At 43.1% G+C, this 288,358-nt stretch overlaps 7 protein-coding genes across 29 annotated transcripts; 2 read left to right on the top strand and 5 right to left on the bottom strand.

Annotated features, from left to right (window-relative positions):
• Window positions 1-17,886: 17,886 nt before the first annotated feature.
• Window positions 17,887-27,709, bottom strand: LOC129188931 (lithostathine-1-like). Of its 4 annotated transcripts, none has more exons than XM_054790075.1 (13): window positions 27,538-27,709; window positions 26,454-26,515; window positions 25,100-25,288; window positions 24,956-25,018; window positions 24,555-24,608; window positions 24,411-24,464; window positions 24,313-24,345; window positions 23,251-23,292; window positions 22,270-22,288; window positions 22,108-22,193; window positions 20,516-20,629; window positions 20,187-20,331; window positions 17,887-20,107 (listed from the first exon to the last, which is right to left on the bottom strand). In XM_054790075.1, the coding sequence occupies exons 3-13, from the start codon at window positions 25,253-25,255 to the stop codon at window positions 20,049-20,051; spliced, it is 825 nt and encodes a 274-aa protein (XP_054646050.1). In that variant the 5' UTR covers window positions 25,256-25,288; window positions 26,454-26,515; window positions 27,538-27,709; the 3' UTR covers window positions 17,887-20,048. The 4 variants fall into 4 exon arrangements, with proteins under 4 accessions (XP_054646050.1, XP_054646052.1, XP_054646051.1 ...); XM_054790077.1 differs by having other exon boundaries at window positions 25,112-25,288; XM_054790076.1 differs by lacking the exon at window positions 27,538-27,709 and adding an exon at window positions 26,648-26,848.
• A 22,078-nt stretch (window positions 27,710-49,787) lies between these two features.
• LOC129188932 (lithostathine-1-like) lies at window positions 49,788-59,359 on the bottom strand. 3 transcript variants are annotated; one of them, XM_054790079.1, is made up of 13 exons: window positions 59,188-59,359; window positions 58,102-58,163; window positions 56,747-56,935; window positions 56,603-56,665; window positions 56,202-56,255; window positions 56,058-56,111; window positions 55,960-55,992; window positions 54,898-54,939; window positions 53,921-53,939; window positions 53,759-53,844; window positions 52,167-52,280; window positions 51,838-51,982; window positions 49,788-51,758 (listed from the first exon to the last, which is right to left on the bottom strand). In XM_054790079.1, the coding sequence occupies exons 3-13, from the start codon at window positions 56,900-56,902 to the stop codon at window positions 51,700-51,702; spliced, it is 825 nt and encodes a 274-aa protein (XP_054646054.1). In that variant the 5' UTR covers window positions 56,903-56,935; window positions 58,102-58,163; window positions 59,188-59,359; the 3' UTR covers window positions 49,788-51,699. The 3 variants fall into 3 exon arrangements, with proteins under 3 accessions (XP_054646054.1, XP_054646055.1, XP_054646056.1); XM_054790080.1 differs by lacking the exon at window positions 59,188-59,359 and adding an exon at window positions 58,296-58,421; XM_054790081.1 differs by lacking the exon at window positions 56,603-56,665.
• A 3,924-nt stretch (window positions 59,360-63,283) lies between these two features.
• alkal1 (ALK and LTK ligand 1) lies at window positions 63,284-105,311 on the bottom strand. 6 transcript variants are annotated; one of them, XR_008572730.1, is made up of 7 exons: window positions 104,713-105,162; window positions 104,285-104,561; window positions 94,699-94,752; window positions 91,958-92,041; window positions 90,154-90,227; window positions 64,610-64,770; window positions 63,284-64,524 (listed from the first exon to the last, which is right to left on the bottom strand). XR_008572730.1 is itself a non-coding variant. In XM_054790377.1 (6 exons), the coding sequence occupies exons 2-5, from the start codon at window positions 104,556-104,558 to the stop codon at window positions 90,163-90,165; spliced, it is 477 nt and encodes a 158-aa protein (XP_054646352.1). In that variant the 5' UTR covers window positions 104,559-104,561; window positions 104,713-105,162; the 3' UTR covers window positions 63,284-64,770; window positions 90,154-90,162. The 6 variants fall into 6 exon arrangements, 5 of the variants coding, with proteins under 5 accessions (XP_054646352.1, XP_054646355.1, XP_054646354.1 ...); XM_054790377.1 differs by having other exon boundaries at window positions 63,284-64,770; XM_054790380.1 differs by lacking the exons at window positions 63,284-64,524; window positions 64,610-64,770 and adding an exon at window positions 79,629-82,706 and having other exon boundaries at window positions 105,130-105,311.
• Window positions 105,312-105,854: 543 nt separating this feature from the next.
• Window positions 105,855-127,660, top strand: zgc:153738 (uncharacterized protein LOC558115 homolog). Of its 4 annotated transcripts, XM_054790374.1 has the most exons (20): window positions 105,863-105,952; window positions 109,057-109,121; window positions 109,331-109,658; window positions 109,732-109,851; window positions 111,667-111,846; window positions 111,930-112,001; window positions 112,084-112,289; window positions 112,369-112,453; window positions 112,520-112,618; window positions 112,712-112,787; window positions 121,886-121,992; window positions 122,085-122,162; window positions 122,265-122,329; window positions 122,393-122,475; window positions 124,439-124,546; window positions 124,957-125,156; window positions 126,736-126,822; window positions 126,901-127,078; window positions 127,172-127,410; window positions 127,503-127,660. In XM_054790374.1, exons 2-20 carry the CDS (start codon window positions 109,111-109,113, stop codon window positions 127,617-127,619), a joined length of 2,439 nt encoding a protein of 812 aa, XP_054646349.1. In that variant the 5' UTR covers window positions 105,863-105,952; window positions 109,057-109,110; the 3' UTR covers window positions 127,620-127,660. The 4 variants fall into 4 exon arrangements, with proteins under 4 accessions (XP_054646347.1, XP_054646349.1, XP_054646350.1 ...); XM_054790372.1 differs by having other exon boundaries at window positions 105,855-105,952; window positions 126,901-127,410; XM_054790373.1 differs by lacking the exon at window positions 105,863-105,952 and adding an exon at window positions 106,141-106,313 and having other exon boundaries at window positions 126,901-127,410.
• A 5,325-nt stretch (window positions 127,661-132,985) lies between these two features.
• On the top strand, window positions 132,986-219,156 carry obscna (obscurin, cytoskeletal calmodulin and titin-interacting RhoGEF a). 5 transcript variants are annotated; one of them, XM_054788799.1, is made up of 82 exons: window positions 132,986-133,177; window positions 134,558-134,660; window positions 134,768-135,034; window positions 135,286-135,447; window positions 135,539-135,643; window positions 135,778-136,044; window positions 137,227-137,496; window positions 137,574-137,840; window positions 137,908-138,171; window positions 138,267-138,533; window positions 138,615-138,884; window positions 138,952-139,218; window positions 139,322-139,588; window positions 139,775-140,047; window positions 141,899-142,162; window positions 142,239-142,505; window positions 142,575-142,841; window positions 142,924-143,190; window positions 143,444-143,710; window positions 146,397-146,669; window positions 146,750-147,016; window positions 151,177-151,443; window positions 153,135-153,401; window positions 153,563-153,829; window positions 154,326-154,592; window positions 154,663-154,929; window positions 155,004-155,270; window positions 156,675-156,944; window positions 157,041-157,319; window positions 157,389-157,646; window positions 157,724-157,990; window positions 164,656-164,922; window positions 164,996-165,262; window positions 168,929-169,195; window positions 169,295-169,561; window positions 169,808-170,074; window positions 170,175-170,441; window positions 170,534-170,800; window positions 170,893-171,159; window positions 171,252-171,518; window positions 171,637-171,903; window positions 171,979-174,003; window positions 175,093-175,174; window positions 177,460-177,545; window positions 177,641-177,753; window positions 181,037-181,237; window positions 181,334-181,416; window positions 181,605-181,778; window positions 181,847-182,006; window positions 182,081-182,182; window positions 183,750-183,914; window positions 191,836-191,985; window positions 192,064-192,241; window positions 192,396-192,509; window positions 192,592-192,759; window positions 193,480-193,582; window positions 195,402-195,531; window positions 195,612-195,708; window positions 196,441-196,549; window positions 197,971-198,104; window positions 199,905-200,017; window positions 200,106-200,274; window positions 200,375-200,462; window positions 200,525-200,725; window positions 200,795-200,855; window positions 200,938-201,015; window positions 201,098-201,270; window positions 204,528-204,554; window positions 204,643-204,795; window positions 207,285-207,330; window positions 207,411-207,488; window positions 208,746-210,459; window positions 210,531-210,638; window positions 210,707-210,829; window positions 211,894-212,061; window positions 212,134-212,239; window positions 212,314-212,553; window positions 213,558-213,781; window positions 213,866-213,880; window positions 214,086-214,161; window positions 214,890-215,039; window positions 216,277-219,156. In XM_054788799.1, exons 2-82 carry the CDS (start codon window positions 134,621-134,623, stop codon window positions 216,458-216,460), a joined length of 18,873 nt encoding a protein of 6,290 aa, XP_054644774.1. In that variant the 5' UTR covers window positions 132,986-133,177; window positions 134,558-134,620; the 3' UTR covers window positions 216,461-219,156. The 5 variants fall into 5 exon arrangements, with proteins under 5 accessions (XP_054644774.1, XP_054644772.1, XP_054644775.1 ...); XM_054788797.1 differs by having other exon boundaries at window positions 214,065-214,161; XM_054788800.1 differs by lacking the exon at window positions 213,866-213,880.
• guk1b (guanylate kinase 1b) lies at window positions 217,480-232,537 on the bottom strand. Of its 2 annotated transcripts, XM_054788810.1 has the most exons (9): window positions 232,412-232,537; window positions 229,599-229,713; window positions 228,002-228,043; window positions 226,432-226,551; window positions 224,502-224,598; window positions 223,214-223,352; window positions 221,957-222,041; window positions 221,778-221,863; window positions 217,480-219,605 (listed from the first exon to the last, which is right to left on the bottom strand). In XM_054788810.1, the coding sequence occupies exons 2-9, from the start codon at window positions 229,708-229,710 to the stop codon at window positions 219,573-219,575; spliced, it is 714 nt and encodes a 237-aa protein (XP_054644785.1). In that variant the 5' UTR covers window positions 229,711-229,713; window positions 232,412-232,537; the 3' UTR covers window positions 217,480-219,572. The 2 variants fall into 2 exon arrangements, with proteins under 2 accessions (XP_054644785.1, XP_054644786.1); XM_054788811.1 differs by lacking the exon at window positions 226,432-226,551 and having other exon boundaries at window positions 218,962-219,605; window positions 232,412-232,533.
• On the bottom strand, window positions 232,500-286,749 carry rnf220b (ring finger protein 220b). Of its 5 annotated transcripts, XM_054788806.1 has the most exons (17): window positions 286,550-286,749; window positions 283,704-284,318; window positions 250,975-251,101; window positions 248,583-248,625; window positions 248,404-248,496; window positions 244,935-244,977; window positions 244,584-244,673; window positions 239,604-239,647; window positions 239,265-239,352; window positions 237,448-237,544; window positions 236,092-236,151; window positions 235,953-236,011; window positions 235,798-235,870; window positions 234,614-234,722; window positions 233,346-233,420; window positions 232,720-233,278; window positions 232,500-232,603 (listed from the first exon to the last, which is right to left on the bottom strand). In XM_054788806.1, the coding sequence occupies exons 2-16, from the start codon at window positions 284,296-284,298 to the stop codon at window positions 233,207-233,209; spliced, it is 1,668 nt and encodes a 555-aa protein (XP_054644781.1). In that variant the 5' UTR covers window positions 284,299-284,318; window positions 286,550-286,749; the 3' UTR covers window positions 232,500-232,603; window positions 232,720-233,206. The 5 variants fall into 5 exon arrangements, with proteins under 5 accessions (XP_054644781.1, XP_054644778.1, XP_054644779.1 ...); XM_054788803.1 differs by having other exon boundaries at window positions 232,720-233,444; XM_054788804.1 differs by having other exon boundaries at window positions 232,720-233,420.
• Between the last annotated feature and the right edge of the window lie 1,609 nt (window positions 286,750-288,358).

Genomic DNA, 288,358 nt, shown 5'->3' with positions numbered 1-288,358 from the left:
GGCTTTTAACAAATGTCAAAAGAAGAGAGTAGGGAAAGAAACCCAAAAGCCCACAGAAGCAAAAAGGAGAGGAGTGGTAGTCCCTTATGTAGCGGGGGTCTCCGAAAAACTCCAGAGGATCTTATGGCAACACAAAATTCCTACCTATTTCAAACCAGTAAATACCCTGAGACAAAAATTAGTGCATCCTAAAGACAAGGCTCCAAACCAGAAACAGAGCAATGTGGTCTATTCCATCCACTGTAAAGATGAGGAATGCAAAGAGCACTACATTGGGGAAACTAAGCAAATGCTCCAAAAAAGGCTTTATCAACATCGCAGGGACAATGCTAGTGGTCCTCAATCAGCAGTACATCTACACCTGAAAGCTACCAATCACTCTTTTCAGGACAGCGAGGTAAAGATTTTGGCCAAAGAAAACAGATGGTTTGAAAGAGGAGTAAAGGAAGCTATTTTTGTCAAACAACAGAACCCATCATTGAATCGGAATGGTGGTTTGAGGTTTAATTTGGACCCTGTGTTCAGCAGGTTACTGAGACCTAAACCCACAGCTCTTAGTCTTGCAAATGAGGTGAAGCCAGGGCCGAGCCAGAACAATAGATGCTAACAAGCCAGTATCAGAGTCGTTCATACCCAATTCAGGGAGCGACACTTCCCTTTTATCGGAGGTGTGAATAACAGGATAGGATTATACCACTACTCCGCCCAGGCTTAGTGTAACGAACCAATAGGAGGAGGGTGTTGGCACACCAATTCCGCCCACTCTTACTGTATTTAAGGCCTAAGCTACCAGCACTTATTAGTTTGCTGACGAAGCTCTTCGGATGAGGAGCGAAACGTCCGACACCTTTTTCACAGAAGTACAGATGACGTCTCAAGAAGCCTTTTCCTCGATGGACAACTCCTGTACGACTGAGAGCCTACACAGATGCTTACACGTATATATGCACAGCCTTTCTTCTTTTTTTGTCCTTTTTTTTCTTCTTCTCTTTCTTCCTCTTCTATTCCCCCCTCTGTCTCACGTTTTCTCCCCTCCTCATATTGTCACATATCCTCTTGTCTGCCAGCTGTCTCCTTCAATCAGCATCTCCTCACAGTGACATCATACACCCTCAAAGTCCAAACTCAACCAAATTCAAGCTATTCACACAAATACACACACGTGCACGCATTCTTCTACACATACACATCATATTCTATTGATATGGATATCACAACTACTCACAAGCACGCTCCTCTCGCTTATGCATAAACCCACATCACGTCCTCACTTTAGTTGGCTTAGTTCATTCAGGATTACTAAGTTACACTTTGCCTATGTACAAATTAAGCATACATTATGTACTGTATATACTCCCATTCATTTTACTTCCAGGTACACATACTTTGCATTTGATCTTGTTTACACACACATCACCAAAGCTAGTGTAGGATGAACTCACTACAGTTTGTCACTTGGAATGTCAGGGGAGTTGGGTCGATAGAAAAAAGACAAAAAATGTTTAATCATTTGAAGAACACCCAAGCAGACATTGTCTTATTACAAGAGACTCACATGTCCAAGTCAGCTGTCCATACACTTCACTCACCACAGTTCCCACACACATATTTAGCAAGTTACAACTCCAAACAGAGAGGGGTAGCTATTTTAATTAACAGGAGGGTGAATTTTACACTCCACAACACTATTACAGACACAGAAGGGAGATATATAATTATGAACATATCTGTTGATAATGTACATTTCTGCATTGCCAACATATATGGTCCTAATGTTGACGACCCCTCCTTCTTTCATGCCTTCTTTTCTTCTCTCTCTGCACATTTGGATACAAATATGATCTTGGGAGGGGACCTCAACTTAGTATTTAACCCAGAAGTGGACAGGTCTAGCCCAGCTGGGAGACATCGTGAGTCTCAATCAACATCGATACTGAAGAAATACATGAATGATTTTGGTCTTTGTGATGCTTGGCGCTCTTATCACCCTACTCACAGGGAATATACTTATTTCTCACCAGTGCACCACACCTACTCTCGTATTGACTACTTTTTGACAAGCAACTCAGTCATATCAGACATCTCAAACATTCACATACACCCTATCACCATTAGTGACCACGCCCCAGTCTCTCTTTTTCTCACTAATCAAACAATGAGCACTCCTACTAGATGCTGGAGATTAAATACATCATTACTAAAAGACTCAGACTTCCTAAAATACTTTGAAAGAGAGTGGACAATGTTTTTAGACTTCAATGATCAACCCGGTGTCTCGGCTAGTATTCTGTGGGAGGCAGCAAAAGCAGTAATGCGCGGAAAAATCATTTCATATTCATCATATAAGAAAAAGAAAGAGAGATTACTAGAATCAGAGTTGGAGAAAAAAATCCAAATCCTCGAAACCGCTCATGCTGACTCACAAGATGAGCATATCCTAAGTAAACTAAGAAAACTGAAACTAGACTTAAAAGAAATTACTGACAAGAAAATTCAGTTCTAACTGCAGAGGCTACGTTTGGAAAAGTTTGAGCATGGCAATAAACACGGAAAATACTTAGCTAACCAACTAAAAGTCAATAAAGAAAAAAGCTCTATCTCCTCCATTAGAAACTCAGGAGGTCACATCACTCACCTCCCGGAAGAAATTAATTCCGTCTTTAGGAGCTTTTATAAAAATCTATATACACCTCAGATTAAAGCATCTCTCCCAGATATCGAAACATTTCTCAACAACATAGAATTACCAAAATTAAATGACAAACAGGTGACAAACTTATATGTGCCCATTTCATTCATAGAACTCCATAACGCTCTACACCGGTTGCCGAATAACAAAGCACCAGGACCTGACGGTTTCCCTGCCGAGTTTTATAAAACATTCTGGTCACTACTATCTCCAATATTTCTTAGAATGGTTTTGGAAATTAAAGACAGTTCATGCTGGCCTCCAAACATGAACTCAGCTACAATCAGTCTCCTGCTGAAACCGGATAAGGACCCAACACTACCTTCCAGTTATCGTCCAATTTCACTGATTAATGCAGATCTTAAAATAATATGCAAAGCGTTAGCTACAGTATAAGGCTGGAAAAAGTTACCCCTCATATAATACACCCTGATCAATCAGGATTTATCAAGGGGAGAAACTCAACTAGAAACGTACGCCGTCTAATCAATCTGATTGATTACTCTATCATCCATAATTTAGAAACCACAATTGTCTCATTGGATGCTGAAAAAGCATTTGACAGAGTAAACTGGAAATTTCTCTTTGCAACACTACAAAAATTTGGCTTTGGAGATTCATTTAGAACATGGATTAAAATACTATACAACACCCCGAAGGCCTCTGTTCGGACCAACAATCACATCTCTCCAGAATTTCCTTTACAAAGAGGTACTAGGCAAGGGTGTCCACTCTCTCCCTCACTATTTGCTATCTTTATCGAACCTCTTGCAGCTGCAATTCGACAACATATAAATATTAAAGGGATCCACACCACAAATGTTCATCACAAGATAAGCCTTTATGCTGATGATGTATTACTCTTCCTAGATAATTCACATTCTTCACTTCACGAACCTATCTCACTCATTAACAATTATAGCACCTTCTCAGATTACTCCATTAACTGGTCTAAATCCACAGTACTGCCCATTAACTTTGGTTTCCAGAGCACCCCCTCTATACCACTGTGTTCAGGGAACATTAAGTATTTGGGTATTAACATTTCCTCCAACCTGTCAGACCTGATCCGCTTGAATTATACTCCACTATTGAAGTCAATAGAGGATGATCTTGCACGTTGGAGAACCTTGCCCATCTCACTTACAGGCAGAGTATCCACCGTGAAAATGATGATTTTACCAAAGGTTAATTATCTGTTTTCCATGATCCCCACCAAACCATCTATAATTTGGTTCAAGTCATTAGATTCATATATAAATAAATTTCTTTGGAAAAATAAGCCAGCACGAATAAGTCTCAAAATGTTACAAAAATCTAAAGAATATGGGGGCTTAGAACTCCCAAACTTCTCCAACTACTTCCTTGCAAACAGGTTACAGTATATCTTAAAATGGATCAACCCTAACCCATTGGATTATTTATGGCTAGACATAGAACAATCACTTAGCCACGAAATCCCAATTTGTAACCTGCCCTTCATTAGCCAAATCCTCTGGAAAAACAATTGTTTTAAAAGTATAAATATAAGCACCACTCTGACAGCTCGGTGGGAATTTTTAAAAATAACAAAATTCTCGCTCACTCCTTGCCAATACACTCCCGTCTGGAATAATCCTGACATCTTGCTTAAAAAGAAACCATTAAATTTCCCAACATGGCACAAAAAGGAATAAGTTGTATGAAAAATATAATTATAGGAAACAACTTTATCTCATTTAACGACCTTGTTACACAGTATGGAATAAATCATAACAAATTTCTTGAATACATAGAAATTAAATCCATAATTAAAGCAAGTTTCAGGACCATATCATGGGAAAGCAATACCACTATTGACCAATTTTTAAAAATATCTGCCCCTAAAACATTATCTAAATTATATATTCTACTTTCAAAAAATGACAACACAATCGGAGTACCAATCTCCAAATGGAGCTCAGATTTATCTACAAGCTGTGACCCTGAATTCTGGAAGCAAATATGTCTTAATGCTTCCCGGTTAATCAATAATCCCAACCTACAGCTGATTCAGTTTAAAATCCTTCATAGAGTACACTACACAGGACATAGAATGTTTAGAATGGGCTTAACTGACTCTAACATCTGTACACACTGCTCAGACCATAGAATAGATGACTACTTACACTCCATGTGGACCTGTGCTCCCATTAAAAATTTTTGGCACGGAGTGTGTGAGGACCTATCTTTGGCACTTGGGTTCTCCATTCCTACCTCCCCTTTACTATGCCTGCTGGGCGATCTCTCCACAATTGATGTAGAAACAAACCAAACACAGCTTCTCATCACTGCATTAAGCATCGCCAAGAAAACCATTCTCATCAATTGGAAATCAAGGAAGAAACTGAGTATAGCTCTTTCCAAAAATCTTTTGTTAGATCATATAGCTATGGAGAGAATGTCTGCTGAATCTAAAGAACAAATGTCAGAATTTCAGTCTATATGGGCACCAATAATTAATTCCCTGACCTGACTCTCAGGGGGGTGAGGGCATCTGTCTCTGCCCCTGGGGGTCTCGTTCATCTGGCATGGGGTGTGGTCTTGGTTGCTGGGTGGGCCTGGTACCTCGGGGGCGGGCTTGGTGTCCCGGGTCTTCTTTGCTGGGCTGCCTGCCTGGGGGGGCTGGTGTGTGGGGGTGGGGAGGGGTCCGGGTTGGGTGATGGGGCGAAGGCGGGGTCGGGGGGGCCGTCCAGGGGGCGGCGTTGGTTGACCTCCGGGGTGGTGGGTGGCGGGGTGCTGCATCCTGCGGGTGCCGGGCGCCTACTGCTGCTGGGGGGGCCCGTGTGCGGCTGGTGGCGCTGGCTCTCCCTCGCCTCCTTTGCCTCTGGGGGTGGGGCGGGGTCTGCCCTGGGCCCTCCTGCTCGGCTACCGCGTGGGGTCGTCCGGTGCGGGGTGTGGGGGCCGGCCTCTCCCCCTGGTGGGGGCGCGGGTGCCTGGGCCCAGCTGCCCCCGCGGACCTATCTCCCCTGGGTGGGAGGGTGGTTTGGGTTGCCCCTTTTTATTTATTTATTTATTTATTTTTAATTATTTTATTTTATTTATTTATTTTATTTTACCGATTTATGTGTGTGGTGTATGTGTGATAGGTGGGAGCTGCCTGTTATCCTCCGGCGCCTGTGGCTGTCCCCCGGGTGACTGGGGGCGCGGAGGTGGGGGTCGCGGATGTGCGGTTTGGGCTCGGGGTGGGGGGTGCGTGGTACTGGGGTGGGGGGGATCCCTTGCTTTCTCGTTTCAGGGACGGGGCCGCTGTGGCTTGGTGAGCCGGGGGTGTGGGGGCCGTGGGCGGGTGGGTGGGCAGGTGCGCGTGGGAGCGGGCGGCGTGGTGTCCATCTGTGTGGTGCTTCCCGGGATCGGCGGGGGGAGGCTTGCTCCGGGGTGGGGCGGTCGGGGGGTGGCTTTGGCCGGGGGCTTGGGGGTGGGGCTTGCGGGTGGTCCCTGCTGCCTGCTGGTGTCTGGCTGGTCCCTGCTTCCGGGCCGGCGGTTGTCTCCCTCCCTCCGGGGTTTCTCCCTTGGCGTGTTGGTGGATGGGCGGGGGGTGGGGCGGTGGCCGGTCTGCGGCGTGGCGGGGGGCGGGGCGGGCGGGGGCATCTGCTTGGGCGCCGGGGGGCCGCTCCTCTCGTGGGCCCGGTCGTGCGGTGCTTGCTTCTCTGTCCCTCCCTGGCGCCTCTGGCCTGCGTGCTTCGTGGGTGTGGCCGTGCTCCGCTCTATGTGGGGTCCGGTGCTCTTGTGGTCGTCGTGGTGTTGCTCCCTTGCCGGCCGTGGTGGTATGCGGGAGGCACGTGGTCGCGGTTCCCGCTGTCCTGGTGGCGGTCGGATCTGCCTTGGGGCGTGTGGCTGGTCCGTGGTGTTTGGGGGTGGCGCTGTGGACGCTACCTGGGGAGGGGAGCTGCCTTGCGGGCCTGCCCGCCAGCCCGCCAGGGTCGGCGGTGTGGCCGGGGGCCTGGCCGTCGCAGTGGCTCGCCCGGGGCGGCCTGGCCTGTGGGGTGCCCTTGTCTGGTTCGCCTGCCCTTCCCTGGGGTGGCCCTCTGGGGCCTGTTGATGCCGTGGCTTGCGCCGGGGGGGGCGGCTTGCGGTGCTTCCCCTGGACTGACACGTGCTGCGGGCGCCTCTGCGCTCTTGGGGCGGGTTCGGCGGTCTCCGGGGGGCGGTGCCGGTGCTGCGGGTGGCCCGTGTGCCGCCGCCGCGGCTGGTGGTTGCTGTGCTATGGCGGCTGCTGGGGCGCCGGGCCGGCTGGTGGGTTGGGGCTTGGTCATGCTTGCGGGTACTGTGGGCCTGGGTGGCGGGGTGGGGGTGGGGGGGCAAGTGCCCTGGGGCCGGGCCCGCTGGGGGGGGTTGTGCTCTGCCGGGCGCTTGGGCGTTTGTCGCCGTTGCGCTTTGTGCTCTGCCGGGCCGCTGTCTGTGTCCTCGCCTCCCCCGGTCTGTCTGTGGGCTTGTCGGGGGTGGGGCTCCGGTACACGGGTGGTGCGCTGTCGGCTCTGGTGGCATGTGGCTGGTCTGGCTTCTGGTGGTTTGTGGGGGCCGTCAGCTGGTTTTGCTGCTGGTCTCGCCTTCTCGGCTCTGGTGCTTGGCCTCCCTGCGGCTTGGGGTGTGGTGCTCCCGCTCCCTCTTCGGGGTTTGCTGGCCCGCAGGTGTCGGTTGGCGCTGTGTGATACAACTCTGCCGCCCGTGCCTCTGCCGGGTGGGTGGAGGGTGTGCCTCCTGCATCCCTTGGCAGGGCGGTCCTGTGTCGGGGGTCGGGCGGGGGTTGGCCCGGGGCGGGCCGGGCTCCGCTCCCTGGGGGTGGGGGTGGCGGTGGGCGGGATCTGGCGCTTCCGGCGCGGGCGGGCTTCTTTCCGGTTGTGGAGGCGTCTCTGGGCCTGCCGGTTTGTGGCCCCCGCTACCCGTCTGCCTTTGTGGGGTGTGATCTCTCGCTGGTCTCAGGGGTTGGCAGTCCTCCGGCCCGCCGGCACCCTGTCCTTGGCTGGGATTACCTCTCTTCGGCCCCTTGCTGGTCTTCTTGGGGGGGGGGGGCTCTCTGGGCTGGCTCTTGGGGCACTGATCTTTGTGCTGCCTGCCCCTGTGGGCCTGGTGGCCTTCTGGCGGCCGGGGCCCGGCCTGGCTATTTGGGGCGGGGCTCTCTGGGAGGTGGAAGGCGGCCCCTTTCCTTTCATGCATTCTCAGTGACAATTACACGCCCACACATTCTTGCACCTTTATATATATATGAAGTCTTCCCCACATACAGAGATACCTGTACATATGCACACTCACAGTACATACTGTACGTACTTCCCCACATTACTCACTGAGTTATCCAGGGTGTTATTATGTTGTTGGTTTTATTACAGCGACGGTGATATCAGCAGTATGACTATAGGTTTTTTTTTTGTTTGTTTTTTGTTTGTTTTTTTTTTACAATGATGTGCATTACAGTAATTTTCATTCTGTTCACTATCATGGATAATCATTTCATTACTACTATTATGTGTGACTGTTTCAATGCAGTATTACCATTGTGATCACTATCATAGTTAATCATTTCATTACTACTATTATGTGTGACTGTTTCAATGCAATATTGTCATTGTGATCACTGTCATAGTTCATCATTTCATGACTGGTATTATGTGTGATTGTCATTGACAGCTTTGTCATTGTGGTTGTTGATGTTGTTTTGTCCTTATGTCCTTGTTCGTCTTTGTGGTTGTCACGGACATTTATTTGCTGATGTTGTCCTGCATGTTTCTGTTGTTCTATCACAATTGTTGTTGTTGCTGCTGTTGTCCTTGTCTCTTGTCTCTCTTTTTTTTTTTTTGGTTGTCCCCCTCTCGTCCCCCCCGTTTCCTTTTCTCTTCTTCTCTGTCCCCTCCTGCTCCGGTCCGGTCGCTCCAAATTAGCTTTATAACAAGCATCAAAGTCAAATAAATTTTGTATGACAGGGGAAGTGTATATCACACTTCTCCCTGGCAGAGTAAATCTGTTGAGCACTTGACGGCATTTAGATCTACAATTCTATCTGCTTTAAAGGCTGGACAGGACAGGGGGGGAAAAAAAAACAAAACAAAAAAAAACAACAAAAAAACCGTCCTTACACCATAAGCCATTGTGCATGGTGTCTTTCTCCTCATTTGAGGTGAGCTGCTTCGAACTGCGACAAACTGAGCCGCTCTTGTGCACGGTCATTTACAGACCACCCAAACACAACAATGATTTTATCCGGGATTTTCTGACTACATAAACATTGAAACTGTCTAATGCAGGGGTGTCAAACATACGGCCCGCGGCCCGCGGCCCGCGGCCCGTAAATGTCGTACTCAGTCGGGTGATCCCTTTTTAAGTGACTAATCAAATTGGTAGTATTAAAGTGAGCCCTGCTGTCCCCTCCTCAAGAAACATCCAATTTACAAATCTTGCAAGCTGCTCTTTTGTTATCGTTGTGTTCCAGTGAATAATATCCCCAGACCGCGGATAAGTCTGCATAGTGGTGTTGCGTTCTTTTCTTCTTCCGGGTGGCGGGAGTCGAGCTTTGAGGTGCATTACCGCCACCTACCATGCTGGAGTGTGGCCCGATCTCATGGCGGAAGTCTATTTTATCCGATCTTCCAGAAAAGAGCGGTTTGGAAGCCGATCCCGATTCTGAAGATCGGATCGGGACAACCCTAATTAACACTGACCTTAGCATAGACGTACCTTGAAAAGTAGTTCTTCTCTCAACCAAACTTGCATTCGCCAGCTCCAGCTTCTGGCAACGATTTGGGGCCATGTTTGTATATTTTTTGCTTAAACAGCAGAAGGTGTGCGAGGATGATGGCACAGCAGTTCCTCTGGCCTCAAAGTTCCTAGGTATTGGCCTCTGACGTGGGGCCAGAGACCTTGATGTGCTCTGATATGGCAGGAATAGGCTCGTCACCTCAGCTATGAGGAAAAAGGAAAAAAAGTTTTACCAAAAGATTCTAGTTGTATACACTATTTTTTTTTAGAAACCTTAGAATGTCTGTCTAAATTTGATGCAGAGCAGAGAAAGTGTTTATGATTTTGTGCAGTTCTTCAGCTGTCCTCAGTTATGTTTTCAGCACGTACTCAGTCAACACAACAACACTTAAAGTCACGATTGTGAACAATGCAATTTCCCAATGTAAAATATCTATGTACAGTTCTTATTCTAGGCTGTCGCCTCAACAATGTTTACCACAAAAATCGTGGGCGTATCTCGTAGATTACGCCACACAAGTGTTTCCTTCATGCACGTGTTTGCAAGCAAGGATATATTTCAGCTGTAATGGGATCAATTTACGATATGTTGGGAAAACGCCCCGCTCGCAGTGCACTGTCTGGATAGTTTACAAAGGAACTGAAAACTACTTACCATCAACGGGATCTCTTGGAGACGCTGGTACAGGTGACTGGGGGGGGGGGGCTGGCGCTTCCGGCGTGGGTGAGCTTCTTTCCGGTTGCTGGGGCATCTCTGGGCCTGCTGGTGTGTGGCCCCCAGGGTCCGTCTGCCTTTGTGGGGTGTGATCACTCGCCGGTCTCGGGGATTGGCTGTCCTTCGGCCCGCCGGCGCCCTGTTTCTGGTTGGGATTACCTCTCTGCTGGTCTTCCCGAGGCGGAGGGCTCTGTGGGCTGGCTCTTGGGGGGCTGATCTTTGTGCTGCTTGCCCCTGTGGGCCTCGTAGCTTTCTGGCGATGGAGGCTCGGCCTGGCTATTTGGGGCGGGGCTTTCTAGGCGGTGGAGGGGGGCCCCTCTCTTTTCATGCATTTTCAGTGACAATTACTTGCTCACCCACTCGCGCACCTTCATATACATGAAGACTTGCACACATACAGAGATACCTGTACACACGTACATATGCACACTCACAGTACGTACGTACTTCCCCACATTACTCACTGAGTTACCCAGGGTGTTATTATGTTGTTGGTTTTATTACAGCGGTGATGTCAGCAATATGATGATAGTTTTTACAATGATGTGCATTACAGTTATTGTCATTGTGATCACTATCATAGTTAATCATTTCATTACTACTATTATGTGTGACTGTTTTAATGCAGTATTGTCATTGTGATCACTATCATAGTTCATCATTTCATGACTACTATTATGTGTGACTGTTTCAATGCAGTATTGTCATTGTGATCACTACCATAGTTAATCATTTCATGACTACAATTATCTGTGATTGTTTCAATGCAGTATTGTCATTGTGATCACTATCATAGTTCATCATTTCATGACTACTATTATGTGTGACTGTTTCAATGCAGTATTGTCATTGTGATCACTATCATAGTTCATCATTTCATTACTACTATTATGTGTGACTGTTTCAATGCAGTATTGTCATTGTGATCACTATCATAGTTCATCATTTCATTACTACTATTACAAGTATGTGTGACTGTTTCAATGCAGTATTATCATTGTGATCACTATCACAGTTCATCATTTCATTACTACTATTACAAGTATGTGTGACTGTTTCAATGCAGTATTGTCATTGTGATCACTATCATAGTTCATCATTTCATTACTACTATTATGTGTGACTGTTTCAATGCAGTATTGTCATTGTGATTGTTGATATTATTTAGTCCTTTGCGTCAGGGTCTTTGTAGTCGTCACAGATTTGCTGATCCCTGTTTGTTTCTGTTGTTCTGTTGTTGTTGTTGCTGCTGTTGTCCTTGCCTCTGTCCCCTCCTGTTTCGGTCCGGCCGCTCCAAATTTGTGTAATAACAAAGCATCCAAGTCATATCAATTCTGTATAACAGGGGAAGTGTATCTCACACTTACTCCCTGGCAGAGAGGGGGACGCCGGGGACGGCGCCAGGTCCCATCATCTGCAAACGAGGAGACTCAAAATGAGTTATCAACCTGAATAAAAACTTAATTGATCATGATTGAAAATAGGACTGGACTGACGATGCTCCCCTGAGTGGTACAATTTTCCACTCAGAAACAGGAACTATTCTCCCTCCCAAATCTCACTGAAATGTTCCTCTCTGTTAGGAAGTAGTCTGATCCACTGACCCATCCTGCCTCTAGTCCCCAACCTGCAAAGTTTGAGCCACAGCTTCTCCTTCCACATATCGTAGGCTTTTTCTACATCAAAAAACACAGAGAAAACACAGACTTTCAGAGTTAACTTGAGCTTTCCGTATCTCATCCTTTAGATGTATTACTGGATCAATGGTACTCCTTCGCTTTCTGAATCCATTTTGATATGGTTTTAACATCTCCTTTGGTTCTAGAAAGTATTTTAACCACCCATTAATCAGTTTCTTTATTGTTTTATCCACATGAGAGGTTAATGTGATAGGCCTGCAGCGAACAAGATCACTTGGGTCCTTGCCAGGTTTACAAATAGGAACTATAGTTGATTCCTTCTTGGCCACTGGCAGCTTTCCTCCTTCCCATGCATGATTTAAACACCTCAGTAATGCTTATTTTCCTTTGGTACGAAGTACTCAACCTGATATTTCTCTGGAGTAGATTCTTTTGTTTTAGACCGGGCGTAGTTTAACTCAGTTATTGATTGAATTGCCGTCACCTTAATTATCATCTCGCATATCAACGACTGTACATTACTCACCATAGTAGTGCCCCTTCGTCTTATTTTTTGCTCAGGTACATTAGCTATACTCTGCACCTTAGCCAAATTCCTGGCTAACAATTCTGCTTTCTTTGCATTTTCTGTTACAAGTCTATCCCCTATTATGGATAAGGGTGGCACAGTGGTCTGTTATTCTGCTTGGTCTAATGATTTTAGCATATCAACTCAAACTGTTATGTTCGGCGGGCGTTGGACCCCAGATGCAGAGGCAGGAGGCAGATGGACAGGTAAGCAAGTCTTTTAATTAAGTGCAAACAGAACAAAAGGCGATAGTGCGGGAGTCAGGAGGCTGAACAAAAAGGCACCATGAAGGACACACTTGGAAGAGAGCCGAGGGAGTTCTCGCCTGGAGGGCCGGGAGCACTGGGCACACCTTCTGGGAGACAAAGGGTAAATTGGACCCCAGGATTGGGAAAAGAGGTCCACCAAAACTGTAACAAAGGAGTGAAGTCCAAAGAGCCATAAGACAACTGTCCGTGTATGTGGCATAAACCATTTAGGAATAATCCAGCGTCTCCCAGGTGTAGTCCATCTGCTTAAAAAGGATGTTCTGGCTCATCAGAGACAGGTGCGCCCAGTAGTCCCGCCTCCAGCTGGAGAAATGGCTCCCGAAACAGGAAAGAATACGACCAGAAGAAGGCAGGGAAGAACAGGTGGCAGGGACGTGAAGTGAACCCCGACATCAAACTATACATTGTGTCTGTGAAGTCATCTATTTCCTTGTACTGATGTGGATTCAAAAGATCAATATTGAAGTCTCCACATATAAAAATAGTTTTTTGACCTATGTCTGTAAACGTTGTCTTAATCCAATCCTCTTCTTGTGGCATGTTAAAGCTGTTTTCTTCCATGTTGGGAGACCTCAGCATTTTTGTAGGTCTTTGATGTCTTTGACAACAAGAACTCTGGCCTCTGGTCCTCCATTTGCTTTGATGAAGATTTTGCAGGTTGCACTCCATGTTCCTTGGATCCTTCCTTGCTTCCTCAGATCACGTGCTTTCTTAGCAATTTCAGCATTGCGCTTTGTCAGGTGGTCATTCATGTAGACGTTTGTTCCTTTCAGCTTCTTTCCTTGTTTCAGCAGAGCAAACTTGAATTTCCGATGAGTGAATTTGACGATGATGACGGGTGTAGTGTGGTTCCTACCATACAGTGGGATGCAAGTATCAATAGATTGGATGTCTACATCCACCTCCTTAGATTGCAAAAAATTAACTACTTGTTGCTCCGTTGAGGCGACATCCATGATTCGAAGCCCCGTCACGACCACGTCATTCATTCATTCACGTGTTCTGATCCATGTCATCTATGGTGATTTTCAACTACTCAATGATTTGATCTTTTTCTTCACACTCTTTTTTTGAGAGTGGCTCTCAATGCAGCATTACTTTCCTGTAATTCTTTATTCTCCACTCTGACCTTGAACTTCCTTCCTCAGGAACCCCATTTCTTTTTGCAATGCAGCATTACTTACATGTAATTCTTTATTCTCCACTCTCAGACATTCAAGTTCCTTCATTAAGAACCCCATTTCTTTTTGCATAGAGGTGGTAGTCTCCATAATTTGCTGCAGCTGCTTTCCAAATTCCCTCAAAATTTGCGCTGTGATAGCCTCATTCTTTTGCGCTAAGGTTTTTTCTAGCTTTCTCTCGTGGTCATTTAGCTTCTGCATAGCTTTCCCTGTTAGTGCATCCATATTTTTACTCAGTTGTCTCGTCTGATTAAGTGTATCATCGTTGTCAGGTCTCGGCGGAGGGTTGGGTAAACGACTACCACCACCGGATATCCGTGACTCAGGGGTCAGTTCTGGAACTGAATCCGGAACTGAATCTGGAACTGCTTTGACCTGAACTGCTGGAGCCGCCGCTTGATCCGCTTCTTCTCCCTTTAGTCTTCGGCATTTTTACTGTTGCTTAGCAACGCCGTCAGTTAGCCGTTAACTTGTGATGTAATTCTTTCGGTGATTAATATTCGTTATAACAGTGAGTTTGTATCGCACCAGTCCTCGTTAGCAGGAGAAATCTCCACAGGATGACTCTAAGATGTTTTAAAAATCCAGCTTTGTGTGCAGCTGTCAAGACGCGGCTAGCGTGATAGCTTGCCTTTAACGGCTGTCGGCTCCAACTAACGTTTCTTTTGGTGAGTTTAGTCCACTCGCTGGTCGGAATTGAGGCAGAAGTCTCAGCACTCACTTGCAGAGTCGTAATCACAAGTTGTGATCACAAACTGTGGTCACCAAAAGTCACAAAAGGTTTAAAACTCCCGTAGTAGTAGACTGAGCTTTTCCATGATCGTCCTTTCCATACAACAGAAAGTGACATGATCTAGTGCCAGGTTATGTAACGTCTCAGAGCCGGAACAAGCAGCCCTTAGAGACTACATCATGTCCTCGCTAGCGGCAGGACTTATCCGCCCTTTCTCTTCTCCACTAGGGGCGGGATTTTTCTTTGTGGAGAAAAAAGATAAATCTCTCAGACCTTGTATCAACTACCGTGGTCTTCATGAAATCACGGTTAAGAATGGCTATTCTCTACCTCTTATGGATTCTGCTTTTTCTTCACTTCACACTGCTAAGATATTCACGAAGTTGGACCTGCGTAACGCTTATCACCTGGTTCGGGGCAGGGAGGGAGATGAGTGGAAGACCGCGTTCAATACCCCTGTAGGTCACTTCGAATACCTGGTCATGTCGTTTGGACTTACCAACGCTCCAGTGGTGTTTAAAAATTTGATTAATGACACATTAAGGGACTTCATTCATCAATTTTGCTTCATATATTTGATGACATCCTTATTTTTTCTAATTCTCCACAGGAACATGTCAATCACGTGCGGCTTATACTACAAAGGCTTCTGGAGAACCGTCTTTTTGTGAAAGCAGAAAAATGCAAATTCCACGCAGCTAAGGTTTCCTTTCTAGGCTATATAGTGGAGAAGGGCAGATTAAGAGTCGATCCATTCAGGTCAGAGGTGTTGCAGTGGGGCCCACACGTCCAAAGTCTCCTGCCACCCGGAAGTGCATCAAACACAATTCGTGGTGGCCAACCTTGTCGGCGGACACTAAGGAGTTTGTCAACGCCTGCTCTGTCAGCTCTTGCCAGAAGCAAGCCTTCACATCGCACACCAGCCGGGCTGCTCCAAACCTTTCCCACACCCTCCCGTCCCTGGCCTCACATCGAGCTGGACTTTGTTAACGGTCTCCCACCTATGCAAGGAAAGACGGTCATCCTCAACGTTGTGGACCGATTTTCTAAGATGGTCATTTATTGCACTACGCAAGCTTCCCTCCTCTTTGGAGACAGCCCGGCTACTCGTCAGACAGGTGTTTCGGCTTCATGCCATCCCCACAGACCTGGTTTCGGACAGAGGACCACAGTTTGCATCACGTGTGTGGAAGGCCTTCTGCAAAGCCCTAGGTGCCTCCGTCAGCCTTTCCTCCGGTTATCATCCGCAAACCAATGGCCAGACAGAGCGGACTAACCAGGACTTGGAGACCACCCTCCGTTGTGTCTGCCACCGACACCCCTCCTCATCGGCCTCCTACCTCCCTTGGGTGGAGTATGCCCACAATTCACCAGTTCAGCTACAGGTATGTCTCTGTTTATAGCCGCATATGGTTACCAACCACGTCTCTTTTCATCCCAGGAAGCGGAGATCACCGTCCTTGCCGTTCATTCACACCTGAGCTCACAGAATATGGAGGGAAACCATAGCTGCTTTAACCCGGACCGCAGCACGTAATCGTCAGTTGGTTGACCGCAACTGGATCCCCGCTCTCGTCTACCAGTCGGGCCAAGAGGTATGGCTATTATCCCGCAACCTTCCCTTGGGGGGGACCAGTAAGAAGTTGGCACCCAGAGGGCAGAGTTTTAAACTGTACCCCGATATACATATGACTGAATCAACAAAAAATTGTATGATCCAAAAAAATTTGGGAGGTCAGAAAATCAATGAATCATGAAATGACTAGTGACCTGCCAACTTCTTTGATTTCTGATTCAGGACCCGTGTCCGATAAGACAGGCATTTTAAATCGTTTTAACGATCATTTTATTTCTGCTGGCTCCTTGTTTGAGTCTTTACATCCTGAACTGTCAAAAGCTGATCCAGCCTGTGTAAACTCACCCCTGGTCCCAACATCAGCAAGTGGTGGTACGACCTGCCTTTTTGAGTTTACTGCTGTGACTGCCTCTGAGGTTCGAAGTGCTCTGAGGAGACTGGACACAAAAAAAGCTGCTGGACCTGATAATGTTGATGCTTTCTTTTTAAATTTGGCTGCTCATTTTATTGCTGAGCCTGAAGCGCATATTTTTAATTTTAGTTTTATCAGCAAGAAAATACCCAAAGTTTGGAAGTCTGCATTCGTTCTTCCCCTGTTAAAAGGCGGCGATCCTTCTAATGTAAATAATTACAGACCAATTTCTAAATTATGTATATTAGCCGAAGTATTTAAAAGGATTGTCCGTGATCAATTAACAGACTTTTTAGTGTCAAATAATATTTTCATTGTTTCAATCAGGTTTTAGAAAACAGCACAGCACTGTTACTGCTGGTCTTAAAGTCTTAAATGATTTTATTGAGGCTCTGGACAATAAGAAACATTGTGTAGCTCTTTTTATTGATTTATCCAAAGCCTTTGACACAGTAAATACAGACTCTTGGTTGAAATTTTACACAGCAGTGGTATTTTGAAATTGGCCACTGACTGGTTTTCTGATTACTCTGATTACTTAACCAACAGAACTCGTGTGCAGGTGGCTCGATCCACTTCTCTGCATTTGTTTAAAGGGGTGCCCCAAGGATCAGTTCTGGTACCCATTTTATTTTCATTATATATCAACAGTTTGTGTACTAATGTGTCAAACGCATTTTATCATTTTTATGCCGATGATGCCATTATTTATTGTTGTTCACCCTCACTAACTCAGGCTTTTGACTTTTTACTAGCTGCTTTTAATGTTGTTCAGTCTCCTCTGAGGACCCAGAAATTAGTTTTAAATACAGAAATCCAATTTCAATTTCAAATTCTAGTGTGTTACCAGTAAACATACCAACAGTTGTAACTCTACAGTGTTACACCATCGAGCTGGTCTCGAATTAGAAATACCTGGGGTTCCTTCTTGATCACGAGCTTTCCTTTAAAGCACACATAGCAAAGTTAGTGTCCAAACTCAGGGTGAAACTCGGGTTTTATTAAAGAAATATAACTTTTTCGCTCAGAGCCAGCAAACTGCTTGTTTCAGCTACATTTCTCCCTCTGATTACGGAAATGTGCTTGATATGGCTGCTCCTCAATGTCTCCAATCCTTAAACAATGTGCCTTGAGGTTTGTCACTCGTGATGGCCGCCTTACACAGAATTCATCCCTTTTGGAGCCTTTCATTCCTTGCAGTTGGACAAAGAGCGTGAGACCTCAGAACAGTGCCTTTTTTAAACAGTTTTATGTATTTATCACAAAACACCTGCACTTTACGAAGTATGTGTATATTCACATATTCAAACTTCCGGAATATTAAAAATGTTTTTAATATTCGGCATTTCCGTGTGGAACTCTCCATGCGTGGCGTCGTGTTGATGCCCTTGAAATCAGCTGCTCCCTCACCTTTCTCACCATCATGCTTTACCAGGTGATCTTTTTACAACAAAGCATATCATGTTGTGAAAATACATTTCATTCATCACACTTCTTGGCTTTTGTGCCCATATTTTATACCCCCCAAGGATGTTCAGGACTTAGCATCAAGACACCACTGGTGCCAACTAAAGTACTTTATTGATTCCAAAGGCAATTCCAACATCCAGTAGCACATATTGGAATAACGTGAAATGCTGTATCATGACAATCATAATAGGGGTGTCACCACATGTCTGGCAGGAACAGGGCAGCCAGGACCCCATCAGACTCAACTATGGCATTGCTACCGTCAATGATAATACGCACAATATGGAAGCGTCAGTGGGCCAGGCAGGATTGGAAGCACACATGAAGTGCTTTACACACACTAGAAACCTTGCAGGCATTTCCAGAATCACTCAAGTCCTGGAACTTTTCTTTGTAGCTTCTAGGTCATGTTCAAATATGGTCAGGTCCTGGTGAAGCCAATATCGTGCATGGTGACACCCCTACTTAAACAAGTCAAACAGTATCATAAACAATTAAGGGATCGTTTGCAACTCTCAAGGTTAACCAAGACATCTAGGAACATCTACCGGCGGCTAGAAGGTTAGCATAGTGCTTTCAAAGGCAGCATAAACATCTACACTTGTCCCAATTAGCATCAAAATTGACAATTATGGATGCGATAGGTGATACATTCAATGATAGCTAACATTTGCAGCTAACTTCAGCTAGTGCGCGTGTGTTAAATGCCCACTATAATGCACTATAGTGCAACACTTTCTAAAGTTCCAGCACGCTCTCTAGGCAGCCGCCCAACTGTTGCAAACAGTCCCTTTTAGGGGTTAGAAGTGAAAACAAATGATTGGCATCAGCCCGTACACCAACTGTTCACAAAAACATCCTCGTGTGCAACTGGATCAGACCAGCCGACATCATGCAATTACGACACACGTCACATTCTAGCCAAAAAGTATCCATTCCATATCCATAGATGGGTCTAAGCTTCAAAGGATGACATTACAAGTCATTCCGTGATGGATAAATGCTGTTGATCATCAAATATCATGAAACCACCACAGCATTTTCAGCATTTTCTTTGGGAAAATCACATTAGTGCCGTTTCTTGAAATGGATCTATCCTATCAGTACGTTGTTTTGGATCCCAGATATGCTGAAGGTTTGTGGTGTTGGCGCATAGAACATGTTCAATGTTTCCCTTAACTACATACAACTTACACATCCATCATTCCGTGCGCTTATCCTCCGGAGTGTGCTGGAGCCTATCCCAGCTGACTCTGGGCGAGAGGCTTACAGTATAAACAAGCATTCAGACTCACATTCATACCTGTGGACAATTTAGTGTCTCCAATCAACCTAACATGCATGTTTTTGGAATGTGGGAGGAAGCCGGAGTACCCGGAGAACAGCCGCGCACGTGCGGGGAGAACATGCAACCTCCACAGAGATGCCCACTTGTATATTTCACCAAGAAAGTGCATCTCAGCTTAAAGAGGTGAAAAAACCTATCATTCATATCAACTTCACTCTTACTTTTTATAGTTCTAAATGTTTCAACTTTCTGATTAAATCATTTGTCAAATTTCTTGTAATATTTTACTCCCAGATTCGAAACCTATTTTCCCCCAAATTACAAAGAAGTCAAATTTCGATGCTACTAAAATGAAAAAATGTATAACATCATTTTCAAACTATTTCTTCTTGGACATTTTGCCCTCAAATTGTGTCCGCTTTGTCTCCTAACTTTTTTCTTGAACTTTATGACTGATGTTGTGTTTTAGGTGTGTTTCTATTTGTCCCGTCTTGTCGGGTAGCAGCTTGTTATTTGCTTTGTGAGTCAATTTCAATACCACAGACGCTGCTCCAAAATGTTCTGACTAAAAATGTGAATGGATTCATTTTCTGTGTGATGGCTTGTGTTGGCTCCTGAACTGCAAATAGGACGAGCTTTAGTTTGCAAATTGGTGTCTTGCAGGTTGTTTGGGATCATGTGCACGCCGATTGTGATTAGGCTTCGTTAAAGCAACTGAATTGAAGGCCAAGTGGTGATCTTTCAGCACTGACGTCTTTGAAGGAGCAGCCAGATCACACAGCCGAGACCGTCCCCATCACTTCTGACACAAAAATGGATGCTTTCCATCGCAGTTGCAATCATTGAGTCCTTCCACTGTGTAGAAATCAAAAAGTTACAAGATGAAGGGTTGTTGAAATGTTTATCAATCATGGCTGCATTTCTGCAATCTTACCGGAAGGCCGTATCTCTGTACAAAAAATATACATAGGATCCCCGTAATTGGGCTCGCCTGGTGCCCAACTAGCATCCATGCAGTGCCCCTTTCCATTTTCCTTCACACTAAATGTGGAACCATCAATCCATTTCCACACAGTAGACTGAAAAATGAAAGTTGAGTTGAAGCTATGAAATTGGTATCCTGTTGAGCAGTGCTGACCTTTTTCTCGTGAACTACTTTTACAACATCAACATCTTCATAGATGATTACTGCTTGTTGGTATACACAACACACATGTCTATGAAAAACAGCATGTCTTGACCTGTGATTATTCAACCACCCACCTCTTTGGAGCCCCCAACCCAAGTATTCCATCCACAAGTCAATCCCTTGAGGAAGTCATACGTGGCTTTGGTGTGAACTGAGGCCAATTGTCCGCCATTGGCGACGCAGTAATCCTGAAAACGCATAAGATTGGCATGAACTACTGTGGCTGTATGCAACCTCCTGATGGCGTTTTCTGAAATGCACAAGATGGCGGTAGCTGCATTTGAGGTTGAATCCAGCAGCTTTATCTAGCTCTGCATGCACGTGTGTACATTTCACTCATTAGTAGGGGGGTCACGAGATCTGGCCAGATGAAAAGGTGAGATTTGCGGTTTGGAGAAAAGCTTTGTGGTGAGAACAGGGCAGCCAGAAGCCAATCAGATTGTCAAGTATGGCATGGTTACTATGGAACTGGCATTATTGGAAGCGTACAGGAAGTGCCTTACGAACACCTTAGGCCCTGCGATCCAAGCTGGCTGGGGGGGTGACGTGTGGATGTTTTCCACTGGAGTTAGCTGTGGCGCTGCGTTCACGTCTAAGCACAAGCTGTACCAATTCTACATTTCATCAAATGTAAGTCAGGCGTATTGGTGAGCATGTATTGGATTGATTGATTGATTAAAGTTTAACGACACGATCAACACATGTAAGTGTCATGTAAGTGACCTTAATATGTGAAGTTATTAATGACAAAACCTGTTTCTCAGGAGTGTAATCTATCAATTTAATTAGGGAGTAGAGCTTGTAAGATAGAAACTGGTCTACTTTACCGGGAAAAATTCCCTACTCTTTTCGAACAGAGAAGCAGGTTCTTTAATGTTCAAATGGTGTGGCTTTTCTTTATACGGGATGGCGGCTTAAAGTCTCCTCTGTAAGACTAGATACTGAATAAAATGGCCTGCCAAAGGGCCTGTTTCCATTATCTAAAACCTAATAAAAAGATTTATTTCTTTAAGAAACTATGATGCATGATCGCGGAACTTCGCTGAACAAGGTTTTCAGATCAGGTACATTATAAAAATTGACACGGATGTGAGCAAACTCACTGCATTCAAGAAGAATATGTTTAACTTAGAGTGTACTATTACATGATATACAACGGCGAGGGTTTTCTGCTGCAAGGAAATAGGAGTGTGTAAGCGAGAATGACCAATTCTAATACGAGTTAGCACAGCGTCTTCCCGCCGCTTAGCTAACGGGATTGTAGTATGTGGTTCGATTATAGGCTGATGTTGGTAGAGTTTGTTACCGGGATTTAAATCCCATGACGTTTGCCACTTTATTTTTATGTATTCATTAATCTTTGGTCTTAAGTCTGTATAGGGTATCTTCATTTCTGTTACAGCCATATTAAGTGCCTCTTTTGCTAACATATCAGCTTTTTCATTCCCTTTGAGCATGTATTGGAAGATAACGGGTGAAGTGGGTGTCTTGCATCGTTCATGTCTTCAAGGGTACGTTGCATATTGAAATGAGGCGTGTGTGCGTGTGCATACGGTTTGCACAAAATATTTTAGCAGGTTTTAAGGAGTTGACATTTTTATGGTTAGGGAGAAATGAGTAAGAATATTGCAAAGGACATTTGAAGGATTAAGAAGGGCTGGCATACCCGAGCTTCATACCAGGTCTTCATCTCGACAACAAGCAGGTAACATCTTGTCTCGTAAGAATGCCACTGCGGAGGGCATTTAATGCCTGTGAGAAAAGATTTATTAAGAAAAAGCGCAAAACAAAGGGAACATTCATTGTAAACATAAACTGACACGCTAACCTGCTTTCATCAGGACATCCTGTGAATGTAAAACAAACTATTACTCATCTTGGGCTAATATGACATCACCTTCTCCTATTCGGACATGCTCAATTGTGCTTTTTTACATTTTCAAACTACTTCAACTTTGTCAATTTAACTTTATTTATATTTTCGCTTCATTAACACTTTTCCTGCAACCTAATTTAAAATGGCAACGTTTTTTTTCCATTGCTGTGGACTGGGGAGGACGTACATGGGAGCTCTGTTGATGACAAAAGTTCCGTTTTTTTTTTTACCCATTATTTTTTTTCTCCGTGTCCCCTCGAGGGCTCTAGATTCAAAGGTGCGGCAAACGGTTCCAGAATTCCCAAGATATTCTCGGGAGCGATTTGACATGAATACAAGCTTCGGGGAAGGCAATGAATGCGATACACAAGCGTACTGCAGCACAAATAAAGCGTCTGCAATCACAAACACTGCTTGATTCTTACAAAATTAGGCTAGATTTGACGTGTCTGCCATCAGAGATAACCCTTAAGTAGATCCTCACCCGGTTCACAAACTCACTAGCTCTTCTAATGACGTTTCCATGGCTTTTGTGGGATTAGCATTATACATAAAAGACATGCAAAGCGTATGCGACGTATGCTGGACCACTCCTCTTCAAGGGTAAATAACATTTATCATTACGTCTTATATCACTTTTTTTTTCATTAATTATCCTGGTTTAATATTACTACTGCATCCAAACTCATATTTACATACATACGCATATACTGTATATGTATACACGTACATGTAGTACCTATATCATTGGTAATATTACCTTTTCCCCTACTTAAGAACAATTCGACATAAGAACGGTCGTCTGGAACCAATTGTGTTCGTTAGTTGGGGACTTATTTTTCATCGCCTGCCCTGACTGCACGTCACTGATGCATACATTTATAAAATATGTGTTATACAAATGTCATTGTAATATGTTTCATATGTTCTCACCTCAACATCCTGCGTCAGCTCCTTCACCTGTCCTGTCAGCTTCTGTAAATACATGTTGTAATACTATAGTAGTACTTCCCGACCATGTATGCAAACACTTTTCAAATTCCTGAGCCACCTCCTTGACATAGAGGCGGACACATTGTAGGTAATACTATTAGTGGTACCTCGGTTAACGCTACAGTGTGATTTGCACGCTCATGCATTTGTGGTATTTTTTTTTTATGTATGAACATAAATGGTCAATAACCATACTTCATATATGTAATGTGTTGAGGTTATTTCGATGTTTCTGTCATCTAATGACATCCACGTAAACGTCATATTCGGTTACGTGTAACATACATAAATATAAAACACAAAATGCAGCTATATTTCAATGTAAACAATCGGAAGTGGAGTGATGGATTCATCTCCAGCATATGTGTCAAACTCAAGACCCGGGGGCCAGATGTGGTTGTCACCTTGACATTTTCACTTCACTTCTCATGGCCCTATGAAGGCAGCCATAACTGCGACGTGGCCCTCACTGAAAAACGATTTTGACATCCCTGATCTAGATGTCTAGAGTTTGTTCAGTTTTTCTGAATGGGGAAATATCATCCATCCAAATATATCTTCCAAGCAAATGCTTGTGTGTATTTTTTCAATTTATAGAACAAAGAAAAGAGGGCTTATTAATTGTCCACTTGCACCATGGATATGATAAAATAAGTGTCAAATTTCTATCATTTCTCAGTTTTCAATCCTAACGTTTTTGGGAGTGGGGGTGGGGGGGGCGTAGATTACACATGCCTAACATGCGACTGCCAAAAAATAGGCCTACCGCGTGGCGCCACGCAACGGCAGGCATTCCCCGTAGCTTCATTCATTTCATTATTTGCAAGGCACCTACTTGAGAATTTACATTATTTTCTACGGGAACATTTGCTTTGGTTAGGAGTCTCTGCTTTGGTTAGGAGTCTCTTGGTTTGAGTCGGACCTTCTGGGAACGGATTCATGATGCTAACCAAGGCACCACTGTACTTCATGTATGTAAATATATCCATGTGTGTTTTATACCTTGTCCATGTTTTCCACATGTTCTCGCAGATCCTGTAGGAGTACATTTTGTGGGTAATACTGCGGTACTTCTTGTCCTTGGATGCCAATGTTTTTACCTGAGTGATGTTAGCTGTTACATTTTTCAGGTTGTCCATGCGGCCTTTCAGATCCTGCAGGAGTACATTGTGGAGTATGTTGTGGTTAATACTGTGGTACTTCCTGTCTGTGTATGCAAATAAAGTATGCATGTGTGTGGTTACCTTCAGGATACTTAATACTTCCGAACCATACCCAATGAAGGCTTCAGTGAACCCCTGCAGGAGGACATGTTGTGGGTCAATATACAGTATAGTCTACTACTTCTACTGCGTTCAAATGCACTGCGTATTTCTGACAGCTGAATCTGTGCTGTTTTTTAATGAAATACGCAAGTAGTCAAGAGGAAAGAAGTGGTAGCATTGTAGCGTCTGGTCCAATAAAAACTAACGTAAAGGTTCCTAGTTAGGGGGAAGATAACAGCTACTGTGCGTGCCAACCACTCATGTTCACCAACGAGTCTTCAATAAAGATAATACAAAAAATTGCTTTGGTTTTTGTGTTTCAGTTTTTGCTGGACCTTCCGCTGAAATATATAAATAAAACATCACGCGTTTGTTTTTACATTAAGACTCTTGTTCAAATTGGCCACGTCTTCTGTGAGTCCATCCAGCTTAGCAGTCAGGTTCTGTAGAAGACATGTTGTGGGTCACTATCCTCCAGTCCTTCCTGTGCACGCATGGAAATAACGTATCCATTTGTGTTTTACCTGGCCCTTCACCGTTTCAGCCAATGCCATGGCGATGAAGAGGAGTCCAATGACGAAGGTCAAGCGGATGGTGGCCACCGGGAGGATGAAGGCCTTTGGAGGCTTCTTGCCCGGCATGTCCAGCTTCTTGCCCGCCATGTTGAGCTTGCGCTGCATGTTCAAGTTGATGTGTGATGGAGTCTGTCTGTACTGGAGAAGATGGAAGAGGACACTTGATCAACTCAACTCCGCTAGCTTTTATTTTCTATGTACAGGAACCTGTCAGCTTAGCTTGTTAACATGGCCCCCGGGCCGCGCTTTGGACACCCCTGCCTGAAGCCCAGGGTGGGTCCCAGTTGTGGTTCAAATCCTGTTTTTGTTTTTCTTGTTGATAGTTAAGGCCATTTTATTTTCTTAACATGCCAGGGCTTTTGTTTGGTCAAGCGCTAAAATTGGACTAAAACTATCCCATATAGAAATGACCAGCATGTCCTCCAAAAGACTTCCAGCTAAAAACACTGGTAGTGACTTGGTTGCACTACATCATCCAGATGACCCCCAGCAGCCCCCCTCTCAAGTTGTCTTTGTTCTAGCTTGTTTTTCATCACTTTGAAATCAAAACATGCACTTATCCAGCACACACGCCCCATTCCCAAAGTGCTGAAGGACACGGGTGTCCAACGTGCGGCCTGTGGGAGGGACACTGACGCATCAGCAGCAATCTTCCAAGAATGAGAAAAAAAGTGATAATCTAACCAGAAAAAGTTGGAAATTTTGTAGAACAGAACATGATGAGGAATAATTACTTCATGAGCATGAAGTTGCAATATTCAAATATGTTGTACATTGTATACAACATACAAGTATAAAAAAACAAATCAAGTTTAATGTTTGGAAAATGATGTTGGGGAAAAAGCTACGTTACGAGAATAAAGTATTGGGAATAAAGTCATAATTACCAGGAAAAAAACAGCAGCAGAAATGTGAAAAGTAGCTGTAATTTTACAAGAATAATGTCAAAATATTGACAAAAAGTTCCCAGAAAAAACTTGTAATATTTTCAGTAAAAATAATGTCATTTATGAGCATATAGAGTTGAAATATTAAAATGAAAAAAAAGTGTGATAAACAAAGTTGGGTTGGGAGGGGGCAGTCATAATATTGCCAGGAAAATGTTCAGTTCTTTAAGTGGAAATATTTGGAAGCAAAGCTCCTGACTTTTTCACCGATATGACAGCTTTTTTCCTTGCCAAATCCACAACGTCTTAGCATAGCACTAAATATCAAAGAGGCATCCTTGCACTTTCAGTTTGTGGCCCTCGCTGAAAAAGGTTTGGCCACCCCTGCTTTAGAAGCAAAAATAGTTCTTACTTACCAGTTGACTATCAGGTCTTGGATGATTACAATCACTGGTGCAGCGTCTTCTAGAAGTGCAGCCTGCAACGATAGCTCCTTTATGGCAACATGTCATAGGAATAATAAACATGTCCTTTCCATTCCATTCTTTCACTTATTCAGGTCCCGGTGGACCTCAAAAATCTACATCTCCTTGGTTTTTAACACGTTCACCTTTAAGAAGGACGTGCTACACCAGACCATAATTTCAGACAATACAGGGCCATCATCAGAGTCATCATCCAGAGAGACACAATCAGTCATCTGCAAATTTGAGGATATGCCGCCAGGGCATGGAGTTTGGCACTCATTGGTATACAAGACAAATAGAGGAGAGAGGAGCCCTGTGGCGACCCAGTGGGTACGTCACTTCCTCCACCCGCCAATTTTTACCCCAGCGCTTCTGTGACGTTGCGTGCTTTGATATCTATTACTTTTCTATTTATTAACAGAAATTAGCAATAAACATACTTAATATGCCATATATCGCGGCTTCTTAGTCAATCATTATTTAAAAAACATTGCCGGCATGCACGAGCGCGTACACGTCACATCCAGTCACGTATCTCGTCTGCCAAGTTGTCTTTACGCAAGCCTGCACTTGAAAAGGCCGAGATCGTCGAGGACGCTTCATCAACTGAACTCCAACAGATGTTCTTGTTTTATTTCATACTTAATTTACAGGAGAACAGGTTAGGTTGCTAACCTTGGTATCGTTGGCATCGTCTTTGATGACTACACGTACAGTCACGTGACGCTTATTTTCAACAAATTCGCCAAATTCGACCCAACAACATCCATCGATACTTCCAATATCCACATCAAACTCAACACTTAAACCCATCGTGTTTCCGGTACGGATCGTGTTGACACACAGCAAACCAACAAAGCACATGATGAAAATAATCCCTAAATTTGGCAAATATTGGGACAAGACCAGCAGCAAACCGTCAAGATGACCATCAATCTTGATCACACACACACACGTTTACCACCAACAGTAAAAGTTTATAAGTTAATAGCAATGATCACCAACAGTAAAAGTTGATAAGAGTTCTTATTACCTGTTGCGTCCACAGTCCGGTGGTGAGCCAACGAGCAGTACTTGGAATGGAGCCTCCGAGCACAGCTTATTAGCTAACTTGTCATATTGATAAAGGTGGCGTCACTAAGTCATTTCAAGGCGTGAAAGATACGTTTCACTCACATCGTCATTGCCACGACTCATACGACACATTAACGATCTTCTTTTATCTTACGCTTGCTTTGATACAGGGGCATGCACAGGCGTTTGAGGGGGGGGTGTCTCCGGGATCCCCAGGCCAAAAAAAAGCACCCATCACGGAAGGTATTCACACAATGAGGATTATTAACATTAATGATAAACTGGAGTAAACGTATATAATAAACTATGATACGAAATGATGAAAATATTATGAAATATAATATATGTTTTTCTGTAAAAGAGTGTACAGTACACATATTCATTTGTATGATTTCTGGACAGAGGTGAAGCATAAGCAGTAATAAAACAGCACAATATACCTCACCACACTGTCATGTTACTCACCTGCCTGCCTCATCTCTATCATTACCACTAGAAACCAAACCAAACTTTGCTAATTTGGAGAAGAGTACAAGTGTCTTGCAATGCAGAGGAGCAGCGGTTCCACTCTGAGCTTCTCCCGGATGACAGTGCTTCTCACCTTATCTCTAAGGGAGAGCCCAGCCACCCTACAGACTGACAAAGTGCAGCCCTGTCCAACCCTCACTGGAAACGGGTCCGACTTATTGCCGGCATTGCGAACCAAACTCTGACACTGGCCATACAGGGAATGAACCGCCTGAATTAGGTGGTCCGGTACCCCATATTCCCGTGGTACTCCCCCACAGAAGTCATCGAGGAACACGGTCAAATGCCTTCTCCAAATCCACAAAACACATGCTGATATGATAAAAAGTCATGATTATGAGATAAAAGTCCTAATTATGAGATAAAAGTGGAAATAATCCAATAAAAAGTCATAATTATCAGATAAAAAGTCATGATTATGAGGTAAAAAGTCTGTCACACTTAAATGTTTCAGATCATCAAAGAAATGTAAATATTAGTCAATGACAACACAAATCAATACTTTATGCACTTTTAAATGAAACTTTTTATTATTAAATCCAAAGCTACATGGCCCTGTGTGGAAAAAGTGATTGCCCCATGTAGTTCACTTCCTGCATTCCATATCATGTTTTCTGTGATAGTCAGGATAATACATAACAGATAACGGTAAGACACCCGTCCCAAAGAAAAAAAAAAAAAATATATATATATATATATATATACATATATATATATATATATACATATACATTAATAATAATAATAATAATAAATAAATAAATGCTTAAAATAAATATGAATAAAGAACACAACTTTTTTTTTATAAACAAAAAAACAAAAAAACTAACAAACCTGACAGAACAATCATTGTGATGGTCAAGACTCTTCTGCCTTGTATTTAGCAAACGTCAACTGCTTGTATTGTTTGTGGTGTTCTGTGTGCTGCGTTGCTGCCCTCTGCTGTGCTCTCGTTGCAGTACACCATTCACACCACCCTGAGGAGCAGAGTGCCAACACCTGTGGATGATTGACAGCAGGACTATATCAGTCTCAAGCATTCTACACCTGCTGCCAGATCGTTGCCATTCCTCCACGAGTCAGGCTCTTGTGGTTTCATTAGCTGTTGCCCACTACTAGCTGTACTTGCTATTTTTGTTCCCTGCCCGGCTTACTCCGGCAGCGTAAGGACATTGCTAGTTATCTCCTGCTTGATTTGTTCAGCAGTGTTTTGTGTTTCCTGGCTCTACCCTTTTGGTAGCTCTTTTATTTCTCGTCGTTTTCCTGTGTACCATCCGGGTCACCTTTAGTTGTACATCCCTTTGTTGTACCCTTTTTCTTGTGTTGCACTTTTTTCCCTTCATGGTTTGGAATTAAACTCTTCTCCAAACCCCAACGTTGACTCCCGCGTCTTGGGATCCAACCCGCGGCACGCACCGTTCCCTAACAGAACGATCTGGCCATAGTATGGATCCCGCGGAGTTCGACCATTTCCGCTCTGCCCTCTCGCACCAGGGAGCCCTCGTGGGCGAACACTCTCGCTCCTTGAGCGAGATAATGGAAGCGCTCGCCTCCATGTCCACTAACCTCCAAACGTTGGACCAACGTATGGAGCAGGTGCTCGCCGCCAACGGCGCTGGAAGCGCTAACCCTGCCCACGTCCCAAGCTCAGTCAGCGAGGTCCAGCCTGAACGCTTCCGTCCCGCCTCACGCAGAGAGCCCAGCATTCCACCTCTTCCACGCTTTACCGATAACGAGGCCTCGTGTGAACAATTCATTCATCAGTGCTCATTAGTATTCGACCAGCAGCCCCACACATACGGCTCAGAACTCTCCAAGGTGGCCTTCATGATGAGCTTGCTGGTTGACAAAGCAGCGGCGTGGGCTATCGCACTGAGTAAATCCAACCCAGCGATACGCTCCTCTCTACCCCTGTTTGTGGCCGAGTTACGGAGAGTTTTTGAGCACCCCGTAGGGGACCGCGAGGCTGGGAGCCGCCTCTTGGACCTTCGACAGAGGAACCAATCTGTGGCGGCGTTCTCTGTTGAGTTCCGCGTCCTAGCGGCGGAGAGTGGGTTCAACGATGCAGCCCTCCGCGCTGTATTCCGCAAAGCGCTTCAGGTCCGGGTCATGGATGAGATCGCGGTCCGAGATGATACCACCACCCTCGACCAGCTGATCGAGCTTGCGATCCGCCTGGATGATCGCCTCAAAGAACGGGACCGCGCTCACCGGGAACGAGTCTGCCCTGGTTACGTCTCCATAACCCCACGTTTAACTGGAAGTCGGGTAGATTGGTTAACTGGGGGAAATTGCTATGCACGTTGCTTGCGCTCTGCTGTGCCCAAGGGCTCTCCGCCCAAGAGACACACCGAGAGGATAAACCTGTCGGGGGTTCCCCGCGTCTACCACGATCTAGCTGCCGTGTTTAGCAAGAATGCCACAATTAGCCTGCCTCCTCACCGGCCATATGATTGCGCCATAAAATTGCTCCCTGACGCGCCGCTCCCCAGCGCAAAATTATACAACAGGAGGAGGCACTCCGTGATTATATTTCGTCATCCCTCGCAGCAGGTCTCATTCGACCTTCGTCTTCTCCGCTGGGCTCTGGGTTCTTTTTTGTGTCCAAGAAGGACGGCTCTCTCCGTCCATGCATAGATTACCGGGGCTTAAATGAGATAACGGTTAAGAATAAATACCCGCTTCCCCTTATGGACTCCGCGTTTTCCTCCTTACATTCGGCCAGTATTTTTACTAAACTGGACCTACGTAGCGCATACCACTTGGTACGCATCCGAGAGGGAGACGAGTGGAAGACGGCTTTTAACACATCCATGGGGCATTATGAATACCTTGTTATGCCGTTCGGACTGACTAACACCCCAGCGGTGTTCCAATCTCTTATAAATGATGTGCTGCGTGATATGATTGGACAATATTGTTTCGTATATCTGGATGATATATTAATTTTTTCTAACTCTTTGCAGGAACACGTTCAACACGTGAGACAAGTCCTCCAGCGGCTCCTGGAGAATAAACTTTTTGTTAAATCTGAAAAGTGCGAGTTCCACTCCGCCTCGGTTACCTTTTTAGGCTACATAGTGGAGAAAGGCAAGCTGCGAGCCGACCCCGCCAAGGTTCAGGCGGTGGTCGATTGGCCTCCTCCCACATCAAGAAAGCACTTGCAGAGGTTCCTAGGCTTTGCCAGTTTTTACCGCAGGTTCATTCGGGATTTCAGCATTAAAGCGGAACCTCTAACAAGGCTGACATCTGCTAAGTTTCCTTTTATTTGGACGCCGGAGGCGAAGAGAGCTTTCAGTAGACTCAAAAAAGCGCCAGTACTCACATATCCCGACCCTTCACTACAATTTTTAGTAGAGGTGGACGCGTCTGATACAGGGGTGGGCGCGGTCCTCTCCCAGAGGTCCCCGGTCGACCAGAGGCTGCACCCATGCGCATTCTTCTCGCGTCGCCTCACACCGCCTGAGAGGAATTACGACGTGGGGAATCGGGAGCTGCTGGCCATCGTGCTTGCCTTGCGGGAGTGGAGACATTGGCTGGAGGGTGCTACCCAGCCATTCCTAGTCATCATGGATCACAAGGACCTCTCGTACATTCGTTCTGCTCAAAGATTGAACTCTCGCCAAGCGCGCTGGTCCGTATTTCTTACCCGTTTTGAATTTTCTATCACCTACAGACGCGGTTCACGTAGCACCAAACCCGACGCCCTGTCCCGGATCCACAGCGCCACGAAGGAGAACAAGGACCCGGAGATCATCGTGCCTGAGCCCAAGGTGCTGGGGGCGGTCCGGTGGGAGGTGGAAAAGCACGTTACTATGGCCCTGAAGGACACTGACATCCCGGAGGGTTGCCCCAGGGACAGACTGTATGTTCCTCCCAACCTCAGATCAGAGGTCCTGCAGTGGGCTCACTCAGCCAAGGTCTCGTGCCACCCGGGCGTTCGACGCACCCTATTTCTGGTGTCGCAGCGCTTCTGGTGGCCCTCCATGATGACAAACACAAGGAATGGAAACGGCCTGCTCTGTCTGCGCCCGGAACAAGTCTTCTCACCGTCCTCCCGCAGGTTTACTCCACCCTCTTCCGGTTCCACCCAGGCCCTGGTCCCACATCGCCTTGGACTTCGTCACTGGACTACCTTCTTCCCGTGGTAACACGGTAATACTGAACGTTGTAGATCGTTTTTCTAAAATGACTCATTTTATTGCACTACAGAAGCTACCCTCTGCACTGGATACCGCAAGCCTACCCGTCAGACACATTTTCCGCATCCATGGAATTCCTATGGACATCGTATCGGACCAGGGACCCCAATTCACATCCCAGGTGTGGAGAGCCTTCTGCCAGGCCTTGGGCGCCAAGGTCAGCCTCTCGTCGGGATATCATCCACAATCTAACGGCCAGACAGAGCGGGCCAACCAAGACCTGGGGGCAGCCCTCCGCTGCGTGTGTCACCGACACCCCTCCTCCTGGGCAGCACACCTCACATGGGTCGAGTACGCCCATGCAACTTAAGCTACCAGCACAGGATGCATCCTAAAGACAAGAGAGCCTGAGCCTACGACTGAGAGCCTATTCCTCATCTTTACAGTGGATGGAATAGACCACATTGCTTTGTTTCTGGTTTGGAGCCTTGTCTTTAGGATGGATCAACAAAGCAATGTGGTCTATTCCATCCACTGTAAAGATGAGGAATGCAAAGAGCACTACATTGGGGAAACTAAGCAAATGCTCCAAAAAAGGCTTTATCAACATCGCAGGGACAATTCTAGTGGGCCTCAATCAGCAGTACATCTACACCTGAAGGCTACCAATCACTCTTTTCAGGACAGCGAGGTAAAGATTTTGGCCAAAGAAAACAGATGGTTGGAAAGAGGAGTAAAGAAAGCTATTTTTGTCAAACAACAGAACCCATCATTGAATCGGAATGGTGGTTTGAGGTTTAATTTGGACCCTGTGTTCAGCAGGTTACTGAGACCAAAACCCACAGCTCTTAGTCTTGCAAATGAGGTGAAGCCAGGGCCGAGCCAGAACAATAGATGCTAACGAGCCAGTATCAGAGTCGTTCATACCCAATTCAGGGAGCGACACTTCCCTTTTATCGGAGGTGTTAATAACAGGATAGGATTATACCACTACTCCGCCCAGGCTTAGTGTAACGAACCAATAGGAGGAGGGTGTTGGCACACCAATTCCGCCCACTCTTACTGTATTTAAGGCCTAGGCTACCAGCACTTATTAGTTCGCTGACGAAGCTCTTCGGATGAGGAGCGAAACGTCCGACACCTTCTTCACAGAAGTACAGATGACGTCTCAAGAAGCCTTTTCCTCGATATATTTAATATGAGATTTCCAACTCATTTTTTAATCTATTACAACCCCAAGGAATTTATATTCTTCCACTTTTTCATTATCCACTCCATTAATTTGTATTTGGTCGTACATATCCTTTCTGCTATTTCCAAATAGCATTATTTTAGTTTTACTTAAGTTCAGGGATAATCTGTTCCTGTCAAACCATGATTTTAAAATGACCATTTCATCCTTGACCTTGTTAATGAGTTCTTGTGTGCTTTCACCAGAACAGAAAGCGGTGGTATCATCCGCGAATAAGACCAATTTTAAGTCGTTTGTTACTTTACAAATGTCATTAATGTACAAATTAAACAGTTTTGGTCCCAGTATGGACCCCTGGGGTACTCCACACGTGGTGTATAAACTCCCAGATGTATATTCTCCTAGCTTTACAAATTGTTTCCTCTTTGCTAGGTAGCTTTTAACCCAATTAAAAACTAATCCTCTAATTCTATACCTTTCAAATTTTGAAATTTAAATATTGTGGTTAATTGTATCGAAAGCGTTTGTCAGATCCATGAATACTGCTGCTGCGCATCTTCTGTTGTCTATAGCAGTAGTGATTTCCTCCGTGATTTCCATCAGTGCCATAGAAGTTGAAATGTTGGCTCTGTAACCATATTGACTGCTAGCAAACAATTCATTCTTATTAATAAATTTGTCCAACCTATTATTAAATAGCTTCTCCACAATTTTAGAGAATTGTGGTAACAAGAAAACTGGCTGATAATTTGTAAATTGGTGTTTGTCTCCTTTTTTGAAAATTGGAACCACCTTGGCTGTTCTCATTTTGCTTGGAAATATTCTAGTCTGAAAAGATAAGTCACTAATATATGTTAACGGGTCTGCGATCTCATTGATGACCCTTTTAACTGTTTCCATTTCGATTCCATGACAATCAGTTGATGTTTTTGCCTTAAAGTGTTTAACAATGTCAGTAATCTCCTTTTTGGTTACAGCAGTGAGAAACATACCTGTAGAATTAAGATTCCTATCAATAATATCATTCCCTTCATCAATTGTGTCTTGTTTTGGAATTTCTTCTTCCAGTTTTGGTCCAATATTTATAAAATAATCATTAAACATTTCAACTACCGCATTCATGTCATTCCTGTTAGTGTTTCCAACCATGAAATAGTGGGGGGAGTCTGCTTTCTTAATGTTGTTCTTTATAATACTATTTAAGATGCCCCAAGTTGCTCTCATGTTATTTTTGTTCTTATTTAGTACATGACTATAATATTCCCTCTTACACACTCTCAAGATGGTTGTCAGCTTATTTTTGTAAGTCTTATACTTTTGTTCTGCTTCTTTAGTTTGTTGAATGATGAATGTCCTGTATAAAGTATTCTTCTTCTTACGGGCGTTTCTTACAGAGCTCCATATAAGTACATAAAAAGTTGTCATATGCTTCATTCACATCTGTTGCACTGTAGACCCTCTCCCAACTTTGTTCTTCTAGATCTTTTCTGAAGACACGGATGCTGTTCTCTGTACGCAATCTCTGAAAAGTCTTTTTTGCCTCCACCTGTCTTTTCTTATAATGTTCATTGTAAATTGTGAACACTGGAAGATGATCACTGATGTCACTAATTAGCAGGCCACTGATGGTGTTGTTATCAAAGTCATTGGTGAATATATTATGGATAAGGGTGGCACAGTGGTCTGTTATTCTGCTTGGTCTAATGATTTTAGCATATCAACTCAAACTGTTATGTTCGGCGGGCGTTGGACCCCAGATGCAGAGGCAGGAGGCAGATGGACGGGTAAGCAAGTCTTTTAATTAAGTGCAAACAGAACAAAAGGCGATGGTGCGGGAGTCCGGAGGCTGAACAAAAAGGCACCATGAAGGACACACTTGGAAGAGAGCCGAGGGAGTTCTCGCCTGGAGGGCCGGGAGCACTGGGCACACCTTCTGGGAGACACAGGGTAAATTGGACCCCGGGATTGGGAAAAGAGGTCCACCAAAACTGTAACAAAGGAGTGAAGTCCAAAGAGCCAGAAGACAACTGTCCGTGTATGTGGCACAAACCATTTAGGAATAATCCAGTGTCTCCCAGGTGTAGTCCATCTGCTTAAAAAGGATGGTGCGCCCAGCAGTCCCGCCTCCAGCTGGAGAAATGGCTCCTGAAACGGGAAAGAATACGACCAGAAGAAGGCAGGGAAGAACAGGTGGCAGGGACGTGAAGTGAACCCCGACATCAAACTATACATTGTGTCTGTGAAGTCATCTATTTCCTTGTACTGATGTGGATTCAAAAGATCAATATTGAAGTCTCCACATATAAAAATAGTTTTTTGACCTATGTCTGCAAACGTTGTCTTAATCCAATCCTCTTCTTGTGGCATGTTAAAGCTGTTTTCTTCCATGTTGGGAGACCTCAGCATTTTTGTAGGTCTTTGATGTCTTTGACAACAAGAACTCTGGCCTCTGGTCCTCCATTTGCTTTGATGAAGATTTTGCAGGTTCAAGAGAGTTTTTATTGTCATGAGAGTTTTATTATTAGGTTGCACTCCATGTTCCTTGGATTCTTCCTTGCTTCCTTGCTTCCTCAGATCACGTGCTTTCTTAGCAATTTCAGCATTGCGCTTTGTCAGGTGGTCATTCATGTAGACGTTTGTTCCTTTCAGCTTCTTTCCTTGTTTCAGCAGAGCAACCTTGAATTTCCTATTAGTGAATTTGACGATGATGACGGGTGTAGTGCGATTCCTACCATACAGTGGGATACAAGTATCAATAGATTGGATGTCTACATCCACCTCCTTAGATTGCAAACAATTAACTACTTGTTGCTCCGTTGAGGCGACATCCATGATTCGAAGCCCCGTCACGACCACGTCATTCATTCATTCACGTGTTCTGATCCATGTCATCTATGGTGATTTTCAACTGCTCAATGATTTTATCTTTTTCTTCACACTCTTTTTTTGAGAGTGGCTCTCAATGCAGCATTACTTTCCTGTAATTCTTTATTCTCCACTCTGACCTTGAACTTCCTTCCTCAGGAACCCCATTTCTTTTTGCAATGCAGCATTACTTACATGTAATTCTTTATTCTCCACTCTCAGACCTTCAAGTTCCTTCATTAAGAACCCCATTTCTTTTTGCATAGAGGTGGTAGTCTCCATAATTTGCTGCAGCTGCTTTCCAAATTCCCTCAAAATTTGCGCTGTGATAGCCTCATTCTTTTGCGCTAAGGTTTTTTCTAGCTTTCTCTCGTGGTCATTTAGCTTCTGCATAGCTTTCCCTGTTAGTGCATCCATATTTTTACTCAGTTGTCTCGTCTGATTAAGTGTATCATCGTTGTCAGGTCTCTGCGGAGGGTTAGGTACACGACTACCACCACCGGATATCCGTGACTCAGGGGTCAGTTCTGGAACTGAATCCGGAGTGCTTTGACCTGAACTGCTGGAGCCGCCGCTTGATCCGCTTCTTCTCCCTTCAGTCTTCGGCATTTTTACTGTTGCTTAGCAACGCCGTCAGTTAGCCGTTAACTTGTGATGTAATGCTTTCGGTGATTAATATTCGTTATAACAGTGAGTTTGTATCGCACCAGTCCTCGTTAGCAGGAGAAATCTCCACAGGATGACTCCAAGATGTTTTAAAAATCCAGCTTCGTGTGCAGCTGTCAAGACGCGGCTAGCGTGATAGCTTGCCTTTAACGGCTGTCGGCTCCAACTTACGTTTCTTTTGGTGAGTTTAGTCCACTCGCTGGTCGGAATTGAGGCAGAAGTCTCAGCACTCACTTGCAGAGTCGTAATCACAAGTTGTGATCACAAATTGTGGTCACCAAAAGTCACAAAAGGTTTAAAACTCCGGTAGTAGTAGACTGAGCTTTTCCGTGAGCGTCCTTTCCATACAACAGAAAGTGACATGATCTAGTGCCAGGTTATGTAACGTCTCAGAGCCGGAACAAGCAGCCCTTAGAGACTACATCATGTCCTCGCTCGCGGCAGGACTTAACCGCCCTTTCTCTTCTCCACTAGGGGCGGGATTTTTCTTTGTGGAGAAAAAAGATAAATCTCTCAGACCTTGTATCAACTACCGTGGTCTTCATGAGATCACGGTTAAGAATGGCTATTCTCTACCTCTTATGGATTCTGCTTTTTCTTCACTTCACACTGCTAAGATATTCACGAAGTTGGACCTGCGTAACGCTTATCACCTGGTTCGGGGCAGGGAGGGAGATGAGTGGAAGACCGCGTTCAATACCCCTGTAGGTCACTTCGAATACCTGGTCATGTCGTTTGGACTTACCAACGCTCCAGTGGTGTTTAAAAATTTGATTAATGACACATTAAGGGACTTCATTCATCAATTTTGCTTCATATATTTGATGACATCCTTATTTTTTCTAATTCTCCACAGGAACATGTCAATCACGTGCGGCTTATACTACAAAGGCTTCTGGAGAACCGTGTTTTTGTGAAAGCAGAAAAATGCAAATTCCACGCAGCTAAGGTTTCCTTTCTAGGCTATATAGTGGTGAAGGGCAGATTAAGAGTCGATCCATTCAGGTCAGAGGTGTTGCAGTGGGGCCACACGTCCAAAGTCTCCTGCCACCCGGAAGTGCATCAAACACAATTCGTGGTGGCCAACCTTGTCGGCAGACACTAAGGAGTTTGTCAACGCCTGCTCTGTCAGCTCTTGCCAGAAGCAAGCCTTCACATCGCACACCAGCCGGGCTGCTCCAAACCTTTCCCACACCCTCCCGTCCCTGGCCTCACATCGAGCTGGACTTTGTTAACGGTCTCCCACCTGTGCAAGGAAAGACGGTCATCCTCAACGTTGTGGACCGATTTTCTAAGATGGTCATTTATTGCACTACGCAAGCTTCCCTCATCTTTGGAGACAGCCTGGCTACTCGTCAGACAGGTGTTTCGGCTTCATGCCATCCCCACAGACCTGGTTTCGGACAGAGGACCACAGTTTGCATCACGTGTGTGGAAGGCCTTCTGCAAAGGCCTAGGTGCCTCCGTCAGCCTTTCCTCCGGTTATCATCCGCAAACCAATGGCCAGACAGAGCGGACTAACCAGGACTTGGAGACCACCCTCCGTTGTGTCTGCCACCGACACCCCTCCTCATCGGCCTCCTACCTCCCTTGGGTGGAGTATGCCCACAATTCACCAGTTCAGCTACAGGTATGTCTCTGTTTAAAGCCGCATATGGTTGCCAACCATGTCTCTTTTCATCCCAGGAAGCGGAGATCACCGTCCTTGCCGTTCATTCACACCTGAGCTCACAGAATATGGAGGGAAACCAGAGCTGCTTTAACCCGGACCGCAGCACGTAATCGTCAGTTGGTTGACCGCAACCGGATCCCCGCTCTCGTCTACCACTCGGGCCAAGAGGTATGGCTATTATCCCGCAACCTTCCCTTGGGGGGGACCAGTAAGAAGTTGGCACCCAGAGGGCAGAGTTTTAAACTGTACCCCGATATACATATGACTGAATCAACAAAAAATCGTATGATCCAAAAAAATTTGGGAGGTCAGAAAATCAATGAATCATGAAATGACTAGTGACCTGCCAACTTCTTTGATTTCTGATTCAGGACCCGTGTCCGATAAGACAGGCATCTTAAATCGTTTTAACGATCATTTTATTTCTGCTGGCTCCTTGTTTGAGTCTTTACATCCCGAACTGTCAAAAGCTGATCCAGCCTGTGTAAACTCACCCCTGGTCCCAACATCAGCAAGTGGTGGTACGACCTGCCTTTTTGAGTTTACTGCTGTGACTGCCTCTGAGGTTCGAAGTGCTCTGAGGAGACTGGACACAAAAAAAGCTGCTGGACCTGATAATGTTGATGCTTTCTTTTTAAATTTGGCTGCTCATTTTATTGCTGAGCCTGTAGCGTATATTTTTAATTTTAGTTTTATCAGCAAGAAAATACCCAAAGTTTGGAAGTCTGCATTCGTTCTTCCCCTGTTAAAAGGCGGCAATCCTTCTAATGTAAATAATTACAGACCAATTTCTAAATTATGTATATTAGCCAAAGTACTTGAAAGGATTGTCCGTGATCATTTTACGCAGCAGTGGTATTTTGAAATTGGCCACTGACTGGTTTTCTGATTACTCTGATTACTTAACCCTGGATCCACTTCTCTGCATTTGTTTAAAGGGGTGCCCCAAGGATCAGTTCTGGTACCCATTTTATTTTCATTATATATCAACAGTTTGTGTACTAATATGTCAAACGCATTTTATCATTTTTATGCCGATGATGCCATTATTTATTGCTGTTCACCCTCACTAACTCAGGCTTTTGACTTTTTACTAGCTGCTTTTAATGTTGTTCAGTCTCCTCTGAGGACCCAGAAATTGGTTTTAAATACAGAAATCAAATTTCAATTTCAAATTCTAGTGTGTTACCAGTAAACATACCAACAGTTGTAACTCTACAGTGTAACACCATCGAGCTGGTCTCGAATTAGAAATACCTGGGGTTCCTTCTTGATCACGAGCTTTCCTTTAAAGCACACATAGCAAAGTTAGTGTCCAAACTCAGGGTGAAACTCGGGTTTTATTAAAGAAATATAGCTTGTTTTTCGCTCAGAGCCAGCAAACTGCTTGTTTCAGCTACATTTCTCCCTCTGATTACGGAAATGTGCTTGATATGGCTGCTCCTCAATGTCTCCAATCCTTAAACACTGTTTGTGCCTTGAGGTTTGTCACCGGTGATGGCCACCTTACAAATCATTGTGACTTTTTTTTTTTTTTTTTTTTTTTTACCCCTGTCCTGTCCAGCCTTTAAAGCAGATAGAATTGTAGACCTAAATGCTGTCAAGTGCTCAACAGATTTACTCTGCCAAAGAGAAGTGTGATATACACTTCCCCTGTCATACAAAATTTATTCGACCTTGATGCTTGTTATAAAGCAAATTTGGAGCGACCGGACCGGAGCAGGAGGGGACAGAGAAGAAGAGAAAAGGAAACGGGGGGGGGGGGACAAAAACAAAAAAAAGAGAGACAAGAGACAAGGACAACAGCAGCAACAACAACAATTGTGACAGAACAGAAACATACAGAACGACATCAGCAAATAAATGTCCGTGACAACTATAAAGACGAACAAGGATAAAGGACAAATCAATATCAACAACCACAATGACAAAGCTGTCAATGACAATCAGACATAATAGCAGTCATGAAATGATGAACTATGACAGTGATCACAATGACAATACTGCATTGAAACAGTCGCACACAATAGCAGTCATGAAATGATGAATTATGATAGTGATCACAATGATAATACCGCATTGAAACAGTCACACATAACTGTAGTAATGAAATGATTATCCATGATAGTGAATAGAATCAAAGTTACTGTAATGCACATCATTGTAAAAAAAAAAATATATATATACACATATATATATATATATATATATATACATACATACATATATATATATATATATATATATATATATATACCGCATATATATACATATATACATATAGTCATACTGCTGACCGTCGCTGTAATAAAACCAACAACATAATAACACCCTGGTTAACTCAGTGAGTAATGTGGGGAAGTACGTATGTACTGTGAGTGTGCATATGTGCAGGTATCTCTGTATGTGAGGAAGACTATATATATATATAAAGGTGCAGGAATGTGTGGGCGTGTAATTGTCACTGAGAATGCATGAAAGGAAAGGGGCCGCCTTCCACCTCCCAGAGAGCCCCGCCCCAAATAGCAAGGCCGGAAGGCCACCAGGCCCATAGGGGCAGGCAGCACAAAGATCAGTGCCCCAAGAGCCAGCCCAGAGAGCCCCCCCCCGGGGAAGACCAGTAAGGGGCCGAAGAGAGGTAATCCCAGCCAAGGACAGGGTGCCAGCGGGCCGGAGGACTGCCAACCCCTGAGACCAGCGAGAGATCACACCCCACAAAGGCAGACGGGTATCGGGGGCCACAAACCGGCAGGCCCAGAGACGCCTCCACAACCGGAAAGAAGCCCGCCCGCGCCGGAAGCGCCAATTCCCGCCCACCGCCACCCCCACCCCCAGGGAGCGGAGCCCGGCCCGCCCCGGGCCAACCCCCGCCCGACCCCCGACACAGGGCCGCCCCGCCAAGGGATGCAGGAGGCACACCCTCCACCCACCCGGCGAGGCACGGGCGGCAGAGATGTATCGCCGATGTATCAGCACCTGACCCCACGGAGCAAACCCCTGTATGCCCCCCCCCCCAAAAAAAATAAATAACTAAAATAAATAAATAAATAAAAGTACACACACGCATGCACATACACACTCCTACGCACCCACACACACGCACATACACACCCCTACGCGCACGCTCATACACACTCTTACTTACTCAAGCGCGCACACACACACACACACACACACACACACACACACACACACACACACAGTGGTCGACTGCCCGACACCCGGAAGCCCCACCCTATCCCCCGTTGGTAACCCAAGGAGCAGCGGAGCCGGGGACCCCGGGGTCCCAGACATACGATCCAGAACCCAGGGGTGGAGAGCGCAGACCGCCGGGGAGCAGGAAGACACCCGGCCATACCCCCCCAGCGGTAGGACGCCGCCAGCGTGGCAGACAGGGGAGTCAGCGAGGAGGAGAGCGGGAAACTGAGCAGGCAGGCGGGAAAACGGGCGAGCAGCCAGGCGAACCACCACACAGCGCCAACCGACACCCGCGGGCCAGCAAACCCCGAAGAGAGAGCGGGAGCACCACACCCCAAGCCGCAGGGAGGCCAAGCACCAGAGCCGAGAAGGCGAGACCAGCAGCCGACCAGCCGACGGCCCCCACAAGCCACCAGAAGCCAGACCAGCCACATGCCACCAGAGCCGACAGCGCACCACCCGCGCACCGGAGCCCCACCCCCGACAAGCCCACAGACAGACCGGGGGAGGCGAGGACACAGACAGCGGCCCGGCAGCGCACAAAGCGCAACGGCGACAGACGCCCAAGCGCCCGGCAGAGCACGACCCCCCCCAGCGAGCCCGGCCCCAGGGCACCCGCCCCGCCACCCAGGCCCACAGTACCCGCAAGCATGACCAAGCCCCAACCCACCAGCTGGCCCGGCGCCCCAGCAGCCGCCACAGCGCAGCAAACACCAGCCGCCGCGACGGCACACGGGCCACCCGCAGCACCAGCACCGCCCCCCGGAGACCGCCGAACCCGCCCCAAGAGCGCAGAGGCGCCCGCAGCACGTGTCAGTCCAGGGGAGGCACCGCAAGCCGCCCCCCCCCGGCGCAAGCCCCGGCATCAACAGGCCCCAGAGGGCCACCCCAGGGAAGGGCAGGCGAACCAGACAAGGGCACCCCACAGGCCAGGCCGCCCCGGGCGAGCCACCGCGACGGCCAGGCCCCCGGCCACACCGCCGACCCTGGCGGGCAGACGCCGAGGTGCACGAGGCACCCCAATCCAGCCCGCCCCACCCGTGTATGTGATAAGGTGTGATAGTGTCTATGATGCAATTAAAAAATAAATAAATAAATAAAATAAAATAAAAGAGGAAATAAAATAAAAGAGGATGGTGTATCTGTGTGCATGTATATGGAGTGTATGTGGATGATAGCTAATGATGCAATTAAAATCGGGGGACAGCTGCCGCTCGGAGGGCCCCTCACCTGGCCAGCCCCCCCAAACCCTAAGTGTCTACTCTGCGATTAAAATTGGGGGGCAACAGGTCAGTGGCACAGCAGGAGCAAAGGAGCCCCGCAAGGCAGCTCCCCTCCCCAATCACGCCCGACCGTAGGCCACCCCCCAAAGTCCTATATATATGTGAGGTGGTGCAGTGGCACAGGAAGGACGGGGGCCCCACACCCCAACGCCGCCCAAACAGTGCAGGGGGGGGACCAAGGACACATGACCGACCGGCCGCCCACCACAGCCCAGGCTCGGGCGTGCCACAGGCCGCAGGACACACCACAGGCCCTACCCGGCCCGCCAGGATGCCCAGTCCGGCCCACCCAACCCCCCAGAGGCGATACCCCCAGCGCCCCCCAACACCGGAGCCCCACCGGAGGTAGCGTCCACAGCGCCACCCCCAAACCGCCAAACACCACGGACAAGCCACACGCCCCCAAGGCAGATCCGACCGCCACCAGGACAGCGGGAACCGCGCCCACGCGCCCCCCGCATACCACCACGGCCGGCAAGGGAGCAACACCACGACGACCACAAGAGCACCGGACCCCACATAGAGCGGAGCACGGCCACACCCACGAAGCACGCAGGCCAGAGGCGCCAGGGAGGGACAGAGAAGCAAGCACCGCACGACCGGGCCCACGAGAGGAGCGGCCCCCCGCCCGGCGCCCAAGCAGATGCCCCCGCCCGCCCCGCCCCCCGCCACGCCGCAGACCGGCCACCGCCCCACCCCCCGCCCATCCACCAACACGCCAAGGGGGAAACCCCGGAGGGAGGGAGACAACCGCCGGCCCGGAAGTAAGGACCAGCCCGACACCAGCAGGCAGCAGGGACCGCCCGCCAGCCCCCCGCCAGCCCGACCCCCAAGCCCCCGGCCAAAGCCACCCCCCGACCGCCCCACCCCGGAGCAAGCATCCCCCCGCCGATCCCGGGAAGCACCACGCAGATGGACACCACGCCGCCCGCCCCCCTGCGCAACCCACCCACCCACCCGCCCACGGCCCCCACACGCCCCACCCACCGAGCCACAGCGGCCCCGTCCCTGAGGGGAGAAAGCAAGGGATCCCCCCCACCCCAGCACCACGCACCCCCCACCCCGAGCCCAAACCGCACATCCGCGACCCCCACCTCCGCGCCCCCAGTCACCCGGGGGACAGCCACAGGCGCCGGAGGATAACAGGCAGCTCCCACCTATCACACATACACCACACACATAAATCAGTGAAATAAAATAAAATAAAATAAAATAATTTAAAAAAAAAAATATATATATATATATATATAATAAAAATAAATAAATAAAAAGGGGCAACCCAAACCACCCTCCCACCCAGGGGAGATGGCTCCGCGGGGGCAGCTGGGCTCAGGCACCCGCGCCCCCACACCCCACACCGGACGGCCCCACGCGGCAGCCGAGCAGGAGGGCCCAGGGCAGTCCCCGCCCCACACCCAGAGGCAAAGGAGGCGAGGGAGAGCCAGCGCCACCAGCCGCACACGGGCCCCCCCAGCAGCAGTAGGCGCCCGGCACCCGCAGGATGCAGCACCCCATCCACCCACCACCCCGGAGGCCAACGAACGCCGCCCCCTGGGCGACCCCCCCCGACCCCGCCCCATCACCCGACCCGGACCCCTCCCCACCCCCACCCACCAGCCCCCCCAGGCAGGCAGCCCAGCAAAGAAGACCCGGGACACCAAGCCCGCCACCGCCCGCCCCCGAGGTACCAGGCCCACCCAGCGACCAGGACCACACCCCACGCCAGACGAACGAGACCCCCAGGGGCAGAGACAGATGCCCTCACCCCCCTGAGAGTCAGGTCAGGGAATTAATTATTGGTGCCCATATAGACTGAAATTCTGACATTTGTTCTTTAGATTCAGCAGACATTCTCTCCATAGCTATATGATCTAACAAAAGATTTTTGTAAAGAGCTATGTTCACTTTCTTCCTTGATTTCCAATTGATGAGAATGGTTTTCTTGGCGATGCTTAATGCAGTGATGAGAAGCTGTGTTTGATTTGTTTCTACATCAATTGTGGAGAGATCGCCCAGCAGGCATAGTAAAGGAGAGGTAGGAATGGAGAACCCAAGTGCCAAAGATAGGTACTCACACACTCCGTGCCAAAAATTTTTAATGGGAGCACAGGTCCACATGGAGTGTAAGTAGTCATCTATTCTATGGTCTGAGCAGTGTGTACAGATGTTAGAGTCAGTTAAGCCCATTCTAAACATTCTATGTCCTGTGTAGTGTACTCTATGAAGGATTTTAAACTGAATCAGCTGTAGGTTGGGATTATTGATTAACCGGGAAGCATTAAGACATATTTGCTTCCAGAATTCAGGGTCACAGCTTGTAGATAAATCTGAGCTCCATTTGGAGATTGGTACTCTGATTGTGTTGTCATTTTTTGAAAGTAGAATATATAATTTAGATAATGTTTTAGGGGCAGATATTTTTAAAAATTGGTCAATAGTGGTATTGCTTTCCCATGATATGGTCCTGAAACTTGCTTTAATTATGGATTTAATTTGTATGTATTCAAGAAATTTGTTATGATTTATTCCATACTGTGTAACAAGGTCGTTAAATGAGATAAAGTTGTTTCCTATAATTATATTTTTCATACAACTTATTCCTTTTTCGTGCCATGTTGGGAAATTTAATGGTTTCTTTTTAAGCAAGATGTCAGGATTATTCCAGACGGGAGTGTATTGGCAAGGAGTGAGCGAGAATTTTGTTATTTTTAAAAATTCCCACCAAGCTGTCAGAGTGTTGCTTATATTTATACTTTTAAAACAATTATTTTTTCGGAGGATTTGGCTAATGAAGGGCAGGTTACAAATTGGGATTTCGTGGCTAAGTGATTGTTCTATGTCTAGCCATAAATAATCCAATGGGTTAGGGTTGATCCATTTTAAGATATACTGTAACCTGTTTGCAAGGAAGTAGTTGGAGAAGTTTGGGAGTTCTAAGCCCCCATATTCTTTAGATTTTTGTAATGTTTTGAGACTTATTCGTGCTGGCTTATTTTTCCAAAGAAATTTATTTATATATGAGTCTAATGACTTGAACCAAATTATAGATGGTTTAGTGGGGATCATGGAAAATAGATAATTAACCTTTGGTAAAATCATCATTTTCACGGTGGATACTCTGCCTGTAAGTGAGATGGGCAAGGTTCTCCAACGTGCAAGATCATCCTCTATTGACTTCAATAGTGGAGTATAATTCAAGCGGATCAGGTCTGACAGGTTGGAGGAAATGTTAATACCCAAATACTTAATGTTCCCTGAACACAGTGGTATAGAGGGGGTGCTCTGGAAACCAAAGTTAATGGGCAGTACTGTGGATTTAGACCAGTTAATGGAGTAATCTGAGAAGGTGCTATAATTGTTAATGAGTGAGATAGATTCGTGAAGTGAAGAATGTGAATTATCCAGGAAGAGTAATACATCATCAGCATAAAGGCTTATCTTATGATGAACATTTGTGGTGTGGATCCCTTTAATATTTATATGTTGTCGAATTGCAGCTGCAAGAGGTTCGATAAAGATAGCAAATAGTGAGGGAGAGAGTGGACACCCTTGCCTAGTACCTCTTTGTAAAGGAAATTCTGGAGAGATGTGATTGTTGGTCCGAACAGAGGCCTTCGGGGTGTTGTATAGTATTTTAATCCATGTTCTGAATGAGTCTCCAAAGCCAAATTTATGTAGTGTTGCAAAGAGAAATTTCCAGTTTACTCTGTCAAATGCTTTTTCAGCATCCAATGAGACAATTGTGGTTTCTAAATTATGGATGATAGAGTAATCAATCAGATTGATTAGACGGCGTACATTGCTAGTTGAGTTTCTCCCCTTAATAAATCCTGATTGATCAGGGTGTATTATATGAGGGGTAACTTTTTCCAGCCTTATAGCTAACGCTTTGCATATTATTTTAAGATCTGCATTAATCAGTGAAATTGGACGATAACTGGAAGGTAGTGTTGGGTCCTTATCCGGTTTCAGCAGGAGACTGATTGTAGCTGAGTTCATGTTTGGAGGCCAGCATGAACTGTCTTTAATTTCCAAAACCATTCTAAGAAATATTGGAGATAGTGATGACCAGAATGTTTTATAAAACTCGGCAGGGAAACCGTCAGGTCCTGGTGCTTTGTTATTCGGCAACCGGTGTAGAGCGTTATGGAGTTCTATGAATGAAATGGGTACATCTAAGTTGGTCACCTGTTCGTCATTTAATTTTGGTAATTCTATGTTGTTGAGAAATGTTTTGATATCTGGGAGAGATGGTTTAATCTGAGGTGTATATAGATTTTTATAAAAGCTCCTAAAGACAGAATTAATTTCTTCCGGGAGGTGAGTGATGTGACCTCCTGAGTTTCTAATGGAGGAGATAGAGCTTTTTTCTTTATTGACTTTAAGTTGGTTAGCTAAGTATTTTCCGTGTTTATTGCCATGCTCAAACTTTTCCAAACGTAGTCTCTGCAGTTGGAACTGAATTTTCTTGTCAGTAATTTCTTTTAAGTCTAGTTTCACTTTCCTTAGGTTAATTAGAATATGCTCATCTTGTGTGTCAGCATGAGCGGTTTCGAGGAGTTGGATTTTTTTCTCCAACTCTGATTCTAGTAATCTCTCTTTCTTTTTCTTATATGATGAATATGAAATGGTTTTTCCGCGCATTACTGCTTTTGCTGCCTCCCACAGAATACTAGCCGAAACACCGGGTTGGTCATTGAAGTCTAAAAACATTGTCCACTCTCTTTCAAAGTATTTTAGGAAGTCTGAGTCTTTTAGTAATGATGTATTTAATCTCCAGCATCTAGTAGGAGTGCTCCTTGTTTGGTTAGTGAGAAAAAGAGAGACTGGGGCGTGGTCACTAATGGTGATAGGGTGTATGTGAATGTTTGAGATGTCTGATATGACTGAGTTGCTTGTCAAAAAGTAGTCAATATGAGAGTAGGTGTGGTGTACTGGTGAGAAATAGGTATATTCCCTGTGAGTAGGGTGATAAGAGCGCCAAGCATCACAAAGACCAAAATCATTCATGTATTTCTTCAGTATCGATGTTGATTGAGACTCACGATGTCTCCCAGCTGGGCTAGACCTGTCCACTTCTGGGTTAAATACTAAGTTGAGGTCCCCTCCCAAGATCATATTTGTATCCAAATGTGCAGAGAGAGAAGAAAAGAGAGCATGAAAGAAGGAGGGGTCGTCAACATTAGGACCATATATGTTGGCAATGCAGAAATGTACATTATCAACAGATATGTTCATTATTATATATCTCCCTTCTGTGTCTGTAATAGTGTTGTGGAGTGTAAAATTCACCCTCCTGTTAATTAAAATAGCTACCCCTCTCTGTTTGGAGTTGTAACTTGCTAAATATGTGTGTGGGAACTGTGGTGAGTGAAGTGTATGGACAGCTGACTTGGACATGTGAGTCTCTTGTAATAAGACAATGTCTGCTTGGGTGTTCTTCAAATGATTAAAATTTTTTTGTCTTTTTTCTATCGACCCAACTCCCCTGACATTCCAAGTGACAAACTAGTGAGTTCATCCTACACTAGCTTTTGGTGATGTGTGTGTAAACAAGATCAAATGCAAAGTATGTGTACCTGGAAGTAAAATGAATGGGAGTATATACAGTACATAATGTATGCTTAATTTGTACATAGGCAAAGTGTAACATAGTAATCCTGAATGAACTAAGCCAACTAAAGTGAGGACGTGATGTGGGTTTATGCATAAGTGAGATGAGCGTGCTTGTGAGTAGTTGTGACTTATGTGAGATCAGGACTGCCCTCTTGCACACGTATACGCATTGGCTGATCCTGATTTATAAGGCTCTGCTTGGCTTAGTCACAACATATTTAAGTACTTTTCTCCAGAGAACTGAACGTCACCATGCCTTGCGATTGTGTCAGAACTTATCTGGGGAAGAGAGCGTTCAGTAGTTTTGCAGCCCCCACAGCGTGGAATTTTCTACAGGCTGAACTAAAGCTCTCAGAATTCATCCCTTTTGGAGCCTTTCATTCCTTGCAGTTGGACAAAGAGCGTGAGACCTCAGAACAGTGCCTTTTTAAACAGTTTTATGTATTTATCACAAAACACCTGCACTTTACGAAGTATGTGTATATTCACAAACTTCCAGGATCAATAACTCCCAACCATACCTCTTTCCAACCGTGGCAACACAAACAGCTACAACCCAGTTTTTATCAAAACGAGCCGTGTTCTGTGCAGTCTGAAGGCGGCAGCGAGACCTGAGTGCAGGGACAGTCTACAAATGTCGTGTTTGCGAGGAAAGGCAAAAGTTTTTACCCATCATAATTACTTTATTTTGGTCAATATTTTTTGTATTTCTATTCGTTACTAGCTGTGTGTACTCACTTTTGGGGCTGACTTCACCCACTTCCTGTTTATCATATGAAAAATGTTTTTAATATTCAGCATTTCCGTGTGGAACTCTCCATGCGTGGCGTCGTGTTGATGCCCTTGAAATCAGCTGCTCCCTCACCTTTCTCACCATCATGCTTTACACTACCAGGTGGCTTTTGTGCCCATATTTTATACCCCCCAAGGATGTTCAGGACTTAAGCATCAAGACACCACTGGTGCCAACTAAAGTATACTTTATTGATTCCAAAGGCAATTCCAACATCCAGTAGCACATATTGGAATAACGTGTGAAATGCTGTATCATGATAATCATAATAGGGGTGTCACCACATGTCTGGCAGGAACAGGGCAGCCAGGACCCCATCAGACTCAACTATGGCATTGCTACCGTCGATAATACGCACAATATGGAAGCGTCAGTGGGCCAGGCAGGATTGGAAGCACACATGAAGTGCTTTACACACACTAGAAACCTTGCAGGCATTTCCAGAATCACTCAACAAGTCCTGGAACTTTTCTTTGTAGCTTCTAGGTCATGTTCAAATATGGTCAGGTCCTGGTGAAGCCAATATCGTGCATGGTGACACCCCTACTTAAACAAGTCAAACAGTATCATAAACAATTAAGGGATCGTTTGCAACTCTCAAGGTTAACCAAGACATCTCGGAACATCTACCGGCGGCTAGAAGGTTAGCATAGTGCTTTCAAAGGCAGCATAAACATCTACACTTGTCCCAATTAGCATCAAAATTGACAATTATGGATGCGATAGGTGATACATTCAATGATAGCTAACATTTGCAGCTAACTTCAGCTAGTGCGCGTGTGTTAAATGCCCACTATAATGCACTATAGTGCAACACTTTCTAAAGTTCCAGCACGCCCTCTAGGCAGCCGCCCAACTGTTGCAAACAGTCCCTTTTAGGGGTTAGAAGTGAAAACAAATGATTGGCATCAGCCCGTACACCAACTGTTCACAAAAACATCCTCGTGTGCAACTGGATCAGACCAGCCGACATCATGCAATTACGACACACGTCACATTCTAGCCAAAAAGTATCCATCCCATATCCATAGATGGGTCTAAGCTTCAAAGGATGACATTACAAGTCATTCCGTGATGGATAAATGCTGTTGATCATCAAATATCATGAAACCACCACAGCATTTTCAGCATTTTCTTTGGGAAAATCACATTAGTGCCGTTTCTTGAAATGGATCTATCCTATCAGTAAGTTGTTTTGGATCCCAGATATGCTGAAGGTTTGTGGTGTTGGCGCATAGAACATGTTCAATGTTTCCCTTAACTACATACAACTTACACATCCATCATTCCGTGCGCTTATCCTCCGGAGTGTGCTGGAGCCTATCCCAGCTGACTCTGGGCGAGAGGCTTACAGTATAAACAAGCATTCAGACTCACATTCATACCTGTGGACAATTTAGTGTCTCCAATCAACCTAACATGCATGTTTTTGGAATGTGGGAGGAAGCCGGAGTACCCGGAGAACAGCCGCGCACGTGCGGGGAGAACATGCAACCTCCACAGAGATGCCCACTTGTATATTTCACCAAGAAAGTGCATCTCAGCTTAAAGAGGTGAAAAAACCTATCATTCATATCAACTTCACTCTTACTTTTTATAGTTCTAAATGTTTCAACTTTCTGATTAAATCATTTGTCAAATTTCTTGTAATATTTTACTCCCAGATTCGAAACCTATTTTCCCCCAAATTACAAAGAAGTCAAATTTCGATGCTACTAAAATGAAAAAATGTATAACATCATTTTCAAACTATTTCTTCTTGGACATTTTGCCCTCAAATTGTGTCCGCTTTGTCTCCTAACTTTTTTCTTGAACTTTATGACTGATGTTGTGTTTTAGGTGTGTTTCTATTTGTCCCGTCTTGTCGGGTAGCAGCTTGTTATTTGCTTTGTGAGTCAATTTCAATACCACAGACGCTGCTCCAAAATGTTCTGACTAAAAATGTGAATGGATTCATTTTCTGTGTGATGGCTTGTGTTGGCTCCTGAACTGCAAATAGGACGAGCTTTAGTTTGCAAATTGGTGTCTTGCAGGTTGTTTGGGATCATGTGCACGCCGATTGTGATTAGGCTTCGTTAAAGCAACTGAATTGAAGGCCAAGTGGTGATCTTTCAGCACTGACGTCTTTGAAGGAGCAGCCAGATCACACAGCCGAGACCGTCCCCATCACTTCTGACACAAAAATGGATGCTTTCCATCGCAGTTGCAATCATTGAGTCCTTCCACTGTGTAGAAATCAAAAAGTTACAAGATGAAGGGTTGTTGAAATGTTTATCAATCATGGCTGCATTTCTGCAATCTTACCGGAAGGCCGTATCTCTGTACAAAAAATATACGTAGGATCCCCGTAATTGGGCTCGCCTGGTGCCCAACTAGCATCCATGCAGTGCCCCTTTCCATTTTCCTTCACACTAAATGTGGAACCATCAATCCATTTCCACACAGTAGACTGAAAAATGAAAGTTGAGTTGAAGCTATGAAATTGGTATCCTGTTGAGCAGTGCTGACCTTTTTCTCGTGAACTACTTTTACAACATCAACATCTTCATAGATGATTACTGCTTGTTGGTATACACAACACACATGTCTATGAAAAACAGCATGTCTTGACCTGTGATTATTCAACCACCCACCTCTTTGGAGCCCCCAACCCAAGTATTCCATCCACAAGTCAATCCCTTGAGGAAGTCATACGTGGCTTTGGTGTGAACTGAGGCCAATTGTCCGCCATTGGCGACGCAGTAATCCTGAAAACGCATAAGATTGGCATGAACTACTGTGGCTGTATGCAACCTCCTGATGGCGTTTTCTGAAATGCACAAGATGGCGGTAGCTGCATTTGAGGTTGAATCCAGCAGCTTTATCTAGCTCTGCATGCACGTGTGTACATTTCACTCATTAGTAGGGGGGTCACGAGATCTGGCCAGATGAAAAGGTGAGATTTGCGGTTTGGAGAAAAGCTTTGTGGTGAGAACAGGGCAGCCAGAAGCCAATCAGATTGTCAAGTATGGCATGGTTACTATGGAACTGGCATTATTGGAAGCGTACAGGAAGTGCCTTACGAACACCTTAGGCCCTGCGATCCAAGCTGGCTGGGGGGGTGACGTGTGGATGTTTTCCACTGGAGTTAGCTGTGGCGCTGCGTTCACGTCTAAGCACAAGCTGTACCAATTCTACATTTCATCAAATGTAAGTCAGGCGTATTGGTGAGCATGTATTGGATTGATTGATTGATTAAAGTTTAACGACACGATCAACACATGTAAGTGTCATGTAAGTGACCTTAATATGTGAAGTTATTAATGACAAAACCTGTTTCTCAGGAGTGTAATCTATCAATTTAATTAGGGAGTAGAGCTTGTAAGATAGAAACTGGTCTACTTTACCGGGAAAAATTCCCTACTCTTTTCGAACAGAGAAGCAGGTTCTTTAATGTTCAAATGGTGTGGCTTTTCTTTATACGGGATGGCGGCTTAAAGTCTCCTCTGTAAGACTAGATACTGAATAAAATGGCCTGCCAAAGGGCCTGTTTCCATTATCTAAAACCTAATAAAAAGATTTATTTCTTTAAGAAACTATGATGCATGATCGCGGAACTTCGCTGAACAAGGTTTTCAGATCAGGTACATTATAAAAATTGACACGGATGTGAGCAAACTCACTGCATTCAAGAAGAATATGTTTAACTTAGAGTGTACTATTACATGATATACAACGGCGAGGGTTTTCTGCTGCAAGGAAATAGGAGTGTGTAAGCGAGAATGACCAATTCTAATACGAGTTAGCACAGCGTCTTCCCGCCGCTTAGCTAACGGGATTGTAGTATGTGGTTCGATTATAGGCTGATGTTGGTAGAGTTTGTTACCGGGATTTAAATCCCATGACGTTTGCCACTTTATTTTTATGTATTCATTAATCTTTGGTCTTAAGTCTGTATAGGGTATCTTCATTTCTGTTACAGCCATATTAAGTGCCTCTTTTGCTAACATATCAGCTTTTTCATTCCCTTTGAGCATGTATTGGAAGATAACGGGTGAAGTGGGTGTCTTGCATCGTTCATGTCTTCAAGGGTACGTTGCATATTGAAATGAGGCGTGTGTGCGTGTGCATACGGTTTACACAAAATATTTTAGCAGGTTTTAAGGAGTTGACATTTTTATGGTTAGGGAGAAATGAGTAAGAATATTGCAAAGGACATTTGAAGGATTAAGAAGGGCTGGCATACCCGAGCTTCATACCAGGTCTTCATCTCGACAACAAGCAGGTAACATCTTGTCTCGTGAGAATGCCACTGCGGAGGGCATTTAATGCCTGTGAGAAAAGATTTATTAAGAAAAAGCGCAAAACAAAGGGAACATTCATTGTAAACATAAACTGACACGCTAACCTGCTTTCATCAGGACATCCTGTGAATGTAAAACAAACTATTACTCATCTTGGGCTAATATGACATCACCTTCTCCTATTCGGACATGCTCAATTGTGCTTTTTTACATTTTCAAACTACTTCAACTTTGTCAATTTAACTTTATATTTTCGCTTCATTAACACTTTTCCTGCAACCTAATTTAAAATGGCAACGTTTTTTTTCCATTGCTGTGGACTGGGGAGGACGTACATGGGAGCTCTGTTGATGACAAAAGTTCCGTTTTTTTTTTTACCCATTATTTTTTTTCTCCGTGTCCCCTCGAGGGCTCTAGATTCAAAGGTGCGGCAAACGGTTCCAGAATTCCCAAGATATTCTCGGGAGCGATTTGACATGAATACAAGCTTCGGGGAAGGCAATGAATGCGATACACAAGCGTACTGCAGCACAAATAAAGCGTCTGCAATCACAAACACTGCTTGATTCTTACAAAATTAGGCTAGATTTGACGTGTCTGCCATCAGAGATAACCCTTAAGTAGATCCTCACCCGGTTCACAAACTCACTAGCTCTTCTAATGACGTTTCCATGGCTTTTGTGGGATTAGCATTATACATAAAAGACATGCAAAGCGTATGCGACGTATGCTGGACCACTCCTCTTCAAGGGTAAATAACATTTATCATTACGTCTTATATCACTTTTTTTTTCATTAATTATCCTGGTTTAATATTACTACTGCATCCAAACTCATATTTACATACATACGCATATACTGTATATGTATACACGTACATGTAGTACCTATATCATTGGTAATATTACCTTTTCCCCTACTTAAGAACAATTCGACATAAGAACGGTCGTCTGGAACCAATTGTGTTCGTTAGTTGGGGACTTATTTTTCATCGCCTGCCCTGACTGCACGTCACTGATGCATACATTTATAAAATATGTGTTATACAAATGTCATTGTAATATGTTTCATATGTTCTCACCTCAACATCCTGCGTCAGCTCCTTCACCTGTCCTGTCAGCTTCTGTAAATACATGTTGTAATACTATAGTAGTACTTCCCGACCATGTATGCAAACACTTTTCAAATTCCTGAGCCACCTCCTTGACATAGAGGCGGACACATTGTAGGTAATACTATTAGTGGTACCTCGGTTAACGCTACAGTGTGATTTGCACGCTCATGCATTTGTGGTATTTTTTTTTTATGTATGAACATAAATGGTCAATAACCATACTTCATATATGTAATGTGTTGAGGTTATTTCGATGTTTCTGTCATCTAATGACATCCACGTAAACGTCATATTCGGTTACGTGTAACATACATAAATATAAAACACAAAATGCAGCTATATTTCAATGTAAACAATCGGAAGTGGAGTGATGGATTCATCTCCAGCATATGTGTCAAACTCAAGACCCGGGGGCCAGATGTGGTTGTCACCTTGACATTTTCACTTCACTTCTCATGGCCCTATGAAGGCAGCCATAACTGCGACGTGGCCCTCACTGAAAAACGATTTTGACATCCCTGATCTAGATGTCTAGAGTTTGTTCAGTTTTTCTGAATGGGGAAATATCATCCATCCAAATATATCTTCCAAGCAAATGCTTGTGTGTATTTTTTCAATTTATAGAACAAAGAAAAGAGGGCTTATTAATTGTCCACTTGCACCATGGATATGATAAAATAAGTGTCAAATTTCTATCATTTCTCAGTTTTCAATCCTAACGTTTTTGGGAGTGGGGGTGGGGGGGGCGTAGATTACACATGCCTAACATGCGACTGCCAAAAAATAGGCCTACCGCGTGGCGCCACGCAACGGCAGGCATTCCCCGTAGCTTCATTCATTTCATTATTTGCAAGGCACCTACTTGAGAATTTACATTATTTTCTACGGGAACATTTGCTTTGGTTAGGAGTCTCTGCTTTGGTTAGGAGTCTCTTGGTTTGAGTCGGACCTTCTGGGAACGGATTCATGATGCTAACCAAGGCACCACTGTACTTCATGTATGTAAATATATCCATGTGTGTTTTATACCTTGTCCATGTTTTCCACATGTTCTCGCAGATCCTGTAGGAGTACATTTTGTGGGTAATACTGCGGTACTTCTTGTCCTTGGATGCCAATGTTTTTACCTGAGTGATGTTAGCTGTTACATTTTTCAGGTTGTCCATGCGGCCTTTCAGATCCTGCAGGAGTACATTGTGGAGTATGTTGTGGTTAATACTGTGGTACTTCCTGTCTGTGTATGCAAATAAAGTATGCATGTGTGTGGTTACCTTCAGGATACTTAATACTTCCGAACCATACCCAATGAAGGCTTCAGTGAACCCCTGCAGGAGGACATGTTGTGGGTCAATATACAGTATAGTCTACTACTTCTACTGCGTTCAAATGCACTGCGTATTTCTGACAGCTGAATCTGTGCTGTTTTTTAATGAAATACGCAAGTAGTCAAGAGGAAAGAAGTGGTAGCATTGTAGCGTCTGGTCCAATAAAAACTAACGTAAAGGTTCCTAGTTAGGGGGAAGATAACAGCTACTGTGCGTGCCAACCACTCATGTTCACCAACGAGTCTTCAATAAAGATAATACAAAAAATTGCTTTGGTTTTTGTGTTTCAGTTTTTGCTGGACCTTCCGCTGAAATATATAAATAAAACATCACGCGTTTGTTTTTACATTAAGACTCTTGTTCAAATTGGCCACGTCTTCTGTGAGTCCATCCAGCTTAGCAGTCAGGTTCTGTAGAAGACATGTTGTGGGTCACTATCCTCCAGTCCTTCCTGTGCACGCATGGAAATAACGTATCCATTTGTGTTTTACCTGGCCCTTCACCGTTTCAGCCAATGCCATGGCGATGAAGAGGAGTCCAATGACGAAGGTCAAGCGGATGGTGGCCACCGGGAGGATGAAGGCCTTTGGAGGCTTCTTGCCCGGCATGTCCAGCTTCTTGCCCGCCATGTTGAGCTTGCGCTGCATGTTCAAGTTGATGTGTGATGGAGTCTGTCTGTACTGGAGAAGATGGAAGAGGACACTTGATCAACTCAACTCCGCTAGCTTTTATTTTCTATGTACAGGAACCTGTCAGCTTAGCTTGTTAACATGGCCCCCGGGCCGCGCTTTGGACACCCCTGCCTGAAGCCCAGGGTGGGTCCCAGTTGTGGTTCAAATCCTGTTTTTGTTTTTCTTGTTGATAGTTAAGGCCATTTTATTTTCTTAACATGCCAGGGCTTTTGTTTGGTCAAGCGCTAAAATTGGACTAAAACTATCCCATATAGAAATGACCAGCATGTCCTCCAAAAGACTTCCAGCTAAAAACACTGGTAGTGACTTGGTTGCACTACATCATCCAGATGACCCCCAGCAGCCCCCCTCTCAAGTTGTCTTTGTTCTAGCTTGTTTTTCATCACTTTGAAATCAAAACATGCACTTATCCAGCACACACGCCCCATTCCCAAAGTGCTGAAGGACACGGGTGTCCAACGTGCGGCCTGTGGGAGGGACACTGACGCATCAGCAGCAATCTTCCAAGAATGAGAAAAAAAGTGATAATCTAACCAGAAAAAGTTGGAAATTTTGTAGAACAGAACATGATGAGGAATAATTACTTCATGAGCATGAAGTTGCAATATTCAAATATGTTGTACATTGTATACAACATACAAGTATAAAAAAACAAATCAAGTTTAATGTTTGGAAAATGATGTTGGGGAAAAAGCTACGTTACGAGAATAAAGTATTGGGAATAAAGTCATAATTACCAGGAAAAAAACAGCAGCAGAAATGTGAAAAGTAGCTGTAATTTTACAAGAATAATGTCAAAATATTGACAAAAAGTTCCCAGAAAAAACTTGTAATATTTTCAGTAAAAATAATGTCATTTATGAGCATATAGAGTTGAAATATTAAAATGAAAAAAAAGTGTGATAAACAAAGTTGGGTTGGGAGGGGGGCAGTCATAATATTGCCAGGAAAATGTTCAGTTCTTTAAGTGGAAATATTTGGAAGCAAAGCTCCTGACTTTTTCACCGATATGACAGCTTTTTTCCTTGCCAAATCCACAACGTCTTAGCATAGCACTAAATATCAAAGAGGCATCCTTGCACTTTCAGTTTGTGGCCCTCGCTGAAAAAGGTTTGGCCACCCCTGCTTTAGAAGCAAAAATAGTTCTTACTTACCAGTTGACTATCAGGTCTTGGATGATTACAATCACTGGTGCAGCGTCTTCTAGAAGTGCAGCCTGCAACGATAGCTCCTTTATGGCAACATGTCATAGGAATAATAAACATGTCCTTTCCATTCCATTCTTTCACTTATTCAGGTCCCGGTGGACCTCAAAAATCTACATCTCCTTGGTTTTTAACACATTCACCTTTAAGAAGGACGTGCTACACCAGACCATAATTTCAGACAATACAGGGCCATCATCAGAGTCATCATCCAGAGAGACACAATCAGTCATCTGCAAATTTGAGGATATGCCGCCAGGGCATGGAGTTTGGCACTCATTGGTATACAAGACAAATAGAGGAGAGAGGACACACCCCTGTGGCGACCCAGTGGGTACGTCACTTCCTCCACCCGCCAATTTTTACCCCAGCGCTTCTGTGACGTTGCGTGCTTTGATATCTATTACTTTTCTATTTATTAACAGAAATTAGCAATAAACATACTTAATATGCCATATATCGCGGCTTCTTAGTCAATCTTTATTTAAAAAACATTGCCGGCATGCACGAGCGCGTACACGTCACATCCAGTCACGTATCTCGTCTGCCAAGTTGTCTTGACGCAAGCCTGCACTTGAAAAGGCCGAGATCGTCGAGGACGCTTCATCAACTGAACTCCAACAGATGTTCTTGTTTTATTTCACACTTAATTTACAGGAGAACAGGTTAGGTTGCTAACCTTGGTATCGTTGGCATCGTCTTTGATGACTACACGTACAGTCACGTTACGCTTATTTTCAACAAATTCACCAAATTCGACCCAACAACATCCATCGATACTTCCAATATCCACATCAAACTCAACACTTAAACCCATCGTGTTTCCGGTACGGATCGTGTTGACACACAGCAAACCAACAAAGCACATGATGAAAATAATCCCTAAATTTGGCGAATGTTGGGACAAGACCAGCAGCAAACCGTCAAGATGACCATCAATCTTGATCACACACACACGTTTACCACCAACAGTAAAAGTTTATAAGTTAATAGCAATGATCACCAACAGTAAAAGTTGATAAGAGTTCTTATTACCTGTTGCGTCCACAGTCCGGTGGTGAGCCAACGAGCAGTACTTGGAATGGAGCCTCCGAGCACAGCTTATTAGCTAACTTGTCATATTGATAAAGGTGGCGTCACTAAGTCATTTCAAGGCGTGAAAGATACGTTTCACTCACATCGTCATTGCCACGACTCATACGACACATTAACGATCTTCTTTTATCTTACGCTTGCTTTGATACAGGGGCATGCACAGGCGTTTGAGGGGGGGGTGTCTCCGGGATCCCCAGGCCAAAAAAAAGCACCCATCACGGAAGGTATTCACACAATGAGGATTATTAACATTAATGATAAACTGGAGTAAACGTATATAATAAACTATGATACGAAATGATGAAAATATTATGAAACATAATACATGTTTTTCTGTAAAAGAGTGTACAGTACACATATTCATTTGTATGATTTCTGGACAGAGGTGAAGCATAAGTAATAAAACAGCACAATATACCTCACCACACTGTCATGTTACTCACCTGCCTGCCTGATCTCATCATTTCCTGTCAGGTTCTGTGTGGTGCTCTGCTGCCCTCTGGCTGTCTCTCGTTACAGCACACCTCTGAGGCAGACGATTCGGAGCTGCTCATCAGGCCATCCAAAAAGAGTCGGCATGGAGCACCATTGCAGACAACATAAATGCCGTTTCCACGGAGAAACGCACCACCGCAGAGGTTAAAAAGAAGTGTTTGACTTAAAATCAGAGTAAAAAAAAAAAAAAGATTGGACTGCACCGGAGGGATCTGGAGGAAACGGGAGGTGGGCCATCAATCAGAAACCAAACCATTTCGGAAACTCTAGAAAATATTTACACGATCATGATGGAAAAATAAAGTCAAAATACATAGTTTGTGTGTGACGATTTATATTTTCTGTGGTTACATTTGATTAGACGCTGCCTAATTAATACAGCAGCCCCGTGCTCTGGCTCAAGACGTGGCTGGGGGCGCATGTCGTTATCTGGGGGTGCTCGTGCGCAATAGGCACACCACGTTTCATTGCGATGTTATGCAAGACGCAGCAGGCCATTATGATGCTGCACACCTGCAACAACAGAGAATCAATTATTTATCCAGTTGACCAAATGAAACATATTTGCAATGGAGAATTCCTGGATTAATGAGAGCCTTCACAAAGAATCTGAATGTTTGCCTCTTATTTTTTTTGCCCTTCCAAAGCATAAATAAACTAAAACCTAATATTAAATACTACAAAACCTACCTTTTCTGGTTTGTAGAGCAGCCTTCCACCTGCAGTATCCAAACACATCCAGCGTCCCTTGAGTATACCGATGGTGCGCTCCACGCAGGAGCATGTACGTGTGTGCTTTTGGTTGTACATTTGTTCTTGTGGGGTCTGCGGATTATTCAATGGTGTCATGCGCCAAGGTGCCAGGGCATAGCCTCGATCACCTGTAAAATAAGTTAATGGCCACATAACAACATGCAAAAGAAAAGAAATTAACATTTTACGCACCGATTAACCATCCGTCGCATGCTGCCTCCTCAGGCGCATTCCAACGGAGGAATTTCGGAAAATGTAGGAGTCGTGTGTACCTCCAGGGAAACTTGCAACAACATTCACAATCTTGTTGCGAATCTGAGATTATTTGGATATTAATTGAGTGATACCGTTTGCGATTGAGTTAGGGAAATGGATGAATGAATTGGGATTTGAATATATATTTATCCATGGAGTATATTTTAGTTGTTTTGATGATAAATAATTGTTGGGATATTTTATTTGCAGTCCAAATAAGGAAGAGGCAGCCGCTTCTCTCCTGGTGGCCGCGCACCTGCGGCCAATTAACATTTGTGGCAGATAAAAGGCCAGCGTGGTCGAATGTGGCGCTGGTTCATTGTTGATTTTGTCGTTACTGTGGTTGTTGTCTGTGCTTCCTATGCACCTCGTCTCCTTATTAGTGCTGTAACTTGAACTATGCACTTACGTGGACTACCTGCATTCTTTGTCACAGAGCCTTTTCTCTGTCGCCTTTTGTTTACTCCGTTTTTACACTATTAAAGATCATTTATTTTTGCACTCCATCGCCTCGCCTCTGCACACTGCGGGTCAAGCTTTCGACAGCTCAAACCAGAACGTGACATTCATGCTTCCATTTATCACAGCAAGTCTTCAGGTCCTGACGACCATCACACTACCACCACCAAATTTTACTGTTGCTATGATGAAATGCAGCGTTACACAAACCTTACAAAAGTTTTGTCTCATCAGACCACAGAGTATTTTCCCAAAGGTCTTGGGGATCATCAAGATGTTTTCTGGACTTCATGTTCTTTTTGTTCAGCAGTGGTTTTGGTCTTGGAACTCTGCCATGCAGGCCGTTTGTGCCCAGTGTCTTTCTTATGATGGAGTCATGAACACTGACCTTAACTGAGGCAAGTGAGGCCTGCACTTCTTTGGATGTTGTTGTGGGGTCTTTTGTGACCTCTCCGATGAGTCGTCGCTGCGCTCTTGGGGTGATTTTGGTTGGCCGGCCACTCCTGGCAAGGTTCACCACCGTTCCATGTTTTCTCCATTTGTGGATAATGGCTCTCACTGTAGTTTGCTGGAGTCCCAATGCTTTAGAAATAGCTTCAATCAGCTGATAGATATCAATTACTTTTTTGGGGGGGGGACAACAGGGTGCGCAATCACTTTTTCACACAGGGCCATGTAGGTTTGGATTTTTTCTCCCTTAATAATAAAAAATATATATATATAAATATATATTCTCACAATCTCAGGCATTGCCTGAGACAGCTCTGAAAAGTGGGAACTTATGTGGCCCTTGGCCTTAGGCAAAGGTAATATTACGACTTTTTTTCTTGTAAATTTACAATTTATTCTCGAAATCTCAGATTTTTTTTTCAAATACTCCGTCGTACTGAAGATCCCTCGTTTCCCGTGTGGGTGCTGTGCAGTGAAAGCCGCTTCAGTGTGCCGTGTGGCCAGCAGGGGGAGGTGTTGACCAAGGATTGGAAAGACGTGTTTGTGGGTTGGAACGACACGGAGCCCATTCTCTGACTTGCTGGATCATTTTTTTGTATACTTGCAGACATGAACACATTTCGATATGTACTTTATCACTTAAAAAAAATCAGTGTGCATTCGTTTAGCATTGCCTTTTGTTTTTCGTCCCTCAGCACCCTGGCTGTAACCCTCAAATACTTGAAGCACATGGTTGTCTGATTAGAAGACACAACATCAAGCTCTTTGTCAAGTGTTTGATGCTTTATTAACATTGAAGGGGATAAATATGCATGTTATTATTTCTTTATGAAGAATGCGTCATCTCAGGGACGAATGTAGGAGATAATGTTTTAATAGTTTCATTCTACATGTACAAAAGAATTAGATGCATCAGAAGTACTTTGTATGAAGTACTTTGCAACTATTAGCTACGGATTTTTATTGATAATGTAATCATGCCAGGGAAAATGATGTGTGTTTCTGTTTGAGTTACTTTTGCGTGAGTTTTTAGCCCTAATAATAATTTATGTAAATGTTTAATGAGGTGTTTAATATGGTTTATTTACCAGTGCGGCCTTTTACTGCTTCACTATTTATGTACTCACACCGGTCTCTGCTGACACTGGCTACAAATAAACTGCCTTGTGTTCTTTAGTGCTTGTGAATGACAAGCGGACTGCTGCAGTTCTCTTGCCAGCCAGTGGGGGCGTTTATTCTCTGCGCAACGTATAACATGTACAGCAACTTGAGCCGTAAGTTTGCCGCTCGTCTCCTCTCCTCAGCATTCCAAAAGGGGACTGAAGAGCATTGGTGATTATTTTACTGTTACATTGTTGGATGATATATACTGTAGCTTAAAGGAAAATATATATTTTTTAAAACGATATATATATCACATTTTACGTATTCTTGGTCTAAATTAATGGCCACTACGTGTCACTAGGAACATAAGCACCAGATTAGGTCACAAAAGCCTTTATTACAGGTTTGAATTCTCTCACAACAGTTACAATAATAACATAATCACCATCATCATCAAACTATGGGCTACTGTTGTGGCCGTACTCCCGCTAAAACGCAAATCTGAGCCCGTGCCGTCACTTCTTGTCCACACATCCGGAAGAAATTTGTTGAAACACACACACACGCATGAGTCTTATTAATGTCTTAAATGGCCAATTTTCTCTTATTATGTCTACTATCATGGGTAATATGAGTGTAAAGGTGTCTTCATGTCTACAGGGCTCTAATAATGTTAAAAACTGTAGTTAGAAAGTCAGAAAGAGGTTTTCCATGCTCTAACTGCAAAAATATTCCCTTTATTAACATTGAATCCTATATTGTGGAAATTCATTTATTGCGGTTGGGTGTGGAACCAATACATTTTTTTTTCCTCGTTGACTAGAAAGCCAGTACATGGCAAGAGCTCTGCTGAAGATACTACAAATTTGAATTATTTTGGTTACACTTCACAAACACAAGGCCGGAACTGCTGGATGACTCCCTCAACTTTAACTCTGATAGGCGAAAGGTATCAGAAGTATCAAGATTCCTTGAAATAAACTAGTTACAAGTGCTGATAGCTGCTAGCAAGTCAAGCTAACTGGCTAACTGCTGAAATTCAAAGCGGTTGCTTAGCAACAATGCCAAACATAAAGCGAAATGGTAGTCGTCCTGGAAATATGGATTGAAAATCAGAAACTGTCACTCCGAATAAAGAATCAGCTTCAGCTTCAGAAAAAATTTTAGATTGCAAAAAAGTGTTATTTTTCACAACCTTGAGAAAAAGATGAAGGAGAGGTTTCCCCTACCTTCAGACTTAGAAAGTATTCTAGTATTATAGAAAGTAACTCGAGCCTGTTTTCGGTGAACGCTGGCTGCCCTTTGTCACTGATTCTGTTCATAATTTTCATGGATAGAATTCCTAGACGCAGCCAAGGCTTTGAGGGAGTCCAGTTCGGGGGCCTGAGGATCTCGCCTCTGCTATTTGCAGACGATGTGGTCCTGATGGCCTCATCGGGCTGTGACCTTCAGCGTTTACTTGGGTGGTTTGCATCTGAGTGTGAGACTCAGCACCTCCAAATCCGAGTCCATGGTTCTCCGTCGGAAAAGGGTGCATTCCTCCCTCCGGGTTGGCAATGAGGTCCTGCCCCAGGTGGAGGAGTTCAAGTATCTCGGGGTCTTGTTCACGAGTGAGTGAAGGTTGGAGCGTGAGGTCGACAGGTGGATTGGAGTTGTGTCTGCAGTAATGCGGTCGCTGTACCGGACCGTCGTGGTGAAGAGAGAGCTGAGCCGGAAGGCAAAGCTCTCAATTTACCGGTGGATCTACGTTCCCACCCTCACCTATGGTCAAGAGCTTTGGGTCGTGACCGAAATCGTGGATACAAGCGCCTGAAATGAGTTTCCTCCGTAGGATGGCTGCACTCACCCTCAGAGATGACGATCTCAGTCAGCCTGGGAGGGGCTCAGAGTAGACCTGCTGCTCTTTCACATCGAGAGGAGCCAATTGAGGTGGCTCAGGCATCTAGTCCGGATGCCTCTCGGACGCCTCCCTGGTGAGGTGTTCCTTTGTGTTGGTAGATATTTGAGCTGTCACAAAAGCAAAATAATTGTGCCAAAGTGAATGTTATGCTTGAAATGTACTGTATCCTTTCACAAAAAGCTGGTTGTCTCCCTTTTCCTGACACGTACCTATGTTCTACGGATGGTTACTAAAGAACAGAAAAAGGTAGAAACAAACTTTTTTTCTGATGAAAGATGGGAGTCTAATGTTTCTTTTGGTAGGTTCCAGTGTATACAGCCATAGAACACAATATTCTGTGTGCCTTGGAAGATCAGTCAAAATGGTCTAAAACGGCCGCTACTGAAGGGGTTGTTTTTGCTCTTTTTTGCATTAAAACATTTTCTTTCACAACAATTTCACCTTTCTTCTTGTGAATCTTATTTCTCGTAATATCCCAAAATATTTGGACCTTAATATTATAACATTTTTCCCAAGCTAATTGCGCATTTACGCTTTGTTTTGCTTTTTCTGATGATGTTATGACTTTTGAAAAAATAATGTCCTTTTTGTCTTTAATATTTCAACTGTATGCTTCTAAGTTTTTTTCCCTCATTGTATAGCAACTTTATTCTTGTAAAATTACAGCATTTCCCCCCCATAAGATTACCACTTTGACCTCTTATTATTGTAACTTCATTTTCAAGAAACCTTTTTTCTCGTAATATTATGACTTTAGCCCAAAATATTTTGACTTCTTTCTTGTAATATTATTTTTTTTCCCACCCTAATTGCACATTTATTTTTTCTCATGATATTACTACTTTTGAAAAAATACAGTTAATTCTGGGGTATAAGCCGTTACTTTTTTCTTAAACGTTGAACCCTGCGGCTTTATACAGCGGTGCGGCTAATTTATGACTAAGTCCTAATCTCGTGACATCTCCTTGACTTCATAGCGACTACCAATTGTTTAAATAGTGTGCCGCTCGCAGGTCAGTGAGGAAACAATAGCTCTTTCTTTGGCAAGAGCCAATGACAAGCTATCAACCCATTGTCGACCCATTGGAAGTCAGTGGCTGTCAGTGCCATCTTTCAAAGAACACTTTACTAACAGTACTAAATTAATCACACAGCAACTTAATACTCAAAAAGTGTGTATACACATATACAAACATGTCCCAATATGACTTCAAATAAAAAGAAAACATTTTAAAGTTCTCCCATAAGGCATTGCATCTGAGCAACGTATTCATTGGAGCTCTGCAATGACGTCAACTTCCATCCTTTTGCTTTGGGCTCTGGGTACTCTGGCTCTCTCTGGTGGACAGAAGCAGCATTGCAGCGCCATTTTCTATGCTTTCTATGCTCTCCTCCGATGAAACGGTTTGCTCGAACAAAATGCGTTACAGGAACACTTTATAATGTTGGCTTTTTTCATATAAAACTTGTATTGATACATGTGTCTATACTTCTGAGGTACAACATTTGAGTGTTAGTTGCTGTGTGATTAATTTAATGTCGTTTGTAAGATGACACCGTGAGTCAGACTGTTATATTGAGAAATCACCTCCTGCAATTTCCAATTGGTTGACCAGCTCGTTGTGAGTTTTATCGTAGCTCATGATTGGCTCGTGTCAAATAAAGAGCTGACTGGTCCTTATGGTCTCGTGCACGTCACAATATGACGTGGAAATGTTTGGCTTATATACCGGTGTGGCTTTTATATGTACAGATCTGTTTTGTCCTCTAAATTTAGTGGGTGCGGCAGATAAACCTGAATTTACTGTACAGTAATGTTCTATTTGCTTCTAAGTTAATTCCCCCCCCACCCCAATATTACAACTTTATTCTTATAAACTAACTTTTTTCAGAAGATTACCACTTTTTATCTCTTATTATAACTTTGTTCTCTGGATTTTTTTTCTCATAGTATTATGACTTTGTCCCAAAATATTTTGACATTATTCTATTGGATTCTATCACAATTCTATTGTGATTTTTTTTAATTCCCACTTTTGACAGTTTTGATTACCACTTTTTTTGCTTTTAACATTTCAACTTAGAATATGCAAAGGGCCATTAAAAAAACAGCTGCGGGATGTAAATTGCCCCAAGCCACACTTTGGACACCCCTGGATGGTAAGCAGATGTGTAAATCCCCTACATAAAGACACTTTTAACATTTGGGTAAATGTGATATTTTCCAGGAAAGAGAAGCGACTGAAGTCTAAGTGTGAATGAATTATTCCCGATGCGTGATGTACCGACTATGCAGCATGGCGGAGCGGGGCACAAAGAGGGGGTGGCGAGGAGGCCCTGTGCCAACACCTCCAGCTCCTGGGATCAAAGACAGTGCAGCTGGCGCTCACACAACTGCAACAACTTGTTTTGCCACCATGGAGTTTCCTGTCAAAAGCCCTGATAATAGCGATTGTACGTTAAACGTTCCTGCTATGAATTATTCACAAGAAGTCACGCATCACTGAGGTGGCTCCGATGCTTTGACAGCCATCCAAGCTGTAATGTGATTGCTGGGAATAAGGTGGCACGCTTGGAGGAGGCCCTTGGCATCAGGAAATCGGATCACAGTCTTTTAGTTTTGCCTCACTATTTCCCGCACACGTTGGTGGGGAGTGGAATACGCGTCATGAGGAACCGTGTATAGGTTTTAGGTCGCATGCTCGTCATCCTCTGGCTTGAAAGGTTGGCGTGTGATGCCGTTCAACCAACTTTGAAATGTTTCTCCGGTTTGGAAGTCACTTGGCTGCAGGAGGACCAGATTGTTTGCACTCGCAAATGTACTTATTTTGTTTAAAGGTCCCATATTACAGTATGTTCAACAATAGTGAACTATGTTGCCCAAAATCTAGCCTTACACAAAGGGGTGGACGTATTTTTTCATGAGTATCTTTCTAAATGTATTTACACAAATTATTAGAATTAATTATTTTAATTAATATAATGTCTTCACTTATCATGACTTATTTATGTCATTGTATCAGAGCCATTATATTAATTATTATATTAAATATAATTATTAGAATGTATTATTTAGTATATTATTACTAGAATTAATATAATTAATTATTTCTAGAAATTATTGTATTAAATTTATTAAATGATTATATTTCTAGAGAGAGAATTTATTCCTATTTCATCATTTTTATTCTATTTTAATCTTTTACATTTATATTTAGATTACATTATTAGAAACTCATATTACGTTACATGTACATTACATTATTATAGTACTACTGTATAATAATGTAATTATTTATATATATATTATTAATCATGAACATAATGTCTCCACTTATTGAGGAAAAGGCTTCTTGAGACGTCATCTGTACTTCTGTGAAGAAGGTGTCGGACGTTTCGCTCCTCATCCGAAGAGCTTCGTCAGCGAACTAATAAGTGCTGGTAGCTTAGGCCTTAAATACAGTAAGAGTGGGCGGAATTGGTTTGCCAGCACCCTCCTCCTATTGGTTCCTTACACTAAGCCTGGGCGGAGTAGTGGTATAATCCTATCCTGTTATTAACACCTCCGATAAAAGGGAAGTGTCGCTCCCTGAGTTGGGTATGAACGACTCTGATACTGGCTCGTTAGCATCTATTGTTCTGGCTCGGCCCTGCCTTCACCTCATTTGCAAGACTAAGAGCTGTGGGTTTTGGTCTCAGTAACCTGCTGAACACAGGGTCCAAATTAAACCTCAAACCACCATTCCGATTCAATGATGGGTTCTGTTGTTTGACAAAAATAGCTTCCTTTACTCCTCTTTCAAACCATCTGTTTTCTTTGGCCAAAATCTTTACCTTTAGAGTGATTGGTAGCTTTCAGGTGTAGATGTACTGCTGATTGAGGACCACTGACGAGGCACATCAGAGGACTAAGTACGGTGAGTCACTTAAGCATTTCTTGTGTCCAAGCGACCGACCATTAAAATTCAAATGGAATTTTAACTTTGAGAGTGTTTAAACAGGACGGAAATGTGAGAAAATGTGTGCCTGTCTGAGAAAAGTGTATAAAGTGTATGGTGAGGGGTTTTACAGCCTCAAAACAAATATAATCATTGTACACAAAAAGGAACACTATATGCAATACCATACCATACCGTACCATCCCATACTTTACCATACCATCACATACCGTACAATACAGGGTTTCCGCTGCATGTAATGGCTCGTGGTGGGGGCCCACTGCTCAATAAAAGCCGCCACACCTTGGAAATAAGGTAGTGTTGGTCGCCGTCACCTACATCATAACCATCACTTGGTAGATGTCGTATGGCATCAGTCAGCTGACAATTAAGCCCCCTCCTGATGTGCGGGACAGATGTCGACAGCCACACACGGAGAAAGCAACTTTCATCTTTATTATTACGATTATGGATAAACAAAGTCAGCGGTAAGATGCCTACATCTGTAAAAAAAGTTATTTGTTCACTTGCAGCGGCTACTTATGTAGATAAAAGAAAGTCAGTTGTTTCATGGCTCCGCTTCGCGTCATAAACTCTTGAAATGTCTTTTCTCCAAGTTCGTTTGCTAAACCCCTATTTCACGATGAATTGGAAAATGTGCACGTTGTTGTAAGCTTTTTAATATGTTGCCTTGAGTACTTGTCTTTTGCATTATGCTTTTCATTTCTCATATCCAGTATCTGTAATGTTGTATAGCAAATGGTAACTGTAAATAATACATAATGAATGCTACGTTTTTATTTTGTTGTAAAAAAGTGTCTATATTTGGACATTGAAATGTTTCATGTAAAGCATGATTTCTACTTAGAATTAAAGAATGATGTCTGAAATTGGTTTCTCGTGTGTTTTATTCAAATATTCTCAGTGTAAAAAAAATAACTGTCGTGTAATCATTAGTGAAAAGTACATAACCTTCGTGTCCGCCTGCCGATGAAAATTTTGAAGAAGATAATTCCATGGAAAAACAAACCGCATGATGATTACAGTGGTATACATTCATGGAATAATTACTCAACTCTGCAGCTAAAGTGATTTTTTGTGTATAAAAGAGTAAAATAAGATTATTTGAACAAAAGTCTAACACCGAGTGGACACCGAGTTATGTACTTTACATTTAAGAAAGAGTGAACTTGGGAGGGTTGCTATGGGAAATGGAAGATGTCTGGAGCTCTGGTATGTTGGGTGCGTGTTTTGCAATGTTTGAAGTTTGTGTTGATAACATTACCAAGGTCTATCCACCAGTTTAACATTTAATGTAACACTTGGGTACCCTTGATCTGAGCCATGCACATATTGATTTGAATTGTGAATTACTGAAAGATATCAACTATTTTGATGACCTGTGAACTTTGAAACTGTGAATGTGAAATACTCATCATTAGTATTTAGTATAGCAGTTGCAAAGTTTACCAGTTAGATTTTGCTAAATGTTTTATAGTAAGAGGTAGATCATTTTGATTGTGTGCACCCCTGATGTACATGTACATTGTACATAAATACACATATTTAAAAATAAAATTCATGGAGTGGTGTGAAAAAGTGCTTGCTCCCTTCCTGACTTCTTATTTTTTTGCACGTTTGTCACACTTAAATGTTTCAGATCATCAAACAAATGTAAATATTAGTCAATGACAACACAACTCAACACAAAGGGCAGTTTTTAAATGAAACATTTTATTATTAAGGGAGAAAAAAATTCCAATGTTACATGGTCCTGTGTGAAAAAGTGATTGCCCCCTAAAGCTAATAAGTGGTTGGCCCCCCTTAGCAGCAACAACTGCAATCAAGTGTTTGTGATAACTTGCAATGAGTCTCTTCCAGCCTTGTGGGGGAATTTTGGCCCACTCATCTTTGCAGAATTGTCATTCAGCCACATTGGAGGGTTTTCCTTTTTAAGGTCATGCCACAGCATCTCAATAGGATTCAGGTCAGGACTTGGACTAGGCCCCTCCAAAGTCTTCATCCATTCAGAGGTGGACTTGCTGGTGTGTTTTGGATCATTGTCCTGCTGCAGAACCCAAGATGGTTACAGCTTGAGGTCACCAACAGATGGCCGGACATTCTCCTTCAGCAGAATTCATGCTTCCATTTATCACAGCAAGTCTTTCAGGTCCTCAAGCAGCTAAACAGCCCCAGACCATCACACTGCCACCACCATATTCTACTGTTAGTGTGATGTTCTTTTTATAAAATGCAGTGTTACTTTTACGCCAGATGTAATGGGACACACACCTTCCAAAAAGTTAAATTTTTGTCTCAGAGTATTTTCCCAAAGGTCTTGGGGATCATCAAGATGTTTTCTGGCAAAATTGAGACAAGCCTTCATGTTGTTTTTGTTCAGCAGTGGTTTTGGTCTTGGAACTCTGCCATGCAGGTCGTTTTTGCCCAGTGTCTTTCTTATGGTGGAGTCATGAACACTGACCTTAACTGAGGCAAATGAGGCCTGCAGTTCTTTGGATGTTGTTGTGGGGTCTTTTGTGACCTCTTGGATGAGCTGTCGCTGCGCTCTTGGGGTCATTTTGGCCGGACACTCTTGGGAAGGTTCACCACTGTTCCATGTTTTGGCCATTTGTGGATAACTGGGGTGATCATTTATTCACATGGGGCCATGTAGGTTTGGATTTTTTTTCTTTGTTAATAATAAAAGTTTAATTTAAAACCTGCATTTTGTGTTCGGTTGTGTTGTCATTGACTAATATTGAAATTTGTTTGATGATCTGAAACATTTAAGTGTGACAAACATGCAAAAAAATAAAACTTTTTCACACCACTGTATATACATTGTGTATGTTTACAGTAGGAGGTAGATCTTTGGGACAAAGTAGCCCACAGGCTGAAAAAGTGTGAGCACCCCGTGCTACTGTATATACGTAGATACATGTATAGCCTAATATTTACATATTGACCACAATTCATTTGAAATAAAATATCTATCAAATATCCATCCATCCATCCATTTTCTATGGTGCTTATCCTCTCGAGGGTTGCGGGGTATGCTGGAGCCTATCCCAGCTGACTTCAGGGGAAACTGGACTGGTCGCCAACCAATGGCAGGGCACATATAGACAAACAACCATTCACACTCACATTCACACTTATGGACAATTTAGTTGCCAATTAATCTAACACGCATGTTTTTAGGAATGTGGGAAAGGAAACCGGAGTACGCACGGGAAGAACATGCAAACTCCACGCAGACATGCCAAGCGGAGATCTTCCGACTGTGTGGTCAACATGCTAACCACTCAGCCACTGGGCGGCTTTATCAAATATTATAAAAACGTTTCACTACACTTTATTTTGGAAAAATATGCACCGGCATCACCTGTCTGCTTGTTGGCACTTGACAGACAAGGAGTGGAAGAAAAGGCAGAGAGGAAGGCATTTCAAGTTAGTGTTAATGTTAATGTTCAAGTTAATGCATTTGTCGTTCAAGCCTGTGAAAACGACCCTGATGTTGACATTCTTACAGACAGTAAATTTACATGAAAATAGTGAAATAGTTGGTGTTTGTTGCAGACTGTCATGAAAGAAAAAGCTTCCATTGAGGATTTATAGCAGCTTCTGTGTGGAATACCAGAGGAGGTTTGGTGTGTGTGTGTGTGTGTGTAATTGTGTTACAGTCCTCCCACACACTGTCCCCAGCGCATCTTCTGTCTTCTCTCCTAATCTGGGCTGTTTGTCTCCAGATAAGCGATATCCTCCTCAGATTACCACCCAGCGTCCGTGCCCCGGCCACCCAGAGGGGAACGGGATCCCGAGTGCGTCCCCATGAGGAGGGAGCCGTATTTTTAGCTGTCTAATCCTTTTATAGCCGCAGCACAAGCCTTCACTGCTGCCTGCCTGCCTGCCTGTCATCCCAGGCAAGCATCACATGATGAAAATACAGGATCTTTGATGGAGCTTGAAGTCGGACGTTTGTGCACACAAACTTTGTTGGCGGATGCATGGAGGAAATACTAAAAAAAAAACACATGCCTCTCGAGGCCGTCCAGATGCGGCGGCGTGAGAACTGAGGTAATCTTCTCTTATCGCTTTTGCTGTGCTTGTTTGGCTCAATATTTATTTGCCCATTCAAATAAAAAAAAAAAAAAACAGGACATGAACCACCAACTGGTCTCCAGGCTCCTATCTCTGCACAAGACGTACGGATGTTTTTAGCATCGTGCTGCTCATCAAGATTTTCACCGCACGCTTTCAGCCATCTTGACCTGTGGTTCTCAACTTTTGGGTCAGCACCCAAGAGTGGGTCGTGGATCCATTCTGGGTGGGTCGCAGACAGCAAGACAAAAATTACATTAAAATGTGTAACATACAACAGACGTCTGACTTATTTTTAGCTAAAATTGAGCAATATTTTAGTCATCTTCCTCCATGGTATATGTTCATTGAACAGTTATAGGCGAAATATCTGATTTTGTGGTGTTTTTGATATTGAATTTTAATTTGTGCATATTTGTACAAAGACAGTACAGACAGAAGCTGGAGGGCTACTATTCCACCTCAGACCCTCGGCGCATGTGGGCGGGGCTCCAGCACATCACAGACTATCGACAGCGGAGTAGCGTAGCCACGTCCAGCCAAACCACACTTCCAGATGAGCTGAATGAGTTCTATGCCCGCTTTGACTCCCAAACTCCTGATGAGCAGAGAGGGTGGCTGAACCTGGGGAGCACACAGGACTCACCTCTCATGGTGACATCAGCTGATGTGCGCAGGGTTCTAAACAAAACAAACCCACAAAAAGCAGCAGGCCCAGACAACATCTCAGGTCGTGCACTTCGGGTTTGCTCATCAGAGCTAGCTGATGTGCTTGCTGACATATTTAACCTGTCGCTTGCACAAGCATCTGTACCAACCTGCTTTAAGTCCACCACCATAGTGCCCGTACCCAAGAAGAGCAACGTGACCTGCTTGAATGACTATCGCCCTATAGCACTCACTCCTATTGTTATGAAGTGCTTTGAAAGAATAGTCATGACCCACATCAAAAAGAGCATCCCGGCGGCAACTGTGGACCCTCTACAGTTTGCATATCGCCAGAACCGGTCCACGGATGATGCAGTCAACACTGCCATCCACACAGCCCTTTCTCACCTACAGGGCCAGGACACATACGTCAGAATGCTATTTATAGACTATAGCTCTGCTTTTAATACAGTCTGCCCCCACAAACTCACAAATAAGCTCCTCACACTTGGCCTGTCTCCCTCCCTCTGTAACTGGGTGTTTAACTTTCTAACAGGCAGGCCCCAGTCAGTCAGAGTCCACAATCGCACATCCAGCTCAAGAATTGTGAGCACTGGGACCCCACAGGGGTGTGTGCTGAATCCACTCCTCTACACGCTCTTCACCTACGATTGCGTGGCCTCCCAGAACAACACCAGCATCATTAAATTTGCGGATGACACTACAGTCATCGGACTGATCACTGGTGGTGTTGAAACATCATACAGAAGAGAGGTGGCGGACCTCATAGCTTGGTGTCGTGATAACAATCTCCTTCTCAATACAGATAAGACTAAAGAGATGATCATCGACCCAAGAACAAGGGAAAAGGAGCCGCATAGACCCCTGTTTATTGATGAGACTGAGGTGGAGAGGGTGAAAACCTTCAAGTTCCTTGGCACACACATCAGCGAGGACCTCACCTGGTCTCACAACACGCAACAAATTATGAAGAAGTCCCAAAGGAGACTGTACTTCCTGAGAAGACTGAGGAAATTTGGCATGTCCACCACAATCCTGAGTTGCTTCTACAGATGCACTATGGAAAGTGTCCTTACCGCCTCCATCACTGTTTGGTACGGTAACTGTACAACACGTGATAGGAAGGCACTCCAGCGGGTGATCAAGACCTCACAGAACATTGTTGGGGCAGCCCTCCCCTCACTGCAAGACATTTATAAAACTAGAGTCCTACGCAGAACACACAACCTCATCAAGGACAGCACACATCCACAACACTCATTATTCACACTCCTACCGTCAGGCAGACGCTACAGGAGTTTGAAGTCCAGGACCACAAGGCTGGCAAACAGCTTTTACCCACAGGCCATCAGGCTTCTCAACGAAGCACTCGCACACGCCGCACGCAACACACGCACACACTCATAGCACTTTATTTATTTATTTATTTATTGTATTAATGTCTCTTATGTTGTTGTTGTGTTGTTGCTTAATTTATTGGTATTTATGTTTCTTCTGTTCTTATTCTTTTTCTTGTGTTTTTCTTTCTTTCTTTCTTGGGAGAATGAGCAGAATAAAAATTTCATTGCAGAGCAGAACCACCTGTTTTACTGTGCATATGACAATAAAACTCTTGAATCTTGAATTTGTATGCATGCATTTATCATGTTCTTCCTCATTTTGTTGATAAATGCCTTCACAAATTCTTCTAAAATGCACTTTGTGTGTATTCATGTTTCAAAAGATGACAGGCATTTTCAAAAAAACAAATAGATATGCTTGTTTGTATAAAAGTATACAAAATACAAATAAAAATAATGAATAATTATACAAATAAAAACGACTGAAATAAAGTGTACAAAAAAATAATAAAAATCCTTTAAATTCAAATGTATATAATTAAATAAATAAAAATAAAAAACATGGGTCCCAGTTTGACAGAATTTGAGAACCGCTGATCCAGACAGGATCCAACTGTGTTTTTAATGGGTTTTTTTTTTATCACAAAATATCCTCGTTAGCAACTTGCTAATACATGGAAACAGGAAGCGTAAGTCGTTGATGTCATCAGTGGTTTCCTCTTGTCATTCTTTGCTAACTAACACACTTATGTCACAAGTCTCAAAAATGTTATAGGGATAGTTCGGACCGACCTAGCGGTTAGCATGTTGGCCACATAGTCACAGTCTGGAGATCGGGAAGTCCTCGGTTCGAATCTCTGTTGGGCATTTTCTGTGTGGAGCCCTGCGATTGTCTGGCGACCCAGCCTCTAGCCCGAAGTCAGCTGGGATAGGCTCCACCATGCCCCTGCAACCCTAATGAGGATAAGCGGCATAGAAAATGGACAGACTTTTTGACATTCCCATGTGTAGTACATCAACAGGGAATTACCCCCCACTTGGTCCCCTAAGTCCAGTTCATTAGGGTCTCGGGTGTACGCTGGAGCCTATCGCAGCTGACTTTGGACTGGTCACCAGCCAATCACGAACAATCATTCACACTCACATTCATACCTACGGAGGAAACATGGGAGGAAATCGGGGTACCCGGAGAAAACCCACGCACGCGCGGGGAGAACATGCAAACTCCACACAGAGATGCCCAAACGGAGATTCGAACCCAGGTTTTCCTGCGTGGCCAACATTTTAACCACTCCGCCACCGTGCGGCCTGCTCATGTTATTGTCTTCCCATCTATCCCGTAAACACAAAACATGTTTTTATACTTTTACAATTATAGTTTTACATTCATAAAACAATTCTGCATGTACAGTACAGTAAATGACGACTGAAAGGGATAAATGAACATTTAAGGTAACTTTCACCTTCAGTGAGGATGTGATTGTTGCCAAGGACACGATGTGGCAGCGACATCACCACGGACACCACCTTGGTCAGCCACCCGTCCAACATCTGGGGTCCAAGCAGTCTCAGACTTTAGGTGCAATTGTTTCCGTAGGAAACAATGTAAATATAAGAAATTCCATTATTCCATTATTAAAATGGATTAAAATTACCATCAGGGGTACAGCAATTGTCATAGGGGTATGTGAGTAAGTTTGATCATTATTTTGTGCATTAAGAGTGTTTCATCTTAAAGATTTTATTACATTGGTGTTCCAATCCCTGAACGTCGCAGCCAAGAAAATGAGGCGTTGTATGTATTTTTCTACTTCGGATACTGCTTTATCATGATTGTTACACTTTCCCCTTCAATTTGGTATTCAAGGAAAACTGCACTTTTTTTTACTTCACACTCAGATGCAAACCATCCCAGTAAACCCTGAAGGTCACAGCCCGATGAGGCCATCAGGACCACATCGTCTGCAAATAGCAGAGACGAGATCCTAAGGCCAACGAACTGGACTCCCTCGACACCTTGAAGCCCTCTAAAAAAACCCTCTAAAAATGTTTTATCATTTTATATACGTGCTGTGATCATGCATTAACAGGTACATTGATGATAACATGTCATACTTACAGTATCTTGCCGTATTTGGATGATTTAAAACATTACCTGAACTTCTTTCCTAGGCACATTGATGTGACATAGCCCATAGGAGCTAACGCTACTTACGTCAACAACAGCAGCATAGAAACAACGACGACAGAAGAAGAGAAAAGGAAACGGGGGGGGCAAAAAAGAACAGAACAACAGAAACATACAGAACGACATCAGCAAATAAATGTCTGTGACAACTATAAAGACGAACAAGGACATAAGGACAAAGGACAAAACAATATCTACAACCACAGTGACAATGCTGTCAATGACAATCACACATAATAGCAGTCATGGAATGATGAACTATGATAGTGATCACAATGATAATACTGCATTGAAACAGTCACACATAATAGTAGTCATGAAATGATTATCCATGATAGTGAACAGAATGATAATTACTGTAATGCACATCATTGTAAAAAAAAAACTATAGTCATACTGCTGATATCACCGTCGCTGTAATAAAACCAACAACATAATAACACTCTGGTTAACTCAGTGAGTAATGTGGGGAAGTACGTATGTACTGTGAGTGTGCATATGTACAGGTATCTCTGTATGTGGGGAAGACTTCATATATATAAAAGGTGCAAGAATGTGTGGGCGTGTAATTGTCACTGAGAATGCATGAAAGGAAAGGGGCCGCCTTCCACCTCCCAGAGAGCCCCGCCCCAAATAGCCAGGCCGAGGCGCCAGAAGGCCACCAGGCCCACAGGGGCAGGTAGCACAAAGATCAGTGCCCCAAGAGCCAGCCCAGAGAGCCCTCCCCCCCGGGAAGACCAGCAAGGGGCCGAAGAGAGGCAATCCCAGCCAAGGACAGGGCCCGGCGGGCCGGAGGACTGCCAACCCCTGAGACCAGCGAGAGATCACACCCCACAAAGGCAGACGAGTACCGGGGGCCACAAACCGGCAGGCCCAGAGACGCCCCCACAACCGGAAAGAAGCCCGCCCACGTGGGAAGCGCCAATCCCCGCCCACCGCCACTCCCACCCCCAGGGAGCGGAGCCCGGCCCGCCCAGGGCCAACCCCCGCCCGACCCCCGACACAGGGCCGCCCCGCCCAGGGATGCAGGAGGCACACCCTCCACCCACCCGGCGGAGGCACAGGCGGCAGAGATGTATCACCCAGGACCTGACCCCACGGAGCAAACCCCTGTATGCCCCCCCCAAAATAAATAACTAAAATAAATAAATAAAAGTACACACACGCACGCACATACACACTCCTACGCACCCACACACTCCAACGCCCCCACGCGCACACACATACACACTCCTACGCACCCAAGCGCGCACACACGCACGCGCTCGCACACACACACACACACACACACACACACACAGTGGTCGACTGCCCGACACCCAGAAGCCTCACCCTATCCCCCGTTGGTAACCCAAGGAGCAGCGGAGCCGGGGACCCCGGGGTCCCAGACATACAATCCAGAACCCAGGCGTGGAGAGCGTGGACCGCCGGGGAGCAGGAAGACACCAGGCCACACCCTCCCAACGGTAGGACGCCGCCAGCAAGGCAGACAGAGGAGCCAGCGAGGAGGAAAGCGAGAAACTGAGCAGGCGGGCGGGAAAACGGGCGAGCAGCCAGGCGAACCACCACACAGCGCCAACTGACACCCGCGGGCCAGCAAACCCCGAAGAGGGAGCGGGAGCACCGCACCGCAAGCCGCAGGGAGGCCAAGCACCAGAGCCGAGAAGGCGAGACCAGCAGCAGACCAGCCGACGGACCCCACAAACCACCAGAAGCCAGACCAGCCACATGCCACCAGAGCCGACAGCGCACCACCCGCGCACCGGAGCCCCACCCCTGACAAGCCCGCAGACAGACCGGAGGAGGCGAGGACACAGACAGCGGCCCAGCAGAGCACAAAGCGCAACGGCGACAAACGCCCAAGTGCCCGGCAGAGCACAACTCCCCCCAGCGGGCCCATGGGGTGTATGTGGATGATAGCTAATGATGCAATTAAAATTGGGGGACACATGACCGACCGGCCACCCACCACAGCCCAGGCTCGGGAGAGCCACAGGCCACAGGACACACCACAGGCCCTACCCGGCCTGCCAGGATGCCCAGTCCGGCCCACCCAACCTCCCAGAGGCGATACTCCCAGCGCCCCCCAACACTGGAGCCCCACCAGCGGTAGCGTCCACAGCGCCACCCCCAAACCGCCAAACACCACGGACCAGCCACACGCCCCAAGGCAGATCCGACTGCCACCAGGACAGCGGGAACCGCACCCACGCGCCTCCTGCATACCACCACGGCCGGCAAGGGAGCAACACTACGATGACCACAAGAGCACCGGACTCCACATAGAGCGGAGCATGGCCACACCCACGAAGCACGCAAGCCAGAGGCGCCAGGGAGGGACAGAGAAGCAGGCACCGCACGACAGGGCCCACGAGAGGAGTGGCCCCCCGCCCGGTGCCCAAGCAGATGCCCCCGCCGGCCCCGCCCCCTGCCACGGCGCAGACCGGCCACCACTCCACCCCCCGCCCATCCACAAACATGCCAAGGGAGAAACCCCGGAGGGAGGGAGACAACCGCTGGCTAGGAAGCAGAGACCAGCCAGACACCAGCAGGTAGCAGGGACCGCCCGCCATCCCCCCGCCAGCCCCACTCCGGAGCAAGCATTCCCCCGCCGATCCTGGCCAGCGCCACGCAGAAGAACACCACGCCGCCCGTCCCCACGCGCACCCACCCGCTCACCCGCCCGCGGCCCCCACACCCCCCGCCCACCAAGCCACAGCGGCCCCGTCCCTGAAGGGAGAAAGCAAGGGATTGGTGCCCATACAGTATAGACTGAAATTCTGACATTTGTTCCTTAGATTCAGCAGACATTCTCTCCATAGCTACAGTATATGATCTAATAAAAGATTTTTGCAAAGAAAATTTTCCAGCAATTTTTAGCAACGACGAAACTTCCAATGTCCGCCCCCATTGGGATGGTCTGCGTCTCTTCAGCACAAGACTTGTGCTCAGGTAGTTGTCAGGTAAAAAACACTGACAGAAAACGAGCATCTTGTTGAGCCTTCGTAGCGAAATCGAGAGCCAGTAGTATCCACTCTTCCGTCTGTCCCGTTGCACTGGCTTGAGGCGTTGTGAGTGACGCTGAGACGATTGAGGCGTTGTGTTACTCCACCAGATAAATGTAGTTCTTGGTGTTAGCTGCTACAATAACAATATCGCTGTAGCTTGGTTAATGGAAATGGAAATGGGTTGGTGTTTTTTTGAGGGTTTTTTGTTTGGGTACCTCACTTGACGTGCATTTTTAGCTGGCTCATGCTAACTCGTTTTCTCTTGCTAGAACGCACAGAAAAGGGAATGAAATATGTGTTCATGTTTCACATAAGGATTGTGGATGATAGGCAATTAAAAAAAAAAGTGCGGTTTTCCTTTAAATTAGTATGCAGACTTAAACCATAGACATTATGAATGGACAAAAAAAGTGCAGCTGAAATTCAACCCATTCATACGGAAGGACGCCACCTGGTATAAAAGTTACGTAGAATGATTACTTATCTATGTGTCAGTGCTCATGTGAAACTTCATCAAAATGTGACCATGCAAAATACACATTTACTATCAAATTAATTAAACAATTCATGATGTTTAATAGTTTAAGTTAATGAAGATAAAAATGTTTGCGTTTTCAAGTGTCCAGGAGTAGGGGGGACATGGCTTCAAGTCAAAATGTGTGAAGGGGTACACCACTGTAAAAAGTTTGGAAACCACTGCTCTTCGTAAAGCATCGCATACGTGAAAGCGAGGAGGAGGAAAAAGGGAGAAAGTAACTATGGCAGGAGAAAAAAAGTAACTATGATGATGTAGTTAGCATCTTCTTTCACTCCGGGCACCGACGTATTGCTGTTTTAGCCATATTGTACTGAGCAGCCAGGACAGGGACGCGTGCACCACAATAAGTAAGTGTTTTCATCACACTGAGAATTTTGGTGGAATTCTGAATTGTTCAACTTTAGAGGACGTTCAGCATTGTACTTTTCTACTGCATGGAAAGCAAACTGAAGCACAAAGACATAAACATGTAAAAATGGTAGGTTTTTTTGTTTTTACCTGTACTATCACGTATTTATTTATTAATCCTAAAAAATGAAAATAAAGCAAAATAGAATGGAAAAAAATATATATTTTTTTTACCAAAAATCTGCTGATCCACTGATTGTGCCACCTTGGAGGTTCCGCTGTATTTTCTTGTCAATAACAAGTCATTCACTTCCATTTTCAGTCCTGCCCGTGACGTCATTGCCTGCCTTTTATTGGCAATAATCTCAATATTTGCTCTGCTTCAATAGTCTTTATTGTTGGCAGTGCAGTGTCTTATCACATACTGTACGTTGGCATTCCGCCTCTTCTCATAGTCGGCATGTCACTCAAGTGCCAAATAAAAAAGTGATGAGGACGAGAGCGTGACGAATGGTTGACTGCAAGGCAAGTTGTCGCTTCACAACAACGGCGGAGGAGAACCTTTGCAAACTAAATCATTCAACTCTGCATGATCTGTAAATATTATATACACAGCGTCTCAATAAATATGTGTCATATTAAATTAATATCAACATACAAATATACGTGCGTTGTATGAAATACAGTAATCCCTCGTTTATCACGGTTAAGATTCTGGCGCTTGTGTGTTCTCACCCAACATTACAGGAACATTACTGGCACTTAGTGACCAGTGTACAATACTACATATCACATCTTTGAATGCGTCTTCTGAATGCCTTATTTTACTTCAATTAGCCCAGGGGTGTCCAAAATGCAGCCCGGGGGCCATTTGTAGCCCATAGGACATTCTAAAAATATACTTTAAACACAAAATTTAAAAAATTAAAAAGACTAAGAGAGAAATGTTGGAATCTAATGAGAAAAAAATCGCAATTTTACGTGAATAACGTCATTAACATTAATAACATTATTTTAAGCATAAGGTCGAAATATAAAGCCAAAAGACGCAATATTATGAAAAAAAAAAACAAAGAAAGTTGAAAATTACGTTGCGGAAAAGATAATGCTATGACAATGAACTCAAAAAATGGGAATAAAGTCAAAATGTTAAGAAGAAAGTTGAAATATTTGGGGGGAAAAAACTCCAACAACAGCAGAAATGGAATTAACAGCTGTAATTTGATGTGAATAAAGTAAAAACATTAGCAAAAGGTGTATTCTAACGAGATGTTAGATGTAATTTTTTTAATTAAAGTTGTAATTTTTGGAAAAATTGGTCAGAGAAAAAGTTATAATAATATGGGAATAAAGTCAAAATATTGCAAAAAGAAAATTTAAAAAGATTATTTCAGAAGAAGGTTGAAATATTGGGAAAAAAAAACAAAACACCAACAGCAAACATGGAAATAAAAGAGCGAAGAGTGAAGTTGATAATAATAGGGCTTTTTCACCTGAAATGCAGTTTTTGTCTTGAAATATATCTAACTTCTTAGCATATCTCCATATATTTCCAGGCAAAGTTGCATCCTTTCACTTTTCAAAGTTTGGACACCCCTGATTTAGCCATTTTTCCACTTGAAAATGCTTAATTTAGGCACATAAATACCGAAAATGTGCTTAAATGTGCATTTTTTTTTTTTACTAATAATAAAACAGCATGATTTACTCATGAATCTACTCTGAAATACCGTGATAGAGTGAAGCCGCAAAGTGGCGAGGGATTACTCTATAGAAAGAAAATAACCAACAATGTCCGCATTGTGGGTGCTGTCGAGAAGGCTAACAAAAATAGAAACAATGTTCATACACGTATAACCGTTGTGGATTTGAAGGCACTTCCTTGGCAACACGGTCTTCCATCATAATGGGACCTGTGGGGGGGCAGGGGGGGGAAATCGTTTAATTGAGCTCATTCAATACCAAAGACATACTGTTGAGATATTTTGTTTTTGTGATGAAATGAATGCATTTTGTCAAGTTTGTGTATGATTTATATGTGACCAAAGAGTGAAAGAATAATACACAATTCAAGAAATTCTTAATTTCGGGGGGATTTTAGTCATAGATTAAAGTCATGTTCAAAATGTACTAATTCCCATGTCTGTCTTTAATAGTCAAGATTATAGCCTTTGTTGTTTATGACTGCTTCTAGACGATTCTTGTACGTGGCCACAAGCTTCCTGTGTGTCTCCTGTGGGATTTTGGCCCATCCTTCCTTGGCGAAAGCCTCAAGCTCGGTCAGGTCGGTCAGTTTCCTGGCCATCACTCTGGCCTTCAAGTCTCGCCACAAGTTCTCCATTGGATTCAGGTAAGGAGTCTGACTTGGCCATTCTTGGACGTTGACATCATTGTCCGTGAACCATTTCTTCATTGACTTCATTGATCATTGTCTTGCTGGTGCTTCCAGTTGTGGCCGAGCTGGAGTTTTTCACCAGATTCCTTCCCCTTTTCATCAAGGATCACTTGATCACAGGCAAGGACCACAACCAAGGCCCTACTTGAAACGCTTGGCCAGGCAGGGCCAAAGGTGTCACGGTCCACCAGTGAGCGAGTCTTGCACAGAGGAGGTCTCCATGGACGTAGGCCTCGGAAGACCCCACTGCTCAAGAAGAAACACCTAGAAGTTTGCCTGATCTTTGCTAGAGGTCACCTGAAGCAAGATCCCAACTTTTGGTCAACCATCCTGTGATCTGATGAGATGAAGTTGGAGTTATTTGGCCATATGGATGTGGGGGATGCATACAAACCGAAGAAACAGTGCCCACCATCAAGCATAGTGGTGGAAACATAATGCTATGGGGATGCTTCTCTTCCCTCGGCACAGGGAACCTCGTCAGGGTCCAAGGAACCATGAGAAAGGAGGATTACTTGATGATCCTTGATGAAAAGGGGAAGGAATCTGCTGAGAAACTCCAGCTCGGCCACAACTGGAAGTACCCGTCAGAGTCCTGATCTGAATCCACTGGAGAACTTGTGGCGAGACTTGCAGGTCAGGGTGATGGCCAGGAAACCGACCGACCTGACCCATCTTGAGGCTTTCACCAAGGAAGAATGGGCCAAAATCGCACAGGAGACATGCAGGAAGCTTGTGGCCACGTACAGGAATCGTCTAGAACAGCAGCAAAAATGGGAAAATCAATCAAAAGTCAAAATATTAAGAGAAGTGTTGTAATCTAGGAAAGGGAATAAAGCCATCATTTCACAAGAAAAAAAAGTCATCTTAGTAGCATGACGTTGAAATATTAGAGAAAAAAGTTGTTGTTTTTTCAGACAAAAACAATGAATAAAGTTGTAATTTTTGGAAACTTACGTTGGGGAAAAATTCTAATATAGGAATAAAGCCAAAATATTAGGAGCAGAAAATATATACAAGAAGAAAGTTGAAATATTTGGAAAATTATACAAAAAAAAATTAACAGCAGAAATTTGACCAGAATAAAGTCAAAATATTCACTGAAAAAAATTTTTTCGAATGAGAAAAAGTTGCAATTTTATGTGAATAAACTTGTAAAATGAGGAAATGATCCTTTTAGTAACAATGTTGAAATAAAGAAAAATACATTATTGTTGTAAAAGATATAAAGTTATAATTATGAGAAGAAAATTTACAAGAGGTAAGCTGAAATGAAAAAAACAGCAGAAATGGAAAAAACAGCTGTAATTTTATGGAAATAAAGTCAAAATATTAAGAAAAAAAGTCATAATCGAACGAAGAACAAAATTCGCAATCTTAAACTTGCATTATTATGGAAAAAAGGTCATTTTTAGCAACATTTCACCTACGCTACAAAGGTGAAATGCAGTTTTTTCTTGAGCTACATACAGTATAGCTTCTTAGCATATCTCTTTGTGCCGGTTTACTAAATATCAACGTGGCCCTTGCATCCTTTCACTTTTCACTATGTGGCCCTCGCTGGAAAAAGTTTGGACACCCCTGGTCTAGAAGCAGTCATAAACAACAAAGGCTAAGCTATTAGCTAAGCTATTCAAGAAAGAGATTGGTCTCAGTAAACTTAGCGTATGAAGCATTTTGAACATGACATTTATTTAGAATCCACAAATAAAATACCCCTGAAATTAAGAATTTCTTAAATTGTGTGTTGTTATTCTTTCACTTGCTGGTCACATGTAAATCATAAACAAACTTGACAAAATGCATTCATTTCGTCACACAAATCAAAAAATCTCAAATATTAATGAATATGAATGAATAAGTCTGAATAATTTTTAGGGCAACTGCAGTTACACACTTTTATAAACCCAAACGCCCGACCCCAACAACATATCTATACGTTTTTTACGTTTTTTTGCGCGAGAGGCTAAAGGCGGTGATGATGCAACTCCTCACCAATGGATTGATTAGGCTTGAGAGCAATTTTAATGCCGTAGAAGTGGCAGAAGTGGCATCCTCAGAGGAAGGAGAAACGAACATGACAGGAAGAGGAAGCACTTGCCTGCCACGCGGAAAACAATGACGCTTTGTCAGGAAATTTTAATGCATGCACATGCACACACACACCCTTTTTTGTGTTGTTTATGTTGTGGCATTGTTGTTTAGATATTTGAGCTGTCACAAAAGCAAAGACATATTTGTGTCAAAGTGAAAGTTTCACGCTTTGGGTAGTGACCGAAAGGACAAGCGGCCGAAATGAGTTTTCTCCGTAGGGTGGCTGGGCTCTCCCTTAGAGATAAGGTGAGAAGCACTGTCATCCAGGAGAGACTCGGAGTAGAACCGCTGCTCCTCCGCATTGGGAGGAGCCAGATGAGGTAGCTTGGGCATCTGGTCAGGACGCCTCCCGGACGCCTCCCTGGGGAGGTGTTCAGGGCAAGTCCGACCGGTAGAAAGCCTCGGGGAAGACCCAGGACACGTTGGAGAGACTATGTTTCCCAACTGGTCTGGGAACGCCTCGGGATCCGCCGGGAGGAGCTGGATGAAGTGGCCGGGAAGAGGAAAATCTGGGCCTCCCTGCTTAGGCTGTTGCCCCCGCGACCCGATCTCGGATAAGCGGTAGAAGATGGATGGATGGATGGATGAAAGTTTCACAAAAAGCTGTTTTTTTTCCATTTCTAGTTGGGAACTGTTATTTTCCTGAAACTTACCTATGTTCTACTGCTAATTACCAAAGAACGGAAAAAGGTAGAAGCAAATTTTTTTTTTCTAATGAAAGACGGGAGTCTAATCTTTCTTTTGGTAAGTTCCACGTTTATATAGCCACAGAACACAATATTCTGTGTGCCTTGAAAGATCAGTCAAAATCATTTAAAATGAAGGGGTTGTCTTTTGAAAAATGACTGGGATTGAATGAGTTAAGCAAAGCGTCAAATGTTCTCACTGGCTTCTATGATGATGCCGGGCTGAGCAAAGAGGGTCGTTAGGGTTCATTTACGGCTAATCTCGTTCACAAATGATGACTCAAGCATGAATTACTTCAAGCCCTTCAAACGTGATCTACGTGTGACAGATGATTCCACAAGGGTGCGAGAGGGGACCTCATTACGTGATTCAGTGGAGAGCACTCGGGGAATTTGTCAGACTCGTCAATTTTCTCATCACCACAATTCCACCAAATACTGCAGAAAAAAAGGCGTAAGGAAATATGCAGATGGGCTCTCTCGCAGCAATCACTCACCAGCCGGTGCTAATGGAGCCCTCTGAGAGCACTTAATCGAGTCACGACGGACGGGTTCGGGACCAATGCGGATCTGACCCGTTGTCTTAAAAAAAGCTCAGATTGACCGTATTCTCAAACGCTCCTTTCTACCCTGAACTTCCGCTCGTGTCGTCAAATGGTTCTTGTGAAATGTTGTTACGGTGGTGGCAGGAAGTTCTTCATGAGCAAAGTCTGGACATCCTGTCTCATACATTGTCTCTGGCTGTCATATTTCTCACAGAAGTGAGTGCACATCGTACATTACAGCAGCCTTTTATATCACAGTGGGTATACTTAGTGTTAGGGGTTATATTTTCACTGTGTTGTGTTTTACTGCTTTAATTTAGTACAGTACAACTAGGGTTGCAGGTGTATGCTGGGGCCTATCCCAGCTGACTTCTGACAAGGTACACCCCGGACAGCCCGGCCAATCGCAGGGCACATATAGACATAACAACCATTCGCACTCACTGGACAATTTAGAGTCGCCAATTTTTGGAATGTGGGAGCAACACCCACACACGAGAACATGTCCAACAGAGATTCGAACCCAGATCTTCCAGATCTCCTGACTGTTTGGCCAATAAAATAAGAGAAAATAAGACATGAATAATATAGATTCACACGTTAGCAATGGAAAGTTCCTTGTCGTTGCGGTTTCTTGCAGTGGCTATTGTGTCATCAAAGTAACATTACTGACACCTAGTGACCAGAGTAGAATAATACATATCATCACAATGTCTTTGAATGCGTCTTCTGAATGCCTTATATTTTACTTAATTTTGCCATTTTTATGCTCGGAAATATGTAATTTAGGACAAAAATAAAATATGAATATGTTATGACTAGGGCAGTCAAATGATTAAAACGTTTAATCAAATTAATCACAGTTTTCAAATTAATTATTATACTCATTCAATACCAAAGATACGTTTATAAAATACGTTTATATACACCCGAACGCCTGATCTCAGCAACATATTTATACGTCTTTTATGTGGGGGGGGGGGGTTACATCAAAAAGTGGTGATGACGCAACTCTCCACTAATGCATTTGACTTCGGAACAACTTTAAGCCATTAAAACGGCCACAAGGGGGCAGAAGTGCATTTGATGAGAGCTCGGCAGATATCATGTTGATGGAAAAATCATACATGACTGGAAGGAGGAAGTGGAAGAGCAGGGAGGTTACGCATTGTGGGGAAATTTTAACGCATGTGCACGCACACACATGCACACACGTAGTTCAGTTCCAAATGTGAAAATTATAAATAGTCCATGCTGTATTTGTCAATAAATTGTTATTTTGATGTAAAACAACCCATGTTTGTGTTGTCACAAAAGCCCTTTTCTAGTCGGCAAGTGACATTTTCCTGAAACCTACCTATGTTTTACTGCTGATTACTAAAGAACGGAAAACGGCAGAAACAATTTTTTTTCCTGATGAAAGACGGGAATTTAATCTTTCTTTTGGTAGGTTCCATGTTTATCTAGCCATACAACACAATATTCTGTGTCTCGATAGATCAGTCAAAATGGTCTAAAATGGCAGCTACTGAAGGGGTTGTCTTTTGAAAAATGGCTGGGATTGAATGAGTTAATCACCATTTGCAACTTTGTGTGAAATGTGCCCTTTCTGCTGTATTTCATTGTGCATATTTGTATGGATTAACAGCTCCAAATGAACGGAAAATTTAAATCACGCTAAAAGAGCACACACATCTATTTGCCTACTTTAGCAAAACATTTGAATCACATTGAGGGGTTACGTTCAAAGACAACATGTCATTTTTGAAGTAGAATTCACTGTTTTGAGTGTAGATGTACTTTCTGGGGCCGCACGGTGGTCCAGTGGTCAGCATGTTGCCAACACAGGAACAGCCTGGAGATCGGGAAGACCTGGGTTCGATTCTCCCTTGGGCATTTCTGTGTGGAGTTTGCACGTTCTCCCCGTGTGCGCGTGTGTTTTCTCCGGGCACTCCGGTTTCCTCCCACATTCCCAAAAACATGCAGGTGAGGTTAATTGGTGACTCTAAATTGTCCATAGGTGTGAATGGCTGGCGACCAGTCCAGGATGTACCCCGCCTGTCGCCCGAAGTCCGCTGGGATAGGCTCCAGCATGCCCCCGCAACCCTATATATATATATAGTACAGTATATAGTATAGTAGTATAGTACAGATATAGAAAATGGATGGATGTATTTCCTGGGATTTCCGAGCATACTTAAATGCAGCAAATTGTACTTCCGCAGTAAGACTTACACTAGCGACTTATAGGAATATCCATTTACTGTTTTTCTCTGTCTTTTTATTTATTATTGTGCCTCGGTCTGCTGTCAGAACAGACAGGGGCGGCTTGACAAGATGCGCTTGCGCTAATTATAGGGCTGTCACGAGATTGAGTCTACAAGAACGAGACAAGACTTTAAAATTACTTAAAGTACAATGAAAAAATATTAAAAATATATGACAATATCTTGCAATCTACTAATTTAATTTCTACTACGTTACACGCTTCTGCACTCTGTGTGTATGCTAGCGGCCCCGCCTCCACCCACTGAGACGAAGAGCCTGTATGACTGACAAAAGGGCTCACTCCGTTCATGCCGTTGTTCTATGGAACACGTGCACCAAGTTGCTGAAACCAATGCACAGAGCGAATCCTCTTCCTGCCTGACACGCATGCACATGGCAATGTATTGAGGTCGGCAAAATGATCAAGCTCGTTTTCATTTATTGTGTTATTACTACATTTATTTAATATCATTAATATAATATAATATCAATATGTCAATATATAATTTAATATTAATTTAATATCATCCCAGGCTAAGTGCCCCCGAGACATTTTTTTTCCGAACGAGAATTTTTGTCATGTTTTAATCTCGCAAGATCTTGTGACAAGAGATCTTGTGACACCCCAAGTTCATGACACAAATTTTTTTTAATGTAATTAATTAAATAAATTAGTTACTGCCATTGAAGTACTATTTTTGACAGCCCTGATTTTGACTAATAAAAGGCCGTACTTCAACCACGAAACAGCATGATTTATTAATAATATATTTTTGAAAAACCATGATAGAGTGAAGCCGTGAAATTCGAAGCACAAAGTTGCGAGGGATTACTCTACACACCACATACGTTGTATACCGTAATTTCCGGACTATAAGCCGCTACTTTTTTCACACGCTTTCACACGCTTTGAACCCCGCGGCTTAAACTACAGAAGGATGCCGCAAATTTATGGCTACAGTTCCCATGATGCTCAGAGTGCAGATTCAGGAACTGTAATATCACATGTTTTGAGGTCTTTTGCAGCAATCGTGTTTTGATCTGACAAATCTGAAGTACGTTTGATCAAGTGTAGAGTTGCTATAGCTTCTCCTTGGACTGCAGCAGCTGTTGAGCTGAGATGAAGAAAAGCACCGGAGCTAACGTGTGATGCTGGGAACACCGAGTGTAGGTAGGATTGCAAGGTTTATAGTCTGTCTTTCTGTGTAAATATCCCATGTTACAACGTGGACACATGTGGCTTATAGACAAGTGTGGCCTATATATGTAAAATGTTTTTCTCTTCAAATTTGGTGCGTGCGGCTTATATTCAGGTCTGGAATTCACGGTATGTACCCGACGTAATGAGATGAATGATGATATTTGTACTTACATTTGATATCTACGATTGCGTGCAGAGTGGACTCATTGCTAATCGTGTCAGCAATCTTGCACATCTTTTATAATCTGAAAAAAAAACAGGCTCAAAGGTCATTAAGTCAGTCAGCTGCCAGCATATTTACAAAATACAATATGAAAATATGTTTGAGACTCGGTTTGGTTTTATCCGCTTCACGTGAGCAGTTATGGTGGGGGCGCCGGTATCCAGCCTGCAGAGGGCGCCCCATGTGCACTGAAAATCAATAAATATGATTTTCTTTTTTGTTTATCCCTGATCCTTGCAGCGCTACCCTAATCCTAGTGAATGCCACCCTGACCAACTGGTCATATGGCCCAATGAGTGCAGTCCATCATACAGAGAAGTGTTTCTAATAGGTTACATGGCAAACATTGTCAATGCTTGTGCACATTTCTCAGTTTTTTTTATTTTTTATAAATTAGCAAATATTTCAGAAATACTTCATTTATGTTGAAATGATGGGGTATTTTGTGTACAACTTTGAGCACAAAAATGAATTTATTTTATTTTGAAATAAAGCTGTCCCATAACAAAACGTGGAAAAAGTGAACATTTCACGAATGGATTGTATGTTCATTTCGTCATCACAGCCAAGTTGCTTTTGACAATTGTCATAGTGGGCAAGAAGAACATACTAAAACATATTATTTGTAAATATTTTAGGGATAGTATATTATAATAAACCAATAAAATGTGTTACATAACATAAATACAATGTATTACAAATTTTTGAATTGAAAAGTGCACTTTTTGGGAATTTGCCCATTATCCGCAATCCTTATGTGAGACATGAACAAAATGTCTGTTTTCTGTGCGTTCTAAAGATATAAAAACAGGTAAAAAGAGGTAGCTAATTAATGCTCGTAATGGGACACACCTATTCTGCCTACAAAGCTATTAAAACACCTCCAAAAACCTCCAACAAGGTTTAATGTTTTTATATCCATGCTGCGAGCATGTAGTAACATTCATGATCACATGTAGTACTTATACTGTTTTGGTCATTTTAAGCATTAACAAAACTTCCTTCCTGGGCGCATCGATTTCACATAGCAACGTAGAAAGGAACGCTACACCTAGCGTTACATTTTCCAAACTCAAAAACAAAAACACAGCAGCAGTGGCGGCACGCCCAATATGTAGCGCTACCCTTCGGTAGTGGCCTGAGGCGTTGTGAGGGAGTGTGTGGTGAAGCTAGTGGTGTGGTGTGGCGAGGTGTCAATACGCCAGTAACGTAATTCTTCGACGTAATAACAATAAAAATAACAATGTAGCTGTAGATTGGTTAACATGCAGGTCACATTATGTCAATGGAGTGGCTGTTGGCGCTTTTTGGAGGTTTTTCATAAGCCTTTATAGGCGGAGTAGGTGCCCCCCAGGGCTGCTTGGTGGACTAGTGTTTAGCATGTTGGCCACAAAGTCAGGAGATCGGGGTTCAAATCTCCATTTGGGCATCTCTGTGCGGAGGTTGCATGCAAAATTCCCCAAAAAGCACACTTTTCCTTTAAATTGCTTGCTGTATGCTAGGGGTGGCTGCTTGTTTTTATTGGCTATTCTAACAATTCTACAAATAAAATCCTAAAATGTATCAAAGTGGCAACATTTTTGGAAAAAGCTTAGACACCCCAACTGTATGCAGTACTTCTCCATGTTCCATGTTCACCTGGTGAAGGATTGTAAGTATAAATATTTTGAATGTAAATATACAAACGGGACTTTTTCCGAGATGAGGACGTGACGTGAGTGGTTGTGTAAGCGATGAGAATGCTTTACGTACATGCTGGTCTTGTGCAATCCCTTGTGTTGTGATAAAGTCTGTCAAAGTGTGTTCTGCATTCCGATGAGAACTTGACTGGTCCTGCTTGATGGAAAAAAAAAGGTCTCATCAGCCGAAATGAATTCAATTTCCTCTAAATCCACAACCAAATGGCTCAGAGTGACTTTTTGTACGGTGTCCCAGTGTACACAGGGCCACGCTTCAAATGGATTTAGTCAATAGAAGAATCCAATCGTCAATTAACAAGTTTCATTTAAGCGGAGAGATTTTCACACCACTAATGAAGTCTATCCAGGTCCTGAGAAAACTAATCTGCTTAGGTCTTAAGTCTGTCAGCGCCAGACCATGGAGCGCTTCGCTGCACTGCTGCCTCGTAGCGATCTAAGCCTCCAACACTCGGCGGCACTCGGAGAGTTCATCGAGTTTTCAATGACCTCAGCTGTCAAGCTTCTTTTCAGCCAGATAAGCAAACCCTAACCAGAGGATAGCATTGGTTGGCTATCGTCGGCTGGCCACTCCGTCGTATCCTGACGACGTTTTTTGTGCACCACAAAAGAGTGAAATCGTTCTTGACGTTGGAATATTTTCCACATTGGATCCTGCACCGTCCCCTCACACTAGAGCTGTCCTACCTAGTCTTTGAGCGAGAACTGGATGACGAAACATCTTCTAAGACAACCCGAACAGGCATGTTCATCATCGATTTAGAGGTCAAATTAAGTTCACCTGTAAAGGTTATACTGCAATTTAGCTTCATCTTCAAATGTTATAAAAAATCCCAATATTTTTATGGATTTATTTATTAGCATTTTTAAATATTTTGATAAATCTGTGTAGGCTCTCAGTCGTACAGGAGTTGTCCAACGAGGGAAAGGCTTCTTGAGACGTCATCTGTACTTCTGTGAAGAAGGTGTCGGACGTTTCGCTCCTCATCCGAAGAGCTTCGTCAGCGAACTAATAAGTGCTGGTAGCTTAGGCCTTAAATACAGTAAGAGTGGGCGGAATTGGTGTGCCAACACCCTCCTCCTATTGGTTCCTTACACTAAGCCTGGGCGGAGTAGTGGTCTAATCCTCTCCTGCTATTAACACCTCCGATCAAAGGGAAGTGTAGCTCCCTGTAGTTGGGTATGAACGACTCTGATACTGGCTCGTTAGCATCTATTGTTCTGGCTCGGCCCTGGCTTCACCTCATTTGCAACACTAAGAGCTGTGGGTTTTGGCCTAGGCTACCAGCACTTATTAGTTCGCTGACGAAGCTCTTCGGATGAGGAGCGAAACGTCCGACACCTTCTTCACAGAAGTACAGATGACGTCTCAAGAAGCCTTTCCCTCTATTTTGATAAATTGTTCAAAAATAATAATAGTACTAAACTATGTATAATATTTATATGTATTATATCATGATACTATATTTATAATAGCATGTTTGTCACACTTCAAACTAATGTAAATATTAGTCAATGACAACACAGCTGAACACAAAATGCAGTTTTTAAATGAAACTGAAGGAGGAGTAATGGTCCTGTGTGAAAAAGTGATGGCCCCGTAAAGCTAAATAAGTGGTTGGCCCCCCTTAGCAGCAACAACTGCAATCAAGCGTTTGTGATAACTTGCAATGAGTCTCTTCCAGCGCTGGGGAGGAATTTTGCAGAATTGTTGTCATTCAGCCACATTGGAGGCTTTTCCTTTTTAAGGTCATGCCACAGCATCTCAATAGGATTCAGGTCAGGACTTGGACTAGACCACTCCAAAGTCTTCATTTTGTTTTTCTTCAGCCATTCAGAGGTGGTCTTGCTGGTGTGAGCAAAACAGCCCCAGACCATCACACTACCACCACCATATTTAACTGTTTACATATTTAACTCTTTTTGGAAGGTGTGGGTCCCATTACATCTGGCGTAAAAGTAAGGCACATGCAGGCTGTTTTCGCCCAGTGTCTTTCTACTGACCTTAACTGAGGCAAGTGAAGCCTGCAGTTCTTTGGATGTTGTTGTGGGGTCTTGTGTGACCTCTTGTGTGAGTTGAAATATTTAAGAAAAAGAAAGTTACTTTTTTTAACAGTAACATATAATGTTAAAAGTAACAAGTAATGTCAAGTTCATGACAAATAGTGGCAAATAAAACCTCACACTCACAAAACGTTCACGTCGGTGATACCAGTCGCGATGATTGGACACCACATGATTTTCAATACAAGCTTTTCAATACGAGTCCTAACTATAGCCTAGCATCTTGCTTTGCAGCTGGCGTGCGCTAGAAGCAAAACAATAGAGGCCATTCAAGGCGCTTTCCACGTAAATAACACGTGTGATGGCGGAGGACACGAAAGGTGACTATTTTTTTTTTATCAGATTACTGCAAGCACACAGTCATATAATAAGAATTTTAGTAACTTTTGTGAGAAGTGCATATAAATACTGTATAAATGTAGTGTATCAATGCAAACACAAATTAATGTATAAACATTTTATACTTTAAAAATAAGCCTGATTTCCCCTGCTGTACATAAATGTATTCCATGGAGTACCTTCAAGAACCCCCAGGGGTACGACAGTAGCACCCCCATTAGAGAAGCAATGGTTTAGAGGAATTCTTTTTTTTTTAAAACATGCTCTCAGCCATTCTTGCGTGAGGAAAAGAGCTCAATGTGTTCAGTCATGCGTGTTTGCCTTTCAAAGTGGACTTTAATAAAAAATGACAACAAAACTCAATTTAAACATTTTTTTTTGTTGTTTTCTTACCTGTAAAGTGTTGAATGAACTTGCTTTTCATGTTTACGTCTCGAGGAACGACTTCTGCAAGGGAAAGTGAGCGTTAGGTTTCACAATATCATGATAGAGCTTAAAATGAGAATCGCACAGTTGGGTTGTCAGGGCGCTGAATACATCGCAGCTGCACCGTTCAGGTTGTCTTCGAGCTGTGGTGTCCAAAGTGAGGCCCGGGGGCCATTTGCGGCCCTTGGCTGTGATTTTATCGGCCCGCAGCACAGTCTAAAAATGTAATTTAACAAGGAAACTAAAAAAAAACAATCAACAGCAGCAGCAAAAATGGGAAAATCAATCAAAAGTCCAAATAGAAAAGGAAAATAAAAGGAAAAAAGTCCTAATTTCACAAGAATAAAGTAACAGTATGAGGAAAATAGCATTTTAGTATCATGAAGTCGAAATATTAAAGAAAAAAGTTTGATTTATTTCTTAAGCCAAAAACAATGACTAAAGTTGTAATTTTTGGAAACTTATGTTGGGTGAAAATGTATAACATCGGAATAAAGTCAAAATATAACAAAGTAAGTTGAAATATTTTGAAAATTATACAGAAAAAATCAACAGCAGAAATGTAAAGTAAAGTCAAAATATTAAGAAAAAAAACATTTCTAATGAGAAAAAAGTAGCAATTTTATGAACTTGTAAAATGAGGAAAAATATCATTTTGGTAACCATGTTGAAATAAAGAAAAAATACATGATTGTTTTAAAAGATATAAAGTTATAGTTACGGAAAGACAATTTACAAGAGGAAAGCTGAAATTAAATAGTTGGAAAATAAATTTAAAAAAGCCCAGCAGAAATGAAAAAAAATCAGCTGTAATTTTATGACAATAAAGTCAAAATATTAAGAAAAGACTGAAAAAGTCATAAGTCAAGAAAAAACTCGTATTATTATGGAAAACACATCATTTTAATGAGAATTTCATTTGTTTTGTTTGCTACTACGACTTGAAAAAAAATCACTGTATTTTTTCTTGAATATTTCAACTCTGTGCTTCTAAAAATAACATTATTTTTCCTCATAATAGTTTAGGCTCAGAAAATTGTGATTTTTTTTTTGTTTTCTCATTAGAATACAACTGTTTTTTTCTTCATACTTGGACTTTTTCCATTTCTTATATTGTTGATGGGTTTTTTTCCCAACTATTTTGAACTTTCTTCTTGTAAATTTTCGTCTCTTAATTTTGACTTTATTCCCATAATATTTTGAGTAAATTCTTGTAACATTATAACTTTTTCTGCAACCTAATATCCCCCCCAAAAAACTTTATTTGTTATTTTGTTTGTTCTTCATATCACCACTAACTAACAATATTACCAAAAATGTCTTTTTTCTTTAATATTTCAACTTTATGCTACTAAAATGACTCTATTTTTCCCCTTATTACAACGCTATTTCTAATAAAATTACGACTTTTTCTCATTAGAATACAGCTTTGTATTATAATCTTTTATTTTAGTTTTGTCTTTAAGTTATATTTTTAGAATGTACTGCGGGTCAATAAAAAAAAAACAGCCGGGCTGCACTTTGGACACAACTGGTCTAAAAAAATGACTTGTGTATTTCAAAAAAATCCAAACTTCCCGTTCCTGCCGCCTCTCCCTGTCCTTTATCTGCTGTGTGGTCTTAACTTGAATGAAATGAATTGAAGTGAGGTTATGGCTGAACCCCCTAAATTCTGCCCAGCAACAGGTTGTCTGATCGGAGCTCATATGGAGCTTCCACATAACTGGCCGTTGAATGTCAACCTTTAAGTCGTGTTGTATAAACTGTAGTTCACATTGCATTAATCCACAATGATTTATTAGTCAGCTTTGTGTTGATTTATTTACAGCAATTGGATATGATATGTTTCTGATATGACAGATATGATTCTGTGCATGGGATAGACACTGTAGTCCCGACTAGAACCTCCGACATACAGTAAGCAGGTCTCACATAACACACGGTGCATACTAACAGGCTAAAGAGATTACTGTATGGGCCGTTAATGCCCATCACAGTAAGTCCGTACAAGTAGTCATGTGGCCGGAGTCGCACCCTGGAACTCGCTGTACGTACGTCCGTCCAACAGCAGGATTAAACGGGTATGGAGACCACAGCCAACACGTTGCATCTACACTTTTGGATACAGAACCTCAACGGTCGGACATCATCTGTGAAAGCGCTGGTCCACGTCTAGCTGGTGTGGATTATGAAGTGCAGGACAGGACAGATGCGTACCCTTCAGTAACTTCAATGAAAAAAAAGCCTGTGACAAAAACTGAGTAGCTGAGTAAAGCTTATTTATTTATTTATTTATATTTGTATACAGGAAAAGATGAAAAACAATCGGGCTTGACTCAGCATACTGGCTGTTTTTCAGCAAGTTCCTCCTCTGCACATACATCACTTCACAACAGTCATGAAAGGAAAAGACAAGAGAGATAAAAGAATAAAAGATAAAACTAGAAAAGACCCCTGCTAAGTGCCGTAGTCCCCCCATATTGTGAACTACACCATAAATATTAGTCCTACATTTATTTTGTCCACATATTTAGATTTAGATGTAGATCCTTGACTGTGAAAACATACTATGGAAGGGTTTGAATGACTTAAGAATGCTTACAATGCTAACATGCGAATGTCAGCATGCTAACACCAAGCATGTTAGCCGTAAGTGTCTATTTGTGAAAATCGCAAAAAATGCTCATATGCTCCTGTTAGCATGCTAGAAATGCTAAAATGCTAATGTTAGCATGCTAACACCTAGCATAATAGTGTCTACCTATGAAAATGGCTAAAAATGATACTATGTAATGTTAGCATGGTAGTAGTGCTAACATGCTAACATTAGAATGCTAACACCCAGCATGATAGCGCAATTCATTGGGAAGCTAAATGCCCCAAACAAGTGCTCTGACCATTTTTTATGTGGAGTTATATGCACAAAAGCCGAAAATGGTGATCCGGATCACCCCCAAAATTTAATCAGTACTTAATATCCCATTTCCGACAATTCCGGAAAATTTCATCCAAATCCATTCGGAACTTTTCAAAATATTTTGAACACAGACAAACAAACAGATAAATGCAGTTGCGCTCCATGCTGCACTTGGAGGAGGTAAAAATAAAGTGTAGAATCCGATTTATCTTTTCCCAAATTCCATTTTTTCCATTTGAAATTTTTAAATAAAATTTTTTCCCTATAACACTTATTTTACCAGCATATAGTGTGTACTTTTGTGACAGTGTGGCCTGTCACGATAATCAATAAACCGCACAAAAAATAAAAACTAACTGGATCATTTTGCCCGCGTCGATATATTGACGTGTGCCTGCGTGTTTGTTTCCCTCCTCTCTCTACCAAACAGCCTGGATGACAAGAAAGTTCACTCTGTGAATCTGTCTCAACGACTGGGCACGTTGGTTCTATAGGGAGTGAACCCTCCTGTCAGTCATTCAGTCTCTTTGTCCGACTGGGAAGAGGCGGAGCGCTCGTGAGTGCACACTGTGTGTGTCGTGGCCACACGATCCAATGCTTCCATATTACCAAATGGTGGAACATACGTTTCAGCTGCCGTGATGTGTATAACACCTCATTGTGCGGCGCACAAATTTTGCTACATCCAAAACGTGTACTTTGACCAAACTCTGACAAAACGAAACGAAATGTAAAAAGCGTATTCCACACGCAGTGTTGCTAAAAGTCAATCAAGGAAGCGTATATTCAAACGAGCCGATGACACAAAGTCAACTTCAGATTATTTCCGTGTTATTTCTGCGTTTTTTTCCCAGTATTCAGACAATAACAAAAGTGTCACTGATTCAAAATTTGAAATATGGCATTACGTTTCCGGTTTTCTATTGATCTATTTTCACTTTGGGGAACTATTTTTTTACTTCTCTAATGCTAACTATCAATGCATTGAAGTGCAGTTTTGTATACAGATATGTTTTATTTATTGTTTTTATTGTGTGTGTGTGTTTTTTTTAACCGAGACCAGGTCTATTTTTTATTGTTTTGGGTTATGATTGTGATTTTTATTTAAGTGCAATTTTTGCTAAAAGAGACTGACAGTCCATTTTATTTTCATTGGGTTTTTGTTTGTTTGTTTTTTTTTTTTGTTCTTGACATTAAAATTAAAATGTTAAATTATCATTTTCATGAATGTAATGATAATTAAATTTCTTGAAAAAAAATGGTCTCAAAATAATGTCGTCAATATAATCGCTTATCTGCAATAATTTATAAGACGATTATCGTCCAGCAAAAAATTGTTACATTTATTGACGCAACAAGGGACTATTTTGGCCAGTATTTCAGAAATGAATGTAGCTTGGCTTGTGGGTTAAGAAACACGTCACCAATGCAATTCCAATTGCGTTATTAATGTCTGATTTTTTTTAATGACACCCTTATTTAGTTTTGGAGATCAATAAAGTATCTATCTTTACACAATTAGACAGTATGTGGCGAGAAGCGCTCTTAATTTGAAGGCCGGAAGTGTGTTGTGTGTGTTGAGAATGTCTGTTGACGGTTAAGACGAACTGGGCGCAAGAATAAATGTGCCTCCCGTTCTTATTTCACCTTATTTCATCGTAAAGCGCTCGTTTGCATTAACAAGAATTGCATTAACACACTCATACAGCTTGAGTCTCACACACACACACACACACACACACGGCTGCATTAGCATGCGCGGCTAAGCTAAGCTAACCCAGCTAGCTTCCATTTACGCTCCGTAAGAGCGGAGTTTTGAAGTTTTTTGCGCCAGCTTTTGCCAGTGTTCCAGGTCGCCGTTTCGACGTGTTTAGTACGGGACGGGGGCCAGTGTTTGCGATGAAAGTCACCGTGACTGAGCAGTCCGCCGGGGAAATAGTTCCCCACACAAACGTTCCTTCTCCTCACGATGACAGATGACATTCACATTATTAGGGGTGCGACGATGCCTCAAATAATTCGAGTAGCCCAATTACAAAAAATAATCAAGGATTTTTTTCTGCGACAAGGCAACAAAAGAGAAGGAAAATGAAATGTAAAGTCCGAGACAAGGTTAAATTAACGTAGCGTAAATCAGTGAGATTACTTTTAACATAACGTTAGCCGTGTGGAGGGCTAGCTTTCTCTTAATTAATTTAATGAGCACCTGTGATTAATTCATCATTTGGAACGCAGTGTATAATATAGAAATATTTAAAACAACAAGTGGAAAATTAATAAGAACATTTGAAATGATAATGAAGAGAAAATGAAAGAAGTTCAAATACGTAGAGAAGTAAAAACTGGAGTGAAAATCTGACAGAAATGTGCAATTCATGAATAAATGCTGAATGTAAGTGAAACAACAGCCTAATAATAACGGTCAATGAATGAAGTACATTGCTTAGTATTGTTAGAATTGTCACATAAGCTTCGGCTGCTGAGATGAATAATTCTTTATCATTCAGTTTAACGGTTGCAGTTTCGTTCCTGCGTGTAGTAAAAGCACTTCTTGCTAAATTTGAAAAAGACTTTAGTGTCCCAATCCATGTCGCTATTGAGCCTTTCCCTTCCATTGCTGGTTCTCTTTTCTGCGAAAAACAGTCATCTCTCGCTATATCGCGGTTTGAATATCAGCAGAGCCGAACTGACATGCCATGGCTGAGATCGAATAAAAAAAAAGGTTCTCCTCTCATTCCGTGTGGAAGTGGTAAGTTTTGGGCTTTTTTGTCCTTCTTCCCCACTCCGTTTGAAACCCTTTCTTAAGTTTAGAATAAGTAAATTGGAGAAAAAGCACAAAAAGTTGAGTTTCCCAAGAAGAAAAACTTGTATTTATTATATTTTTAATACCAAAAATGTGCAAAATGCTGAGCTGAACGGTGTCCATGCGGGGATCCACTGTATTCTGTCTGCTAGCTAGTTTGCTTAGTCCTTGCGGCCTTCACTCTTTCGGAATACGCGTTGCAAACAAACACCACAAACAAAAAGCCAACGAAAAAACATAAACCGGGCACGCAAGTTAATCCTTTGCTGCTCGCTGAACTTGGTCCCGTGAGGTACGCAAACGTGACGTCTTACATGCAGGTGGTTCAACGATTACGTGTACTATTCCTTTTGATAATGTTCCAAATCATGGTCTCAAGGGTGTCGGACCATAGAGGATCCACTGCGTTCTATCTTGATGAAGAAGAGTGCCTGCATGACCAAAAGTGGAGGGAACAGTGTGAGTCATCGCTTTGACTCTCGGGGCGACACAATTGCTTTCTCCTTCTCGTCTCCTTTTGTGTTCAAAACATCTATCATTGCGTGACCGCCGAGCTTTGGTAGCGTCACACGCATCATTTGCTAATATGCTTTATTTAGTATCCTCAAAAGATAAATTCCATCCACCCACTGGTCTGAGAAAGGTGCTTTTCCAACTGCGCAGGCTGATGTGAGACGTCTGTGCAGCATCTCATCCAACCTGATTTGACTCACCGGGATGTTGGGGAGAATCTCCAACGGCGGACGAAGAGTGTATTATTTACATTCAATAGACTCCTTCCTACTGGAGATGTGCAAGTCATGAATGAGTCTTTCTAAACTTTTTATGACTCTGAACTCTCGGGTACTGCACTTCGATAACTCATTCACTTACTCACTCGCCTGCTTCTGCCAGGTAATTAAACAAGGAAACCAGGTAACATGTCATTAATTGTGCCACTCGAACTGCATTTGTAGAAAAGTATTAGACCCGTGGAAAAAGATCCAGATCTGATCCTTGCCCCAAGCCAACTCTCCTTTCCTTTCTTGCTGGAGCGGCATCACAGGCGCTCGATGAAGACTCAAGTTTCACTGACTCACGGGTGCTCGACAAAGTCTCAAGCTTTACTGCACCATGGGTGCTCTGCGAAGATCAAGTTTCACTCGAAGAAGACTTGAGTTTCAATAACTCACGGGTGCTCAACAAAGAATCGAGTTTCATTGACTCATGAGTGCTTAGCAATGATTTGAGTTTCACTGCATCATGTGTGCTCAATGAAGACTTGAATTTCACTAACTCGTGAGTACTTGACAAAGACTCGAGTTTTACGAACTCACAATTGCTCAACAAAGACTCGAGTTCAACTGTTTCACAGGAGTGTGACGAAGACTTGAATTTCACTAACTCACAGGTACTCAAGGAAGAATCGAGTTTCACTAACTCACGGGTGCTCGACAAAGACTCGAGGTTTACTGCATCGTGGGTGCTCTGCAAAGATTAAGTTTCGCTGACTCAGGGGCACTCAAAGAAGACTTGAGTTTTACTACCTCACGGGTACTTGACAAAGACTCAGGTTTCACTGACTCATGAGTACTCGAAGAAGACTTGAGTTTCACTAACTGACAGGTTCTTGACAAAGACTCAAGTTTTGCTAACTCACGTGTACTCGACGAAGACTCAAAGTTTGCTAACTTACGGGTGCTCAACAAACACTCAAGTTTCACTGACTCATGAGTGCTTAGCAATGATTTGCGTTTCACTGCGTCATGTGTGCTCAATGAAGATTTGAATTTCACGAACTCGTGAGTACTTGACAAAGACTCGAGGTTTACTAGCTACTACTACTCGAAGAAGACTTGAGTTTCAATAACTCACAGGTAATTGACCAAAAATCCAGTTTCACTGACTCATGAGTACTCGAAGAAGACTTGAGTTTCACTAACTGAAGGGTTGTTGACGAACACTCAAGTCTCACTAACTCACGGGTGCTCAACAAAGACTCAAAGTTTGCTAACTCACGAGTGCTCAACAAAGACTCAAGTTTGGCTAACTCACGGGTGCTCAACAAACACTCGGAGTCATGAGTGCTTAAGCAATGATTTGAGTTTCACTGCATCATGTGTGAAGAAATTCAATGAAGATTTGAATTTCACAAACTTGTGAGTACTTGACAAATACTCGAGGTTTACTAACTCACAATTGCTCAACAAAGACTCGAGTTCCACTGTTTCACGGGCGCTTGATGAAGACTTGAGTTTCACTAACTCACAGGTACCCGGGGAAGACTCAAAGTTCACTAGCTCACGAGTGCTTGACAAAGACTCGAGTTTGGCTAACTCGCGGGTGGTCGACAAAGATTCAAGTTTAAATGATTCACTGATGCTTGATGAAGACTCAAGTTTCACCAAGTCACAGGTACTCCATGAAGACTGCTCGACAAAGATTCAAGTTTCACTGACTCATGGGTGCTCGACAAAAATTCGAGTTTCACTGACTCAGGGGTACTCGACAAAGACTCGAGGTACACTAAGTCAAAGGTACCTAATGAAGACTCGAGATTTACTGATTCAAGGGCACTTGACGAATACTTAAGTTCCACTAACTCACGGGTATTCCAGGAAGAATCAGGTTTCGCTAACTCACGGGTGCTCGACGAAGACTGAAACTTTACTAACTCAAGATTCGCTAACTTGTGGGTGCTTGACAAAGACTCGAGTGTCACTGACTCACGAGTACTTGACGGAGATTCAAGGTTCACTAACTAACGGGTGCTGGACGAAGACTCGTGTTTCACTGAGTCACAAGTACTCGATGCAGACTCATGTTTCCCTGACTCGCGGGTGCTCGACAAAGATTCGAGTTTCACTCACTCAAGCAGACAAAAAACCTGCCATGCGGCCCAGTCTCCTTAGGTAAGGGCTCGTGAACTGCTTCACAGTGTCACGGCACACGTTGGAATTCATTTTTACCTCTATGAACCGCAGCTCCCCAGCGCCGGCAGCACTCATGCAGCCCCAAATCACGACGCCACCACCACCACCGTGCTTGACACACTTATCTTGCTACTTGCTACTACTTGTCTTGCCAGCTGTTAAGACAATAATGGCTGTGTGTAGATTCATTTTCATTGGAAAGTAAATCTACACTGCTTTCCAAGCTGTACACAGATTACTCTAAAGTCTATCCAAGTTTCCTGTCTATAGTATTGTCCTTTGAGAAGATATAGAGGAATAAAACGGTTGGGGTGTACTCCCAGCACTGAAAGCCAGAGGGAACGTTTGTACCATGCCGTACCTGTACCATACCCTCTCCTCTTGCTCACACGATGGACACAGCATCCATCCACTATCCTGCTTAAGGCAATAAAGTTTTTTTTTTGCCCGCAAATATTGGTCATCATTGAAGTTTTCGGATGCCTCAATGAATCACAGTGAATGAGTCATTCATCTTTGGCAAAATGACGACCTTCCCTCCTTGATGGATCCTTGGTTCCTATCTACGCTCTGTCCATCCATCACTGATGTAAAGCTGCAGGAATGACGGAGGAGGGTGTGTGTGTGTGTGTGTGTGTGTGTGTGTGTGTGTGTGTGTGTGTGTGTATGGGTGGGGGGGTGGGGGTATTCCACTGACAACCACTCAAAATTTGGGAGTACGGTACCGTACTTTAAGTTGGGATCATAGGCTCACTCTCTTGCAGCAAAAACAGATGCGATGTTATCTTCTCGATTCCAAAATAAAAAGAGCTTCCTAATCAGGTTCCTGTAAGACGTTCAACAATGACAGCTGTCTGCCACGCTAAAATGACGGATTAAGCTTCCCTCATCACAAGCTAAAAATAAATCTTATCAGCTTACCTGTGAGTTTACGGTTCTCCAGCCTGGGAATGTAGAAAGGCTTTTCACGGGAGGTCAACCTCAGGTCCTGGAGGGAGGCAAAGAGTCCATCGCTGCAACGCTTGGACATGTGTTTGTTCCATTGCTGGCTGTCTCTGACCGCCTGTAAGATGAAGTCCAACAGGGTCCTTCTGTCCTTCTGCTTGACCTCCTTGTTGTCCATGCACTGGTCGGCTGAGGTGATGAGCAGGAGGAGGAAAATCAGGAGTATGTGCCATTTCCTCTCCAGCTGCATGACCTGGGTGGAAGCAAACCCCCCTAATCATTTCAGTGACTCTCATAACCAAGAATAAAACAAATTCAATTTGATAAAATCAAAGAATGTGTCACATAACACCTAAAAAGTGCGTTTCTTAGTATAAGTTGTTGCAAAGTGACTGCACACTTACTAGTTGTGAGATAGTTGACCTCCTCAAAATGCTTTAAAGTCCTGGTCCGGGTGGCAGTGAGCTCTTCTTGTTCAACACCGTCTTTGGTGAAATATCCTCCCGTCTCTATTTATACGTGGAGGAGCCGGCTTCTTGTGGGTAATACAATCGATTTCGTGTGGGTGGCAAAGCAAGGTTGACATCTTTGGCGCAATTTCGCTCACTTTGCCACGCTGCGCCCCTCCTTATTCGCGCACATCACCGCAACTTTGACAACTCGCGTCCGCAAGATCCAAATTTAAAGAAGTCATCCCCGTGTTTTTACGTCTACAGCATCGCTCTTGTTTTTTCAAAACAATGTTTTTCATCCAAAAGGAATAAAGTTGGAGCTTGCTTGCAGAAGATAAAAAAGAAAGCTTCAGCGTGAGCTTCACTGACCTGTCAGCGTGTAGGATGTTTGTGCACCCGTGTCTGGAGTCTTGTGACCGCCTTTCAGCTGCTCAATATGCGCACCTCCAGGCTGCACCACTTCTGGTTTTATTGTGCAATAAATAGAATAACGACAATCATTACAAGAAAAAAAAGTTAGTGGTGCGTTCACCCCCTTTCGTTGCGCTAGTGACAACTGATACACGTCCAGTTTTGACAGAATTTCGTTCCATTTTGGACAAATTCTGGATTGGGAGCGCCAGACTTCCTTTTTCACCTGTTGCGCACTACGACGCCAGGCTTTACAATCGCTCTTTTTCGCTGTACTTTTGTTTTTTTTATGGATTTACTAGTTAAATAGAACAGAAAATACATTTGAATGCATGGGAAATTCAAGTCCAAATGCAATAAAGAAAAAGGGAACTGAATATGACTAATAATTATGGATTGCTGATGAAAAACGGATGGAGACATGATCAGTTCTGCACACAATACATATAAACGATATTTATTTTTCACTTAAAGAAATGTATTTACAGTACTTATATCCCTGGCTGTCCATATTTTCACATAAATCAATTCATATTCATGAATTCTATTTATTGTCCCCCCCTAACTTGTACTGTTTGCCGGTATTTATTCCATGAACCATTACTCAAAGTGTTGTTTTTATTCTTTTTGATGTGATAAATAGTGCACGTTTCCCCCGTTTCCCAGACAAACACTACGCACTCCTGTCCAGCAGATGGCATTGTGGCGCCTTTAAGCTGGTGGCCAAGCCCACCCAAAGAAGAACTGTTGTTTTCTGTTTCCATGGGAATTTCATCTCAAGGTATGCCTTCTTGATCATTTACGTTGCACAGCGTTGTTAGGACGAATGAAATAGTCGTGCAAACTTTAATTGACTGTCTCTTTGTAGTTTGAGACGTTCGTTTCGGTGACACGTCATCGTTCATAAACACAATACTGACGTCACAGGTGGTCGAACGTGTACAATTTAACGCAACTCAAAAATGGTCGAATACAGTCGAGTCAGTCAGTAGAGTATATTAACGATGTCAAACATGACCACCAGTGTCATGGATCGTAATTATATGATTAGAACATGTCATTTAGATAAAGAATATTGCGTGTTTTTGTCACTTTATGCTAGTCAAGCTAGCTCAGTGGGCGGGGCGTGTGGTTGACTGCTGGTGAGTGACACTTTCATCACACATGCTTCATTCCCTAAAAGAAATTGTGTTTTGTAGTAAAAGTTGCGATTAACAGCATAGCATGTTGACCTACACTGGGGTAAAAAACATAAAATAAAGAAAACAATAATGGCCAGAGACCTCCATGGCGTCATACCGGCTGCTCGGATCGTGCAACCGAATACATAGCACCTTGCTGGGCCACGCCAGGTGGCTGCTCCCGCTCTGTACTCTGGTTCTTTTAATAGTAGTCACGTGGAAGCAGTAAGGTCATGATATTTGATTAGGACAAATTAACAGGAACCATTGGTCAAATCCTAATTTGTTCCAGTCCTTATTACCTCCAGATGTGTACAAATTACACTTCAATCCAAATTTTAAAACAGTAGATATAAAAAATTGGTTATCAGTATCATATTGGCCTTGAGGAGCAGAAAAGTATTGGTATCAGTTCGAAAAGAAAATATCATGCATCTGTACTAATAACTATTATCTTCAATCTATATGAAAGTATAATAATAATAATCAATTGTTATTGTCAGTATTATTCAAATACAGTGGAGTAACCTTTTCCATACTAACAGAACTCAATTAATTTCTTCAGATCATGATGTCAATGTCCAGTCGTGATGTCTAGCTTTTGAGGATCTTTTGGTCTACTTCACTTTGTCAGGAAGGTCCTAGTTAAGTGATTTCTTGATTGAAAACAGGTGTGGCCGTAATCAGGCCTGGGTGTGGCTACAGAAATTGAACTCACGTGTGATAAACCCACTGCTCTGTATTATGTATCTGGATAGACCAGTCGCACACGGCCGTGCAAGCCGCTGAAGCCACAGAGAGGCCATCTTACCACTCACATCTCGTACGTAGCAGACTACATTGGCACAGCGTACATAGTGTACAAAGCAGATGAAGAGGCTAGCAGAACATCTAGATTTTACATTAAAAAGCGGGGAGATTCTCCCATTCCTTCAAGTAACGCAACCTTCGTCCCTTAAAAACGATTTGATACGTTATTCTCTATCTTTTGGCTATATTAAATGTACTTTTTCCCCTTCCAATTGTCATTGCCTTTGGGACAAAATTCTACTGTGCACCCTGGCTCAGCACTCCCCTATAGCAATGATAGTTTTACTCCTCTAGAAAGAGATTTTCATTTGAACTGCATATCCCATCCCTTTTTCCACTAAAATCCATGGTCATGATGCTTTACTTTTTATTCTTACTTTCATACAATTCACTATGCTCTCGTCTGTACAAAATATGAATCATAAAAGAGAGTGACTTTGGAAAAGTTTTAAAATCATTTAACATTTTGCTGAATTTTTTTGTTTGTGTTATGAAATAGAAATAACCTCTTTTCTGATATAGAAATATATTTTAACAAAAACCACAGGAATAATATGTAATATAATATGTAATAATATATAAACATTGTCTTCATATGGGGGTTCATTTGAAATTCGGGTAAACAAAAAAAACGTATTTTTTTTATATTTGCAAGCAATCGCCAATTATTTAGTAGTCTAGTCGTGGTTGTTTGTTTACATATCCCCCACGGCCCCCCATGTAAAGTCGTTATGACTCAGGTATGGTCAGGACGAACCTTGCATTTAGTGTGAGTGGGTAACAAACTAAAAACAGACTTAACAACTCACAAGTTCTGACATAAGTCATTGTCCGAGAAGTGTGTCTTGTGAGTGGTAATATGGCGGCCGCGTGGCTTCACGAGTCATTGATCAATGGCGTATCCCAGGGGTGGGCAAACTTTTTGACTCGCGGGCCGCACTGAGTTAACAAAATTGGCCGGGGGGCCAGACTATATATTTGACACTTGCACTCTATTTTCCGCTATAATTCTAACAGTCCAGCTGGACTGTTAGTGTCATACAATGTGCTATATGTATGTGCTTGTGTCCCTTTTTTCAGGAGCACTTTCAATATCAAACCATATCAAATAACAAAATTACATTTTACAGGGTTTTTTTTACTGAATAAGACACCCGGAATGTTCATGAATAAAGGATGTGATATACAATATGAACTATGAATGCTAAAACATTGACTATTAAAGAGTATGTGAATGTCCCTCCGTTTTTACTTCCCAGACAGTGCAGTGGGTAGGTTAGGTTGTGTGACACAATTTTTTTACTTGTGTTTGTTTGGCACCGTGGGTGAGGTAGTTGTCTGGATCGCTGCATGTGAAAAGCTACTTAAACCGTCAAAAGGTGGTCTCAGATTAACTTTGACTACTAGCAAGTCATGTTGCCAGCTTGTATGTTAAAGGTTTCATTACTTTGGAAGCAACTGGCGGGCCGGATTCAAATGCTTGGCGGGCCGCATGTGGCCCCCGGGCCGTAGTTTGCCCATCCCTGGTCTATCCAGATATATAATACAGATCAGTGGATAAACCAAACTTAAGTTATGTTTCAACATGGGGGCAATCACTTTTTCACACAGGACCATGTAGCTTTGGATGTTTTTTTTCTCCCTTAATAATAAAAAGTTTCATTTAAAAACTGCATTTTGTGGTCAGTTGTGTTGTCATCAACTAATATTTAAATGTATTTGATGAGCTGAAACATTGAAGTGTGACTAACATGCAAAAAAAAAAGAAATCAGGAAGGGAGAAAAACACTTTTTCACACCACTGTATTTTAAGGAGTGTCATTGGATTTATCCTCAAGGGGACAATTAAAGAGATTTCGTCATCTGATCACAGTTTTTAATTATTTTTTTACAGCTTGCACCCACTGGAGACCCCTTGCAGTTATCACTTCTGTGTTCCTGCGAAGAAATGTCGCAAAGGTAAACTGATGTGTAAAATACCTTTTGCTGAAGTGTTTTCTGATCTTGAGGAACTATCTTCTGCACCAGAAGCCAACAGTAACCTGAAACCAGAAAGATTTATGCCTGCAAACTCCTTCTCACTTCAGTCATTTGTGCTTGAACATCACAAGATGTGGTTACGCTACCTGAGGTGTTTCCCCTGAATAAAGTGTGACTCTCCATCCCAGGACATACAACGAGCTGTGGGCAGAGGCCCAGGTGGAACTGAGTCGTCTGCTCGTCGAGGAGATTCCCGCCGTGCCTCGTCAGCCAGAAAAGGACAGAGTGGTGTTCTTCCAGCGTCTGGCCATGCTCTACGTGCGCTACCTGCAGGTCTTCCGCCAACTGGAGAAGGCCTACGATCAGGTGGTGCACCCGCAGAAGAGACGGCTTCTTCTCAACGTCCTCGAGGGAGTCATGGGCCGAGTCTTAGAGCTGAAGAATGAAATGGTGGAGAAGGAGTTCTGCGAGTACCACTACATGGATGATGTCCTTCACGACTTGAAGCTCACACCTGTGAGTTTTTAATTCCAGATTTTTGACAGTCCAGTTGATTTGGCTTCAGCAACCGATGAACCTTTTTCACCAGGCCGAACTTGAGATCCCAATCCCTAACTACTTCCTGCGTGATCGCAACGGTGGAATCCTCGAGCGGACGCAGATGCTTGCAAACATCCTCCAAACGATGGAGACCACCGTCACCCAAAAAGTGAGTGACTGTTTGAACTTAACATCAAGGACACGAACACAACCCCGAAAACAAACCTCGACAAGTGAAGCACCAAGGAGAGCTCACAACCTCAACATGGTTGACTGATAATGGCAAGCAGCGGTTTCCGCAATCACCAGCATACGCTCTGACAAGAACAAGGAAGCACAGTGGTATCTCGGTTAACGTCCGTTGCGGTTAGCGTGTTTTTTGGTTAACATCCAAAATTTTGGCGAAAATGTTGCCTTGGCTTGCGTTCGCCCGCCTGTTTAGCGTCCAAAATGCCGCCCGGTTTGTTTACGCCGCCGTTTTGGATCGCACTCCCAAGACGAAATCTCATGATACTTGCACGTGATCGCGGGTGCCATTTTAGGACAACAGCGTTTGTTTATATCAGAGTTGCTGCGCTAGAGAGACACACACGACGTAACGAAATACATGGACCGTACCGAGACAAGGGAGCAAGACCTCAGGATTTTACGGCTTAAAGACAAGACCGTCGTCACACACACACATCCATGCATACACATCTACTCCGGTTCCCCACGTAACACTCTTATGAACTGAGGGAGACACTCGGTGTTTCTGCCTGTCTCATTTTACATCCGTAACACTCATTTCTGGTGACAACAGGGAAACATAAGCTTCCAAACTCAGCGTAGCATGTTCAAACATAGCTCACGTCACCAGCCACCTCATAAGGGGGGTAGATAGGGTGAGTCCAGGGTGGGACACTGGGGCTTCACCCTGCAGCCAAGTCCGGGGGAGGGGCTCGCAGGCGAGTTCCTGGTGGTCGGGCCTTCACCCAGCCCGAAGAAGCCACACGGGATCTCCCCCCCATAGACCCACCACTTGCGGGGGCAAGTATAAGGGTCTGGTGCAATGTGTTTTGGGCGGCACTTGAGGGTGGGCGCCTTGGCGAGTCTTCGGAGGCCAAATCTGGTTTTATTACGATGTTATTCTTGCAAAAGCTCCTAACATTTTGGCTTTATTCTCGTAAATTTACAGCTGTTTTTTTCCATTTCTGCTCGTTTCTTTTTTTTTTTTTTTAATTTTCCAGCTATTTGAACTTTCTTCCTGAAAATGTTCTTCTTGTAATTATGACTTTATTCCCATAGTATTTGGACTTTGTTCTTGTAACATTATCACTTTTTCTGCAACTTAATTTTCCAAAAATTACATCTTTACTTGTTTTTTTTGCATCTCACAGTATTGCAACTTTTATCTAAATGTTTTTTTTTCTTTAAAATTTCAGCTCTAAAATACCTGATGTTATCCTTGTAAAATTATGACTTTTTCCTCGTTAGATACAACATTTTTCTCATAATATATCTATTCTTGTGAAATTACCATAAATATTTCCACTTTTGCTGCTTTTTTTTTTTTAAGTTTTCTTTATTTTTAGAACGTGATGCAGGCCATTAAAAAAAAAAAAAAAACAGCCGCGGGCTGCACTTTGGACGCCCCATTGTACATGTGATATCTCGCTATATTGACGAGCAGATGCATTATAAAGTGCGACCGAGTCAACTGTGGCTGCTTTTTCAGGATTCTGATTGGCCAAAATGCGCATGTCAGCCGATGAATGTGTTTTTTTTATTTGCTTCGTGTGAGCTGTGTTAAAAAGCAGCGTTACTATGCCTTCTACTGTGCAGAGCTGTAACGACAAGCTACACTGACAGTCCCATTATAATGGGTTTATTTATGAGCGAGGCCGAACAGGTATTGCCAAATCTAAAATATTTCTTTAAAAAAAGGTAGTGCCTTTTTTTTGGGAAACGCTGTATTAAGTGTCTCTTTGAACTGGTGTGTTAGCGTGTGGCCAAGGCCATGACTCAAGAGGAGGCCATCAGAGTCGTTCAAGTGGCGGAGAGGGCGCGCCAAGGACGCCTGAGGGCAGCCTTGAACGAGGCGAGCAGAAGACTGAGCAAGATACCCCGAACCGAAGACCCGACGCCCGCTGACATGGCCCAAGCTGCAGTCCGCATCCAAAAGGTGTTCTGTTGTCACCACAACCATTTTGTTTGCAGTGATTTAACGGTATCATCTCGTTTTGAGACTGGCGATATGATCTACAGGTATGGAGGGGCTATCTAGAGAGGAAGAAGACGGCGGCGGTTCGGAATGAAGATATGATTTTTCTGGGAATGGTGAGTGAAATGCTACGGGAAACGGGCTTTATAGTCCACAAATGCGTTATTTTATCTTGTACGTTTTGGTTACGTCCGTCAGGCTTTGCATCCCAAATACCAGGAGCCGTGCAAGGCAATAATCACTGCCCAGGCCAATGAAGCTTCCACGCGAAACAAGCAAAAGGAGCATGAGGAAGAGTACCAAAAGTCTGTGGTGGCAATCACAAACCACCTGCGAGAGCTGGAGGGTCAGGATATTGCCGAAAACATCAAAGAACAAATACGACAGTGGTTTCTTGAATGCCGGTGAGATGGACACTGAGGACTTGCTAGGATTCTTGTTCAAGGGACTTATTCAAGAGGTGTGCCCTCTTTTGGGTTGTAGCAACCTAACAGGGAACTTCCCAGACTTTCCAGATGAAGACGAGGGAGGCTCGGCCGTCCTGTTTGCTGAAAAGGATTATCAGCAGGTAAAAGACACTTGCAGTGGGAAAAAAAAGATGGAAAATTTTTATATGTTCGGCCTTTTCTTTTAGTTAATAGAAGAATTGGCTGAAATGGAAGAGGAAGCTTCAGGCAAGAAAAAGGACGACAAAAAAAAGGAAGAAGCAAAGAAGTCCAAGGGGAAGGATGCGGTAAGGGCTGCATTCAGTCATATTAGCATCACCAATCAATTTTCCACGGAGTAAATCCATCATTTTGCACTAAAATGTCATTCTCAACCACAGGAAGAGGACGAAGGTTTGATGATGCTACCTTCGGCTTTTTTGGCAGACTTGGAAGTGGGCAACAAAGCCTTTGCTGGTACGTACACAGTTTTTCCCACAGGACTGTAATCTGTTTGTGGCGGCGGCACTTTTTAACATTGTTAGAGCCCTGTAGAGATTAAAATAACACCCCTATAGTCACCTTTACATTATCATTACCCAAAATAGTAGACATAATAAGAGAAAATAAGACATAAAAGACAAAAAAACTGTTGACCACCTTTTAAATATGGTTTTTAACATTATTAGAGCCCTCTAGACATAAAATAACACCCCATACCTTTACCCTCCTATTTCCCAATATAGCAGACATACTGTAATAAGAGAAAATAAGACATAAAAGACATAGAAAACCTGTTTAACAACTTGTAAATACGCTTTTTAGCATTTTTCGAGCTTTCTAGACATAAAATAACACCCCTATACGTTTACACTCCTATTACCCAATACAGTAAACATAATAAGATAAAGTAAGACATTTTAGACATAAATAAGACATAGACCCACACGTTAGCATTAACAGCATACTTCCTGGTGGCTATTGTCTCCTCAATATAACGTTACTAACACCTAGTGGTCAAGAAGAGACTCACGATGCACTTCAATCGCTTTATTAACAAGCAGAGAACACATATGCAGTGAACATTCAGTGCTAACCATGCTAACACTCAGCTGTCAACTCTAGCTAGCTGACGTCACACACATCACTTCCCAGCCCCGCCTCTTAAAGGCGCACACAAGTGACAGATGTTACACTACATACCACGTCTTCTGAATGCCTTATGTTTGTGTTTTCATTCATTTAGTCATTTCTATGCATAAAAATGCTTGATTTAAAAATATGTACAATTTGCTTTAATATGCTGATTTTTTTTGTGCTAATATTTAGGCCGTATTCAAGCACGAAACAGCCATCATTTATTAAAAAATTAATTTCAGCAAAAAACACAATTTACTGAGGGATGGCTATAAATCTTTTTTGTCATTTTTGTCACAAACAAGACTGAGCCGCCTGTGAGTGAGAAGAGCGATACGTGCTTTCACGTCAGAGTCTCAGTTACAGAGCCCACATTTTTTTTTACATTTGTCTCTTTCGTCGAGCACTAAGATTTTGCACTTTGTTCGGCAGTCCTGGAACGCAATGCTTCGTGAGATGCAAAAGTAAAACCTATACAGCAATCCCCCGTTTATCGCGGTTAACTGGTTCCAGAACCCACCGCGATAAGTGAATTTCTGCGAAGTAGGATTCGATATTAATACATTTTCGTAGTTAAAGCAGGGAAAGCATATTTATCACTTTCTAATTATTATTTTTTAACATTATTAGAGCCCTGTGGACATGAAATAGCATCCCTACAGTTATCTTTACACTCCTATTACCCAATATTGTTGACATAATCTGAGAAAATAAGCCATTTAAGACGTAAACAAGACTTGTGCTCATGTGTGTTTCAATGAATGTCTTTCGGACGTGTGGACAGGGAGTGAGGGAGGGAGTTGAGTTTTAGCGTAGTACGGCCACAACAGTACCCCCCCCCCCCGTATTATTATTATGATGATGATCATGTCTATTATTGTTGTTATTTTTGTGCCTGTTGTGAGGTACAGTAAATAATTATAACAAAATAAAAGCCTGTGGTTGGTGATCAAATCTGGTGCGTGTTACTAGTGACAGCTAGTGGCCAGTGTAGGCTGTTCATTAAAGTATTTTAGTTCATTTAGGACATTTTTATGCTTCAAAATGCTTAATTTAGGCCAACAATATGTAATATTTTTGAGGACTAATAATAAGCTGTGGTCAGTCACGAAACAGTGATAATGTATAATTCCATTTTTGAAAACCTTGATAGAGTGTGGGAGCGATGTTCGAACCGCATGGAGAGAGGGATGACTGTACATACGTTTGTCCAACGCTGCCACATCCACCAAATAGAAGATAAACTGTTGTGTTTTTTAACCTGAACACACACAAACACAAACACAAACACACACTACCTTTACCAGTCTAAATTACTTCAATCCCAGGAGACAACACAAACCTTTTACAACCACTCCGTTTTAGTCCCCAAAAGTCTCCTTATAAGATATTTTGTGGCTTTTCTCGGTAAGAGTATCTCAAGGGGTCTGATTCCTCGCTAAATATAGCGACAACTTTTCTAAGTTGGCAACATTGATCTTTCCTGCTACGTCTTCTTATTCTCTAGCGGACTAGGCATGTATGAAGTGGCAATTGGGGCTTTTAACTGGATGGCTTGCGCTCTCGACTCCCTGTTTGAGCCCGGGCGGAGCACGGGGTTGGCTGGACCAGGCGGGGTACATTAACAAGCGGATTTACACAGGTGGTCCCATTTTGCAGTCGTCCCTCGCTATATCGGGATTTGATTATAGCACCCTCACTATATCGCAGCTTTTCAGAAATGAATTCATGAATGATGGCTGTTTTGTGTTAGATTACGGTCCATTATTAGTCAAAATTATTGAAATACCCTCCGCCAAGGCTGCCCTTTGTCAACCATTCTGTTCATAACTTTCATGGACAGAATTTGTAAGCGCAGCCAAGGCGTCGAGGGAGGCCTTGGGGGCCTTAGGATCTCGTGTCTGCTACGTGCAGATGATGCGGTCCTGACAGCCTCGTCAGGCTGTGACATTCAGCATTTACTAGGGCGGTAAATGTGTGAAGTGTGAAGCTTCTGGGATGAGACCTAGCACCTCCAAATCTGGGGCAATGGTTCTCAGTGGGAAAAGCGTGGATTGCACCTGCGGGTTGGAAGTGAGGACTCGCCCCAGGTTCGCGAGTGAGGGATATTTGGATCGTGAGGTCGACAGGCGGATCGGCGCAGCGTCTGCAGTAATGCGGTTGCTGTACTGAACCGTGGTGAAGAGAGAGCAGAGCCGGAAGGCAAAGAGATAGGGTGAGGAGCCCAATCATTCGGGAGGGGCTCAGAGTAGAGCCTCTGCCGAGAGGCGGTTGAGGTGCCTCAGGCATCTAGTCTGGATGCCTCCCTGTTGAGGTGTTCCAGGCATGCCCATCAGGCAGGAGGCCGACCTAGGACACGCTGGAGGGATTATGTCTCACAGCTGGCCTTGGTGTCCTGCCGGTGGAACTGGAAAAAGTGGCCTCAGACCGGGAAGTCTAGGCTGCTGAGACTGCTGCCCCCGCGACCCGGACCCGGATAAGCAGAGGAAAATGCATGGATGGATGGATGGATATTGAAAGACAAGTTGTCACGGCCGGGAGTAGCCACTAGGAAAAGGAGGCGGATCCCAATGCAGAGAGATAGTCCAAAAAGATGATAACAAAGGTGTTTATTAACAAAAGGAGTCCCAGGAGGGGAAAAAGTACAACACAGGTCAAAAAGGTATGAAGACGATGGCACAAACAGAAAACGCTGTCAGCAGAAGGCTGACAGGGAAAAATACTACAGTTAACTTAAGACACTGCAGGCAAACCTGAGCGGGAACAATCTCCGTGTAACTGAGGGTAGCACGATAGCGGGAACAACACGGGAGAGCCAGAAAGCGGGGAACAGGTGAGGAGCCGGACGAAGCGGTACAGGTTACAAGGAGTACAATCTGGCAACGGGTACTAGTTGCCGCTGGGTATAAGAAGGCTGCCTGATGATATTGCCTGCAGGTGTGTGCTGGGGACTCCACCCACACCGGCTGAAGCTGCACAGAGACAAAAACACACCAGGCGGCAGCAGAGCGACAAACACCATCGTAACAGTACTCCCCCCCCCATAAGGCGTCCCCTGACGGCCTACCTGGCTTACTAGGGTGGAGACGGTCGCTAATGAGGGACTGGTCGAGGATACAGGAGCGGGAGACCCAGGAACGTTCCTCAGGACCGTACCCCTCCCAGTCGACCAGGTACTGAAACCCTCTACCCCTCTTGCGGGAGTCCAAAAGAGCCTTCACTGTGTAAGCTGGCCGACCATCGATCATGCGCGGCAGGGGCGGCGCCTCGGCCGGTGGGCACAGCTGGCTGGAGGAAACTGGCTTGAGGCAGGAGACGTGGAATACTGGGTGGACCCTGAGTGAAGGTGGAAGCTTGAGCCTGACGGAGGAGGGGCTGATGATGGCGTCGGTTGAAAAAGGGCCCACAAATCGCGGAGCAAGCTTCTTGCTAGTCCCAGCCAAGGGCAAGTCCTTGGCTCATAGCCATACTTCCTGGCCAATACGGTAGTTGGGTGCCGGGACCCTATGGCGGTCTGCCAGGCGTTGGTTGCGTGCCGCTGTCCGGTTAAGTGCAGCCATAGTCTCTCTCCAGACCCTTCGGGCGCGGCGAAGGTGGGCCTGCACGGATGGTACGGCTACATCCGACTCCTGTGATGGAAACAGAGGGGGCTGGTAACCGTAGGCCACTTTAAATGGTGACATACCTGTGGCTGAGCTGGGAAGGGTGTTGTGGGCGTATTCCACCCAGGGGAGGTGGGAGGACCACGACAACGGGTGCAGGTGGCAAACACAGCGTAGCGCCGCCCCGAGGTCTTGATTGGCCCGCTCTGTCTGGCCGTTGGTCTGTGGGTGATGACCTGAGGATAGGCTGACCGATGCTCCCAAAGTCTTGCAAAAGGCTCTCCACACACGAGAGGTGAATTGCGGCCCCCTGTCGGATACAATATCACGTGGAATGCCGTGAATTCGAAACACGTGTCTCACCAATAGGCGTGCAGTTTCCAGAGACGAAGGTAGTCTCGGCAGGGCAATGAAGTGGACCATCTTCGAGAAACGGTCCACGATGGTCAGGACGACGGTGTTGCCTCGGGAGGAGGGTAATCCAGTGACGAAATCGAGGCCGATGTGGGACCACGGGCGGGACGGGATGGGTAATGGTTGAAGAAAACCAGCGGGTGGTCGATGAGACGTCTTGCTCCTGGCGCAGACAGAGCAGGCCGCGACGAATGCCTTGATGTCCGCCGCCATAGAAGGCCACCAAAACCTCTGTGCCACCGCCGATTGAGTGCGTCTGACCCCGGGGTGACAGGTCATCTTAGAGGAGTGTCCCCATTGTATCACTTCTGACCTGAGGCCTTGTGGCACGAACAGCCTTCCAGGTGGACAGTCCTCCGGTGGTTCCTCTCCGCTGGTTGCTTCGGACACCCTTCTCTCCACCTCCCACTGGATGGCCCCCAACACCCGAGCCACAGGTACGATAGTCACAGGGGCCGTCTCCTCCTCCGTGGCACCAAATGTCCTGGACAGCGCGTCAGGCTTGGTATTGCGTGAGCCGGATCTGTAAGTAATGGAGAAGTTGAAGCGGGTAAGAAAAAGCAACCAACGAGCCTGGTGAGCGTTGAGCCTTTGAGCAGTCCTGATGTAGGCGAGGTTCTTGTGGTCAGTGATGACCATGAAGGGAAGGGCTGCGCCCTCCAACCAATGACGCCACTCCCGCAGCGCGAGAACGATGGCCAGCAGCTCCCTATTGCCCACATCATAATTACCCTCTGCTTGTGTGAGGCGACGCGAGAAGAATGCGCACGGGTGAAGTTTCTGGTCGACTGGGGACCGCTGAGATAGGACGGCTCCCACTCCTGTATCCGATGCGTCGACCTCGACGAGAAACTGTAAGGCAGGATTAGGGTGAATTAATACCGGCGCGGTGGTAAAAAGACCTTTAAGCAGATTGAATGCTTCCTCCGCCTTGGGGGTCCAAGTAAATGGTATTTTGGAGGATGTGAGCATGGTCAGAGGTTCGACTTTGCTGCTGAAATTATGAATAAATCGTCTGTAAAAGTTAGCAAAGCCCAGGAATCTCTGCAAATGCTTCCTTGTTTTAGGAGTTGGCCAATCGACCACCGCCTGAACCTTAGCGGGGTCGGCACGTAGCTGGCCCTTCTCCACTATATACCCCAAAAAGGACACGGAAGTGGCGTGGAAGTCGCATTTTTCAGCTTTGACATATAACCTGTTCTCAAGTAGTTGCTGGAGGACTAGTCGTACATGGTGGGTGTGCTCCTGTAAATTCCTGGAGAAAATAAGAATGTCGTCAAGATAGACAAAACAAAAACGGTTTATCATATCTCTAAGCACATCATTAATCAAGCTTTGGAAAACCGCTGGGGCGTTGGTCAGCCCAAACGGCATGACAAGATATTCAAAATGGCCCAACGGGGTATTGAATGCAGTCTTCCACTCGTCACCCCTCCTAATGCGCACCAGGTGATACGCGTTACGGAGATCCAATTTGGAAAATATTTGGGCCGAATGCAGAGAGGAGAAGGCGGAGTCCATAAGCGGGAGAGGATAACGGTTGCGGAGAGTAATGCTGTTAAGCCCCCTATAATCAATACAGGGTCTTAATGATTTATCCTTCTTGGTCACGAAAAAAAATCCCGCCCCAAGGGGAGATGAAGATGGGCGGATGAAACCAGTAGCGAGGGAAGAGGAAATGTAATCTCTAAGAGCTTGTTGCTCTGGGACGGAAACATTATAGAGTTTGGCATTAGGTAGTGTGACATCCGGTAAAAGTTCTATCGCACAATCATATGGGCGGTGCGGGGGTAAGGCTTGGGCGCGGTCCTTGCTAAAAACCTGTTTAAGGTCATGGTAAACCCCGGGTACCCCCGTTAAGTTTATCTCCTCCTCAACAGCGGCGATAACGGGGGTGTCAGTGATGGCAGAGCGCAAACAATTGGCGTGGCAAAACGGGCTCCAGTTAATAATGCGCATCTTATTCCAGTCAATAGATGGATTGTGTAATTTTAGCCATGTGATGCCTAATACGACCGGGGCAGAACGGGACGGAATTATATAGAAGCGAATGCTTTCGAAATGGTTGCCCGACAACTGGAGTGACAAGGGTTCGGTCTGGTGAGAAACTGCCGCCAAGAGACGCCCGTCCAAGGAGTGCACCTCCTTGGGGGAGGGGAGCTCCACTACCTTAATATTAAACCTCTTCACAAATGCAGAGTCCACAAAACAGTCATCCGAACCAGAATCAATGAGTGCAGTGATCCGAATGTTACTCCCCCCTCCCATGATAGTTCCACGGACTTGCAGTCTGTGTGGGGGTGTGTCGCTCTGCGAAGAGTTAGTGCTGGTCGCATACTCACAGTCGCTGGCCGAAGGACGACCCCCGGCTGTGGGTTGATCGATCCCTGATAACGACGACAAGCTCTCGGCCGATCCCGAGGTCGATCCCCGTCTGGATGTTGGTTTAGCGGGACACCGTTGAAGCCGGTGATCCGGACTGCCGCAATACAAACATAAATCCAACCTGCGGCAACGAGCCCTTTCCGCTGGCGTGAGACGGCGCGCTCCCAGTTGCATCGGGACCTCTGTCGATGCTGAGTTGATCTCCATCGGCGCGAACGGAGCGTGGGTCCTTTCCCTCGGTAGAATCGATGCTGGTCGCGGTGTAGGAGGACGAGTATCAAGCCTCCTTTCCTTGGCATGTTCCCTCTCACGATCCCTGATACGAGTGTCTAATCTTATGGCCAAGTTAATAAGGTCGTCAAGTGACGCTGTGTCGTCCTTAACCGCTAACTCGTCCTTGATACGGGGATTGAGGGCTTTACGGAAGATGTCCCGGAGGATGACGGTATCCGTGTATCCGCTTTCAACCGCCATGACCCGGAAGTCGATGGCAAAATCGGCCACGGTGCGCCCCCTCTGTCTGAGTTCTAACAGGCGCCCTCCTGTCTCTCTTCCATGGACTGGGTGATGGAAGACCCTTCTCATCTCGGCCAGAAAGAGGGGCATGGATGTGCATACGGCTGGTATCGACCTGCCAATTGCCATGGCCCATGCGGCGGCTCTGCCAGCGAGTAGGCTCATGATGAAGGCTATTCTCGCTTGGTCCGAACTGTACGTGGCTGGCTGTTGATTGAATACTAGGGAGCACTGGTGCAGGAATTGTTCGCAAGACTGGGACTCACCAGAAAAACGAGGAGGGTGGGGAATACTTGGCTCTCGACTAGGGTTAGGAGCCAGCGTCGGCAGAGGGGTGGAGCTAGGGGTAACTGCTGCCGCCTCGTCCTCGTGCGGCAGGTGTGCACACACTCTAACCAGACGTTGGTCCATGGTTCCTACAGCCAGGGTTAGGGCAGAAACAGTCTCCATGAGATCATGCAACTTCTTCTCATGGCCGCCGACTAGTTGCCCTTGGTGAGATAGGGCGCGACAAAAATCCTCTATCTCCGCGGGATCCATTTGTGGCCAGATTGTTCTGTCACGGCCGGGAGTAGCCACTAGGAAAAGGGGGCGGATCCCAACGCAGAGAGATAGTCCAAAAAGATAACAAAGGTGTTTATTAACAAAAGGAGTCCCAGGAGGGGAAAATGTACAACACAGGTCAAAAAGGTATGAAGACGATGGCACAAACAGAAAACGCTGTCAGCAGAAGGCTGACATGGAAAAATACTAGAGTTAACTTAAGACACTGCAGGCAAACCTGAGCGGGAACAATCTCCGTGTAACTGAGGGTAGCACGATAGCGGGAACAACACGGGAGAGCCAGAAAGCGGGGAACAGGTGAGGAGCCGGACGAAGCGGTACAGGTTACAAGGAGTACAATCTGGCAACGAGTACTAGTTGCCGCTGGGTATAAGAAGGCTGCCTGATGATATTGCCTGCAGGTGTGTGCTGGGGACTCCACCCACACCGGCTGAAGCTGCACAGAGACAAAAACACACCAGGCGGCAGCAGAGCGACAAACACCATCGTAACACAAGTGATATGTAGTATTATAGTCACTAGACGGCAGTAATGACACAAAATATTGAAACATTGCCTTCCATTACATTACCTTGTCAGCCATGGCATGTCTAATATAATAGAGTGATCAAAACCTCTCCTCCCATCCTGTGTGGAAGTGCTATAGGGGTGTTATTTTCTGTCTACAGGGCTCTAATGATGTTAAGAACCGTATTTAGAAAGTCATAAACAGGTTTTCTATGCTCTAACTATGAAAATATGAAATTTATCAACACTGAATCTCATCTTCATCATGGCGGGAATTCATTTATCACGGTGGGGTCAGGAACCAGTTAACCACTATAAACGAGGGACGACTGTGATGTGTCTGTAAATGTATCTGTGTACGGACAAACAAACGATCACTTGTTCGTAATAAAAAAATATGTATTTATATATATACTGTATATATATACAGTAATGTGTATGTCCCTGCAGATTTTTGGGAAACCCGCAGTGAGTATAAAAATTTCAACCAGAGGCACGAGGTGGAGCTGATCAAGGAGGAGAAAAGGGTGGACATCCAGGAAGAGATTCGAGTCAAGGTGAACTCTTACCAAAGCCAAACGTGGCGCGTATGAAGGGAACACAACTGAATCTTAGCTTGACAGCGCCAACGCCCTTGTGCTTTCCCAAGGTGGATGTGGAGATGAGAGTGGAACTGGCAGACTGGAGGCTTGCTGTGGAAAAAGTTCCACCCAAAGTTTATGCGAAGGTCAAAAAAAAAAAAAACACACAAAAAAAACTTGCATTCCATTGCGGCATAGTTGGCCGCGTTGTTTTTGGATTCCGTCCAACGGTGTTACTGTATTTGCAGAAAAAAGGCAAAGGTAAGAAGGACAAGAAAAAGAAGAAGGGGGAGAAGGATTTGACAGCTGACAGGTGAGGCCACATAGCGCTCTATCAAATTTGCTGTGGGGAATTATAACAAATAACTCATTCTAGGACTCTTGAGTCGCTGTGTCAGGAGATGGTGGAACAGGGTTTGCTGAAGCAGGCGAATGACGTTCGGATGCGGGACTACCTGGGTGAGTCCAAAACTGGCCATATCTGCTCTGTTACATGATTACTGCTGAGGGCACAAGAAGGACCAAAATAAGAACAAAAAAGCCATGCATCACGTGTCCCATCTGTTGCATGGGAGTTTGAAATTCAATATCAATACTAGGGATGTACATTTCTTTGTGGTAGACTATTCCATACGCACACACGGGTTACGATCAGGGATGTGAACGATGAACCGATGCGGCCGGATATCCGGTTTGAGGATCGAACGATTCCGGTGCGGCGGTGAAAGACTCCTGTATCGATAATAATCAGCCATAAATCTTGAGATTAATCGATAGTGGAGACATGCACCGGGTATCCCGAGAGAAGCAATCGGTTGACAGGATCTTATAAACAACGCGAGAGCCTATGGCTGCCAGCGAAACACTAGCCGGTGCTAACTAGCTAGCCGGCGTTTGAACGCCAAAGTTTTGGAACATCTTTGGATGATTTAATTTCAATACATAACAAATAAGATCAGTTAGATGGCTATAATGTACATACTGTATGTTTTGCTGATGTGTTTTAACCCTTTCTAATGACTGTCTGGAGCACTGCTACTATTTAGATCCATTCTGGTCTTCAGTCATGGGAAGCTATTGAGCATGTGCGACAATGCTTTTGCAGGCAGCCTAGGCTCTCGTTAAGAGCCACACTGTCTACTGGTTGCTAGTCTTGCCATATCTTACGGTGCATGTCTTTACGATCGATTAATTTAAGGATTTATGGCTGATTCTTATCGATTCAGGATGCTGCTACCGATGCAGCCACATCTCTCGCTTGTCAGGCCGTATATCTGGTCGCATTGGGTTATCCTTCACAACCCAAATACATACAATGTGCATCTAAGGAGATGCCATACATTGTGGTTGCGGTGGTGTAGAACTGCATTTCAACATGTAAGAGAGGTACATCATATACGTACAGTGGTGTGAAAAAGTGAAAAGGTCATAAAGCCATTTCTAAAGCTTTGGGACTCCAGCCAACCACATTGAGAGCCATTATCCACAAATGGCGAAAAGGTGGAACAGTGGTGAACCTTCCCAGGATTGGCCGGCCCACCGAAATGATCCTAAGAGCGCAGCGGCGACTCATCCAAGAGGTCACAAAAGACCCCACAACAAAATCCAAAGAACTGCAGGCCTCGCTTGCCTCAGTTAAGGTCAGTGTTCATGACTCCACCATAAGAAAGACACTGGGCACAAACGGCCTGCATGGCAGAGTTCCAAGACCAAAACCACTGCTGAACAAAAACAACATTAAGGCTCGTCTCTTGATGATCCCCAAGACCTTTGGGAAAATACTCTGCAGTCTGACCAGACAAAAGAACTTTTCGGAAGGTGTGTGTCCCATTACACCTGGCGTAAAAGTAACGTTACATTTCAGAAGAAGAACGTCATAGCAACAGTAAAAGATGGTGGTGGTAGTGTGGTGGTCTGGGGCTGTTTTGCGGCTTCAGGACCTGGAAGACGTGCTGTGATAAATGGAACCATGAATTCTGCTGTCTACCAAAAAATCCTGAAGGAGAATGTCTGGCCATCTGTTGGATGAAACCAACTTCAGCTGAAACAAACTTTAGGATTTTTTTCTCCCTTAATAATAAAAAGTTGAATTGAAAAAGTGCATTTTGTGTTCAGTTGTGTTGTCACTGACTGATATTTGAATTTGTTTGATGATCTGAAACATTTCAGTTCGACAAACATGCAGAAAAATAAGAAATCAGGACGGGGAAAAGACCTTTTCACCCCCCTGTATGTCAGTGTTTCTAAAGATGTAACCAGTGTTTATCTACCAGCACTTTGCTGCCCTCCTCTGGTGTGCAAGTGAGTAACGCCAAGATCACGCTGGTCTGACATTATGTCACAATGAAGTCAGATTCCACACCAGAACATTAGCCTTTTCACTGTTTAGCTCATTTCTTAACTATTTTTTCTTCATCCTCAGGTGACTTCAATTATCTTGGAACCACGCTGAGGCAGAACGACATCGAACCCATGCCCTCAATGTCTGACGTGCGGCAAATCGTTTCTCTCTACGCCATTTTACCTTTAGGTATCTGATTTTCATGCCTGAGCGACACAAGCCTCCAGCTACATGGCAGCAGTGCTCAACTGTATCACTAAGCTAAGCAGTGCACACCACAAACGCTAGCAAATGAGAATCTCTTAGACCCCCATGTGGTCTATGCGCTTTACTTGGAGCGAGCGCTAGCCAACAACTAGCTTGAAACACAGTGCAAACCCACAGTGGGTCATCAAACAGAACAGTACGAACAAAATAAACAGTACAACACATCCACAGAGTGTTAACATGCAGCATAAATGAACTCCTACTACTGTGTGGACAATAAACTACAATAGGCTCCTTCTGCCTACCCAGCATGCCTTGCGGTCACACTGTAAATAGCTAATTACGTGATTGTCCTTCATGTTAGTTGCTCATGAGTTGTGTGCGCTTGGCAGGCTCTCACGTGGTCCATGAGAAGGCCCCCCTGACAAAAGCCATCCTGCTAGCAGGACCATCAGGGGTGGGGAAGAAAATGCTCGTCCATGCGGTCTGCCAGGAGACTGGCGCCACCCTGTTTGACCTCTCCCCTCTCAACATTGCTGGAAAGTATCCAGGCAAGAGCGGCCTCACCATGATGCTCCACTTGGTCTTCAAGGTAACACAAAGGCACGACTCGTTGAAACGATCCTACAGGAGCCACGTTTCAGCAGCCATGGTTCTTTGTTCTCAAGGGACAATGCTGTAGAAATGAAACGTGGATGTAAGTTACGTGTGGCACGGGGGTCATTTGTGGACCGCTGCCTTTTTATAGGCCCACGGCACATTCTAGAAATACAATTAAAGAAGAAGTCAACAGAAAAAAGACTGGAAATTTATGAGAATAAAGTCATAATATAATGAGAAAAAAATTGTCATCTTAAGGAGAAAAAAAATCTAAATTTTACAAAAATAAAGTCACAATATGAGTTGGAAAAACAAGCAGAAAGTTGAAATATGAAAGGAAAAAAGATGTTATTTTGTAAAGCCGTAATATTAAAAAAACAAACAAACAAACAACTAAGAACTGCACATTTTCACACGGAAATGTTGAAATATTTGGGGGAAAACAAGCCAAAAAAAAACCCAGTGTAATTTAAGGAGAAAAAGTTCATAGTACGCTTTTCAAATGTATCACCGTTTTTTGTTGTTTTTTTTGGCCCATGGCACATTCGAAAAATCAATTACAAAGGAGATCAACAGCCAAAATGGAAAAAAGAGAGGAATTTTGCGAGAATAAAGTCTAAACGTGAGGAGAACAAAGTCATAAAATTACAAGACAAATGTTGTCTTGTGGGGAAAAAGTGATCATTTTATGAGAATAAAATCATATTAGTATGAGGAAAAACGTGTCATTTTTAGAAGCAGAAAGTTGAAATATGAAAGAAAGTAAAGTAAATATTTGAGACAACACAAAACAATTTTTTTTTTGGAAAATTAGGTTGGGAAAAATGATAATATTGTGAGTATAAAGTCAAAATATTATGGGAATAAAGTCCCAACATTACAATAAAAAGAAAAAAGAGAAAAAGTTCTGAATACGCTTTTCACTATATCACTGTTTTTTTATTGGCCCATGGCACATTTTAAAATCTATTACACAGGAAATCAACAGCAAAAATGGAAAAAAAAGAGGAATTTTACCAGAATAAAGTCATAATATTACAAGAAAAAAGTTGTCATCTTATGGGAAAAAGTCATCATTTCATGAGAATAAAGTCCTAATACTATTAGGAAAAACATTTAACAACTATTAGGAAGCATAAAGTTGAAATATTAAAGAAAGTAAAGTAAATATTATAGGAAACAAAACAAAGAATGAAGTTGCAAATTTTGGAAAATTAGGTTGGGAAGAATGATAATATTGTGAGTATAAACAAAATATTATGGGAATAAAGTCACGACGTTATAATAAAAAGAAAAATTTGCAATATTTGAGAAAGAAAACACAAGAGAAATGAACAAAGGAGCAGAAAATGTGTAATTTGAAAAGAAAAAGTGCATCACATTTTCCCCCGTGTGACAAAGCTGGGATGCACGGTGAACTTCTCAGCATGTCTGCTTGGGTTGGTTAACAAAACGTAAAATATCAACGAGGCCCTTGCATCCTTTGATTTTTCAGCATGTGGCCCTCGATGGAAAAAGTTAGTACACCCCTGGCTTACTGTAGAGCAACCAACGGGCACATTTTCACGCAGGTGGCAAGACTGATGCAGCCGTCAGTGATATGGATCGATGGCGCGGAAAAAATGTTCTACAAGAAAGTTCCCAAGGAAGAAAGAGCGGTATTGCAGTACACAGTACAAGCATCAAATTGCAGTATCTACTGACATTATAGCTGAAAACACTCTGCATTTGCCCAGCTGGAACCCAAACGCTTGAAGAAAGATTTGGCCAAGTCGCTCAAGCTGATTAAAGAGGAGGACCGCGTTCTCATAATTGGAACAGCTAAAGATCCCATCAGTGCCGACATCAAGTCCCTGTGTAAGCTCTACAGCAAAATCATCCTCATCCCGAGACCTGACTACGGATCCAGATATGGTGAGAAAAGAAACAGTCATCACACGTCCATCAAGCGCATCTACAGCATGTCCATTCTCTCTGATGTCACGCATTCACGTGGACCGGTTGCAGTGTTGTGGAAGCAACTGATCCAAAAACATGGAGGCAAGATAACCACCGCCTTGGACCTCAGCTCCCTGGCAAAGATTTCTGATGGCTACACCCCAGGTCACATGATCCAGGCCATCCAGACAGTGATTACAAAGCGACGACTCCTGCTGCAAGAAAAAAGGCCTCTGACTGCTGTTGAGTTTGTGGCCCCATTAGCCAGGTTCACCCCCGTGTTTCAAGCTGAGGAAGAAGCCTTAAAAGTACAGTGAATGTCCTTCTTAAGCTACTGTGACAAATATTCTACATTGTTTGCGTCATTGTTCTTGGATTTTTGTTTTTTTTTTGTCTCCAGAAATGGTATGCAAAGACTCCCTTGGGAAAGAAGCGGAGTAAGGCTGCTGCAGAGAGGGAAGAGGCTCTGCAGGCACAGGCTAAAGGCAAAGGTGCACCCAAAAAGGGGAAGAAATGATGCCAGTGAATCGTCTGCGAAAGCTATTATTTTAAATAAAGTTACATTTTTAAGCAAACAAGACCGTTATAGTGTTATTTTTCCAAGTACCAAAAGTTTGGAGACACCTTCCCGTTCCACACTATGAAAAAGCGTCTCCAAACTTTTGACTGGCAGCAAGTGTCTCTCTTTGTAATCAAAACCTTTTGCCACCAGAGGGCAGCAAAACGCTTGCTCAGGAACGCTTTTTATTCATTTTCATACACGATTCCCAGAAGAACAGCAGTCACACTTCTTCTCTTATCACCAATAAGGACAGGATATATATTTTTGTAAAACTAAACATTAAGTCTAGACAAGCTAAATGACGAGTTATAGTATTGGGACGAGTAGTCGCTTCAAGGCTGTGCTGTAATTAGACGTGCGGGACTGTTGACAAGGCTTAAGTCAAGGACATCTGATGTTATTCCGTTCCAGTTGCCTGCGTGTGACACACATTACAGTGTGTTATTACAACCACCTGCAGGAAATGCCTTTGGACTTTCAGGTCAGCTTGTCTGGGGCCCCATTAAAAAAGTAACTTTCTTTTTTCCAAAAACATTTACTTTTCGGTGACCGCTGTTACGTGTAGAAGGATGCACAGCGGGAAATGTGACACTCATGTCTTAGATGGAGACTTCAGCTGTTCAAAATCCACTCAACACATCCTCGCATTGCCTTGCTTCTTCTGACAGGGGGATTTTTTTAGCCCAATGGGATGCTCCACGACGATCTATATAAGCTTTGGTACTCGCTTTATAAAACAATCGGCCCAAAACAACCGTACCATTTATCACAAATTAAAAAAAATACCCTCGGTGATAAAAGGGCAGGTGGAACTCTGGCAAGTGCGGCTGGCCTGTAGGCCGCCATTCCTCTCTCGCTGACGACAAGCTGTTTTTTTGTGCCACAGAGAGATTACCCCGTCGATAGAGTTTCACTGGATTTAGGAGTGCTCAGTACCACATGGAGCTGTCTGTCAAGCAGAGCCAACACAATGCCGGGCGAGCCTGAGTCTGTGCCCCGTCTGCCTATCCAGTTCAAACCTAGTGTAGAATGAATGCCTGTGGAGGACTTATTATTGTGAACATCTGACTGGTCCCCGTGCGTATGCGCACTCTTCAAATGTGCACGTTTCCGAAAGATGACCTCGCTCATTATTGCTTCATTTCTTTATGGCCTTTCAACTGTCCCAACACAGAGACTCCGTGGGGGGTTGCATGCGCTTTGAACTGTTTAGGACAATGACAGATTGCCCAATGACCAATCAAAACAGATTACAAGGCTTTGAAAATCATTTCCCTGCATGGGACAATCCACCTTATGGACCTCGCCTGTCCCGTGTCCAGACTGGTGAAAATCCCTCCCCACAGCGTAATGACTAATTTCCCACACTGTATATATTTCAAGTAAGGGGCAGTCTGCCTAAAAGTGTCTAAAAAGGCGAGGCATTCGGCAACGCAATACATATCGGAGACTATAGGTGTCTGTCGGCAATGCGCAAAGGCGACTCGGACCCGGTGGTTCTCGTCAGCTACATGCCCCCGCCTCCTGGCCCTGACGTCGAGGTGCGGTGCACCTGTTTTTGAACACGTCACCTCCATAAACGGACAAGATGAGTGCATAAGATGAAAGCACTGTGCTGCCATTCTTCAGTAGCGATGGTGTAAGTATTATTATTATTGTGCACTTCAGTGAATAAACCTTACTTAAGACAAAATGATCATCACCTCGTTCAAACTATCGCACGTGCACCTTTCGAAAAAGAAACACTCCAAACTTTTGTCAGTGCCTGCCAAAAGTCTTGTTGCGTATCCAAAATGTAGGAACAATAAATCATTTTAATTGCTCATTTTGATTCAGAAATAGCCTAAAGGAAAAACCTCTAGATTATGCTTATTTTAGCAAAATAAATCTTGTATCATTCATTGAGTTTTATCATTTAACCGAATTAAATGATAAAACTCAATGAAAAGTCAGATTTTGCTTGGACAAAAGTCTTGTCACATCCCAAAATGATGTCCGGTAGGAATTATATTTTCCGTTGAAAACAGAAACATGCTACAAAAACATCAGAACATAAAGTAAAGCCTTGGTAAGAAGAAATAAATATGATATATGACTTCCATGAGCCTGGAGGACTCCATCCATACGTCTCAGTAATGACTCAAATAACTAATTGATAAAATCATCTGGAAAGAAAGAAAGCAGTCTAGCACGACTCCCAGACTTCATGAAGATTCTTTGGTTTCATCTTCCAAGCCTCGTCCTTCATCTAACCCTGCACATGCTCAGTAACGTCCATGTCTGGTGTCTGGGCTGGCCAATCCTGGAGCATCTTGACCCACTTCGCTTTTAGGAAATTTGATGTGGAGGCTGAAGTATGAGAAGGAGCGCCATCCTTCTGAAGAATTTCCCCTCTCTTGTGATTTGGAAGTTTCTGGGCAGCAAGAATTTCGAGACACCTAAATAATGGCGTTGCATTTGCTAAGGCCCACAGCTTGCAGAAAGGATGGACAGTGAAAAGTGGCAGAAGGTTGATTTGTCTCATGAATCATCCATTTAAAATGCATCCCAATTGCCGCAAATACTGCAAAAGACCTGTTGAAACCTGCATGGAGCCAAGATTCACCCAGAAAACAGTCAAGTTTGGTGGAGGAATATCACACACGCACGGGAAGAATATGCAAACTCCACACAGAGATGCCCAAGCCGAGATTCAAACTCAGGTCTTCCCGATCTCCTGACACGCTAACCACTCTGCCAGCGTGCGGGCCTGTTTTTGTAGCATGTTTGTGTTTTCAAAGGAAAATCTATTTCTGTCATACCGTTATTTTGGTATGCGACCAGACCTTTCTGTCCTCATTAAATGATAAAACTCAATGAATGATACGCTATAAGCCTAATCTAGAGGCTTTTGCTTTTCATATAACATATTTCCAATTCCAAATGAGCAACTAAAAATGAAATTATTTTTTATTGTTCCTACAACTCGGATAAGCAGCAAGACTTTTGTCATGAATTTTTCTGTATGCTATATCAGTCTTTCCATTTCAGAATTTAATTATTTTTTTTATTTATTTTTTTTACTTTTTTATTATTATTTTTTTACTTTTTTATATTTATAAATATAAAAAATTAATTAATTAATTAATTAAAAAATTTTAAAAAATTTAAAAAATAATTTAATTTATTGGAGAATTACCTGACAGTAAATTTCACTTTAATGATTCATTTTAAAAATCATTAAATAATAATAATAATAATTAAGTAAAAGTAATTTTTTAACAGGCTCAATAATAATAATAACAATAATAATCATTCTCATCGTCACAATCACAAGGTACTGTTATGGCCGTACTCCAGCTAAAACTCAACTCGGAATCCTCGACACTTCTTGTCCACACGTTCGGAAGACATTTATTGAGACACACATGAGCATGAGTCTTATTTTTGTCTTAAATGGCTTTCTCTGATTATATCTACTATATTGGGTCATTTGAGTGGAAAGGAGACTATAGGGGTGTTATTCTATGTCTAGAGAGCTCTAGTAATATTAAAAACCATATGCAGAAGGTCGTAAACAGCTTTTCTATGCTCTAGCTATGAAAACATTTGATTTATAAACAAGGAATCCATCCATCCATCCATCCATCCATCCATCCATCCATCCATCCATCTTCTACTGCTTATCTGAAGTCGGGTTGCAGGGGCAGCAGCCTAAGCAGGGAAGCCCAGACTTCCCTCTCCCCGGCCACTTTGCCTAGCTCCTCCCGGCAGATCTCGAGGCGTTCCCAGGCCAATTGAGAGACATAGTCTCTCCAACCTGTCCTTGGTCTTCCCCGAGTCCTTCTACCGGTCGGACATGTCCTGAACACCTCCCCAGGGAGGCATCCTGACCAGATGCCCAAGCCACCTCATCTGGCTCCTCTCAATGAGAAGGAGCAGCGGTTCTACTCCGAGTTTGACAGTGCTTCTGACCGTATCTCTAAGGGAGAGCCCAGCCACCCTACAGAGAAAACACATTTCGTTCACGTGTACCCGCGATCTTGTCCTTTTGGTCGCTACCCAAAGCTCATGACCATAGGGGAGGGTAGGAACGTAGATCGACTGGTAAAATGAGAGCTTTGCCTTTTGGCTCAGCTTTCTGTTCACCGCAACAGACCGATGCAGAGTCTGCATCACTGCAGTTTGGATGTCGATTTCACGTTTCATCCTTCCCTCACTCGTGAACCCGAAGTACTTAAACTCCTCCACTTGGGGCAGGATCTCATCCCTGACCCGGAGATGGGACTCCACCCTTTTCCAGGCGAGAACCATGGACTCGAACTTGGAGGTGCTGATTCTCATCCCAGCTGCTTCACACTCAGCTTCTAACTGATCCAGTGAGAGTTGAAGGTCTCGGCTCCATGAAGCCAGCAGGAAAACATCATCTGCAAAAAGCAGAAACCCAAAGCAGAACCTCTCAGTGCCCTGGCTGCGCCTAGAATTTCTATGCATAAAAGTCATGAACAAAATCTGTGACAAAGGGCAGCCCTGGCGGAGTCCAACCTTCACTGCAAACGGGTGCAAGTTATTGCCGGCAATGCAGACCAAACTCTGGCACCGGTCACACAGGGAATCAACAGCCTGAGTTAGCCGGTCGATACCCCACACTCCCGGAGTACTCCCCACGGAAAACATGTAGACTGGTTGGGAAAATCCCCAAGCACTCTCAAGCACCCTGCCGAGAGTGTAGAGCTGGTCCGTAAGGAATCCACGTGTTACTTGTATTATTTCTAGTTGCACCATGAGAGGAGGAGGAGGCTTTATGATGACCTCCCGTCGTCGTTGCGTGTCAAGATACACATTTCTATGGTCGCCTCAGTTACTACTTTTGTGGACCCGGAAAGTAACTTCCACAAAATGAGCGGTATCGACCCTATTTCATTAAAACTACCCCGTTCAAATTTGTTTATAGTTTTGATCAGAAAATTGCTTAGGAATGCTGACAAATGCCGAGCGGCATTGAATACTGCAAAGCTGCTTAATACGTGAGAGCAAATATGCAATCTTACTGTCATCATTTTCTCGCCGTAGGTTGTGTTGAAAATCGTAGGGCGATTTTGAGTTCAAAGTCATCATCATCATGCACGTAATGCCGTTTTTTGGTACATTATTCCACCGATGCCGAGCATTGTGCTTCACACCATTGAAGCTATCTTTGCCAGCGGACCGACGGCAAGCTATTTGGAGGTCAGTATGCGGGGAGGGATGTGTCAGCTGTTCACTAAATCGCTCCATCACAACAGCACGAGGGAAAAAAAGAGAAAGTAGTGTAAGGGCCGTCTCCTTCGGGGAGTGTGAGTCAGATTTCATACGCACGCATGCTGACTTTGTTAATATGAGAGGCCTTTTTCGCTTGTATGGTTGTGGTGGCTTTTTCTTAATGTACATACACAGTATTTTTCTATGACGTACTCTGTTTTCCATTATCATCACCATGTGCCAGGAGTGTGTGTGAAGATGGAGTTTTTTTCCAGAGCACATCTGAGCTGAAGGTGCGTACCTCACTGCTGATGATCTGGGGTGTTCCGTGTTGCTTGGCATGCGTCTTTAATAACTCCATCCAGGAATGCTCTTGTAATGCTACAGCCTTAGTTCAAATATTATATGCAACTGTACTTTGATGATTCACTCTTGGGGAATTAGTCACTGTCCTGGCTATGACAATAAGCCTATGGAGTAGAACTTGTTGCTTGAATACAAATGATAACACATGGTGTTTCCTTTGTGATGCTGTGTAGGACAGTAATAAACATCCTGGTCCTTCTGAGTGTTACAGGTTCCAACCTCAAGAGCGTGTGGGAACTTTTTTCTGTTTTTTTTTTTTTAAGCTTCCCTTCAGCCTGTGTTAGAGACAGCATCGCAGCCGAGTCTATATTGGTGGCGATGAGCTAAGTCAAGGGAGGTGACAGAGATTACGCCGCTCGTCATTACCGGGGGAGGTCGAGCATGCCATCGCGGGCGATCCACCGTTTGAAAGTGATTCCATTTGTACGCGTTTTGATTTTCTTTCTTTTTCAACATTATTAGCAGCAGCGGCAATACATAAATGTCAAGTAGAAGCAGTACAACTGGCCGATGTCTACTAAGTGGCTACTACAGAGGGAGAGATGGGATTGGTGCAAGTTTGTGGTTACTTTTAAGGTCATTTGTAGGTGAATTTGTGTTACTAACGGTAGATTTTGATCGACTACAACATGTTCATTATGGTGTTTGTGGTTTGCAGCGGTGTACAATAACAGCAAATGGAATGGTCTTCTTGTAACTAACGTTTTTTCTTTCAGCCCGGCTTGAGTAGCTTTAAGCAAAATGCTGACCCCCAAGTGTCACGCAACATCAACTTTGCTTAAATATGTTACATATTTTTTCGGATTATCTTCTACATTGTTCCATTTTTGAAAATGAACGGTAAATTTGCAAAAATGACATTTATAGTTCATGCCGCCACCCATGGCGAACTAGCTCGCAGCTCAGCATCATTTCCGGAAGTAACCTCATTGAGGTAATATGGCTCAGGTGAACAAATATGGAGGAGGGTGCTTACAATGATTATAGCAAAGATTTGAGCAATGTGTCCATAGTTTTCAAGGAGGAAGAAACATTTGGAGATGAAATAGAGAACTTTTAGAACATGGAGAAGATTGCTTGCCTTCAAAAGATGGTAGAATGTTAAGTGTAAATTACTCTGGAATTGCTTATCCTTCGATTATTGTTTAAATCAGCTTCTTAACGAGCGTACAGAGGTTTTTATAGCCTGTTCTAACGGCTATACATGCGGCCTCACGTTGACGATTAATGTTCGGCGTCTCCGCCGCGAGGTGGATGGATTATGAATGCTCACTCACACACCGTGTTTATATTTTTGTTGCGTGTAGATATTTACCTGTCGCCCATTGGGAACCCTGGTCCAGAGAGAAATCTGACACTTGGCAGGCAGTATGGCGGACACTATACCTGGAGGAATAGTAGCGGCTGCAAGTATGTTCTGCATTCATTGACAATTTCAACACTGGTCGTAGACCGCATGCACAAACCTCTTATTTATTGATTTATTTTTCAATTCCTTGTGTGTCCTCGTAATCCAGAGAACCGTCTACAGGTAATGAAAGGCTTGGAGGACGTGGAAGTGTCCGAGTGCGAGAGCTGCTCCTTTGAGGTAACCCTCAACTTGGCCTACATCGAGGGAGTGTGGACCAGGGATGGGATGCAGCTCAAGTCAAAGCCCAACTGTCGCATCAGTGCACACGGGAAGACACACTCCCTCATATTGAATAGGGTGGCTCTGGGAGACGTGGGCTTGATCTCTTTTCAGGCCAACGGTATCGAGACGTCCGGACGACTCACTGTTAGAGGTAGGGTCAGAGGACTGGTAGACTGTCTTTTGTTTTGGTCCGGATATACCCCTACACAAGGGTATTATTGTAATTATTATAAAAGGGACTGCAAGTGTGGTTTGCAGATTGGTTTGCATTCTGCATTTTTGCTTTACTACCAACAACACGTCTCAAGAATCAACCACTAAGCTAGTCCACAGTCCACACATTGAGAAACTTTTCTTTTAATATATTTACAATTGTGGATTGTTTCTTGAATTCCCTCCCAGCTCGGGACATCCACATTGTAAAGGAGTTAGAGGACGTCAGTACAATGGAACGGCAGTCCATCAGCTTCCATTGTGAGGTCAACCAGGTGGACGTGGACGGTCGGTGGTACAGGGATGACTGCAGGATCCGACATGGGGACAACATTAAGATCAGACATCAGGGTAAAGGAGTCTTTTCATTCACGTAGTATGCAAAGATTGGACTGAATGCATTTGAGAAGTAGAATTCCTTCTGTTCTGAATCTGGTTTCAGGTAAAACCCACACCCTGTCTTTTAAGTCAGTCAGGCCTGAGCATGCTGGTGAGATCAGATTCACCGCCGAGCGTGTCTCGTCTCATGCAACTCTTACCGTAAAAGGTGACTCTGTACTATTTATAGTGCATCCATTTTCATAAGAAGTCCAAAAAAATGTAAACAGGCTAGGCATTGATGTTTGAGATGTACATAATTGCCTCCAAGTGTTTAATTGCGCCTGTTCTGTCAATCTTCAGAGCTCCCAGTGCAAATAGTGCGCCCCCTGAGGGTTAAGATAGCCATGTATCGCCACCGAGGCTTGCTGGAGTGCCAGGTTTCTCGGGCCAACGCTCAAGTCAGATGGTACAAGAACAGGAAACAGATCCTGTCCAACAAGAAGTACCAACTTATCAGCCAAGACGTCTTCAGGCAGCTCACCATTGACGACGTCTGCTCCTCGGATGAAGACACCTACACCTGTGACACAGGCGATGACAAAACCTCTTGCCAGCTTCTAGTGGAGGGTGAGATATGCACAGGTGCTGCGTATATACAGTATTAATTACAGTGTAACATTCGGTGGATCAAAATGGATCCTAATTTTGGGATGCTAATCGACATCCGATCCAATCTAGTGTCACACTGTTGGCATCATGAAACCTTTTAGAAACTATACAGGCACTTTTTCATCTTTTTTTAAGACGATATTGCTTCTCAAGACCGATACCCATTAACTTCTTGTATGTATTATTTTTCAAATTTTGATTTAACTGCAGTTTGTGCACACCTAGGTAAGAACGACTCGAACAAAGTTGGATTTGACAAACTGTACCTGGAGATTTGTCATTAAACAAATAGACAGATGCTAAGAGATGGATAGATACTTTCACTTTTCACCGTTGCTAAATATCATGACTTCACTGATCCAGATGTACAAACAGTTGCTCGGAGTGGTTCGCTGGCCGACGGGGGCCGGTGTGGAGGACGTTGTGGCGGGCGGCTTCTGGCGCCGGCTTTTTGGGTGGCTGCAGGGCTTTGGTATGTTGAGGGCCGATGTTTTTTTCTCTCGTGGTGACGTGTTTACGGAGCGTTACAGCTACCGCACGGTGTGTCTGAGGCAGCGGGTAGATCCCACACGATTGACACTACGTTTGTTTACAACTTGTGTTTACAGCACATCACACGTAGGAGAAAAGGAGTGCTTGACCTGCTCACGCTAACCCACCTACACAGTCTCACCTCATTGGAGCGTTTTTTTTTTTTAAATGATCAGTTATCGGAGCTATTGGTTAATGATTGGATTTATTGGTATGACATCATAATTCCTGTTATCGGTCTGATATTTGCCTAGTAAATACTGTTCGAAACATTATTATTTAATGGTGCGTGTGGTGTTTTAAGTCCACTTACCTCACATAACTTCTGATGTATTTTCTTCTTCTCGTAACACCCGTTGGTGAGGCTGGTCCTTCTTTTGGAATAAGTGTTGAAAAAAACCCCACAAAAATCTGAAAAAGCAAAACCCTTGCATGGAGTCGACCTCTTGATAGTTGCTGAGGTATGCCGACATCGCATGCTTTTTGAGATTTAAGGAGGTCAACTTTGTAATAGCTCAGGGATGTTGGACTTCAGAGGTTCTACTATACAGTATCCTCCACAGTTAGTTGGGCTGGTAACAGAAGTGTATATTGTGGCTGTCCTTGCAGAGCAGGCTATCAGTATAGTTCGGGGGATGAGCTCCGTGGAAGTGATGGAACCAGAGCCTGCACTCTTCCAAGTAGAGACCAGCTTGAAGTCAGGGAGGCCGCCCAGATGGACCCTGAATGGTACTGTGTTGGAGCCCAGCGAAGCGGTGGATATCTACAGGGAGGGAACCCTGCACAGCCTGTGCCTCACCTCCACAGAGACCTCCATGTCGGGGCCGGTGGTTTTTGTTGCTGGCAAGAGTCGTTCGTCTGCTCAGCTTACTGTGAAAGGTGGGTGGAGCAACCCTCCCTAAATACATCCTCTCTGTGGTCAGTATCGCTTTCAGTTGGTATACTCTCTCCCGTAGAGCGACCCCTCCAAGTTGTGCACAATTTGGACGACGTGGAAGCCAAAGAGAACAGCTCTGTGACTCTGCGTTGTGAGTTTGCGCCCTCCCCCAGGGTGGTGCGGTGGTTTAAAGGTCGTACAGCTTTGAAGACTTCAAACAAATACAGCATGAGGAGAGAAGGGAAACGTGCAGAGTTGACCATCCATGGACTGGTTGGAATGGATGCAGGGCAGTATCGCTGCATGGCGGGGGGTTCACAGAGCGCAGCACATCTTAAAGTTGAAGGTAGGTCAAAGGACGATTTACTGAGCTGAGCGGTACGTGACACTTGAATCTCTATTTTAAATCGTAGCGCGGAAGCTTAAGTTAGTGAGACACCTTGAACCGGTGGAAATCGAAGAGGACGGCATCGCCACCTTCGCCTGTGAGCTCAACTATGTGGTTGCCCACGCGGAGTGGCTGGTCAACAGCGTCCGCATCTATTCCAATGCCATCAACAGAATCCAGCACATGGGCACCATGCATAGCCTCACCATGAAGAAGCTGAGGCCCCAGCAGAGCAGGCTTACCTTTAAAGCTGGTCTTCTTTCTGAGACGACAACTTTAAAAGTCAAAGGTCAGCTATGATAAAGCACTTTCTTATATATGTTTTTTTAGTTGAGAGAAATATTCTGGCTAATGCTCAAATCACGTTGTACTACTTCTCTTTAGAGCGCCCTGCAGTCTTCCTAAGACCTCTTGAGGATGCAGTTGGAGAAGAGCAAGGGGAGGTCTGCCTCCAGTGTGAAATTTCCAAAGAGTCTGTAATCCCAGTCTGGAGCAAGGATGGCATTGTCCTGACGACTGATGACAAGCATGAGTTGTGCCAGTTTGGAAGGTCCATGGCGCTGATTGTTCATTGCTTGAGCAAAGATGACGCCGGACATTATACCTGTGATCTGGGCACCAGCCAGACCAAAGCTAAAGTTTCTGTGCATGGTTGGTTGAGGAGAAGTCTAAATTAAATGTCTGGTCAGAGTATGTTTAGGTAACAGTATTTACTATTTAATCTATTTACAGACTTGCATATCACTTTTGCCCAGCGCTTGAAGACAACGTCCGTGCTAGAAGGTGAAAACTGCACTTTTGAGTGTCACCTTTCTCACAATCTCAGTGATGAGCCCTCCTGGAGCATCAACGGTCAGGTGGTTGTCTCGAACACTCGTTTCCAGGTTGTAAACAATGGTCGCAAGTACAAGTTGCGCATTAAAGACGCGGTTCTAACCGACGCTGGTGACGTGGTCTTTACAATTAAAGACCTGAGCTGCAGAACCATGCTCTTTGTCAAAGGTAAATATCCAGTATTGGAATCAGGAAATGTCGAGTGTACACCCTAATGCATTTTCTATTTTGTCAGAGAGGCCAGTGCACATTTTTAGGGATCTCCTTAATGTCAAGACTGTGCCAGGTGAGGATGCAGAGCTGAGCTGTGAGATCACCAAACCTGAGGTCACCATCCATTGGCTGAAAAACGGTCATTTAATAAGGCAGGGTCCCAAATATAGGATGAGTGTGGAGAAGAACTTGGCAAAGCTGATCATCAAGAACACCACAATCAGGGATTCAGGGGAGTACTCCTGTCAGGCTGATGGGGTTGCATCCCGTGCCAAGCTTGAGGTCAGAGGTAAGTACTCTTGAAGAAAAATACTGATCCGGAACACAGAATTGGAGAGAACAGCATCTCTCAGCATTTGCACACAATTTCTAAACATATGTATCCGTTCCAGAACTGCAACACACATTTGCACGGGAGTTAAAGGACGCCCAAGCAGAGGAAAAGGGCAAAGTGACCCTCGAGTGTGAGACAAGACTGCCGGCCAAGCGAGTGACCTGGCTGAAGGGCATGATGGAGCTGAGGTCTGGTAGGAAGTATGTCATGAGGCAGAAAGGTGTGGTGCTGTCACTCACCATCACATATCTGGAGAAGTTGGACACGGATATCTACACGTGTGATGTTGGGACCATGCAGAGCCGCGCACAGCTGACAGTGCAGGGTGAGGAAAATGCCAAGCACTTCAGCACTGCTGCTCAGGGATGTTCAGTTCGACTAAGGCAGTACAGTTTAGCTATGTGGAGTCTTCATGGGCCTCACAAGGATGGTCCAATGCGTTTTAAACCTCCTATGGATTGTATGTGCATGACAATAACTGAGATTTATAGTCAATTTTTCCATCTGTCAGGCCAGAGAGTAGTGATCCTGGATGAACTGGAGGACGTTGAGTGCCTCGAAGGCGACACGGTCACGTTCAGGTGTCAAATCTGTCCCAGTGACTACATGGGCGTGAAGTGGTACCTGGATGAGACTCTGCTGTACAACAATAAGCTGAATGAGATCCAAATGTTGTCGGGAGGCTACCACACGCTCACATTTCGACAACTGGCACGCAAAGACACTGGCACCATCTCCTTTGCAGCCAGCGACAAACGATCCTACGCATCACTGTTGGTGAGAGGTGAGGCTTGGTCTTCATCCGTGTTGCTTAACCAATTTAATTGGGTTTTAGGCCGCTGACGGGCCATCTACTATTTTCATGATAAATCCAGGGTTTTACACCGCCCTTTATTTGCATACCAAAGAGCGTTGTACATCATTAGAGAGCTTATTTCGCAAAGATTCGACTGGTATACAGCATTCTCCGTAAACACAAATGTTACGCAAGTCGCAAACATAGCCATGAATGACGATTACCTTCAAATTCTCAGTTTTTCTGTCTTTAATTTATAAACAGCCATGACAAAACTGTCTTGAAAGACAAGATAGAATGTCAGGAAGCCATGGAGCTTTGTTTGCATGGAGTTAGTGAAGACTTTGACCAAGTGTAACAAAGGGTTTCCAAAGGGCACGCTTTTGGAACGCCTGATCCTAACTTCAGAAAAACTACTCAAATTTTGTAGTATCGCTGTCAAATTTGAAATGGGCTTAGAGAAGGACTCAAGCTATGGCCCCATTGTGTTTTCCAGTCCATGACACCAAGTGATTATTTTGAAGGTACACGTTTGTAAAGCCGAGGTCACGTATACAGGCTTCTATGGCCGGTCTCCAGCACATGCAAAAACACGCAAGAAACGCACAGACGGCACGCCTGTGACGTGCTGATTTTCGAGCCGTAGATTGGCCGCGGAGGTTCTTTGTCTTGTCAAACAAACTCTACGGACGCTTAAGTTTTTTCAGGTTGCACGACAAACTTTCACACTTTGTACGTCTTCATGCGTCGTCTATTTGGCCAACGTGTGGCTTTTGTACATTTTGCTGATGTCAGGTTTGGGCAAAATGTCAATTTATGTCGCACTTGCGAACTCCTTTGGGTGTCGTGCACAACGCGTGCGCCCCACATCTGTAATTAGTGTGGCCAACGCAAATTCAGATATTTCGGATGTCCTTTTTACTCTTCATGGTCACCACAACTTCTCCACAAACAAAAAACACCCCAAAAATCCTTCTTCTCAGTACATTCAAACTCCCAGTGTTGGTACCTCTTAGACAAATTCTGAAGAGCCCAAAGCTGTGCCTCTTCTCCGAGCATCCCAATGACAGTTGTACTTTACAGTTGTCCCTCGTTTATCGCGGTTAATTAGTTCCAGCCGCGACCGAGATAAATTAATTTCCAAAGTAGGATTCAATATTAATAAACAGAATATTTTTCATAGGTAGATCATACAAAACCTGTTTATGTCTTTCGAAAAACAGGTTTTAGCATTATTAGAATCCCGGAGACATGAAATAACACCCCAACAGTCACTTTTACACTCATATTATTCTTTGTTTACATCACAATGCGCGGGCTACGGGATCACTGCAGGGACATAATAGACGGCCACCGCTAGCATAGCAAGCTACCGAGCTAACTAGTTGGCCTCTCCATTTTACTTGTTCTAAAATTAAAAGTGTTTCAAATCGAGTGGGGAAGAAGGACAAAGAAGCCAAAAACTTCCCACTTCCACATGAAATGAGAGGAGAACCTTTTTTTCCACTTGATCTCAGCCATGGCATGCTGGCTCTGCTCTGCTGGCTCAGCAGCCAGTCTCCATGCAGTGTGAAAGGTAATGTAATCTAACGTCCTGTCTCATAATATCACTGATGCCTAGTGAGCAAAATACTACGTATAACTTGTCTTTCAATATTTTTTGACTAATAGTAGGTCATAGTCAACCACGAAACAGCCATCATTTATTCATTTGTTTTTGTTGAAAAAACACAATATAATGAGGGACGACTGAAATATGGGTAGGAAATTTTAAGCCATTTAGCCCCCCCCACAAAAAACAAGCATGAAATTAACTGGCTTCACATCTTCACACACCAGAGAGACGTCCAACCATTTGTAAAGCGCTCGAGGACTGCGAGGCTATCGAAGGAGGTGGCCTCGTTTTGTCCTGCGTGACATCAAAGCCGTGTCACATCCTGTGGTACAAAGATGGCTGCCTGATGTGGAACTCCTCCAGGTACTTTGCCAGTCGTTCGGATTGTGAGGCTCGGCTGACCATTCGGGAGGTCTCCCAAAGTGACGCCGGGGTATACGAGTGCAGTGCTGGATCTGTTACAACCAGGGCTGTTGTCACCGTCAAAGGTATCAGTTAGGCTTGCCAGCCAGAATGAATTATGAATATGGAATAATAACAGCAAAATCGGCTGTCTCTTTTAAGCCATCCCAGCCGAGTTCACGCAGCCTCTACAGAGCGTAGAGGCCCAAGAAGGTGCCACTGCTACCCTGACTTGTGAGTACTCCCTGCCGGGCGTCCAGTTTCACTGGAGAAAAGGTGTGGAGAGCCTCAGGTCTGGAGATAAGTACGTGATTAAGCAAAGAAAGACCATCAATTCTCTCATAATCCGAGCTCTCCAGCCAGACGACTCAGGGGAGTATACCTGTCAGTGCAGAGGTCACCACACGACAGCAAGCCTCAAAGTACACGGTAAACACCACGGAACTTCAAAAGGATCATTCCCCAACATGCTCTTTATATTTGTTTCTTGCTTTGCAGCCATCCCGATTACATTCATACAACAGCTGAAGAACATGCAAGCAGAGGAAGGCAGCAATGTCGTCCTGCGTTGTGAACTCTCCAAACCTGGAGTGCCAATAGAATGGAGGAGGGGACAAGAAGCTTTGAAGAATGGTGTGAAGTACCAGATGAGGAGATGGGAGACAGCGCTGGAGCTTTTGATATGGAAGGCTGTGCCCGAGGACAGCGGTGTTTACAAGTGTTTGTCCGCCGATCAGCTCACATCCGCCACTGTCCAAATCACTGGTAGCGAATTCTTTTCTTTGAACCAATCCCCTCAGAATCTTGCCCAAGTGGTCCTAATTATTCCTTGATGTCGGCTCCTCAGCTCTACCGCTCACCTTCAAGCAGAAGCTCCGCAACGTGACCACTGAGGAGGGCAGCACTGCAACTTTACGCTGTGAGCTTTCCAAAGCGTCTCTCTTTGTGGAGTGGAGGAGAGGAGAAGAGCTCGTCAGGAACGGAGACAAATATCACATTCGCCAGAGAGACACCCTGATCGAACTGAGGATCTCGGACGTGACACCAGAGGACAGCGACAGCTACACGTGCATTTGTGGGAGCATTGAGACCACGGCGACTGTCACTGTGAACGGTAGTTATAAGCTAAATATGAAATACAGTTTTTAATTTAAATTGTTAATTTAAATGAACAATTATTGGTCCTTCCCATATAAAAGGCTACTTTGGTAGTGAATTTGAGTTTGCAGTAAAACCTCATTTCCATGACATGCACTGCATGCAGTGTAGTCCTACGCCACAGTAAACAACAATTTACCAAATACTGCATGTCTGCCGTTAACTCACAAGCAACGGTCCTAACACTGCTTACTGCTGTTGCTTCCCAGCTCTCCCCATCACCTTCAAGCAAAAGCTGAAGAACCTTCAAGTGGAGGAAGGACACAATGTCACGCTGTCTTGTGAGCTCTCCAAACCTGGCATCGCTGCGGAATGGAGGCTTGCTGGGGAGCTGCTGGAGAATGGAGAGAAGTACCAGATGAAGCAGAGGGGCTCTGTGCTGGAGCTGACTGTCAGAGACGCTCTACCGGAGGACAGCGGTGTCTACGCCTGTGTCTGTAGAGACCAGAAGACAAAGGCAACCGTTAAAGTTCTTGGTATGTTATACATTATGGGAGGGTTTTTATTGTTGTGGCTAATTTGTACGGACTTTTTATTGATCCTAATATAAGGAGGAGGAGCAGGAGCCTGGTTCGCATTGCTAGCAGTGAGTTGAGCCTGTTTCCGGTGAACGTTGGCCTACGCCAAGGCTGCCCTTTGTCACCGATTCTGTTCATAATTTTCATGGACAGAATTTACAGGCGCAGTCAAGGCGTTGAGGTAGTCCAGTTTGGGGGCCGTAGGATCTCGTCTCTGCTATTCGCAGATGACGTGGTTCTGATGGCCTCATCGGGCTGTGACCTTCACCGTTTACTTGGGTGGTTTGCAGCTGAGTGTGAAGCTTCTGGGATGAGACTCAGCACCTCCAAATCCAAGGCCATGGTTCTCAGTCGGAAAAGGGGTGCATTGCACCCTCCGGGTTGGGGGTGAGGTCTTGCCCCAGGTGGAGGAGTTCAAGTATCTCGGGGTCTTGTTCATTAGTGAGGGTAGGTTGGAGTGTGAGGTTGATTGGCGGATCGGCGTAGCATCTGCAGTAATGCTGTCGCTGTACCGCTGTACGTTGTGAAGAGAGAGCTGAGCCAGAAGGCAAAGCTCTCAATTTACCAGTCAATCTTTGTTTCCACCCTCACCTATGGTCATGAGCTTTGGGTCATAACTGAAAGAACGAGATCTCGGATACAAGTGGCTGAATGAGTTTCGTCCCAAGGGTGGCTGTCTCATATCTGCGGTGCCAACCAACACCTGACGCCCACCCACTTCTCCCGAAGTGACTCAGAGCTTTTTCTTCTTGTCACTCACACACAACAATGCCTTTTTCTAATCTCTGATTTTGAGAGGTCTCCTTATTTTTGAGCCAGTGTGGCATTTTTTCCCCACTACAGCAGACCCTTGCTTTTCTCTGGGTTCTGACACAAGGCTCACTCCAGTGTTGGTGTTACAGTCGTCCCTCGTTTATAGTGGTTAATTGGTTCCAGACCTGACCGCAATAAATTAATTCAAAGGAGTCAAAGTTATTAAATAGAATATTTTTGTACTTAGAGCATAGAAAACCTCTTTATGACGTCATACATAAGGTTTTTTACACCTTTTTACACCTATAGCCACCTTTACACTTCTATTATTCATTGTTTACATCACATTTCACAACTCTTATGCTGCAGGAACGCGAGACGGCCGTTAGCTGGCAAGCTAGCGAGCTAACCAGTTAGCCTCAAATTGATTTCATCTAAACTTAAGAGGCCTTACCCCTTCCACACGGAATGGGAGGAGAATTTTTTTCATTCTATCATGTGGGACATACCATGGCTGACTTCATGCAGTGTTAAGGTAATCTAATGTAAGCTAATGTCTCAATGTTTTGTGTCGTTACTGCCGCTTAGTGACCATAATACTACATATCACTTGTATTTCAATATGTTTTGACTAATAATCGACAATCGAACCGCAATACTGCGAGGGACGACCGTATTAGATTAGATTCACACTCCCCTCCGCTCTTCAGTGGCCATTTTTTATTCAGGCCTAAATATGCCTCACACGCTTAATAATCACATTTAATGTATAAAATGTATAGGTTATCACCACTAATGAATGATCATGTGAGATGATCCATGGAGAGATGGAATCGTGTAGCCTTTAGCCTGGTCGTCAGGCTAGTGCAAGAGGCTGGCAGGCTAAAGAAGGCGTTTCCCTGAGAATGTAAAAGGACGACTTAGGTAAAACGACTGATGCTAATGTGTTAACTTGTGTGTTAACTTGTGTTAACCTTGTTTTACTTGAGGCCGGATTGACTGTCGAAGCTAGTGCTAAAGTAGCCAAACATACTTTTGCATCTCACGGCACACAACGATGGTGCGTTGAAGGACCGTTGAAAACAGTGAGAAAAATCAATGCTTTACGAAAAAACATGATCACAAACATGTAAAAATTTTGGACTTTCTAACGGTGGTACGGTAATCCCTCGCCACATCGCACCTTAAATTTTGCAGCTTCGCTATCACGTCTTTTAAAAAATATATTAATTGACAAAGCGTTGCTGTTTCGTGGTTTAGTACAGCCTTTTATTAGTCGAAACATGCATATTTAAGAAAATTAAAAAAATTTTATTCAGAGTGATATGTAGCATTGTACCCTGGTCACTAGATGTCAGTAATCTCACATTGCTGAGACAATTAGTACTGTCCAGAACAGGAAGTAAAAAAAAAAAAAAGAACAACAAGATTCAAGATTCAAGAGAGTTTTATTGTCATGTGCATAGTACAACAGCAAGGAGCTTAAGTTAAGTTAATGCGTAAATCTGTATTATGTCTTCTTTACAGTTTACAGTATATGTCTTATTTTCTCTTATTATGTCTACTATATTGGGTAAAGGTGACTATAGGGGTGGTATTACATGTCTAGAGGGCTCTAATAATGTTAAAAAGCTATGTTCTCTGTGAAAAAACAGCCTATTTTTAAAGAACAAAATTGAATAAAATATTTTTTTTTACCAAAAATGCACTGAACTGCTATTCACGACAACAATGCACCCACATCTTTCCGATACAGTTACAGACCGTCTTGGGACACGCCCCGATTGCAGTCTTGGTTGGGATATGCCTCTTGAAGTTCTCCCACAACATCATCCGTACAATTCAATAGCATTTTGAATCCGTGTTCTCACTTGTGCACATTTTCTTGTAGCTGTTCCCGCAACATTCAAAGTGACCTTGAAAAACCAGGAGCCAGAAGAAGGCCAAAGCGTGACGCTGCGATGCGAACTGTCAAAAAAAGATGCCCAGGTACAATGGCAGAAAGACGGACAGGCGCTATCTGAGGTGTCGGACAGAAAATATCTGACTAAGCTGGAGGGGAAGACGGCTGAGATGACCATTGTCAACGTTCAAGTGGAAGATTCAGGGAGGTACACTTGCGTCACAGGAGACGAGAAAACCACCGCTGAGCTCAAAGTGAAATGTAAGTGAAACGATACTGGTAGAACCTGCCGAAATCCTTACGTGCCAATGATAACTTTCACGTTGTGTTGCTGTAAACAGCACTTCCTGTCACCTTCAAACGAGAACTCCACGATGTGAAGATAAAGGAGGGTGACAGTGGGGTTTTATGCTGCGAGCTCTCCAAACCTGGAGCTCCAGTGGAGTGGAGGAGAGGTCGAGTACTTCTGAGGAGTGGAGGCAAATACGAGATGAGGCAGGAGGGTCCCTACACCAAGATGGTCATCAACAACGTGGAGGAGAGCGACGCCGGGAAATACATCTGCAAGACCAAGGACAGCCAATCTGCTGCCGAGCTCACAGTCCAAGGTAATGCTTCTAGTTCTTCCTAACGCTAATTATTGTGAATTTTAACATACAGTAGATCCCCGCTTTTACGTCCTGGGACCACCAGTGAATGCCGAAAATTCCACAAGTAATTGACACTAGGGCTGCAACTCAGGGTTATTTTCTTAGTCGATTTATCTGAAGCTTGATGTTTCGATTAATCCTAGACAGAACTGCAACAATTCATCGGTGATTAATTGATTATCCAATTAATCAGCAACTATTTTGGTATTGGATTAATTGCTTTTTTATTGAAAATGTTATATATCCTCTGATTTCAGCCTCTCAAATATACGAATTAGGGATGATCCAATCAATCAGCCCCCGATCAACGTCAGCCGATTTCATAAAAAATGTGATCGGTGATTGCTGATGAATTCCTTTCAAAGCCGATTGCAAAAACCGATTGGCGTGCGGTGGCAAATCCTGCATGTCTACTCAGTCACATGGTGCCACCACAATGACGCGTCTCATATTGAGCTTGAACAGACTACGCCAATTGAAGCCAGCGTGTTTGATCATTCCGAGGCCTGTCACGATAACAAATTTTGCTGTACGATAATTGTTCTACAAATTATTGCCTATAAATGATGTTATTGTCAACATTATTTTCATTAATGGAATGATAATATATGGTCGAAAATGGTCCCCGGGCCGCACTTTGGAGACCCCTGCGTTACATTTAGCCTTTTAGCCTTTTTAGCCTATATTTTTCCCGTTTTTGATGGATTTTTTGGTTTCATTTTATTCATAAAATAAAAAAATAGCTGCAGGAAACATACGTCCCTCGGGCCGCACTTCGGACACCCCTGATTTAAGTGAATCTGTGATTTAAATGAAACATATTAAAAGATAAACAGCTTGCTTAGTTAGGTAGCTAGCCGAGTAGGTAATTAAGACATGTACCTGTCACACAGTAATGACAAGTTATCGTCCTTTGGCTGAAGCAAAGCAGGACAAATCCTCCAGAATGAAATATCTCCCATAAATAGTGACGTGTCGGTTGCGAACGAATCTTTGTTTCCACACTGAACAGTGGAGGGGCGGCGTTAAACACCATTGTAGCAACTTTTGCTGGCGTCGATGGAGAGTTTTCTGGTATTTGGGGACTTCAAAGTGAAAGCACCTTGTTCTACAATTCGTGTTCTTACTGAGCAGCAGCACCCGCTGCTGAGTGGTCCGCGTCACCCCAAAGCAGTCACAAGAGGTCAGTGCACTGTCAGCTCCCGTGGCACACTGAGGGCATAGTGGAGCTCTACGCGTCCATGAATCACGCAACCGCGAGGCACGATGTTGATCTACAACATAAGTGTTTCTTAATCTTCATTAAATTACTACTCATTACACTCAAGCTTCACTGGGACACCTGTCAGTGTGATGGGAGAACCATGTGGGAGATATACCAAGTAGGCCTAACTGCAAGATACAAGGAGGAGGCTGGAGGCGAGTCTAGACTTTGAGAGGCGCTGGCCGAGATAAAATATCCAAATTATTTTATTTTGATGAAGTAAGGGCCAATTTTAAATTAACAAACCAAGAACCAAGTTTATTTGTAGTTTTAAACTTAACTAAGGTGTTTTTACTCATTTATCATAACAGACAGGAGAAACAGGATCAGCCCCTCAATTCTGAGGCACTTTTATTTTTGTCTTTCTTCAGTAAAGACACAACTCTTACCTTGTTTTGCATGTTTTAATTTGTGTTTTATTTTGTGATGTTGTCTTGTTTGATTGTAAATCGTTAGAAATTTGCATGCAGATATTTAACCGTGTCTATTGAGATCGGTCTTTTTTGGGTTTTATAATATATTCTCATAATATATTTTTTGTAGCCGTTCATTGAGAACCTAAGTAAATCCATTTAATTAGTAAACATTTGATATCATGTATTTTTTACATTAGCAAGCCATTTTACACAGTGAGCCGAGCCAAAAGAACTGGATCTCTAAATAGAGCCAAAATTTCCGTCACTACCAAAAGTCACCTGAAGTTCCCCTGACGTCCACAGCAGGCAATCTCCTCCGGCGTCCGTGCAGTCTTAACGGGACATTTTTGTATTAGCGTTAGCCACGAACTAGCTAACTTGACTAGCATACGGAATAGCGAATAAATAGTGTCGTATTAATCTGCAACCAAATCACTTAATTCAGTCCGGGTTCGCTCTTCTTCGTTTTCTTCTTCTTTGGTTCGTGAACCGGAAGTGAAGAACCTTTTCTGTAAACAGTCATACATACAGTACATATGTCTGCTGTTCTCTCGATGAAATGTGAATATTAGACTATTTTGTAATCGTTTTTTTATAAAATGTTTAAAAATTCAACTTGACCACTGACAATCTGGTTATCTTCTGGCAGTTGTGTAAGACAGGGGTGTTCAAACTGCGGCCCCGGGGGCCATTTTGGGCCGGCGGGTTGTTTTTATTTAATTGGCCCTTTACATATTTTGCAAATTAAATTCATTTATTATTATTATGATTACATATGGTACAGCAATAACTTTGCTCTTTCACCTAAAAAATACATGTGAATGTAAATCCATCCATCCATTTTCTTCCGCTTACCCGGGTCCGGGTCATGGGGCAAGCAGTCTCAGTAGGGAAGCCCAGACCTCCCGGTTCCCCGGCCACCTCTTCCAGTTCCAACGGAAGGACACCAAGGCGCTCCCAGGCCAGCTGTGAGACATAATCCGGGGTCTACCCCGGGGCCTTCTCTTGGCTGGGCATCCCTGAAACACCTCACCAGAGAGGCATCCGGACTAGATGCCCGAGCCACCTCAACTGGCTCCTCTCGATGTGAAGGAGCAGCGGCTCTACTGAGCTCCTCCCGGATGACCGAGCTCCTCACCCTATCTCTGAGGGTGTGTCCAGCCACCCTACGGAGGAAACTCATTTCAGCCGCTTGTATCCGTGATCTTGTTCCTTCAGTCATGACCCAAAGCTCATGACCATAGGTGAGGGTGGGAACATAGATTGACCGGTAAATTGAGAGCTTTGCCTTCTGGCTCAGCTCTCTCTTCACCACGACGGTCCGGTACAGCGACCGCATTACTGCAGACGCTGCGCCGATCCACCTGTCGACCTCACGCTCCAACCTTCCCTCACTCATGAACAAGACCCCGAGATACTTGAACGCCTCCACCTGGGGAAGGACCTCATTCCCAAACATAGGGTGCAATCCACCCTTTTCCGACTAAGAACTATGGCCTCGGATTTGGAGGTGCTGTGTCTCATCCCAGATGCTTCCTTCACATTTAGCTGCAAACCACCCCAGTAAACGGTGAAGGTCACAGCCCGATGAGGCCATCAGGACCACGTCATCTGCAAATAGCAGAGACGAGATCCCAAGTCCCCCGAACTGGACTACTTCGACACCTTGGCTGCACCTACAAATTCTGTCCATGAAAATTATGAACAGAATCAGTGACAAAGGGCAGCCTTGGCGGACGCCAAAGTTCACCAAGAACAGGCTCGACTTACTGCTGGCAATGCAAACCAGGCTTCTGCTCCGGTTGTACAAGGACCGAATGGCACATACTAGCACACCACCAATCCCGTACTCCCGGTCCACCCCCCATAGGACACCGTGAGGGACACGGTCGAATGCCTTTTCCAAGTCCACGAAGCGAAGTAGACCGGTTGGGCAAACTCCCATGTACCGTCCAGTACCCTTGCAAGGGCGCAGAGCTGGTTCAGTGTTCCGCGACCGGGACGAAAACCACATTGCACCTCCTGTAGCTGTGGTTCGACTAAAGGCCAAACCCATCTCTCCAGCACCCTGGAATAGACTTTCCCAGGGAGGCTGAGGAGTGTGATCCCCTATAGTTGGAACCCTATAGTTTTGCACATCTGCATATTAGCTGTATATATTACCTGAATATTAAGTGTTTGTGTCGTATGTACTGTACAGTGAGAGCTAATTTAACCAGAGTCAGATTCCTTGCTTGTGTAAGAGTACTTGGCCAGGTAAGATGTCAATGTTTTCTTCACATACTGCAGGACACGCGGCATAGAAAATGGATGGCTTGATAGCCAGGAGATAGCTTGTTTATTAAATTGCTGCAACAGTACACAGAGTTAAATAACACTGGTCCTCCACTACATATTTCATATTCCATGCATTTTTGCCATTGTTCTTGACCAAACAGGTCTGCCGCCACGTTTCACGCTGCTGCTGGCAAACCAGGAGGTAACGGAAGGCACCAGTGTGTTTTTTCGCTGTGCGCTCAACAAACCTGCCCAGTCGGTGGAGTGGCGGAGAGGAGGGTTGGTGCTCAGGCATGGAGACAAACACCAGATGAGGAAGAGGGATTTGCAACTGGAGATGACGATTGGAGAGGTCACCCTGGAAGACGCCGGTGATTACACCTGCACATGTGGTGAAGAGAGTACGACAGCTCGGGTGGCAGTGAATGGTGAGTACTACATGGTTGGCATCACAGATATATATCTTAAATATGCATAAGATTGAAAAGTGCATATCGACACACATCAAATGCCTGTGATGCCATTTATACTGTATAGCAGGACTGTCCAAAGTGCGGCCGAAGGGCCATTTCTGGCCTGATTTTTGTTTTCATGTACTGTAAACGCGCTCCGTGATTTGTTAGTGATACTATAAATACAGCAGGGTTGTCCAAAGTGCGGCCTGGGGGCCATGTGTACCTTTTTTTGTTGGTCCAAGGTACATTCTAAACATATAATTTACAAGAAAACAAAAAAAGCCAGCTAAAATGATATTATTAATTAATTATTATTTATTATTAATTATTTTAACAAAGTCAAAATATTACAAGAAAAAAGTTGTAATTTTATGATTTTATTCATATTATGAGGAAAATAATGTATTTTTTGTTTGTAGCATAAAGTTGAAATATTAAAGAAAAATGATTTTATTTAAAGTCAGAATATTATGAGAAACAAACAAATCTAAATCTTTAGAAAATGAAGTTGGCTAGAAACTTATATTATGAAAATATCATGGGAATAAATTCCTAATAGTGTAGTACCAGAAGAAAATGTACAAGAAGAAAGTTGAAAAACTTGGAAAATTTAAAAACAAAACAAAACTAGAAATGGTGGCTGGCATATTATGTGAATAATGTCAAAATATTCAGAGAAAAAAGTTGTACACTAACAGAAAAAAAGGTCGCAATTTTATGAGCGTAAACTTGTAATATTATGAGGAAAAAATAACGTAATTTTAGTAGCGTAGGGTTGAAATATAAAAAAAAATGTTACTCAATAATAAGTCAAAGGTAATATTAGGTTGGGGAAAATGTTATAATAAAATCAAAATATTTTGGGAATAAAGTCATAACACTGTATTACATTTTAAAAAATAATAATAAAAAACAAGACATGGAAAAATAACTGTAATTTTACGAGGATAAAGTCAAAATATTGACAAAAAGTTGTATACTAACGAGAAAAAAGTTGCAATTTTACGAGGATAAACTATAATATTATGAGGAAAAAAATACGTAATTTTAGTAGCTTAGGGTTGAAATCTTAAAAAAAAAAACATTTTTCAATAATAAATAAAATTGTAATATGAGAAACAAAACAAAATAATTTGGAAAATTAGGTTGGCCATACAGCGATACGGCCATACAGCGATTATCGATATATTGGTCAGGAAATCGATATTTTAAAATGAAAAAAAAAAAAACATGTTTATTTGGCACCATCACTTTAACACTTCTCGTCTTGGACTATGTGAGAGTGAGAATATTTTAGAGCAGCATTTCTGAAAACAAATGTGTGCTTAAGACACTTTTATCGCAATATTCCTGTAAACAAATGAGTGTCTTTCTGTCACTATTGGAGTGTAGCATTTCAGTAACAAACATGTAGCTTCATTTATAAACAGTGACATCATTTCTGTGTAACACAACTGTAAAGTGCAAATTTACTGCAAGGCATCTACCTGCACATTTTGAGGGAACCAACAAAATTTGATAAACACCGCCATACTGAGATAGTTCCACGATGTGGCTCTCGCTGGAAAAAGTTTGGACACTCCTTCCTTTGATTCCTTTGATAATGCCACCAAAATCCAATAAAAAGTACGTACCTTGACACTCACGTCTCGTTTTCCCCTTAGAACGACCTGTCAGATTCCTGCAGGAACTGAGTAATGTTGAAGTGCAGGAGGGCAATGTTGTTGCACTGTGCTGCGAGCTTTCCAAAGCAGGGCTCACGGCTCAGTGGATGAAAGGAGACAAGGTGCTAACCAGCGGCGAGAAGTACCAGCTAAAACAAAGAGGCTCCACCCTGGAGCTGCTCATCAGAAAGAGCCAGCCTGAAGACAGCGGCCTTTACTGCTGCGTTTGTGAAGGCATTAAAAGCACTGCTACCATTATCATCACCGGTGAGACATACCACAATAATAAATATGGTATCATGTTAAACGAATACCTCAATTATCTTTGTAAAGCCAGGTTTTCTGATGCATCTGTTGTAGTCGATATCATCGGACTATGCATCTGTATTTCATATTCCGTCCATCCATCGTCGTATTTCCCCTTGCAGCGATTCCAGTGGCATTCAAGCAAAAGCTGAAGAACCAGGAAGTCGTGGAGGAGAGCGGTGTGACGCTCCACTGCGAGCTCTCCAAACCGGGGGTCCCGGTGGAGTGGCGGAAAGATGCTCAACTCCTGAGGGACGGAGGCCGATATCAGCTGAAGCAGGAGGGCAGGGTGTGCACGGCGCTGATCGGACATGTAACGCTCCAGGATGCTGGGGAATACAGCTGCTCTGTTGGTACAGCTGTCACTTCAGCGGATATCAAAGTAAGAGGTAGGCGTCACATAAACAGATCCCATTCATCAAAAATTCAGTCTTCACAAAGATAATAAAACTCAGCACAGTCTGAGAGCTAAAAAGTTGTAATTAAATGGAATAAAAGAACTATACAGTCGTCCCTCGTTTACAGCGGTTCACTGGTTCCAGAGCCGACCGCGATAAATGAATTGCTGTGATATAGGATTCAATATCAATAAATGGAATATTTTTGTAGTTAGAGCATAGAAAACCTGTTTATGACTTTCTAACATTATTAGAGCCCTGTAGACACGAAACAACCGCTAGCTAGGAAGCTAGCGAGCTAACCAGTTAGCTTCGAATTTAAACTTAAAGGGATAGTTTGGATTTTTTGACATGAAGTTGTATGACATCCCCATCAGCATTGTAGTCCATTAGCAGCAACTTACTCCCCACTTGGTCTCCTGTGTGTCCGGTTAGTGCAGAAAAGACTTTGTCATGTGTTCAATTTCCATGTGTTGTTTTTCCCCAGCGCTTCCTGTCACATTTAACCAAGAAGTTCAGAGCTTGGAGGTTAAAGAAGGTGACAGCGGAGTGTTCTGGTGTGAGTTGTCGAAGCCTGGAGCTCCGGTGGACTGGAGGAAAGGAAGAGTGATCCTGAAGCCTGGTTATAAATATGAAATGAAGCAAGAGGGAAATCTCACCAGGCTTTTCATCAACAACGTGGAAGAGAGCGATGCTGGGAAATACACCTGCAAAACCAAAGACAGCCAATCTACTGCCGAGCTGGTGGTGAAAGGTGAGTGCTCGGTTCTTCTCATTCGCAATGAAGAACAGCCACGTGTTGATGACATCACTCGCATTTCCAGCTCCTCCCATCACATTCAAAACCAAGTTGAAGAACCAGAAAGTGGAGGAGGAGAGCAGCGTGACGTTGACATGTGAACTGTCCAAGCCTGCCCTTGCTGTGGAGTGGAGGAAAGGACAAGAGCTGCTGAAGAATGATTTCAAATATCAGATCAAAAACCGCAACAGCATGTTGGAGCTGGTGATCAAGAACATGCAACTGGAGGACAGTGGAGTCTACAGCTGCATCTACGGCGATGTCAAGACCGTAGCCAACATCACTGTTACACGTAAGCCAGAAATGTACATAAAAGACCGTGTGCAGTGAATTAGAATTATATATTTTTCTGTCCCGCATTCACAGCTATCCCCCTCACCTTCAAGCTTGGTCTGAAGAACCAGGAGGCTGCCGAGGGAGGCAACGTCACCCTACGATGCGAGCTCTCCAGGACGGGGGGTCCTGTGCAGTGGTGGAAGGGGGAGGACCAACTCCATCAAGGAGGGAGGTATCACATGACTCTGAAGGAGAACATCGCGGAGATGAGCATCAGGAACATCCAGCCGGAGGACGTCGGGGAGTACAGTTGCCTCTTTGGCGAGCAGAAGACGACGGCTGAAGTCAACGTGCGAGGTATCATACACGCTTCTATTTCTTCCTGAAAGATTTTTACTAGGATTTGGTACAAAAATGACACACAATTTATGAGTTCATGGAGTGTGTGATATCAGGACCCACCTTTTTTGGAGCTTTGGCATCCACAGTGATTTTCCTGTTGCTGGAAAATTCTATTTGTATTTAATACAGAGTCTTTTTTGGGTGAATAACAATTATTTTGTCTCATTTTAAAAACCCCTTTAACTAGATCAGAGGTTTTCAAACTGGGAGGCACCAGAAGGAGCAGCAGCTTGAGAAAAATTAAGAAAAACATATTTTTCAAACCTGCCAAGTTAACTTCAGTTATGTTTAAAGGCAAAAGTAATTGATTTTCAGTCCCTTTAGACTAAAACTCCGTATATGTTCAGTTTCTTACAGTCAGACGTTTTCTTTCGTTTTGAATGTCATCACGGGGTGGGGGCATGGAATGGGTTGGCCACGCCTCGATACCTGACAGTGGTCACGTGACCCTTCAAAACAAAACACAGCAGATGACAGTCGAAACATGTCAAGGTGAAAAAAACAAACATCTGATATATGTACCTAAATACCTGCAGTATTAGAAACTGATCATGTATTCAATAACAAGACAAAATGATCCTATTTGATCTGGAATCAGTGTTTCAAGGGTGTGGGAGACGTCCCAAAACACATTATTGTATTTTTAAAAATATGCCATTTCCTCGGCAGACAGAAGTTCATCTTACCTGTACTTTGGTAAGAAATAACTTTGAACAAAATCTGAGCTGTTTGGGAGCCTTTAGTCCTGGCTCTTTTTAGAAGCCGAACCTAAAGAGTTGCTTCTCTAAAAAGAGCCGAACTTTCCATCACTAGCGCTCATCCGTTCATCGATCTTAGTGGTGAGTAGCTATACATTTTATACTTTAAAAAGCGTTTAATAAGTGTGAGAGGCATGTTGAAGAGAGAAGGGTTCTGTCACTGAATTGTAATTAATCAGTCACTTCTTTTGCAAATGTTGAACCAAACTTCAACTTCAAGCGAGCAGGAGGGTTTGGAGACATTTTTACGACAGTAACCCCCGCAAAATCGACTGTAAATCCTACTTTTCATCCTCCTCTGACTGTCCATGGCAGGACATAAGAAGTGTTAAGTATTTTTGTCTCTGAGCCGACAAGAAGTATACCAACAAAACAAGGCTGCAGCGGTGCTTTCAAATCGAGAGCGTTTGCCAGTCTGGAAGTGTAAACAGTAAACAGTGCAAGTGTAGTAGTAAACAGTATTGCCTAAACCCTGACTCCTTTGAAATTACGGCAAAATATACCACACGCCAATTTTCTGAGTTATGTTGATGACAGTGAGTCAGTAAATGTTACAGTTAATTGAAAGTGAGCATCAGCATCTCTTGTTCTTCTGCTGTAGCGGCGGCATCCGTGTTCTTTGAGAAGGAGCTGGACAGCCAAGCGGTGATGGAGGGCAAATCAGTGCTTCTGTCATGTGAGGTTTCTAGCGCTAACGTCCCGGTCACTTGGAAGAAAGACAACGCTGTGATTGAAGCAGGGGGACGAGTGAGTTTAACAAAAAAAGGAGCCACACATATGCTGGAGATCAAGCAGCTGCGTCTGGAAGATGCAGGTGAATACTGTTGCATCACCAGGGGCAAGAAGACCACTGCCAAGTTGGTAGTAAGAGGTATGTGGCAACAGCACGGTCACCCTGTCACTTATTTTCCTTTATGTAGGCTCCAGCTCTGCAAAACCACCTTAATCTACCTTCTGTCCAACACAGAGCGAGTGCGAATTGTTACAGCGCTTAAAGACGTCACGGTGACAGCCGGGGAGGACGCCAAGTTTGCGTGTGAGCTCAGCCATGCCAACGTGAGTGAGGGTACGTGGTGGCTAGGCTCAAGCCCGCTGCAGAGGAACGAGATGAACCAGATGACATGCCAGGGTCGCCAACAGCGTCTGGTCCTCACCATGACAACACCCGAGGAGACGGGTACTGTGGCGTTTGTGGTCGGGGATGAAAGGACATCTGCAAGTCTTCTGGTGGTACCAAAGCCCAAAGGTGAGAAGAAGAGATTTAAACATCTAAACCTGTTGTGAGGATTCACTAAAGAGATGCTGTTGTTTCCAGTTCTATTTGAAGAGATGCCTAAAGATGTGACAATCATGGAGGGAGAGACAGCTACTTTGTCCTGCACAACTTCTGACGTCACCGCCGTTGTTACCTGGAGACGCAACCACATTCCTCTCAGGAACGGGGAAAAATTTGAGATACACCAGGAGGGAAAAGTCAGTCTACTGCTCATCCACGCTGCGGACCCCCGGGATGTTGGAGTATACTGCTGCGATACAGGAGATGTGCAGGCCACTGCCAAACTGACTGTGACAGGTATTACAGGAAGTCAGGTGACACAACCTGAGCTGAACCGGCATGCCCACACGTGTCCTTTCTCTCCCCTTCTCCAGAGCTCCCTCCGTTTTTCCAGGAAGAGCTGCAGAGTGTTGAGACTGAGGAGGGAAGCTCAGTTGTCCTGTACTGCGAGCTGTCCAAGCTTGGTGTGCCGGTGCAGTGGAAGAAAAACAGGCTGCCGCTGAGGGCTGGCAGGAAGTACGAGATGAAACAAGATTGCTGCCTCCTCCAACTTCACATCAGGGAGCTCAAACTCGAGGACAGCGGCAGCTACACGTGTCAAGCGGGAAGCGCAGAGACAACTGCGGATGTTACAGTCAAAGGTGCATTGATTTTACCTCAGTTTACGTTAAAGAACATGTACTAAATGGTAGGGGTGGTCACAAGATCTCGCAAGATTAAAACGTGTTCAGAAAAACAATGTGTCATGTGCACAAGGCCTAGGACGATGGTAAATAAATGAACTAATCACACCATAAATGAAAATTAACTTGCTGATTTTGCCAGCCTCTATTTTCCTCAGCTCCCGCCTCCAAACAAGCAGGAAGAGGCTTCACTCTGTGCACTGGTTTCAGCACATTGGCGCGTTTGTTCCATAGAACAACGGAATGAATGGATTGAGTACTTTTGTCAATCATACAGTCTCTTTGTCTTGGTGGGTGGAGGCGGGCACGGTAGCATTAACACACTGTGCAGAAGTGTAACATAGTAGGAATTATATTGGTAGATTGCAATATGTTGTCATATATTTTTTATATTCTCGTGTATCATCTCATGAACAGAGGGTCTCGTGACACCCCTACACCCCAAAAAAAAAGTCCCGCGGTCCGTCATGTTTTTACTTGAGTTTTTTTATATTATGACTTTTTCGATGAATGTTGAGTGTGAATGTTTGCTTGTCTATATGTGCCCTGAAATTGGCTAGCAACCAGTCCAGGGTGTACCCCGTCGCTCGCCCAAAGTCTACTGGGATAGGCTCCAGCATACCCGCGACCCAAGTGAGGATAAGCGGCATAGAAAACGGATGGATGGGCTTTTTCGCTGAACATCACAACTTTATTGTCATAATACTTCAACTTTGCTCTCGTGACGTTACGCATGATGACGCAGCCACACAGACACTCCTTTTCAACTTGTGACGAAATTGCAAACTGCATACGAGTGTTTCAATGGTGAAAATCGGTCAAGTAAAAACAGATTTATGATGAGTAATATTCACCATTATTTTGTTATTATAGGAAGGTAGCCAAAAACTCCTCCCTGAGCTACCACCTTATCGTGGTAGAGGAGTTTGCGTGTCACGATGATCCTAGGAGCTAAGTGGTCAGGGGTTTCGATGCCCCTGGTAGGGTCACCCACGACAAACAGGTTCTAGGTGAGGGACCAGACAAAGAGTAGCTCAATAGACCTCTATGATGACAAAAAACATTGGACCACGTTTTCCCTTGCCCGGACGCGGGTCACCGGGGCCCCCCTTTGGACCTTTGGAGCCAGGCCTGGAGGAGGGGCACGATGGCGAGCGTCTGGTGGCCAGGCCTACGCCCATGGGGCCCGGCCGGGCACAGCCCGAAGAGACAACATGGGTCCTCCCTCCAATGAGCTCACCACTCATGGGAGGGGCCAAAGGGGTCGGGTGCAGAGTGAGCTGGGTGACAGCCGAAGGCGGGGACCTTGGCGGTCCAATCCCCAGCTACAGAAACTAGCTCTAGGGACATGGAATGTCACCTCTCTGGTAGGGAAAGAGCCTGAGCTGGTACATGAGGTTGAGAAGTTCCGGCTAGATATAGTCGGACTCACCTCAACGCACAGCAAGGGCTCTGGAACCAGTCCTCTTGAGAGGGGTTGGACCTTGTTCCACTCTGGCGTTGCCAGCAGTGAGAGGCGACGGGCAGGGGTGGCAATTCTTGTTGCGCCCCGGCTTGTGGCCGGCATGTTGGAGTTTAACCCGGTGAACGAGAGGGTAGTTTCCCTCCGCCTCTGAGTGGGGGGACGGTTCCTGACTGTTGTTTGTGCTTATGTTTTTTCTTGACTGTATGATTTTTCTTGTGCTTGTGTTAGTACTGGAGAGTGCTCCCTCGGGCAATTCCCTTGTTCTGCTGGGGGACTTCAATGCTCACGTTGGCAGCGACAGTGAGACCTGGAGAGGCGTGATTGGGAGGAACGGCCCCCCTAATCTGAACCCGAGCGGTGCTTTGTTATTGGACTTCTGTGCTCGTCACAGATTGTCGATAACAAACACAATGTTCAAGCATAAGGGTGTCCACATGTGCACTTGGCACCAGGACACCCTAGGCCGCACTTCCATGATTGACTTTGTGGTCATATCATCGGACTTGCGGCCATATGTTTTGGACACTCGGGTGAAGAGAGGGGCGGAGCTGTCAACTGATCACCACCTGGTGGTAAGTTGGCTCCGATGGTGGGGGAGGATGCCGGTCAGACCTGGCAGGCCCAAACGTATTGTGAGGGTCTGCTGGGAACGACTGGCAGAGTCCCCTGTCAGAAGGAGTTTCAACTCCCACCTCCGGGAGAGCTTCGACCATGTTCCAAGGGAGGTGGCGGACATTGAGTCCGAATGGGCCATGTTCCGTGCCTCTATTGTCGAGGCAGCTGATCGGAGCTGTGGCCGTAAGGTGGTTGGTGCCTGTCGTGGCGGTAATCCCAGAACCCGTTGGTGGACACCAGTGGTGAGGGATGCCGTCAAGATGAAGAAGGAGTCCTATCGGGCCTTTTTGGCTCATGGGACTCCGGAAGCAGCTGACAGGTATCGGCAGGCCAAGCGGTCTGCGGCTCTGGCAGTCGCTGAGGCAAAAACTCGGACATGGGAGGAGTTCGGAGAAGCCATGGAGAACGACTTCCGGACGGCTTCGAAGAGATTCTGGACCACCATTCGGCGTCTCAGGAGGGGGAAGCAGTGCACAGTCAACACCGTGTATGGTGGGGATGGTGTGCTGCTGACCTCAACTCGGGATGTTGTGGATCGGTGGAAAGAATACTTCGAAGACCTCCTCAATCCCTCCGACACGTCTTCCTATGAGGAAGCAGAGCCTGGGGACTCCACGGTGGGCTCTCCTATCTCTGGGGCTGAGGTTGCTGAGATTGTCAAAAAGCTCCTCGGTGGTAGGGCCCCGGGGGTGGATGAGATCCGCCCGGAGTTCCTTAAGGCCATGGATGCTGTAGGCATGTCTTGGTTGACACGACTCTGCAGCATCGCGTGGACATCGGGGGCAGTGCCTCTGGATTGGCAGACCGGGGTGGTGGTTCCCCTTTTTAAGAAGGGGGACCGGAGGGTGTGTTCCAACTATCGTGGAATCACACTCCTCAGCCTCCCTGGTAAGGTCTATTCAGGGGTTCTGCAGAGGAGGATCCGCCGGATAGCTGAATCTCGGATTCAGGAGGAGCAGTGTGGTTTTCGTCCTGGTCGTGGAACTGTGGACCAGCTCTACACTCTCAGCAGGGTCCTGGAGGGTGCATGGGAGTTTGCCCAACCAGTCTACATGTGTTTTGTGGACTTGGAGAAGACATTCGACTGTGTTCCTCGAGGAATTTTGTGGGGAGTACTCCGGGAGTATGGGGTATCGGACCAGCTAATTCAAGCTGTTCGTTCCCTGTATGACCGGTGTCAGAGTTTGGTTCGCATTGCCGGCAGTAAGTCGGACCCGTTTCCAGTGAAGGTTGGACTCCGCCAGGGCTGCCCTTTGTCACCAATTCTGTTCATTATTTTTATGGACAGAATTTCTAGGTGCAGCCAGGGCGTTGAGGGGTTCCGGTTTGGTGGCTGCAGGATTGAGTCTCTGCTTTTTGCAGATGATGTGGTCCTGCTGGCTTCATCAAGCCGTGAACTTCAACTTTCACTGGATCGGTTCGCAGCCGAGTGCGAAGCGGCCGGGATGAGAATCAGCACCTCCAAGTCCGAGTCCATGGTTCTCGCCCGGAAAAGGGTGGAATGCCATCTCCAGGTCGGGGATGAGATCCTGCCCCAAGTGGAGGAGTTTAGGTACCTTGGGGTCTTATTCACGAGTGAGGGAAGGATGGAACGCGAGATCGATAAGCGAATTGGTGCGGCGTCTGCAGTGATGCAGACTCTACATCGGTCTGTTGTGGTGAAGAGAGAGCTAAGCCAAAAGGCGAAGCTCTCAATTTACTGGTCGATCTACGTTCCTACCCTCACCTATGGTCATGAGCTTTGGGTAATGACCGAAAGGACAAGATCGCGGGTACAAGCGGCCGAAATGAGTTTTCTCCGTAGGGTGGCTGGGCTCTCCCTTAGAGATAGGGTGAGAAGCACTGTCATCCGGGAGAGACTCGGAGTAGAACCGCTGCTCCTCCGCATTGAGAGGAGCAAGATGAGGTGGCTTGGGCATCTGGTCAGGATGCCTCCCGGACGCCTCCCTGGGGAGGTGTTCAGGGCAAGTCCGACTGGTAAAAGGCCTCGGGGAAGACCCAGGACACGTTGGAGAGACTATGTTTCCCAACTGGCCTGGGAACGCCTCGGGATCCGCCGGGAGGAGCTGGACGAAGTGGCCGGGGAGAGGAAAATCTGGGCCTCCCTGCTTAGGCTGTTGCCCCCGCGACCCGATCTCGGATAAGCGGTAGAAGATGGATGGATGGATGGATGGGTAGCCAAAAAGGCAAGAGAAAGTAAACAGCCAATTAGTAAGTTTACGTGCAAATAACCTTTTCATAACTGGAATATTAGCAATAACCCAGTTGTGCACGGCCACAAAAACACCAATAACCCTTTTGAAAAACCATAATATATATTCCGTTTTTAAAAACCCGAATATTACCCCTGGGTTACTCCTTTTCTAACCCGAATATTGGGTCATGTATTCCTTTCGATCGTGGTATCCTGATCGAAAGGAACATTAATTTGTGTTCTGCACATGTGCTGTTCAAAATGAATCCTGTGTCTTTGGCAGGATTACTTGTCAAAATGGCGACGTGCAAAACCCCACACTTTTGGAGCGAGGAGGAAACAAGCCACCGCATTAGTGTGGTGAAAGACAGGAACATTACAGTATGTCGTTTATAGATGGTAGAAACACCGTGATAGCAAAATCTATCAGCAGGTGAGTTGCACGAAGCAGGGTTTGCATGACCCTGACACCCAAAGTGTCTGTGGGACTCTGGTGGAAACGGGTGGCACGGATATGGATGGCACCGATCCGGCTCCATTTGCTATGTCTTAACGTTCTCACCTTCCATTAATGAAGAAAGTGAGACAGCATAGTGTCAAGTATAGATGGCCGGCCAGTACCAGCACCAAAGCGCAGACAAAGGCGACTGCTAGCGGCCCCGGGCTGTTCATTATCCGCTGTGCCGCTGTTGTTGTTCTTGTACACAGGAAGAAGAAGCAGAAAGGATGCGCATTGCGCCATGATGTTTGATGTCGATGATGTCGAGGCGTTGTTCATGCTTTTTTCGTTTTTTTTTCACGTCACGCATGTAAACAGTTTATTCCAAATTTTTCAGAAACCAGAATATTGACCTTATCCTGAATACTGACTTGATATAAACGTAGTGAAGGAAACATGATACCACAGGTTTGTAAAAAAGCTTGTCATCAATCAGTCAAATCACCAGCAGCCGGAGAGGGTAAGCGAACACTGCCGCGTTATGACTTTGAAAGGCCTGGCTTTTCCCACCGAATGACGGAAACACAAAAGTACGTAAAAACGCTAAAAAACCTTCTCTGGACTCCAAGGGTGAAACTGAAATGTGGAGAAAATTTTATACGATTTCCAGGTGTGTTGGTGGGAATTTTTGCTCATCCATCCTGAAGAACATTTGTAAGATCAGAGGGCTTACTGTACAGTCGTCCCTCATTTATCACAGTTCATTGGTTTAATATTTTCATAGTTAGAGCATAGAAAACCTGTTTAGGACTTTCCATATATGGTTTTATAATAAATAAATAACACCCCTATAGTCACCCTTGCACTCCTATTATTCATTGTTTACACTGCAGTGCACAACTCTTATGCTGCAGGGACTCAAGACCTAGCTAACAAGCTAGCCTCAGTTAGCCTCAAATGTATTTCTTCTAAACTTTAGAAAGGGTTTCAAACAGAGTGGGGGAGAAAAACAAAGAAGCCAAAAACTTACCACTTCCACATGGAATGAGAAGATAACCTTTTTTTTCCAGCCATGGTATTTCGGTTCGGCTGGCTTGGCAGTCAGTCTACATGCAGTGTGATGGCAATGTAATAAGGCTGGATGTCTCATCAGTGTAACATTACTGACACCTAGTGGCCAGAGTACTATATATTACTTGTATTTCAATATGTTTTGACTAATAATAGACCATAGTCTACCACAATACAGCAATCATTAATTAATTAATTAATTTCAGAAAAACGGCATATACCAAGGGATGACTGTAGTTCAGTCTCTGGCCCAAAGATGCTTGATGGCACTGAGGTCAGGGTTCTCCGGTTCTTCCGCACCAAACTCGTCCAAAAGTGGCTTTCTGCACCCTACTTTGTTCACTTGGGAACATTCTGGTACAAAAAAGGGCCTTCCCAAGATGTTCCCAAATCTGAATTATGATTGAGGGAGTAAGCATGTGGAGAGGAAAATCATGAGGAAAATCATGGACAACAACCTTGAAACAGGTTATTGAAATGGAGAAATGAACTTTTACTACTAGAGATGAGATGTCCATATTTAATAGGTTAAATCCATAAAATTTCTATAGTGCAATTAAGAATGAAGACAAAATTACAACTAAAATGTACATTGTAGATACAGCTTAGTTTTTTCTCTTTTTCTTTTTATTATTTTTTTTTACTTTTAGAATTGTTTGTCATTTACTATTATTATTAATAATAATAAGTACTTATTATTTAGTGTTTTTATTTTTATTGCTTTGCTTTGGTGGTGTTACATCGTTGGTTGGCTGACTTATTTTGAATTGGACATGTATGTATTTTCTTTGATGGAGAAAAAAAAAGGGTTCTATTTTTTTGCTCTCCCGTTTACCCAGAGTCACCACCATTCTTCAAGAAAGATTTGCGGAGTGTGGAGATTGATGAGGGAGGTTCAGTCTCTCTGAGCTGTGAGCTGTCCAAACCTGGAGCACAAGTGCAGTGGAAAAAGAACAGACTGCCTCTGAGCGACAACAGGAAGTACGAGATCAAACAAGATGGCTGCCTCCTCCAGCTCAACATTAAGGACCTCAAACTTGAGGACAGTGGGAGCTACACATGTCAAGCAGGAAGTGCAGAGACCGCTGCAACTGTGAGAGTGAAAGGTGTGTATGTTTCATTCACAGTGTCTTCTTATTTTTTGTCTGCTTCCCTCACGTTGAATCAAATCTTTCCCAGAACTTCCAGCATTTTTCAACAAAAACCTCCAAAACATAAAGGCTGAGGAGGGTGGTTCCGCCTGCCTGTGCTGTGAGGTATCGAAGCCAGAAGCCACAGTGCAGTGGAAGAAGAACAAGTTGCCGTTAAGAGCCGGGAACAAGTATGAGATGAAGCAGGATGGCTGCCTCCTCCAACTTCACATCAACGAGCTCAAACCTGAGGACAGCGGTACTTACTTGTGTCAAGCAGGAAGTGCAGAGACAAGTGCCACTTTGTCAGTAAAAGGTACTGCTCTTGTTTGCTCGTAACTTTGCCTTTATGGCATCATGGAAGCTGTAGCCAGCCATGGGATTTGCATTGCTATTTTTAAATTATTGAAATAATTTTAAATTTATTGAAGCTGGAGAGTCTGTGCTTTCCAGTTTTATTCGGGTCTTCACAGTAATCATAGGGACTGCATCGCAGCAGCTCCGGGAAGACTAGTCTTTAATACAAAGCAGAGTGGGAGCTTGTTTGCAGAGCAATGTGAGACAGTGTGACGGTGGGAGACAGAGAGGAAAGCTTTTTTTGACAAATTTCTGCAGGAAAGTTTTATCTGGCAAGTGTGTTTTTTTTTTACCATTTTTTTTTCTGGTTCACCCTGTTGTTTGTTGCATTTTTGCTGTTTATGGAGGGACGTTCAGTTTTATAGTTTTTTTAAGTTTTATAAATCCCGAATCATTTAATCATTTACATTCTGAGTATTTTATAATATCAGTAAAAGCCTGTAAAATTCTATTTAGCTTTTTGAGTTTTCATTATACCTTGAAATAACACCTTCAGCATGCAGTAAAGCAAAACAACTCCCAGATGTTTAAAGTAGTCCTGAAAAAAAGGACCTTCGTTTGCCCACCGCTGGTTTAGATTGTACCTTTCGGAACATAAATTGACTGTAGTGGTACTCCTTTGGCTCTTTCTATATTGCTGGGTTTCATATGACGTCACATTCCGTTGCTGTCAGCCCCGCCGCAAAAACATGGGGGGCAAACAAGCGTATTCATAACCACAAGTCATTTAAAATCACAGCAAAAATGCCGCACGCATTCACCGTTCTCTCATCTGGAAACCGTACAAATATGTATTTTGGGAAATGCAATTACTAAGAGAGTACATCATAATAGGGAAAAAATTCAGGAAACAACCAAATAAATGCAAAGAAGCCACCTTTCTTGGCGTTTGCTAACCCTGTTGCCAAGTACGGACACGTTTCAGTTTACCGTGAGCAACAAGCACAATTTGTACCAGGGGTCACCAACCCATTGATTGCGAGCCATGAGTCAATCTTTGGAACTTTACCGGTCTATCGGGAGAATATTAGAAAAAAAAGTATTATTCCATCAGTGTCCTCCCGGAGAGGGACCAACAGACACGCCTTGCACTCTCCAGGCACGCATCCCGACTGGAGTTACCTTGAACACACACACGTATACTGACGCGCCTCACCCTGCAGAGCTTACAGGTTGAGCCACAGGGAGATAGAAAATCTGCCTTTGCTACCTTTGTCATTGCATCACTGCAGAAAAAAAAGAAAATTAAAAAAACTGCAAAAATTGTAAAAATAATGCAAAAGGCACAATGACAAAAGCTGATGTGTTGATGCCAACAACCAACAATAACACAAAGCTTTAAGCTTTAAATACCTATCACTTTTTAATTTACTTCAAAAAACCCATTACTTCATCCATTTTCTATGCATCTTATCAAGATTCAAGATTCAAGATTCAAGAGAGTTTTATTGTCATGTGCATGGTAAAACAGCAGTTATACTATGCAATGAAAATCTTATTCTGTTCATTCTCCCAAGAAAAGAAAGAAAACACAAGAAAGAAAAAGAACATAAGAAACATAAACACATAAACATATATACCAATAAATTAAGCAACAAAAACAGAAGAGACATTAATGCAAATAAATAATACAAATAAATAAATAAAGTGCTATGAGTGTGTGTGTGTGTTGCGTGCGGCGTGTGTGAGTGCTTGGTTGAGAAGCCTGATGGCCTGTGGGTAAAAGCTGTTTGCCAGCCTTGTGGTCCTGGACTTCAAACTCCTGTAGCGTCTGCCTGACGGTAGGAGTGTGAATAATGAGTGTTGTGGATGTGTGCTGTCCTTGATGAGGTTGTGTGTTCTGCGTAGGACTCTGGTTTTATAAATGTCTTGCAGTGAGGGGAGGGCTGCCCCAACAATGTTCTGTGAGGTCTCGATCACCCACTGGTGTGCCTTCCTATCACGTGTTGTACAGTTACCGTACCAAACAGTGATGGAGGCGGTAAGGACACTTTCCATAGTGCATCTGTAGAAGCAACTCAGGATTGTGGTGGACATGCCAAATTTCCTCAGTCTTCTCAGGAAGTACAGTCTCCTTTGGGACTTCTTCATAATTTGTTGGGTGTTGTGAGACCAGGTGAGGTCCTCGCTGATGTGTGTGCCAAGGAACTTGAAGGTTTTCACCCTCTCCACCTCAGTCTCATCAATAAACAGGGGTCTATGCGGCTCCTTTTCCCTTGTTCTTGGGTCGATGATCATCTCTTTAGTCTTCTCTGTATTGAGAAGGAGATTGTTATCACGACACCAAGCTATGAGGTCCGCCACCTCTCTTCTGTATGATGTTTCAACACCACCAGTGATCAGTCCGATGACTGTAGTGTCATCCGCAAATTTAATGATGCTGGTGTTGTTCTGGGAGGCCACGCAATTGTAGGTGAAGAGCGTGTAGAGGAGCGGACTCAGCACACACCCCTGTGGGGTCCCAGTGCTCACAATTCTTGAGCTGGATGTGCGATTGTGGACTCTGACTGACTGGGGTCTGCCTGTGAGAAAGTTAAACACCCAGTTACAGAGGGAGGGTGACAGGCCAAGTGTGAGGAGCTTATTTGTGAGTTTGTGGGGTATGCTAGAGCCTATCCCACCGGACTTCAGGCACGAAGCGGGGTACACCCTGGACTGGTCGCCACTCAATCGCAGGGCGCATGTAGACAAACAATCATTCGCACTCACATTCATACCTATGGACAAATTAGAGTCGCCAGTTAACCTAACATGCATGTTTTTGGAATGTGGGAGGAAACCGGAAAACCCACGCACGCATGGGGAGCACGTGCAAACTCCATACAAGCGGAGATTCGAACCCAAGTCTTGCAGATCTCCAGAATGTGTGGCCAACATGCCACTTGGCAACCGTGTGACTTTAAAAGCCTTTCTACAAAACATATATATGTAAAATTTAAATCAATATATTTCAATATACTGTGCATATTTTCATAGGCATATATATCCTGGGGGTGGGGGGGCGGTGTAGATCTTGCGCAGGTTCACGGCCGAGACCAGAGATCTCGGGCTCAAAAAGGTTTGTGACCACTGATTTATACTAAAATTAAAGTTAAAACATCATTGGAGCTTGAAAATGTGAAATGCAAAAACACTTGCCTCCTGGAAGAATGTTAAGCGAAGCCACGAAGAAGGCGGGTTTCGGGGCTTCTAATAGGCCGGCAAGACTGCGTGAAATTCGACTGGAACTTGGCGATGGAGCTAAGACTTTGTGGCGAAACAATGGACACATACAAGAATGTATTCATGCAGATTGATTTGGTGTAAGAACGCTAACAGAAGTTTGATGTTAGAAGCATTATTTTAATTGTGTCTGATGCTGAAGATAAGCTGTGACTGCATTTCGATTGTCTTGTTTTCAACTATTTCATGTCTTCACTCACACAATTGGAGCAAATCATTTCAATGACATGCACCGTTATTCACTTTAATTTACAAAATATTGCACAAACATATTGAGTGTATATGTGGCTGTAGCTTATGCTTGCCCCCCCGTCTGCTCACCGGAACTGCCTCTAGGTCACATGGTTGAAACCCCGCAATTTTTTGCCTCACCTTAATATCATTTTGTGTTGAATTCCCGCAGAGCTGCCTCCATTCTTTGTTACAAACTTGCAAAATATTGAGGTGGAGGAGGAAGGTTCAGTCTGTCTCAGCTGTGAGCTGTCTAAACCTGGAGTGTCAGTGCAATGGAAGAAGAACAGACTGCCTCTGAGGGCGAATAGGAAGTACAAGATGAAACAAGATGGCTGCCGTCTCCAGCTCAACATCAGTGAGCTGAAACCTGAGGACAGTGGCAGCTACACATGTCAAGCAGGAAGTGCAGAGACAACTGCAACTGTGTCCATAAGAGGTGTGGCCAAAGAATACTTCACAGCAATTATGTTCCTATTCATCTCAAGCATTTAACATTTCTTTCTTTGTCAACATCATGTCATTAATGCATCTCCAGAGCTCCCAGTGTCATTCAAAGCTGACTTAGAAAATACAGAGCTGGAGGAGGGAGATACAGCCGTCCTCAGCTGTGAGCTGTCTAAATCTGGAGCATCCGTGCAGTGGAAGAAGAACGGGCTAACTCTGAGGGCCAACAGGAAGTACGAGATGAAACAAGATGGCTGCCTCGTCCAACTCAACATCAGGGACCTCAAACCTGAAGACAGTGGAAGCTATACCTGTCAAGCAGGAAGTGCAGAGACTTCTGCAACTGTAGCCGTGAGAGGTGTTTACATTTTGTCCATGTACATGTTTCTACATTGAACTACCATTGGGTACAAAACAACTAAATTATCCAAATAACGTAGTTAACTACATGTTCATATTTTGGAATTGTATCTCATTTCTGCAAAATGCACTGTATGTTGGGTGGAAAAGTCATTCTATTATGCTTCTCCTTGGAATGCACAGATTTTCTTTCGTGTGCATTAAGAGGCAAACATGTTACAAAACTATGTGCCATATTTTCCAGAGCTACCATTATTCTTCAAAGTGAAACTAAACAGTGTGGAGATACAGGAAGGAGGTTCAGTCTCTCTGAAGTGTGAGCTGTCTAAACCTGGAGTGTCAGTGCAATGGAAGAAGAACGGGCTGCCTTTGAGGGCCAACAGGAAGTATGAGATGAAACAAGATGGCTGCCTTCTCCAGCTCAACATTAAGGACCTCAAACCTGAAGACAGTGGAAGTTACACATGTCAAGCAGGGCGTGCAGAAACCATGGCAACTGTTTCTGTGAACGGTGTGTATATTTTGATTTTTGTGTGTCCGATTGTCGCTGCATCACCCAATCTTGCCTTAGAAATGTAATTGTCTTGTGCTGTGCTGTAATTGTCCTCCAGAGCTGCCGCCATTGTTTGTGACAGACTTACAAAATATAGAAATGGAGGAGGGTGGTTCAGTCTCTCTTAGCTGTGAGCTGTCTAAACCTGGAGTGTCAGTGCAATGGAAGAAGAATGGGCTGCCTTTGAGGGCCAACAGGAAGTACGAGATGAAACAAGATGGCTGCCATCTCCAGCTCAACATTAAGGATCTCAAACCTGAAGACAGTGGAAGCTACATATGTCAAGCAGGAAGTGCAGACACTGTGGCCACTTTGTCAGTGAAAGGTGTGAGGACTGAAAGTTTTGTGCGTCCGATTGTCACTGCATCACATAATATTGGCATCATAATGTAATTGTCTTGTGTTGAATTCCTCCAGAGTTGCCGCCATTGTTTGTGACAGATTTACAAAATATAGAAATGGAGGAGGGTGGTTCAGTCTCTCTTAGCTGTGAGCTGTCTAAACCTGGAGTGTCAGTGCAATGGAAGAAGAACGGGCTACCTCTGAGGGCCAACAGAAAGTATGACGTGAAACAAGATGGCTGCCTTTTCCATCTTAACATTAAGGACCTCAAACCTGAAGACAGTGGAAGCTACACATGTCAAGCAGGAAGTGCAGAGACTGTGGCCACTTTGTCAGTGAAAGGTGTGTGTATTTACAATTTTGTGCATCTGATTGTCACTGCATCACGTAATATTGTCATTATAATGTAATTGTCTTGTTTTGAATTCCCCCAGAGCTGCCTCCATTGTTTGTGACAGACTTACAAAATATAGAGATGGAGGAGGGAGGTTCAGTCTCTCTTAGCTGTGAGCTGTCTAAACCTGGAGTGTCAGTGCAATGGAAGAAGAACGGACTGACTCTGAGGGCCAACAGGAAGTATGAGATGAAACAAGCTGGCTGCCGTCTCCAGCTCAACATTAAGGATCTCAAACCTGAAGACAATGGAAGTTACACATGTCAAGCAGGAGGTGCAGAAACCATGGCAACTGTTTCTGTGAAAGGTGTGTATATTTAGATTTTTGTGCATCCGATTGTCACTGCATCACATAATATTGGCATCATAATGTAATTGTCTTGTGTTGAATTCCCCCAGAGCTGCCTCCATTGTTTGTGACAGACTTACAAAGTATAGAGATGGAGGAGGGAGGCTCAGTCTCTCTGATGTGTGAGCTGTCTAAACCTGGAGTGTCAGTGCAATGGAAGAAGAACGGACTGCCTCTACGGGCCAACCGGAAGTACGAGATGAAACAAGCTGGCTGCCGTCTCCAGCTCAACATTAAGGATCTCAAAGCTGAAGACAGTGGAAGTTACACATGTCAAGCAGGAGCTACAGAAACCATGGCAACTCTCTCCGTGAAAGGTGTGTGTGTGTTATACCCATGCAATGCTTTTTCTATGATGCCATGATGATCATTTTGGAGTCCTACCATTGTCTTCAGGCCTCTACCATTTACCATGATATGTGTGTATTTATGTAGAGCTCCTTCCACTGTTCAAGACAAACCTACAAAGTATAGAGGCAGAGGAGGGAACAACGGCCGTCTTGTGCTGTGAGTTGTCTAAACTTGCAGTGTCAGTGCAGTGGAAGAAGAACACAGTGCCTCTAAAAGCTAGCAGCAAGTATGAGATGAAGCAGGATGGCTGCAACCTCCAGCTTCATATTAAGGAGATCCGTCCTGAGGACAGTGGCAGCTATGCATGCCAAGCAGGAAGTGCAGAGACCACAGGGACAGTATCTGTAAAAGGTTGGTGAAATAAATGTACAGCAACAAGGTTACTATTTTTAAACCCCAAACATTTTTTGTTTAACTTCCCACTAGCGGCAAAGACTACCTTACCAAAGGAAGAACCGCCAACAATGCTGCCACGGAGAAGGAGCAGTGTTTCCACTCCTACACCTGAGAATGGGAATCTACCTGATGCTCACCCTCTTCCTCCAGAGCTCAAGAAGAGGACAATGCGAAAAGCATCCATCACAGTGTTAGAACAAGATATAGAACCCATGTTTAACAATAAACAGCCTGTCCAGGCACTGCAAAGAGAAAAAGACACCCAGAATGCAGAAACTGCTCATAATGCAAAACAGCAGGAGGACAAAATGGACCAGGATGTGGTTGTTTACAAAAGACAAGTAGCATTACGTGAGAAGGACCCTGAGATTGAAAAAGTTGACCTGGAGAAACGAGAACCAGGAAAACGACAAGCTGAAGTCATTCACCCAGACAGGATTCTTGGAGACAAGGAGGAAAATCAATGGAACCAGCCATTTGAAGACCTGGAAACAAGTCGAAAGTGGCAAGAGAAACCTTTCAAAAAGGCCGGTGAAAATGAGGAGTTGGAGAAACATCCAGAGACAGCACTGTGGAAGCGAGTCGAGGAGGACAAAAAGGCTGTGAAACCGACTGTAAGCTCCATTGGGGGCAAAGCAACAATGGAACAAGAAGACAAGTCAATTCAGCAAAGTGAAGAGGATTTTAAGCCACCGGTCAGGTCCAAAGGGAAGGTAGGAGGAAGAGAGCCTCTTGAATGTGTTCCAAAGGAAACTGACGAGATCATTCTCAGGCCATCAAACACGACAATCAATGATTCTCAGAAAGGAGAAAAACAGAGAGGCCGTGTGAAACAACTAGTGGCCACACAGAGAGTAGAGGAGCAACATGTAATGTCTCAAACTCAGGATAACAATTCAGTAGAAATACAAACCAAGCCTCAAGATGTAATGGCTGGATTTGTTCGTCCAAAGCCGCCGGTGAGGTCAAAAAGCAAAACAAGGACAGGAATGGAGAAACAGCTATCCGGAGACACTGAGACAGATCAAGGTGAGCAACTCGGAAGGAGAGCGATGACAACATCTGAAGATCAGCCTCTAAAACAGCCAACGAGGCCTTTGAAAGAGGAGACATCAAGACCGGAGCAAAGCCAGTCAGTGCCAGCAGATTCTGAACTGGTTGGGAAACAGAAAACAGCAGTCTCTAAACAGCTGATCAAACATCCCGTGAAACCCATGAGAAAAGAACCTGAAGCGGACAAAGAAACTGATCTTGGATCACTGGTTGGGGACAATGAATATGAAGCAGTGCAAACGACAGAAGAAGACATTCCTCTCCTCTACATCTCTGAAGATGAAACTTTCTCAGAGGCATTGACAGAAATCCCAGTCAGCCACAGCAATGTCCAACCCAACCCAACACAGCCCTGCACCCTTCTTCCCATGGTGGTTCTGCAGAAGACAGCCCAGGATGCTTCACCGGAGATGTACACCAGCACTGGTGATGAACTCCAAACAAAAGGACCTCCAGTCAAAGATATGCGTCCAGTCTTGAAAGAGGTCTTTAAGAACCAGTGTGCAGATGCTGACGGCAGCCTCAGTCTGGTGTGTGTTGTAGAAGGACAATATGACACACTCCGCTGGCTCAAAGACGGCCAACAAATCAGCAGTGATAAGCGTCATTATACGGAAGCTACAGAGGATGGAGTATGCTCTCTCGTAATCACCAACCTGACACTCAGTGACAGTGGCATCTACACATGTGAGGTGGTCAATACGCACGGTGTGACATCGCACAATAGTAACATAACGGTGGTTCAACCCCAGCAGCCTGCTCTGACAGAAAGGAGACCCGTGCACCCGCCGCTTGCCGCCATTACTCCTCTTCACCTGGCCCCGCCCAAGCCTGAGGACAAAACACAGATTCAAAATCAATTTCCGACCTCTGCAACGGATGTCGATAACTATGTAGAGAACGTGGATGTCTCTCTGTGGGAGGCCTACAACCTGACCGAGCAAGACAACCACATGAACCTCCAAGAGAGGAGAGCATCTTCCCTCATCGCCAGCAGCTCCAGTACGTCGTGCACTTACTTTTTAATTCTTTAAATCCCTCGTTTTTTGTGGTTAATTGGTTCCAGACCCACCCGTGATAAGTGAATTTCCACAAAGTAAGATTCAATATTAATAAATGAAATCTTTTCGTCGGTATGGCATAGAAAACCTGTTTACAATGTTCTAAATACAGTTTTTAACATTATTAGAGCCCTCAAGTCATGATATAACACTCCTATAGTCACCTTTACATTTATATTACCCAATAAGGTTGATACTGTATATTCAGAAAAAATAAGACATTAAGATAACATATAGTCACATGTTAGCAGTTCCTTGTTTTTTTTTTCTGGACAGCACACTTCCTTGCGTCTTTAAATGGCTTTACACTCGTATTACCCAACATAGTAGACAGAATAAGAGTAAATAAGCCATGTAAGACAAAAACAAAACTCCTGCTCGAGCAGTGTCATCATAAGGCCCTGTCCACACGGCAACGCTCCTGAGATGATTTTTTGGATCGGAACGGATCACTGAGTGAAAACGGCTTAATACACAAGGCACACTTACTTGTGGCGCTGTGAACTGACACACAGATGGAACCATGTGACACACCAAACTACATTAGAATGATCGCATGCGCGTAAGTCCATCGTCTTTCGCTTTCCAAGGTTCATCTAGACTTACGAGACGTAGAATTACGTCTGCGAATCATTATGGAATACAAGACAACAAAATATCAGGAGAATATTCAGATATTATGTTGGCTTGTCGTCAAACCTCCCTTCTGGTCACATGACGGTGACGGGGTGGCGTTGGGTCAGCAACGTCATTGTTTTTGTAAAACAACAAGCCGGCGTTTTCAGATTTTCCCACTCTGGAAGCCGTTTTCAAAAAATACCGTTTGAGGGCACCCAGAACGCCATTTCCGTGTGGATGAGAGGCTAAAACGATAAAATATTTTTTACGTGTTTACGTGTGGATAGCCTCTACATGTGCCCTCGAGGGAACCTTAGTGAGGAGTCTAGTGCCTGTCTCAAAGAACACTGACTGGAATGTGTAGAATGTACGTATTGTCACATGTGTTGATTTCAACCCTTTTCTTCACCAGTGTCAAGTCCATCTGATTATGAGACTGCTCCAGATGTGATGGAACATTTAGAAATATGCTCCATTAAGACTACCCCGCCAAGGTAGGACATGGGAGCAGTGTTTCCCAACCTTTACCGAGCCGAAGCACACATCAAGCCAGAATATTGGATCAATGGCAGCAGCTGGGCGAGACTACAAATTTTGGTCACAACACACACAATTTAACAAAATAACCACATAAGACAATAACAACAATATAAGACCATACCTGTCAACAATTGCATTTGAAAATAAGGAAAATGTATTCATTATTAATTAATGTATTAGTATTTAAATAAGAACAGAGTCACAATTGTCACCCTTTTTCAAGAAAAAAAACTGAACATTTATGGGAAACTATTTAAATAGGAGGGCAAAATACAGTAGTTTCCCAAGAAAAACTACAAAGAAAATGTTCTTTGAGCAAAATAATGTCAGTAGATATAGTAAAATATCTGAACAACACAACAAAAACACAGATATTTGTAGAATAAACATGGAAGAGAACTGAAAAATATTGTTTTCATCACACAAGTATCGATCTGATTTGATACCTACCTGAGGGTCATTTGCGATCCTCGGCTGTTTTTCCTTTGGCCCGTGGTACATTCTAAAAATATAATTTCAACACAAAACTTAAAAAAAAAAAGAATATTAAGAGAAAAAAAAGTTGAGAAAAAGTTAGAATTTTATGAGAATAAACTTGTAATATGGTGAAAAGTGAGATGCAAACAAAACAAAATAAAGTTGTAATTATTGGGAAATTAGGTTGGGGAAAGAGTTATAATTTGGGAATAAAGTTAAAATATTACTAGTAGAAAACTTACAAAGATTATTTAAGAAGAAAGTTGAAATATTTGGAAAATTAAAAAAAATACAGCAAACATATAAAAAAAGCATCAAGATATTAATAATATGCTTTTTCACCTACAGTGGTGAAATTTTTCCCTGTTCCTGATTAATTTTTTTGCATGTTTCTCACACTTACATGTTTCAGATCATCAAAAAATGTAAATATTAGTCAATGACAACACAACTGAACACAAAATGCAGTTTTTAAATGATTATTAATTATTAAGGGAGAAAAAAAATCCAAACCTACATGGCCCTGTGTGGAAAAAGTGTTTGCCCCCCTGTTAAAACATAAATTAACTGAGATTACTTGAGATCTATCAGTGTGGAAAAGGTTATAAAGCCATTTCTAAAGCTTTTTGACTCCAGCGAACCACAGTGAGAGGCTTTATCCACAAATGGCGAAAACAGGGAACAGTGTGAACCGTAACAAAATGACCCCGAGACTGCAGTGATGCAGTGAGGACTCATCCATGAGGTCTCAAAAGACCCCACAACAACATCCAAAGAACTGCAGGCCTCACTTGCCTGAGTTAAGGTCAGTGTTCATGACTCCACCATAAGAAAGACACTGGGCAAAAACGGCCTGCATGGCAGAGTTCCAAGGCGGAAATCACTGCTGAACAAAAAGAACATTAAGGCTCGTCGCAGTTTTGCCAGAAAACATCTTGATGACTCTGTGGTCTGACGAGACAGAAGTTGAACTTTTTGGAAGGTGTGTGTCCCATTACATCTGGCGTAAAAGTAATGCCGCATTTCAGAAAAAGAACATCATAGCAACAGTAAAATATGGTGGTGGCAGTGTGATGGTCTGGGGCTGTTTTGCTGCTTCAGGACCTGGAAGACTTGCTGTGATAAATGGAAGCATGAATTCTGCTGAAGGAGAATGTCCGGCCATCTGTTGGTGACCTCAAGCTGAATCCAACTAGGGTTCTGCAGCAGGACAGTGATCCAAAACACATTTTGGAGTGGTCTAGTCAAAGTCTTGACCCTGAAGTCATGACCTTAAAAAGGCACTTCATGCTGGGCCAAACACGTTTTCACACCACTGTATATGACAAAACTGAGATGCAATTTTTTCTTGAAATATATTTTACTTCGTAGCATATCCACATGTGTTTCCTTACAAAATTTCAAAGCGGCAATGTTGCACCCTTTCATTTTTCACTATGTGGCCCTCACTGGAAAAGTTTGGACAACCTGACAGATATTTGGATTGATACACCCACCTCTAGTGGACACACAGGTTAATTAGGTACCTTCTGCTGCAGACTGGAAGAGCATTTCATTGTTCTGCCTGTTACTGTACGTCGCTGGCATAGATAGATGAGCATAAACACATGGCTTGTAATAAGTAATCATTTTCAGACCATTTACGTGAAATTGGATCATCTCTTTGTGCCATGACACAGTGGCTGGGAATCACTGGATTAGAGTCTCCATTTGATTTAATTCTAATAATGACCGTCTATTCATTTGGTAAACATTATCTCAGGGAGCTTCCTGAGGCAACAGACCAAATGTCTCCAAAGGAGGTGGATGAAGATTCCCAACCACTTAAAAATGTATTAACCGTCAAAGGTGAGCAAGACTGAATAATTCCCTTTTATTTCTAACTCTGTGTGATATTATTATGTTCACATACCTTGATGCTATTTTGTGTCTGCGATTGACAGGAGCCCACGAAAGCCGCATGAGAACACCATCTCCTAAACATCTTCGAGCCCACACACCGTTAGCCAGCACTGTCTCTGCGTCCGAGTCTGAAGGGGAAGAAGATCAACGCGAGGTTTGGGATTTTGCTACTTGGATGGTTCAGATATTGCCAAAAATAAATTAATGAATGTTTAATACACTAAGTCCCCGACCAACGAACACAATTGGTTCCAGACGACCGTTCTTAAGTCGATTTCTTCTTAAGTCGAAAAAAATTTAATACCAATTATATAGGTACTACATGTAAGTGTATACATATATACAGTATATGTGTATGTATGTAAATATGAGTTTGGATGCAGTAGTAATATTAAACGAGGATAATTAATGAAAAAAACAATAACAAAAGTGATATAATAATACGTAATGATAAATGTTATTTGACTTCGAAGAGGAGTGGTCGAGCATACGTCGTTGTGGTGGAGGAGGAGGAGATATTGAAAAAGGACAAATGGTCGTGGTTGTTAGACTCTTCTAAAAGAGGTAGTGTTCTGTGGGTGGTGTAGAATTAAGCAGGCCTATTAACTCTTCATAAACTTTAATCACACGCTCTGTCCGGGTTGTATCATACAGCTACAACTTAGCTTTCCATTTAGCTTTCTCTCCCCAGCGTCTTCCTGTACCTGTTGGTCCCATTAGCAGTGTCATAGTGCCCTCTACTGGTCAAGAATGTAGCAGTATAAATATGGAGTTACAGTACTGAAAGGCAAAATACATGAAAAAATAGACCAGTCGGCTTGTGTTCGTATCTCCGAAAGTTCGCATGTCGGATGTTCGTAAGTTGGGGACCTAGTGTACATCCTTTTTTAATAACTGAAAAGCCATATTTATTTGAAACATTTTGTCTCAACAAAAGTAATTAAAAATCGTGACCAATTAAAGGAAGATGACTTACATCCTCCTTGCATAAACTGTGCTTTCATTGTGAGTTGAAGCTATTTTTCCAAGGCCCTTATTTTGTTGGATGCCGTCTGACAAAGGCCGGAAAGGTTTTGTCTTCGTAAGGTACCTCTGTGATAATAGAAAGTGTTTTCTTCATGCTTTGTGGCTTTTGTCTTTTGGTCGTGTTGAGCACAAGGTCAGTGGACATCTTATGAAGACCCACAGTTACACATATTTCCAATCCAAAGTCCAAACGTGGAAATAATTCCACAGTGTGGACATGCTAGCTACCGATATGAACTGATATCTCATTTTTACGCCAATACACTAGGTCCCCAACTTACGAACACCCGACTAACGAACACTCGCGGATACGAACACAAGCCGACTGGTCTATATTTTATTTTATTTTGCCTTGTAGTCAGTCGCTCAATCTGTATTTATACTGCTACTGTACATGCTTGACCAGTAGAGGGCACTGTGACACTGCTAATGCAGCCTTAGAGCTAATGAGACCAACAGAGGAAGAGTTAGACGCTGGGGAGGTACAGTGTAAACCTAAATGGAAAGCTAAATTGTACAACCTGGACAGAGCGTGTGATTAAAGTTTATGAACAGTTAATAGGCCTGCTTAATTCTACACCACCCACAGAACACTACCTCTTTTAGAAGAGTCTAACCACGACGACCATTTGTCCTTTTTTTCAATATCTCCTCCTCCAACTCCTCCACAACGACATATGCATGGCCACTCCTCTTCAAAGGTAAATAACTTTTATCATTACGTATTATTATATCACTTTTGTTTTTGTTTTTTTCATTAATTATCCTGGTTTAATATTACTACTGCATCCAAACTCATATTTACATACATACACATATACTGTATATGTATACACGTACATGTAGTACCTATATCATTGGTAATATTACCTTTTCCCCGACTTAAGAACGATTCGACATACAGTAAGAACGGTCGTCTGGAACCAATTGTGTTCGTTAGTTGGGGACTTATGGTGTTAAGTAAATCCCCACTTTTTGTTGGGGTCACCACCAGCACTTTGCGAATAATGCTCCCATAAAAATGTTAAATATATTTTACACGCGGCTCGCTTCTCTCCCTCAAACTCTACTGCTACCTTGACGTTGATGTTCTTTGCAATAAAAGTGATTGTTGAGGGCTGGACTCTGCCAGGGCTGCCTTTTGTTGCGATTCCCAGGGCATTGAGGGGAACCGGTTTGGATTGGGTCTCTGCTTTTTGCAGACGATGTGGTCCTGCTGGCTTCATTGGACCATGAGCTTCAACTCTGGATCGGTTCACAGCTGAGTGTGATGTGTCTGAGTCCATGGTTCTCGCCTGGAAAAGGGTGGAGTGCCATCTCCAGGTCGGGGATCAGATCCTGCCCCAAGTGGAGGAGTTCAAGTACCTTGATGTCTTATTCGTGAGTGAGGGAAGAATGGAACGCGAGATCGACAGCAGGATTGGTGCGGTGTCTGCAGTGATGCTGACTCTGCATCGGTCAGTTGTGGTGAGCTGAAAGGCAAAGCTCTCAATTCACTGGCCCATCTACGTTCCTACTCTCACCTATGGTCATGAGCTTTGGGTAGTGACCGAAAGGACAAGATTGCGGGTACAAGCGGCTGAAATGAGTTTTCCCCGTAGGGTGACTGGGCTCTCCCTTAGAGATAAGGTGAGAAGCACTGTCATCCGGGAAAAGCTTGGAGTAGAACCGCTGCTCCTCCGCATTGAGAGTAGCCAGTTGACGTGGCTGGGGCATCTCATCAGGATGCTTCCCTGGGGAGGTGTTCAGCATGGTAGGAGGCCTCGGGGAAGCCCCAGGACACGTTGGAGAGACTATGTCTCTCAACTGGCCTGGGAAGGAAGTCTGGTGTTTCCTGCTTAGGCTGCTGCGCCCGCGACCCGACCTCGGATAAACAGAAGAAGATGGATGGATGGATGCTGATTGTCGCAATTATTTGATTTGATTCTGATCCAGAACCCTCCCCTTCTCCCTTCAATATGCATCGCACACTTATTAAACACATTTAATGTATAAAATGTATAGGCACTCAGCACAAATGAAGATGATCCATGAACAACTGGAATCGGAGTCATGGTGTAGCCTGTCACAGCACAGCAACTATGGTGCGTTCAAGGACCACTAAACAAAGTGTGAAATCTTGGCTTGACGAAAAAACATTATCAGTGAAGCATAAATACATAAACATGTAAAAAATGTGGGCTTTCTAATAGTGGTACATGTATGTTATACATTTTACCTGTATGCTCACCCATGTATAAATTATACCGACTTCTGGTGAATAAGATAACAGCCTATTTATATACAGTATATATATATATATATATATATATATATATATATACAGTATATATATATATGTATATATACTGTATATATATACCATACCATACCATATAGATTTTTAAAATATTCGCCTTTTTTCTCTCCAGACATTTGAAATGTATGTGGCTCGAGCAGACTGCAACCCCAACAGTGGAAGCAAGGACAGCTTTCTCCTGAAGGAGGGTCAATACGTGGAGGTCCTGGACTCTGTCCATCCAGACAAATGGCTGGTGAGGACCAAACCCACCAAAACCAATCCCGCTCGCCAGGGATGGGTGTGTCCAGCCTACCTGGAGAAGAAGAGAAAGGTGGGATGAGGATTTGTAACCTAAGTTACAAAAAGGGTCACACTCCTGTGCAGTAGAGAGTTCAAATAAATGCAGCGCTTTTGTTGTTTTACACAGGAGACCTTGACGCAATTCAGGGCACCCCAAGAGGATCTTGATGGGATTGGTTCCACAGGAGAAGAGTACAGGAGGGCTTTGAGGTCGGTCACATCATGATTTTTCTTACATGGATAACTTTGTCATTTCAAGTAGACTAAAATGAAATTTTGTCACATCTGGCTTACAGATAGCAGTTTAAAAGTGTTATCTGTAGACATAACAATGAATGAAGGAATAAAGGATGACTAGATCGTTCTGGCAGCTGATCTGTGTCGTCTTCTGTATGTAGCCAACTCATCCAAGGCCTGATTGACGGAGAAGAGGAGTATGTGAGAGAGATGAGGACGTTCATTTCACATCAGCTGAATCACTTGGACTCCAGTCGTCACGTCCCAATCAACATCCTCAACCAGAAGGACACCATTTTCAGAAACATAAAGGACATTGTCTTTCTCCACGAGAGGTACGACACGGCTCGCCTGCCGTGTTACAACGGCAGACTGGCGTTGACATCGCGTGCTGCTGTTTCAGTTTCATTCTGCCCGGGCTGAGAGCGTGCTCTACGGATGATGATGTTGCCATGCATCTGATCAAGTACTCGGAAGACTTTGAAAAGTACATCCACTACATGGTGGGCCAGGCACAAGCAGAGGCCTGCATCGCTGATAAAGTTACCCAACAATACCTAAAGGTATATATTCAACATTATTCACAATAAATGACAATGTCTTATTTGTTTTAAGGACATTTCTTGACGTGTTACAGGAGTTGCCAGGATCTGGTAGGCCAGAGGCTCCTGTCATGGACGCCATGACCTTCCTCCAAAGACCAGTTGAAAGGATTCAGACCTATCAAGCACTACTAAAGGTACAGTAACTTTCACCCTTTGGACTACAGCGTGGTACTTTTTACATTGTTTTGTGTTTACTTTTATATCACAACTTAAAAACTGTTTATCTTGCTTTGGTTGTTTTTTTTATTTTTTCTAGTGCAACCTCAACTGTGTGTAAAAAATGTCTAGCATGTGTAATGAATAGGGGTGTCAGAGATCTTGCGAGACGGTGAATTGGTTCAGCACCGAGACTCTTCGTAGAACAGAGTGAGACCTCTTGTCAGTCATATGGTTGCTTTGCCTCTGGGGGGGGGGGGGGGGGGGGGGGGGGGGGGGGGGGGGGGGGCAGCTAGCATATACACAGACAGCAAACAAGTGGAGCTTCATGAGGAGCAATGTGACATGAACAAGCCAGGAGGCCAAATTTATTCGAAAGTGGTATCAACATAAAAGGCAACAAAACTAACTTGCTGACCTCAAACATATCTACCCGACTCATTATTCCCATCTGGGGAAAAAAAAAAAAATAGACATCAAGATGCAGAGCCTTTGTCCCGAAAATCAACACTCACTGAGATGTTTGGTCAGCAAAGTAAATCCAAACGGAACAGCGCAAAAAGGTGTGCTCACACAGAAATTAATGTCAAAAGAAATGCTGCTCTTTAATACAGTTGAAAAGCCAGCATTTCAAGAAATGCTGCAAATGTTAGTTTGTCCAGTCATACTGTTTCATTCACTTTTCCTAAAATGAATGTTAAAATCTTGTCTCCTCTCGTCTCGTGGACCCAATCTCATGCACAGTCTCGTCTTGAGTTGGATGTCTCGTGACACCCCTACTAATGAACCCGCAAATATGAAATGTATAGTTAAAAACTCATGTACAACAAAGATAAATATAGTATTTACCTTCATTCCAAAAAACATGTTTTTGCCCACCTCCATCATATCCCAATTTTCCCATCTGGGGAAAAAAAAATTGCACATCTTCTCGTGATTTGGGTGTCTTGTGACACCTGTACTAATAAACACGTCTTATAACTTAGAATGCAAATATAACATTTCAAAAAGGCCTCAGGCAGTTACAGTTTATTAAAAAAGTACACAACAAAAAATGTGTCCCATTCCAAAAAATGCTTTTGTCCACTCCAAGAAAGCTGAATATAACATCATGGACCATCCAGACAGAAAAATCAGGCCTGAGTTGGAATTTCAAAGCCATGATGTGTCAGTTGGCCACTTGATGGTATCGTTGGCTCATATTTCCCCTTCTCCCACTGCAACCAAACTGCTGTTCATGCTTTGACTGACTGACAAGCTTTTTTCCACCAATAGGAAGGTGTTGTCATGTTTCATTGCCTGTTTACTTTTGTTTTGAAAGCAGTTGCCAAAAGTGATGAAATTACAAAATTGCGGTGAACATTGTTTATCATAAAACCAATTTCATTTGACCGAATTTCACCATTTCAAGACTCGTAGGCAGTTTGAAGTCTGCACTTTTAACATGACATCATGCTAGGCCACCTATCCTGCCCGTCAAAAATGTGTACGAGTTCAGCTTGTTTGTTGATTCTACCGTGTTCTGACTGAACCTTTCATTTGCAGGAGTTCATTAAGAACAAGGCCAAAAGCGGTCAGAGCTGCTGTCTGTTGGAGGACGCCTTCTCCCTGGTGTCCTGTCTGCACTGGAAGTCGGACAACCTGCACCAGGCCTCCCTCATTGAGAACTACCCTGCCCCCTTGACCGCCCTGGGAGAGCCTGTGCGACAGGTCAGCACAAGTTTTCTTTTAATCTTAACGATTGTGCGGTCGTCCCTTGCCACTTCGTGCTTCGATTTTTGCAGCTTTACTCTAGCATGGTTTTAAAAATCTATTAGTTAATAAATCACTCTTTTGTGGTTGAACACAGCCTATTATTAGTCTTACAATATCTTTATATTTAAGAAAATTGTAAGTATTTTTTTGCCTAAATGAAGCTTTGTCAAGCTTAAAAATGAGTGAAAGTGAAGCAAAATACAAATTTAAGGCATTCAGAAGATGCAACCAAATATTATTAGAGCCCTGTAGACATGAAATAACACGTCTATAGTCACCTTTATACTCCTATTATTCATTGAGCAGAATACTATCACTTGTATTTCAATATGTTTAAAGGAAAACTGCACTTTTTGGAAATTTTGCCCATCATCCACAATCATGACCACAGATGTCTGTCTGTGCATTCTAAAGATATAAAAACAGCTACAAAGAGGCAGCTAAGAATGCACGTAATGGGACGTACCTATTCCACCTATAAAACCTTCAGAAATTTTTTTTTTTTTTTTTCCTTGACGGGGAAGGACATGTATGGCAGGAGCTCTGTTGATGATACTGGAAATTTTAACTATTTTGGTGCTTCCTGACAACACTTCATGAGCACAGGATCAGCGCTGATGGCTGAATCCCCCATCTGAATTCCTTTAACTTGGATAGTCGAGAGGTACAGATACAAGTATAGATACCTGCTAGCAAGTCTGCTAGTTAGCAAACTGCTGAAGTTCAAAGAGGTTGCTTAGCAACAATGTCAAACACAAAGGAAAATGATACTGGCTCTGAACTCGAAGAGGAAAATGATTCAGGCCCTGACGCGGACATAAAAATGGAAGCCCTTTTTCCAGGATACCTGGAGTTTAAGAAGGCTACCAAGGAGTTCCTCGAGGGTAGAGAGATCACTCTACCACAAATAATGCAAGCAATTGAGAAACTGCATTCTTTTTTTTTTTTTTTTTTTCTTTTTTTTCTCCATTTGTGCAGATTTTATTTTGAATTGGCTCTTTTCAATATGACATTTTATAAGCTTATCTACCAGAGCTGCTGCGGTCATTTTGTTATACAGTACGTCTTGACTACAGTGACAAAGATTTCATACATATGCAAAGCTTTCATCCGGTGATTAAGAATATAAAAAAAAATTGACTATTAATTAATTAACTATTTTGTTAGTTGCTGTGGGTTAATGCCAAGCTTATTTTTAAGATTACTACACACTGAACAGGAAGTTACTGTGTGCACATTGACAATACAGTTGTCCCTCATTTATCAGGGTTAGTTGCTTCCTGACCGCGATAAGTGAATTTCCACAAAGTAGGATTCAATATTAAGTATTTTTGTCATTACAGAAAATCCTGTAGATATGAAATAACACCCCTATGGTCATCTTTACACTGCTATTATTCTTTGTTTACGCCACATTGCTAATGCGCATGCTACGGGATCACTGCAGAGACACAAGAGACGGCCACTGCTTTAAGCATAGCATGCTAGCGAGCTAACTAGTTATCCTCCAATTTATTTATTCTAAACTTAGGACAGGGTTTTATTTTTATTTATTTTTTTTTTTTACCCCTGTCCTGTCCAGCCTTTAAAGCAGATAGAATTGTAGACCTAAATGCCGTCAAGTGCTCAACAGATTTACTCTGCCAGAGAGAAGTGTGATATACACTTCCCCTGTCATACAAAATTTATTCGACCTTGATGCTTGTTATAGCAAATTTGGAGCGACCGGACCGGAGCAGGAGGGGACAGAGAAGAAGAGAAAAGGAAACGGGGGGGGGAGGGGACAAAAACAAAAAAAAGAGAGACAAGAGACAAGGACAACAGCAGCAACAACAACAATTGTGACAGAACAACAGAAACATACAGAACGACATCAGCAAATAAATGTCCGTGACAACTATAAAGACGAACAAGGATAAAGGACAAATCAATATCAACAACCACAATGACAAAGCTGTCAATGACAATCAGACATAATAGCAGTCATGAAATGATGAACTATGACAGTGATCACAATGACAATACTGCATTGAAACAGTCGCACACAATAGCAGTCATGAAATGATGAATTATGATAGTGATCACCATGATAATACCGCATTGAAACAGTCACACATAATAGTAGTAATGAAATAATTATCCATGATAGTGAATAGAATCAAAGTTACTGTATACATATACACATATATATACATACATACACATACATACATATATATATATATATATATATATATATATATATATATATATATATATATATATATATATATATATACACATATATACCGTACATACACACACACATATATATAGTCATACTGCTGATATCACCGTCGCTGTAATAAAACCAACAACATAATAACACCCTGGTTAACTCAGTGAGTATAGTGGGGAAGTACGTATGTACTGTGAGTGTGCATATGTACAGGTATCTCTGTATGTGAGGAAGACTTCATATATATATAAAGGTGCAGGAATGTGTGGGCGTGTGATTGTCACTGAGAGTGCATGAAAGGAAAGGGGCCGCCTTCCACCTCCCAGAGAGCCCCGCCCCAAATAGCAAGGCCGGGCCCCGGCCGCCAGAAGGCCACCAGGCCCATAGGGGCAGGCAGCACAAAGATCGGCGCCCCAAGAGCCAGCCCAGAGAGCCCCCCCCCCGGGAGGACCAGTAAGGGGCTGAAGAGAGGTAATCCCAGCCAAGGACAGGGCGCCAGCGGGCCGGAGGACTGCCAACCCCTGAGACCAGCGAGAGATCACACCCCACAAAGGCAGACGGGTACCGGGGGCCACAAACCGGCAGGCCCAGAGACGCCTCCACAGCCGGAAAGAAGCCCGCCCGCGCCGGAAGCGCCAATTCCCGCCCACCGCCACCCCCACCCCCAGGGAGCGGAGCCCGGCCCGCCCCGGGCCAACCCCCGCCCGACCCCCGACACAGGGCCGCCCCGCCAAGGGATGCAGGAGGCACACCCTCCACCCACCCGGCGGAGGCACGGGCGGCAGAGATGTATCGCCCAGCACCTGACCCCACGGAGCAAACCCCTGTATGCCCCCCCCCCCCCAAAATAAATAACTAAAATAAATAAATAAATAAAAGTACACACACGCACGCACATACACACTCCTACGCACCCACACACACGCACATAAACACTCCTACGCACAAACACACCCCTACGCGCACGCTCATACACACTCTTACTTACTCAAGCGCGCACACACACACACACACACACACACACACACACACACACACACACACACAGTGGTCAACTGCCCGACACCCGGAAGCCCCACCCTATCCCCCGTTGGTAACCCAAGGAGCAGCGGAGCCGGGGACCCCGGGGTCCCAGACATACGATCCAGAACCCAGGGGCGGAGAGCGCAGACCGCCGGGGAGCAGGAAGACACCCGGCCACACCCCCCCAGTGGTAGGACGCCGCCAGCGAGGCAGACAGGGGAGTCAGCGAGGAGGAGAGCGGGAAACCGAGCAGGCAGGCGGGAAAACGGGCGAGCAGCCAGGCGAACCACCACACAGCGCCAACCGACACCCGCGGGCCAGCAAACCCCGAAGAGAGAGCGGGAGCACCACACCCCAAGCCGCAGGGAGGCCAAGCACCAGAGCCGAGAAGGCGAGACCAGCAGCCGACCAGCCGACGGCCCCCACAAGCCACCAGAAGCCAGACCAGCCACATGCCACCAGAGCCGACAGCGCACCACCCGCGCACCGGAGCCCCACCCCCGACAAGCCCACAGACAGACCGGGGGAGGCGAGGACACAGACAGCGGCCCGGCAGCGCACAAAGCGCAACGGCGACAGACGCCCAAGCGCCCGGCAGAGCACGACCCCCCCCAGCGAGCCCGGCCCCAGGGCACCCGCCCCCCCACCCCCACCCCGCCACCCAGGCCCACAGTACCCGCAAGCATGACCAAGCCCCAACCCACCAGCTGGCCCGGCGCCCCAGCAGCCGCCACAGCGCAGCAACCACCGGCCGCCGCGACAGCACACGGGCCACCCGAAGCACCAGCACCGCCCCCCGGAGACCGCCGAACCCGCCCCAAGAGCGCAGAGGCGCCCGCGGCACGTGTCAGTCCAGGGGGGGCACCGCAAGCCGCCCCCCCCGGCGCAAGCCCCGGCATCAACAGGCCCCAGAGGGCCACCCCAGGGAAGGGCAGGCGAACCAGACAAGGGCACCCCACAGGCCAGGCCGCCCCGGGCGAGCCACCGCGACGGCCAGGCCCCCGGCCACACCGCCGACCCTGGCGGGCAGACGCCGAGGTGCACGAGGCACCCCAATCCAGCCCGCCCCACCCGTGTATGTGATAAGGTGTGATAGTGTCTATGATGCAATTAAAAAATAAATAAATAAATAAAATAAAATAAAAGAGGATGGTGTATCTGTGTGCATGTATATGGAGTGTATGTGGATGATAGCTAATGATGCAATTAAAATCGGGGGACAGCTGCCGCTCGGAGGGCCCCTCACCTGGCCAGCCCCCCCAAACCCTAAGTGTCTACTCTGCGATTAAAATTGGGGGGCAACAGGTCAGTGGCACAGCAGGAGCAAAGGAGCCCCGCAAGGCAGCTCCCCTCCCCAATCACGCCCGAGCGTAGGCCACCCCCCAAAGTCCTATATATATGTGAGGTGGTGCAGTGGCACAGGAAGGACGGGTGTCCCACACCCCAACGCCGCCCAAACCGAGCAGGGGGGGGACCAAGGACACATGACCGACCGGCCGCCCACCACAGCCCAGGCTCGGGCGTGCCACAGGCCGCAGGACACACCACAGGCCCTACTCGGCCCGCCAGGATGCCCAGTCCGGCCCACCCAACCCCCCAGAGGCGATACCCCCAGCGCCCCCCAACACCGGAGCCCCACCGGAGGTAGCGTCCACAGCGCCACCCCCAAACCGCCAAACACCACGGACAAGCCACACGCCCCCAAGGCAGATCCGACCGCCACCAGGACAGCGGGAACCGCGCCCACGCGCCCCCCGCATACCACCACGGCCGGCAAGGGAGCAACGCCACGACGACCACAAGAGCACCGGACCCCACATAGAGCGGAGCACGGCCGCACCCACGAAGCACGCAGGCCAGAGGCGCCAGGGAGGGACAGAGAAGCAAGCACCGCACGACCGGGCCCGCGAGAGGAGCGGCCCCCCGCCCGGCGCCCAAGCAGATGCCCCCGCCCGCCCCGCCCCCCGCCACGCCGCAGACCGGCCCCCGCCCCACCCCCCGCCCATCCACCAACACGCCAAGGGGGAAACCCCGGAGGGAGGGAGACAACCGCCGGCCCGGAAGCAAGGACCAGCCTGACACCAGCAGGCAGCAGGGACAGCCCGCCAGCCCCCCGCCAGCCCGACCCCCAAGCCCCCGGCCAAAGCCACCCCCCGACCGCCCCACCCCGGAGCAAGCATCCCCCCGCCGAGAAACTGCATTCAATGGCAGCGAAACATTCAGCTTCAAATGCAATTATAAGGAATGGTATCACAAACATTATGGCAGAAAATAGAGTACAGAGTAAGTCAATCACAAACATTATGGAAGAAAATAGAGCACAGAACAAGTATATCAAAAAACTAAGAAAAGAGGTCAAGAAGTTGCAAGATGAAAATGCAGACCTGGGTGCTGCTCTTAAGGAGGTTAAATACCCTATGGAAGATATCAAGGCTCTGCAGGATGACATTAAGGTACTGTTGAATGACAATGCTGCCTTGCGCTCTGCTCTTCTGGAAGCGATAAACCGTAAAGAAAATACAGCATTTTGCAAGGATGTTAGGGTTCTGCAGGATGATATCAGGGCATTATTGGAAGATAACGCTGCCTTGCGCACTGTTCTCAAGGAGGCTATAAACCATATGGAAGCCACCTCATGTACTGATCCTAAGGACGCTAAAGACCCCAGGGAAGAAAATACAGCACTATGCAATGATATCAACATTCTACAGGATGACATCAAGGCACTATTGAAGGATAATGCTGCCTTTCGCACCACCCTTGAGGAAGAGAAAGAAGCAAAGGAGAATATCAAGGAGCAAATTAAAAACTACATTGACGAGATGGATCAGATGGCACGAATGAATGATGTGGTCCTCACAGGGCTCCAAATCACACCCAAGTCAAGAGATGTTCCTTCAATAAAGCAGCAGATTGCTAACTTCCTACACTGGAAGGAGGTGGATGTCGATGTCAACAGTATTGACACTTGCGTCCCACTCCATGGCAGAAACAACACCACACCTGTCATCATTAAGTTCACCAACAGGAAATCCAAAACTGCACTGCTGAAACAGGGAAAGAAGCTAAGAGGCACCAACGTCTACATGAATGAGCATCTCACAAAACGCAATTCCGACATCGCCAGGAAAGCACGAGACCTGAGGAAGCAAGGAAAGATTCAAAACACTTGGCGCACTAACGGGAAAATCTACATCAAACTAAAAGGAAGTCCAGGAGTCGCAAGAGTGCTTGTTGTCCAAGATATCAGTGATCTGGATGCATATTAAAGATCATATTACTATGAGGAAACACCCTACAAGACAGAGAAGGACTACATTCCACAGCAATAACCTCGACATAATTAATAAAAGGAACTCTTGTATACAAACCCAGCGTCACTAGCAGTGCAACACTAAAGACGATGTGGATATCAACAGGAGAGAAAGGACAGGATAAATAGAAAGGGAAAAGGGAAGGAGAAGGAGGAAAAAATGGAGAAAGGGAAAAAAAAAAAAAATTTTTTTTTTTTTTATCATTTGTGTACCTGTATACTGTATATGTAAAAATGTGCGTACTGGTGTAGGTGCAGATGTACGTGTATATATATGTATGCACGTGTTTGTATGTACACACATGTATTAGCAATTGATGTGCTACGAAGAGGGGGTAGGATTAAATAAGCTCTGCTTCTTCCTACTCCTTTTCGGACATATGCGTGTTCGAAATAAATTAAACCAAACCAAACCAAACCAAACAACGCTCCATTTACATAATGTGACCTGCATATTAACCAAGCTACAGCGACATTGTTATTAACATTGTTACGCCTAAAAACTACGTTACTGGCGTAGTGACACCTCACCACCTCACATCGGCTAGCGACCAGCTTCACCACACGCTCGCTCACAATGCCTCAGGCCACTACTGAAAGGTAACTCTACACATACACTACACATTGGAGCTGCCGCCACTGCTGCTGTGTAACGCTAGGTGTAGCGTTCCTTTCTGTTTTGCTAAGTCAAATCACTGCGCCCCGGAAATTCCGCTAATGCTTAAAATGACCAAAATACTGTAAGTATTACATGTTATCATGAATGTGCCTGTTACTACATGCTCACAGCATGGATATAAAATCATAAAACCTTGTTGGAAGTTTTTGGAGGTGTTTTGATAGTGATCTTTGTAGGTGGAATAGGTGTGTCCCATTATGTGCATTAATTAGCTGCCTCTTTTTAGCTGTTTTTATGTCTATTGTAGATGATGGGCAACATTTCAAAAAAGTGCAGTTTTACTTTAATAAACCATAGTCTACCATGAAACAGGGATCATTTATGACTTAATTAATTTCTGAAAAAAACGCAGTATAGGGAGGGAGCGATAATCAAACGGAGATATTGCGAGGGACAGCTATGTGTTATTTTTTCTTATTATGTCTACTAGATTGAGTAATAGGGGTGTTATTTCATGACTAGAGGGCTCTAATAATAGTATTTTGATTGTGGTAAACAGGTTTTCTACGCTACAATTTATAAATTAGCAATCGTACTTGGTAGAAATTCATGTATCACGGTTGGGTCTGCAACCAATTAACCGCGATAAACGAGGGATGACTGTGTTGTTAAAAAGTAAGGAAATACTTTTTCCTGTCTTTAGGGAGCCTTCACAGTGTGGGAGGAAACGCCAGACATCAAAACAACCTCAAGAGGGCACCAGAGACAAGTCTTTCTTTTCAAAGAATGCATTGTCCTCTGCAAACTGAAGAGGGATGCCAGTGATATCTACACCTTCAAGAACAAAATGAAGGTAACATCTATTACCACACTACAGATGCTCCTGCGTGACAAGATACAAAATCCGTTCTCACTGATTTGACTTTGCCAGCTGAATGATGTGGAGCTCAAGGAGACAACAGGAGGCGACGAGAAGACGTGGGGGCTGTGGCACGAGCACAGAGGCTCAGTGCGGAGGTACACGCTGCAGGGCCGCTCGCCGCTGGTGAAACTTTCTTGGCTCAAAGACTTGAAGGAGTTGCAGCAACGATCCAGCCTGCCCACCAACAGTAGGTCTTCCACAATAGAGGCATACGTTAACTTTGTGGTTCTACTCTTGTTCGGAGAGCTTCTGCCAAGAGGAGAATAATGCAGATTTAAAAGCCCCTGAAATGAGCAGGATAGGACACATTTAACGATGCTTTGTTTATATCCTTCAACAAGGCCCACCCGTGTTTAAATCTTTACTGTCGGACTGCACAACAAAGATGGGACAGACCATCAAACTGAGCTGCAAGGTCACGGGGACGCCTCAACCAGCAATCACTTGGCTCAAAGGTCAGATTTCAATTGCTTTTACATCATTCACATTGTGACTCACATTGCATTGCTGCACAGAAATCTATCTTCTTCTTCTCAGATGGTCTACCCTTGGAAGATGACCCTCGTCACATCATCACAGCAGACCGCTGTGGCACATGCAGCCTGATCCTGGACAGCTTGACTGCAGAAGACTCTGGTCAATACGTGTGCTATGCTAGCAGCAGCGTGGGCAGTGCAGGCTCCCTGGCTACTGTCGTGGTACAGGGTGAGTATGAGGAGAGACATGAATGTCATTCTACCTTTTATACAGTGGTACATTCCTCGGTTGTCATTATTCATTCTTCCTCAGTGGCAAAACACCCAACGATATTAACAAAACATACATTTTATACAGACGAATTCTACTTTTACATGCAGAAAACAATGCAAAATAATGGATAAATGAATATTTAACATCACTTTTACCTTTTTTTACTGAAGACTCTCGTTGGTGATGACGCAGAGCCTTTGTTGAATTTCAATAGTGTTTCTCACCTTCTTTATCAAATTGCTGCCACTCTCAACTTCCTTTGGCCCCGTGGCGGTCACTTTGTTTGGGCACTCTACGCGTAGTGATACAGTACAGGGAAAACGGACTGGTTTGTTAAGCGCAATATTGTACGATAACTAAGACAGTGTATGAAAACTGATGCAAAATTTGCGTCGAAAACCGAGATTTGACTGCATGTTCAATGTTCTAGTGTCTGTTACAATGACAATAAAGACATTCTATTTATATATTTAGAGCTCATACATTCTTGTGTGTGTGTGTTTCATTTTTGATATTTTTGTTATTTTTAAGCGTGTTTTCCGTCTTTTATGTTTTACTTCTGTTAACCAGTTTGGTTGTCGTTTTTAAAAAGTGCTATACACATAAACTTGGCTTGGCTAATAAATATATATAAAGGCACTTCTTATGTAATATTTACAATTTGTCTCATGGCAGCTCCACCCAGATTTGTTAGTCGGCTGGAAAGTTGTTGTCTGATGGAGAATGAGGACATGCAGTTTACCTGTTCCACTCATACCACTCCTTTACCAAAAATCAGGTCAGTATAACACCGCTGTGTTCAGCATTTTCTAGTAATACGACTGTGTACTCCCTATCCACAGTACTAGGTACAATCCACATCAGTCTTCCACAGTAGTGACTATACCCTCTCCTCAAGGCAGAATAAGATAGAAACGCTACAAAAAACTGTACTGTACTGTACTATAGAGCAGTGATTCCCAACCAATGTGCTGTGGCACACTACTACTGCAACAAATAATGTATCTTTGTTTACCTATCGATGCTGGTGAAGCAAACTGGCAAAACAATGAAATGCCAAGTTCAAGGAACAAAAGAGAAGTTAGGAAGGCTACCAGATGCGCTTGATCTGACAGATGTCCATTTTTCAAAGACTTTAAATAATATTTAAATAATATTTTATGGTATTACAGAGCAACCAATTTTTGCAGCGTGTTTAACAAAGATGTGAGGAAAAATGTACCTTTTTAATTCTGTCAACTTTCCTCTGGGCATCCCGCTCATGTCAGATATCACTCAGGTCTGGCTCCTCAGGTAGCCCTAGGTAGCCTGGCTATCTACCTGGAAGCTCGGCTAACTTCCAGATAGACGTCTTGGAAGCCCGGCTAACTTCTTAGAAACCCGGCTAACTTCCTAGACGCTCCTGGTAGCTCAACTAACTTCTTAGAAGTCTGCTAATTGGTAGCCCGGTTAACTTCTTGGGAGCCCGGCTAACTTCCTGGTAGCTCAGCTAATTTCCTGGAAGGTCCTGGTAGCCCGGTTAACTTCTTGGTAGCCTGGCTAACTTTTTGGTATTGTAGCTAACTTTCTGGAAGCCCGGCTAACTTCCTGGAAGCTCCGGGTAGCCTGGCTAACTTCCTGGTAGATTGGTCAACTTCCGGGAAGCCTGGCTAACCTCCTAGTAGCCTTCTTGGTAGCCCGGCTAACCTTCCGGAAGCCTGGCCAAGCTTCTTTGTAGACTTCTTGGTAGCTCGACTAACTTCCTAGAAGCTCAGCTAACTTCCTGGTAGCCATCTTGGTAGCCCGGCTAACTTCTTAGAAGCCCGGTTAGCTTTATAGAAACTCCTGGTAGCCCGACTTACTTCTTAGAAGCTCGGCTAACTTCCTGGTTGCCCGGTTAACTTCTTGGTAGCCCAGCTAATTTCCTGCCAGCTCCTGGTAGCCCGGTTATCTTCTTGGTAGCCTGACTAACTTTTTATAGGCTGACTTTCTGGAAGCCTGGCTAACTTCTTGGAAGCCCAGCTAACTTCCTGATAGCCCGGCTAACTTCCTGGTAGCCTGGCTAACTTCCTGAAAGCCCAGCTAACCTCCTTGTAACCTTTTTGGTAGCCTTTTTGGTAGACCAGCTAACTTTCCCGAAGCCTGGCTAGCTTTTATGTAACCTTCTTGGTAGCCCGATTAGCTTTGTGGAATCTTGGCTAACTTCCTTGTAGCCTTCTTGGTAGACCGCTTAACTTCTTGGTCGCCTGGCTAACTTCTTGGAAGCCCGGCTAACTTCCTGGTAGCCCGGCTAGCTTCCTGGAAGCTCCTGGTAGCCGGCATTCTTGGAAGCCCTTGCTAACTTTTTGGAAACCCGGCTAACTATGCGGTAGCCCAGCTAACTTCCTGGTAGCCTTCTTGGTAGCCCAGCTAACTTCTTGGAAGCTTGGCTGACTTCCTGGTAGCCCGACTAACTTCTCAAAAAGCCGGCTAACATCATGGAAGCCCAGCTAACTTCGTGGTTATTAGAGATGCAAGTTTGTGACGGCAGAATTTGGATATAGTTCTTTTATGGGACCTCCTTAAAATGGTGGCTGGTGAGTGTGAGTGCTAAATAAGCTCTTCTTTTGTCACAACAGATGGATGAAAGATGGCCAAGAGTTGACCGACAAGCGAAAATATTTCATCCTGAATGACGCTCGCAGTGGAATCTTGTCTCTGACGGTAATCGGTGCAACAGAGGCGGACATTGGACTTTATGAGTGTGAGGTATGATGCTCTCATGTGCACTGTGGGTCTTAAAAGTCACCATTGGCAGAGATGCTCTCTGAAAACTCCTCTTGCTTCAGCTTTCCAATGAGTTCGGCTGCGTGAAGTGCAAGGCCGGGCTGTGCCCCGCCTACATCGCCCCCAGTGACGACCAGACACATGACTTGCCTCCTAAAGGTAGGACAGTTGGAGCTATACGAGGTAAATATGCTGCGCACCACACAGAGACCACTTCTAGGTCTTTCACGTGTTTACTTGGAAATATAAGAAGGGAGTGAGCACATGCCATCTTTGGGAACAGTCTGTGTCTTTTCTGTCACTTTCAGAGAGTTTGCATCAAACCTCACTTTCATTCATCCATTCTGTCACGTTTATTCCATTTTGAGACATGATACTTGTGTTTTTATCCATTTCACACACTCACAAGTTGACACCAGATCAGGATTTTGGGGATTGGAGAGAAGAAAACCAAGTAGCACCACATGGTGATGAAATAACTTCCAATCATTTCATTTCTCAATTTCCCACTGCTAATATTGACATTGTGAGTATTTCTATAACCTCCATGTTCTCCATCTTCCCTCTACTCGTCCAAAAGCAGGAGGTTCCTCATGCGGGCCATTCCGTGTAAGTGGCCATTGTCATGTTAACAAATAACCGCTCAGTGCTCCCCTTTTTCTCCCCTCTCGTGAACGCATGCCCAGCTAACTCCTCACCACCACGAGTAGAGATGGTCATGTGCCGGGCGTCTTGTTCATGCGGTGGGTACTATAGTTTCATTAAAGCCAGAAGCCTGCAGGTAAGGGACACATTATTCCCCATTATTTGTCAAGTAACTTACTTATTTTTCCCTCACCAATATTTGCAGTCGTACCTTCAACTCATTGTGTGATATTTGGCATCCTCTAGATGCAGAATCAGAGGGTTGGTCGTCTTCCTTTGTGAAGAAATGGCTGCAAACAGATTTCACCCCTTCCTCGATCGCCAAGATGATCTTTCCACCCACATTTCACGAACAGTGAGTGGAGTAATATAGCATTTCATGAACGATATTTCACTCATTTAACTGTTTTATCCGCTGCTCATTGAGTATTGACTATTTTGGAAAGGAAAGAGTCAAACAAATATCGGAAAATATTACTGTATATTACTGTAAAATTTTATTCCAGAAGTTGCTAACTATAAAGTAAGTGATCTATCAGATTGTCATTATTATATAAGATATTGTAATAAAATGTATAATATATAATATACAGTATACAGTATAATTAATGATACATAGTGAAATTCTAAATATCCATTATAATTAATTGTACAATAAAAAATAGCAAAAACCCACATAAAAATGTATATAAATTAATTTATAAATATGACCAACAATTTTAAGAAAAAAAATAAAACAAATAATAAAAAATACATTAACACGATTAAAAGTTTAACAAAGAAATGTAAAAATACATTAAAAACAATTACAAATGTAAAACTTTTTAATATACTGTATATGTATAATTAAATGTATAAAATAAGTTTTAATTTTTTATTAATATGTAAATAGAGATGTAATATTAAATTAATATACAATAATAATATTGTTATTAAATAACATTTACATATATAGAGAATAAAAGCTTTTACATTTTAAAAAGTAGTTGTAGAATTGTCTTGTGTTTGCCCCTTTCCTGATTTCTTCTACATGGTCCTGTGTGGAAAAAGTGATGGCCCCCTAAAGCTAATAAGTGGTTGGCCCCCCTTAGCAGCAACAACTGCAATCAAACGTTTGTGATAACTTGCAATGAGTCTCTTCCAGCGCTGGGGAGGAATTTTGCAGGATTGTTGTCATTCAGCCACACTGGAGGCTTTTCCATCATGAAACACCTTTTTCACACAGTGCCATGTAGGTTGCAAAGCATGCAAAAAACTAATAATCTATTGCAATTTACAAATGTATTTTCTACGATGTTATGCTCTTCTGCACACTGTGTACCCACCCACCGAGACAGAGACTGTATGGGCTCACTTTGTTCACGCCGTTGTTCTATGGAACAAACGTGCCAAGGTGCTGAAAGCAATGCACAGAGTGAACTCCCTTCCTGCCTGTTTGGAGGCGGTAGATGACGCATGCACATGGCAATATATTGAGTTCATTTTCATTATTGTGTGATTAATTAATTCATTTATTATCGTCCCAGGCCAAGAATTTCATTCCATAGTATAACTACCTGTTTTACTGTGCATATGACAATAAAAACTCTTGAATCTTAAAAAACTCTTAAAGCGCCCATGAGAAACGAGAAATCTTGTCAAGTTTTAATCTTGTGGCACGAGATCTTGTGACACCCCTAACAATAACAATATGATAAATCCCCTACTTTCAGTTAGCAATTCTGCACTTAAAATACTTATATTCATAATTCATTTTCTGACCTTTTTTGTCACCAGAGCTGAGCGCAGCATTGGAAAAGTTCCTCAGTCAGCATCTGTGGACCAGCCGGCACTGCCGCAGCCTCCGTGTTACATGGAAGAAGAAGAGGAAGAACTCTACTTCTCAGAGCAAATGCAGGAAATTACAGACGGTGCATCTCTATTTAAAAAATGCTTATTGTTACATATATATATATATACATTTACAATGGTGTGAAAAAGTGTTTGCTGTGCCGGCCTAGTGGTTAGCATGTTGGCCACACAGTCAGGAGATCAGGAAGATCTGGGTTTGAATCTCCATTAGGCGTCTCTGTGTGGAGTGCATGTTCTCCCCGTGCGTGCGTGGGTTTTCTCCGGGTGCTCCGGCTTCCTCCCACATTCCAAAAACATGCAGGTGAGGTTAATTGACGACACTAAATTGTCCATAGCTCTGAATGAGAGCGTGAATGATTGTTTGTCTATATGTGCCCTGTGATTGGCTGGCGACCAGTCCAGGGTGTACAAAGTCAGCTGGGATAGGCTCCAGCATGCCGATGACCCTAGTGAGGATAAGTAGATGGATAGATAGAAGATGGATAGATGGATGGATGTTTGTCACACTTAAATGTTTCAGTTCATCAAAAAAGATTAATATTAGTCAATGACAACACAACTGAACACAAAATGCAGTTTTTAAATGAAACTTTTTATAATTAAGGGAGAAAAAAAAAACAAACCTACATGGCCCTGTGTGAAAAAGTGATTGTCCCCCTAACTAACTGAGATTAATTGAGATCTATTAGTCTCCAAAAGTTTATAAAGCTTTGGGACTCCAGCAAACCTTAGTGAGAGCCATTATCCACAAATGGCAAAAACATGGAACCTTCCCAGGAGTGGCCGGACAACCAAAATGACACCAAGAGCGCAGCGATGACTCGTCCAAGAGGTCACAAAAGACCCCACAACAACATCCAAAGAACTGCAGGCCTCACTTGCCTCAGTTGGTCAGTGTTCATGACTCTACCATAAGAAAGACACTGGGCAAAAACGACCTGCATGGCAGAGCTCTAAGATGAAAACCACTGCTGAACAAAAAACATTAAGCCTCGTCTTTTGCCAGAAAGCATGTTGATGATCCCTCAGACCTTTGGGAAAATACTTTGTGGTCTGACGAGACAAAAGTTGAACTTTTTGGAAGGTGTGTGTCCCATTACATCTGGCGTAAAAGTAACTCTGCATTTAAAAAAAAGAACATCATAGCAACAGTAAAATATGGTGGTGGTAGTGTGATGGTCTGGGGCTGTGTTGCTTCTTCAGAACACTGGAAGACTTGCTGTGATAAATGGAAGCATGAATTCTGCTGAAGGAGAATGTCCGGACATCTGTTGGTGACCTCAAGCTGAAAGCAACTTGGGTTCTGCAGCAGGACAATGATCCAATACACACCAGCAAGTCCACCTCTGAATGGCAGAAGAAAAACAAAATGAAGACTTTGGAGTGGCCTAGTCAAAGTCCTGACCTGAATCCTATTGAGATGCTGTGGCATGACCTTCAAAAGGCGCTTCGTCCTGAAAAACCCTCCAATATGGCTCAATGACAACAATTCTGCGAAGATGAGTGGGCCAAAATTCCTCCACAGCGCTGTAAGAGACAAACTATCACAAACTTGATTGCAGTTGTTGCTGCTCAGGGTGGCCCAACCAGTTATTAGGTTTAGGGGACAATTGCTTCTTCACAGAGGGCCATGTAGAATTAGATTTTTTTTTCCTCCCTTAATCATAAAAAGTTTCATTTCAAAACTGCATTTTGTGTCCAGTTGTGTAGTCATTCACTAATATATGAATTCGATGATCTGAAACAGTTAAGTTTGGCAAACATGCAAAAAAAAAAAAAAAAATCAGTATGTGGACAAACACTTTTTTAGATACATTTTTAAATAGTTACCTTGTGACTCACTCTGGTGTCCTGTTCAGTTCCTCCCTTCGTCCAAGTAGCGCCAGAGGACATGTGTGTTGAGCCCGGTCAACGAGTTACTTTTACCGCCATCATTACAGGAAGGCCTACACCACAGATTCAGTGGTACAAGGTAGGAGCACCGTAGACATGATGGAGGTGATAGCAGGCTGCTGTCTATGGAAAACTTTTGATGACTTGTATCTGCAATGTTACTGGAGGATGGAGAAGAACTCACAGCCAATGAGAATGTGGAGATAGTACAGCACGCTGCTCGCTGCTCAGTGACTATCATGTGCCCTGAAGGTGAGGACAGCGGCATTTACACCTGCTTCTCCTACAACGACTCGGGGCACGTTTCGTGCCAAGCTCAGCTCACAGTGGAGGAAGGTGAGACATCCGCTGCTACCCATTAGTCGTGCTGTAAATAAAAAATACAGTATACTGTATGTACAGAAGTAAGGTTTAAGGCTTACCTGCCGCTGTCCAGGTCCACTGGGGTCTCAGGACAGAGAGGTGGATCTCGGGAAGAGAAGGAAGCTGTTTGCTGTCTATGATGTAGGGGAGGAAATAGGAAGGTGAGCCCCTGTTTTACAGTAAATCCATATATCTTCATCCACTGGAGTGTCTTCTTCCATAGGGGAACATTCGGGGTAGTGAAACGCGTAACCCACAGACGCACGGGTGAAGTCTTTGCTGCCAAATTCTTACACCTGCGGAGCAGCACCCGCACCCGGGCCTTCCAGGAGAGGGACTTGCTTTCCCGCTTGGCTCATCCCAGGGTGGCTTGTCTGCTGGATTTTTTTAGCACTCGGCGCACACTGGTGCTCATCACAGAAATGTATCCCTCCTGCTAAATGTAAGCATTTTTCTCCCCGTGGCTTAACGTCTTCTTTAACACAATCCCTAGCTGCTGCTCTCATGGGCTTGTGGACCATTTGTTGCTGAGAGGATTAGTCTCAGAGAAAGAGGTAAGAGATGTTTTCTCTTTTCGATGTTATTTCCTGAAATGTGTTGTTTTTTCTTGGGAATTTGGTTTTATTTTCATTTTAGGTTCAGTCGTATGTGCAGCAGATTCTTGAAGGCGTTGGGCATATTCATAGCATGAACATTTTGCACCTGGACATCAAAGTGAGATTGGGGCTCAAATACAAAACTGATAACATGACGTACTTCATATTCACACAACTCATCGTTTGGGATTTCTTCACAGCCGGAGAACATCCTCATGGTGTATCCGCCCAGAGATGAAATCAAGATCTGTGACTTTGGCTTCTGCCAGGAGGTAGACACGTCCAGACATCAGTACAGCATGTTTGGTACACCTGAGTTTGTCGCACCCGAGGTTGTCCACCAAGAACCTGTCAGTGTTGCAACGGATATCTGGTGAGTCCAAATCCGGATGTGTCTTTACACTACATTATAGGTGTTACCACATTTCATGCTACAACATTCCATGTTTCACCGTTTCGTGATGCAATATTGCGTGTTATGATGTTACGTGTTACGTTTGTTACGATGTTTCATGTTATGTTTTTTAGTCACGGTGTTCCGTGTTGCATGGTTACAAGATTTTGTGTTATGACTGTGATACGACATTGCGTGGTACGTCATTTTGTGTTGCGATTTGTGTTACGACCTTTCACGATTATGATGTTTCTTAGTTATGGTGAGTCGTGTTACGTGTCATGGTTACGATGTTGCATGGTTATTACAACGTTTCATGATACGACATCGCGTGGTTGCCACATTTCATGGTTATGACGTTTTGTGGTTACGGTGTTTTGTGTTTTGACGTTTTGTTTTGGTTTAGTTTGGTTTAATTTATTTCGAACATGCATATGTCCAAAAAGGAGTAGGAAGAAGCAGAGCTTATTTAATCCTATCCCCTTTTTGTAGCACATCAATTGCTAATACATACATGTGTGTACATACACATACAAACACGCACATACATATACACTTACATCTGCACCTACACAAGTTCGCACATATATACATATACAGTATACACATATTCAGTATACAGGTACACAAATACAAAAAAAAATATTTATCCTGTCCTTCCTCTCCTGTTGATATCCACATCTTCTTTGGTTTTGCACTGCTAGTGACGCTGGGTTTGTATACAAGAGTTCCTTTGATTAACTGTGTCGAGGTTATTGCAATTATGCTTATTGTCATAGTCATATGATCTTTAATATGTTTCCAGATCGCTGATATCTTGGACAACAAGCACTCTTGCGACTCCTGGACCTCCTTTTAGTTTGATGTAGATTTTCCCGTTAGTGCTCCGTTAGTGTTTTGAATCTGTCCTTGCTTCCTCAGGTCTCGTGCTTTCCTGGCGATGTCGGAATTGCTTTTTGTGAGATGCTCATTCATGTAGACGTTGGTGCCTCTTAGCTTCTTTCCCTGTTTCAGCAGTGCAGTTTTGGATTTCCTGTTGGTGAACTTAATGATGACAGGTGTGGTGTTGTTTCTGCCATGGAGTGGGACGCAAGTGTCAATACTGTTGACATCGACATCCACCTCCTTCCAGTGTAGGAAGTTAGCAATCTGTTGCTTTATTGAAGGAACATCTCTTGACTTGGGTGTGATTTGGAGCCCTGTGAGGACCACATCATTCATTCGTTCCATCTGATCCATCTCGTCAATGTAGTTTTTAATTTGCTCCTTGATATTCTCCTTTGCTTCTTTCTCTTCCTCAGGGGTGGTGCGAAAGTCAGCATTGTCCTACAGTAGTGCCTTGATATCATCCTGTAGAATGTTGATATCATTGCATAGTGCTCTATTTTCTTCCCTGGGGTCTTTAGCATCCTTAAGATCAGTACGTGAGGTGGCTTCCATATGGTTTATAGCCTCCTTGAGAGCAGTGCGCAAGGCAGTGTTATCTTCCAATAATGCCCTGATATCATCCTACAGAACCCTAACATCCTTGCAAAATGCTGTATTTTCTTTACGGTTTATCGCTTCCTGAAGAGCAGAGCGCAAGGCAGCATTGTCATTCAGCAGTACCTTAATGTCGTCCTGCAGAGCCTTGATATCTTCCATAGGGTATTTAACCTCCTTAAGAGCAGCGCTCAGGTCTGCAGTTTCATCTTGCAACTTCTTGACTTCTTTTCTTAGTTTTTTGATATACTTGTTCTGTGCTCTATTTCTTCAGACTGTATCTCTGCAGTTGAATGCAGCTTCTCAATTGCTCGCATTATTTGTGGTAGAGTGATCTCTCTACTCTCGAAGCTACGATCTAAGGTTTCTTTGAAGCTCTTGAAAGCATTTTGCAACTCTTGTTATCCTGGACTAGCTAGGTATTCTGCCACTGTTTTTATTTCCATGTCCACTTCGAATTCAGAGCCAGAATCCTTTTCCTCTGCAAGTTCAGAGCCAGAATAATTTTCCTTTGTGTTTGACATTGTTGCTAAGCAACCTCTTTGAACTTCAGCAGTTCGCTAGTTAGCTATACTTGCTAGCAGTATCAATACTTGTATCTGTACCTCTCGACTATCCAAGTTAAAGTTGGGGGATTCAGCAAGCAGCACTGATCTTGTGTTCATGAAGTGTCGTCAGGAAAGCACCAAAATAGTTAAAATTTCCAGTATCATCAACAGAGCTCCTGCCATACACGTCCTTCCCCGTCAAGGAAAAAAATAACAATAAAAAAAAATAAAATTGTTTTGTGTTTTGACATCGCACGGTTACATAATTTCATGTTTTAATTGGTGTTACGACATTTCATGGTTATGGCATTCCGGGTTACAGCATTTTATGTTACAACATTGCGTGGTTACAACATTTGGTGTTACGACGTTTCATTGTCATGATGTTTCTTAGTTACAGTGTGTTGCGGTACGACAAGTTATGGTTAAAATGTTGCATGGTTACAACATTTCGTGTTATGACGTTTCATGGTTACAACATTTTGTGGTTATGGCGTTTTGTGTCACAGTGTGTCATGGTTACAGTGTTTCATGGTTACAAAGTTTTGTGTTATTCGTTTTACAACGTTTCATGGTTAATTCATTGTGGTTACAACGTTGCATTTTTACGTTTCAGGGATACAATACTGTACAAAAAGAGAAAGGGAACGAGTTAGGTGTGCGCGGCGGAAGACTACGCAGGCGGAACACGTCGTGGTGTGGCGCTGCTCTGATGAAGAGCAACATCAATTTAGTTTTTTGTAGTTATACTCTTTCCCTTTTGTATGTCTTCCATGCGTGAGGTAGACTCTTCTGATGACAGTGCGTCAAAGAAAATGAAAGTGAAAGTGAAAAGTGAAGTGAAATTAAGACACCAGAAAGTGGAGAAATCAACACTGGCTTTATGCCTGGTTCAAAGCAAACACCGCAACCATTATGAAGGATATAGTTGGTATCGTTAAACATATGAAAGGATGTGCTCCTATGAAATGGACAATGCAGCTAAACACTGTAGTGGTGTCATTATTGATACTTGCTCCTTCCAATAAACCTGTCTCTCCCTCCCTTGCAACCACCCCATCTTTTTATTGTGTGAGTGACTTAAGTGTTACTTTAGTTATCATTTAAGTATAACTTGTGTCTTACACTAAAACTCCACTTACATCGCTGTCGTAGGAATGATCTCCTGGTATTTGACATAACAGAAACATCTTTCTCTTTCACCAGGTCTGTGGGTGTGATGGCATATCTGTGGTATGTGCAGTACATCTCCTTTCAACTTACATTATATTAAAAAAACTGCCCTTAAAATGTGAGCATTCCTCTTTGTTTCCCTCGACAGTCTGTTGTGTCGATGCCCCTTTGCTGGCGAGACGGACCGCACTACACTGCTGAGAGTGGGCGAAGGGACACTTAACTGGGACTCCCCGGATGTCATGTGTCGGAGTCCTGAGGCTCAGAATTTTCTCCGTAGTCTTCTTCAGCCAGACCCAGAGTAGGAACTTTTGCTGACTACTCCATGACTACTCCACTAACAGACAAAATGCGGACACAGATAAAAGTGGACGTATTACAATGATGAAGAAATTGCAATTACAGTGTTCCCTCGCTCTATCGCGGTTTGCCTTTTGCAGATTCGCTGTTTCACTGATTTTTTTTTTTAGTGCTTCTTTTTTTTTTAGTGTTTCTTTTTGTTTTATTACAGCGTATGAACGTTGTTTACACCCTTTTGAGAAAAATTGCATTGTTGGAAGTTAAGTGTCGACCCTTCCCTCTGTCGTCCGTCTGCGCCGCCCATTGTTTTCTGTGTCCTGATTGGTTGTAGACCATTGTCAATCAATCTCCTTCGTGTCGTCCTACCATGTTTCCTGTGTCATCGCTAACTTGCTTGCTAGCTAGCTTGTAAATCTTCGGTTTGTCTGCAGCAATGTTTTAACAAGGATACAAAAATGCGACAGCACAGCGGAAAGACGCCAGGACGAAAAGGCACGGTCACAGGAGTGAAATATGCATGAGTTACTTAATAATTTCTTGTGTTGATCATTAAGGTTGGTCATTAAAATTCAAATGAAGGTTTTAACTTTTTTGAGAGTGTTTAAACAAGACAGAAATGTGAGAAAGTGTTATTGCCTGTCTGAGAAACGTGGATAAAAAACATAATTGTAAAAAAAATGAAGTTCGCCGTTTCGCAGATTTCGCTTATTTTGGGAACCTATCCCCCACGATAAACAAGGGAACACTGTACATCAGTTTTAGTTAGCTGGAAACGTTTACTTCAACACTGCACGTGTTAGACACTACCTGTATATGGACAGAAGTATTGGGTGGTTACACCTACAGTACAGCAGGGGTGTCCAAACTTTTTCCACCATACTGAAAAATCAAAGGAGGCGAGGGCCATTTTATAATTTAAAATTATTTTATGATTAGAATATGGTCGTACCTCATTCATCGCAGTCATTTGGGTCCAGACCTGATCACAATAAGTGAATGTGTGAATGGTAATGTAGTCTAACGTCATGTTTCATAAGATTACTAATGCCTAGTGACCACACTACATATAACTTGCTTTTCCTTTACATTACATTTTCTTCCGCTTATTCGGGACCGAGTCGAGGGGGTATCAGTCTCAGTAGGGAAGTCCAGACTTCCCAGTCCCTGGCCACCTCTTCCAGTTCCACCGGGAGGACACCAAGGCGTTCCCAGGCCAGCTGTGAGACATAATCCCTTCAGCATGTCCTAGGTCTGCCCCGGGGTCTTCTCCCGGCTAGGCAGGCCCGGAACACCTCACCAGGGAGGCGTCCGGGAGGCATCCGGACTAGATGCCCGAGCCACCTCAACTGGCTCCTCTCAATGTGAAGGAGCAGTGGCTCTACTCTGAGCCCCTGCTGGATGACCAAGCTCCTAACCCTATCTCTCAACCTACAGAGGAATCTCATTTCAGCTGCTTGTATCCGCAATCTTGTTTTTTTGGTCACAACCCAAAGCTCATGGTGATAGGTGTGGGGGAAAACATAGATTGACTGGTAAATTGAGAGCTTTGCCTTTCGGCTCAGCTCTCTCTTCACCACGATGGTCTGATACATCAACCGCATTACTGCAGACGCTGCCCCGATCCGCCTGTCCTGTCCAAACTTCCCTCACTGATGAACAAGACCCTGAGATACTTCTCCACCTGGGGTAGGACCTCACTCCCAACCCGGAGGGTGCAAGCCACCCTTTTCCGACTGAACCATGGCCTCGGATTTGGAGGTGCTCAGTCTCATCCCAGAAGCTTCACACTCAGTAACCCACCCAGTAAACGCTCAAGTTCACAGCCCGATGAGGCTATCACAGGTATGACACCACCTCGATGCCTTTGCTGCGCCTACAAATTCTGTCCATGAAAATTATGAACAGAATCGTTGGCAAAGAGCATACTTGGCAGAGGTCAAAGTTTACCGGAAACAGACTTGACTTACTACTGCGAACCAGGTTCCTGCTCCTGGAGCACCCCCACAGGATATCATGAGGGAATAGCTTTTCGAAGTCTACTATACATAGTACATGTAGACTGATTGGGAAAACTTCCATGTACCCTCCAGTACCCTTGCAAGGGTTTAGAGATGGTCCAGTCACATTACACCTCCTGTAGCCGAGGTTCGACAAACGGTCGTACCCTTCTCTCCAGCACCCTGGAATAAACTTTCCCAGGGAGACTGAGGAGTGTGATCCCCTTATAGTTGGAACACACCTTCTGTTCACGCTTCTTGAAAAGCGGGACCACCACCTCGGTCTGCCAATCCAGACGTACTGTTCCTGACTTTCATGATACTCGAACCGCGATACAGTGAGTGACGACTGTATGCTGAGGGCCAAAAAAAAAAACCAAGCTTTTGGGGCAAAAGTGCTCCCCTGAATGCTCCTGGTGTAGACAGTACATGCAACTCAGGTACTTTCAAGTGGGCAACAGTATACTTTTAACTTTCTTTTTGCACTGTGTAGGAAGCGACCGTCTGCCTTTGAGTGCTTGAGCCATGAATGGTTGCAGGTGAGACTGAAAAAAACAACAAACTGCTTGTTTTGGACACTTTTCCAATAGAAAATAAACAAAACATATCTTTGGAACAGGATGAAAACGCAGGGGAAGACACAGATGAAATTAACACAAAGAGTTTGAAAGTTTTCATCTCGAAACGAAAATGGCAGGTAAGACATTTAGTCAGGGCTGGGCGTTATGGATCAAAACTCATATCCCGTTATATTTATGCCGAATACTGATATACGAAATATATCCTGATATTTTTTCCACAAAGTGAGTTTAGACAAAAGTCAAAGTCTGAAGTTGTTTGAAGTTGTTTCATTAAAATAAAAAAAAAATCTTGTCGAAAAATGGCCGCTAAAATAAGATAGTCCATTCTCTTTGTGAAATAAATAGTCCAAACATATACAAAATATAATCATCAGTCTTCTTGATAACAAACCTTTAGCTATGCTCCAATCCTCAGCTAATACGACAAGCACAAAAGAACAACACAGTTGTAGTCTATGTAGTTGTTAGTCTATCTAGTCCGAATGAGGTGTCATTTAATGAAGATTAAGAAACATTTTCGTTTGATATCCCGCTGAGTAAAACAGGACGAGATCCACCCCGGTGACATCGCGCCTCGAGGTTGCGTGGATCTCCACTGCAGCTTTACTTTCACTTTTATGTTCCCAAATACCAGAAACTCTCCAACGACGCCAAAAAAAGTAGCTAGATTTGTCGCTAGTTACTTTTGACAAAATATGTCTCCAAGAGGGTTTGGCCAGATCTAGCACAGAGCATGGAAGGGGGCGGGGCAGCAGCCTCGCTAAGGAGCACTGACACACACAGCAGAGCGAGACAGACCTCCCGTGTCAAGATACAAGAGAACAGTGCAAGTCTAGTCTGTATCGATATGAACGATATGCTTGTCTTTGATAAGGTGCTGAAAAGAAATATCGATATTTCAAAAATATCGATATATCGCCTAGCCCTACATTTATATATAAAATACAACATGAGGTAGGTTCTCTTACAGTGGAACCTTGGTTAGCGTCATTGATCCGTCCCAGAACACACCCACATCAAATCCATTTCGTCCGAGACGTCATCAGAGTCAACCGCTGATGACGTCATAGATGGGGTGATGGGGAAGGGGGGGGGTGGGGGGTGGGGGGGTGGGGGTAATGACTCCCGGTTCTGGTTTCCATTTTAGCACATCCAAACAAACACGCTGTGTAACAAAGACACATTTACAAACACAGTTGGACTCACATGACAAGTACAACAACCGAGACAGCGTACATGAGCCGAGGCAAAATTTTTTACGTAAACCAAAACATACGCATACGCCAACCGAAGTTCCAGTGTATTTGCCTTCAAAGAACACTTGGTTTGGTTTCAGCCGAGTTATTTTTCCCTTTTTACCACCCCCTCCCCAGCGTTCTTTGACTTGCGTTGGGTCCGTGCTCACGTTGAGACAAATCCCAGAGCTTCTGGATGCTCCGCTCAGAGACACGGCAGTGACGGTACCCCGTGAACCCCAGCAGAACAGCAGCAGCTCCGTGAGCAGCGGCTCATCATCGGAGTATGACGAGGCTGACTCGTGGGACTTCTTCCAGCACTGCAGTCCGACTGAGGAGGAGGAGGAGGCAGAAACAGAGGACGACTGTGACCCTTTGAGGGAGAGAGCCCAGCTCCCAGAACCGTTTGCTCTACTTAACCGAGATCTGGACGAGGAGGAAGAAGTGACCTTTGGGGAAGAGGAGGATGAGGAGTTGGGTGGAAGGAGGAGCATGCTAGAGCGGAGTGTCAGCAGGCAGTCTGTCGCGTCGTCAGATTTGTCATACCTGCAAACACCTCAGAATGAACGAAGATTCAACAGGGGCAGTAGTCCGTCCCTCAACCTTTCAGATGGCGATGAGGGCTCCGGGAGCGATGCAGGTCGAATCCCTCGTGGCAGCGTGATCCGAAGCACATTTTACAGCACCTCTCATCAGCTTTCACCCATGTCTGCCAGACACATGACGTTACGGGACAAGTTCCAGGCCAAAAAGCAAGAGAGAGGCCGCAAGCCACTCCGCAGAAGCCTTTCAGGGCGCCTCAATGAACCTCTCATAGAATATGTGGAAGATGATACAGAGACCAACCGGAGCCAGAGACGGGGATCCGTTCAACCCACAATGCACAAGTCCACTTCTTTTGACAGCTGCGTCGTCCTCCCCCAAACCAATGTGCCGCCACACAGGAGGAGCAGGTCTCTTGATGAGTACTCTCGGCGGTCCCCTGGTTCACCCCGACGCTCAAAGCCAGGAGACGAAGAAGGTAGTCAAAGTCTGAAGGAGGATTTCACAGACGATGAACTGGGAGGGAAGAACTTGCTGGTCATCCCAAGCCCTCGGCGACCCATTAGAAGAAGGGGTTCCCTTGCTCCTGTGCAGGGTACGCACGCAGTGGGTGGTGTGTCTGGTCCTGTAACCCTTGTTGTTGGTGACAGAATAGGCAAGAGGTTGGATCAGGACCAATCAGAGGGAGAGGCCTTCGCTGGCTCCCAGGGTTCCTTGACCGAGTCGTCCATTTTGGAGCATGGTGGCTCTGAGTCCTCCAGTAGGCTTGGGTCATATGAGGAGCTTAGAGGGCGATATAGATCAGGAGAAAGTGAAGGGTATGATGATCCAGGGGAACCACTGACTTCACCATCCCCTCGCTCATTTCAAGAACTCAAACCCAGATTCCCCTGTCCTCAAGCCCCACCACGCAACCGCACACGGTCCAACCCCAACATAAGTAACATGCAGACCTCATTAACACCCAGTCCGAGTCCTAGCCTCTCCTCTCTCCAGGCTCCCGAAAGGCCTCCCAGAGCCAAAGATAAGAAAGAAGGACTCCAAAGAACCGCATCTGCACCAGCCCTCCAACTTACTCCACCCACAGGAAAATCCCCAAAACTGGGATTGCTCAGGATCTTTCGCAGGCAGTCCTGGACTGGCAATTCCTACTCCCAGCTGGAGAATGCACAGTTAGGACCGACCCTAGGAGAGATCATGAAGCCGGATACACCGACCATGTCGCTCCGAAAGAAGATGAGAACTTCAGCATCAAGTCTCACCAAGCTGTTTTCAAGGTCTTCCAGCAAGGAGGATTTGAGTAAAGGAGGTAAGCGACTGGGATATCATAGCTTTCATCAAACACACACATTCATCCTGCTTTTTTTTTTGGTACAACAGGGCCAATAGTTAAGGTACCTGAAAGGGAGCAGGGTCTTGAGAGTCCAAAAAAGAGGACTTCCAAGCGCTTGCCTTCTTTGAAGATACCAGCATTCAAAAAAGCCAAAGGTATCAAACTAGCCTTAATTAAAGTGCCTGTTGCCCATTGTTAAAAACTCTTGTGCTATGCTGCTTAGATCTTCTAGTGCGTCCCAACAAGGCCGAGGTGCTCCAGTTAGATGGCGGTGGAGTATTGCTAGTGTGGAGGCCTATCCAGTCCAGCGATCCTGTGATGTACTGCGTTCAGTACTCCACAGACGGTGGGCTCAAAATCCCAATCAACTACTGTAGGGGTTTAACGGTACATGTATTTGTCGTCAGATAGAGGACATACAGTATACATTCTGCGTTACAGTACAAGACAAATGGCATAGTTTGTTATGTGCACCACAAGATTTTGGCGGAAATTTTTTTACCAAAACCGAATCATACAACAACTGGGGCATCGGAAAACCCACTTTTTACAGTTTAGGATATTACAATAATCCCTCGTATATTGCAGTTAATTGGTTCCAGACCTGGCCGTGATAAGTGATTTTTCCGTAAAGTAGGATTCCTTATTTATAAATGGAACATTTTTGTAGTTAGAGCATAGAAAACCTGTTTACAACCTTCTAAATATGGTTTGTAAACATTATTAAACATGAAATAACACCCTTATAATCCCTTTTTACGCTCCTATTACCTAATACAGTAGATAGCATAAGACAAAGTAAGACGTAAGACATAAATACGACATAATATAGACTCACACATTGTTCCTTTTTGCTCAATTTTTTTTACTTTGTGTTCTGTACAGTACTTCCTGCAGTGGCTATTGTTTCATCACTGTGACATTACTGACACCTAGTGACCAGTGTAGAATGCTACATATCATCACAACGTCTTTAAATGCATCTTCTGAATTCCTTATATTTCTATTCCAGTTCATTTAACAACTTTTATGCTTGAAAATGATTTTATGCTTGAAAATGCGCTTGAATATGCATATACTTTGACTAATAAAAGGCTGTATTCAACCACGAAACAGCGATGATTTATTAACTGATTTTTAACCGTGATAGAGTGAAGCTGCAAAATTCAAAGTGTGAAATGGCAAGGGATCACTGCAGTCAAATTTTTCTTGTCCCCTGTAACACACAACTTGTATAGTTAATAGTACAATGTACTGACCTACATTGAATTGGTTTTAGCATATTTGAATGCACAAAATGTATGACCGAGCTTTGACTATGGTGTACCGTTACACCCCTACAATCAAAACAATGTCTATACTTTTCATTTGACTCTCACGGTGAGTCTGAAGGGTTGTGTTCCTCTGTAGGTGGAGAGTGGACGGTCCTGTCAGAGGATGTGACAGACAGCAGCTACGTGGCAAAGGATTTACCCACAGGAGCTTCATATGTCTTCAGGGTTGGCTGCATCACCAAGACCGGCGCGGGACCGTTCAGTGATGCCTCATCTCCCGTTGTCATGGCAACTCACCCAGAAGGTGAGGGTAACTTCGAAAGCCATCAGAAAGCCTTGCTATCTATTAACGTGACATTTTTATGACCGTGTGCAGATGCTCACATTCCTCTCATCCAGACTGAGTGCCTGGCATCAAAGATCAGTGGCTCAGGAAGCCAAGCAGCACAGAGGAGTTATAACTTCCTTTCGGAAATCAACAGGTGGGATTCCTACAAAGCAGAACCTCTTCCAGCTGGCGCTAAGTCTGCTACATCCTCATTTCCTTTCACCTCAGGGGCCGCTTCAGTGTTGTCACCTTATGTCGGAATGCCGAGACCAGCCAAGTGTTTGCCGCCAAGATCACTCCTTACCGGGCGGAGCAGAGGCTGCTGGTCCTGAGGGAATATCAGCTGCTGAGGAGGCTTCACCATGCCCACCTGGTCCAGCTGCACACGGCCTACATAACCTCCGCTTACCTAGTGCTGGTGGAGGAGCTGTGTCCTGGCAAAGAGCTGCTCTACAGTCTCGCTGCAAGGTCAAATACAGCTTCAAGTCGACATGACCTAAAACAGCTTTAAACCATGGGTCTAAAAAAATAAAATAAACGTGTGCATTTTGCGGTAGAATCCAGGTCAGTATTGCCATGCATTTAATTTTGAAGCTTACTTTGCCTGAACAGGAAGTCTGATTAAGTGGACACTTTCCACAGTATCACTATGTATAAAATACAGTATATATAAAACACTGATATCAAGAATGTAACACTCACAGTTGCTACTTACAGATCACACATTGAAGGGTAAAGTAACAACCCTCTTGGGGGGGTAAAAGGTAACACCTTTCCCGCAGGGTGAAGTAACACCTGTCCTGCAGGGTGAAGTAACATCACATGCAGGGTAAAGTAACACCTCGCATGCAGTGTAAGTAACACCTGTCCTGCCTGGTGAAGTAACATCACCTGCAGGGTAAAGTAACATCTTCCTTGCAGGGTAAAGTAACACCTTCCTTGCAGGGTAAAGTAACACCTATCCTGTCAAACGCATACCCTGACATAACTGGTCAAAACCTGCACGTAGATCTTATTTTTTTCACACATTCCATTAATAGGAGTACAGTCGTCCCTCGTGACATCGCCCTTCGAGCATCACTGCCTCTATTGCGTTTTTTCAAATATGTATTAATAAATGATTGCTGTTTCGTGGTTGACTATTATTTTTACTATTATTGGTAAAAAAAAAAAGGCAAATTGTGCATAGTTTTTGCCCAAATGAAGCATTTTCATTGTATAAAATGGCACAAGACTTTGTGTTAGCGTTGTGTTTAGGTGACAAAGTGTATCATGAACGCCCATTTTTACGCCTTTTTGCTCTTTCTTCCATTGTTGCTGTTGTTTTTTTGTGATTAATTACATTTCCAGAATGTGGAATAAAAAACTAGCTGCGGGCCACAAATGGCAACAGGCTTTTATGGTTTAAATCATTGGACAACAGGTGTAATACTGTATATGTTAGTGAAGAGACGTCTTTGCGTGTTTGGCAGAGATGTGTACTCCGAGGCTCACGTGGCCGAGCTGCTGGGGCAGATCCTGAGCGCGGTCGACTACCTTCACGGCAGGCGAGTGGTCCACTTGGACCTCAAGTCGGACAACATGCTGGTGGATGACGGCGACCGCCTGAAGATCGTGGACTTCGGCTCAGCTCAGTCCTTCATACCCGGTCAGCCGCTCCACGTGGAGCACCTGCAGGGCCTGTCGGAGAGCAAAGGTGACGAAGAGCTTGCTGCTTTTCTTTGTGTTTGCTGTGTTGTCTCTAATAAACTCAACCTTTGACTGTCATGGCCTCCAACAGAGCACCGCAGCAAAGGTACACTTTCTTTACGGGAGGATGGATTGATGAGTGGGAATAACTTCAGCTGATCCTAACATCCATAAGCACAATATTTTCATATCATTTTTCTAAAAGCCTGAAAGACTAGCATGTGAGTGACAGTACCAATAACAGCGCAGCATTTTATGAACCACATCATATCTCTTGTCTGTTTTGTCAGTTTATATTGTCCTTCCTAAAGCTCCGGAGATCCTGGAAGGCCAAGGTGTCGGACCGGAGACGGACATTTGGGCCATCGGTGTTCTTTTGTTCATTATGTAAGTACAAAGTTCACCAATGTACCAATACACTACGTCCCCAACTAACGAACACAATTGGTTCCAGACGACCGTTCTTAAGTCGAATTGTTCTTAAGTAGGGGAAAAGGTAATATTACCAATGATATCGGTACTACATGTACGTGTATACATGTACAGTATATATGTATGTATGTAAATATGAGTTTGGATGTAGTAGTAATATTAAACCAGGATAATTAATGAAAAAAACAATAATAAAAATTATATAATAATACGTAAAGATAAATGTTATTTACCTTTGAAGAGGAGTGGTCGAGCATACGTCGTCGTGGTGGAGGAGGAGGAGGAGTTATTGAAAAAAAGGACAAATCGTTGTTGTTAGACTCTTCTAAAAGAGGTAGTGTTCTGTGGGTGGTGTAGAATTAAGCAGGCCTATTAACTCTTCATAAACTTTAATCACACACTCTGTCCGGGTTGTATCATAAAACTCTTAGCTTTCCTGTCTCCTCTTCCTCTTCTTCCTGTATCTGTTGGTCCCATTAGCAGTGTCACAGTGCCCTCTGCTGGTCAAGCATGTACCGGTATAAACATGAACTTAAAAAGCAAAACACATGAAAAAATAGACCAGTCGGCTTGTGTTCGTATCTCCGAATGTTTGCACGTTGGATGTTCGTTAGTAGGGGACTTAGTGTACTGTTTTCCTTCTACTTTCCGACACTGATATTTTATCATGTTTACTTTTCAAGGTTGAGCGCCGACAGTCCATTTCATGCAGAGCTGGGCTGGGAGCAGGACAGAAACATCAAGAAAGGGAAAATCCAGTTTGGACGCTGTTACCCTGGTTTGTCCGAAGGAGCCTTGAACTTGATGAAGAGCAGCCTGAACAACAAATCCTGGTGAGCCTTGCATTAAAAGTTACTATTTGCATGGACCTGGAAGACTTCCATCCAAATAATGCCTGGATTCTATAGGTGGGCGATGCCAAGATACTGGCAACACTCGCCCTGTCATTGAATGATTTTATGATTTTTGCCGTTCATTGGTTGATCATGATCACAGTAATCCCTTGTTTATGGCGCTTAATCGGTTCCAAATAAACAAATTTAGGCCAAGCGTCTATGTCGGCTCTCAGTCATACAGGAGTTGTCCATCGAGGGAAAGGCTTCTTTAGACGTCATCTGTACTTCTGTGAAGAAGGTGTCGGACGTTTCGCTCCTCATCCGAAGATCTTCGTCAGCGAACTAACAAGTGCTGGTTGCCTAGACCTTAAATACAGTAAGAGTGGGCGGAATTGGTATGCCAACACCCTCCTCCTATTGGTTGCTTACACTAAGACTGGGAGGAGTTGGGCCAAGTATATATAAATGGAATATTTTGGTAGTTAGAGCATAGAAAACCTGTTTACGACCTTCTATATACACTTTGTAACATTAGAGCCTTCTAGACATTAAATAACACCCCTATAGTCACCTTTATGCTCGTTAACCAATAGAGTAGACGTAATAAGAAAAAATAAGACTTATAAGACAAGGATGTCCAAACTTTTTCCAATCGGGGCCACACAGAAAAATCAAAGGATGCTGGCGACCACTTTGATATATATATATTTTTTTAATTTTATACAAAAGTAAAAAAAACAAAACAAAAAAAACACTTACATATATTAAAAGGCAAAGCTTTGTGCAGCAAAAATTAGAAAAATTGAGCAAAAAGGTACAACGTAAACTCAGAAGCTGAAATGTTCACAGTAAAATTTCATTTTATTTCTATAGCATGTCGCAGGCCGAAAATAAACAAACCACGGCCCAAACTTAAGACATAAATATCACATAATATAGACTCACACAGAGTTCCTTGTTCTATTTTTTTGCACTTCCTGTTCTGTGCAGTACTTTCTGCGTGGCTGTCGTCTCATCAGTGTAACTTTACTGACACCTAGTGACCCATGTAGAATACTACATATCATCACAACATCTTTGAATGCGTCTTCTGAATGCCTTATACAGTCATCCCTCGTTTATCACACATATTTCATACGTTATTACATCACATTTGGAGCTCCTCAGAGAAAGTGAAAAAAGTTTGCTTCAGTGTGATGATATCAATCAAAAATGTGTTGGAATTTTCTCCCAGGGGCCGACCCTCTGCGGCCGAGTGTCTCCAGAACGCATGGCTGCGGGTTCACCGCGCCCCGCAGCGATCGCGCCACTCTAAGGTGTGTTTCTCCACCGACAAGCTCAAAGCTTACCTGACGCAGAAGGAGGAGAAGCGAGACCAGGTGCGCACCAAGCTTCAAAGTCCTTTCTTCCCGCAATGAAGCCCTCATCAGCATCTTTGGCAAGGGGGAATGTAGCTTACATGCTTTCACATGGTGGCGTGTCAGCCGCTGAAGCGTCCTCTGATGATGTGTCTTAAAAAGCTGCGTGATCCTTTATTAAAGCCATGCTACGTGTGATACGGTTTCACATATCAGGGATCACTGCAGTGATAATACAGTATGTGGTCGGCTTTTTTTTGTCTTTTTGTTTTAATGTGCAGTGTTGGGAGAAATAAATATAGTTTTCCATTAATGGGTAATTAATAATATTTCAATTGCTATAAAGCCGTTAGCGACAGTGATGGATGGTGAGTTAGTATGCACTGATATCGATGTCAACCACATGGGTGTGGTTTCAGTCACCATCGCTCACCACTACTATACAGGAAGCTAAATAGCCAGTCGACAAGAGTTGATGTTGCTCACTTTTTAGGAAAACACTGACCCCTAGCGGTTTGGTAGAGAACTGCAAGTCACAAGCTCAAAGAAGTCATCGATGCGGCACACGCTGCCACAAAGCTAAATCCCAATTCTTTGGCATATTTGAAGCTTTCTCAAAAAAGTAACACAATAATTACTTTCCCTGGTAAATAATTCTGTTACATTTTTGGGAAAGTAACTACAGCAATCCCTCGTTTATCGCCGTTAATCTGTGAGTTTTGGCAAAGTAGGATTCCTTATGTAGAAAGGAAATATTTTGCAGTTGTAGCATAGAAGCCCTGTGTAGGAATTTCTAAATCTGCTTTTGAACATTATTAGAGCCCTCTAGAGAGGATATTACTGCCCTATAGTCACAGTTACACTCTTATTACCCAATATAGTAGACATAATAAGCGAATATATGTGAAAGAAGTCTTTGTTAGAGCTATCTTGTGAAGTTATGAAAATGTGCTAAAACACCAAAGCAGTTCCCTTGTGATAACATGTGCTGGCCCATGTGCTGTGCACATGGCCAAGGTCATAGGTTATGGGTCAGCACCCCCTCCTCACCCTACTCACCTTACTCCCGTAGCTGACCCCCTCCTCACCCTGTTCCAGTAATTTTCCATTTCTTTGTGTGACTTTACTTCCTACTTCATAAAAAGCGGCCGCGGACGGCGGAACTTTGACAGTCTGGAGGAGCAAACATGCAGGTGTAAGCTCTGCTGTCCAACTCGAGTGAAAGACAATCTTGGCTGGTGTGAGTCTGTTCCTTTGAGTAGTTATACAGTCTTGGTTGTCTGCAAGGATTTCCCTGACAATATAACAAAGAGAAAACCTGTTTACAACCTTCTAAGTATGTTTTTAACATTATTAGAGCCCTTTAGACATGAAATTACACCCCATAGTCACATTTACACCCCTATTACCCAATATAATATTAGTTAGAGCACAGAAAACGTATTTACAACCTTCTAAATCCCCATTTTAACATCATTTGAGCCCTCCAGGAATGAAATAACACCCCAATAGTCACATTTACACTCTTATTATGCAGTATAGTAGACATAATACAAGTAAGAGAATACGAGACATAAAAAACCTCTTTACGACCTTCTAAGTATGATTTTAACATTATTAGAGCCCTTTAGACATGAAATAACACCCCAATAGTCACACTTACACTCTTATTATGCAATATAGTAGACATAATAAGAGAATACGAGACATAGAAAACCTCTTTACAACCTTCTAAGTATGATTTTAACATTATTAAAGCCCTTTAGACATGAAATAACACCCCTATAGTCACATTTACACTCCTAGCACCCAATATAATATTACTTAGAGCATAGAAAACCTGTTTACAACCTTCTAAATACACTTAACATCATTAGAGCCCTTCAGACATGAAATAACACCCCTATAGTCACTTTTACACTCCGATTACCCAATATAGTAGACATAATCAGAGAAAATAAGACATAAATAAGACTTGTGCTCGTGTGTGTTGCTGTCTGGTAATAATTCGGTTACTTTTTTGGGACCGTTCAGTAACTTCAGTAATCCCTTGTTTATCACGATTAATCAGTGAATTTCGGCAAAGTAGGATTCCTTATTTAGAAATTGAATATTTTTGTAGGTACAGCAAAGAAAATCTGTTAAAGACCTTCTAAATCTGATTTTAACATTATTATCGAGCCCTCTAGACATTAAATAACACCCCTACAATCACCTTAACACTTCTATTACCCAATATAGTAGACATAATAAGAGAAAATTAGACTCGTCCTCATGGTGCAGACAGGACGTGACGTCTGGGTTTCAGAGTTCAATTGAGCAACAGTAGCCCGTGTTGGGGATTATTGTACCCGTCATTCAAAGCGGGAATCTAGTCTGGTGCTTGGACATCACAGTAACATTACTGACACCTAGAGGCCAGTGTGGAACACTACATATCACCACAACACATCTTTGAATTCTCTCTCTTACTTCATTTCGCCATTTTTATGCTTGAAAATGCAAATATGCACAAACCAGCTTGATTTATTCATAGATTTTGGATTTTTTGGTGCGGGATTACTGTACAACGAATTACATTTGAAAACTAATTTGCCCATCTAATTTGCCCATCACTGCTGCTGTGTAGATTTCCGTCTCAATCATACCATTTCCTGTGTCAAGCTGCTGTTTTTGGCGGGCGAGCGGGGTGAAATAAATGCCATCAAGTTGATTAGTGATTGTCTGGCTTTATTGATTCAGCACAAACTTGCATGCGAGTATCGTACACACACTCAATTCCCCACTTCATTAGGTACACCTGGACATCCTAGTGAGCAAGGTATCCACTCATATCCAGAGGCCTTTCTAATATTTAGCTACATGGTGTACCTAATAAAGTGAGCGCAGACTCCCCGCCCACCCCTCCTTGAGAACATCCAAGCACTGGTAAGGAATGTAAAGCATAATAATTGCGCTAATTAGAATCTAACACGGAGGAAAAGGATCTCCGCGTCTAAATATCCTACGAACACAAACCTCCATCTTGCTTTCTTTTTCTCCTGAGCAGGACAACCTGCTGAACTAACCTCTCCGCCGTTACACATGGAGGATAATAGACAACGTTTCTCCAGCAGGGACTTGAGTTGCTGATGAGCGTTGTCACGTTCTGAGGTACGGACACGTCTCCTCTTTAGGATTTGCTCTCTTGAACCTTCTGAATTTCCTGCACAAAAACACAAAAAGTGACCACGTTGAGGAACCCGTCTCATCTTTGGCATCGACTAGCATTGGAGATGCTCGATATCCCGTATGCTCATATTGTCCAGCACTTCATTACCGACACCCACATCTGATGTCAGGTGACATTGAATGAACACGATGCTTGGGTCACTGTGAGGCATTTCACACAGAAGCAAAGTAAGACAAACACTGCAAAATGCAGTACAAGTTCTAGAAAAAGTGCCATATTTTTTCCAACGAGGGCCACGTAGTGAAAAGTGAAATGATGCAACTTTGTCCCTTTGATCTTTTTGTATGCTAAGAAGTTCGCTTTCTTTTACCCATTTTTGCTGTTGTTTTTTTTTTTATTTCAACTTTCAAAAAAATGTGCATTTTTGTAATATTATGACTTTATTCCCATCATATTATAACTTTTTCCCCAACCTGATTTTCCAAAAATGACAACTTATTTTAGTTTTCTTTGTTTCTCATATATCATATATCTAATATTCCCACTTTTAAAAAACAACTTTTTTTCTCTTTAATACTTTTTCAATTGAAAAAGTGCTTCTAATGCTACTAAAATAACATTTTTCATTCTCCTACAGTTGCAACTTTTTTTGTTGTTAGAATACAACTTTTTCTCTCAATGTTTTGACTTTCTTCTCGTAAAATTACATGTTTTTTTCACATTTCTGCTGTTGTTATTTTTACATTTTCCAACAATTTCAGCTTTCTCCTTCTTTCTTCTCATAATTATGACTTTATTCCCATAATATTATTCACTTTTTCCCAACCTCATTTTCCAAAAATGACAATTGTATTTTGTTTTGTGTCTCATAATGTTACGACTTTTAAAAAATTACTTTTTTTCTCTTTAATATTTCAACTCTATGCTACTAAAATTACATTATTTTTCCTCATAATATTACAAGTTTATTCTCCTAAAATTGCGACTTTTTTTCTCGTTATAATACGACATTGCTCTCAATATTTTGACTTTATTCTCGTAAAATTACAGATGCCTTTTTCCATTTCTGCAGTTGTTGTTTTTACATTTTTAAACATGTTCAACTTTCTTCTTGTGGATTTTCGTCTTGTAATTATCCACATAATATTTAGACTTTATCATTGTAATATTTTTTTGTGTTTAATATGCTACTAAAATGGCATTATTTGTCCTCATAATATTACGAGTTCATTCTCCTAAAATTGCAACTTTTTTCCTTGTTAGTTTTTTATCTCAATATTCTCGTAAAATGTTTACAGTACATTTTCTGATGTTTTTTGTTTTTTTTTTATTTTCCATCTTTTATTCTTGTTCATTTTCTTCCTGTTGTTATGACTTTACTGCTATACTATTTTGATTTTATTCCTGTAACATTATAACTTTTTCTGCAACCTAATTTTCCAAAAATGACAACTTTATTTGTTGTTTGATTTGTTCCTCATAATATTACAACTTACAAAAAAAAATCCTTTAATATTTCAACTTTATGCTACTAAAATGCTGTTATTTTTCTTCATAATATTATGATTGAAGTCTCGTAAAATCAGGACCTTTTTCTCGTTAAGATTAGGGTTTTTTTTCTTAATATTTTGACTATGTACTTGTAAAACTACTACTGATTTTTGCATTTTTTAAAAAAGTTTTCTTGTTAAATGATATTTTTAGAATGTGCTACGGGACGCAATTTGGACACTTCTGCAACAAAAGAAGTGTTTTGTCTTTGGGCTTTGATTGACCGCTCTGTGGTGTGGACGGTGGGACGGTGGGATAAAAAACACCTGCAGCTTCATGGCTGCCGTCCTTTCGTGGTGTTGGGCTTACACAACGACAGCGGCCATCTATTTACAATCCAAAGACCAAACTTGGCAATAATTCCACACTGCCGGGATGCTAACTGAACTCGCAAGCTTGTTGCTGTGTGAGGAGCGCGCTGATAAATTGGCAGGAAAGCCAATTCCGATATGAACTGATATCACATTTTTACGGCAATTCAGCCAATATTATTATTGGACATCTCTAATTAGCATTTTTGCCACAATGCTACAACACACGTCAACATAAAGCGACCCATGTTTCATAGAAATGACCCCATATGATGTCGACTTTTTAGGAATAGGAAGACTAAGCGTGTTCAACTGTACTGTCATCACAGCTACATTCACTCACATCATTAAGGATCTCCTTCAGCTCCTCATAGGCGCGTTCCAGATCATCGTTGATGATAATGACGTCAAAGACTCCTGGCTCCTTACCTGGAGAGGAGTGTTCCATCAGCCTTCACGTATTCATGGCCTCACGACGTCATGAAGGAGGTTTTTGATTGTAAAAAGTAGGGATGAACTTACTGAGCTCCATGTCAACGCGAGCTGCCTCCAGACGTTTCTGTAAGCTCTCCTCTGACTCCGTCTGCCGGTCTCTCAGACGTTTTTCCTGAGCAAATTAGTTAGAGAAGTTGTTAAAGGGTCCCTGACGTGATTGATCAACTTTGCTTAAATATGTTATACTGCATACTGTTTGGAATGATGGTCTACATTGTTCCGTTTTTGAAAAATGACACTCATAGTTCATGATGCCAGCCATCACGGACTAGCTCTCGCAGCTCAGTCTCATTTCCGGAAGTGACATTATCAGAATGAGACCTCTCAGTAAAGCAGAGTGAACAAACACTTCTAGAGATGGATCGTAAACTTGGTTCAGTATATTTTTCATCAAAATAGTAGTTGCGCCAAAATGTTGTGTTGCTGCTGGATGTTATAGTATCGAAGTGATACTGTAAGTTTGTTTTCTGTGTAAATATAAATAAATATCTACGCATGACAAAATTACACCCATATAGTCCTGCCAAAAGGCATGCTGGGTAGCTTGGGGTACTCTCTCTCCCAACATTTTGCTGTGTTTGTCACAAAATATGCTGAGGGGGTCGTCAGGAGAGTGAACTAGGAGGGACGTGAACATACTCTTCATGTCCAACGTTTTATTGTTCATACAGTAGCTCATGTTGTTGTTGCCGCCGGACTACCCAGCATGCCCTGCTGGCACACAGGAAAAAAAAAAGTCAAGAAGAACGACGTCAAAGTTGCCACAGGACAGAGTAAGTCATGGCTCGTTTACAATAGTAATGTCTTCTCAACACTATTCCATGAGAGCGACAAGGCTGTATAGCATTATACATGCTATATAAACATCTTTTCCCAGCAATATGTATGTTAAAACATAAAACAAATCAGGCTATAAAGACCCCTTTACGCTTATTAAGAAGCTGATTTAAAACTGATTTGGTAAACTGGCCCATTCGTTTTCAATGAGAATTGTCAAAATAATGGAAAATGAGGGAATTTTTTGCAAAGCGGAAACAGATACGCCGTACGTCCCGAATTGGCTGAATGTTTTTGATGCAGGAATGCTTTGAAGTAGTAAGAATTGTGGATTGGATTTCGGATGGAAATGTGGAAGTTGGAAAAATGCTCCAATCATTTTCAATGGGACGTTTGTCTTGGAAAACGTGGGATTTTTCCAGAAGGTGGAGTGGAATGGTGAAGAACAATGTGTGTCAATCGTTGCCCAGTCGTGTTGTGTTGTGGTACATGAAGGAGTTTCCTTACCAGGATCTCCATGGACGGAGGCTGGATGGAGATGTAGATGGGGTTCAGGTCCGTCTCTTTAATCCTCCTCACCCCTTGGATGTCCACATCCAGGATGCAGATCAGGTTCTTGGCCCGCACGTCTTCTATGGCAGCTTTACTATCACACACGCACACATGAAGTGAGCGAGCTAAGAAGATCGCTGCCTTGATCCAAGCCGCTCACACATTTTGTGTTATCCTCACAATAAGAAGGAGAGATTAAACCTCACACACACACGCACACGTGTGTTGCACTTTGTGTGGCATCGGGGGGTTTAAAGCTCCATCTGTCCCAAGATGTTTATATATCTGCTTTATCCTGTTGATCCCAGTGGGACCGTGGAAAGTTGTACAAGTTGTCTTCATAAGGAACAATACGCTCCACACAGGATGTCTGGCAAAAGTAAATGTTGTTGCACTAAAATGCATAAAAAAACCCACTACTATTCTTTCATCTACCTAAGCCCTCTTTAAACTATTTTGTTTTGAACTAGATGAAGAAATTTCAGTAGAAATTGTGTGTGAATGCTGAAATGTATACACCGGCTGAGGATCGAACCAGCAAACATTACGTTGGGAGAAGACCATTCTACGGCCTGAGCCATGCCACAGTAAGCATAATGTTACATGTAATGTTACATGCAACACGAATTTACACCAATAGGGGGCGACATTTAAATCGTCCATTCATTTTCAAAGGGAAAAATGTCACGGAAAATACTTAGTTATGGAAAATGGGGGGATTTTTAGAAAAGTCCCCGTACATGTCAGCGGTAAAAAAATGTAAAACAGGAGGATCGAACCCGGAACCATCGGGTCGGGAGACGACCAATCTCCCACCTGAGGGGTGTCACAAGTGGAATGTTTCAGTCATGGAAAATGCCAAATGATTTTCCACCAGTAGGGGTCATCGGGCTCGGGAATCGAACCAGCAACTATCCAGTTGGGGAAACAAACCCTACAGTTTAGCAAGCATCCAATGATGAACTTTCCATGTGCGTTTTGCTTTTTCTTTGGCCTTTTTGCAGCAACACTGGTGGGGTGTCGAGACAAGTCAATTTGTTAGAATTCTCACGCTGGTTCACAACAAAAGTTACCTGAAGCATGCCTGTCAACATTTGCGTTTGGAAATTTTGCGGAAAATGAGGGAAATTTTGGTCTTTCTACCAGAGTTTTCAACAGCTGCTACTGCTCATTACTTGTGGGAATGTGATTATGAATTGAAGTGAAGGTCACCATGCCAGCTTTACGAATGCTAGCAGCTTACCTTGTTCCGTACAAGTTGCCGGAAAACTCAGCGTTCTCGATGAAATTGCCCTGATCGATGCTCTCCTGCATGGCCTGCCGGGTGGTGAAGTGGTAATCTGTGACAGGGGAAGAAGAAATACGGAACTCATCTGATCGGGACACACACACAGCATACACTGTACGCCTACGTTGTCACTTCAACACCAAACTGGGGGGGGGGGTTTCCAGAACTATGCCAGTTAGTACTCTACTCCCACAAAACACTCAATCATTAGCATGGGATGATATAGCTTTTACTATTATTGATATTATAGTGCAAGACAGGCAGCATTAGTAAGTTAGTTTGGCCAGAATATAAGACGATAATAAAAGTACACTACTGTACAGTCCATCCCCGATCTTCTTGGGGCTTCCCGAACCACCAGCGAATAATAGGGGTGTGAGACGAGACGGGATTTTAACATTACTTGAAGAAAAGTACAATCAAAAGATATACTGTATGACAGTATATTGCAATCTACTGATTTATTTTCTACTACTTTACACTCTTCTACACTCTGTGAGCATGCTAGCCGCCCCGCCTCCACCCACAAAGAGACTGTATGACTGACTAAAGGGCCAAGGTGCTGAGGCCAATGCACAGAGTGAATCCTCCTCCAGCCTGCTTGGAGGTTAAAAATTATTGAGTTTGTTTTCATCCATTGTGTGATTAATTAATTTATTATCGCCCCAGGCCTAGTGCCCACGAGAACTCATGTCACGTTTTAATCTTGCGAGATCTTGTGACACGCCTAGCGAATGGCGAAAAAACGCGAGTAATTGAGACGTCCATAAAAGTGCCCCTTCCGGTTAGGTTGACATTGACAGCGTTGTGACGTTTACGTCTCACAGCAACTATGATGCGTTCAAGGACCACCGAAGAAAGTGCAAAATCTCAACACTTTGTGAAAAAAGCCAACAGCATGAACACATAAACATGTACAAATTGCGGGCTTTTTAAACAGTGTATGAAAGTATTATAAATTATTACCCACCTACGGCGAATGAGATGTATTGACTGCAGAAATAACAGCCTATTTTTGGAGAATTTCCAAAACATTTGGAGCAAAAATGTGTGAATCGCAAGTATGCTGGGGACGCGCTGTACCCCTTGAAAGGGCAACGAACCATATTTGCTAACTTTGACAGTTCAGACATCAGTATAAGCAACCATGTGATTCTTCCCAGCCAAATGATATTTAAATAATAGAGCATTATACCAATATACTTAGTATGACTAGAATGATAATAACTTTACATTTTTTTGTAAAAAGCATCTGTGATGTCATGTGCTACAATTAACTTAAAAATACAAAATAAAAATACAACAATGATTCCAAATTTCTACTTATTACTATTCGGAATTTAAAAAAAAACAATGATAAAAATAATTTAAATAAATTGTGTACTATTTATTTTCCTTGCTTAAGTATTAGGGAAAATTAACAGTTCATTCCTAAATTTGCTGTTATTTATTTTTTTTATATAACTTTAGAAGGCAAAAAATACACTTTTTTTTTTTTCTCTTTTGACCGCAGACTTTATACACAGCGCCTCTGCACAGCCCAGCACTGCGCTCCATTTTGCCTCAATTGACAATGGAGGGAATTCTTAACCATCAGTGTACCAACTAACCGATTATGGTGTCTGGTTAAGTCATATTTCAGCTAATGATTGTTTGCAGGTTGCAGAACAGGAGACGGGAGTCACTACGGAGGCATCACAGGGGGCTATTTTCAAAAGCTTTTTACTCCAAAGTCGGTTTATTGTCATTCCCAAAAAAAAAAAGTCTTGTTTTTGTTTTCCAATGACAAAAAAAGACCAAAGGAGAGCGTTTCCAGGGTGATGAAAGTAACCCCCCATCTCTCTTAAGCCTGAAGATACGGCACGTGGAATCACGCGGCGGTCACCTTCATGTGGGGTTTCTGATTCATTTGGACACGATAATGAGCTTTCTAAGTCTTCGGAGGAAAAGACGTCAGCTACGGGCAGTAAAGTAGCCCCCAGAAGCAGGGGGAGCGTGTTGAGGCCTATGGAGAAAGCAGAACAGGCACAGCTTTATCCCGTCCCAGACTGGAGGAAGGCGGGTAAGGAGGGGGAGAAAGGTTGGGGGGACATTTGTCAAGTTCACTTGGGAGTAAGAAGAAGTGCGGGGGCTCGCCTGGCAGGCTGGGACGTGTCATAGAAGGAGGAAGGAGGTGTACAGTAATGCTCTAGTGCAGGGGTGTCCGAACTTTTTCCACGGAGGGCTGCATACTGAAAAAATGAAAGCATGCCCTTGATATGCTCAGAAAAAGTTAGGGTGACATTTGAGGACAAAGCCAAAAAATACAAAATAACCTTTCACACACAGACTTGACCTACAGTAACTTTGTGTGAGTAGTGTACACCTGGTTCTAAAAGCACTTCAGTGGAGGTCAAGATGTGCTAAGCAGTTAAATATAGCTGACTACATACAAAACAGAGGCCAATAATATATATATATATATATATATATATACTGTATATATATATATATACACAGTATATTTTCCACCTCAAACACATTTCCTGATTATCTAAATATTATACCAATATTACGGGCCAATACATATCTTCATTGATTTATAAATGTTTTAAATATGTTTTAGACATTTTTTATTTTTGGACAAAGTCAAAATCAAAAATTCCTGCATTGTTGATGACATATTGGCAGGTTGTAATTTCTAATTTTATTTAAGTTCTTGAATATCAAAATCAAGGCTAATTATTATTATTAGGATTGAGAACAAGCCACTTCTTTTTTTTGTTTTTAATCTACAATTTAAAAAATGTAACAAATAATTCCTGCCTAATATGTGTGTGTTTGTGTTTTTATTTATTTATTTATAGTCGATTAAAGGAAATTCTAATTGTTGATGATGGATTGGCAGGTTTTAATTTAATTTGATTGATATGATTGAATATCCAAATTAAGGACAATTATTTTTGTTAATATTATTTATAACAAACAACTTCATCTCTTAACTTTAAAAATAGTTTTACTTTCAGTGTGGCCCTAATAGAAATTTTTTCAAGGATTTATTTATTTATTTTTCTATATTTTTTTTTTTTTTTTTTGGACAAGGTCAAATATAAAAATTGACAATTACTGTTTTTAAAGTTTTTTTTCTCATAACTTTTTAAAAAATGGTTCTCCTTTCAGTGTGGCCCTCATATTTTTTTCAGGATTTTATTTCTTTATTTTTGTATATTTTTTTCAATTCTTTATAAAAAAAATATTACTGAATATCAAAATCAATGCCAATTACTGTTATTATTAACAAAAAAACAGGAAAAAAACTGTGGGCAATTTGCCTCCCGCGCCGCACTTTGAACACCCCTGCTGTAGCTGATTAAAAACACTTGCTACTGAGGTGTGTACTCAAGTGTAGCTACGGAGTGAAGGTGCTAAAACATCCACTGTGCACACAAATTTGAACCCTGACTTCTTTGCAGTACCTTTGCCATCTTCCTCTCCAGTTCGAGGGTTCCTTGTCGTGTCTGTAAAGAGACACGTTACACGTTGTTCTATTAATAATGGAAATAACAAATGGCATTTACACCAGTTACAATTCTGTATTCGGGGCAGCAGGGGCAGTGCCCCGCCAGATCCGCCAGCTGGTGCTGTTTCTCTAATGCAGAAATCTACGTGTAAAATATCAAATCCTTGATTGCAGAAGGTAGCTGTGGATACGTGGAATGTCACCTCTGGTGGGGGAGGACCTTGAACTGGTGTGCGAGGTTGAGAAGTTCCAGCTAGATATTGTCAAACTCACCTGGACGCACGGCAAGGGCTCTGGGACCTCTCGAGAGGCCTTGGACGCTCTACCACTCTGGCCTTGCCAGCGGTGAGAGGTGACGGGCAGGGGTGGCAATACTTGCTGCCCCCCTGCTCAGCGCCTGTATGTTGGAGTTAACCTGGTGGGTAGTCTCCGTCCACCTTTGGATGGGGCGGATGGGTCCTGATGGCTTATGCGCCAAACAGCAGTTCAGAGTACCTGCCCTTTTTGGATTCTCTAGAGCGAGTACTGGAGAGTGCTCCTTCTGGGGATTCCCTTGCCCTGCTGTCCATATGTGCACTTGGCACCAGGACACCCTTGGCCGCAGCTCCACAATCGACTTTGTGGTTGTGTCACCTGACTTGCGGCCATATGTCTTGGACACTCGGGTAAAGAGAGGTGGGGACCGGTCAACTCCGAAGGTGAGGGACGCCGACGCCGGTCAGACCTGACAGGCCCAAACGCATTGTGAGGATCTGCTGGGAACGTCTGGCCGAGTCTCAACTCCTACCTCTGGCAGTTTGACCATCTTCCAAGAGAAGCAGCGGATGTTGACTCAGAGCGGGCCATGTTCCGCACCTTCATTGTCGAGGCGGCCGATCGGAGCTGTGGCCTTAAGTTGTGGTTGGTGCCTGTGGTGGTGGTAATCCTAGAACCCGTTGGGTCGTTGTGAGGGATGCCCAAGCTGAAGAAGGAGTCCTACTGGGCCTTTTTGGCCCATGGGACCCCAGAAGCAGCTGACAGGTACCGGCAGGCAAATGGCAGTCGCCTAGACAAGAACTTGGACTTGGGAGGAGTTCGGGGAATCCGTGGAGAACGGCTTCCGTATAGCTTCGGAGAGATTCTGGACAACCAACCACCTTCACAGATAATACCAGGTATGGTGGGGATGATGTGCTGCGGACTCCAATTCTAGATGTTATGGATTGGTGGAAGAAATATTTGGAAGACCTCCTCAGTCCCAGTCAGACCAGGTACGTATGAAGTGTGTTCAGAAGTTAGGATGCCATCTACTGTACGGACAAGCCACAGTCACAGACAGTTTCGTTATAATGCATTTATGCTGGTCCAAATTTCTGAGAAAAAACTGAAATATTCCCCAGAAAATCAGTTTTTCAGGGAGAAGGGAAGATCCCAACTGTGAGGAGAGGCTGCCAGGCTTGCAAAGTCCTGGTCTAGATGAAGAGCTAAGAGTGTCGTGTAGTTTTCCTGGTAACGGAGCCTACTTAAGCGGTTGTTGGAGCTTAAATGTGACAGGAAGTGCTTGGTACACGTACGTGACACGCTGAATCCAAAGACGCCTTCATGGTCCTTCAGGAGCCTCTTCATCAGTGTGCTCTTCCCCGCTCCGGATGGACCGCTCAGCACCACCGGCCTCGGTCCTGACATGGTCTGACACGGACACGCAAGTGATGGGAGTATTACTCAGTACGTGCTATACCAGTACGGTCCTGGTAAGTCATCTGTGCTAATCTACTGATCCCTGCTGCTCTGATCCACTTCATCTCCACACGCGCGCACACACACACACACACACACACACGCACACACACACAGGTGGTGTAAAATAAATGTTTTATCATGACATCGCTCATAATTGTCACCTTTTCATTAAAATATGAAAACATGCTCCTTTACCCAATTGGTGCGACAGGCCGAGGCCTTAGCGTCGGGTTCATGTATGGAATGCTGGCTAAGGAAGTCACGGTGAGTCAGAAGCAGGATTAATTGGGTCTGGGCCAAGCAGCACAAAGGCTGCAAGGACGCCTGACCTGCTTACCTGCTCGTTTACCGTTCCCTCTTACACAAGCATGTCATGACTATGACATCCTATTTTCCTTCATTTATCAACATTTATGGTCGGAAAACATTGCCACTGCTGCACAGGCTGAAATATCAATAACGTGCAGCACACAGTTGATGATTTAACCATAGATTTTACTCTACTTATGCCTGCATGTGTTTTCACTGGGAATGAACCATTTGTATTGGTCTAACAGCAGCTCTGTTTCTGCAATTAAAGTACGCATTTGCGTATATTCATATATTATTCTCTGCTTTTGCGCCGAGCTTGTTTTCTTGCAATGTCATATATAAATGTCATTGAATAATACCTCAATGAAATAACTACAAATCCCATAACATTTTGCACTGTAATTCAGCAGAAACTGGATATACATTTTTGCTGGATTGTTTTAAACCACGGATTTTCTATTGTATTTTTACAATCATATAATTTTGAAATATATTTTTACAAAAACCCCGTTGCAACCAATCCAACAGTGACTGCATTGTTTTTAAAAAGAATTACAATAATGGTGTATTTTTACCATAATATAATTCAAAGATAAAATATGTATGAGATTGTATCAAGATTAAATTAGAAGAAAATAGGCTTTGCTATTGTAATTGAGCAGCAAATGCATATTTTGTTTTTACCACCATCTGTTATATTTTTTCGTAAATACATAAATTGGTAAAATTTACGAGAAAAAAAAGTTGTAAATTCCCGAGAAAAAAAGTTCTACATTTATGAGAAAAACAAGTTGTAATATTACGAGAATAAAGTTGTACATGTACAAGAAAAACAGTTGTAATATTACGAGAAAAAAAGTTGTAAATTTATGAGTAAAAAAGTTATAATATTACGTGAAAAAAGTAAAAAAAAATGACACGAATAAAGTTGTAAATTAACAAGAAAAAAAGTTGTAATATTACGAGAAAAAAGTCATATGTAAATTTACAAGAAAAACAGTCATAAATTACGAGAATAAAGTTTAGAAGAAAAAGTCGTAAATTTACGAGAAAAAAAAGTTGCACATTTACAAGAAAAAAAAGTCGGAATATTACAAGAATAAAGACATAAATTTACAAGAATAAAGGTTGTACATTTACAAGAAAAAAGTCGTAAATTTACGAGAAAAAAAGTTGCACATTTACAAGACAAAAAAGTTGGAATATTATGAGAATAAAGTTGTACATTCACGACAAAAAAAGTTTTAATATTACGAAAATAAAGTTGTAATATTACGAGAATAAAGTTGTACATTTGCGAGAAAAAAATGTTGTAATATTCCGAGAAAAAAATGTCGTAAATTTACAAGATAAAAAGTCGTAATAGTCCCAGAAAAAAGTCATATGTAAATTTACAAGAAGACAGTCATAATATTACACGAATAAAGTTGTAAATTAACAAGAAAAAAGTTGTAATATTACGAGAAAAAAGTTATATGTAAATTTACAAGAAAAAAAGTCGTAAATTACGGGAGTAAAGTTGTAAATTTAGGAGAAAAAAGTCGTAAATTAACACGAAAAAAAGTTGTAATATTACGAGAATAAAGTTGTACATTTGCGAGAAAAAAAATGTTGTAATATTCCGAGAAAAAAATGTCGTAAATTTACGAGATAAAAAGTCGTAATAGTCCCAGAAAAAAGTGATATGTAAATTTACAAGGAGAAAGTCATAATATTACACGAATAAAGTCGTAAATTAACACGAAAAAAAGTCGTAATATTACGAGAATGAAGTCGGAAATTTACGAAAATGAAGTCGTAATATTGCGTGTCATATGTGTGAGAGGGAAAATAGAGCATAGCTCTTCAGGAAGGAAGGAAGCTTTCCTTGCTTCAGGCACGCTTTCATTTATAACGTGGCAGCAAAACAGAGCAGTTGAGCATTTAGCATTTAGATTAGCATGGCTAGCCCTTCTCACTTTATTCTAGTAAATTTAAGACTTTATTCTTGAAATCTCAGATTATTTTAATACTCCGTCATAACAGGCAGCAATGAAAATGAGGATTTATGTGACATTTGGCCTTGGGCAAAGGACAATATTTGGACTTTTTTTTTCTCAAAAATTTACGACTTTATTCTCGAAATCTCAGATTTTCTTCCCCTTGTGGCCCTAATCCTCTGTCGTAGAAAAGTGTCTGCAATTTGGGTCGTGAAAGGGTTACGGCAGTTTAAAACCACTCCTCTAATGTCCTCTAATTTGTAATAAAAACATATATTTTATCTGATAAATAAAGCACAGTTATTTGATTGTATTTATTTTTCTTCAATGGTCGTAATTGAAGGCATTTTCCCTACCTTTCCTGGAGGAGACGTTGAGTAGATCCTGCAGTCTCTTGTTGTTCAACGAGGCACTCACTGATCAGATCACTGTCAACCTCAATTACCGCCGTCTCCCCTCAGCCTGCGTGGACCAATCACACGGCTGCTTGCTGGCTCGTTTGTTACATCCCGCCCATTCACACCTGTGCGGGGCAGGTCACATGACCACTGCGGTGAGAGATGACACATTTTCACATCTGGCAACCGGAGCTTACAAGTGGAAGTCAGTCGTGAAGAAATATCAAACATTTTCAAATATTTTCAGGGTTGCGGAGGGTCGTCACCTGTGCGGTCTTTCAAAGTAAAAGCCGAGAATACCAGGATTTAGCTCCGGTTGAGCCGTGCTTGGGCTCCATCCGGCTAATCCCGCAGCGACCCACTTCTTGAAAAGTCGACGCATCTCCGACAATAACAACACTACAACCCCAAGCCTCCTTTTTTTTGGGGGGGGGAGCCCACATGTTTTATTTTGGTAACACGGATGAAGAGCAGAAGAGGTTAGTGTGAGAGACAAACTGTACAGTCAATATACAAACACCCAACACAAAAAAACTATATACATATGCTTCTTTTCCTCATAAAACACACAAGAAGGGTTATAAAATTGATAAATATCGTCCCATTGTTTGCTTGCTCCACCAATCAGGTTGCAGGAAATGGTTAAAAGTCACTGAAGGAGGCTGCACTGACTAAAAAGTAGGTCCAAGGTGAGAACGAGGGTGGGAGTCAGGCCAGCTGCTCACAAGTCCAGCCCTCATGGTGGTCCTGGCGTCACAGGTAGACCCTCCTCAGGTCCCCAGGAGAGGTGATAGTGTTGCATTGGGGGCACAGCTTCTTCGCTCCCTACACACGCGCTCCAATCAGTCATCTTTGTTTTGTTCAAGACACATTTGCAGAACACGAAGCCTACCAGCGTTCGGAGCCAACACTCCTCGCAATGGACGTGCCAGCATTGGATGGAGGTCAGCGGGGTAGTGTACGTGTCCTGGGGGGGGGAACACATGCAACACTTTAATAGGTGTAATGCTACATCCTGCCGCTAGATGTCGCCCGGTTCAAGTACATTGAAAGTTGTTGTCATGGACGTCCTCTGCATAATCGTGACGTTCAAAACCACATCGCACTTTTTCTGACATTTCATTGAAAGTCTAAATTGAATAAAAAGAAACAATGAAAGAAAATGATTAAAATTCGGGGGAAAAAATGTCAAATTAAGAACAAAAAATGTACTTAGATTTGATTTAATTTTGAAATTGTAAATGTAAATAAAAAAGCACAAGTAATGCTGTGCGAGTGTGAGCAGTACCAATATTTAAAATAACCAATTTATCTCATGAATACAAATAATACACTCCATGACAATTATTAATATTACTAAGAATAATATACAAAATAAACATATACATAATAAAACGGTCAATTATATGAAAATTATGTTCTTTTTTTCATTTTTATCCAGAATTTTATATTTTCATTTAGTCAGATATTTAGATGGATTGTTTCCAATAGCCGTCATTTTTCAAAATCTAATAAATAATATGAAAGTTAATAAACATGAATATTTAATAAAAGACATTCTATATATATATATATAAATGGTAAAATACAAAAATAATACTACTAATATTACTAGTGATAAAATAAATAATACAATAACTAATAACAATAATTGCAAAAATACACATAAATATTGGAAAATACAATAATAATAATACTGCTACTACTACTGCATAATAAAGGCGTGTGCATGTACAGTATCATCTGTTTGTTTCTTTTAATCCAGATGAAAAATAAATCTTTTTTTTCCAATCGCGTAATTTTTAATCAATAATACAATAAATGGAAAATAATATACAAATACAGACAAACACAATAATATTAATATGAAGTATTGTTATTGTTCATCATTGTTATCATAAATGATAATAATAAATAACAAATAACAACAATAATGAATAATAAAACTGCTGTCCAATCAAAAGCACCTATTTTCATTTTATTTTATAAAATCCAGAAGTGTTTTTTTGCTGTTTTTTTTTCATAAAGAAAAAACAAATAGATATATATGGAACTACGTGCTTATGTGACATGTAAAAAAAAAAAAAACCTTCCATGGCGCACAAATAATACAGAAAACATAAAACAAATAAAAAAATGTAAGCTATCCAGTCAACTCACCATGCAGATGAGGCATTTAAATCTGTCTCCTTTACACAACTGTTTCTCTAAATCCCGTATCCGAGCTTTAAGAGCATCCAGGGACGTCAGCGTGGAGTCTTCTGAGAGCCTGCAATCACACACACACACACACACACACACACACACACATTAGACACTACAGAGTCATTTATAAATGGAAGATAAATGAAATAATTGGCTTGCCATCATGGACAGTGAGCATGAAATTTTGCAGCAATCACATTGGCTGCATGTGTTTTGTCATTTGTCAGCGGTGCGCCCGCGCACACACACACACACACACACACACACACACACACATCACTTGCAATGCATGATCAGACATGCTGGACGTACAATAACAAACAATACTGTTTATTGCAACTTTACTACGACCGTAAAGTTCTGGTGCATAAGCCGCTAATTTCAACCCTGCGTGTAGCATGTCTTTTAAGTGTGAACAAAACAGAATATTGTACAAGTTGTAAAGATGTGCTATTAATAGCGTAGCCGCTACTTCTTTTCTGAAACTTTGAACCCTGCGGCTTATAAGCGGTGTGGCTAATTTATGGCTAAATTCTCATTTTGTGACATCTACCTACCATCTACCTACTTACTTCAGAAATACTACTAATTGTTTGAAAACTGTGACAATCACGAGCTCTCAGTGCACTCACAACCAGCTTGTCCGCCCACTGGATATCGCAGGAGGTCATTATATATAACTTATATATAAATATATTATATATAACTGTATAACAATCTGACTCATGGTGTCATCTTAAAACTAACACTAAACTCATCACACAGCAACTTAACACTCCAAAAGCATACCTGAGAAATATACAAACATGTATTAATATGAGTTTTCTTTTAAACTCTTTTAAAGTTTTCCCATAATGCATTGCATCTGAGCAACGCATTCACTGGGGCGCTGCAATGACGTCAGCCTCCCTGGTGGACAGAGGCAGCATTGCAGCGCCAACCAGCCATTTTCTATGCTGCTTGTCCTTGTCCTAGACCGGAATTATGGTACTCTTCTTCATCCAATGCAATTATGGGATATGATGACAAAATAAAGTGTTTTTGTGACACTTTTTGTAGGGTTTCCTCCGAAAATGTCAAATTGCCCGCAGTATTGCACATGACTGATGTAATATCGCCGATATTCAGGCCAAACTTACACGTCTGTGTCAGTGTTTCTGCAGGTTCTTGGGAGAACATCCACTTTGTCGGCACTGCTGGTGGAAGGACTCTCTGCACGGACAACATTGATGGTGAGAAGCAAGCAAAGGCTTAAAAATGAACAGTAATAATGACTGGTCTTGTGTTGCCATACCCTCATTGCACCATTGGGACATTTCTCTGTGGACTCCAGAGTCTGGCATCATGCCGCTGCTGCAGAGGAACAATCAAACATGGAATCACATCACGCAACGATGCTTTACACGTGAAGCAGCTGAGAAAGATGGACGTACTTGGCTTTCATCTCCTTGATGTTTTCGCCAGAGCACATGATCACATCTGTCTCCGTGTATCTGACGACAGCGCTCAGGAAAAAAAAACAACAAAAAAACACACCAAACCTCTGCACAAACGGACTTTTTCATTTAAAATCTGAGTGAAAAAAAAGTCAGAATACATTATATAAATAAATCAATAGTAATCATTATTATAACTACTTTTAGTTAATCAAATAATGCAAATCTAAAAATGAATGGAAATGGAAATATCAAAATCATTATTACACAGATAAATAGAAAAATAAAATATATTAAAATAAAAGCTTTTAGATGGCTAAATAAATACCAAAATAATAATTACATGCATAAATGGAAATATCAGGATAATTATTACATACACAAATTAAAAAAAAAATACATTAAAATAAGGGATTATAGATGGATACATAAATAAATAAATAAATAAATAAATACCAAAAATAATAATTACATGCATAAATGGAAATATCAAGATAATTATTACATACATAATTTTTTAAAAAATACATTAAAATAAGGGATTATAGATGGATACATAAATAAATAAATAAATAAATAAATACCAAAAATAATAATTACATGCATAAATGGAAATATCAAGATAATTATTACATACATAATTTTTTTAAAAATACATTAAAATAAGGGATTATAGATGGATACATAAATAAATAAATAAATACCAAAATAATAATTACACGCATACTTGGAAATATCAAAATAATCAGGACATAAATAGATACAAAATCAATTAAATTAAAATATGATATTAGAGATGGATACATAAATAAATACCAAAATAATAATTACATGCATAAATGGAAATATCCAAATAATGATGAAGATAAGAGGTTATAGACAGATGAATAAAAACATAAATAAAAAACTATGAAGCATCAAAATGACATGCATGCATTGCCATAGAAATACTGCAAAAGACTCAAAAATGAATAATAATAATAATAATAAACAATAAATACACACAATTACAATTGAAATTAAAAATAAAAAAAATCATTATACATTTAATTTAAACCTAAAAAATGCAATAAACATATATTGTGTGCTATTTCATGTACAGCTTAAACGACGACATGAAAAAAGCATGAATAAAATTCTATGTAATTTAATGTAGTCACAATCTTTATATTCATTATAATATGTACAGTATATATATTGTTTTCCTCCTAAATGTGGTCGTTTTTATCATTCTTTTTATTTTCTTCCGTCCAGGCTGAGCTGGAGCCTATCCCAGCTACAAGCACACAAATTCAAACCTAGAACCTCCTGACTGTGCTTCCGTTTCCGTGCTCCTTTCTGGCTAAAGGATACTGGGCTCGGCCGTACTCTAAGGTGTCGTCTCCGTCCACGTCCAGGTCGGCGTCGCTGTCCCGCCCTTCTTTCGACGTGCTGCTCACCAACATGGCCCCTACGGAGACATGCGCACATTATTAGGGAAACATCTGGACTGTATCAGTGAAAAAACGACAAAACAAAACAAAACAGGCTTCGCTACACATCTCAAAACTATGCCTGCAGCCCTGCCAGCTACCTGTCAGTCAGCTACAGACGTGGGAGCTGGAAGTCCCACTATTTTGTTTTTCTCCCGTGAATATGCTAACCGAGCATGATGTTGCTGTTAAAAGTGAGTGTAATGTTAGCACTTAAACCAACTTCATGGCATGTGGCTGAATAGGGCCTACTATTAGTGAAGAAACACACATGCTATATGTATTCTTGCCTAAATGAAGCATTTTCACGCATAAAAATGGCTGTAACAAGTCAAATATAAATATAAGTCACTCAGAAGACGCATTCAAAGATGTTGTGATGATATGTAGTATTCTACACTGGTCACTAGGTGTCAGTAACGTTACACTGATGGGCATGTTATGTCTAAATTAGGTCTTTTTTCTCACCTATTATGTCTACTTCTTGGGTAATAGAAGTGTAAAGGTGGCTATAGGGGTGTTAGTTCATGTCTAGAGGGCTCTAATCATGTTAAAAAGTGTATTTAAAAGGTTGTAAACAGGTGTTCTATGCATTAGTTATTAGGGATGTATCGACCCACATTTTTTGGCTTCCGATTCACCCAATTTTTTTTTTTTTTATCGTCTTGCCGATCCGATCCGGCTACTGATCCTTTTTTTTTTTTAATAAGCTTTTCTTACAAACATGAATGGAATATGGTTATGAAAATAGCTCTTCAAAGCATTAAAAATAATGCAACCAAAGCATTCACTTTTTTCTTTTCTTATTGTTACGATTATTGTTTGGCTTTTGTAACAAACCTCTCTGAGTCAGGTCCCTAATCCAATCAAAGATCAAATTGGAAAAAAATGGGCCTGCAAAATACATTGAGGGTAGGACTAATCATTTGACATGGTTATTGATCAATTTGTGGTGTGATTTAGAATATATGACATTTTTTTAAACAAACTCCCTTCAACACAATAGTAATTTATTGACGGTCCCTAGTATAAACAACCAGCGGTTAGAGCGGCACTTCCCGTGCGAGCTCCCCGCACCATGAGACATCAGCCCGGGCACAGTGAGGCGGAACTATCGCTCGAGCTATGGAGCCGAATATCCGACGTCGGACGTGAAACTAAACCCACCGCGGACATGTCTGCGTGGTGCTGTTGCGTTTTCCTCTTCTTGCGGGCGGCAACCAGCTTAGAGGTGCAACTACAGTACCGTGTCGGAGTGTGGCCCGCAGTTGCGAACGTTATATGTCAACCGGATCGGGCCCATCTCGTGGCGGAAGCCGATTTTATCAAAATACAGCGGATCAGCAGCCGATCCCGATCCCTACCAATTATAAAAAAAGTGGATAAAGTACACGATTGTGCTTCTTGGAGACAAACACAGCTCATTAGCATTAAAGTCACACACACACACACACACAAGTAGGGCCTAGTAAATCACTTTTTAGGCTGTGTGTGTGTGTGTTGAGTGTATCTGTCTCGGTGTTTGCATGCCAGAGCTTGTGCTTACGCGGACGCTATCCTTCAAGCCACGCTGTTCCCTGCTCTTCCTCGCTGCTCCCTCATAATGTGGACTGAAAAGTTCAGTGCTTTTTCAGCTGCCACTCACTCACATTATTTGCTCTCCACTGCGCACACACACACACACACACACACACACACCTTTGAACCCTCCGACTAGCGACATCATCTGTATCTTCCTCCTCTCGTTCCACTCCTCCTCCGATGGTGTGGTGTCTGCAGGGAGCTCCTAAACGCACACACGCGTGAACACACACATGACTTGATTGTAGCTTCAGGCCGCGTTTTCATCACAACATGAAATCCCCCTGACATGACAGTCATCCTGATCTTGCGTGAACACAAAAGCAGCGTCCGTGAACAATCTCCACTTCCTGATATTTCTCACGTGACCATAAAAATGTCACAAGGTAGACTTTCATCGTCTGTCTTTCTGGGGAACCAAGAAAAAAACAACAAAAAAGATGAAATCAAACATACCTGAGCGTCGTCCGGTTTCCTCCTCTTCAGTTTGCTGATCCTGACTGCAGATGAGGACACACAAGCGTTGACGCCAGCATGAGTTCCAGATCACATTCATATCTCATGCCTTTTCTCACGTGTGGATTTTTCACAAAAGCACATATTGAGGCTGTGAAAATTGATGGATTTATTAACTTTTTTCCTTTTTCAAATCCATGTGCACTGCAAAATATTAGAGCTGCAAATAAAGCAGATTCGTTCATCATTTTTTAAATAAAATTACTATCATAGATTTAGAATAGGGGTGCATGAATATCAGGGAATAAATCCGATAACATTAAAAATTGCTACGATAACCGATCATTTAAAAAAAAACGCTTCAAATAAGGCGTACCGTGCGAGTGAGCAGATCGAGCGCTCCCTTTTTCTGGCCTGCCGTAACTTCCCCTAAGCTCTTTAAAAGGAAGACATTTCGCCTGCTGGGTGAACCAAATCCTCCGCGATCCATCGAGCACACAAAAAACTTTATCAGCCTCCGGAAACTCCAGCGCCGTGATGTTTGAAAAATGAAAAAAGGTTCGCCAGAGACCTCCGTGGCGTCACACCGGCTGCTCGGAGCGTGCGCCCGAACACAGTGCACTTTGCTCGGCCACGCCAGGTGGCTCCTCCCACTCGACACTCCGTTTCTTCTGACCTCCGTAGCGGCAAACCAGCTGCTCGGCACATGTGTCCGAATACAGTGCACCTTGCTGGGCCACAGCAGGTGGCTCCCTCCCCTCTATACTCTGGTTCTCCTGATAGCAGTGATGTGGTCGTAGTAATGTCATGATGTCAGGTACACTTGGTCAAATCCTAATTTCTTCCAGTCCTTCTTACCTCCAGGTGTACACAAACTACACCTACACCTACAAGTAGCTATAAAAAAGTTACCGGTTCCATATTGGTCTTGAGAAGCAGGACGTTATCGGTATCGGTTGGGGAAAAACAATAAAAAAGATATCGAGCATCTCTAATTCCGAATGAAACTGTATATGCACCACACAATTTTACAATCTATTACCGTATTGGCCCAAATAGAAGATCACCCAAATTTTGGAAGAACATCTTTTAAATCCTGTTTTCAATCATCATCATTTGTCAGTCATATTTCTTAGCTGCTGTTTGATGACTGCTTGGTTGATCACCATTATCTTCACATTAGCATCATAACCAAAAGTATGTATACAGTACAGTACGTAGCATAAGTATAAAAGTATAAGTACATAGAAAGTATTTACTCCTACTCCTTTTTGCACTTGTACAACAACTTCCAAAAACGCATTTTTTACTTCATTTACTCTCTATTTCTTTATTGTATTGTCTTTATTTTTACTATCCATCTATTTTCTATGCCGCTTATCCTAATTAGGGCTGCGGGGGTATGCTGGAGCCTATCCCAGCTGACTTCGTACACCCTGGACTGGTGGCCAGCCAATGGCAGGGCACATAAAGACAAACAAGCATTCACACTCACATTCATACCTATGGACAATTTAGAGTCTCCAATGAACCTTTCATTTTTACTCACATGTCCAAAATATGTTACCAAACTCCTCCCCTGTTCTTTGCTAACTTGCTAAAAACACGTTTTCTCCACAAGCGTGGCGGCCGCCTCTCTCCAGGTGATGTGTGAGTGCCGGCAAGAAAAGCTCCGGCGTTTAGCAAGACATGCCCTTGTAGCGTAGTAGTCTAGTAGAAACGTTGATGACTATAGCTTACAGCCGATGAAAAACCCAAATTCACCAGCTCAAAAAAATGAGAAAAATTACCAAAAACGTCAGTATTGACTACTGGTTTGCGTGAGTGACAGGAAGAAAAGTTGTGATTTCTAGCAAGACCCTGACTAAGAGGGGAGACGTCTTTTCAGGAAAAAAAAAAATACAGGCGCATCGCAACAAATTAGAATATCTTTGAAAAGTGAATTTATTTCTGTTCAAAAAGCGAAACTAAGTAAACTATTTCAACATGCTGAAATGAATATGTCATCATTTGTGTGACTACAGCTCAGGGACAGTCCAAAATTGTCAAAAAGCCCAATATTGTAAACTGCTGGTTTGTGTGAGTGACAGGAAGAAAAGCTCTGAAGTTTTGCGAGTCGCTGAATATAAAACGACCCGTCTTCTTAAGATGGTTTCCTCTGAAAAAAAACCCCCACTATCTTAGGTGCAAAAAATGACTTCATCATTTCAAAAGTGAATTTAGTTCCGTTCAGAAAGTGAAACTTTTACGTTGTCCAGATTCACTACACACACAGTGAAATATTTCCATCATTTCTATTAATTTTGTAAAAATGTTGAGGATTATAGCTTGGAGACAATTAAAAAAAATTCAGTATCTTATAAAATTAGAAAAATTGTCGAAAAGCTCAATATTGCAAACTAAAGAGTGCCCGGAAGAAAAGCTCTGACATTTTGCAAGACGCCGACTTTTTTTTCAGATTGTTTTCAAAGAAAAAAATACTTACATGTGCAACTCAACAAATGAAAATATCTTTGAAAAGCGAGTGTTCCATTCAAAAAGTGAAACTCTTCTCCAAATTCACTCCACGCAGAGTGAAATATTTCAACAGGGCTTTCTTAATTTAGTCCTAATTGGATGATTATAGCTCCCAGCCAATACAAAACCCCAAATTCACTAGCTCATAAAAAGCGAAATATTGCCAAAAACATCAATATTGTGAATCACTGCTTCGGACGAGTGACAGGAAGAAAAGCTCTGACATTCTGTGAGAGTATAAAACCAGTTTTTCAGATTCTTTTTTTGGAAAAAAAATACCGGATCCAAATTGAGTGTCTCATAAAATGAGAAACACTGTCAAAAAGCTTGATACTGTAATCTACCGGTTTTTGTGAGTGGCAGGAAGAAAAGCTTGGACATTTTGCAAGAATACTAAAACAACCCATTTTTTTCCTGATTGTTTTTTAGGGGGAAAAAACCCCAACCTACATGTGCACGTCAACAAATGAGAACATCTTTGAAAAGCGAATGCATTTCAGTCGCTCCGTTCAAAAAGTGAAACTTTTATGCTCCAGAGATTCACAACACAAAGAGTGAAATATTTCATTGGGTTTCTTAATTTTGTGATATTTTTAATAGTTACAGCTTAGAGATAATTAAAAAAAAAAATTCTGTATCTCAGAAATGTAGAAAAATCTTGTAAACTACAGGTTTGCGCGAGTGACAGGAAGAAAAGCTCTGACATTCCTGAATATAAAACAACCCGTCCTTCCCACATTTTTTTTTTAGGAACGAATACCATCTTGTATCGGGGTGAAGACGGTTTGAATGACACTGGGGGAATTTATGATGGATAAGCTCCTGGTACGTTCAAGGAGGAGATAACAGCGCGAGCACAGGAAAACACACAATCGTGTGTCACGGCAGCCCCGCTTTTCCTCACTGATGTGAAAGTTAACACGGCAGAACATCAGCAGCACCTCCTTCTCCATCGGGGCCACGCTGGCTGCAGATTGCAAGTAAGGGGCATTAAGTTTTAGGGCGCCTTAATTCCTGCATGACAGTAGTGGGGGGTTGGTGGTCCGCACACACACACACACACACGCATGCACGCACGCACACACATCGGGGCTGGTGGCCGTGACCCCGAGCAGCGCCATGCCAGCAGATATAATGAGGGTTAAGGAGGCGGTCATAGATGAGGAAGAGCTCATCAAACAGAAAAGAAGAGGAGAGAAGGAAAGTGAGAGGTTGATTAATCAACACAAGAGACCCCCCCCAGTACCACCCAGCACACACACACACACACACACACACACACACACACACACACACTCTCTTCTTGTGACGTGTATTTAGAAGCTCATTAGGCGTCCTGTTGTAAGCCTAACAGACCTGGACAGCAGTTTCAGGAGAAAAGCTCTGCGATCCTTTTGTCTGCCATTTTTCATAGTTTTTCATGCAAAATGCACGACGTGGCTTTCCTTAAACTTTTATGAGCACATTTTTCAGCTTTCTAAATGCATTTTAATAGGCTGTGTAGAAACACGCCAGCACAAATGCAGCTAAAGTTTGGAAATATTTACAGAGAAAACTCAATAAAAGTACTGTATCAGATATACACACTATTTTTAATTATTATTATTTTAAAGAAAATTGTAAGAAATTAGGACTACCTGACAACAAAATCACTCCTAATATTTGAATATGAAAAACATTTTAAAAAACAAACTTCATCCATACCATCCATTAGTTGAAGTGATTCAAGTTATTTCTTATGCTCTTTAAATGACCTTTTATTATTATTGAAATATTATTTTAAAACATTTTAAGTCATATTTTACGTTTTTTGTCATGCTCTATAAATTATGTATTATTATTATTTACACATAAAATTAATACTGAAATGTTATTTTAACAATATTTTAAGTGTAATTACATACTAAGAAACACTTCATTCTTTGGGTAACTTTTTTCAAGTCAACTATTCAATTTCTTATTAAAAAATATATTCTTTTTAGTTATTACAGACAAGCACAAACTTCAAAATCGATTATTTCATCGAAATTATTTTGTATATAATATAATACAATATAATACATATAATATTAAATAATACTTTGTGTAAAAAAATTGCAATTAAATATTTATTAAAAAATATATTTAGAATACTTTTGTTGTCCATGAGGTAATACATATAATTTCTTTAAAAAATATTATTGACAATACTTTTGTGCCAATATATATCATAAATAATAGTTATATATTATAAAATCTAATGAATAATACTGTATATTTAATACAAAATGAGTTGAATTATTATTTACAGGTCAGTATGTGCAGCATTCGTAACTAACTGTTGCATTTGGAAGTTTTTTGTATTTTTCTTCATCCCTTTATCTCTTTTGCTATTGATATCAATGATTTCTGCTAAAAAAAACCCTGTATCGGTATTGTGTTATTTGAATGTGTGCATCGGGTGGCGTCCGTGTGGCGTCTTACCGGCTTGTGTGCAGTCTAGATGGGCTCCTGCGCTGTGGGGGCGTAATGGGGCAGATTTGACGTAGCACCTGCACCAGCAGAGGTCGTCGACTGTTAACATATCAAGAGGTCAAAGTTGAAAGGTTAATAACTCCTCTGCTCGTGTGGGCGCTAGGTCGGCCGGGGCGGGGAAGACTGTTTGCCACGGTGGAAAAAAAGGAAAAAAACCCCAAAACTCCATCTTGTTAAGATAAGCTGTGTGATATCGCCGAGCTACGGGAGCCTCTCGTATGGCTCCTTTTTTTTTACCGTCATACCGGCTCGGCAGCAATGAAACAAACTATTTGCTTTAGTGCGCATGCATCAACGTACCGTTTAGTCTTGTGTGTCTGTTGGCCCGCACGCGGAGAAACGTCTGCAGCAGACAAAAACAACAACGTGTCACACGTTATATTCATTGTTGTTATCACAGCCATTGAGATACTGTACCTTTTTAAAGTGCATATCTTTGTGGATTAGCACCAAACTACATCTTTTCATACATACCCGCATCATTGGAACTCATTCAATCCCAGCCACTTTTTCAAAAGACAACCCCTTCAGTATCGGCCATTTTGACCGATCTTCCAAGGCATCCAAAATATTGTGTTGAAGGTCTAAATAAACATAGACCCTACCAAAGGAAAGATTAGACTCTCGACTTTCACCAGAAAAATAAAGTTTGTTTCTCCCTTTTTCCCTTCTTAAGTAATGAGCAATAGAACTCAGGTAAGTTTTAGGAAAATATCAGCTCCAGACTAAAAAAGGGAAAAGGTACAATCCATTGTGCGATGTGAAAAGATACATTTCAAGCATAACTTTCACTTTGAGACAAATATTTTTTTGCTTTTGTGACATCTCAAACGAAAAAGCTCAAAAAACGATTATTTTACATCAAAATAAAAATGTATTTACCAATATAACACCATGTACAAGTTACAATTTTCACATTTGGAACTCAACTGTGTGTGCACGCGCGTGCGCACGTTTGGTGCATGTTCATTGGTTAAAATTTCCCTGCAATGCGTAAACTTCTGTACGCTACACTCCTCCACGCTCTTCCACTTCCTCCTTGCTGTCGAGTGTGTTTTTACATGCAAGTGATCGATCAATGCTGAGAGCTCTTATCAAATGCACTCCTGCCACCTTGTGGCCGCTTTTATGGCTTAAAACTGCTTCAAAAGTGACATCCGTTAGTGTGCAGTTGGGTCATCACCTCTTTTTGCCTCTGCTGCAAAAAAACACATAAAAGATGTATAAATACGTCTTTAGTATCGGGCGTTCGGGTTTATAAAAACGTATAAGTACGTCTTTGGTATTGAATGAGTTAAGAGTAAGCATGCGTAAGTCATCGAGAAATCGTTTTTTTGTGTAATTGCTGGTGTTTTAATCATGCTAATTGCCTTCAGTTTGTTCAATTCCGCAGCCTTCTGCACCCAGCATGGTGGATTTTCACCTTGGATTTGGCATCCAAGTGATATCATCCTGTTCCAAAGCAGCACATGCGGACAGGAGAGGAAACGTGAGCTGATTGAGACATCTGCATTTCATTTCTTCCACTGGTTTATTACTCTGTCAGGAGTTAAGGCGAGCGGCAGCCCTGATGAACATACGACTCGTGAACGTTGGCTGCAACATGTGATCGACTCCCAGCCCGTAAAACCAATGAGTCACTGGCACCACATCAAGACCAGAAAGCATGTTTATGATGTTGCTAACTACTAGTTGAGCGAGGCTCTTTTGGAGGCTTGCAAAATATAGTCGGAAAATAAAATGCACGGAGCTACGCTCAAGAGCAAAGAAAAATCTGGATTTTTGACTCGTTTACAAATATGTGTAATATTGTGGGTGTACTTTGCGCTGGTGTAGTCATCATAATATCATGTCCCTCTCATTTAGCTACAAAAAACATAAATAACCAGAATAGTCTCAGTCTTTTGCACTTATATTGTGACCAGTGACATTTTATGGAGAAGTTGACCACAAGCGTTTTCAACTCACGACAAAAGTGCAGACTTCAAGCTGCCTACTAGTCTTTAAATGGTGAAAATCGGTCAAGCAAAAGTAGATTTATGACCAATAACGTTCACTGTGATTTTGTCATTGGATCGTCCGCATTGCTCCTCACGAGGCCTCACTCTTCTGCACTCTGTGTGTACGCTAGCGGCCCCGCCTCCACCCACCGAGACAAAAAAAAAAAAAACGACTGACAAAAGGGCTCACTCCGTTCATGTTCATGCCGGTGTTATGTGGAACAAACGCGCCAAGGTGCTGGAAGCAATGCACAGAGTGAACTCTCTTCCTGCCTGTTTGGAGGCGGGAGATGAGGAAAACAGACTCGCATGCACACGGCGATGTATTGAGGCAGGCAAAATGATCCAGGTCATTTAAATTTATCGTGTGATTATTTAATTAATTAATTATTGTCCCAGGCTGAGTGCCCACAAGACAGTTTTTTTTCTGAACAAGAAATCTTGTAACGTTTTAATCTCTCGAGATCTTGTGACACTCCGATTCTTTTCATGCGTTAGATATTTTTACACGGCAAAAAAAACAAACAAATTTCCCTTCTTGGATTTTAAGTTTTTGGGTGACTTTAGGCCAAATTTGTTCATGTAAAATATTTCTACATTCCCACACATAAGGTTGCACTGGAAAATGAAGAGAATCGTTGGATTTTTTTGTGTGTAAAAATTCGGTCTGTAAAATGAAAAAAAAAATTCTATCAGATTAATCACAGTTTTTAATTACTTAATCAGGATTAATCACCATTAGCAACTACAGTATGTCGGAAATATGGCAATTTTCACTGTATTTAATGAACAGAAAGATAAATATATATATTTGTAAGTATTAACAGCTCCATATGAACTGAATATGTCAACCAAGCTAAAACATGGCACACTAAAACACTAAAAATCTCTTCAATAGCAGCAGAACACTTGAATCACACTTTAAACCTTGTTATTATGAGCAATGAGGGGTTGCGTTCAAAGACATCACGTAATTTAAGGTACATTTCTGTGTATTTTTCAGCACACTTAATGCAGCAAACTGTTCATCCCAATTTCCAGTTCTGAAGTGAGTGATAAGAATATCGCCTTCATGTTTTTCTTTATCTTCTTGTTTATTTACACACACGAGGAAGTGTCGTTGCCAGGATGAACAGACTAGAGACGTGTGCGAGCTGGAGATACAGTATATGCAGTATATGCAGTATATGCAGTATATGGTGTTGTACTGCTTGTTCATGTACTGCTGTGCTGCTGTTGATGCAGAAGAAAGTACCAAAAGCGCGTGGGGACTGTGTGGGGACGCTCCACTGTGATTCCGTCTGCTGTCGTAACAGAGAGGAGCGCTTGCTCTGGTGCGCATGCGTTAATTACACTAAAAAATGTAACCTAATTAATGAAATAAATATGTTACCGCCGTCAACGCGTTATTTTTGACAGTAAAAATATCCAACGTGTGTAATGAATAGGGGTGTCACCAGATCTTGTGGGATATTTTTTCAAACTGCATTAACAAATTGGGCCTAAAACCTCCCAAAAACCTCAAATCCAAGAAGGGAAAATTACCGGATTAAATCGTGACAAGATTTCTCAGCCCAATTTTAGGCCCAATTTGTAAACGCTCTAAGAAAAAAATAAAAAAAACAGTCCCACACATGAGGTTGTACTGGAAAAAAAGGAAATTTTTTACGTTAAACACAAAAATGCTGTATTTATCAGACGAGTATCATCATTGATTGGTCTAATAGTCACTTTTCCTAACTTATGGATTTTTAAATTTTAAACATTACCTGATAACGGTCAGAGTGGGTGTCGTCAGCTGGTCGGGTGGGTGAGCTCGGGGAACCTCCTTCCCGCTTGATGTGCAGCGAGAACGAAAGAGCCTACAAGCAGAAAAGGAGGGAAATGCCTCAAAGGTGGCGCAGCAGGGCTAACTAACGCGCGTCGCGGCGATATCAACTGTGTTTACCTTTGGCGTCCTCATGACGTGGTCGTGCTGCACGGGGGTGACACTTGTGATGGGGAGAGGTGTGAATGAGACACAGGTTGAATAAACAACGCATCCGTAAAACACACAAATCAAAAATGCTGTCAGCAATATGGCCCATCTTGTAAGTTGCCTGCTTTTATCTTGTCTAAATTTGCATATAAGTGTGTGTATAACCTCCTTTTCGTCTTTTCACTCAATCTTTATCACACACACACTGTTTATATACTGTGTACATATATATATATATATATATATATATATATATATATATATATATATATATATATATATATATATATATATATATATATATATATATATATGTGTACCTATGTACACACATAGGTTTAGTGTTCCATTTGAAACCATTACTGTCCACCAAGTGGTCTTTAAGCAGATTTGGAGTGTAACGTCTTTATTGGAAAAATCCTTCTTCTGGCCAAAGCAGGAGTGTGTACGTGTGTGTGTTATGTGTCATATGTTGTGCATGGCCTGTGCATGAGCGAGTACGTTTGGCTTGGAGCAGCCATTAGCGGGACATTACTTGCCCGCTGTATGATTTGTCGCCTGGAGGCTGACGGCTGCAATATGAAATATGTGGGGAACAATGAGGCGCCTTGTAAACAACGCACAATGTAGGTGACACAGATGTTGGCAAATCACAAAAGGGGGGTGTGAGAGTACAGGAACTGTCTGCATTCATTAGCACCCACCATAAATAATGTATGCCAAGGAGATCAATGCATTACGTTGCCAGGGTTTGTTCAAATACATCAAACATGATAGCATTACATTGATAATAAAGGAAAACATTATACGCTCTTAAGATTAAAACCAGCTGAAAAATTGCAAGAATGTACATTTTGAACTGTTGGATCTTAAGGGGGTTCTAAGTAGAGCTTCGATATGCAAAAAGAAGAAATGTAAGGGAGACAAAACACTTTTTGCATAAGCAATTTATTGCAATCAAGCCTTAAAGTGAAATAGGCTGTTCATCAGCTGATCAAAAGATTAAGAGCACAGCATTTAAAAGCAAAAAAAAGTTGGCAAAAATGTGGAATGAATGCGATTTAGTGTCAGGTATTCACGCTGTCATGATCTCTTGATGGCAAGGGCAAAAAAGCTTTCTCTCTTTGAACGCGGTGGGACTGTTGAGCTGCATAAGCAAGGCCTCTCGTGGTTGGACGCGGTAAGACTGTCATCTGAATCTTCTTCAAACATCCTGAGGGTTATGGAACAGAAAAGTCAAGTGGCGAGCCGGAGGATCCGATTGGCTGTCCATCGAGACACGGGACCATCCTCGGCCCGAACAAAGGTAGTTACTGGTGCCGAGTGCAGTCCGATAAAAATCAGACGCCATCTGCCAGAGAAGACTTTTAAGAACAAAAAACGTCTTCAATGACCTCGTCTCCTTCAACGTCCGTTTGGAATTTGCAGGATGCAGCAAACATGGGACATTGAAAGGTGGAAGAAAGTTTTATTCTCTGATGAGAAAAAAATGTATCCTTGACGGTCCTGATGTTTTCCACACGGCACAGTGGAGGGGGCGCCATCATGATCCTTCAATGGAACAATGGAGCTTCAGGTTGTGCAGGGGCGTCAAACGGCAGCTGTCTATGTACTGTAGAGATGTTGCATGACTGAAGGCCCTCGTCTGGGTGGTGATGACCGGCTTTTTCAACAGCACAACGCTGCACTTCACAAAGGACTTCTTCCGGAGGAATAAGCTCACTCTTTTGGATCATCCTGTGTGTTCCTCTCATCTAAATCCAATGGGGAACATTTGGGGATGGATTTACAAAAACGGACATCAGTTCCAGACAGTGGATGCCCTCCGTGAAGCCATCTTCAGCACCTGGAGCAACATTCCCACTAGCCTAGCATGCCCAAAACGGTTGTTGAGCTGATTAACAAGAATGGCACAGCCACTCGTTACTCACTCCTTTTTTTAACATTTCATTGCTATTTCTATTTTAAAAAGGTTTTACGGTTTTATTGCACTATGGTCTTAAACTTCTGATCAGCTGATGAACAGCCTATTTCACTTTAATGCTTGTTTGGAATAAATTGCTTACTTCCATTTTTTTTGTCTCACTCCCGTTTCTTCATTTTGCCTCTCTACTTCTTGCAATTTTTCAACTGCTCTTAAAATTTCAATCAGGAGTGTACAGTATGCGTTCCTGTTTAAGCACCTTTGAGCTTTCAATGTGCAGTCGATCCCCGCTTTGCGTGGGGGTTCCATTCTCGACCGACCAGGAAATAGCAAAAATTTAAAAAACGTCTGTGATTTTTTCTATTAAAAAAGTAGTCTTATGGTAGCTTTGATGAACTGTGTGGATGTAGATCGGCCAATTTGGAAGACTTGTTGTACCTGATTTGAAGATGGCTGAGCTTGGTCAACTCCTGCTCCATGTGGTCTTGCAGCTCTCCCGGTCGCAGAACGCTCTGACACACTGGACAAACTGGAGCCCCAGCATCGTACAGAACCTTCACCTTGCCTGGAAGCATTCCACAAAGGTGCTAAAGCTGAGGAGCTCTCTGCTACTTCAACTATGTGTGTCTTTGTGTCACATTCCAGTCGCTCCATTGAAGTTATTGGAATTTTTAAATGGCATCGCAACTTTTTGAGGAATCACAACTTTCGTTAGATTGTGCGTTCTGTAGAGCAAACTATCTTATTGACAAAGTAAAACAGGAACTCACACACACACACACACACACACACACACACACACACCGACCGCTGCAGCGTCTCCCCTTCGTCAGCATGTCGACATCATAGGCTGTCAATAGGAACATTACCCAGGAGGGCCACGCGGCCCACTGGGCCCCGCTGATGGATTACTGCCATAAGCAGCCAGCTGGGATCCCGAGGAGCTCCACTATATCAAGATTTTACCTAGTAGATGAGGTGATTTACTCCTGAAAGCCATCAATCACTGAGCACTAGTAGGCAGGACGCACCTAATTTGCCGTCTCTGCACAGTAGCGGGACAACCAGTGCTTGCTCTGGTTGTCATATTTGAGGTACAGTAATCCCTCCCACTTCACGCTTTGAATTTCACGGCTTCACTCTATCACGCGGTATTTGTGGTTGACTACAGCCTGTTAGTAGTACAAAAATATGCATATTTAAACAAATGTTACCTATTTTTGGCCTAAATTAATAATTTTCAAGCATAGAAATGGCTAAATGAAGTCAAATAGAAATAAATACAAGGCACTGGTCACTTGGTGTCAGTAATGTTACATTAATGAGCAGGGGTGTCACGAGACAAGACGATACACGAGATTGGGTGTATGACAACAAGATGGGACGAGATTTCAACCTTACTTTTAGGAAAAGTACAATGAAAAAATATATGCCAACATATTGCAATCTATTACTAATAATTTAATAATAATTATTTCTCCTACGTGACACTTTTCTGCACTCTGTGTGTATGCCTCCACCCACCGAGACTGTATGATTGACAAAAGGAACCAACGCGCCAAAGTACTGAAACCAATGCACAGAGTGAACCCTCTTCCAGCCCGTTTGGAGGCGAGAGAGGAGGAAAACAGACATGCATGCACATGCCAATATATTGATTATCCAGTTGATTTTCATTTATTGTGTGATTAACTCATTCAATCCCAGCCATTTTTCAAAAGACCACCCCCACTACCGGCCATTTTAAAAGATTTTGACTGATCTTTCCAGGCACACAGAATATTGTGGTCTATGGAACCTACCAAAAGAAATATTAGACTCCCATCTTTCATCAGAAAACAAGTTTGTTTCTACCTGTTTCAGTTCTTTAGTAATCAGCAGTAGAACGTAGGTAAGTTTCAGGAAAATATCAGTTTCCAACTAAAAACGGGAGAAAAGCAGCTTTTTGTGAAAAGATACATTTCAAGAATAACTTTCACTTTGAAACCATTTTTTTGCTTTTGTGACAGCTCAAATATCTAAACAACTATACCACAACGTAAAAGGGTTGTTTTACATAAAAAAAACATTTATTTACAAATATACGTAACACCATGAACTATTTACAATTTCCACATTTGGAACTGAATTGTGTGCGTGCGTGCGTGTGCATGCGTTAAAATTTCCCTACCATGTGGAACCTTCTGCACGCTACACTCCTCCAGGTTCTTCCACTTCCTCCTTGCTGCCATGGATGTTTTTTCCATTCAAATGCACATGCCAAGCTCTTATCAAATGCTCTTCTGCCACCTTGTGGCCGTTTCTATGGCTTAAAACTGCTCTAAAAGTGTGCAATTGCATCATCACCACTTTTCCCCTCTAGCGCAACAAAAACGTAAAAGACGTATAAACACGTCTTTGGGATCGGGCCTTCGGGATTCTACATCTTTGGGATTGAAAGAGTTAATTAATTTATTTATTATCGTCCCAGGCCCTATTAACAACAACAACAACAGCCACCGCAGGAAGTACTGTCCAGAAACCAGAATTAAAAACGGAGCGAGAAACCGTCTCGATGCTAACATGTGTGAGTCTATATGATGTCTACTATATTGGGTAGTAGGAGTGTAAAGGTGACTGTACAGGTAGAGGTGTTATTTCATGTCTAGAGGGCGCTACTAATGTTAAAAACCATATTTAAAAGGTTGCAAACAGGTTTTTTATGTTCTAACTATGAAAATATTCCATTGAAGGAATCCTGCTTCGTGGAAATTCACTTATCGGGAAGTGATTAACGGCTATGAACGAGGGATGACTGTAGTGTAAATACAGATTATCATGGAGAGGAAGCACCTGACGAAGTCCATCTCAAAGGAAATAACATAAGTCAATAATATGCCACATCAGTAGCGCTACGTGGGCCTTAATGCGGAGCTAAATGGGCCAAAATGTCCCCTAAATAAAACATGGGGTGGCAAACAGAAAGTGGTGTCCTTGGGAGAGTGACAGATCTCCTTGCGTGCCCCCCCCTTCCCCCCACCCTTTTTGCATCCCCTCGTGGAAGCCTAAATGACTTTTCTCGACACGCATCGAATGTTCCTGCGCTTTGTGCGCTCCGCCGTCCGGAACATGTCGGCATCAGTAAACAATGAAATCTCCGGGCCGGAATTGAATTTATAACCACATTACCTGCGCAGATAACGTCTCTGAATGGCGCCGCGATAAGAGCAATGGGATTTGATTTTCAGGAGTTTTATTGGTCCACTTTTGGGATTCCAAACCACAATCCCCCTCCGACTGCAGCCTCGCCCCGCATCCTCCGCCTCTGATCCAAATACAAACACCAGATTGTGTCTTTTCTTGGCGCACGTTTGCTGAATCGCTACTTTTATAATAATGGAACTTTATTTATCCCACATACAGTGTACAGTGAAATTCGTCTCTGCATTCAACCCATCCTTTTGAGGAGCAGTGGGAAGCCATCATACAGTGCCTAGGGACCGGATCCGCGTCGTAGGTCAGTGAAGCATCCCTGTTAAGTGTCGCATGTACATACTGTATTAACCGGTACTGGTGCCAAATGGGTACTTTTGAAACGGTGCCGGTGCTTGATCGGTACCCGAACATACAAATTTGGTCTCAAAACAAGGCCTATTTATTTTTTCATCACTTGGTGACGTACAAGTTGAGCAAAATCGCTATCTAAATACTTCAGGAATATAAATAAAATCATAAGTAAGTAATAAATTCACCAATATGAACTAAAATCCACAACAAATCAGAAAAATCACAGAAAAAAACAGCAGCAATACACAACGAATGTGCCCATAATTTGGATGATTTTACAGTATTCATATACGGTATATGCACAATTCCAGTACAAATTGATCATTCTGAAGACAATCTTCAGAATTCCGGTGTTGGTGAATGTTCTTTGCACGCCATTGTTGGATAATGAAGAAGTGTTGTGTTGTGTGTTGGTGTGGATAATGACGGCGGGACGCGAGTGCAACATTACCGTGTTGTAAGTGAGCGCTGCCGTTGGTGTGTTAAGGTCGGCAATAATGTTTACAAAGATCACTTACAACAGGTTACTTACACTAAGGCTACGTTCTCACTGCAGGGCATGATGCCCAATTCGGATTTTTGTTTAAAATCCGATTTTTTATGTGGTCGTTCACATGACCAAAATAATGCGACTTGTCAATGTGAACGCAAAGCGTCCAGGCAGTGACGTGCATGCGCAAAGGCGCAACGTCACACGCATTGCTGTGTGTTTACGGAAGTAAAGATTGGAAGTGTGTGTGTGCTCTCCTCAGCGCATTCGTGGCAATTTCAAAGATTTTGTATAACGCGAGTCAATATTTTCTCAACCAAATGAGAAGAAAAAAGAAAAATCATTTTCGGATGAGAAGAACTTTTGCGTACATCAGTGAGTACCTTTAAAGTCTCTGTAATACACGCCTTGAGATGACGTACAGTCATGGAAAAAATGATTACACCACCCTTGCTTCTTCAGTTTCTTGTTCATTTGAATGCCTGTTACAACTAACGGTACCTTTTGTTTGGACAAATATAACAATGACAACAAAAATAGCTCATAAGAGTTACATTGTTTAGCAGTACAATGCTATAGGTATTCACGTAAGAACTTAAGTGATTTTGGTTTTTGTCATGAAAAGCATGGAAGTTGCTACTGTAGATATCAGCTCTTATATTAAAATCTTATGAGCTATATTTGTTGTCATCATTATATTTGTCCAAACAAATGTACCTTTAGTTGTAGCAGCCATTAAAATGCATCAATAAACTGAAGAAACAAGTGCGGTCTAATCATTTTCTCCATGACCGTATGGGTCGGATATATGCGACTTGACCGTTCGTACTGCAGGCGCATCGCATTTGAAAAAATCGGATTTGTGCTGTTCACACTGACTTGAAAAAATCAAATGCAGGTCACATATGAGCAAGCAAATCTGAATTGACCTACAGTGTGAACGTAGCCTAAATCACCTTCAAGCGCTTGTTGCAGGTGGCTGAGTCTGTATTCATTTAACACACACGAGGCACCGAAAGCCACTTGGTTTTTCGCCCTGGTTACCATCAAAACACGCTTCAGTTTCAGCACACTTCCCTACTAGCCCATGGACATAAAGGCTGTGACTAGGATGGAGGAAGCAGGATTTGAACCGCCCTGGTTACTGGACGACCTGTGCTACCTCCTGAGCCACGCCGCCCCTACCATTTTGTTTTGACACATTTCCAAGCCCCTTGCCCCATCCCACATAAACCCTGTCAGTGTCAGTCAGACTCAGGCCCTCTTCAGCCTGGGGGGTCTCAGACACACAACTGGGGGCTGTAAAACCCGTCTGTGGGGCTTGTAAACTGTTCCTTCACTACAGCAACCAGCTCGGATGGATTGTTGGCTCGCCGTCGTTGGGCCGCACCTATTTTGAAGTGTCTATCTCCGAATGTCGCTGATTGTTTCCTTTCTTCTCTCTGTCTCGCCACTTCAGGACCTCCTTTCTTGGCCGTCGAGTATTTATCCTCGTTAGTTCACTGATGAGGGCATGCAGCAATAGAGTAAATGTCACGACGCAGAAAGCTAGTCAGGACGCTGACAAAACTTTCATTTGTTTTATGATGTAACAAATAAGTCAATGCAGCGGAGAAATAGCAATTTTTTTTCAGAAATTAATGAATTAATTAATTAATGATCACAGCTTTGTGGTAGACTATGGTCTATTATTAATCAAAACATATTGAAATACAAGTGATATGTAGTATTCTGGTCACTATGCGGCAGTAATGACACAAAACATTGAGACATTAGCTTACATGACATTACCTTAAAGGTTCACGGACATGATTTTTCAACTTTGCTTAAATATGTTCTATATTGTTTGTAATTATGTTCTACGTTGTTCCTTTTTGGAAAGCGAACGTTAAATTTGTAAAAGTTACATTTTTGTACATGGCGGGCGCCATTTTGGTCGTAAGTCCTTAGGAAAGGGGCGTTTCCCAACTGACGTCGGCAAAGGCGCAGCTCTCAGCTAACGCCGAGTAAACAAACCCTTCAAGAGGCAGCTCGTCGACTTGGTTCGGTATATTTTTCATCAAAATAGTAGTCATGCCAAAACGTTGTGTTGCCGCTGACTGTTCACAGTGTCCGTGTGATACTGCAAGTTTGTTTTCTTTTCCAAAAGACCAAAGTTTAAGACTACAGTGAATGAAGCAAGTCAGACAAGGGACAAATGGACCACCGCCTCGCGTTCATTTCACTGAAGACTGCTGTGAAGAAGCACCTTTACAAGAAGCATTTGGCTTGAAAGTGCGGTATAAATGCATTTTGGATGCTAGGATGCTATTCCTGATGCTATGCTACACAGGACAAAAGGAAAAGAATGGCATCAAAGTTGCCACAGAACACAGTAAGTCATGTCTTATTTACATATTGTACTGTAAACACTATGCCGCCATAGCGACAAGCACTCTAAGCATTGTACATGTTATAAAACACACTTTCACAGAGATGTGTTGACCGTCGTAACACCTCCGCACCAGACATATACTGTAGTCCCGTCGTCGGTGGTTCGAATAAATACGGCTTAATTCCATGTTTTGTAAGTTCCCTATTTCATCTCCAGATGTTTCTTCCTCCTCAAAAACTATTGTTCAAATCTTTGCTGTAATCACTGTAAACATCCTCCGTCTCATCCATCCTCTCATGTTTGTTTACTCTGCCTAAGATGAGAGCGGCTCCTTCCCCGATGTCACTTCCGGAAACGCCCCTTTTCTTCAGTGAACATTTCTAAATGCAATTTGGGAAATTTCATAAATGTAATTTTTACAAATTTACCGTTTGTTTTCAAAAACAAAAAAACTATAGAACATATTTAAGCTAAGTTGATAAATCTTGTTAGGGACCCTTTAACACTGCATGACGTCATGAAATCAGCCTTGGCACGTCCGACATGATGGCGTGAAAAAAAGGTTCTCCTCCCATTCCGTGTGGAAGTGGTAAGTTTTTGGCTTCTTAAGTTTAGAAGAAATCAATTTGAGGTTAACTGGTTAGCTCGCTAGCTCGCCAACTAGATGTCTTGAGTCCCTGCAGCGTAAGAGTTACAGTGTGCTGTAAACAATGAATAATAAGTGTAAAGGTGACTATGGGGTGTTATTTCATGTCTACAGAGCTTTAACGACGTTAAAAGCCGTATTTAGAAAGTCATAAGCAGGTTTTCTACGCTCTAACTACGAAAATATTCAATTTATGAGCATTGAATCCTATATCGCGGAAATTAATTTATCTCGGTCGGTTCTGGAACCAATTGCCCGCTGTAAATGAGGGACAACTGTATCTCTATGGCAATTTCTGAAAATCAAGTTGTATTGATGGTAATTAATATGACCAATAACTGGAGATACCACATTTCCTCATATAGTCAGGAGGAAGCCTTTATTTGCGCATAAACATTTTCAGATTATTATTATTATTATTACTAATAAGGAACGTAGTTCCCCGCATCCTTGCGGGACAAGCACGTGTCAGAGTCTGCTGGAAAATACATCCTCTCGTAAGACCGTTTTGAATACGATGCAGGGCATTTGGTCGCAGCATGTGGTAGAAATCCACACTTTAGTTCATCTGTTTACATGCCTTGGTAGGTGCTGCTGTTTTGTTTAGCAACAGCCTTGGACTTGGCAACTAATTACGTCCAAAATATTGGCACTATTAGTTGCAGAAACGCAGAGTATACAGTCAAACTTCGGTTTTTGTACACTGTCTCGGTTATCATACAAACAAATTAGAGCCTGTACTGTATCATTCTGCGTAATCGAGTGCCCAGACAAAGCACCCTACGCGTTGGGGGCTCACTCTGCAAATGAAGGAAAGCACCCACAGACCAATCTACTGATCAAAACGTTGCTTTCTTTTCCAAACTACCAAGATCACATAGTAAAGTTGAGTAAGACGAAATGTTTGCAGTGGGTCGCATCTTCACAATGTCCAGCACCAAGCCCTGAAGCAGCAAGATCAAAATCCCTGTAAAAATCCTCAAAACATCACGTCCCCTCCCCCGAGGGCCTTGGTAATGGTCGATGCCAGCGCCCATATGACGGCTGCCACTTCAGCAGATGCAGATGGAGCGGAGATGCCTAACGTGACCTTTAGTGAATGCCACATCACATCAGGCCGGGATGTCACCCGCTGACATTATGCTAGGGCATGAAAAGGCTGTTCTGCAGGGGAGACATGGTGACGAACAAGCTTAAACCCACCAGGCTCACACCCAGCCATCCCCCTTGGCGATAAACCTGTGGATGCGGGATAATTTTGATTGACGCGATCTGGACCGGACGGTTTTGAATGGCAGAAGACACGCGAGCAGACGTTAAGGAGAGGACGTGGCGCTTGTTTTGCGTCAGCTGCATTTTTCACGAGCGATAAAGTGCTGAGACAAGTCGCTCCGACCAGAATCATTATCCCAATCATCAAACAATTCCTTAAGCACATCAGAAAGCCATCTATAAAGCAGTAACAAGCACAGACTCTATATAAGCAGTAGGCATGCAGAGATTTGAAGGCGGGATTTTGTTAACGCCTGGTGGCTAACTCTGCACTGGTGGGTGAGTAGGCAGGTCCTTGGCACACTTTCAGAGGCGATGGAAGCCTATAAAAGCCATTGGCTCCTGCCACACCTGTGCCCCACCCTATAAGGCAGCCTGCGTCCCATTTAAAAGCATCATGCAGGATATTAGTCAGGACTTTTTGCCGTCTGTGAGGTACAGCTAAGCTACAAAGCAGAGGGGGGGAGAGGGGAAAGTATGCAGGCCGCCGTTTGTTTTTTATTGGGGAAATAATGGCCTATTGAGAAGTTTGGTATTTAATGAGCAACATAATAGGCCCTGTAGTAACACATCTGCTACCAGCATAGTCATTTCCTCTCCTTTCAAAGCCGCTCCAGCCTTTGAAACACGACGGCCACTTGCCTTTGACACATTATTTCAAGATATCTGCTTTCTATTAATTGTTCGACAGCTCGGCACCACATTCTTTGACCAGTGAAGAAACACTTCTTCTGCCGGGTTGACCTCATATCTCTTCTCTGCGTCCAATTTAATTCCAGCATCCTTCAAAAATAGCCCTCCTACCAAGCAATCAATCGCATTTAATGTGTTAAAGACACTGGCCACAACCACAGCAACCTTTGCCCCCTGCAAAAATCAATGCCTCGTTAGATTGCTAATGATCATTCATTGACTAATAAGATCTGTATCAACCTCTTGTAGAACATTGATTGGTCTTTGTCCTCAGTAGCTCTCCGGGCTTCACATGGAGATGCCACATGTGACGGGAGGAAACAGCTGGAAGTCCTCGGGAATCAGATGATGAAAAAAGCTCCCGGTGAGAATGGACCAGAATCCTAAACCTCAAATGGACTCATTCTCAGGCACCTCAGGCAAAATCCTTTTTTCTCCTGACCTACAGATCAATGGACATAACCTCTCTGGCCATAGGTCAATCAGCACACAACCCCCAAATTTATCTCTGTCTCCCTCTCGCCCTTTCTCTCTCTCATCTTCTCCATTAGTCACCACAATTGTTCAATCAGGTACGGGTGTGGCTGAGCATGCATGAGTCCAATCATGTCGTTGATGGAGAGTGGACTGGGTAGCTGGACGACTGTGACCGTGTTTTTCCCTTCCCAGGACTGGAGGGCGAAGGATCGAACCCTGCCTCCGCTCCGTTCCAGCCAATCAATCTGGCCCTCATTGAGATGCATGGCTCAATGATCTGTGATAGTGACTTACAGATTGGAGAGAGCCAGTGCAAGTCAGGGGCCGTCTTTGGCCATTTGCGGTGATATAAAGCTACTTATGTGCTCACTCACAGCAAATCTACAGGTCAACACTTTTGACAGAATGACATCACCTTTGAAACGGTGACAACTAGAACATTTGTTACAGTTGACAGTATATAGCATGTGAGAAGTGATCATTAATTACCAAACTCATATGACATTTAACCCCACCTATCTCATGTTTCCACCAAGCGGTCCAGTTCAGTTCACCAGAAAAGTGTTTTTCCCATTTTGCTCCAATTCTTGCATGGAATGACGACCAATCTACAGAATGTGTGCAGCTCCACCCTTCCGGTTTCGTGCCACCGCCATCCCGACATGAGAGTACCAGAAAGCCGGAGTTATTTTTGTTGAAATCAAGGAAAATAAGCTTCACGATTCCTTCTGCTTTTGCCAAACACTTACATCACATGAATTCTAATGTTTTGTTCAAATGATTTGGCCACGGACGGTGGATAGAACAGCACGAGTAACGTGCAAATATGTCTGAATAACGTCTTCATTCAGCCCAGCTTACAGAAAATCGAACGCCTGAGTAACGTTTGCTTAAGTATGAGTAACGAACAAAACAGCTGAAACATGTCTGAGTTACGTCTCTCGGTATCCAGTTAGCGTTTTATAAAAGCTACGCCCATCGGCCCAATTCGCTCATCCCAAAATTATATTTGGATCTTTAATATCTTGAAATACCATTATTTTGGAGTACCATCACACTTAGAGGTCCTGCGCAATAACCTTGCTGAATCCCTTAAGCCACGTGCTGCCCTACAGGAAACAAATGCTGCCTCATTTCTGCTCTAAATATCCTTACTGATAGTTATTATTTGATCTGAAGTCTGTGTGCCTGACTCATCTATCCATTTGGATACACGCTACAAGTTGTTTTTCCTTTGAAAAACAGACATTTCATGGTTTTCCATCCAGAGCATGAGATGCAAGTGAGCTCTTACTGGGGGCAACACAATGCCAGATCTAGCCTTTCCCAATCTCTTTTACCGACATGCCATCAGTCTGACAGGATCAGGAAAGCCAGCGAGTGTATATAGAGCAGCACATTGGTAGCCTGTCACTCATTCTGATGGCATCAAGCTGCACTTTCTGTGAAATGTACTGTCATATTGAATCACACAGCCAGGTCTGTCGAAACACAATCAATCCATTGTATTTTGTTCTAGCCCAAGTAGAAAGTTCACTTTTCTTGCTCATTCGGATGAATGCATCATTCATTCTCTTGTGGGTTTATTATCCTTAACAGAACTTGCAAAAAGACAGTCAGGCAATCAGACAGACAGATCATTTATTTTGATCTCCAGGATAAATTTTAGTTAAGTTACAGCTGACGTGTAATGTGCGCCTGTGTGTTGATCTGATTGGCTCTAATTAGGGTGCATTCGCACTTGTCTGGTTTGGTTAAAAGCAACTCTGGTGTGTTTGCTCTGTTAGTGTGGTTTGTTGGTCGAGATGCGTGTCCACTTGCAAGTGCAACTGTGGTGCAGTACAGTTCATTTAAGCTCAAATGAACGACATTGCCCAAAGATGCCAGACACCAAAGACCAGCGTTAAAATAACAACAAAGAACATGAAAAAGTGACAAATATACGAGGCGATGTGTCGGACACGCTGTCTCTCCGCTTTAAAAGTACATTACTATGTTTATTTATATTTTAGAAGAGCATTTTAGAAGCTGTATGAGAAACCTGAGCTGGTAAAAATAGCAAAATATAAGAATAACCCAGGAGATGATTGATTTTCAAATATTTCAGTTTTGTTACGTAATATGTCACAAAAAGCTGTCAATCATGTCCTGACCTCATGCGTACGCCCTTGGTCCGATGACAAAACATCGGTGTGAATGCTAATCGAACCTTACCAAAGTGCGAGCCGACTGTCTACTCTGGAACCTGCACATTCGCGATTCATCATTCACGGAAACGAACATTTGCAGACTTTTGGTCAAAACAAAGGAGATTTGTAGATTTGTTGCAGTTAGCTGGTAGTTTGGGCCAACTGAAACAAGTCCCCCTCCCACACACACGTCCTTCATACAAGGTGTAAATATTCGACATTAAGAAGCCTGCACACTCCAAGCTTAGACAGCATAGGGGCGCTTGACCAACAATGAGCCCCGATCGGGCCCTCCTGTCAGAACTTTTCGGAACAGTGTCGTTTACCACCCCACGACGTTTTCAAGCCTTTCAGCCTCATCTGTAGACATCATTAGCGATAAGCTCTCGCCAGATAACATCCGATACTGTCCAAAACACAAGACTGCTGCTGGTACCAGACCGGAACATGCACCTGGCGCTCTGTCATGCACCTGTGTTTGGGTTAGTCACACTTCCTCAGGGATGCTATTGTGTCTGCCTGGATGGGCAAACACATGATGGAGAAGCTTATCTTCAGTGAGATACGTGTCATTTACAGGATCTGATTCTGAGCACAGAATAGAAGAATCATCTCAGTGTGAATGAAGCCTTCATACTGTTCAATGTCAAAATGGCCATACGGTTACTGTTTTTCAAAGGACGGCAGATTCAGGTTTCAGATATGGGTTTTGATGTACTGTATTGGATGTTTTCAGCGTCATAGACAGAAAAAGCACTTACAGAAGTCTCTATACAGGTGGTCCTCGGGTTACGAACCAGTTCCACTCCTATGACACATTGTCAATCAAATTTTAGTCTAAATCAGAACTCACACCTAAATTAACACTGAAGTCCCTCACACTGTACACAGAACACACGAAGCACATAAAGTACAGTAATAAAAACACTACATACAATAACTAAATGAAACAGTAATAGAAAAAAGAGATAACAAAAGACCACTAGGCTGATTAGTTATTACTGTCGCTTTCGTAGGAGCAGATCCTTTGTTTTTGCAATAAAGGATGTCATCCTTGTCATCCTTACAACGTCCAGGTAGATCTTTATCCTTAATATAAATAGTCCAGTGTTGGAAGTACTGTGGCTGGATGTAACTACTTCTCCAGTCTCATGTTGACGGACCAAAACAAAGTTTTTCATTTGTTCGAGACCACACAACACCGTAAACCCAGAACCACCTGCACTTTCTATCTTGCAAACAATGGGGAAAGGGGTACACTGGAAATCTACAATAAATGATGCTTATACTTGTAATGTTCCCTTTTGTTGAAGGCCATGTATGCCAGTATGGACATGTTGATAAAGGACATGTCTGCAAACACACTTGTGCACTAATGTGTGCATGCATTCATGAATATATCACTCACCCGCACACACACGATGTAGCCCCTGTGAGCCACACCGTCAATACGCCCCTCCGATCTGTCAGCAAACACAGAAGAAGAACAAAGAGACCCGCGGGGCCGCCAGCGGGTATAGATCTTCTCGCCTGTGTTCTCCCCTGAGTGAGGTCACACAGGAGCCGCTCAATCTCCTCTACTTGACTCATCGGGAGCTTTGAGCTGCAGCTGCTGCTGCTAATGAGGCCGGACCCTTACTAGTCTTACTGGGGTCCGACCGGGCCCACACGGGACGTAAGACCAGTGCTGCTAAACTTGTATTCATTTGTATTTATCATTGCACTATTTTACTTGAACTCTTATGTACTCTTCATTTACTCAAATGGTTTGTGCTGCACACATTCAAAGTTTGTTACTTCGAAGCATTGGCAACAAATTAGTCAAACCACAATCACAAGTTGATGCAATGTTACTGAAATAAATAAACCTCAAAACATTGCAATTCTGAGGGCGTTGAAATGATCCCGACTGGACTGTTCGGGTTGTCTTGGAAGACATTTTGCTTCTCATGCTGTCCTATCTAGTTTTGGACGAGGACGAGAGCTATCCTCTCTAGGTCTTGGATGAGGACTAGAGCTGTCTTGAGTTGAGTTCTTGGGAATGAACTCACGAAGCCTGCTCAAATGAGAATGCTGTCCTATCTAGTCTTAGATGAGGATGATAGATGTCCTATCTAGTCTTAGAGAAGGACTAGAGCTGGTCTATCTATTCTTTAGCATGAACTGACGAAGCCTGTTCAAATGAGAATGCTGTCCTACCTAGTCTTGGTTGAGGATGACAGCTGTCCTATCTAGTCTTGGACAAGGACGAGAGCTGTCGGACGAGGACGAGAGCTATCCTCTTTAGTTTTTGACATTTTGACAAGGACTACAGCTGCCCTGTCTGGTCTTGAACATGAACTGGCAAAGCCTGCTGGAATGAGAATGCTGTCCTATCTAGTCTTAGATGAGGATGAGCGATGTCTTATCTAGTCTTGGAGAAGGACTAGAGCTGGTCTATCTTGAGGATGAACTGACGAAGCCTGTTCGAATGAGAATGCTGTCCTATCTAGTCTTGGTTGAGGATGGCAGCTGTCCTATCTGGTCTTGGAGGAGGACTAGAGCTGTCCTATCGAGTCTTGAACATGAACTGATGAAGCCTGCTGGGATGAGAGGAGAAACGTCTTCAAAGACGACCTGAATAGATCAGTAGCGATCGATTCAACGCCCTGAGAACGAATGAGAATATCCACTGGCAGAACAATGAAACTTTTGTCACAACTTTCTGAAAAAGCTGACGCAAAATCAGCCGTTTTGGCCACAACAATCACCGCAAAAACCCTGGAGGGACTGCTTAATTTTTTTTGTCCACGAGACTAAAACGTGTCCAAGCATATCTGCCATGCGTGTTCTACAAATCCAAGCCAGAGCACAACTTCCTCTGATGGCGTTATTTGCATTGATACAATCCACCGCATGCATCCCATAATCATTCAGTGATTGATTGGTAGTTGCACTAACGGAGTCCGGGCCGAGACAATAGGATGTGTGAAGCGGACTCTGCGCCATGACCCTGGCCGGCGGCCTCACAGTGGGCCTGCCGAGGGCTGCCTGTGTGGTCTACGGGGACAATTAGCACAATCTCCATACTAATGGCCGCCTGTAATGGACACTGCTGAGCCGGTGTGTGTGTTGGGGTGTGTGTGTGTTTTTGCATATGCATGTGTGTGCACGTGAGGAACTGGTTGCATAAGCGCATTTCCTTGGGTGTAAATGCCCTCTGGTGTGTCAGTGAGTTCTGAGTTCCTACATCTACATGGAAGTGGTCAGTCAGCAGTATTCCGGTATCCACCCCCCCCCCCCCCCCCCCCCCCCCCCACCCTCTTGGCTCGCAGCTCGAACTCTGACGCCTGGCCACTCATTAGCACCATAATAAAGAGTTGAGACGACACATAAAAGGTTATATACTGCTGGACGGCTGTTTTGCTACCAATTATAAAGCATGTGATTTATGACCCCATGCTATTCTCTCAGGAGGATCGTGGAGGGGGATGTTTACACCCCTGCACGGCGGGGTTGATGCTGCTCAACTTTGACCTTTAAAGCAGGGGCCATTCTAGGATCTGACCTTTAGGGGTGTTTAGTCCACCGTTCACACCGAAGCGCACAATTAATACGTCAATAAATGCATAATCCTGAGTAAAATACTTTTAAATGACAAGAACACGGCAATAGAAGATGCTTCTTGTATTCACTTCTGATCCTCTCAATTGTGAATCTCAATTTGTCTGTTTGTTAGTGAGCATGGTACTTCCTGCTCCAGGAAGAGTGTAAAGAGAGTGAACACACGGGTTCCGCCATTTTGATTTTGGCGGGTGGATGGTTCATTCATTGCAGAAAAAAGTTTTGTATTTTTTATTCATTTGATATTTGATATTGTATATTACAAATAAATACAAAACTGTCACTTTGTATTTTTCGTTATATCCTTATTTTTAAAGTCACAGCTTTTATGAACCACAAACAAAGATAAGATTAAAACATACTCACTCACTCACATGCTAGCTCGCAGAAAGAGTAGGCTAATTCAGTACAGCTAACAGCCATAGCTACTAAATCTTAAACAAATTTGACTGCATGAGCTAACTTTTTGAACAGGCACACTTTACACCATTATTATACTTAGCAGCCTGTCTTAAACTACCAGTTTGAGTCATGAAATTGGCTATCAAACTTGAATTAAATTAATTGACACTAATGAGCATCAAAGCTCAATGCATTGTGGGACTCGTAGTGTAAGTTTATACAGTGTATTTTGTATATCCTGTCTGCTAGCTAATGCTAGCTCTGCAGCTAATTAGCTTGGGTGAGCTCATGTTTTATGACAGATGATGTGTGATTATAACATCTGAATTAAATCAGCTACATGAATGCTAATGAGCGTCAAAGCTCACATCAGGACAGGACACTGATATTGTAGTGCATTGTGGGACTTGTAGTGCATAATGGGTTGAACACTACTGCTAGCTAATAATAATAATAGCCATTGCTACTTGGCTTCAGCAAACTTTTTTATGACAGTCACATAAAATGGTGACGTGTGATTAAATTTCAATTAAACGCGCTACATAAACGCTAATAAGCTAACATCAGGGCAGGGCACAGCTCTTGTAGTGCATTATGGGACCTGTAGTGTATAAATACAGAACATTAAAAACAACTGATAAAATAAATAAATCAATGCATTATCATTACTATTATATTCAATGGAATTTAGCAGCCTTGGTGTGTTGAAAAAGAGTTGAAAAATGCTTTTTTTTATGCTTTAAAGAGGACTCTATAGCTTGTATAGCTCGTGGCTAAATCAACAATAGTCATCCTTGTATGTGTATGTGATGTAAAGTTTCCCGAGTTGGCCAAGTTCAGCTAAAACTTCACTTTTCACGCCTTATGTACATCTTGACAAGCCTCTTCCTTTAAAAAAAAAAAACTTTAATAAAATGCAAACAATGGCTTAAAGTCACAGAATGATGTCAGAACATTGTGCAGTGGGGGAGGTAAAGCCATCAAGCCTGGCATGCCTTTTTGACACACTTGGCTTTTGTCAAGCTCCTCCACAGCTGGAAGACTTGTAAAAAAAAAAAAAATCACAAGCGACATGCTGTAATGAGGCACACACACGCACACGCACACACACACACACACACACACATGCACACACAGCAGCATGTTTAACCTCAACGTTCGCCCTCTCTGACATCTCGATGAGCCCGACACTGATTTGTCGGGCTCGGGGGACGCGGTGGAGAATGCGTTTGTGTGCGTGCGTGCCACTTCTGAGGAACACGCGATTCGATCTCCAGAAATCCCTCTTCCGCCGTTACCCCCCCAGTCCTTCCTATGCACACACACACACACTTTGATGTGAGATGAGAAGCAGCTGCAATGCAGGTTGATCAGGTGCTTGGACAAAAAGGTGGAAAGAAGGGAAAGTGGAGAGGAAGAAGGAAAAGCCTTCTGTGTTAAGAACAGGGTGTTGTTTTAACAACCCGAGGGCCTTGGACTCATGACGACTCCCCCCCGCCTCTTTGCAGCGACGACAAGATGTGTTATGACTCATGATGGTCTAACAGGTGCTGACGGTCACCACAAAAAGATCTCGGCGCGCACAAACACACGCGTAAACGCACACGTGTCCCCCTGCTACTGTAAAAACCTCCCGCCAGACTTATAGAGATCCTGTCTGTCTCCAGCAAGCCGTGTGGTCCTCAAACTGACGCAGACTCTTGGAGACACAATTCGGGCCACAGACACACATGCTGATCATTCGTAAACCAAAAAATATATAACGTGATAAGTGAATTTGCGCAAAGTAGGATTCCTTATTCATAAATGGAATAGTTAGCCATAGAAAACCTGTCTACGACCTTCTGAATACAGTTTCTGACATTATTAGAGCCTTCTAGACAAAAAAACAGCCACCTTTACACCCTTATTACCCAATATAGTAGACATAAGAGCAAATATAAATATACAAACAAATAAGACATGAAATAGACAATAAATAAGATCCGTGCTCATGTGTTGCTGTAAACATTCACATTTAAGAGGCTGAAATCAGAGGATATTTACATTTTGAAGTGATTAATCATCGATTCACTGATTAATTGTTGTTGCTTCAAGTATGTAGTATTTTGTTTTTAAGCACAGACACTAGTCCGGGTTTTTTCCGCTACATTTAATTGATCGTGGCGGTGCGCCATACAAAGTAAAAGCTGCCACACCTTAAAATTGTTGTATGAATGTATATGTATGCTATATAGATACATATATAACTTATCATTTACGCATATATTGACCACAGTTAGTTTGAAAACAATTTAAAATATCATAAAAATGTGCACTTTATTTTGATAAGCCTGCACCGGAATTGCCTGTCTGGTCACTTGACCAGTGACCAGATACGCTACACGACTTTCACGTTGGCTCTTATTATGAGGAGAATAAACAACAAATGTGTAGTCAATTGACAACTTGTCGCATGCTCAGCCTATCTACGCCAGCGCGTGTGATCGCTCACGTTTCAATATCATTCCACTGTCTGGCATTTTTGTTTACATGCCCGGCTGGCGGCATCTAGCTAGCATCGGAGCTACAAGTGGCTAATACGTTCATGGGATACATCGATCATCGATTATTAACACAACTTACTTCTTTAAAGTGCCACTTAACAATCTTGCTCTCTTGTTATCATGATAATACTTATGACTTGTCTTCAAAACATTAGTTGAGTGTTGAGGTTGTGCACCTGAAACACGTAGTGTGTCCAGCTTTAGACAGTGATGCTATCACGGGGGTCTCCAACAGGTAGCACGTAAGCTAGCAGTAGCTCACCAGGATGTTGAGTAGTTCACCAGAGAATATTGGATTCACATCTTAGTATTTTACAAGTGTTCCATTCAAACATGACAAATGAGCACACTGAGATGTGCTTTGGAAATAAAGTAAAATTTAAATGTTGGCAGTGCCCTCAGCAACTTTGCCATTAAATTAACACTTTTGCAATGTTCTCGGTTCATGTTCGACTAGTTGTTGAAAAATAAATAAATAAGCCATAAAAAAATAGCTATTTGTCATTTCAAAAATAATTGTAGGTGCAGTAGCGGCACGACACAGCGGCGGCAGTCCACCCCTCCCATGCAGCCCACCACCACAGCTTCAAAAAGAATCCTACGGGAAACCCTGCTCGTCAATGATTCAGTTCTGTGTGAATTGAAAAACATTGCTTAAAATTTGATGACACAGCCTCTAAATAAATCATTTTAACTGAGTCCCGTCACTCGTATTTAAAACATTTTAAAAAATAAACCGGAGACACCAACGCTGTGCTGGAAGGGAAATCATAAATTACAAACTTAAGCAGCAATTTTTTAGCTTAGTGCCATGACTCCTTACTCTGGTTGAATTAATGAGCAAATAAATGAATGAAAACTCCATTCATCCATTATTTAAAAAATATAACCACTTGAAGAGTTGGGATTTTACATTTTGTAGTGAGTCTTATCACAAAAAAACACCTTTTAAGGGAGTTATATTCCAAAACATGAACTTCTGTAGCATTTGAAAGTCATGTATTGTATCAAATTGCATGACTAATAGATATTTTATTACATATCATTTTATTTATTTTATATTATTTATCCAATTTATTCCACACTACACACTGTAATCATGTTGACAAAGCTGGTATGGTTTATTCCAGGGGTGTCCAAAGTGTGGCTCGGGGGCCATTTTCCGGCCTTCACTGATTTTTTTTCCAGAACATTTTTGATCGAATTAAAATGTAAAAAGAGCAGTCATTTTGTGAGAATAAAGTAGAAATATTACATAATAATATTACTTTCAAAAATTAGAATATTATGACAGAAAAAGAAAAAAAAAAGATTTTCCGCAACAAAAGAAAGAATAAAGTTGCAGTTTTTGAGATATTACAAGAATAAATTAAAAATATTATGGGAATAAAGTCACAGTTGAAATATTTTTAAAATTAAAGAACAAGAGCAAAACAAGGAAAAACGGGCAAAAATATTAGTCAATGACAACACAACTCAACACAAAATACAAGTTTTACATGAAACTTTTTGTTATTAAGGGAGAAAAACAATCCAAAGCTACATGTCCCTGTGTGAAAAAGTGATGGCCCCCTAAAGCTAATAAGTGGTTGGCCCCCCTTAGCAGCAACAGCTGCAATCAAGCGTTTGTGATAACTTGCAATGAGTCTCTTCCAGCGCTGGGGAGGAATTTTGCACAATTGTTGTCATTCAGCCACATTGGAGGCTTTTCCTTTTGAAGGTCATGCCACAGCATCTCAATAGGATTCAGGTCAGGACTTGGACTAGACCACTCCAAAGTCTTCATCCATTCAGAGGTGGACTTGCTGGTGTGTTTTGGATCATTGTCCTGCTGCAGAACCCAAGTTGCTTTCAGCTTGAGGTCACCAACATTCTCCTTCAGCACAATTCATGCTTCCATTCATCACAGCAAGTCTTCCAGGTCCTGAAGACCATCACACTACCACCACCACATTTTACTGTTGCTATCATGTTCTTGGGAAGGTTCACCACTGTTCCATGTTTTCTCCATTTGTGGATAATGGCTCTCACTGTGGTTGGCTGGAGTCCCAAAGCTTTAGAAATGACTTTATAAGCTTTTTCCAGACTGATAGATCTCAATTAATCTCAGTTAAATTACGTTTTAATGGGGGGGGGCAATCACTTTTTCACACAGGGCCATGTAGCTTTGGATTTTTTTTCTCGCTTAATAATAAAACGCTTCATTTAAAAACTACATTTTGTGTTCAGTTGTGTTGTCATTGATTAATATTTAAAATTTGTTTGATGATCTGAAATATTCAAGTGTGACCAACATGCAAAAAAATAAGAAATGGGGAAGGGGGCCAACAGTTTTCACACCACTGTATAAAACTTGGCAGCACATCTACGTGGATGGGTTTACACAATGTAAAACATCAAAGCGGCCCCAATATCATGTGATTTTACCGTATGTGGCCCTCACTGGGAAACATTTGGACACCCGTGGTTTATTAGTTTCAGACGTGCTCAACAAGTGACATTGAGGAACATCACATGGTTGCATTTGTACAATCAAATATGTCCCGAAAAGGAGTAGGAAGAAGCAGATCTTATTTAATCCTACAGCTTCTCTGTGTCTACTACTGATTCATTCATTCACACCATATCTTTCACATGTTGACACACATATTTCGCTACATTTTGTCATTCAAAGTGACCGCACAGCATCTGAAATGTAAAAGCAAGTCAAATTCCATCCTGCGTCTCTCTGGCCCTGATGGGGAGGATGAAGGGAAGGAGGTAAAAAGCACTGAAGAGTTCCACCCTCCTGCTAGGATGAAAGCTTCTTTGACTTGGGAGAACATTAGGAGAACAAACTAGCATCACTGCGGGAGGGGTGGGGGGCCTTGGGGGGATGACAGTGGACACATCAAACACAAGCAAGCATTAATATTGTAATGCTTGCTGCTGGAGCAAGAAGGAGAAGAAGACGACCGGTGTGGTCAGCCGCTCGCGCAGCTGCTTGCAGATGCCGCTCGCCTTGCGATAATACGCTCAAAACCTGGATTATATGTGTTACTGTTTTGACCTGAAGCTTGAATCAAAGGAAAAACTGTATTGTTGCTTTCTTTTCAATATGGATTTTATATTTAATACAGAGTAGCCTTACAATTGCAAAGCTGCTATACAGCCGTCCCTCGTTTATCGCGGTTAATTGGTTCCAGACCCGACCGCGATAAGTGAATTTCGAAATAGGATTCAATATTAATGGAATATTTTGGTAGTTACGGCATACCTGTTTACGGCTTTCTAAATACGGTGTTTAACATGATTAGAGCCCTCTAGATATGAAATAACACCCCCATAGTCACCTTTACACTCACGCTGTGTGACAGGATGGACATTGAGTTGTGTTTTCCTGTGTTCAAAATCATTAATTGTTTAATTTAATTGTTTGTTTATATCCGTAATTAATTAATACCTGATTCCTTTACAAAAACCAAAGGGAATCTTGGAAACTTCGCCGGCACTGTCCAGTACCCAGGTATTTATTTCACAGTCACACTGGTCACACTGAATTTTTTTAAAAGTTACTGAATCCATTTAAAGTTACTGAATCGTTTTGGATCGTATCGATTCCTGAATCGTATTGGTAACCATGACTCATGATACGAATCGAATTGTTATTAAAATGAATCGTTACACTCCTAAAATATAAGGCACTCAGAAGACGCGTTCAAAGACCTTGTGATGATATGTAGTATTCTGCACTGGCCAATAGGAGTCAGTAATATTACATCGATGAGATGCCATCCCAATGCTAACATGCGTGAGTCTATATTATGTGTTATTTTCTCTTATTATGGGTAATAGGAGTGACTATAAAGGTGACTATAGGGGCTCTAATAATGTTAAAACCGTATTTAGAAGGTCGTAAACAGGTTTTCTATGCTCTTACTACAGAAATTCGGGTCTGGACCCAGTTAACCATGACAAATGAGGGATTACGCTACCTAAACAGTTGGGGTCCTACTACGCTCTGCTTCTTGAGTGGAAGCATGTAATGCTCTTCCTGTAGGAAACAAAGCCATAGCCATTGAGGCTATTGTTTAAAGTTGTTGCGCAAGGGTTGAACGTGGCAAGATAACAGCAGCAAGCTTTAAATAAGCATGTGGTGAGCGCGGCAGTCGGTGCATGGAGTGCAGATGCGAAGGAGCGTGCGTCCTGGGAATAACAGCGCCTAGCAGATACTAAATGTATATGCATGAGAATTGAGTGGTTGCTATTGATCCTCTCACGGTTCAACGGTGGGATGTAAACACCGTGTCTTTCAACCACAAGCTCCACTCAATACCAACAGATGTCCACGACAGCACGCCGTCCTTGTTATCACGGAGTAAAGAGCTCCTATTCATGTGCGCGTGTCGATAAGACAAACTTTTGAATAGACACAGACAAGAATGTGGGGTATTTTTACAATTTAGACTCTTAGTAGGTCACATTGCTTTGTCCAGTGCTGAAAATGTAACATTCTGGAGATAAATTACAGAAATAAAATAACATCAATGCAAATTCATGCATACTCACACGCACACTCACAGACTGGGGCTCATTTAAGCCGCGTCTGCAGCCAGCTTAACCCATCAAGCTTCACCGTGACCATTAAATCCACGTGACAAATCCAACACAGAACCATGTTATATTGATTCTGTTTCCACAAAGAAGCAACTTACACTCTTTGCACCTCTGCCAAGGAGTCCTCAGTGTATTTAAATACTTCCTCTGTAGTGGTGATGGGATACTCCACTCCTTCTACTGACTCCAGCTCTTATGAGTCACTCACTCAAGTGAATCTGGTATTCAATTCACTCGAGTCACTCGTCATGAGTCAGTCATGAGTCAGTGAAACTCAAGCCTTGGTCAACCCGTGAGTCAGTGAAATTTGACTCTCTGTCCAGCAGTCGCGAGTCAGTGGAACTCAAGACTTTGTCAAGCACCCGTGAGTCAGTGGAACTTGAGTCTTTGTCAACCGATGAGTCAGTGAAACTCAAGTCTTGGTCAACCCGTGAGTCAGTGAAATTCGAGTCTCTGTCCAGCAGCCACGAGTCAGTGGAACTCAAGACTTTGTCAAGCACCCGTGAGCCAATGGAACTTGAGTCTTTGTCAACCCATGAGTCAGTGAAACTTGAGTCTTCGTCAACCCGTGAGTCAGTGGAACTTGAGTCTTCGTGAACCTGTGAGTCAGTGAAACTTGAGTCTTTGTCAAGGACTCGTGGGTCAGTGAAAGGAGAGTCTTTGTAGAATTGAGGCGGTGAAACTGAAGTTTTTATCAAGTACCAGTGAGTCAGTCAATCTCCAGTCTTCATCAAGCACCCGTGAGTCAGTGGAACTTGAGTCTTTGTCAACCAGTGAGCCAGTGAAAATCAAGTCTTCGCCAAGACTCCTGCGAGTCAGTGAAACTTGAGTCTTTGTCAAGGACCCGTGAGTCAGTGAATTGCAGGGTGTTTGTCGAGTTGAACCGGTGAAATTCAAGTTTTTTTCAAGTACCCGTGAGTCAGTCAAACTCCAGTCTTCATCGAGTCAGTGACACTTGAGTCTTTGTCGAATGCCTGTGAGTCAGTGAAATGCAAGTCTTCCTCAACGCGTGAGTCAGTGAAACTCGAGTCTTTGTCAAGTGGAGTCAGAGAAACTCGAGTTTCTGTTGAGTACCTGTGAGTCAGTCAAATTTGAGTCTTTGTCAACCCATGAATTAGTGAAACTTGAGTCTTCGTGAACCCATGAGTCAATGAAACTACAGTCTTTGTAAAGCACTCATGAGTCAGTGATACTTGAGTCTTTGGTGAGTGCCCGTGAGTCAGGGAGATGTGGGTCTTCAGCAACCCGTGACTCAGTGAAACTTTGTCAAGTGGAGTCAGTGAAACTCGAGTTTTAGTCGAGTACCCATGAGTCAGTCAAACTCGAGTCTTTGTCAACCCACGAGTCAGTGAAACTAGAGTCTTTGTCATCCTTTAGTTCGTGAAACTCCAGTCTTTGTCAACCCGTGAATCAGTGAACCTCAAGACTTTGTTGATTACCTGTGGGTCAGTCAAATTCGAGTCTTTGTCAACCCATTAATTAGTGAAACTCCAGTGTTTGTCTACCCATGAGTCAGTCAAACTCGAGTCTTCATCAACCTATGAGTTAGTGAAACTCAAGTCTTAGTCAACTCGTTAGTCAGCGAAACTTGAGTCTTCGTTGAGTTCAGTCAGTCAAACTCGCGTCTTCGTCAACCTTCGAGTCAGGGCAACTCAAGTCTTGGCGGCGCACCTGTGTGTCAGTGAAACTCGAGTCTTCATTGAGCATCCGTGAGTCAGTGAAACTTTTTCATTCATGTCCTCATCTATATGATTGTATATCATTGTTACAAATACATCATCGTTTTTTGCTCAAATTCCCTATAAATCCATCTTCCTTAGTGTCATAGGCAGAAAAACTCCGGTACCGAAAGTCTGATAAGAAGTTTACAAAGCTTAATTTTGCTGTACTATCAGTTTCAAAGAGTTTGCTCATACATGAAGCTGTTTGTATTCCTGTGACGTTTGTTGAATTGTTGTTCAGCTTCGTGGTTTATTTATTTGCCTTTAGTGACAACTTTGTTCATTATGGAGGTGCAGACTTTCGGTTTTCTGACCTTTTGGAGTGCAAGAAGCCCTTCGACATCTGGCTCTCCTCATGACAACCTTCTACCAGCTTTGGCACCCTGCTACACACACGCACACACACGTGCATACAGTACACACACTGCTTTGTCAGAATCTGGCCATAGCTTCCAGTTTCCCTGCTCTTGTTTCTGGTAAAAGGGCCATTCCGCTTCCAGCTAGGCCCAGCACCGGCGAGCATCTCCCTGAGGAAAATAAGCAGGCCGCGCTCGGCTGAAAGCATCTGCCCTTTGAAAGGCTAGCGAGACTGTTTGAACAGCTGTCAGCCGCACGCCGAGCACCTCGGACCTTAACTGATAAAACTGAGGAGAGTCTGGAGGGGAAAAATCAACAGAAAGGGGGGGTCGCTAAACGGGGGCAGACGGTGAGGTGTCCCGCCACCGTGATGCACGGGCCAGATGTGGCAAGGTCCACAACATTTGGTACACCTGGCAAGAGCTGTGGTGAAAAAAAAAAGTCTCTACAAAGTTTTTCTAAATTATACAAAGTAATTATTAATGTACAGTGATCCCTCATTTATGGCGAGTAATCAGTTCTAGACCCGACCGTGATCGTAGTTATACATCGTAAAAAACATGTTTATGGTCTTCTAAATACAGTATTAGAGCCCTCTAAACATGCAATAACACCCCTATAGTCACTGTTACACTCCTACTACCCAATAAAGTAGACATAATAAGAGAAAATAAGACATACATAAGACATAATGTAGACTTACACTTGTTAGCATTTGGAAAGTGGCCAGTTGTTGTTCCAGTTTTTGGACAGTACTTCCTGCGGTGTCTATTGTCTCATCAATGTAACATTACTGACCCTTAATAACCAGTGTAGAATACTACATATCATCGCAATGTCTTTGAACGCGTCTTTTGAATGACTTATAGGCTTTTGGTCAATGAATCAGAGAATATCATCAGCCATTTAAGACAGTTTCCCTTGAAGGGGAGCAGAACGGGAGGCGGACAGGAAGTGACGGGGGTCGGGGGTTCAGAGTTGAGTTTTAGCTTGTTGTGGACTATGGCCACAACAGTAGCCTGCGTTATTATGATTGTTATTATGTTATTACTACTGTGCCTGTTGTAACCTGCAAAAAAAGCCTGCTATCAAGTCTGGTGCTTGTCTCAGCAAAGAATTACTGACACCGAGTGACCAATGTGGAATACTACAAACAATTCAGGCAAACAATACGCCCAGTTTGCTTAAATAGGCATATTTTTGGACTAATAATAGGACGTAGTCAACCAAAAAATACCAATCAGTTATTAATGAATGAATATTTGAAAAAACGGGATACAGCGAGGGAGTAATGGTCAAACTGCGATGGAGCAAGGAACGACTTCATGCATATACATTTTAGAAAAAAGGGTCTTATATAATAAAGAACAAGTACAATAATTAATAATAATAATAGCAATGATAATACAATAATAATGACTTATTATTTTTATTTTAATTTTGTATGTACTGTATATATTGTATTACTGTTATTTATTATATTATATATTAGAGGTACATGATAATTATCAGCCCAATATGAGGGAATTATGATGTCATACCAATAAATGTGATAACATTACAAATAGCTCAGATAACCGCTAATTTAAAAAAATGAGGCGAGATTACGCAAACTGTACGGGTGAGCAAATCAAGCGCTCCTTTTTCCTCTATGCCTGTGATGTTAACGGCCTGTCGTAACTTCCCCTGAGCTGTGAACAGTGAACAATCACTTTCTGAGGAAGACATTTCACATGCTAGTCATACAAAAATGCTCCGCGATGAGGGAAAAAAACACCAAGCACACAGAAAAAGCTCATCCGCCTGAAACGCCAGGGCCGCGGCGCTTGAAAAAAGTGCGAAAGGTTTGCCAGCGACCTCGGCGGCGTCATATCGGCTGCTCGGAGCGTGTGCCTGAATACAGTGCACCTTGCTGGGCCACGCCGGGTGGCTCCTCCCGCTCTATACTCTGGTTCTCCTGATAGTAGTGATGCGCTAGTAGGAATGCCATGATATTTGATTAGGACTAATCAACAGGTACAGTTGATCAAATCCTAATTTGTTCCAGTCCTTTTCACTTCCAGGTGTGCCAAACTACACTTAAATCTAAAATTGGTTATCGGTATCATACCGGTCTTTAGAAGCAGAAAGTTATTGGTTATCGGTTTGAAAAAAAAAATGATATTGTGCGTCTCTATGTAATATATACAATATATATTATTTTATATATATATTTATTATTTTTAAATTGTGTTACTTAACTATAAAATTTATGTAATCATTGAATTTACTTTGAAAAGACTTTAACTTCACTCTGATGTCACACTGGAATTAAAGTTGGGCTCTCGTGATCACGATCGGCAGTTCATTGGATTTACAGTCGTCCCTCACAATATCGTGGTTCGATCATCGCTCCCTCGCTATATCACGTTTTTTTCAGAAGTTAATCATTGAACTCATTCACTCCCAGCCATTTTTCTGAAGACCTCCCCTCCGGTACTGGCCATTTTAGCCAATTTTGACTGATCTTCCAAGGCACACAGAATATTGTGTTGTGTGGTTATATAAACATGGAACCTACCACAAGAAACATTAGACTCTCGTCTTTCATCAGAAAAAAAAGTTTGTTTCTACCTCTTTCCGTTCTTTAGTAATCAGCAGTAGAACGTAGGTAAGTTTCAGGAAAATATCAGTTCCCAACTAAAAAAGGAGAAAAGCAGCTTTTTGTGAAAAGATACATTTCAAGCATAACTTTCACTTTGACACAAATATTTTGCTTTTGTGGCAGCTCAAATGCCAAAACACTGTATTTGCAATAAATTATTTACAATTTTCAAATTTGGAACTAAACTCTGTGTGCACGTGCATGCGCGCGTGAATGCGTATGTGCATGCGTTAAAAAGTTTCCCTACGATGCGTAGCCTTGTGCACGCTACACTCCTCCATGCTCTTCCATGTCCTCCTTGCTGCTGAGTGTGTTGATACATCTAAAAGATCCATGCCGAGCTCTTATCAATTGCACTTCTGCCACCTTGTGGCCGTTTTTATGGCTTAAAACTGCAGTGACAGTGACTTATTTTAGTCTGCAGTTGCATGATCACCTCTTTTTACCTTTTCGCTCAAAAAAAACGTAAAAGACGTATAAATACGTCCTTGGGCGCGAGCGTTTGGGTTTAAAAAAACGAATAAATACGTCTTTGGTATTGAATGAGTTCATCAATGATGACAGTTTGGTGGTAGACTATGGTCTATTATTAGTCACAACATAACTGCAAGTGATTTGTGGTATTCTGGCCACTAGGCAGCAGTAATGTGACATGGACGAGACATCCATCCTTATTACATTACCCTACCTTGCACTGCATGTAGCCAGCCATGGATGGAGACTGAAAAAAAGGTTCTTTTCCCATTCCGTGTGGAAGTGATAAGTTTGTGGCTCCTTAGCTTGTCATTCTTCCCCACTCCGTTTGATAAATTCGAGACTAACCGGTTAGCTGACTAGCTTGCTAGCTCACTAGCTAACGGCCGTCGAGAGTCCCTGTAGCATAATAGTTGTGCAATCTGGTGTAAACAATGAATCATAGGAGTGTCAAGGTGACTATAGGGGTGTTGTTTAACGTCTACGGGGCTCTAATAATGTTAAAACTGTATATAGAAAGTCCTAAACAACATTTCTAAGCTCTAACTATGAAAATATTCTATTTATTAATATTGAATCCCCTTGGTTGGGTCTGGAACCAATTAACCGCTGTAAACGAGGGACGACTGTACATTATTTCCTGCAGGAAAAGTTGCCGTGGCTTTTGTACATATTGTTTTTCGTCAGACCTTTTGGAACAAATTGCGGCAACCGAGGTACCACTGTACAAACTCAGCAGAGGGCGGGAAACAGTCCGCCGCTGAATAAAACTTTGACTCATCCGTCAAACTTGTTTGCATGCCGATGGCCGCTCTAGTCTGGGAAGCCGCGTACGCTCTCCCAGTCGGGGAAGTTTTCGAGTTTTATTTAAGACTCGAGGTGGTGAAGTGAGTGTCTGCAAGTCAGTCAAGAGGAACAAGTGCATGTCAGCGCTGGGAGCTCAATTGCATTAAAGCTCTTAAGTTCTGCCTTCGCTCCCGGTCTAATTGGATCAAGCCCGGAAAACCAGATTCCCATTTTTGTCCTCAACCCAAACCGATTTTTTGGGGCGAGATACAACCCCCAACCCCTCGCCCCCCCCCACCGTTTGTCCTTGTCAACATTCCCCTAAATGAGAGTACCAAAAAACAGGAGGTGAGCGTAGCGCGCATGCACGGCTGCACAGAGCAAACACTGTCAGGCAGGCAGGCAGGCACACCTCCCTCGCTAGCACGCTTGGCGTTCCCGTCGTCTCCTTCCTTATTAAAATTCCATATTGAGATTCCGTCCCGCCAGGCCTTGTCACTCAACGCATTTCAACAAAAGACGAGCGCATGCAAAACTTTTCTTAAGACAACTTGTTCCTGCTCCGTGTCCTTTATGTGTGGGATGAAAGTTTCCTTTAGGTGCGTCTGTACCCCCACCTTCACCCCCACTCTTCATTGCCATTATTTCTCATAGTGTCCCCCTCTGATCTGACGAGGCTTTGGGTGCTCTCTCCCCTCCCTGCGTCGCTTTGAAGTGTCAGGCGCTCCCCGCGGCGGCGGCCGCTGAGGAGGGTTTGATTTCCCATCATGCCCGGCCGTGCGCCCCCCTCCCCCTCCAGAGAGTGTTGCCCCCGCGTCGTCGGGCAATTATCCCCGGGAGTAATGAGGAGCGTCTCTTCCTTCCCCTGCACACTGACTGACACCTCTCCCACTCATTTGTCAACAAATCAGACGGCTGGTGTGGGCGGCCATATTTGCGCTGAGGGTTTTTTTTTTTCTTCGCTTCTTACTCTCTCGCTTTCATTTTCTCCATCCTCCTCCATCCCTTCCTCTCTACCGCTGCCACCTCGTTATCTCTGACGGGATGTCACTCGTTCCGGCGCTCACTCCTCCGCCGTCTGCCCGCCGTACGCTCCCGTGTATCCGTGCTCCTCAAGGAAAGTCTGACTTCCAATAGTCCTAATGGTCATATGCGGCTAATGATCACTGCGCTAAACAGGTGTAGCTGTTCACATCGTTTGTGTCAAAGTCGCTCGGAAAACAGGCTACGCAGAGCCGGATACGATGTATTGGGGCAGCCACCTTCTCCAAGAATCGCGAAACGTGATTTTCTGGCCGAGAAATGAGATTGAGATTCTCTGGGACTCGAACCCGCGGCACACAGATCCCCCGCTAAATGAAAGTTGAGCAGCGTTCGCCAGTGAGATAAAAGCCCGAGCTCTTAAGGCAGAAGCGGGCCAGCTTTTCCAGCCGCGGGCCACACTGGGTTAAAAAATTGGCCGAGGGGCCATCCGTATACGGGTGGTCATCAAAGAGAACGACATACTTAAAACACAACACATCCACAGCAAGTGAACGCATCACATAAATCAGCTGCTGCTACTGCGTGGGTGACAAAACATAACACGTAACTTAAAGGAAAAACACACTTATTTTAAATTTCGCCCATCATTCACAATCTTTATGTGAAGCATGAGCACATACTGCGTTTCTTTCCCTTTTCTGTGCGTTCCAACGAGAGAAAAGGAGTCAGTGTGAGCCAGCTCACAAGGCACGTGCTGGGGGGTACAGCCCTAACAAAAAACCCCTCAGAAAAACACCAACAGTGTTGCATTTAGTCTTCATTTGACAAGAATAACGTCCAATTGAGAGGAAAAATAACATCATTTAAGTAGCATAAAGTTGAAATAAGTCATAATATTATAAGAAAAAAACAAAAACAAAATAAAGCTGTGGTTTTTGGAGAATTAGGTTGGGGGAAAATGTATAATATCATGAGAATAAATTCAAAATATTATGGGAATAAAGTCATACTTAAGAAAATGTACACAAAAAAAGTTGGAATAGTTTAAAATGAACAGCAAAAATGGAAAAAAGATAATTTTTTTACCATAAAGTCAAAATATTACGAGGAAAAGTCATTTTTTTAACAAAAAAAAAACCTTGTAATTTTAAGAGAACAAACTCGTAATATCATGAAGAAAAATAATGTCGATTTAGTAGCATAGAGTTGACATATTTTTTTAAAAAGCAGTTGTTTTTAAAAGTCGTAATAAAAACAATACAGCAAAACAGAAAAAAGTTAAAGAAAATTAGGTTGGGGGAAAATGTATAATATTACGAGAATGAAGTCCAAATATTATGGGAATAAAGTCATAACTACGAGAGGAAAATTTATGAGAAGAAAGTTGAAATAGTTGGAAACATTTAAAAAAGAAACAGCAAAAATGGGGAAAAAAAATACAGCTTTAATTTTACGAGCAGAAAGTCAAAATATGAAGAGAAAAAAGTCATACTCTGTCGAGAAAAAAAGCTGCAATTTTTACGAGAATTAATTCGTAAAATTGCTTTACAAAATATCAAACTGGCAAAGCTGCATCCTTTCATTTGTCACCATGTGGCCCTGGCCGGACGAACCTTTGGACAGCCCTGGCTTGGATTGGTAGCGCTGCATCCTACCAAGACATTTCGGACAATTGTAGGCTTCACTTTCGGGAAGGCCCTTTAACAATGCAATGTCCGTGAAGGAATGCTTGGGTGAGTTTGGTGGGGAGGAATCCCGTCAAACACCTTTGGAAAGAACCGTGAGCCAGCAGACCTCACAAACGGACACGAAAAACACATTCTAACATCTTTTAAAAACGTCTTTATAGAAAACTGGAAGCAGATAAATAGCTGTACTTCCTCCATATTAAACTTCCTTTTGGTTACAAGTGTCCCAATACTTTTTAATACGTCAGTGTCTAATGAAGAGCATGTCTCTCCAAATGTTGCGAGCAGAAGATGCGCTACTCCTCTCTGTCACTGTCTCGTGGTCCGTAAGTCACTGAGCATTTGTCTCCTGACTATCAAACTCTGAGGATACCCGTATCGCAAGCATGCTAGCACGTACTCCGATGCATTTTCAGCACAACCCGTAGGGGGTGCCACAAATGTCGTTTACAGTCGTGAACAAATGAGGACACGTCATGGGGGCTGATGAGTGAATTCCTTGATTTACACATTTCATATTTTCACAGTTGGATAGAAAACCTGTTTACCACCTTCTAAATACGCCTTTTAACATTATTAGAGCCCTCTAGGCATAAAATAACACCCCTACAGTCACCTTTACACTCCTATTACCCAAACTAGTAAACATAATATGACAGTAAACGATGGCAATTGAAGGGATAAGGGGAGAATTCTGGAGCTGAATCGAACTGAATCATTACAACAGTCACTTTTATTGTAAAAGGTGATCCAAAATCTGAGGTCAACGTCAACGTCAAGCTAGCAAGGGGGTTTCCAGGTGGGTGTGTGTCAAAAATAAGCATTTGTATGGGCATATCAAGAAAAAAAAGCAACATATTTTTTCTTTAGCATTTCAACTTTATGCTACTAAAACGACATTATTTTTCTTCATGATATTCCGAGTTTAATCTCGTAAAATTGTAAAATTACAGCTGTTTTTTTCACATTTTTGCTGTTTCCTCTTTTAATGTTTACGACTATTACAACGTACATTTTCCCCAACCTAATTGTCCAAAAATTACAACTTTTCTTTGTTTTGTTTGTTTCTCATATTACGACTTAAAAAACCCTCCTTTTTTCTTTTTTCTTTAGGCGAGTTTATTCTCGTAACATTGCAACTTTCTTTTGTGACACTATGACTTTTTTATTTAAAACAAAATTACACTGTTTTTTTTTCATTTTTGCTGTTTTTTTTATTTTAACTTTTGCCTTGTAAATTTTCTGCTCGTAATTCTGACTTTATTCCCATAAAACTTTGACTTTATTCACGTAATATTAGACATATTTCCCCAACTCCATTTTGTTTTGTTTGTCATAATATTATTTGTCTTTTTTCTTGACTACTTTAACTTTATGCTACTTAAACGAAGTATTATATTTTTCCTCTCAATATCGCTACGTGATTCTTGTAAAATTGCAACTTTTTCTCATTAGATTACAACTTTTTTTTCCAAATATTTTGGCTTTACTCGTGTAACATGACTGATTTTCCCATTTTTGCTGTTTGTTTCTTTGTTCTAGTTTTCTTTTTACATTACATTACATTATTATTGACATAATTGTTAGAATGTGGCCCACACAGGCCCACACGAATCTCTGGGAAGGTAACCCCCGTGAAAAGTGTGGCTCTGCTGTACGTGCGTAGGCGGAGGACTCACTGTGTTCCTTACGCTCCTCCGGGCTGGACGAGGCCTCGCTATCAGACAACAGGCCGGACATGGAGAACAACTTCCTCCCCGAGTCTTCTCCGGCTTTCAGTGAGCCTCCGGGGGAGCCAAAGTCAAACTCCTTTCCCTCCCCCTCCGAGAAGCAACCTTTCAGCCTCTTGGCGGGCGTGAAGGCCGAGTGGTAGCCCATGGACTCTCTCTCGTCATGGGTGGACGAGAAGGGCCGAAAGGCGCCGGCCACCCCGCTGTGGTTGAGAACGCCCAAGGTGGAGCAGTCCAGGTTGGGCGGGGTGAACTGGGGGTGCAGGTGGAGCAGGGAGGCCGGGAAGTCTCGGCCGGGAAAGGCCCCGGACATGGGGCCCTGGCGCTGATACATGGAGGCGAAGGTGTAGGAGGCCGAGGGGAAGGGGAGGTGGAGGTCTTTCTCCACCGAGGCAGGGACCCCGAAGGGTCTGGGCGCCTGGCAGGGGACAGAGGCGTCTCGGCCGGCCTCTGCGGTGGAGGCGAGGACCATGAGGGCGGGGGAAGCGAGGGGAGCAGGCAGGTAGGAGGGGCTGTCCATCTTGAAGGGGCGGTGGAGGTCCATTCACCCCCTTGTGAGAGCCACTGAGAAGGAGAAGGACACTCACTTTTACTGCTATTTCCTCGCATTCATACCCACTTTAAATACAGTAACCGTAATAGTTTATTTCAAACATGCACGCACGGTTACATCAAAGTACACCACATGTGTTCACTTCCACACGTCCGAAAAGGTTTTTTTTTATAGTAGCAATTTCTTATGTAATATTCTAGCAATATTTAATGCAGTAAAAACACACCATGCCACCAACACACCTGGGTGCAGTTTTACAGTAAAATACGACACCGGCAACAGCACCTTAAACATCAAGAGAAACGAATCCATGCGTGCTACTTCCAAATAACAACAATTATTTGGTGTTTTCACATTCTTCTTTATAACTACCATTTAAATAAAAAAAAAAAAAAGGGAATGAGAGTTTTGAATGGGTCATTTCAAAAGGAAGATGCTCCACATTTTTGGTTTTTGTGTATTTAAATCAATATGGGATATTGTGCATTAAAAGACGAAAACAATAAAAATGTCAAATGTGCACACATAAAAGCAATGTAATAAAACCAAATCCAGATACAGCGGGTTCCGCTGTATCTGGATTTGTTCAAATTTGGTCTTTAGGCTGCCATGACCCGCATCCAAGCTCAAAGAATTAAAAAAAGAAATATTTTACAGACATGTTTTACTTTATTTTCCTTTCATTTTGTTTTGTTCAAGACTGATTTTTGAAAAAAAAGACAAAAACAAAGCCCAAAAAATTTTATATTTTAAGGCATCTTTACAAATTTACTTTTACTTTATTTTAGTTGCATTTATTCGTATTTATTCCAGCATATTGATCAAATTATTATTGACCCCTTATAGACATTTTAAAGACAAAAAATAAAGATATTCTTTTGAACTCTTCACTGACTTACTTTTACTTTATTTTAGTTCCATTTCCTTCCAGCATATTGACCTAAATATAACATGAGCCCTCTTTTTTCACGACCCATTTTTGAGGAAAAAATGTTTACGACAAAATCAAAGACAAAATAACCCAAATTAATATATTTTTAGGCATGTGTACATCACTTTTACTTTAATTTTAGTTGTATTTATTTGTAGTTAGTTCTAGCATATTGACCCAATCGTTACATTTGAAAGTTTACAACAAAAACACACCAAATTACCGTAATATACATTTAGGTATCTTTACAGAGTTACTTTTACTTTATTTTAGCTGTATTTCATTCCAGTGTATTGCCTTATATATAACGCAAACCCTCTTTTTCAAAACCCATTTTTAAGGATTCGTTTTTAAATAACAAACTCAAAGACAAAAAAGACCAAATGGATATTTTTACACATTTTCGCAGAGGTACTTTTACTTGAATTTAGTTGTATTTTGACCCAAATGTAACATGATATCTCTTTGTCAAAACTGATTATAGAGAAAAAAATGTTTACGGCAAAATGAAGGACCAAAAAAAAATCCAAATTTATATATTTTTAGCCATCTTTACAGATTTACTTTGACTTTATTTTAGTTGTATGTATTTGTATTTGTATTTAGTTCCAGCATATTGACCCAGTTATTACATGAGCCCTCATTTTCAAGACCCATTTTTAAAGACAAAAAATACAGATATTTGTTAGAACTCTTCACTGACTCACTTTTACTTTATTTTAGTTCCATTTCCTTCCAGCATATCGACCAAATATAACATGACACGCTTTTTTGATGACCCCTTTTGGAGGAAAAAAATAGTTTACGACAAAAACACACCAAATTAATATGTTTAGGTATCTCTACTGAGTTACTTTTACTTTATTTTAGTTGTATTTCATTTCAGCGTATTGCCTCAAATTTTTGAGGATCTGTTTTTAGAAGACAAACTCAAAGTCAAAAATAAGCAAATGAATATTTTAGGCTCGTCACACATGTATTATTTTATTTGATTTGTTTAACTTAAGTTTAGTTGTATTTAGTTCCACAGTTAATGAATCTTTGTGTGTGTGAAACAAAAACATTTGGTTAACTTGTTTTTGCCCCAATCAACCACGTCATCAACTGCAGCAAACTTTATTTTAATTAGAATCCCGCCATTCAGAACTTACTTCTGCGGCCGAATGTAAACACGTGAACGCTGCGCTTTGGCGCGAGTTCACGCACTTTTGTGTGCGTGTGTGTGTGAAAATGACGAGCAGGAAATCGCGCCGAATCAAACAAACAATCGATGATGCCAATCAGAAGCAATTCAAAGAAACCGCGACTCACCGTGACGAGGAAGAAGTTCGCGCACTGGCTTGAAACTTCCAAATTGGTCCACGAACGAGAGACACGTTCCACGGGTGCGAGCACGGAGGACAGCGCGTGGACGCGTCCGCCTTCCCTTCTCCTGCGGGATGCTGCGACTGCCAGACTTCGGCAGTGGTCGTGGATCAGAGCAGGATGAGGACACCAGTCAACTGCCTGTGTTTCCGTGTGCGTGTGTGAGACACCCCCTCCTCTCCCTGCCCGTCCCCCAGCCCTCTTTCCACTCACACCCCCTCAACCTCACCCTCCTCGGACACTTTTAATGTCACGCCTCCTGCTGAAGATAAGTCAAATACGTCGGTGGTGCTTCTTATTGTCCTATACTATCATATGCAAAAGTACCGTTAACAGGATGGTTTTATTCATAAGGTAACATTTTCACATGGACAACTCTCTTGGAAGAGAACTTTTGCAACCTTGCATAAAAGGTTGAAGGAACCAATAAAAATGTAGTGCCTATTTTACTGTGACACATTTAGAGTAGTCAGTGTTTGGCTTGTATGATACACTCATGACCCGACACGGGTGACGCGCAAAAAGTTGGCGGCAAAGAGTTACAGAAACATTTAGCGGTGAACGATCAGGGGGCTAAAACCCTTCAAACACAGAAATGATCCAAAAAGCACACAAACACCAGAAAACACATGCAATGCTGCAAATGAAAAATACTGCACTCACATAATGAAAAACAACTGCCAAAGGAAAACTGCTGCAAATGGCAAAGAACACACCCGCAAAACAACCGCATGGGAGAAATGCTGCAAGTCGGCGCAACAAAACAGACCCACCATCACCCCTCGGTGACACGTGGCGACCCAAATTGAGCAAATTTTTCAACTCATGCGTCTCATGTATCTGAGATTCGATGGGACAGTGAGCTGCTCCGCTGAGACGCTGTCTCTTTGCGGCGTGCTCTTCTCCAGCAGTTATCTGCAGCTGTGTGTCGGACGGACTAAACGTTCAGTCTCCACTCAAGCTTCACAGTGACGCAGAAACATGGAATGTACCTCGCGGCGGTGTAGAAAGCAAACAGCGCAGACAAGGATGTGAAGTGCATTCACAGACATCACATTATTATTTTTATTTGATCCAATGCCAGCACCGGAGAGAATGCTCAGCCCACCAGCCAAGGTCTAGCGAGGTCCAAGCGATCTCTAAAGTGAAACTGAGTTCCTCTCCCACTGACAGTCGCCCAGAAACATGGCGTATCTCGTGTGGCGGCGTAGAAAGTGAACAGCACAGACAATTACATGGTGCATTCACAGACAATGGGTCGTTATGTTTTTTTTTTCCCATGCAAAGCCACGCGACCCACTGAAAAACGCCATCCCGACCCACTATTGGGTCCCGACCCACCAGTTGAGAACCACTGCTCTATAATACAGTCAAACCACGGTTTTCATGTGCCCAAGTTTTTGTATAATTTGCTTTTTGCCCAAAATTTGTGCCAGACTTTTGCCCCGGTTTTCGTACACTGTCTTGGTTTCCATACAATATTGCACGTATTTCCTGCAGGCTAGTTTGCTACAGCGCTAATTCGTTTTCGTCATTAATTTCTTCCAAAACATTTAACAAAAAAACAAAACGTATGCAAACCGAGACAATTCTCCCCACATAAACCCAAAAATATGAACAAAAAATGCATTTTTACAGAGAATAATTACAGAGAAAATAATGCAAAAGAATTATAAACAAGGAATGGATGGAAGTTATTTTTGATGTGGACTTCCCGTAACTTTCTTTGGCCCCATGGCGGGTTATTGTCTGGAC

The sequence above is a fragment of the Dunckerocampus dactyliophorus genome, chromosome 10 (genome assembly GCF_027744805.1).
Source record: "Dunckerocampus dactyliophorus isolate RoL2022-P2 chromosome 10, RoL_Ddac_1.1, whole genome shotgun sequence".
In the NCBI taxonomy this organism is placed as follows: domain Eukaryota; kingdom Metazoa; phylum Chordata; class Actinopteri; order Syngnathiformes; family Syngnathidae; genus Dunckerocampus; species Dunckerocampus dactyliophorus.
The sequence above is the reverse complement of the archived record's forward strand: the minus strand, read 5'-3'. Positions and strand labels throughout refer to the sequence as shown.

Bases quoted from the DNA above. Each gene is read 5' to 3' on its own strand.
- LOC129188931 (XM_054790075.1), bottom strand. From the start codon at position 25,255: ATGCAGCGCAAGCTCAACATGGCGGGCAAGAAGCTGGACATGCCGGGC. The intron at 24,465-24,554 runs GTAACCACACAC...GTACTCCTGCAG, and splicing joins AAGTATTAAGTATCCTGAAG to GATCTGAAAGGCCGCATGGA. The intron at 20,108-20,186 runs GTAAGATTGCAG...ATTTCTACACAG, and splicing joins TACAGAGATACGGCCTTCCG to TGGAAGGACTCAATGATTGC.
- LOC129188932 (XM_054790079.1), bottom strand. From the start codon at position 56,902: ATGCAGCGCAAGCTCAACATGGCGGGCAAGAAGCTGGACATGCCGGGC. The intron at 56,256-56,602 runs GTAAAAACAAAC...GTCCTCCTGCAG, and splicing joins ATTTGAACAAGAGTCTTAAT to GGGTTCACTGAAGCCTTCAT. The intron at 51,983-52,166 runs GTGGGTGGTTGA...TTCATTTTTCAG, and splicing joins GGGTTGGGGGCTCCAAAGAG to TCTACTGTGTGGAAATGGAT.
- alkal1 (XM_054790380.1), bottom strand. From the start codon at position 104,558: ATGCAGCTGGAGAGGAAATGGCACATACTCCTGATTTTCCTCCTCCTG. The intron at 92,042-94,698 runs GTAAGAAAACAA...TTTTCCATCAAG, and splicing joins GTTCATTCAACACTTTACAG to CAGGACCAGTCAAGTTCTCA. The intron at 90,228-91,957 runs GTACGTAAAGCA...TTTTTTTTTCAG, and splicing joins GGATTGCACAAGACCAGCAT to ATTATAAAAGATGTGCAAGA.
- zgc:153738 (XM_054790372.1), top strand. The intron at 112,290-112,368 runs GTGAGATGGACA...TTTGGGTTGTAG, and splicing joins CAGTGGTTTCTTGAATGCCG to CAACCTAACAGGGAACTTCC. The intron at 126,823-126,900 runs GTATTGCAGTAC...GCATTTGCCCAG, and splicing joins TTCCCAAGGAAGAAAGAGCG to CTGGAACCCAAACGCTTGAA.
- obscna (XM_054788797.1), top strand. From the start codon at position 134,621: ATGGCGGACACTATACCTGGAGGAATAGTAGCGGCTGCAA. The intron at 139,219-139,321 runs GTAAGTACTCTT...TATCCGTTCCAG, and splicing joins TGCCAAGCTTGAGGTCAGAG to AACTGCAACACACATTTGCA. The intron at 198,105-199,904 runs GTGCATCTCTAT...TGTCCTGTTCAG, and splicing joins AATGCAGGAAATTACAGACG to TTCCTCCCTTCGTCCAAGTA.
- guk1b (XM_054788810.1), bottom strand. From the start codon at position 229,710: ATGTCAGGACCGAGGCCGGTGGTGCTGAGCGGTCCATCCGGAGCGGGG. The intron at 224,599-226,431 runs GTGACCGCCGCG...CCCCTGTCACAG, and splicing joins ATCAGAAACCCCACATGAAG to ATTACCACTTCACCACCCGG. The intron at 221,864-221,956 runs GTAAGTTCATCC...ACTCCTCTCCAG, and splicing joins TCGCGTTGACATGGAGCTCA to GTAAGGAGCCAGGAGTCTTT.
- rnf220b (XM_054788803.1), bottom strand. From the start codon at position 284,298: ATGGACCTCCACCGCCCCTTCAAGATGGACAGCCCCTCCTACCTGCCT. The intron at 235,871-235,952 runs GTATGGCAACAC...TTGTCCGTGCAG, and splicing joins GTCCCAATGGTGCAATGAGG to AGAGTCCTTCCACCAGCAGT. The intron at 234,723-235,797 runs GTAAGTTTGGCC...GTGTGATTGCAG, and splicing joins AGAAACACTGACACAGACGT to GCTCTCAGAAGACTCCACGC.